At 44.6% G+C, this 288,358-nt stretch overlaps 3 protein-coding genes and 2 long non-coding RNA genes across 25 annotated transcripts; 3 read left to right on the top strand and 2 right to left on the bottom strand.

Moving 5' to 3' along the window:
• The first annotated feature begins 81,593 nt into the window (after window positions 1–81,593).
• Window positions 81,594–108,793, top strand: MSH6 (mutS homolog 6). Its single transcript, XM_079968467.1, has 10 exons — window positions 81,594–81,863; window positions 94,056–94,255; window positions 94,987–95,159; window positions 97,466–100,001; window positions 101,834–102,105; window positions 104,370–104,487; window positions 105,917–106,006; window positions 107,780–107,934; window positions 108,179–108,378; window positions 108,632–108,793. The coding sequence occupies exons 1-10, from the start codon at window positions 81,691–81,693 to the stop codon at window positions 108,705–108,707; spliced, it is 3,993 nt and encodes a 1,330-aa protein (XP_079824593.1). The 5' UTR covers window positions 81,594–81,690; the 3' UTR covers window positions 108,708–108,793.
• Window positions 108,761–177,200, bottom strand: FBXO11 (F-box protein 11). Of its 2 annotated transcripts, none has more exons than XM_079968575.1 (23): window positions 176,633–177,200; window positions 137,646–137,773; window positions 137,349–137,430; window positions 131,834–131,975; window positions 129,764–129,893; window positions 128,456–128,539; window positions 128,236–128,368; window positions 124,397–124,503; window positions 124,201–124,312; window positions 123,209–123,315; window positions 122,973–123,110; window positions 120,183–120,400; window positions 119,410–119,495; window positions 119,227–119,321; window positions 118,077–118,199; window positions 115,911–115,996; window positions 114,369–114,445; window positions 114,132–114,275; window positions 113,508–113,618; window positions 111,209–111,316; window positions 110,354–110,462; window positions 110,164–110,262; window positions 108,761–110,085 (listed from the first exon to the last, which is right to left on the bottom strand). In XM_079968575.1, exons 1-23 carry the CDS (start codon window positions 176,868–176,870, stop codon window positions 109,956–109,958), a joined length of 2,787 nt encoding a protein of 928 aa, XP_079824701.1. In that variant the 5' UTR covers window positions 176,871–177,200; the 3' UTR covers window positions 108,761–109,955. The 2 variants fall into 2 exon arrangements, with proteins under 2 accessions (XP_079824701.1, XP_079824700.1); XM_079968574.1 differs by having other exon boundaries at window positions 131,834–131,978; window positions 176,633–177,198.
• Window positions 177,201–177,570: 370 nt separating this feature from the next.
• LOC307211937 lies at window positions 177,571–199,718 on the top strand. 19 transcript variants are annotated; one of them, XR_013836614.1, is made up of 7 exons: window positions 177,571–177,692; window positions 179,010–179,104; window positions 179,321–180,898; window positions 185,565–185,837; window positions 193,550–193,664; window positions 198,974–199,588; window positions 199,645–199,718. It is a non-coding gene; the product is annotated as an uncharacterized lncRNA (long non-coding RNA). The 19 variants fall into 19 exon arrangements; XR_013836617.1 differs by having other exon boundaries at window positions 177,614–178,598; XR_013836619.1 differs by having other exon boundaries at window positions 177,614–178,602.
• A 25,829-nt stretch (window positions 199,719–225,547) lies between these two features.
• Window positions 225,548–276,355, bottom strand: LOC307211979. Its single transcript, XR_013836676.1, has 3 exons — window positions 275,920–276,355; window positions 227,059–227,189; window positions 225,548–225,820 (listed from the first exon to the last, which is right to left on the bottom strand). It is a non-coding gene; the product is annotated as an uncharacterized lncRNA (long non-coding RNA).
• FOXN2 (forkhead box N2) lies at window positions 235,108–288,099 on the top strand. Of its 2 annotated transcripts, none has more exons than XM_079968856.1 (6): window positions 235,108–235,309; window positions 255,605–256,155; window positions 267,914–268,035; window positions 272,615–272,679; window positions 275,241–275,309; window positions 278,692–288,099. In XM_079968856.1, exons 2-6 carry the CDS (start codon window positions 255,619–255,621, stop codon window positions 279,237–279,239), a joined length of 1,341 nt encoding a protein of 446 aa, XP_079824982.1. In that variant the 5' UTR covers window positions 235,108–235,309; window positions 255,605–255,618; the 3' UTR covers window positions 279,240–288,099. The 2 variants fall into 2 exon arrangements, with proteins under 2 accessions (XP_079824982.1, XP_079824983.1); XM_079968857.1 differs by lacking the exon at window positions 235,108–235,309 and adding an exon at window positions 245,128–245,213.
• Window positions 288,100–288,358: the final 259 nt, after the last annotated feature.

Genomic DNA, 288,358 nt, shown 5'->3' with positions numbered 1-288,358 from the left:
ATGACAAACCTAGACAGCATCTTAAAAAGCAGAGACATCACCTTGCCAACAAAGGTCCGTATAGTTAAAGCTGTGGTTTTCCCAGTAGTGATGTATGGAAGTGAGAGCTAGACCATAAAGAAGGCTGATCGCCGAAGAATTGATGCTTTTGAATTATGGTGCTGGAGGAGACTCTTGAGAGTCCCATGGACTGCAAGAAGATCAAACCTATCCACTCTTAAGGAAATCAGCCCTGAGTGCTCACTGGAAGGACAGATCCTGAAGCTGAGGCTCCAATACTTTGGCCACCTCATGAGAAAAGATTCCCTGGGAAAGACCCTGATGTTGGGAAAGATGGAGGGCACAAGGAGAAGGGGACGACAGAGGACGAGATGGTTGGACAGTGTTCTCGAAGCTACTAACATGAGTTTGACCAAACTGTGGGAGTTAGTGGAAGACAGGAGTGCCTGGCGTGGTCTGGTCCATGGGGTCATGAAGAGTCGGACACGACTAAATGACTAAACAACAACAACAGGTCCCCTAGATCAGGGAAGGAAGAAGATATCCCTCCCAAAACCAAATGATTGGGGTCGAATCTTCTTTCACACAAGACAAGGCTAAAGCAGCTGTGACCTAAGAGTGCAATTACTGATTATTCAGCGTTCACTGTGAACCAAGCCATTGAACCCACATTCAAGGTGGATCATACAGTGCTCCTAACACCCTATGTAGGTGTGCTTAGAAATAAGCCCCATTTATTTCAATGGGGGCTTGCTCTCAGGTTTACTTAACAGGACAATCTAAACCCTAGCTGGGCAGCGGTGGCATCTGCAGCACTATTGCTGACACCAGGGTGTCACAGCGATTGGACTCAAATCAGGTGCAATAGCATCAAGTGATAGCACTGGGGTGAACTCAGGATCCAGTGGATCCAGGGTCAGCTTAAAGTTTCCCCGCCTCTGGAACACCCCATCTGAGAAACCTTCTGCTTCTGGGCTGCTTCTGGTGTGGTTCCAACTAGAGCAGGGGTAGGCAACCTAAGGCCCGTGGGCCAGATGTGCCCCAATCGCCTTCTCAGTCCGGCCCACGGATAGTCCGGGAATCAGTGTGTTTTTACATGAGTAGAATGTGTGCTTTTATTTAAAAGGCATCTCTGGGATATTTGTGGGGCATAGGAATTCCTTCATTTTTTTCCCTTTTGAAAATATAGTCCGGCCCACCACATGGTCTGAGGGACGGTGGACCGGCCCACAGCTGAAAAAGCTTGCTCACCCCTGAAATAGAGGTACTTCTGCCTGCCTGCATGTTTGGCTCCCCAGCAGGATTGAGCCGACACCTGTACCCAATACAACTCCACCCTATCAAAGCACAAATGTGGCTTGGACTGCAGCCTAAGTAATTTTGCCCCACTCTTCCGTCAAAAAGTCTCCCAAATCAGATCCCAATAATCAGTAATAGGACAGCCGTCCTTTCAGGCTGACAGCCTAAAAGACGTGACACGAAAGGAAAAGAAGATTGGGAAGGAGAAGGAAAGAAGCAAATTCAGGCACTGGTTCTCGGTTGCAAAGTTTTATAATTGTTCATTCTGGCAAGTTGACAAGGGAGCAAGATCTCCTTGCAGCTGCTGATGGATGGGGCTGATGGATGGGACATCATAGGTAGTGCCACGATGCTCCAACTGAGAAAGGTAGAGACGGAAGTATTATATATGGGATTGTACCCTAAACGATCCTAAACCCATTGCTACACCACTGTTCAGTAATACAGTGGTACCTCAGGTTAAGTACTTAATTCGTTCCGGAGGTCCGTACTTAACCTGAAACTGTTCTTAACCTGAAGCACCACTTGAGCTAATGGGGCCTCCTACTGCCACTGCGCCGTCGGAGCACGATTTCTGTTCTCATCCTGAAGCAAAGTTCTTAACCTGAAGCACTATTTCTGGGTTAGCGGAGTCTGTAACCTGAAGCGTATGTAACCCGAGGTTCCACTGTAATGCTAACTAATATAATGGCTAAAATCTCCAACATGACAAAGAAAAACATTCATAAAATGTGACATCCGGAATCTCAGGAGACTTCATTAGCGTTACAATTCACTGCTCCAAATGGACATGCTGTGTCGGCAGTTTTGACTTCTTCAGCTAGGCGATCACATTCACATCTCATCAGTCTTTGCATAGGTGCTGACTTGTAGATAATTGCGTTTTACGCCAGGCTGAGCAATGTGTGCCTGGCAGCGGAGTCCGGAAGAGTCTAGAACATTGGAAGGAATTTGGGAGTGGGGGAGCAGGAAGCATCGCCACCCAACTCCTGTCTTGCCGTCTGTTTACATGACAACACCAGCCATCAAACCCTGTGGATCTGGATGGGACGTCGTCCTGTCACATTCTGTATGCTATCAGCGCAGCTGCCACACGTTCTGCCATCATTTATCCCAAAGAAGAATACAGCCGCACCTTGGATCCCAAACGCCTTGCAAGTCAAACATTTTGGCTCCCGAACGCCACAAACCCAGAAGTGATTGTTCCGGTTTGCGAACGTTCTTTGGAACCCGAACGTCCGACGGCGCTTCCACAGCTTCCGATTGGCTGCAGGAAGCCGCACTTTGGTTTCCAAATGTTTTGGAAGTCGAATGGACTTCTGAAACCGATTCCATTCAACTTCCAAGGTACGACTGTGCTATAAGAATTTTAAGGTCTTAGATATATAATAAATGTTCATAAATGTACCAAGCAAACATGTGCATAAATATATAAACCACATGTCTGGAGCAGCACAGGAATACAGTCCTGAAACCATTTTGACTCCCAAACTGACTAAACATTTCTCTGCAAGGAGGGAGAGGGTGAAGGAACCTTCCCATTGTCTCAGTAATTAAGTGATTACCATCTCAAAAGAATGGCCAGACTACCAGGAATCAGATAAGGCATTATCAGATAACCTGGCAGACAGGAGATAAACAAAGCACTCAGATTTCTGTTGTAGATCGCCTTTTCTATGATGTAGGTATTTAGCTGGTGGTCTTGGGCTACACCCCTTCTGTGATGTATGTATGATGTTTCTGGGGGTGGTCTTGAGCTCCAGGACAGGGAATTTCAAAATGTCTATATAAGGGGAGGCACACCTTTGTTCTGGTGTTCCTCCTGTGTGTGAAGCGAGCACCCTGTTACAACAGCGTTAATAAAGATAAGGCTTACTAGCTGCTTTGCTTCTCAGTATTCTCTGGTTGGCCTCTATTATTTTCTCCTACCGATGGAGAACCTACAAAGGACTCTATAAGGGTCTTGTGTGCCCCATAAGAGGACAAGACCAGATTTTGTTTACAGCAACTGTACCAATATCCAGTTAGGGTTGCTATATTTTGAAGAGCAAGGAGGAGGACACATTTGCCAACTTCTGCTTTTAACTATGGATTGCTATGATGACTCTCAATTTTAAAAAAGAGGACGTGTCCTGTAAAAAGAGAACATATGGCAACCCTAGACAGGGGGTCAAGCTATTCAAAAAATATTCACGTACGAGGCTCTAAATCAGTGGTTGGTACTGCCCCCCTGAGCGGGGGTGGGATTAGATAGGGGAGCACTGAGGAGAAGGAGCAGGCTGGAGGTGTAAACAACTTTGAAAAGCTGGTATCATTGGATCAAGATTATCAATGGTTGAATTAATTAAACAGTGTTAATTGGATTTTGAATAAATGTGCAATTAATTGTTAGTGTTTCAAATTTTATTGTGCTTTTATCTTCCTTTATGGGTCGTGCAAACCGCTATTCTGAATAATGATTTTTATAGGGTAGGAAAGGGGGCCCTGGGGCTGAGATTGAGGAACCAAGAAGGTGAAAATGTTTGGGAACCACTAGTCTAAATCATGTACAGTCGTACCTTGGAAGTCGAACGCCTTGGAAGTCGAACGTTTTGGCTCCTGAATGCTGCAAACCCGGAACTGAGTGTTCTGGTTTGCGAATGTTCTTTGGAACCCGAACATCCAGCGTGGCTTCTGTGGCTTCTGATTGGCTGCAGGAGCTTCCTGCAGCCAATCGTAAGCCACGCCTTGGTTTCTGAACATTTTTGAAGGCAAATGGACTTCCAGAACAGATTCCGTTCAACTTCCGAGATATGATATGTATTGCTGTAAGACATCCTGGGACCTGCTTCTGAAGGGCAGGGGGGGAAATGTAATATTAATATAACAACAACAACAACAACAAATAATGACCTAGGGCCCGGTTACTTGTCCCTTATACACCAGACAAATTACTATGATCAACTGGAGAAGCTCTCCTGACTTTCCCATAGTTATCCCACATTGTTTCGGTTTCTACACAAATTAAGGAATCCTCCATTCTTTCAGCTTTACACCCATACGACATGGACCTGTTCTGTGCTGCTGTTTTAGCTGCTCTGAGGTTTGTTGGCTTTGTTTTATGACCTTTAATCACTTTGTACTTAACTTTAACTGTAATCAGGATCGATGCTAATAAAGCGAGTCATTGGGAGAAGCTCTAAAATCCAGGACAACTTTTTCAACCATTGCAGGTTAGGATCTATATCTACATTTAGTAGGCTCTCGTTATGTTCTTAATCAAAACTGAAATGGACAACATTTTATATCCCTCATCTCAGGTATCAGAGGCCAGGGTAAAGAGGTGCATATTCAGCATGTGATAGAAGCCGTACCAGGCACATCTCTGTGGGGAGGCTGAACAGTTTAGGGGTTACCCTCTCCCTGGCTGCCACCCAGCCGGGTTCCAAGTCATTTAAGGGCTTTTAACATCAGTGTGAGCACTGTGAACTTGGTCCAGAGATGAAGTGACAACCAGCACAGCTGTTTTAGAATTGGGATGATGCGCGTTCTAAATGGGACCTGAGCCAATGATCTGGTGGTTGCATTTTGAAGCAGTTGAAGTTTCTGAGTCATCTTCAAGAGCAGCCCCACAGAGTGCATTGCAGTATTCTGCTCTGGAACATAGCAGAAAAAAATGACTTAGCCAAGTCATCTCTGTCCAAAAAGAAGCCTTAGCTGGCAAACCAGATGGCACTTAAAACAAGCAACCCTAAACACCAAGGCTACATAAGCATCCAGTAACAATGTTGAGTGATTTCCATACCGATGAGGATGCTCTATTTAGTTAAGTTTTATAGAACATAGAAATTCTCTCCTTTTTGTTTTGGTATTTGCTATTTATTTAAGATGTTTTAACCTATGTTGTAAACTGCTTAAGAGTTTAACTACAAGCAGTATATAAATTGAAGTGTAGGTGGGTTCCCACAAGGCAAGACATAGTGATAACAGCGAGAAGCTTTATTGAACTAACAGAACTGGACAACAAGGGCAAAGCAACTGCTTATATGCATTTCTGAAGGCCTGGGCCACTCCCACTCCCAACGTGATTGGCTGTTTAAACTTCCAAACTGCGAATCATGACTCAGAGTTTAAAGGCCAATGGCAGAGGCCCAAAACCTGAAATGTTCTGTGATTGGATATCATGTATTGAATCAGAACACAGGGGCTCAGAATCCTTAGTCCAGACTCAACCTCAGGCAAACACAGACCACTGAATACATAACATGTTGTTGTGATTCGAGGACCCGATCCCCGCTTGGGGAATAAACACCCACTCGTAGAGGGGTGAGTCTGAGGAGGGGTTAACCACCAGTAGGGGAAGCCTGTTGATGCTAATCCAACTATAGGCTCTCTTCCTGATGTCACCGAGGGTCGTGCCATGGCCCCCCGCCACACGGGCATCGGACAGGATCCACGACTGCCGGATTCCTTTAACGGAATACCCAAAATTGTCGGGGAAGGCGATGGCCACACCTTGCCACCCGAAACACCAACAACACATTCCAATGCCTAACCGCCAAATACCACGAAAGTTGTGACGGTTGCTACGAGGTAGGCGAAAAAAACCAAGAGGCCGGGCCAATTTAGCCAATTGGAAAAATTCCTACCAGGCCCCCTGGTTAAACAGGGTGACCAACCAGAGGTCCATAGCAAAGTCTCAGGAACAGCTAATCTAAAGGGAGTGGAGGGTAGGTGACTCGAAGAAAATGTGTGTGCAATGGTGGGGATCGCTGACGCAGTTGCGTTTGAGCAGCAAGCCACACCCCCATCGAGCTTCCCTATTGGGTGCCTCAACTGGGGAGGGGCGTGGCGCCAGCCCTGGAGTTGAAGCAGGGGGCAGAGCGCCCCCTGCATGACGCGGGAATCATCTCCCGATCACAACCCCTCCCCTCCTGGGAGGAGGAAAGGCTTTGTTTAGTCATTTAGTCATGTTCGACTCTTCGTGACCCCATGGACCAGAGCACGCCAGGCACTCCTGTCTTCCACTGCCTCCTGCAGTTTGGTCAAACTCATGTCGGTAGCTTCGAGAACACTGTCCAACCATCTCATCCTCTGTCGTCCCCTTCTCCTTGCGCCCTCCATCTTTCCCAACATCAGGGTCTTTTCCAGGGAGTCTTCTCTTCTCATGAGGTGGCCAAAGTATTGGAGCCTCAGCTTCAGGATCTGTCCTTCCAGTGAGAACTCAGGGTTAATTTCCTTCCAAATGGATAGGTTTGATCTTCTTGCAGTCCATGGGACTCTCAAGAGTCTCCTCCAGCACCATAATTCAAAAGCATCAATTCCCCATCTTACCAGGATCCAAATTCATTTTATTGGCCAACATCCAGCACATAATCATTCAAAACACCAGTCTAGCACCTGAATGAGCTCTCCTGATAAGAGGGTGAAGCACCAGGAGCTTTTTTGCAGACATGGTTACGTGTGGTGTGAAAATATGAAATCAGGAAGTAATGCGCTACAAGGAAAACATCTTTAGCAATTGCTCTTTAAAACACTAATGGTACTCATTTGCCCTTCAGCAAAGCAAACACTGTTTCCCTGCTTTATTTCTCCCTCTTTAAATGGTGTCGAGCAGAAACCAATTCCTACGCAAACATGTTCTTAAATGGAATATTCACGACCACAAAAGGAGGAAAATGATAAAGAATGTGAAAGTGACTAGACCAAATGAATGCTCCGAGGACTGGTTGGCTGTCTATTTTGGATGTTCAGGCAGGAGTGCTGTTGCTTATGTAGCTAAAATGGCAATAACCACACATGTAATGGGGAATGAGCAGGCTTGGGACAACCCCAGAGTGTGTAAAAGTGCAAAAAAAAATATTGGGGGAAACAAAGGAGGACCCCACAAACAGACCCTCCAAGTGTCCCTATTTCCCAGGGATGTCCCTGATTTAGTGAAGCCGACCCGGTTTCTGATTTGATCCCAGAATGTCCTGCTTTTCCTTAGGATGTCCCCATTTTCATTGCAGATATGTTGGAGGATATGGAATTATCTGACCCCCGAGCCATCTGAAGGCAATCCTGTACAAGGAAATGTTTTTTTTAATGTTTAATGTTTTATTATGTTTTTATATATGTTGAAAGTTGCCCAGAGTGGCTGGGGCAACCGCGTAAGATGTGTGGGGTATAAATAGTAAAATTATCATTACGGAATGCGACGTCCCTATTTTCATCAGAGGAATGTTGGAGGGTATGCACAGACAAATAGCCCAATGAAAATGGAGAGTTCAGTTTAGTGGCCTCAGAATGCTGGCCAGATGTTGGTGGGGAAACCAGGTGGGAGAGAGAATGAAATGGAGTGTCCCTGAGGGAACACAACAGGAACCTTCCATGCTGCAACATTTTATTGCAGGCTCCCCTTCCTTGTGCGTTGATGAATTCCAAATGTGTTTTCAATGTATTCTTCGGCTCAGCATTCCTGCTTGTATTTAATCATGGGAATAGCCACAACTGGGCATGAACGATGCTGGCAGGAACACACTTCAAAACGTTCAAATTAATATCAGTGCCCTTCCAAACGATCTTCTCCATTCTGCTTTTCTCGCCAAACTACCACACACACCCCGCCGCCCTCTTGAAATGAAAGCTGATCCTCTTCAGTTCAGTAAACAGATGCAGGCCATGCGCTGCCTTTTGCCTTGGCTCACATTGATTTCCCCTTCCTTTGCTGCCCTTTCTATTCCCAAGCTCAGAAAGAGGCACAGAGTCAAGGCTTGAAAAGACGAGGGAGCCAGACAGGGCTCTTGAAAGCTGTCTGATTGGGAGGTGCAAGGCAGAGGGCCAATTCTCACTTCAGATTTTGTGCAGATACCAGAGACTCTTTTTCCTTTTTTAAAAAACAGAACAAAAACAAAGTTTGCCTACCCAGCTCTGAAGAAATCTGTTCTGTGCTACATGAATGGACTTGGTGGTCACTGTAGGGGCGATGAAGCCTGTGGCAGTGGCTGGGTTTGTTACCTCCCAGTCAAAGCAGCAGCTGTCAGTCAAGCTGCCCCGATTCTAAGCACTGCTGCCTGTCATCTGTTGTCATTTCAGCCAGACACAAGACGTGCAGGCAGGAGAAGAGGCTTGCAGAATCTAAACAGCCTGCTAAAGCCCACCAAAAAAGAGTCTGGTACAAAAGGGGGCCCAAAGCGGCAGAGGCAAACATGTGGCTTAAGGGGGTGGAGTTATTTACCTAGTATACCCTGTGACCCATACAGCAGGGAGTGACTGGCGGAGGACTTATTGGTGGTGGCTCCTCATCTTTGGAATTCCCTCTTCAGGGAGGCCTGCTTGGCACCTATGCTATTATAATCTAGGAACCAGGTCTAAACATCCCCTCCGGTTTTTTGAGGACCATTAATTTCAGTACTTTTAATCTCTGAGCAGGTTTCAATGGTTTTATAATTATATTAATTAATTAATAAGCAGCTTGTCCTGTAAAAAAAAAACACATTAAAAAATAACAATAAGCAGTTTGTGTTCTAGCACTTGTTTGGTGTGTTGTTGATTTAATTTTTTTTTTATTTTAACCTATTTTACCTGTTTCATTACCTACCCTGAGTACACATCTGTGCTGATATTAGAAGGTACAGACCATATGAACAAACAAGAACAGACCTATGTTTGAGTTACTACAGATTTAGTATTCTAAAAGCCTAGTTTATTGGCGTGTTGTTGTTGTTGTTGTTATACAGTTAGGAATAAAAAAACTGTGGCCAATCTACTGCAAACCACCTAGAGGTCTACTAGTAGATCCCTGGATACCTTCCAACATCCTGGTGAGGAAAATTGGGACACCGGCATTTTTCCTGCACATGCGCACACAGCCTTGGTCACGGAAACTCCCCCTTCAGGGGCAGTCTACCTCATGCGAGAGCACAGGACCAAAAGATGGAACATTTTGGGATCAGATCAGAAGCCAGAGTAGCTTCTGTAATTCTGAGATGTTCTGCTCAAATCAGGAGAGTTGATGGGTATGTCTATGGCCAACTCAAGGGACGCGGGTGGCACTGTGGGTTAAACCACAGAACCTAGGACTTGCCAATCAGAAGGTTGGCAGTTTGAATCCCCGCGACGGAGTGAGCTCCCGTTGCTCGGGCCCTGCTCCTGCCAACCTAGCAGTTCAAAAGCACGTCAAAGTGCAAGTAGATAAATAGGTACCACTCTGGCGGGAAGGTAAACGGAGTTTCCGTGTGCTGCTCTGGTTCGCCAGAAGCGGCTTAGTCATGCTGGCCACATGACCCGGAAGCTGTCTGAGATGAGCGCCGCAACCCCAGAGTCGGCCACGACTGGACTCTAATGTTTGTGGCAGATCCATGTTTGTCCAGACCAGGATTTCAGAATGCTATAGGCTAAACATAATTAGTCCACTTGAGAACTCAAATCAGGCAGGTTGTTGGAAACAACTCTAGCATAAACCTGGATCCTATTTCCAAGGCCTCTGAACAATACAGGACACACACACACACACACACACACACACACGTCTATGCATGGAAGTCTACTAGAATGGCAGTTAAATGGCATAGGCCAGAAAAAGGTTTACCACTTCATTTGCTCAGATGAGGATGACAACAAAACTGCAGCCCTGTACACATTGACTTGGGAGTAAGTCCCACTGAACTCACTGGGGCCTACTTCTGAGCAGGCATATGCTATAAGGGTGTTAAGCCCAAGCTTTCATGGAAGAAGTGGGCTTTTAGCCAGGGGGGTTTGGAAACACTTTGTTGAAAACTGCGTTGCAGAGGAGAAAGAGATTGCAGCAAGGACTTTAAAAATAATCACAATAAACCCCCTCCTACAAAGTAAGCCTTGCGAAAGTATATGCCCTACTTTTGTGACCTTTCTTTTATTTTATGGGTTTAAAACTAATACTGGCTCCTGAATGTCAGGGCACTATAAAACGCAGCCTCCATTCATTAAAGGATGGTCCACTTGTGTTCTTACAGAATGTTCTTGAAGAGATTAAAAATAATGCATCCCTTAAGCAGCCATACTAGGTGGCTGCTGTAAAAGGAAGCAACTAATGAGCTCTGAAATCTTGGCAGAAAAGCCAGGATAAATTGGGTTGGGTTACAGGGCCATCAAAGTGTTCGATGGAGGGAGACCTGTCTGCTTTCTCAAGAAGGTGCTTGAACAAATCTGCAATAAAGAACCACATGGTGCTTGTTCGAAAAGGAGGAGTGTGTAGCTTTAAAATACCAAATCCTCCATATCCTAAGGTCAGAAGTTGGTGGCCTTCACTGCCTGCTGTGGGAGTGACTTTTCTTTTCTCTGCACTTTCTGAAGGGTATAAAGGCACCAGCACAAGTTGGCAGGTTGGCACTGATCCGTTTGATCTTTTAAACCTTTTAAAATTCAAAATCCAATAGTCCAGAGGTTGGGGAGATGGGGTGCTTGATTCAGGGTGCCACCAGCCCTTCTCATCTGAAGAACAACTGGAATGAGTCTGGTTTTATTTTCACAAAGGGTTGCATGGGTCGAAGCTCAGTTTTCCAGTGGTGAGAAACCATTTTGGGATCCACAGGACAGATCCTTACCAGGATCTGCCTTGTGGGCCAAATTTGACAGGTGGGCAGTCAGGCACCTGGTGTCACAAATGGTGCCAAGTGATTTGGTGCTTTGAAGTCCTGAAGTTGGGTTCAGCAGCAGGGGAGAGTTACCTGCAGGGAGCTGAACCAAGCAAGATTCACTACCCTAAACACTGGCTCTTTTGTGTGATGTTTCAGAAGCTATACTTCGGAAGGTGTGTAAGGGGGTCTTTGCAGGTGCTACCTCACAAATGACACCGTGGATGCCCAAAACATCTTCACAGGACAAATGGGGAAGCTTGGCAAGGTCAATTTTGGCCCGTGTGCTGGAGGTTTCCCAACCCTGCCATACGAATCAGAGGCAGAAGATCCAGTGGGGAGACCAAGATAGTCACTGCTGGAGATCACCTTCTCTTTGGACCTCTCCAGTTTGCTATAGCAGATGAGGAGGAAGCAGAGATGAAGGCATAGCCTCTCACACAATCTCTGGAGAGGAGTCTACAGATGACTGCTGCTCTGTTTTAATTTTTAAGTGTAAAAACCTGGTGGTGGTATTTGTTCAGAAAAAGAACTTGCTCAGGACAAGCTTTGATTATTGGGAACTTCTCATCTTACCCAAGCATCTGATACCAGATGCACCATGAGAATTAGATGTGAAAGCTTTCTTTTCCTTCCTTCCTTCCTTCCTTCCTTCCTTCCTTCCTTCCTTCCTTCCTTCCTCCCTCCCTCCCTCCCTCCCTTCCTTCCTTCCTTCCTTCCTTCCTTCCTCCGCTCCATCACAGGCATCTAGTTGGCCACTATGAGAACAAGATGTGGGATTAATGGGCCTTAAAATAAATATTCCATAGCGAGACTCTCTGATGACCTTTCAGCCTGAACCAGCATGCTCTTCTTACATTCTTTTAGCAGGGCAGGGAAACACACAGACGGTGTTGTTGTTGTTTAGCCGTTTAGACATGTCCGACTCTTCGTGACCCCATGGACCAGAACACGCCAGGCACTTCTGTCTTCCACTGCCTCCTGCAGTTTGGTCAAACTCATGCTGGTAGCTTCAAGAACACTATCCAATCATCTCGTCCTCTGTCGTCCCCTTCTCCTTGTGCCCTCCATCTTTCCCAACATCAGGGTCTTTTCCAGGGAGTCTTCTCTTCTCATGAGGTGGCCAAAGTATTGGATCTGTCCTTCCAGTGAGCACTCAGGACTGATTTCCTTAAGAATGGATAGGTTTGAACTTTTTGCAGTTCATAGGACTCTCAAGAGTCTCCTCCAGCACCATAATTCAAAAGCATCAATTCTTCAGCGATCAGCCTTCTTTATGGTCCAGCTCTTACTTCCATACATCACTACTGGGAAAACCATAGCTTTAACTATATGGACCCTTGTTGGCAAGGTGATGTCTCTGCTAGCATCCCCCAAAGCTAATAAAATTCCCTTTCTATCCTTCTCCAACTTCTCTCTTCTCTTTTGGTTACATTCCTTCACCCAGCTGTTTCTGCCTCACCCCAGCAGGCAAGGAGTGTGTCATCGCTAGTTGCCATCAGCCATCAAAAACCACCAGGGCACATCTAAACATGCATTTCCTAGCCTGGAGAGTGGAAACTTGGGTTCCTCCAGATGTTGCTGGAGCAAAATTCTCTTCCACCCTGGCCACTGGCCATGCTGGCTGGAGCTGATGGGAATTGGGGTCCAACAACAACACCTGGAAGACACCTGGAAGACACCTGGAAGACACTGGGTTCCCCAATCCATCCTCGTCATTAATGCCCATGGAGGGAGCTTCTTTTGCCCTTTGCTATGCAAAGATTGCAAGAAAGGATCATCTTCCATATCCAAAGAGGATGCTTACAAGAACAAGCCCTAGGAAGAACCCAGCAAGTTCTAAAAACTAGGCACTAGACGAGAACACTAGGGAAACAAAGGCACATTTTATATGTGTTATCTGAAAGGAAATTCATGCTGTCTTACGTGGCCTTTGGTATCCAGAAAATCCTCTTAGGGTCCTCTTAGGGATGAATGTTTCAGCTGTTGAAAATTGTATTGTGTTGTTAGTTTTTCAACTTATCTCCTGAGTTTTCTCTACTGTAAATATCTCTCCCCACCCAATTCACTGCCTTCATAGTCAGGTTGGCCTTTTAAAATCAAATCTATTTTTGGAAAGAGGTGGGGGTTTGGCACGTCATGTGCCATTTTATTATGTTGTATTTTAATATATAAGTTTTTAAAGTTTCACTGAACATTGTGAGCAGATTGAAACTTGCAATTAAATCTTCTTTTGAAACGGTGCCATTATTGGATAGCTTCTGAAGGTGCTTTAGCTTTATGTGCAAGGCAGAAAATTGGCATAAGTACAATACACAACAAATATAAAGGCAGAGTATATACCTGTTTGGAATAACAATTGAGTGGAGAGAGGGTTTTCTTTTCCCCCTGCAGGATAACTGAAAATACAAAAATCCGCTGCAAAGCTGCTCCTGGTCTTCCTTTAATTTTCCTAAAGCTGGGCTAATAGGATTGTATTACAGATACAGGCACATTACTTGGGGTTTTTTGGTGTTAATTACTGTACTCTTAGAATCATAGAACTATGGGGTTAGAAGGGAACCCAACGGATCATCTAGCCCAACCCCCTTGATCGTTGACCATGAACTGTGTGAGCTTACTCTGTTGAAAATGAAATGAAGATGTTGTATTGGTGATGGTCCTTTGAGTTGAGGGTGATGATTACATTTCTATCCCACCTTTCCTCCAAAGAACTTCCCTCCCCCACTTTATCCTCATGACAACCTTGTGAGGTAAAGCTGAGTGTGTGTGAGAGAGAATGACTGGCTCAAGGTCGCCCAGTGAGCTTCATGCATGGTGGGGATTTGAATGCCCTGGTCTGCCACCATAAGACTTCTTCTTCTTCTTTGGCGATCCCTCGTAGCTGAGTAAGATTGTCTTCCATGCACACAGTCTTAACAGTGAGTCCGTAAGTGACTGTGGAGGCCAATTCTGGATCCACACGTCTTTCCACAGTGGGGACATAGGTTTCTGGACATAGGTTGATCATGGTGAGGGTTTGCCAAGCGTGCCTTCCTCTTAGCACGTTTCTCCCTTTTGTCCTAAGTTTGAGTGTCTTCAAAGCCCATGACACCTTTGGTAAAGGCTGTTCTCCAATTGGAGCACTCGCAGGCCAGTGTTTCCCAGTTGCTGGTGTTCATACTACATTTTCTTTTTAGAATCATAGAATCATAGAATCATAGAGTTGGAAGAGACAACAAGGGCCATCGAGTCCAACTCCCTGCCAAGCAGGAAACACCATCAGAGCACTCCTGACATATGGTTGTCAAGCCTCTGCTTAAAGACCTCCAAAGAAGGAGACTCCACCACACTCCTTGGCAGCAAATTCCACTGTCGAACAGCTCTTACTGTCAGGAAGTTCTTCCTAATGTTTAGGTGGAATCTTCTTTCTTGTAGTTTGGAACCATTGCCCCGTGTCCGCTTCTCTGGAGCAGCAGAAAACAACCTTTCTCCCTCCTCTATGTGACATCCTTTTATATATTTGAACATGGCTATCATATCACCCCTTAACCTCCTCTTCTCCAGGCTAAACATGCCCAGCTCCCTTAGCTGTTCCTCATAAGGCATCGTTTCCAGGCCTTTGACCATTTTGGTTGCCCTCCTCTGGACACGTTCCAGTTTGTCAGTGTCCTTCTTGAACTGTGGTGCCCAGAACTGGACACAGTACTCCAGGTGAGGTCTGACCAGAGCAGAATACAGTGGCACTATTACTTCCCTTCATCTAGATGCTATACTCCTATTGATGCAGCCCAGAATTGCATTGGCTTTTTTAACTGCCGCGTCACACTGTTGGCTCATGTCAAGTTTGTGGTCAACCAAGACTCCTAGATCCTTTTCACATGTACTGCTCTCAAGCCAGGTGTCACCCATCTTTAGATTTGCCTTGAGAGAGTCTTTGAATCTCTTTTGTTGACCACCAGCATTACGCTTTCCATTTTTAAGTTCAGAATAGAGTCCCAAGAATTCTTCATGTACAGATTCATCCCCATCACTTCCTTCCACAAATCTTACATCCAGAGATAGTTATTGTATTCCAGAAATATCTGCTACTTCACCTGCTAAAATAGAGAACCACTTGTTTAGCCTTCACAACAATACCTTCCCTCAAAATTTGGGAATGCAGCTTCATCAACCCATTCTGTATTCTTACAGATGTGTACTTAGCATGGTCTGCCCCGATTTCTGTTTGTTTTTTTTTAATTAAAAAATTCACCCTGCGTCAGCGCGAAACAATAAAAAGTCTATCGTGTTACCTGTAAGGTAAAAAGAAGGTAAAGGTAAAGCACCCCTGGACAGTTAAGTCCAGTCAAAGGCAGCTATGGGGTTGCGGCGCTCATCTCACTTTCAGGCTGAGGGAGCCGGTATTTGTCCACCTACAGCTTTCCGGGTCATGTGACCAGCATGACTAAACTGCTACTTGCACAACAGGACACCGTGATGGAAACCAGAGCACACAGAAACACCGTTTACCTTCTTGCCACAGTGGTACCTATTGATCTACTTGCACTGGTGTGCTTTCAAACAGTTAGGTTGGCAGGAGCTGGGACAGAGCAACGGGCGCTCACTCCATCATGGGGATTCGAACCTCCGACCTTCCGATTGGCAAGCCCAAGAAGCTCAGTGGTTTAGACCACAGCACCACCCAGACCTAGAAACACAAAGCAACAGTGGATGAGTCCTAGGGATCTCTAAGACAGAATTCTCACCAGCCTCAACAAACTACACATCTAGGATTCTCGCAGGACATTGCAGTGCAAATATGTCCTTGGTAAAAGTTTTAATCCTGCCTTGCAGTGTTCACCTAATTAGTCTACTTTGCTGGAAATCGTGCAGCCATTAGCAAAGTAATTGCTGAGCCTTCGCCAAAGCCTGGTGTTAACAACCTTAATGCTCCAAACAGAAGCCAAAGATCTTAAGTAGTCAGAAATTATCTCGACCTTGGAATTTCTGGGACCTAGCGATGCCAGTGGGGGATGGAGAGAACAGCTTGCCTTTTTAAAGTTACCGTAAGAATCTCTGTGTGCATGGCTCTTTTGCCAAAAAACCATCCATATAACCCTACCTCGTTTTCAGAAATAGACCAGATTCTTTTAGCACTGAAGGCAAAGGAAACACCACTCTGGAGAACAAGAGCTCAGGATATAATCTTCAACCATGGAGTGGAGTACCTGCAGGCAGATGAAGTCGTACATAATAATTACCTGCTTCTTACGCAGAGCTTCATGCCATCTGTTAGGTTTAATATTTTACATTGCCCGATTAACCCAAATGGGTAGGTGATTACAAGAGAAATTAATGCACATCCTCAATGTCTCTGTCTTAGATTACAAGATCTTAGAATTTTAAATGCAGACCAGGGACGGGGGTGGGAGGGGGAGAAATCTGATTCAGTTCTCATTTAAAGGCAAACTTACCTGATTTGCACTTTCGAAAACATTAGGCAAACTGAAACACAGCTCCCCCCCTTCAAAATTCACACTTCTCCAACTTTTGCAGTGCAGTTCTCCAGCCATGTAATGTGTTCAAAATCCACATACTAGAAAAAAAGTTTGCATATAAATGAACGTATTATTGAAAATAACATCAAAATGTGTTATATCTGGGGGCGTGGGAGTGTGTGTGCCAGTGTGGTGTAGTGGTTAAGAGTGGTGGACTCATAATCTGGTGAACTGGGTTCGCTTCCCCGCTCCTTCACATGCAGCTGCTGGGTGACCTTAGGCTAGTCACACTTCTCTGAAGTCTCTCAGCCCCACTCACCTCACAGAGTGTTTGCTGTGGGGGAGGAAGGGAAAGGAGAATGTTAGCCTCTTTGAGACTCCTTGGGGTAGTGATAAAGCGGGATATCAAATCCAAACTCTTCTTCTTCCCTTCTTTGCAAAAAGCTGCTTATTAGGCAAAATTTCATACATAATTTGCAGTAAAATGATGTTGAATTTTCATGCTCCTGCTTTTTTTTAATGAAAACTTACGCAGAAATGGGGAGAACCAAACTTAAGACTGGTGAAATGAGAAACTGGCAGAAACCAGACTGACATGTTTGCCAAATCCAGACATAGGTTATACAGAAATGAGCAAATAATGTTTATATATTTATTTTCCATTCCACCTTCCTCTAGAAGTCTATGTCTATTGTAGGCATATGTCTGTCTCAGGAGACAATGGAGGAGTGCGCCTTTGGGGGTGAAGTCAAACTGCTGGAAGGTTTAGCTAAAGTAGTACCTCAGGTTAAGAACAGTTTCAGGTTAAGAACGGACCTACAGAATGAATTAAGTTCTTAACCCGAGGTACCACTGTACTAGGGGCTGTGCCCCAGCTCATGTCGCTTGCCAACATCTCCCTTGGCAAACCCCTGCACTCTCCTTAGATCACGGATGGGGAGTCTTTTTGCATTTGTGCCTTGGCCCAACGTTGACAGGTGAGTGGGGCCACTCTGCTGTGACGATGAAGGAAGAAATATTCCCCTTCCCACCTTTCACGTAAGCTGGCAGGGCTCAGGGCACGATGGCGGATCTCCCATGTTGTCCCACTTTGAGATTGCTGGATGGAAATCTGGCCCATATCTGAGGAGATAAATGTTAGAAATGTTGACCACAAGCCTCCTCTCTGTTGTTTGTTTGTTAAAAATTAGCCGTATCTTCATCTCATACCTTTCATAAATCTTCTGCAGGAGACAAAACATATGGCAGCATGGTTCCGCTTGCCTCTTATGAAATGTCAGGATGTATTTTCTTGTCTTGTTTTTCAAATTAATTAGCACTCGCTGCTTTTGGGGGGACATCCCAGCCTGCTGGGACATCTTTTGCAGACAGCGAAGCCATGGTTTTTTTTTGGGGGGGGGAGGAGAGAGAGAAAGAAAGAAAGAAAGAAAGAAAGAAAGAAAGAAAGAAAGAAAGAAAACCTGGCTTCCTCAAGACCTCTCTGGTGTGCAGAGGATAAAGTGTTTGCTTGCAATACATAAACTACTTTCACATTTTCTTACTGGAAAAGTTCAGGAAAAGTACCTGCTGGGGTTGGAATCGGCAAAGGGCTTATCCACACTAACTTTTGGCCCTGCTCTTTCCAGACAGATGCCTGCACTTTATCGCTCTGTGTCCAAGCCTGTGGGGTGGTGTGCATGCAATTGGCTGTGGTTGCGTCAAGTGGGGTGGCCGATTTGCCGGCAGACTGTAGAGTGATTGGCGGCGGTGACCCCCTCCCCCCCAAAGCTGAAAAACTGGGCAATCTCCCCCTCTCAAAAGCTCAACAACTTTGGGCAATTCCCCCCCCCCTTTTTGTTGCTGTCCAAAAAAATAGGGGTTGACTTATACATGGGAGCGTGTTATACACAGGAAAATACAGTAGCTATCTGGGATTGATGGGCGTTGTCCAAAACATCCACTGGGCACCAGGTTGTCAAAAGCTGGGCAAGGATGCCCTTTCCAATAGTTTTTTTCCTGGGCCAGATGCCAAGAAAGGCATTAAAATTTCACCATCAAAAACAACATTCATTAGTTTCCCTTCCTCCTCATTCCCTTTCATTATATGAGCTCAACGCCCTCCGCTGACCTGCTAAACAGCAGCTTTCTTGTGTGCTAATAACTGCTGCGAGGATTTATTTTTATTGCCTCCATTTCGTTGTTGTTGCTTTTTTAAAGAAAGAGAGAGAATTTCCTGCCTCTGTTTGATTCCTTAGGTAATATCGGTTGTTTTTCCTTCCTAACCTGGCTTAGCATATTTCCCTTTCACAGACTCAGCTATACAGCTGCAAATGAAATATTTTAAGTGTGTTGTAAAGTGCAATATACAAAAGTGACACTGGATGGCGATGGTGAGCTATGGCAAATTCAATATATATTTTCAAAACGTTTTTTACAAAAGCATTTTCACAGTGGTTTTTAAAATATGTGTGTAGATTCTACCATGGGATGCGGGTGGTGCTGTGGTCTAAACCACAGAGCCTAGGGCTTGCCGATCAGAAGGTGGGCAGTTCGAATCCCCACAACGGGATGAGCTCCCGTTGTTCGGTCCCAGCTCCTGCCCACCTAGCAGTTCAAAAGCACGTCAAGTGCAAGTAGATAAATAGGTACCACTCTGGCGGGAAAGTAAACGGCATTTCCGTGCACTGGTCTGGTTCACCAGAAGCAGCTTAATCATGCTGGCCACATGACCCGGAAGGTGTCTGCGGACAAACACTGGCTCCCTCGGCCTATAGAGCAAGATGAGCGTGGAACTTCAGAGTCGTCCGCGACTGGACCTAACGTTCAGGGGTACCTTTACCTTTAGATTCCACTATAGAGTTCGCAGAAATCTCCAGGTGCTTCAAGAATCATTCTATCCCCACCTTCCATTCTTATCGTTAGGAGGTGTCATTTTCTCTAAAGGTCACACTGCACATTAGACACAAATGCATGTAATACACCAGCAGCTGTCCCTCTAAACATGGGCTTTATCCTCCACCAGCCCGCTCCAAACACTTTCTTAGGAACTTAAGAAGCTGCATTACACTGAGTTTTTCTCCCTTTCATGTTTTTCTCCCTTTTTTCTGTATCACGTTCTTTCTTTTAATTGAAATCACCTTAATAAAATACATATTTTTTAAAAACTGAGTCAGACCATTAACTGGCAGTTGCTGTCCTGGGTTTCAAGCAGGGGGCACCCCCAGTCCTACCTGGTGATACTGGGATTTGAACCCGGGACCTTCTGCATGCAAAGCAGATGCTCTACCGCTGAGCGACGGCCCTTCCCAACCAATTGAAAGCCATCTGGAATTTAAGGCAAGCCTCAAAGATCACAAGGAGGGAAGTGACTGCATTTTCCAAAGGAGAGAATGCCGTCGATGCGGAGCCACCACTGAAAAGACCCTGCCTCTTGTGAAGTAATCGTTAAAATAGGCACACACTTATGAGTAAGCTAGCCAAAGTAGCTCATAAGAATAAATATGAAACAGGCTTATTAGAAAAACTAACCAACAAACTGAAACTGACACAGGGGCAAACAGAAGAAGACGCCTTCACTACGGTATGGTTCCCCTTCATCACATACACAGTCCAACAAGACAACAAGAAGAATCTGCTGACAGAAAACGAATCAATATGGCTACCCACACCCAACCCCCCCCCACACTCACACACATAAACAGATCTCACTACAGCCAACCAAAGACAACCAACCACACCCTAGGCCACCCCCAACCTCTCTCACCACCAAGGAGGACTCCCCTGCTCAGCGCCTGAGGGCCCCAGTCCTGCCACTCACCTGGCATAGAGCGGGGCCTGATGGGCTCTATAAATGACTGCTGCCGCTGAGAAGTGAGGGCGCCATTTTGTTTTGTTTTTGTTTTTTATTTCAATTGCTGTTATTTTTTACCTATGTCATTTTAAACTGTGATATTAATGCTGTATTCTAATTTTTAAATTTTGATTTATGTGGAAATTGTTTCCCATTTGGTTGTGTATTTATTTTATCTATTTTTGGTTTATTTATTGTTTATGACTTTTGTAATTATGTAAATCTTGTTATGCCGTAAGCCGCCTTGAGCATTGTTTTTTTAACTGTGGAAAGGCGGCATACAAATAAAAAATGATGATGATGATGATGATGGAGGAAATACAACAAGCGAATAGTACCCACACAAGTGACGCTGACACAAACCCCCACACATACACTAAGTTGAACAGAAGCATTGCCACCCCCCACCCCACTCACCATTCCCCCCTCCACCTCTTCCCACCCTTTTCTTCCTAATGTAACACTAATGTCTCAACAAATGAAACTGATCTGCAGCTGGAGTCCATCAAGAGTCCCACCTTCCCAGACCAGGTGGAAACGAATCAGAGAGAGAAAAGGGACCAGGAGGGTGAGATTCAGAGCAGAGGAGGGGCAAGCAGGGAGAAAACTAAGCACACCTCCAGCGGTGGAGCTTATGCCCGCACTACCCAGGGCAGGCGTGCTCCCGAGGGGGGCATGGCTTAGAGGGTGCCCTCCCAGGTGCAGGATAGCCACTTGGGTGCATAAAGGTAAAGGTAAAGGGACCCCTGACCATTAGGTCCAGTCATGGCTGACTCTGGGGTTGCGGCGCTTATCTCGTTTTATTGGCCGAAGGATTCAAGCAATTTAAGAGGGATTCAAGGGAACTTACCAGGAACGTACAATTCAATCTGAAGCAAACTGAATTGTATAATACAGTGGTACCTCGAGTTAAGTACTTAATTCGTTCCGGAGGTCCGTTCTTAACCTGAAACTGTTCTTAACCTGAAGCACCACTTTAGCTAATGGGGCCTCCTGCTGCCGCCGCGCCACCGGAGCCCGATTTCTCTTCTCATCCTGAAGCAAAGTTCTTAACCTGAAGCACTATTTCTGGGTTAGCAGAGTCTGTAACCTGAAGCATCTGTAACCCGAGGTACCACTGTATTATTTTAATAATATGAAAGCAGCTATCAGGCTCTGGTTGCCGTTCTTCCCTTAGTAAAGGATGCTACAATTAATCAGCCAACACTTTCAGGTCTTTCCAGAGAAACGTTGCTGTTGTTTGCACCATGAAGGTGCTGTTGTCATTCATCTGTGCCAAATCCAGATGTCTTCCCTAAAGAAAGCTGTTGTCGGGGGACCCTCAGGCTATCAAAGGAGAGGTTCCAAGGACTGGGTGAGATTTGAAATATATTGAGGCACAAGGAGGAGGAGCAGGAGGATCGTGTTTAGCTCTTTTTCTGCACACAGCTACTCAAAGAGAGAATATTCAGCTAATTATCCTGTCCAGTTTCCCCTTAGGGGAAGTGCATTATAATGATTCGGAACAGGAACATGAGAAGAAAACTGCTACATCAGACCATCTAGGTCAGCGTGTTTTCTGCAGTAGCCAACCAGATGTGCCAGCTGTTGGCCAATTCCGTGTTAGGGATCATTAGGAAGGAAATGGAAAGCAAAACCACCGGAATCCTAATGCCATTATACAAATCTATGGTGCAACTGCACTTGGGATACTGTGTCACTTTATGTCAAAAAGGATATTGCAGCACCCAGGGATATGGCAGGATCCTATGTTCCTTTCTCCTTCTGCTTAATAATAATAATAATAATAATAATATTGTTATTTATTCCCTACCTATCTGGCTAGGTTGTCCCGGCCACTCTGGGTGGTTTCCGACACATATAAAAACAGAATAAAATATCAAACATTAAAAACTTCTCAATACAGGGCTGCCTTCAATTGCGTAGTCTGATGGGAGGGCGTCCCACAGGGAGGGTGCTACCACCGAGAAGGCCCTGTAACTGGTTCCCTGTAACTTCCCACAGTGAGAGAACCACCAAAAGGCACTCCAACTTTTTTTCAGTTGAAAATAGGGACATCCCATTCCACAACAATAATGTTACTATTTATACCCCACACATCTTATCTGGTTGCCCCAGCACTCTGGACAGCTTCACACATACATAAAAACATAATAAAACATTACACATTTTAAAAAACCCAACCTTCTCGATACAGGGTTGCCTTCAGAAGGCTTGGGGTTTGGATAACTCCATTCTGGGATCAAATCAAAAACCAGGATGGCTTCTCTAAATCAGGGACATCCCTGGAAAATAGGGACACTTGGAGGGTCTCCACCAAAAGACCCTCAGAGATGGACCTTAGTGTCTGGGCTGAACAATACTTCTCAGGGCATTGTTTTTTTCCTTCCCCTCTACATTACAAATGAAAAAAAACCCAACACTTTATATTTTCTTGGAACCATAATATTTACTGATGAGTGGATCACAGTTATAGGAACAAAAATGAAATGAAGAACACTGCAATCTTGCGTATCAGAGAGAAAATAACTACCTGGCATTTTGCTCGACAGGCGCATTTGTCTTTGCAGTCTGGTTGGCATATGTCTTTGAGAAAATAAATTGTTCTCCTCCCTTTCGCTACCTGATCCCTGGCAATTATTGCCTCCAGCAATCTAATTATGCTAATAGGCAGGGGCCAAAATGCATACTAAGTAGTCAGCAGCTCCAGTGGATGGACAGCAGTGGGCCAGCCTCCCCCAAAATTTCTAATCAAATTTTTTTTGGGGGGGGGGCGGAATAATTGACATTGCTACAAAACAGAGAGCAGCAAAAAGTGGCCCATGAGAGTATAAATGGGCCTCTTAATAATAATAATAAATTTTATTTATATCCCGCCCTCCCCAGCTGAAGCTGGGCTCAGGGCGGCTAACAACAATCAAAATAATCCAATGATTCTAAAAACATTTCATTATAAAAATTAATTAAAATCAAATTGATGGCAACCAATAAACAAAATTCTGTGAAGATTGCCAAAGGAGGGAGTCAGGCTGCGCCCTGACCAAAGGCCTGGTGGAACAGCTCTGTATTGCAGGCCCTGCGGAAAGATGTCAAGTCCCGCAGGGCCCTAGTCTCTTGTGACAGAGCGTTCCACCAGATTGGAGCCGCGGCCGAAAAGGCCCTGGCTCTAGTTGAGGCCAGCCTAACCTCTCTGTGGCCTGGGATCTTCAAGATGTTTTTATTTGCAGACCGTAAGTTCCTCTGTGGGACATACCAGGAGAGGCGGTCCCGTAGGTACGAGGGTCCTAGGCCGTATAGGGCTTTAAAGGTTAAAACCAGCACCTTAAACCTGATCCTGTACTCCACTGGGAGCCAATGCAGCTGGTATAGTACCGGATGAATGTGATCTCGCAGCGAAGACCCCATAAGGAGTCTCGCCGCGGCATTCTGCACCCGCTGGAGTTTCTGGGTCAGTCTCAAGGGTAGCCCCACGTAGAGCGAGTTACAATAATCCAGTCTGGAGGTGACCGTCGCGTGGATCACAGTGGCTAGGTCAGGGCGAGAGAGATAAGGAACCAACTGCTTAGCCTGGCGGAGATTAAAAAATGCTGCCTTTGTTATAGCTGTAATCTGCGCCTCCATAGAGAGGGAGGTATCGAAGATTACACCCAAACTCTTAACGGACGATACTGGCACTAATTGCACCCCCGCAAGAGATGGGAGTTGCCCCCTCAATCCCATATCGTCCCGTCCCAGCCAGAGGACCTCTGTCTTTGAAGGATTTAACTTCAACCGGCTCCCACGTAACCATCCAGCCACAGCTTCCAGACATCTGGTCGGTGTGTCTGAGGCCGAGTCAGGATGGCCATCCATCAACAGATAGAGTTGGGTGTCATCGGCATACTGATGGCAACCCAGCCCAAAACTCCGGACAAGCTGGGCGAGGGGGCGCATAAAGATGTTAAAAGGCATCTGGGAGAGAATCGCACCCTGAGGCACTCCAGACACCAAGGAGTGGCGCGATGACAATTCTCCCCCAAGCGCCACCCTCTGTCCCCGACCAGAGAGAAACGAGCGCAGCCATTGAAGGACTGTGCCCTGAATCCCCACGTCCGCAAGGCGGTGGTCCAGGAGTTCGTGATCGACCATGTCGAAGGCTGCTGACAGGTCTAGAAGAATCAGCAGCCCCGACCCGCCTCGATCCAGCTGCCTGCGGAGATCATCTGTTAGGGCGACCACAGCCGTCTCGGTCCCATGACCAGCGCGGAAGCCGGACTGGAATGGATCCAGAGCCGATGTTTCATCCAGAAACCTACCAAGCTGTTCAGCAACCGCTCTCTTACATCTGTACCTTAAGTATCTATACAAACTCAATGAGAGGTATGAGCTTGCAGTATTTTACTTGATGCTCTTTCAAGATATTCTGCAAATAAATAAATAAATAAATAAATAAATAAATAAATAAATGATACTATACTATACGTCCATGGGGTCACGAAGAGTCGGACACGACTAAACGACTAAACAACAACATATCTTGCCTTTCTCCTGAGCTGGCAACAACTCAGCAAAAACTATACTATACTATACTATACTATACTATACTATACTATACTATACTATACTATACTATACTATGAAATGTTTACATGTTTCTTTGATTGTCCTTGAATTTTCTCGTCACACTTGCCATCCTCTCTTGCACACCAGTGTGGCATGCCACACCCTTAGAGAGCCACTGCAGCCTAACCACTACGCCACACTGTCTCTCGTCACGCCTCCCCTCATGTAGATTTCTCAAAGAAGGCCCCAAATTGTGGAATCAATGCTTCGTCCAGAAAGGCCCACCTGGCTCCATCCTTCTGGCCCCCAGGCAAAGACATTCTTATGCTCCTGGGCATTTGGGCAGCGTTGATTTTCTGACTCTTAGTGGGTTATTTTTGGTGTTCTATAAGCAGCGACAAGGGAGGTTATTTCCTGTTGTCAGGTGACTTTTGCAGATGAATACTTTTAGGATAGCTGTTTCATTTTAATGGATCTTCCCCTGCATATTATAGTTTGTATGTTATCGTCCCTGTAAATCGATTTGGGACTGCTGGCAGCATGAAGAGACAAATGAATTGACTGAACTGAATTGTACAGGCATCTGCTTAACCGCTGTGGGGAGTTGGGATGATGGACTAGACGGGCCTTTGATGTGATTCAGCCGAGCTCTTCTTACGTTTTTTATGTTACTCAGAGAGGGGCATTTTGAAGGCAGTTTGCATCGCTGTACAGCAAGCAGCTGTCAGGGCTGGGGAAATCAGAAATCCGATGCTACACACACACACACACACACACACACACACACACACACACACACGACTTCCCTTGTGCATACCTAATTCATCCCTTACCACTTCACAACCCAGGCTATAAAAACTGTGAACTTCACAAACGGACTTAAGGGAATGAGGATCATTGCGGTGATAATAATAATGAGGGTGATACAATTGAAATGGACAAGGGGTCGTCGAGGATGCAACGCTGGAAAGGACAGTGAAAGCAGACGGGGAGAAAAGCATGACGGCATGTCACATTGTCACGCCGACTGTCACAGATCGATACCGGCAACAATAATTAATATCCTCCATGCTCAGAAGATGGGGAAGGGGGGAATGTGTGAGCATCGCAGTGTGCTTGGCAGGGGACAGTTCTTTTAAGAACGGAAGGAATGCTAACACCGTGTTGGTCACCTTGAGGTTATTTGCAGCTGCTGTAGCTGCTGCCTGACTTTTCGGTGACATATGATAGCTACAGAGTCCACAAACCTGCTGTCAGTCTTGGTCTGGAATTGCACACCTGGATGGACCTCATCTGTCTCCTGAGAAATCTCTATGTGGGACAAGAAGCTACAGTTAGAACTGGATATGAAACAACTGGTTGGTTCAAAATTGGGAAAGGAGTACGACAAGGCTGTATATTTAACTTATATGGAGAATTCATCATGCGAAAGGCTGGGCTGGATGAATCCCTAGCCAGAATTAAGATTGCCGGAAGAAATATCAATAACCTCAGATATGCAGATGACACAACCTTGATGGCAGAAAGTGAGGAGGAATTAAAGAACCTTTTAATGAGGGTGAAAGAGGAGAGCGCAAAATATGGTCTGAAGCTCAACATCAAAAAAATGAAGATCATGGCCACTGGGCCCATCACCTCCTGGCAAATAGAAGGGGAAGAAATGGAGGCAGTGAGAGATTTTACTTTCTTGGGCTCCATGATCACTGCAGATGGTGACAGCACCCACAAAATTAAAAGACACCTGCTTCTTGGGAGAAAAGCAATGACAAACCTAGATAGCATCTTAAAAAGCAGAGACATCACCTTGCCAACAAAGGTCCATATAGTTAAAGCTATGGTTTTCTCAGTAGTGATGTATGGAAGTGAGAGCTGGACCATCAAGAAGGCTGATCGCCGAAGAATTGATGCTTTTGAATTATGGTGCTGGAGGAGACTCTTGAGAGTCCCATGGACTGCAAGAAGATCAAACCTATCCACTCTTAAGGAAATCAGCCTGAATGCTCACTGGAAGGACAGATCCTGAAGCTGAGGCTCCAATACTTTGGCCAACCCATGAGAAGAGAAGACTCCCTGGAAAAGACCCTGATGTTGGGAAAGATTGAGGGCACAAGGAGAAGGGGATGACAGAGGATGAGATGGTTGGATAGTGTTCTCGAAGCTACCAGCATGAGTTTGACCAAACTGCGGGAGGCAGTGGAAGACAGGAGTGCCTGGCGTGCTCTGGTCCATGGGGTCATGAAGAGTCGGACACGACTAAACGACTAAACAACAACATGGACCCTTTAATTTAAACTCAAGATTGTAGCTGAGGCATCATAAACACCTTATTGTTTTATTTATTATCATTTATTAAACTTATTAGTCATTTTTTTTTATCAAAAGGAACTCAAAGTGATTTACAGCAACAGATAAATAACACCTAGATTGAAACCACCACAAAGCAAAACAGAGAAAAAAACCTAAAACATATTCAGGTTTTAATAAAAGGAAGGATTAAAACACCCACTGAAGGAGGCCACAGATAATTACAAGCCAAAGGCCCAGGGGAAACATAATGCTTTTGTCGGGCACCTGAAGATAAGTATTGGTGGTACCAGGCAAGCCTCACACGGGAGAGCAATCCACAAGTGTGGTAAAGGGGGCATGTCCACACTGTTTCATGTTCCTGGCTCTTTTAGTCGCCATTTTGTGTTATGCCATGGCCCCACCGCCATTTTGTCTTATGGCATACCCCTCCCCCAGCAACCATCTTGTGTTATGCCACACACACGGCAGCCATTTTGTGACTGGCATCCATAGCACTTCCTCAGAATTCCAGATGGGCCCACTGGCCCAAAAAGGTTGGTTATCCCTGCTCTAAGCATTGAATCACATATTTTTAAAGAAGTGAGGCAGCCCAAGTGAGGGATGAAGGACAGACAAGACTGACATGTGAACCAGCTCATGGCTAATAATGTCCTGTCATGTAAATTGCAAAACTGTATGCAGCTAGGCTTACACCATGGGTAAAAAGGCTGCTGCAACTTCTGATTTATATGTCTGTCTTCAGACAAAATTCTTTTGGTTCAAGAAACATAGAGAAGCGTCAAACACTTTGAGGTGAAAGTGTAGATATTCAGCCATTTTTTTTAAACTGGGGTGAAGGAGGGAGAACCTACTTCAGACGGGTATCCCATTCTAAAAGCTGGAGAGAGATCACCAGGTATCAGGGGAAACATCTTCTGATACTTCACATTGATGAAACAAATCAACAGAAGGCTTTCAGCCAAATACCGTATATAAGCATCTCTAACAATATATATATATATATGTCAGGGCTGCCCTAGGTCCCAGCTCACAAAGGACCAACGCCAGTCCGCTGTTATATACAAAACTCTTTATTGAAAGGCAGTTTCGATTTCAAAGCCGCGGCGTGCAGCCCTACGTCTTAAACCCTAGACCGCTGAAGCTCCGTCTGAATCTCCACCCCCCAGACACCAGTTTAAGACTCTAGCCTTGCTCCACCTCCTCCTCTGCTCCTTCCTCCTCTGGGTCTGCCTGTCCGCTGGGGTGTTGCCCTTTCTGGACTCTTCTGATGCTGAGTCCCCGGATTCTTCCCCCTGCCTCCGGCGTGCTTTAGGACCTGGCTCCCAATCCGTACTTCCTGCTGTCCCGCGCGCCTGTACATTTGAACTTGGTGCGCGCGCCCAGCCAGCAACCTTCCTCCTGACCGTTACATTGCTCCTGTCACTGCTTCCCCCCTTGGGGGGGCTAGCTGGACCTGACTTCCCCTCCGTTCCCTCACTCTGCGATGGAGGCGTGGCCAGCTCTGACTCATCTTCTCTCCCTACTGGAGGAGACGCTGGCCCTGATTCATGGGACTCTTCCCCCCCACTCCGCTCTGGTGGGGGAACTGGTCCTGATCTCCCGCTGCTGCTTTGGGATTCCCCGCTGGCCCCTTGCTTCTGGTGTGTCCCCCCTGGGACCCCCCTTGCCCTGGCCATCGGCGCCCCCCTCTGGGAATCTTCTGAATCGCTGGAGAAGCTCATGGAATCTCTTGGGCCACTGTCATACTCCCCTACGCTGCCCTCAGATTCTTCCCCTTCGCTCTCCGTTTCCTCTCTCCCCTGTGTCTCTGCTCCTGAACCCCTGACAATATATATATATATATATATATATATATATATATATAGTATGTGTGTGTGTGTGTGTACACACCCAGCTAGATGGACGGAGTATAAATAAATTATCATCATCATCATCATCATTTTGCTATTTGGTGATATTTTCCTCTGAAGAAGAGATTTGACCTGAAAATCATTGGGCAATTAAAACATTAATTGAATAGGGTGTTACTAGGAACCTGAAAGACATTTCTTTCCTACTTAGCTGCTGTTCTCTGTACTTTAACTTTAATTATAGATACACTTTAAATACCAGGCTTATAATTTAGTGATTGCGATTTAAATTTTAGCACAGTGCTGGTCACCTCCTTCTCCTTTCAAGCCCTTTTTAAACAAACTTGTGTTTCGCAACTTTTAAAACGGCCTCCTCAATCCAGCAAAATTAGGCATGTTTTTAACTCCCTTTTTAAAAGGGGATTTAGCTTTGTTTCCGTGCAAGCTCTGATATTTGTCAAATGCTGGCTTGGACGTTTGAACTTTGGGTGGTAATAAAAGAAAAGTGGAGGTGGGGAAGAAGAGCCACCGACATTTCTGCAGAGACGTAGCGGGAACATCACGTTGCAGGCAGTGTGAAAGAATAATGAAGAGACGGCTGGAAAATTACGGCTGTACTGCCAAGCCTAGAAAAACTGCATGTACCATTTTTCACCATTGCACACAGTTAAATTAGTGCAATGCAACTGGGGAGCCTGATTAATGGCCAGCAATATATTTATATTTAATGATACTAACTTTTTCGCTTTCAAGAAGAGGTGAAAGATGGAAGCAGCACCAGAGAAAGGGCATACCAAGCAGTGATGGCTGGTGGAGTGGAAGGCATGTTAAGTATAGCAATTTGATTCACGGAAATTGTAAGTGCTTGTATGCATTACTATGTGTTTAAATTTGTCGGGTTGGTAACTGAATTCTGGAGAGTTCTCTAGTAGTTCTCATAACTAATGTTGGTCACATGGGAGGTATTTAGTGAAGGAGAAACTCCATTTTACGTGAAGCAAGATGACTGTTTTAGAATCCATGGTGAACACTGCTAAGTTGAATAGAGTGTTGGAGTTCTTCTCTGCTTGAAAGAAGGTTTTGGGGGATTTCTGAGGTTTTTCAGGCTCTGAGAAGTTCTTTAATGAGAAGTTCAGCAAACAGTTTGTGCCAGGGGGAGCCGACATGGTGTTCTTCAGATATCAGACTACAGTCTACCAGCCAGCTCAGCCAATAGTAAAGGATGAGGGACACTGTAGTCCACAAATGGATGGCAAGAGGGCTTTCTCTCTCCCCCCCCAGCCACAACTTGTCAGAACTCAGTTCTGGCACTTCTCAGGTAGGCACCGTTGCCATTATAAAAGAACAAGGGGTGTGTTCATGGTGAGTTCTGACACATCTTTTTTCTAGAAAAACAGTTAAAAAGGTAAAGGTAAATTTATTTACTAGAACAGTAGGCAAGTGGGATCTAGAATGCAACAACTGATTGGCCTGCAGGAAAAGACCAATCAAGCTCCATGAGGGAAGCAGAATCAGCCAATCAGACAGGACCCATTGTGTAAATAATGTATATAAAAGCCTGAGGTTTGGGGGGCAATTCAATCACTGTTTTACAAGCTGCAATAAAGAGCATGAAATCACTACAGGTCTCTGATTATATTTCAGTAAAGGACCCCTGGACGGTTAGGTATAGACTCTGGGGTTGTGGAGCTCATCTTGCTTTCAGATCGAGGGAGCCAGCGTTTGTCCACAGTTTTCTGGGTCATGCAGCCAGCATAACTAAACCACTACTGGCACACGGAGGACCATGACGAGTGCCAGAGCTCACAGAAACGCTGTTTACCTTCCCGCCACAGCGGTACCTATTTATCTACTTGCACTGGCCTGCTTTCGAACTGCTAGGTTGGCAGGAGCTGGGACAGAGCAACGGGAGCTCACCCCGTCGTGGGGATTTGAACCATCAACCTTCTGAACAGCAAGCTCAAGAGGCTCAATGGTTTAGGCCACAGCGCCACCCGTCCCTCTAAAAAAATAGCAATGGGTGGCACCTGCCTGGTTTATGCAGACACACAACACCATCACTCCCCCCCCCTTAATTTTACAAACAGACATTTAAAATATTACAAAAATTGTCCCTCCCATCTGTACAGAAGAACTTGAAGCCTCTTATCCGTAACACCAACTTGGAGCAAAAGACTCTGCCATACACACACACACCCCAATATCTCTGTTATGATTGCATCTTTTGTGTTTTAATATGTGGGCCATTCTACGCTGAAAAGTGGCATACAAATATATATATATAAAAGTCAACTAGTAGATATGGAGAAAATTCCTTACTAATGAATTTGTAAAGTATTTTAACTGTACACTCCTATACATGTCTACTCAGAAGTAAGGATGTAAGGTGGCATTGTTTTCCCTTCTGCCCTTTTATTCATCACATGCAGCAGTTTTGGTTCCACTGCAATTTGTCTTCCACCCAAAACTGCATAATTTGTCTTGCTTTGGCAAAATTACATTGTATGTAATTTACATCGCCTGGACAGCCCAGGACCTCCATGCACACTGCCCAGGGTTGCGCCCAAGAGAGGTCTCTTTGGTGCTGCAAACACCACTAAGGCACCATGGGAGGCAGCAGTTACTGATTTCTGCAGCCACAGCAGGCGCTGTGATTCTCCAGCGGTTTGACTTCACCCTTGGAGGCACACTTCATTGTCTCTCAAGACAGACAGATGCCAACAACATTGTTCAATCCCATTCATCTAAATGCAAACACAACACAAATCTGGCGGGGCGGGGGCAGGGGACTTAAGGATCATATTCACTGAATTGCTTTCCATTCCAGACACAGGGCAAATAAGCTATCGCCAACGATTTCTGCTCCCATTTCCATTTTTGTCAGAATTCCCCAACATTCCTTCTCAGAAGTAATACACTGAGTTCAGTACGCTTACTCCTGTTCCAGTGGTACCTCGGGTTACAGATGCTTCAGGTTACAGACTCCACTAACCCAGAAATAGTACCTCAGGTTAAGAACTTTGCTTCAGGATGAGAACAGAAATTGTGTGGTGGCAGCAGCAGGAAGCCCCATTAGCTAAAGTGGTACCTCAGGTTAAGAACAGTTTCAGGTCAAGAACGGACCTCCAGAACGAATTAAGTTCTTAAGCTGAGGTACCACTGTATTTAGTGTAATAAAAAAATTTAAGGTCTTATATATATATATAATAAATGTTCATAAATGTAACAAGCAAACACTACATAAATATCTAACCCACATGTCTGAAACCGCACAGGAAGACAGTCCTGAAACCATTTTGACTTCCAAACTGACCAAATGTTTCTCTGCAAGGAGGGAGGGGGTGAGGGAACCTTCCCATTGTCTCAGGAATTAAGTGATTACCATCTCAAAGGCCTTATGTTTAATGTCCAATATGCCCAGGTTGGAACGCTAAAATAAAAATAAAAATGAAGATGTCTGAATAAAATAATTAAAGTTGTAGAGCGCCTCGATTTAAATTGCTACAATGAGGCCCCATATGAGACAGGTCAATTTTAATCCCTTGTGGAAATTCTGTTATCGGTCTTCTGCGCCTGATGAGATCTGACCGTTTGCTGGTTTTATAGTAATTCTCAAGTGCTTCAGGACCCTCTCGAACTGAAACATTTCCTTCCACTGCCGCAGGGCTGAGCCGTGATGGGAAAAGAAGAAGAAATATTTCAGATTTAGAGGCGATTAATTGTGAAGCCTGACCGCTACGCAGGAGAAAATCTCATTTCAGTGGCAAGTCTTCTGTCATCCCGGCACCCAAAGGACATGTGAAAACATCTGGCAAATCTTTTGTTATCTGCATCAATCGTTATCTAAAGCGAGGTACAGGGTGTGGTTTAGGGCCCTTCTGCCGTGTGCATTTAAAGTAAGGTTCTCACCCATCCTGTATAATACAGGTGTAGCACCCTGCTTGTGGTTAACGCTTAGCTGGAATGAAATATTCAACGCAGCAATAGAGAAATTAAAATAATAATTTATTTGTCAGACAAATAAATATGAGGCACAGTGGTATATGGTCACAGTGGTATATGGTTACCAAGCTCTGTCCTGGCCTCCTGCCATTCTGGCCAGCACTTATATTTCCTTAATCCAGCCCCCTTGCTCCTCCTGTGGCTGCCTCTGTCCAATCAGCCTGGTTGAAATTCCTATTGGCTGTTTGCTAGAACCAATCACAAAAGATACACCCATTTCCTTCTGTCCTTTTATGGGAAACAAAAAGCTATATATTCTTCTATCTATAAATGACAAATAAGTAGTAATATATCTTACATGTGTCTCAACAAGGAACCTTAATTACCAGCTCACCTCGCCCTATTGCCCTCCAAAACAAATGGTTTAATCTTAAATTTTTATCTTGAACAGATGTCAAGGATCTTGAATTTGCATCATCATTGAAAGATCTCCTTCTCTTGAAGGTCTTTTAAACAAAGGCCTGACAACCATTGTTCTAATGATGTTTCCTGCTTGGCGGGGAGGGGGGCTGGTGGCTGATGGCCCCTGTGATCTCTTCCAACTATATGAAATAAGAATCTAGCATAAGGATTTAACATTTCTTAGCTTCTAATTCCTTTGCATAATTACATTTAAGCCAATATATTTCATACATTATCATAAATAACCTTTTCAAAGTAAGGAACAGTTTCCAGCCTCAAAAATAGAAAGAAAGCCTCTTCTCCAGCCAAGCCAGTTGCCTTTTTCACTGCTCTTGACCTTTCAACCTTAGGAAAATATGGCTCAAGTTTAATGGGAGGCACATGGTTTTATTTTACTATTTACCCACTCTTAATTATGTTTATCTCTTTTTTTATCTTCTGTAATATGTAGGGTCAGTGTAACCTTGGCTGTCAGCCTGTAATTCCCTTTGACTTTGAGAATTGTTTTCTGCTATAAATCAGGGGGCCCCCTTATCCAGGAGAATAAACATCTTGCCAAGGTTCTTAGGCAGCTGGTCTTCTGCCTGGCATGAACATTTGAAAATCTTTAAGCTCATTTTAAAATACAGGCCCTGATCAAGCCTCAATAAAAATGCAGGCTTATGATTAGATGCCTCACAGGATCATCCCTTACTTCAGTGTAAAATGCTATGTCCTGTATTGATTAAATGTGGGTGCCTGGCGCACGCTTGTGACATCACACGTGCGTGTGATGTCACACATCGTCGCTACAGCAGGCGGGTCCAATGAAGGCCCCCCCCATTGCAGCAGGAGGGCCCAAAGGAGCCACCCCACTGCAGCAGGCAATGTGTTGGGTGGCCCAGCTGAGCACCCACAGTAAATGTTTACTGGGTGCTTCGGCACCCCCTCCCCCCAAGATAGCGCCTAGCTTTCCAAATGTTGCAATGCAGTTCTCCAGACAAGTTACATGACCAAAACTGAACATGCTAGGGGGAAGGGTGCATGAAATTGCATATATTGGTGAGAATATGCATAAGGTTAGGAGAAATCACTTTACCTAAATGTGTATATTAGGCAAAAAAAAAATGCACCTATCAGGAAAAATACACACTAAATTGCTACTGAATTTTCATGAGGATTTCTATTTAAAAACAAAACGCAAACTGCTGTGGAAATGTGGAGACTTACGGTTTTTAAACATGGGAAACCAAAATTGATAAATTCACCCAACCCTACCTGCATGTCTGCTGCAAGAGCCTCACTACAACTGGGTATTGGATGTAGTTTTTTAATGCTAAAACTGGTAGTGCTCAACCCTTTGAGATGAGCCTTTGGGATATAGACAGAAGCAGATAAAGGAATCACAGAAGCTAAGCTTTCTGGTCTTTAGGCGCCTGGCGCAAGCTGTTTATTTGCTTCGAGACCAATAGGCTGTTCCCCTTCGAGATTTCTGCCGAGAGACTTTCTCCCAAAGGAGCCTCCTCAAAGGTCACAGGGAAAATCCCCTTTGTATTCCTCTTGCACAAACTTGAAACAATCACCTATTTTGGTTGTGCCTTTTATCCCCCTCCACAAACTCCGCAGAGAGAGGGAGTTGCTATTTTTAGCAAAGCTTCCGCTCCAGTAAGAAGCTGGTTTTAATATTAAATAAAAGTAGGTTTTCAAATACAGCCCACGGGCGATGCACTCTGTGCTTTTTACCTTAAAAAGCGGTTGTGTCGTATAGGCAAAATTAGTACCTTCAAATAGTTTCCTCCTTGCTCTGCACCAGCATTATTCATTAGTACCAGAGCCCAGTGCTGCTTGTAGAGTTTCCTGAGACCGGTTTTATTTTATTTTTTAATCTAACAAGTGTAGTTCTCATCCTCATAACTGTATTCTACAACGAAACAAGAAGATTGCCTTTTAAAAAATGGATGCTTTGGGACTTGGATGACTCTGTTGGAAATACAAATGCACACATACATTCCGCTGGGGAGACCATGTGTCTTCCTTTGGAGAGGACAATCCTCTGAAGGGGTGGCCAATGCCAACCTGGTTAAAAGATGAAGAGCTATAGAAGGGGGGTGGGCATTAGTAGCACCTGGGATACAAACAGGCACACAGGTCCCTGGTTGCAGTCTTGCCCACTAGGGAGAGATGCATTCCTTTTCCATTAAAATGATAGTAGTAATTTTTTCTACCTTTGCATATGTGCATGTAAATTAGCATACACACATGTTCTGGGAATCTGTATTCTCTTTTGCCCACTGCCCCGCTCGTATTGCATGTCTGCAGCATTATTATTATTATTATTATTATTATTATTATTATTAGACAATGTGTAAGTAGTCTTCCACACAGACCTTTACATCAATGTATACCCTCCAACATTTTGATCCCCAAAATCAGGATATCAGAAGGATGTGCCTGTTGCGATGGTTTGACCCCTTTCCGTTTGAACAGTACAAATTCTCCAACCATCCTCCATATCTCCTCAAAATCATTTCTCCTGCATATTCCCCTTCTTACCTTAAGGGCACATGTTAATTTATCATTAATAGCTATATCCCACACCTCTTTATACCATTCTTCTGTTTTATATCCTGCTTGCCCCTTCCACTTCCTAGCTATCACAATTTGTTAGCAAGTCCTTCATAGCCCGCAAACCTTCCACTCCATCATAAATTGATAATAATGCTACCTCTGGACTTTTGGTAAGCTTTAACCCTGTGATTTCTGTTATCTCCTTAAACACCCTTTGCCAGAAAAATTGTACATATTCACCACATGTGAACATAAATCCCAGATGTTCCGGAGTACCAGAGTTGAGCACCTTCCGAGGACTCACACAAGAGCGCCAGACCAAAAAAAGGACATTCTGGGATGCAAACAGAAGTTGGGATTGGTTTCTGTCCCAGGATGTCCCTCTTAAAATGGGACAGCTGAGGGGGCATGGTAGTGGTGTTTGCTTCAAGAGGTCCCTCAAGGGGATGCTGAGCACACGTTCCAGGACCCCCTGCCTGTTCCTCAAGGCCCTCAACCTGTGCAATGTCTGATTTATCTTCCAAAGACTCAATGTCTGGCACCGGGTGACAGCTAGACATGGCAGTACCTCGCACAGATGACTGCACTATAAGAGGAGGCCACTTTTCTCTGGGACCCTGCTCTGTGTCACGCTGAGCATCGTGATTGATCTGGCGCTTCACTTACAAAGGGCTCTCTCAGCATAAGTCATACTCAACTCTTAACAATAGCCGAGTCCCATTTTTACTAAATATAAATGACCTTATCTTGAAACGGAAGGGCTCGCCGTGTTTTCGAGAATGCAAGCACTTCTTGGGCAACGTTTAGTGAACACTTCATTAAATTGTCCGGGATCTACAAGTGACAAGACGAATGCACTCACCTCTGCGGAGGAAATAAATGGAAGCAGAAGTCATCTATCCTTCGGACAAGCTTTGCATGACAGGAGACACATGTTTAACTTATAGAGCAAAGAACCAGAAATTACAGCAGAAGAAGCAGCTAGGAATATTGCATTAGCGGAGAGTCACAAAACACATCGATCATTAAGATAAATAAGTGGAAGCAGAGGATGGGAGGTTCATTGCATAGGAACAGAACCCAGCACTGTAAATCTCAAGCTGCATTTTCTTGTTGAAAAATATTCTTCATCAAGAGTCATGCTTGAGGACATACTCTGGGGCCAGGTATAAAAGAATAAATGCATTTAGAGAAAGACCTCAAGACACATACCCCATCTACTCCACTGGGCACCCACTAGAAGGGTAGAGAACGCATCACATTTTTGCTCATGGTACATATGTTACCTAAAGAGAGCCAGTGTGGTGTAGTGGTTAAGAGTGGTGGACTCATAATCTGGTGAACTGGGTTCGATTTCCCGCTCCTCCACATGCAGCTGCTGGGTGACCTTGGGCTAGTCACACTTCTTTGAAGTCTCTCAGCCCCACTCACCTCACAGAGTGTTTGTTGTGGGGGAGGAAGGGAAAGGAGAATGTTAGCCGCTTTGAGACTCCTTCGGGTAGTGATAAAGCGGGATATCAAATCCAAACTATTTCTTCTTCTTCTTCTTCTTCTTCTTCTTCTTCTTCTTCTAAAACAGCTTCCCAAAAAGAGTGTGATCCCCGTTCCTGACCTTAACATCCTGATCCATTTACCACATGTAGAAGAAAGGAACTGAATATGCCAAATGGGCAGGCCAAATGGGATGCTCAATTTGGCTCGCAGTCCAGAGGTTGACCGCTGCTGGCTTACCCTAGCCATTCTGTTGTGAGGTCTTGCATTCTCTGTCTGCATTCCTGGTAGTTAGTGCAGGTAGTGATGAATGGTGGTCAAGCACAAGACAATTGGCGGTCTGTTAAACAGAAATTAAACAGAAATTAGCTCCAAGTTAGGGTTGAGGAACCATTTCAGCTCCATGGGGCAGATCTGTATCAGGATTGACTTCGCTGCCCAAAGTGTACTGGTGGGAGCCTACACCCACATGTCAATCACATGACAGTATTATGAGATCACAGTGATTGACAGGTGAGTGGCCCTGCCCCACCTACCAAAACCTCTTCTCACTTGGGAACCTGCAGTGATGCCAAAGTTCTTTTGTTGTTTGCAAAGGGCTTTAAGACAGCTGCTGTGTTCCTGTTTGAGCCTCTGAGAGCCCAGGTGGGAGTATGGGGACTGTCTTAAAGCCCTATGCAAAAGCGCTCTTTGAAGCAGCCCCTCATTTGCCCCCTTACTTAAAGGAGAACCATGGAGTTGCTTCAAAGAGTGTTTTTGCCTAGGGCTTTAATACCAATTAATCAGCTGGTGCATGGGGGTTAAATCCTGCTATTTTACCTGTGCGAGCCTGTTCCCTACTGGAAACAGGATACACAACCAATGCAGAATCGAAGCCCATCCTCACGTCCATCAGATGACATCACCAGTGACATCAGCTGGGGGGGAATGTCCTCATGGGCAAAACTAGTCCTTCTGGCAGGCCAAGAGTGGCCCATGTTGATGCCCTACCCCTGTTCTAGATGTTATGGCTGCCTGGAACAGAGAATCAGATGGCCTTGAGTGCCATTTCCGGTGGCAGCTGAACTAGATGGTGGGTGGATGTGAGAAATGTGAGAAACAGTGCAGCAGGGGCTGGCCACACCAAAACCCTAGACTTGTAAATAATGAGCAAAGAGTGTGCACACTGAACAAAGAGCCATTTGAGCAGAGACTGGGAGCCTGTGGTGCACCTGCTGTTGTTGGACCAGTTCCCATCATTCCTGAGCATTGGCCAGGCAGGCTGGAGTTGATGGGAGCTGGAGTCTGACAACATCTAAATGTTCACAGGTTTCCTGTCCCTGGATGACAGAAGCGATAAGGAGGAAAGTTCTAACTGATAGAAGCCATAAGGAGGAAGGTTAGGCTTTTTGTGGAATGGGCTCACTTCCTCTTGGGTTACAGAAAACTCTTGGCCTTTGGGTCAGGCACTGTGTAGCATTATATTAAGGGACATGTTGAACCACCATTTTAATTCCGCTTCCAGCTGAATGCAGAGATGAAGCCCTGGTGTGAAAACAACTCAGGTGCACAAGAAATTTATTGCCCCATAACCTAGTTTCTATCCTTCAGAGAGAAAGCCCTGAATTGCTACTTTTATTTATTTAAACGTATTTCTCTTGTGATTTTTAGCAGGCTGCCTTTAATGGGCTAATTAGCAACGTTTCATTTCAGCAACAAACTAAATTAGGCACTTTTGCAAAAAGAAGAAGTGTTTTTAGCTACAAGCCATAAATTTAGCATCCAGCGGAACTTAAATCAATTTCTTTTCAGAAGCAGCTTGCCTCGCCCAATGAAAAATGAAATACCTATTTAGCCAGATACCTTTTTTAAAAAATTGTCGGTGGGGCAGGTGGAGACAACCTATGACTACATTTATCACCACTGCAAGTTTTATGCTAAATAAACATATCAAGATTTATAAGGTTTGTCACCAGATCCTTCCCAGTTGATTCGGCCCCTCTTTGCCCCATTTCCCCTGTCATCCCATTTCTCTTTCCACCTGCTCCACCCTAGGAAGTCAAGGAGAGCAAGGGCAATAGAGGCAGGGATGAGTGGATCTGTCCATTTTGCTTTCTCTCAGCTTCAGGAGTTTCCTACCCTCCTCATTTCTTGGTCCCAAGGATATTCACAGTCTGCCCAGGGGGATCAGTTGATGAAGCACTCTATGAATTGTAGCTCTGTGAGGGGACTGGGTATTTCCCAACAACTCTTGATGCTCTTAGCAAGCTACACATCCTAGGATTCTCTGGAGAGAGCCGTGGCTGTTAAAAGTGGTACAAAAGTGCTTTGGATGCATGGTGATAACACATGACCTTCACTGCAAAAAGAAATTGGTTCAGTTTAAGAGCTACGGTCATGGTAGCTTTTATATACTAAAATCAAGATAGCTCAGTTGCTTAGAGCGTGGTGCTGATAACGCCCAGGTTGCAGGTTCGATCCTCCAAAGGGACAGCTGCATTGCAGGGGGTTGGACTAGATGGCCCTCAAGGTCCCTTCCAAATCTACGATTCTATGATAAGTGCCCCCCTTTTTATGCTGCTTCCTCTAAGCATCTGGGGGACGCAGGTGGCGCTGTGGGTTAAAGCCTCAGCGCCTAGGGCTTGCCGATCGAAAGGTCGGCGGTTCGAATCCCTGCGGCGGGGTGCGCTCCCGCTGCTCGGTCCCAGCGCCTGCCAACCTAGCAGTTCGAAAGCACCTCCGGTTGCAAGTAGATAAATAGGGACCGCTTACCAGCGGGAAGGTAAACGGCGTTTCCGTGTGCGGCTCTGGCTCTGGCTCTGGCTCTGGCCAGAGCAGCGATGTCATGCTGGCCACGTGACCCGGAAGTGTCTTCGGACAGCGCTGGCCCCTGGCCTCTTGAGTGAGATGGGCGCACAACCCCAGAGTCTGTCAAGACTGGCCCGTACGGGCAGGGGTACCTTTGCCTTTAACTTTACCTAAGCATCTGGTTGGCCACTGTGAGAAAAGTTGCTAGATTGGAAGAGCCTTTGGCTTGATCCAGCAGTGCATTATTTCATGGAGTCATAGAGTTGGAAGGGACCCTGAAGGTCATCTTTTCCAACTCGCCCATGGGCTGAAATGGCTCTAGCGCACCCTGGTGTGCTGGGCCCAGGGGTAAACCCGAGCAACGTGGTCCAGGTCCAGTCCCGAATCCAAGGATTCCATGAGGAGTCAGTCCAATAGGGCCAAGGCAGGAAACCAGGCTAGGTCAGGCACAGGGTAACAGGCAGGTACCAGCAATGTTGCTCCTGCACCCTGGGGCAGGGTCCGGCAGCCTTTTATCTTTGATGGTGCTATGTACTGAGTTGAATAGGATTCAGAATGCAGCAATCTGATTGGTCCTAGAACAATAGGATCCAGAATGCAGCAGTCTGATTGGTCCACAGGAGCCACCCAATCCAGCTCCAGGTGGAAGTGAATCCGCAACCTGATTGGCCTACAGGAGAATCCCGGAATTAGCCAATCACGTGGGGCCCATTGTGCAAATAATGTATATAAAGCAGACATTCTGGGGGAACTTCCATTCCTCCTCATCACTATGAGCTGAATAAAGAGCATGAATTCCACTCTTGACTCCAAGTATATTTCAGATGGGGTAATGGCCGGTCCTGATCCCCCGGTGACTCACCTCCCTGTCTCGCCCGAAGGCGAGCACTCCTCCTGCGAGTACTCAGGCTCTCCTTCTCTCAGACCTGAGTCTCTGCAGTTCAGGAGTCGGTGGGTTACTAGGCCCAGAGGCCACCTCAGCCTCCCCTGACCAAACTGGTAGTGGAGCAGCTGTAAGTGATTGCCCAGCAGAGGGCAATGAGGTAATCCCCGTATCTGGAGCCAGGGCAGGCTCAGGCCCCTGACTCGGCTCAGTTGGTGCTTGTTGCAGGGGAACCTGTGCAGACTGGGGCTCTTCAGAATCAGGCCCGAGACTTGGTTCAGATGCCACCTGAGGCAGAGGATCCGGTGTGGGCCAAGACTCCTCTGGTTCCGAGCCCGAGTCCCAGGCCATCACACCTGGATTCAGCATAATTCAGGGTGTAGCTTTGCACTTATATGGCTCTCTTGCCTCAAGTACTGTATTAGCAACAGAGAAGGGCAATCAATTCCGTGGCACTCATGTTTGGCACCGCTCTCCCATGGGAGATCCACCCGCCTACTTCTTTGCTATATTTTCATCACCAGGGGGAGGGGGGGCAGGATTCTATAGAAAGCTGCTTCTCCAGGTTACCAAAGGTTTCCTCTGCTGATGGCTGCATGTATAAATTTGTGGGTTTTTAACTACTTCTGTCAGTGAATTGCAGTTAAATATCTATTGATTCATGCTGGACTGAACTGCCATTTTCGACTTGTTTTCTTTTAAATCACTCTTTTTTAAAAAAGAAAAAGAAAAAAAGAGAGTTGATGTTTTTCTCTTTACTGCTTTTACCTTTTCCTGAGTATTACATCAAGGGCTCTCTTAGCAGGGAAAGCAACCAGCAAGCTTTAAAAATAAACGAAGGATTGATCTGTAAAAGGGAGAAAGAACACAGCTTCTGCAAGCCATGATCCAAACGGCTGGTCTGAGCTGCCTTCGCTGGCTTGTCATTTTGGATCACAACTCCAAACAGCCCCAGCCAGGAGTTGCAATCCCAACGCCTGGAGGGCACCAGGTTGGGGAAGCCTGGGTGGGTCTGAGAACGAAAAGAGCTTCAAAGAATAGCTCACCACATGTAACTAGCCCATTGATTCTATTTCTTCAAGGTTTATAGACATGGTCATTAACATAACACCTTCCCCAGCCAAATGCGCAAATTGCCATTGACTCATTTCCTGGGGTGTTGTTATTTGTCTCAATAGGATGCCAGTCTACCTTTGAAATGCCATTGCCTGTGCCGCATACTTATCTGCATGTGATCCTGTATGCTATGATCAGCTGCTTTCCAACCCTGGGGCGTTTTTGCTCCAGGCTGCAAATTGGTAGAAGAGCAGGGGGTAAAATCCTTGCTGATGGCACCTAGCAGCATCCCAACAAGCAATTTGGTGTGTTTTTTTCCTTGCTTTTTTAGACATGTTTTATTTTACTTTAATCTATTTGGTACAATCAGGACACACAACGGGGGTGGGGAGAGACGTGCCCAGCAAATACGACTGCAAAATTAAATGTAAACTTGTAAATTTGCATCTTTCGACTTCCGGGTTGGCGCCTCCGGCAATGGCGGAATTCCTCTGATCGGGAGGAATTAGCCCCGTGGAAATCAGGGTCTGGCCACCACAGCGAAGGTGGAGACCCACTAAAAATCGCAGGCAGGAGAAGCCTGTGAACGTGGGATTCGGCTGGCACCTTTTGCGCCTCCCCTACTCGCGGGGAGACCCGGTTTCGGGGATCCGGAGCGATGTGGGGTGAGTGGCGCGGTGCTTCGAATTGACTGCTTCTTTCACGGAGTGAAGCCGCATTGCTGTTGTCGGAGAGCGCTGACTTTTTCGTGTAGACAATTTGATCTTAAACAACTACCCGTGAGTAGAACGGAAAATTGGATTTTTAAACGTCTTAATTTGGCACCGAAATGGGGAGGTTTCAAACAGGAAGTCCGCCTTCCCCTTTTGTAAATAGATTGAAGCAAAAAGCTTGTAAGCTAAAGTCTTGGAAAGTCCTCTGTAAAGGATTAAACTTCCATCGGCTAAAATCATTAAACCCCCCCTTGGAAGCAGGAGAAGAGGGGGGAAATTTTGGATTGTGTAAGCCTGCAGGAGAGAGTGAAGAAAGTTAAATTACCACCGCTCTGAACCTGGAAACGGGCTGCTAGTAAGACTGACGTTTTGGGAAAGTTCATTGACTGTGAATAAAACGTTTGTTGACAGCTAGTTAAATAAGAGAAATACATTGCTTCCATTGTCTCCTTCTGCGTTTAAAAAGGAGTAAAAGTAACTGAAAATTGAAACTAATTTTATTGTTTGAACTGTGCTTAAAAGGATTGATACAAATAGAAATTGTTTCCCTCTAGATCCAGTTACAGGTAGGTAGCCGTGTTGGTCTGCCATAGTCAAAACAAAATAAAAGAAAAAAAATTCCTTCCAGTAGCACCTTAAAGACCAACTAAGTTAGTTCTAGGTATGAGCTTTCATGTGCATGCACACGAAAGCTCATACCTAGAACTAACTTAGTTGGTCTTTAAGGTGCTACTGGAAGGAATTTTTTTTCTTTTATTTTGTTTTGACTATGGCAGACCAACACGGCTACCTACCTGTAACTGGAACTATGGAAGGCACCACATTGAGCCGCATGAAATGGAAGTCCATCAACCTCACCAAGAAACTTACACAGGTACAGACTGATATCTTCTTTCTTACTAAATGCAAGAACCTGGACATTATACCCAAGGGTCTTAGAATTAAGAACCCTCTACAATCCACGTATCCCACTGAATATGCAAGAAAACTATGCAGCACTTTCTCTAAGAAGCTGCTCAAACATCTGATCAGCGTTCTCTACTCTAAACAGAAGCTAATAAAGGAGGAACTCCTTATATTGGACAACTCTATCAGGAACCACCAAGCTTGGCAAGAGTTCCAAAAGGAAAAACAAAACATTTACCACTCTCAACTGGAGCTACTGAAAAAACAGAAAAACAAGAAACTCTCTAACCTTTCCAACCTACAGGCTACTAACCAAAACAAGATCAACAATATTGTCAATCTCTCACAGCAAGCACTCAGCCCAGCTGAGGAATCAGTCCTTTCATGTGGACTGTCATTCTGCCCTGCCAAATCCCCGCACATGATTCAGTTCTGTGGGGACTTGGAAGCATTTTTCCGCCGTTTACGCCTGAAGGAGTATTTTCAACACACACAACAACAAGACAAAGCAGAACAAGCAACAACTTCACAACACAACACCTCTCAACCCACTGGAGAACAACAACCACCCTCCCAACAGAACACTGACCACCAACTACCGCCGAAAGGTATCTGAAGAAGTGTGCATGCACACGAAAGCTCATACCTAGAACTAACTTAGTTGGTCTTTAAGGTGCTACTGGAAGGAATTTTTTTTCTTTTATTTTGTTTTCCCTCTAGAGGGAGCCTTTGAAACTGTTATAAGAGTTGAGCTGGGGGATTCTCCAGCTGCAAGATAAAAAACGTGAGAACCAGGGATTGACCTTGGATCGGTTAAGAATGTCGACAGAAGAAGCCTTAGTGATTGCACTATGTAAGATAAGTGATTCATTGGAACAGCTCCACAAGAAGACGGATGTGATGACTATTAAAATTGATAACTTGGGACAAAAAGTGACTAATTTGGGACAAAAAGTGAACATCTATACAGAAATTATTCAGGAATAGATACAGGAACCTACTTTGACATGGCAAACTGTGGAGAAGGCGAGGGAGAAAGTTGTTGTCGTTGAACCTAAAGTAATACAAGTGGAGAGGGAGAGAGCCCCAGCCTTGCAGAGGCAATTTGATGACTATAAGTTGTTGCCTTCTACGATTGAATTTAGAGAAAGTCAGATTTTGAGGATTGGAGCTCTGCTTGGACTGGAGAAGGAAAGTTGGACAGATCACCTCATGCAGGGACTTACTGACCTTTGGGACCTGGACCTGGGTCAGGAGGAGATTGGAGTTGTGGGGACCTTCAGATTTGGAGGGATTTTGAAACACGTCCTGAAATATCTTTTGGATTTTAGTTTTAACTACGGAGATTTGGCTGACCTGTCGAGAAGGAATAAAAACATTGCTAGGTCGGAGCTTCCCCGAGATCTACTCTTCAGTATCAAAGGAAGGAAATTAAGAACAAGATCAGCAGAAGACAAAGTAAACTGCATGTATAAATATGAAGAAGACCTGCAGAAGGGACTTGGAAAAGAGTTAAGAGCCTCGGACAGAAGATCACCAGGTTGATGGACTACATGGAATTGACGGAAATGACTGGCAGAATCCGAGACCAGGGAAAAGAGACGGTGGAAGAAGATTGGAAAAAGTTTAAAGTCTATTTATAGAAATACTGTAAAATTAATCAGTGTCAGAAAAATGTTGGAATGAAATTATATGGCTTTAGTAGAAATGTTATAAGGAGTTAAGCATAAATAAGTATTATAGTATTAATGGAAAATAAGGTTAAAATAAGTTAAGATAATTATATGACAGAAAATAGAGAAAGATGGAAAGGAATTGCTGAAACAATTAATAGAAGTGGAACACAAAAAGGGAGGTGAGAGGAGATCGATGAAACAAGGGAATGAAAGATAAGGTATTGAAATGGTATGATGTATGTTTTTAAATTGTTTTTGCTTTGTTTTGTTTAGTCCAATGTGTTAATGTTGCATTGTGTATTGTTTATATATGGTACTGTATTGTTTTTGCTTTATTTTGCTTCTTTTTTTTCTTTTTTGTAAGGTTTAAAAGTAATAAATATTATTTAAAAAATAAATAAATAAATTTGCATCTTTCCTTGGATTATTCCATGTCATAGGAAAAGATGCTGAGCTTTCTGCCATTATTCTCTGTCGACCTATCTGAACATAGGAAGCCCATTTATCATAATTATAGCACCCGAGGCTTCAGGCAATGATTTGAAGAGGGGCTGTAGCTCAGTGCTAGAGCAACTTGGGCCAATTCACACGTCATGGTAAACCGTAGCTAAACTGTGAATATCAGCCAAGTTTGAATATCTGCAACTTGGCTGATTCGCTACAGCCTGCTTACACTGGGAGGGGAGGAAATCCAAACTGATGTGGAAACATGTGTTGGGAAACTGTGCACGTGCAGCTACTCACACAGAGTCAATTAAGGTTTGGCAGACAGCCAGAGGGCAATCTGAAGGAGTAAGTCTGCCTGGTGATAACAGAGACATGGAGACTGCTCCCTAATTGGTCAAGCTCTCTCAAGGGAGTGATAATTAATGGCCTACTAACTGGAATGTGTTAATTCAGAGTTCAGTGTTCAGAGTGTCAATGAGTGTAGGAGTTGTGAGTCGTGTCAGAGAGAGCTAGCAAAAGATCCGTGTTCTGTTCCTGTAAATAGTCCACTGTATATAATAAACACCTAACTACAAGTTCCTGGTTCCTGCTTCATCTATCCTGTCTGCAGCCAAGTTGCCAATTGCTTCCGTGGATTCTGCGTTTACTCTGCTAGGTCTGGCTAAGGTCCTGCAACTAGTCAGAAAGTTGCGAAACACCAGTAGGTTTTGCCAATAACATGTAGATGTGAACTTACGATTGGAAAGAATGAGAAACTGAAATTTCTCCCCCTCTCTTCCCCTTTGTGCCTCCCACAATTGGCTCTAGCAGGGCTGGCAGAAACCCCAGAACAAGGGGGTCGTTCTGTCCGGCAAGCAGAAATGCTTCCCGTGATGGAAGAATCACCTTAGCATGATGTGAAATCTTCCTTGACTTCTATTCCTGGGTGCGAAGCTTTGAGAAACTCCACCCTCCTCTTCTGCTTTTCCTTCTTCCTCATCTACCCATCTGGAGCTACTACACCACGCCAGAACCTTGACGGAATCAAGAGGTCCAAAATTGCCAGCCTATCTTAGCTCCACAAAGAGCTCATGTCTGGATCCATGACCTTATGCGATTCTGGTGTAACTCTACACTGTATATCCTCCTGGGATGGTTTTGCATCCATTGAAAAGACATGGGATGGGTTTAGCTCCACCTGGAAAGAAGTGGGGCTGTGTACCACCCCAGTTCAAGTACTAGCAGTAGGGTGTGGAGCTGTCTTTCTGCAATCCAGTTGAAAATGTTACTTGCATTAAACACAAAAAACCCCACCACGACTGCAGACGGCTGCTTGGCATCAGTATTCTAGTAGTTTGACAATGCCGATTGCCAGCTGATTTATTGCATCCACTCCCTCCCCAGAATTTAGTAACAAAATATTGTAACGGGATTAAATCAATTCCCACAGAGGTTCTCCTGAAATTTAGGGCACTATGTGACCCGGGTTACTAAATAGTTTAGAAGAGAACGACGTGATCTGATTCTCTTAAGGAACAGGGCTCACTGAATCAGTTAGAATGGGGACTTTTGCTTCCTAGGAGAAGAGGGGAAGGCTGCAGCCTGGGCCAGCATAAGCATTGCTGGGCATCTGCTGAGGCTCAGAATTCCACAGGGACTCTACTGTTGACCCCCCAGAGTTTCCTGGTTCTTCGCCTCCTCCTTGCAGTGCTGCCGCAGACTGTTCACTTAACCTGAGCATGCAGGCAGCAACAAGAGCGAGCAGCAGAATTTACTTGCCTTGCAGTCTGTCAGGGACTGGTTGGATGAGGAAGAGTGATGGGAGCTGCCCACCCAAGAACCCCACCCCACCCCACCCCCCGAGAAGGCACAGAAGACAATGAGTTAGATCCCAGATCCTGGTGGTAGGACACCGACCACACCTCAGAGGAGGAGACAAGCTGGGATGAACTAGAAGCAGGAAGCTTGAAGGATGGAGAAGAGGTAAAAACAGGCAGGTGGCCCAGCACAGGACAGGGTGGTGAGGTTTCTGGTTTGGATGCAGGCTCCGACTGAGACGACAGAGGGGAGTCACACCCTCCTGGTCTTCTGCAGCTCCAACATGACAGGCTCTCTGCTGAAGGCTCTCAATCCCCACTAACCCATGCTGCCAAGCAATGGGCTGGACAAACACACAGAGAAGGTCCTGTGGCTTGTTGTAGGAGAAGATTACAGGGGAGGAGCCCTGACTCCAAGGGCTAGAGAGGGAAGGAGGGGCTGCACACCAGTGTGTGTGTGTGTGTGTGTGTGTGCGCGCGCGCGCGCCTTTAGGAGCTTCTTTGTATTTCCCCCCTTCCCTTCATAAAGAAACTAACTGCACATCAGCCTTGTGTCTCCCTCTCTAAACATGTGAATGACCTGATCGCCCTGTCAGCCCCTTGACATAGCCTCCCTCTGGATGGTTGTGCAAATCGGAGCAGAAGGAAAGGGTCAGTGGAGACATCAGTGAGGAGGAAAGGGGCCTGCTCTGGGAGTGGGCACAACTGAGGGCAACTTGTCCAAGGAGCCAGAACTGACAAAAGTATGGCTAAACCCATATTTTGAATGCAGAAAGTCCCAGGTTCAGTCTCTAGCATATCTCCAGGTAAGGCCTGGGAAGGTTTTCTGGAACACCACATGGCCACTGCCACTCAGTGTGGAGACAATGCTGGAGAGATGGACCAGTAGGTTCTCTACACTAGTGAGGTCTACCATGGGTAGGGAACCTGTAGCCCATCAGATGTTTTCAGACTCCACGTCCCATCAGTCCCAGCCAGCACTGCCAATGGTCAGGTATGATGGGGATTAGAGTCCAGTGGCATCTGGATGGTCACAGTTCCTCATCGTTGGCCTGTCCTTTACTTTGCTGCCTATTTTTCCTAGCTCAGTAGCCAGAAGTAAAAGTCACTCAAGGCTGGAGAGTGTTAGGGATGGGCTGTAGGCAGTGGTCCAAGGGGAGACAAGGAGAGCTGTGCCAGAGAATCAGAGCCAAGGAACACAGTGGAAAACGCCAAGAGGCAGGAAAACTATTGTTGCTAGGGCAAATTTTCAGAAAGAAGGAAGCCTTTTACAGACCCTCCAAGTATCCCTATTTTCCAAGGACAGTCTTGGATTTAGAGAAGCCATCCCAGTTTCTGATCTGATCCCAGAATGTCCCGCTTCTCCTTAGGGCGTTCCTATTTTCATCAGAGAAATGTTGGAGGGTATGGAGTTATGCAACCTCCGAGCCAAGGAGATAAGTGACTAAATAACCTTTAGAAGACATCTGAAGGCTGTTGGTTTCTGCTCTCTTCACTGTGCAGCGAAGTGCTTGTCACGAGACAGGTGTTTACATTCCACAGACAGCATTGCTGTTGTGTTTCCCACGGGAAAGGGAGACTGGATGTGACGTACACTGGTTTCCTGTTTTTCACTGTTCTCACTGTGTGTTCTCTCCGTGCTTCAGAGGAGAGAGGATGCATTTTCTGCTCCGGCAGAGGCAAGATGTTTTTCTGTAATCTACCAGCTTTGAAATGTAAATAAAGCAATATAGAGTATGAGCACGTATTCCTCATCATTCCGCTGTGCACTGGACACTGCATATCAACAAAGGCAGCCCTGCATAGGGAAGTTTTTTTAATGTTGAATGTTTTATTATGTTTTTATATATGTTGGAAGGTGCCCAAAGTGGCTGGAGCAACCCAGTCAGATTGGTGGGCCATCAATGATGATGGTGGTGTTATGGAATAGGACAGGCCTATTTTCATTGGGGAAGTGTTGCCCTTCCTGTCTAATAGGGCCCAGTAGCCATTTTGGGTGGGTGGAGCCAGTCCAACACCTAAGACTATTTTTTGCCCAATGGGGTACACCTAACTACCATCCTCTGGGACACAAAATGAGGCTACAACCTCTGATTCCAATCAATATTATATTTGCATCACAGCAGATACTAACAGGGTACTGATACTTTGGCAGCAACCTGTCCAAAATTTTAGTTTGTAGGTGCCTGAATCTTTCCAAGCTGGAAACCCAGTGGCATCCCCTTGCTAAATACAAAAATACGCATCCTGTATTACCACACAGTAAATGAATTCTGTCTGTGTTAATAGAGCAAATATGTGCCTTCAGAAATGTAGGGCAAGTAATGAGAGGCTCTCTGGTGACAAAAGGAAATTATCTGAGGCAGAGAACATATTCCCATGGGCAAAGCAACTGAAAAGGCTGGGACTGTTTCAGAATAGAAATCAGGAGTCGGTAGGTGTACAAGCTAAAGGAATCAAATAAGGTGGCTGTGTTTCTGTCACAGGAGATATTGGAGGGCATGTTGCTGTAGCTGAATGGAACAAATTAAAAGCTCGATGAACAAGGAACCCTGTTTATCCGAAATCACACAGTCACAGTCTGCAAACTTTAAAAAAAAAATAATCACCCAGATTGGGCAGGTAGTGAGAGATCCAAACCGAAATCAAGCATTCGTTTGCAAAATTATATAATATCTCTGGGTGGTATTCGGCTAATCTTACTCAGAGTAGACCAAATGGCATTAATTTCCATGAGTCTACTCTGAGTAAAACTTAAGGTGAATACCACCCAATCAATATAACAGCAATATATTATTATAATACAATATAGTGGCTAAAACATAGAAGTAGGTCCAACACTGACAATGTAACACAGAGGCGCCGGATAAAGATCTACCCAAACAGGAAGCCCTGGATGACAAGGGAGGTCCAGGGGTTGCTAAAGGCAAGAAATACTGCTTTCAGAAGTGGAGATAAGTCGTTGTACAGCTTAGCTAGAGCGGATCTAAAGAGAGGTATCCGTGTAGCAAAGGAGGCGTATAGACAGCGGCTGGAGAATCATCTGCAAAGCAACAACACCAGGCAGGTGTGGCAAGGCGTACAAGAATTAACAGGGTATAAATCCAAGGATTCCCTGGCAGACGAGGGAGGGACATCCCTTGCAGAGGATCTGAATGCCTTTTTTGCCCGTTTTGAAGTAACATCTGCAGCAACACCTGCTGAGGCTTTACTACCACCACCACCACCACTCCCTGTGAAGGCTTTGCCACCATCACCACCATCGTCATCATCAGTACAAAGGAATGTGGTAGTCTCTGTGGAAAAAGAAGAGATGAGGAAGGTGCTGAAGGGAATCAACCCAAGGAAGGCCACCGGGCCAGATGGGGTAGCTGGAAGGGTACTGAGAGACTGTGCAGATCAACTAGCAGGAGTTTTCACTGGCATTTTAAATCGATCCCTAGCCCAGGCTATTGTTCCATCCTGCCTAAAGTCCTCTACTATCGTTCCAATAGCAAAAAAATCTAACCCGGAAGATCTGAATGACTTTTGTCCAGTAGCACTCACACCTATAATCATGAAGTGCTTTGAAAAGCTAGTACGAAATTATGTCATTGCCTGCCTACCAGAGGGACTGGACACATTCCAATTTGCTTATAAAACGAAAAGATCGACAGAAGACGCTGTGGCGATTGCCCTCCATGCCGTTCTTGCACATTTGGAGCAGCGGGGGGGGGGGGTATGCCAGACTGCTTTTTTTAGATTTCAGCTCGGCATTTAATACCATTCTACCACAACGTCTGATGTCTAAACTGGAAGATCTGGGGCTTCCGTTATCACTTTGTGGGTGGATATTGGACTTTCTGTCAGACCGCCCCCAGAGGGTTCGGTTGGGCCCTTATACCTCTAATACGCTTAAGACTAACACAGGAACACCACAGGGATGCGTACTTAGTCCGCTCCTTTATATTCTCTACACGTACGATTGTTCCAGTTACAGATAGGTAGCCGTGTTGGTCTGCCATAGTCAAAACAAAATAAAAAAATTCCTTCCAGTAGCACCTTAAAGACCAACTAAGTTAGTTCTTGGTATGAGCTTTCGTGTGCATGCACACTTCTTCAGATACATCTGTTTCAGTGAAGGGGGCGTGTTTAGTGGTAGGAGAGGCTGAGCCAGTGTGAACAAATAGTTTCTGGTTCATTGCAGATTTTTGAGGGGATATTTACTAAGACCTTTTGTGGTCTCCCCATCCAATGTGACTGCCTGGGTATTACAAGAATGATGAACAGATGGTTGGACACAGAGGAATGGTCGTGGTGGGGAACCAGCTGGGAAACCACCAAGAAAACAAAGCTCAGAGCCAGGGGGTTGGTGGTGGGATGACAATGAGTGGTCAGAGGGATAAGAGAGAAAAGACTTTGAGGAGGTGTTCCTGACCTCTCAAGCAATCATAAAGGAATTTATGGCTGATAAAAGAAACTCCTTCATGCAGCCCATGATTAAACTATGGAACTTGCTCCCATAGCAAGTAGTGACTGCCATAAACTTAAAGGTAAAGGGACCCCTGACTATTAGGTCCAGTCGTGGCCGACTCTGGGGTTGCGGCGCTCATCTCGCTTTATTGGCCAAGCGAGCCGGCATACAGCTTCTGGGTCATGTGGCCAGCAGGACTAAGCCGCTTCTGGCGAACCAGAGCAGCGCATGGAAACGCCGTTTACCTTCCTGCCGAAGTGGTACCTATTTATCTACTTGCACTTTGACGTGCTTTCGAACTGCTAGGTTGGCAGGAGCAGGGACCAAGCAACGGGAGCTCACCCCATCGTGGGGATTCGAACCGCCGACCTTCTGATCAGTAAGCCCTAGCTCTATGGTTTAACCCACAGTGCCCCCCGTGTTTAAAAGTGTATTAGACAAATTCATGGAGGAGAGGGCTACCCATGGCTGCTAGCTAGATAGCTATGCTCTGCCACAGTGGAGGCAGCAGTTCTCCTGAATACCGTACGTGCTCTTGCCCTCAAATCTTGCTTGTGGGTTTTCCAATGGTTGGCCATTGTGACAACAGGATGCTGGACCTGTTGAGCCACTGGCCTGATCCAGCAGGGTGCTTCTTATGTTCTTAAGAATCAATGGGCCTGCCAAAGTTTGGGACCACCTATGACTCCCTCCTCACCTGTGGCTGCAGGAGCTCAGCCAAGTGCCTCCTGGGATCAGGGTTGCCAAATGGCCAGGAGGAGAGCAAGGAAGAGTGCAGCTTAGCCTGCACATATTTCCACGGACAACCTTGGAAGACGACCTTCTCCTAGTTCTTGCTGCCAACATCATTCTAATTCGTTCCAGTTTTTTTCCTCTAGAATTAGGTTTGCAGAAGCCAACGCTTCCTAAGTCTTTGCCGTACTTCGCTGCATTATGCTGCATTGGCTATCACTCATGGCTTGGAAGCCGTTCAGACAGCAGAGCATCTTCTTAAATTTCTTATCCATTGCCAAAAAAAAAAAAAAAAAGGGCCAACGAAGGCACAACATTTAGAAAAGTGTTAGAAAGATGGGCTCTGTGCACAGAAGCTAACATGGCTAAAAAAATTTTTTAAAGTTGTGCTATTCAAACGAGTATGCTGAAATATGAAAGCAAAATGCCTTCTCCTCCATAGGTAGAAGAATTTGCCATGCATACCAGGCTTGATTGGAAATGAATTTAGATGTGGCCAGTACTTACACTATGTCAGTTTTTGGCAACATCCAAAATAGCCTCCTCATGTGGTTTTCCCCTGCCCCTCCCTTTCTCTCCAAAATTTAACATTAGCACATCATGAATTAGTTTCCCCTTTACATCTGGGTACCAAGGGGTAGCCAGATGTTTTAGCCAATGACAGTTTTAGGAAGATTCCATCAGGCAAGGCCTCCTTCCACCTGCCTTGCCCCTGTTGAAATTGCAGTGTCCCAAGCACAGCGGAATGATGAGGAGTACGTGCCACATACTCTACATTACTTTATTTACACTTCAAAGCTGGTAGATTACAGAAGAACATCTTGCCTCTGCCGGAGCAGAGAAAGCATCCTCTCTCCTCTAAAGCACGGAGAGAACACACTGTGAGAACAGTGAAAAACAGGAAACCAGTGTACGTCACATCCAGTCTCCTTTCCCGTGGGAAAACCCAACAGCACAGACTGTGGAATGTAAACACCTGTCTCGTGACAAGCACTTCGCTGCACAGTGAAAGAGAGCAGAAACCAACATCCCCACCCCTGGCCCTGGGTCTCCTCATAAGGAAGCTGTTCCTGGAGGAAGAACTGTGAGGGGGGAGACTCCATCAGGCAAGGCCTCCTTTCACCTGCCTTGCCCCACCCTCTAGCTTCTGCTTCTCATTTTGTATTGTATTATTTTATGTACTGTGGCTTGCCGTTGTTTTATTGCTTATAGTTTAGAAATTATTTATTGTAACTTGAGTGGATTTCTGTTTAACTTTTGTATGTTGATATACTACTCTAATATGTTGATATTATTATTATTGTATGTTGATATTATACTACTCTAATAATTGTTGAACGTTACTTTTTGATGTAGGTTGCTTATTTTAAAGTTTTGTTTTATTATCACATTTTCGTATTGCATTAGATTGTTATAAGGTGTACATTTTTTTGTTTCTTCAAATTGTAAACCACCTTGAGAATTGTAAGATAGAAAGATGGTATACAAATGCTCTGTGTTGGGTACAAAGCGATCACTTGGGGGTTTCCCTGGGAATCTAATGGGGATGCAAGATCCAGACCTGCCATTTTTCTGTGCCAGAAAAATCGGGACATCCCATTTTGGTGCATGAGATTGCGGCAGCAGTTTTGGGTGCCGTGATCTTGTGGTCTCTCTCTCACCGCACTCTTGCCCCCCAAAAAGCACTTTTCAGGGCTGTGATCGCATGCAGTGCCCTCAGAAAGAGCCCCTTTCAGGGCAAGAGTGCAGGTCACATGACTCGCCCAGGAGCACATCCCAGAAAATGCACGTCCCAGTTTTTGACCTGAAAAAGTTGGACAGTATGCAAGATCTGTTGGAGTGTCAATGCTGTGATCCCTTCTACCTTATGCTTAGGTTGCATGTGTGTGTGAATAAAACCATATCTCCTAAAGATATGGCATTCATTCCAAGGAAGCAACTACAAAACTTTTCAAAGACATCGGAAGGCAACCCTATATTGGGAGGTTTTTGATGTTTGCCATTTTTGCTGTGCTTTAATTATTCTGGAAAGCCATCCAGAGTGGCTGGGGCAACCCAGCCAGATGGGCAGGGTATAAGTATTACATTAGTAGTAGAAATAGCAGTAGTATCATCATCATCATCATCATCAGGTATGAGCCCTGAATTCTCACCACTCAGAGACTGGGATATATGCAACAAACCCATTTAAAGCACATGGCTCCCCCAAAGAATTCTGGGAACTGTCATTTGTTACAGGTACAGTGGTACCTCAGGTTACATACGCTTCAGGTTACAGACTCCGCTAACCCAGAAATAGTACCTCGGGTGTTAAGAACTTTGCTTCAGGGTGAGAACAGAAGTCATGCTCTGGCGGCGCGGCAGCAGCAGGAGGCCCCATTAGCTAAAGTGGTGCTTCAGGTTAAGAACAGTTTCAGGTTAAGAACGGACCTCCGGAATGAATTAAGTACTTAACCTGAGGTACCACTGTACTGGGAATTGTAGCTCTGTGCAGGGTATAGTACAGTTCCCTTAATTCTTTAGGGAAGGCCATGTGTGTTAAATGTATAATGAGGTTGTGAGCCTGGTTGGAGCAGTCTGCGCATGTCCTTGGAAATTCAGATCAGATTTCCGATGGGTACTTCTCCCGAACTCTTGAAAAATAACTTTCTAAAGTGCTTACACCAATACATTTGCTAAGGATCAAGCAGCAGACTGCAAGGTCATTGCAAAACATCGACTTGTACAGGCTGTCAGCTTGTCAGCCAGCAAGTTCCCTTCAGCCTGGATCTTTCAGGCTCCCCAATTCAGATGCCGCTCATTGATTAGAGCGCCTGCCTCAAGGGATTCGCCGTGTAAGCTTCCCTCTCCCTTGCGACTTCAGAAAATTGTATGTGCCTTATTAGGCAGTATATTACTTAGCAATCCTGCCACATAGAGATTCATTATTATCCAAGAAGAATGTCTGCACAATGACTTCTTATCGCGTCCCAAAATGAATATGACTGAATCCCAGCCCGGGTGTCAATAAACCAGCATGCCAACAGGCGCCTGACAAAGGAGATCTGTTACAAAGCCTGGAGCACTGTGCAGATGTACACTTCAGGCATCTCTTCATGTGCAACGCAGTGGGGAAAGAAACTTTTAAGTGGCAGCCACGAAGGTAGTAAAGTAATTGCACAACTCCTTCCCCAATATGTAAATGTCTTCAAATACCTGCCAGTTTCGTGGCTGAATAACAATTAAACCAGACATCCCCGTGACATTATCCCCATGACAATGTGTTTCTTGAGTTAGAACAGCCTTGCAAGGTAAGTAAACATTATTATCCAACCTGGACAGATCAGTCAGTTAGAGTGTGGTGCGGAGAATGCCAAGGCTGCAGGTTCGAGCCCCGTGTGGGATAGCTGAACATTCCTGCATTGGAGGGGGTTGGATTAGATGACTATGACTCTATGATTAGCTTGTGCTAGGCTGGTACCTTGCTGACAAAGGTCTGCATAGTTAAAGCTATGGTTTTCCCAGTAGTGGTGTATGGAAGTGAGAGCTGGACCATAAAGAAGGCTGATCCCAAAGAATTGATGCTTTTGAATTATGGTGCTGGAGGAGACTCTTGAGAGTCCCATGAACTGCAAGAAGATCAATCCTATCCATTATGAAGGAAATCAGCCCTGAGTGCTCACTGGAAGGACAGATCCTGAAGCTGAGGCTCCAATACTTTGGCCACCTCATGAGAAGAGAAGACTCCCTGGAAAAGACCCTGATGGTGGGAAAGATGGAGGGCACAAGGAGAAGGGGACGACAGATGGTTGGACAGTGTTCTCGAACCTACCAGCATGAGTTTGACCAAACTGCGGGAGGCAGTGGAAGACAGGAGTGCCTGGCATGCTCTGGTCCATGGGGTCACAAAGAGTCGGACATGACTAAATGACTAAACAGCAACAACAACAACAGGTTGGTAAAGGGGCAGCCCAGTGGGATGTTGGAACACTGGTCCTGAAAGCACTGCCCTGTGCAAACCACAGTTCCCAGGATGGGGCCATAAGCAGAGACTGTTTAGCCATTAGCCAGAATGCTGTAGTTACATCCTCTATTGCAAATCCTGCATTGTGCAAGACAGTGGGGCTACATGACCTCCAAGGCCCCTTATACAGTATGTGGCTGCTGGTAATGTGGAATCACACCTCTCACCATTTTTGTCCCTGGCATCCATCTGTCTTGAGAGGCAATGGAGTGGGCCTCCGGGGGTGAAGTCAAACTGCTCCATTAGCAGCACAGAAGTGACCTCCTTTGGACGCAAGTCTGGGCAGTGTGTATGGAGGTGCTGGGCTGCCCAGACGACAAGACAGCCCTCCCCCCCCCCACCTTCAGCCTCGCTAACATGGCCCAAAGGAAAGCAGAACAATACTTTTGGCACCAACTTGGCTACAGGAGTTACTAGAAGGAGGTGTAAAAGTGCTATCCAATGACCCTAGGGACTCCACTCCAGATTGGTGTAGGGTTTACTCCTTAGCCTTTTCTTCTGAAGATATCCCATAAGGCACCAGAGGTTTAGGATCAGAGTTTTCCTTCTCCTAGATGGGCTACCTTCCCAGGCTGACGAGCTCCATCACGTCCCTCTACACTACAGCATATGCAGAAACTGCCTTCTTCACTGCTGGACCCACTAGGGGTCTCATCCACTCAGTCCACCAGAGCTTTTGTCTTTATATGCAGGGGAAGTCCCTAACTCACTGAGGATTAGAGACCTATTGGCTACCCTCACCTGTCACCATTGCCCATTTGCTAACTGTTCTACAATGGTTTCTGTCTTGCAGTTTTTGGAAATAACTATAGAGCAGGAATAGAGAATTGGGTTTTAAAAAGGGGAAACATATTAAGCTTTGTATTTTTCTCTATAAACCTTAATAAAGTTTATTTTATTTTATTTTTAAAAAATAGAACTCTTGATTTTGTTGGACCCTAACTCCGTGACTGGATCTGTAGTCCAGCAACCTCTGGAGAGACACAAATACCCCAGCCCTGCTGTGGGTTTAATTTTTTTGATGGAGTTCAAATTGTCAATTTCAAGATGCTTGTCAATTTAATCTTACTTTTTTTTGTAATTTTGAAATTCAGACTCACCATAGACCGTGTGTGTGTGTGTGTGTGTGTGTGTGTGTGTATGTGTTGGGGAGGAGAATACTAGGATGCTGACTGACAAGTCTTTTGTTAGACAGATTGCAGCTCAGTTGTCAAGGATGTTCCATTGATGTTTCATCAATGGAGTTAATGATTAGGAGAGGATCTCCTGCTAATTTGGGCTCTTTTTGTGTTTTTTGAATGGCAATGCACATCAGAGCTTGGAGAAGGCAGCATCCCTCCATCCTGGCAGCAGAGGGTTTTTTGCTAGAGATAATTGCAACTACAGATACAGTTTTGAAGGTGATGTCGGGGGAAACCCTGTAGCACCCTGCTTGTGGTTAACGCTTAGCTGGAATGAAATATTCAACGCAGCAATAGAGAAATTAAAATAATAATTTATTTGTCAGACAAATAAATGAGAGGCACAGTGGTATATGGTTACCAAACTCTGGCCTGCCCTCCTGCCATTATGGCCAGCACTTACATTTCCTTAATCCAGCCCCCTTGCTCCTCCTGTGGCTGCCTCTGTCCAATCAGCCTGGTTGAAATTCCTATTGGCTGTTTGCTAGAACCAATCACAAAAGATACACCCATTTCCTTTTGCCTTTTATGGGAAACAAAAAGCTATATATTCTTCTATCTATAAATGACAAATAAGTAGTAATATATCTTACATTTGTCTCAACAAGATACCTTAATTACCAGCTCACCTCTTGCCCTCCTTGCCCTATTGCCCTCCAAAACAGATGGTTTAATAGTTTTAAATTTTTATCTTAAACAGATGTCAAGGATCTTGAGTTCACATCAACATTGAAAGATCTCCTTCTTTTGGAGGTCTTTAAACAAAGGCCTGACAACCATATGTGTGCTCTAATGATGTTTCCTGCTTGGCAGGGGTGCTGGGCTGATGGCCCCTGTGGTCTCTTCCAACTATATGAAATAAGAATCTAGCATAAGGATTTAACATTTCTTAGTTTCTAATTCCTTTGCATAATTACATTTAAGCCAATATATTTCATACATTATCATAGATAGCCTTTTAGAAGAATAAACCTTCTCAAAGTAAAAAAGGAAGGAACATTTTACAGTCTCAAAATAAAAATAGGAAGAAAACCTCTTCTTCTGTTTACACTCCCTTCTCCAGCCAAGCCAGTTGCTTTTGTATTTGCTCTTGGCCTTTTAACCTTAGGAAAATATGGCTCAAGTTTAATGGGAGGCACATGGTTTTATTTTACTATTTACCAAGTCTTAATTATGTTTTTTCTCAGCTTTTTTATATTCTGTAATATGTAGGGTCAGTGTAACCTTGGCTCTCAGCCTGTAATTCCCTTTTTACGACTTTGAGAATTGTTTTCTGCTATAAATCAGGGGGCCCCCTTGTCCAGGAGGATAAACATCTTGCCAAAGTACTTAGGCAGCTGGTCTTCTGCCTGGCATGAAACATTTGAAAATCTTTAAGCTCATTTTAAAATCCAGGCCCTGATAAAAAATATAAGCCTAAGTAAAATGCAGGCTATGATTAGATGCCTCAACCCCACTTGAGGTCTATTGCACAGCTGAGTCACTTTATTTACCAGCAACAATGAGACACACCCAAGAATTCTCTAACAAGCAAAATTTTATTTTTTGCTCAAGCAGGAGAGGTTACAGCAAGAAATGAAGGAAAACCCACCAGAGACTAGAACCTCAATCTTCGTTTACACACAGTTTATATAGGAAGACAAGTCTTATATGCAGACCTACTGTTATAAGAAAAAACTGCTCCCTTTCCCTTATGGGATATTCTGGAGCCCGTATAAAGTGGGTAGGAGGAAACAGAGGCCAGCCAGAGTATATTGAGAAGCAAAGCGGCTAGTAAGCCTGATCTTTATTCAAGGAACTGTTGCAACAGGGTCCCCACTCACCAACTGCAGGAGGGAGGAGAACCCTGAACAATGGTGTGCAAGCCCTTTTAAGACTTTTGAAATTGCCCACCCTGTAGCCCAAGACCCACCCCCAAAACATCATACATACATACATCACAGAAGGAGGCAGTCTACAGCATAGGAGGCGGTCTACAGCAGAAATCCTGCCTGCCAGGATACCTGATAATGGTCACTGGTTGCATTACCTGGGCAGTCTGGCCATCCTTTTGTGATGGTTAATACTTTAGTTTCTGAATCCAGGTCACATGCTCACCCTATTCATATGCAAATACAACCTTATGACAGGATTTGCAAGCAAAATGACAATGGGAAGGCTTTCCCCATTTGCCTGCCTGACTGCAGAGGAATAATTGAAATCATTGGTTCCAGTTACAGATAGGTAGCCGTGTTGGTCTGCCATAGTCAAAACAAAAAAAATTCCTTCCAGTAGCACCTTAAAGACCAACTAAGTTAGTTCTTGGTATGAGCTTTCGTGTGCATGCACGTATCTGAAGAAGTGTGCATGCACACGAAAGCTCATACCAAGAACTAACTTAGTTGGTCTTTAAGGTGCTACTGGAAGGAATTTTTTTTGTTTTGAAATCATTGGGAGAGTCAAAAGGGCTTCAGAATTGCTCTCCCATACTATTTCAGACACATGGTTCATATATTTAGATATGTGTGCATTTATGAATATTTATTCTGTATTTGAGACCTTAAAATTCTTATAACAGCAATATAAGTTAAAGGCCTTTGCAGATGACTTAGTTATAACTGTGGAAGAACCATTAACTAGTGCAAGAAAAGCACTAGAAAGTAGCAGGTTTCAAATTAAACCAAGTAGCAGGTTTCAAATTAAATAAGAAACAAAATGTAAGTGAAAAATAAGAACTGAGGTTTGATTGATACATTGCAGCATCAGAGTGGAATAGAGATTGTTTAAAAAGTTCAATATTTAGGAACCTGGTTAACATCGAAAAATATAAATTTATTTAAAGACAATTACACACCGGTATGGAATGGTATTAAAAGGGACTTAGAAACGTGGGGAATAATGAAACTATCCTTAATGGGCAGGATTTCAGTTATTAAAATGAGTGTGCTACCGAAAATGTTGTTTTTATGTCAATCAATCCTGATAATTAACGGAGTTGGTATCTAGTTGGCAAAAAGCAATTTCAAGATTTATCTGGCAAGAGAAGAAGCCAAGAATTAAATTTAAACTGTTAACAGATATAAAAGAAAGAGGAGGCTTCTCCCTACCAGATTTGAAATTGTATTATGAAGCATCATGTTTAGGGAAGCTTTTAATGTTTGATGTATTACAGTATTTTAATATTTTGTTGGAAGCCACCCAGAGTGGCGGGGGAAGCCCAGCCAGATGGGTGGGGTATAAATAAATTATTATTATTATTATTATTATTATTATTATTATTATTATTATTATTATTATTATCATCCAAGTTGGTGGAACTTGCTCCTCCAGGAGGCAGTGACGTCCACCAACTTGGAATTTGCTGCCAAGGAGTGTGGTGGAGTCTCCTTCTTTGGAGGTCTTTAAGCAGAGGCTTGACAACCATATGTCAGGGGTGCTCTGATGGTGTTTCCTGCTTGGCAGGGGGTTGGACTCGATGGCCCTTGTGGTCTCTTCCAACTCTATGATTCTATGATTTTAACTTGGATGGCTTTAAAAGAGGACTAGACAAATTCATGGAGGAGTGGGCTTTCATAGAATCATAGGATTGTAGAGTTGGAAAGGGTACCCCAAGGGTCATCTAGCCCAGCCTCCCTGCAACGCAGGAATTTCAACTAAAGCATCCGTGACAGATGACCATTTGATCTCGGCTTGAAAACCTCCAGAAGTGAAATTACAGGGAACAAGGCAGAAGACCTTTTCAGTAGTTGCACCCACCCTTTGGAATGCTCTCCCAGCAGGTATCAAAGTGTTAAACAACTATGTACGTAATTGTCAGAGCTGCCTCCAGGTCCCAGCTCACAGAGGACCAACGCTAGGCTGTAGTTATGTACAAAAGTCTTTATTGAGGTTCAGTTTCCATTTTAAAGCCGCAGCGTGCAGCTCTACGTCTCGACCTTAGACCGGCGAAGTCCCGTCTGAGTCTCCTCCCCTTCCACACCAGTTTAAGACTCTCGCCTTGCTCCACCTCTTCCTAAGTTCCTTTCTCCTCTGGGCCCTCCTGCCCGTGAGGGTTTCATCCTTCCTGGACTCCTCTGACGCTGACCCTGATGATTCTTGCCCCTCCTTCCGGCGGGCTTTAGGACCTGGTTCCCTATCCGGGCTACCTTCTGTGCCGCTCGCCTGTACATTTGAACTTGGCGCGCGCGCCCAGCCTGCAACTTTCCTCTTGACCGTTAACTCGCTCTCCGATGGAGGCGTGGTCAACCCTGACTCATCTTCTCTCACTGGTGGTGCATATGTGGGCTCTGACACCTGGAACTCCTCCCACCCACTGCGCTCTGGTGGGGAAGCTGGTCCTGATTTCCAACTGCTGCTCTGGGAGTCCCCGCTGGCCCCTTGCTTCTGGGGTGTCCCCCTTGGCTCGCCCCTTGCCCTGCCCATCGGCGCCCCCTTCTGTGAATCTTCCGATTCGCTGGAGAGGCTCATGGAATCTCTCGGGCTGCTGTCATCTTCTCCTACGCTGCCCTCAGATTGCTCCCCCTCGCTCTCCATCTCCTCTCCTCCCTGCGCTCCCGCTGAGTCCCTGACAGTAATTTTTCATATGCATCTGAAAACAGCTCTGTTTCAGGAAGCTTTGTTTGTCCACCAACTTGGATGGCTTTAAAAGAGGACTAGACTGCCACTCCTGGTATGTCCCATGGAGGATGTTACCATCTTCAAACAAAAGCATCTTGGAGGTCCCGGGCCACAGGGAGGCTAGGCTGGCCTCAGCCAGAGCCAGGGCTTTTTCGGCCGTGGCCCCGATCTGGTGGAACGCTCTGTCACAAGAGACTAGGGCCCTGCGGGACTTGACATCTTTCCGCAAGGCCTGCAAGACAGAGCTGTTCCACCAGGCCTTTGGCCAAGGCACTGTCTGACCCCCTCTCTCCTTCTGTAATCCTCATAGAACTCTAGCCCAATGGTTGCCATTAATTTGATTCTGAATTGATTTTAGAATGAATTGATTTTAGAATGTATTTCAATTTCAATTAATTGATTGTGATTTTATGTAAACTGTGTTACTTTTACTGTTGTCAGCTGCTCTGAGCCCGGCTTTGGTTGGGGAGGGCAGGATATAAATAAATTATTATTATTATTATTATTATTAGTTTGCTTTGGTTTACTTGTATTTTTACTGGAAGCCACCAGGGCTGGGGTATATTACTATTACTATTACTACTCCTACTACTACTAGATCCAGGACACCAATTATTACGACTTGGGCATCATGCAGGCTAACCCCGCAAACTCACAATATCAAGCGGTTGATAAATGCTTTTCAATAAAAAATATAATAAGGAACGCAGCCAAGATTTGAGCTGTGCTGTGCTCACTGAGGTAGGGGCTTTTGAAAGAATGGTTTCTACACTCCTGGCTTTTAGAGCTCAGCATGTCCACCCACAAGCGTCCAATTGCTGCGTGGGATTTACAACACTCCGTTGCTTGCAGGAAAGACACTAATAGCATATTGCTTATAACTTTAATGTGAGGAAAGTGATTACTGAGCACTGTGAGCCGCTCTTCTAGACACAGCTCATAGAAGCAGCCCATAATAAGATACGGCGGGAGAAATAACATCCCCCTCCCACCCAACAGCACAGTAATTCAGTAGCAACTGACCATGCAGAATATACACTGTGGTTTTTGCCACTGGGGGGCACAATTTCTTTTATATTTAGGGTCAATCAAAACGTCATGAAGTTGCTATAAGATCTAGCTATTTGTTTGCAAAAGCAAAACATTTTATAGTGCTTTTCAGCCCTAATAAGGGCCTCCCCTCTACATAAAGGTAAAAGTAAAGGACTCCTGACAATTAAGTCCAGTCGCAGACGACTCTGGGGTTGCAGCACTCATCTCGCTTGACAGGCCGAGGGAGCCGGCGTTTGTCTGCAGACAGTTTTTCCGGGTCATGTGGCCAGCATGACTAAGCCGCTTCTGGCGCAACAGAACACCGACACCAAAGCAGCGCACGGAAACGCCATTTACCTTCCCGCCGGAGCAGTACCTATTTAGCTACTTGCACTTTTGGCGTGCTTTCGAACTGCTAGGTTGGCAGGAGCAGGGACCGAGCAACGGGAGCGCACCCTGTCATGGGGATTCGAACTGCCGACCTTCTGATCGGCAAGCCCAAGAGGCTCAGTGGTTTAGACCACAGCGCCACCCGCGTCCCTTCCCCCCTACATACACACAACTAAATTAATAAAATTAACCAGCAAATTGATTTTTAAAAATCAGCAGAGTTAAAAGTGAGAGGAAGATGAACTGGATAGTGTAGGATAAAATTTGCTTTGACACATGGAACCTCTGCACAAACCAATCAGCACTAATGCTCATTAAATAGCCAACCACATCTAACCTCCTCGGAAAGCAAATAAGAATGAATGCTAATTAAATAGCCAACCTTATCTAATCTCCCTGCAGAAAAATAAGCTCAATAAACAGGTTGTCTTGAAGCACCATATAGGTAACAATTTTAAATTGGAGTAAAAGAGGAGATTTACAGATCCATTGTGTGCATGTTTACGTAGAAATATGGCCTACTAAATTCAGTGGCACTTACTTCCAGGAAAGTATGCATGGAGTTGCACCCTTATTTTAAATATCCAGTTTGGAGGGAAAGCTTGTTGGTTGGAAGTATTTACAGTTGTTGGAAATGCTTTCAACTCAAAGTCGTTTATCTCCCTCTGCTGGATGAGAGTCAAATCGCATCCAGCTCACAATCTGTTCCAAATATGACACCCGTCTGCACTTACATTTAAAGCTGTATCATACCACTTTAAAGAGTCATAGCAGGCAAACTCGGCCCTCCAGATGTTTTGGGAATACAACTCCCATCATCCCTAGCTAACAGGACCAGTGGTCAGGGATGATGGGAATTGTAGTCCCAAAACATCTGGAGGGTCAAGTTTGCCTATGCCTGAGTCATAGCTTAGGGAAGAGGGACTGCTTGTTAAACCACACTGGGAACTGTATATCTGCTGAATAGGGGTCTCCTAACAATTCTTAGCACTCTTAAACTGGAACAAACTGCAATTCCCATGATTGTTTGGGGAAAGCCATATAGTGATGGAAGCACAGGTTTTAGAGCTGAACATAGCAGACACTGCTTGTATTTAGGGGTGTGCTTGTGTAAACACTTTACAGTACCAGTCTTAAAAGATCAACATTGGCTCCCAGTACATTTCCAAGCACAAGGTAAAGTGTTGGTGCTGACATTTAAAGCTTGAAATGGCCTCAGCCCTATATACCTGACGGAGCTTCTTCACCCCCATCATCCAGCCCAGACAGTGAAATCCAGCTACAGTTCCATCACTGTGAGAAGTAAGGTTACAGGGAACCAGGCAGAGGGCCTTCTCAGTGCTGGCGCTCACCCTGAGGAATGTTGTCCCATCAGATGTTAAGGAGATAAATAACTATACAACTTTCCAAAGACATCTGAAGGTAGCCCTGTATTGAGAAGTTTTTAATGTTTAATGTTTTGCTGTGTTTTTATTATGCTGAAAGTAACCCAGAGTAGGCTGGGTTTATGATAAGGAATGTATTATTATTATTATTATTATTATTATTATTATTATTATTGAATTCCTTCAAAGCATCCTATTGAAAGAAGAATTAGAGACCCATGGTGTATATTTTTTATTTTAATAATGTTTTAATGTTTGCTTTTAATTGCATTTAACCACTTAGAATACATGGAGGGAAAAGTTTGCTTTCTGTGCAAGGATCTTGTGAGTCTGCATTTTACAACCCTATGCTCTTTAGGCCATAAATAAGAAATCTGATCTAGCCCTGAGAACAGCACAAACAAATGGCCCTCCAGGATGTTATTCTAACAAATGGCCCTCCAGGATGTTATTCTACTTGAAGCTATCTGAGGCCCAGGAAGAGGAGATGGGAGAGGAATTTATGGTACTCTCCCTTCTCCACTGAAGCCTTGGTTACCAGGGCAACGTGTGACATCTGAAACCTAAAATGGCCAAATGACTTCTGGTCACCACAAGGTGATTGCAGAGGTGAAGATAGTGATATGGACCCATGTGTGTTTTACTTCTCAAACTTGTAACCTTTCCTGACATACGTTGTGATAGCAATTTTATGGTCTTCGATATATGGTAATGTTCATAACCGCACATACATAGATCAGCACAGGAAGACCAACCTGGAACCATTCTGATTCCTAAACTGACCAAATGTTTTCTCTGCAAGATCAAAATAGACAAGCCTCCCCATTGTCGTTTCCTTCACAAATCCTGTCTTAAGGGTATGTCTGTGTTTGAATAAGGGTGTGAGCCTTATCATTACAAAAGACTGGCCAGGCTCCTCAGGCAATCCAATCAAGTAACCTGCCAGACAGGAAATAAACAAGCGACAGGAGAAAAACAACATGCAAATGTTCTGTTTTAGACCGCCTTTTCTGTGATGGTATCTGAGGGGTGGTTATAGGTTACACCCCTTCTGTGATGTATGTATAATGTTTCTGGGGGTGGTCTTGATCTACAGGATGGGAATTTCTAAAGTCTTTATAAGCCCTTGCACAGCATTTTTGTGGGTTCTCTGCCTTTCCTGCGAGTGAGGGGAGCACCCTGTTGCAACAGATCAATAAAGATCAAGCTTACTAGCTGCTTTGCTTCTCAATATTCTCTGGTTGGCCTCTGTTATTTTCTCCTACCAATAGGGAACCTATGTAAGGACTCTATATGGGCTCTTGGATACCCCATAAGGGAAAAGGGCATATTTTTATTTACAACATGTTTAAGAATGTTTAGATGTTTTATGACTCTTTGTTTGCTGTGTTTCAACTACCATATAAGCTTTTGTTCTGAAGTGCCTTTGGGCAGACCTTCTTAACTGGCACTTTGAGATGAGCACTCTCCTATTACAATAGAAATAAATGCTGGGTCCCTTGTGGATGAGGGGCTTGAATTAGTTTCCTTGGTTTCATGGTTTGTTTAAAAGGTGGTCCCTCACCTGGGTAATGAACAAGGTGGTGTAATGAATAATAATTTTATTATTTATACCCTGCCCATCTGGGTGGGTTTCCGGAGTGAGAAAACCAGCAGAAGACCTTTGGCGGTGGACCTCAGTGTCCAGGCTGAGCGATGGTGGTGGAGATGCTCCTTTAGGTATATGGGGCCAAGGCTATTTAGGGCTTTAAAGGTCAGCACCAACACTTTGAATTGTGCTCGGAAACATGCTGGAAGCCTGTGAAGATCCTTTAGGACTGGGGTTATATGGTCCCAGTGGCTATTCCCAGTCACCAGCCTAGCTGCCATATTTTGGATTAGTTGTAGTTTCCAAGTCACCTTCAAGAGTAGTGTCATGTAGAGCATATTGCAGTAGTCCAAGCAGGAGATAACCAGAACATGTACCACTCTGGCGAGACAGTCTGTGGGCAGATGGAGCTGGTAGACAGCTGCTCTGGACACACAATTGACCTGTGCCTCCATGGACAACTGTGAGTCCAAAATGACTCCCAGGCTTGGCATTAATCAAGAGGCGCTCCTGGACCGACATATGCTAATGGGCTGCAATCAGTCAGCTGCTGAAAGAACTGGGCTTGGCTCTTTAAAGGTATCTGAATGTTTTACCGTCGTACCTCAGTTTTCGAACAGGACTTTATTTAAAATTATTCCTGAGCTGGAATGGAAGTGCTGCTGGAGTAATTCAGTGGAGGGAGAGAATGAAGTGATGCCAAACAGATGTGGTAAAAAGGCTGAATTTGAGAAAATACCTTGCTTTCAATTGCTTTCAATGGTCAAGTTTGGATATGCACTCTGTGAGTTATTTATGGCTGCAGCTTGTATGCTAGTTTGTAAACAACAGAAGGAATGGAATGTGATCTTGTATAATCCAGATAAACACTGCAAAGAATTGAACAATGGAAGATAGTAATTAACTCTCCCAGCACACCAGGTCTGGAACAACAATGTATATGAAGGACTACACACGTGAAATGGAATATTTATTTATAAGATGTAACAGAGATGCTGTTTGTAAGGTGAAAAAAATGGGCAGCTGGAAGAATTGTTTAACGACAAGTGAAGGATGTCAACTGGACTCTAAATAATAAATAATGTGGCTATGCGAGGAAATGATGATGATTATATGTTTGGAACAGGAGCAGGAAACCTGATTTTAAGAAATTGTATTAAATTTGGTTTGATTTGTAAAAATTTGGAAGAATAATAAAAATAATTTGAGAAAAAACAAAAACAAAATGACTCCCGGGCTGTTGGTCCTTCAGGGGCACAGTTACCTCATTCAGAACCAGGGAGTCCCCCCCAAAAAAACAGTACACCTGTCTTGTCAGTGAATTCTTACCACACTATTATCAGTACAACATTTAAAACATCATGACAGTCTTCCGCTAGTCTCCCCCCACCAAATGTATATTATTTATTTTAAGCACATAATATAAATTGTCTATAAAGGACAAGATATTTGCAATGCAGGAAACTGTGATGTACCAACTCAGACCATTGGTACATCATGATTGATTGATTGATTGATTGATTGATTGCCCTTCACCTAAGGTGCCATCAAGATCATGCTTGTCTACACTGATTGGAAGCAGCTCTCTAGGGTTTACGGCTTCCTATTGAGTGCAGGAAGTTCCTGCCCGTTGTCACCCTTGTTGTTTATATTAGTTTTAGAAGTATTGGTGCAAAGAATAAGATGTAACCAAGAAATTAAAGGTATAAGAGTGGAACAGAGACAATATAAATTAAAAGCATTTGCAGACAACCTGGTGAACTTCAGTTGAGCTTTGCACCAACCGTAGAGCAACCTCTGCTATAGTTTAGCCAGGCACTAACTGGGTGCCTGATATTTACTAGGTTGCTCCTAATGGAACATATTGGGAATGTCATGTCTTAAAATTAGCCGCTGTTTCTTTAATACAAAAGGAACTGAGACAGCGGCCTACAATGAATCAGCAAAGCCTGCATAACTCATGCAATCTTTCACCTACATATGTCTGTATATATAGAGTGGTCATTAATTGTGTGTGGTGTGGGTTGGTCAGATGGTAGAAAGCTGGTTGTGTTTGATATGTATAAAGCTGTCGGTCGTGGTTGGAGAAGACTTTTTTTACGAATAAAAGCAGCATTCGGCAAAGTACTCTTCCTCAAGGACTCTTTGTGCCGACTAGGGTCTGAGGACCAGGCAAAGGAGGTCAGAACCTTTTTCCTTTTCAAACACTGACAGGAAATGTGGTACTTATTCATGGTCCTGGTTGCCCCTGGGGTTGTGGAGTTGCTTCTACCTGGGATTCCCTTGGGTACAGCGGCGTAGCGTGGGTTGTCAGCACCCGGGGCAAGGCAAGTAATTTGCGCCCCCTAAAATGGGGCAAGGCAAGTAATTTGCGCCCCCTAACCCGGGGCAAGGCAAGTAATTTGCGCCCCTAACCTCTAACCTGCCGCCGCTGCCAGCTTCTTCTTGCTGCTGCCTGGGCTGGTCGGGTGTGGTTCTCTCCCGCGCTCAGCGCTGCGCTGGGCGGCCGCTGCACTGTCCCTCCCCCAGATAGTCCCTCCCTCGCTCTCTCTCCGCTCTGCACCGCAACGCACACCTGGCACCCTCCCCCTCCACAGTGGGCGGCGACCCGGCAGCTCGGATCGAATTCGCACAGCCAGCACTGCAGTGAGAGAGAGTGAGTGAGCCAGGTAGGGGCAGAGAGCTGCGAGTGCGAGCGCCCCCCCCCCCAAATGTTGCGCCCGGTGCAGCTGGCCCCCCCTGCACCCCCCACGCCACGCCACTGCTTGGGTAGCTTATAGAAAATGGCAGACCTGGAAGGAGAGGTGGCATGCTCACAGGGATTATTGCTTGCACATAACCCTGCTGGTTGGCATAGTAGCCACAATGAAAAAAGTCAATAAATTTGCTGAAGTAATGCAAGAGGCATTGAATGCAACTGGTAGAAGTTTGGATATGTTCAATAATACCACTCAGGGTAGGGTTTGTGCCTTTGTAAAGCAAGAGTGTTGCATATACATACTTTGTACGTTTGACATTAACAGGAAAGTCCCAACCACAAAGCCTGCTACAGGATACAGAATCAGCTTTTTCTAAGAATCAACAGCTTCTAGCTAAGTAAGTCAGGTAGCAAACTGGGTGATACTATTTGCTACTAAGAACTACTGTAAATAAGCAGAAGCCAAGTCATCATGGCTGAACTCAAGTGGGTCTGTGGCCTAGGTCCAGGTCACACAAGGAGAACTGATGTGCACATGTGCCTTATTTTGATTTGTTACTTAGCTATAAGGTAAAGGTATAGGTGTAGCACCCTGCTTGTGGTTAACGCTTAGCTGGAATGAAATATTCAACGCAGCAATAGAGAAATTAAAATAATAATTTATTTGTCAGACAAATAAATGAGAGGCACAGTGGTATATGGTTACCAAGCTCTGGCCTGGCCTCCTGCCATTCTGGCCAGCACTTATATTTCCTTAATCCAGCCCCCTTGCTCCTCCTGTGGCTGCCTCTGTCCAATCAGCCTGGTTGAAATTCCTATTGGCTGTTTGCTAGAACCAATCACAAAAGATACACCCATTTCCTTTTGCCCTCTTATGGGAAACAAAAAGCTATATATTCTTCTATCTATAAATGACAAATAAGTAGTCATATATCTTACATGTGTCTCAACAAGGAACCTTAATTACCAGCTCACCTCGCCCTATTGCCCTCCAAAACAGATGGTTTAATCTTAAATTTTTATCTTAAACAGATGTCAAGGATCTTGAGTTCACATCATCATTGAATGATCTCCTTCTCTTGGAGGTCTTTAAACAAAGGCCTGACAACCATATGTGTGCTCTAATGATGTTTCCTGCTTGGCAGGGGGGCTGGGCTGATGGCTGATGGCCCCTGTGATCTCTTCCAACTATATGAAATAAGAATCTAGCATAAGGATTTAACATTTCTTTCTTTCTAAATCCTTTGCATAATTACATTTAAGCCAATATATTGAATACATAACATAGATAGCTTTTTAGAAGAATAAACCTTTTCAAAGTAAAAAAGGAAGGAACAGTTTCCAGCCTCAAAATAAGATAGGAAGAAACCTATCTTCTCCAGCCAAGCCAGCTGCCTTTTTCACTGCTCTTGACCTTTCAACCTTAGGAAAATATGGCTCAAGTTTAATGGGAGGCACATGGTTTTATTTTACTATTTATCAACCCCTTCATGGATCACTGCCTTGCCGTGGCGAAGGGGCTTGAAGAACTCAGAGAAGCTATGAACTATGCCGAGCAGGGCACCCAAGATGAACAGGTCATAGTGGAGAGTTTTGACCAAACGTGATCCACCTGGAGGAGGAACCGGCAAGCCACTCCAGTATCCCTGCCAAGAAAACTCCATGGACAAAGACAACAGGCATATAAAAGTTATGACGCTGGAAGATGAGCCCCTCAGGTCAGAAGGCGTCCAACATGCTACTGGGGAAGAGCGGAGGACAAGTACAAGTAGATCCAGAGCTGATGAAGCGGCTGGGCTAAAGCCGAAAGGACGTTCAGTTGCGGATATGCCTGGAAGCGAAAGGAAAGTCCAATGCTGTAAAGAAAAATATTGCATAGGAACCTGGAATGTAAGAACCATGAACCTGGGTAAGTTGGAGGTGGTCAAAAATGAGATGGCAAGAATAAATATTGACATCCTGGGCATCAGTGAGCTAAAATGGACGGGAATGGGCGAATTTAGTTCGGATGACCATCATATCTACTACTGTGGGCAAGAAACCCGCAAAAGAAATGGAGTGGCCCTCATAGTCAACAAAAGAGTTGCAAAAGCAGTACTGGGTTGCAATCTCAAAAATGATAGAATGATCTCGATACGAATCCAAGGCAGACCTTTTAACATAACAGTAATCCAAGTTTATGCACCAACTACTGGTGCGGAAGAAACTGAAATTGACCAATTCTATGAAGACTTACAACACCTTATAGAAGTGACACCAAAGAAGGATGTTCTTCTCATTATAGGAGATTGGAATGCTAAAGTAGGGAACCAAGAGATAAAAGGAACAACTGGCAAGTTTGGCCTTGGAGAGCAAAATGAAGCAGGGCAAAGGCTAATAGAGTTCTGTCAAGAGAACAAGCTGGTCATCACAAACACACTTTTTCAACTCTACACGTGGACATCACCAGATGGGCAGCATCGAAATCAGATTGATTATATTCTCTGCAGCCAAAGATGGAGAAGCTCGATACAGTCAGCAAAAACAAGACCTGGAGCTGACTGTGGCTCAGATCATCAGCTTCTTATAGCAAAATTCAAGCTTAAACTGAAGAAAGTAGGAAAAACCACTGGGCCGGTAAGATACAATCTAAATCAAATCCCTTATGAATACACAGTGGAAGTGAGGAACAGGTTTAAGGATTTAGATCTGCTGGACAGAGTGCCTGAAGAACTATGGATGGAGGCTCGCAACATTATACAGGAGGCAGCAACGAAAACCATCCCAATGAAAAGGAAATGCAAGAAAGCAGTGGCTGTCCAACGAGGCCTTACAAATAGCGGGGGAGAGAAAGCAAGCAAAATGCGAGGGAGATAGAGAAAGGTACAGGAAATTGAATGCAGATTTCCAAAAAATAGCAAGGAGAGATAAGAAGGCCTTCTTAAATGAGCAATGCAAAGAAATAGAGGAAAACAACAGAATGGGAAGAACCAGAGATCTGTTCAAGAAAATTGGAGAGATGAAAGGAACATTTCGTTCAAAGATTACCATAATAAAGGACAAAAGTGGTAAGGACCTAACAGAAGCAGAAGACATCAAGAAGAGGTGGCAAGAATACACAGAGGAATTATACCAGAAAGATATGGATGTCTCGTACACCCCAGGTAGTGGGGTTGCTGACCTTGAGCCAGACATCCTGGAGAGTGAAGTTAAATGGGCCTTAGAAAGCACTGCAAATAACAAGGCCAGTGGAAGTGATGGTATTCCAGCTGAACTATTTAAAATTTTAAAAGATGATGCTGTTAAGGTGCTACACTCAATATGCCAGCAAGTTTGGAAAACTCAGCAGTGGCCAGAGGATTGGAGAAGATCAGTCTACATCCCAATCCCAAAGAAGGGCAGTGCCAAAGAATGCTCCAACTACCGCACAATTTCACTCATTTCACACGCTAGCAAGGTTATGCTTAAAATTCTACAAGGAAGGCTCAAGCAGTATGTGGACCGAGAACTCCCAGAAGTGCAAGCTGGATTTAGAAGAGGCAGAGGAACCAGAGACCAAATTGCAAACATGCGCTGGATTATGGAGAAAGCTAGAGAGTTCCAGAAAGACATCTACTTCTGCTTCATTGACTATGCAAAAGCCTTTGACTGTGTCGACCACAGCAAACTATGGCAAGTTCTTAAAGAAATGGGAGTGCCTGATCACCTCATCTGTCTCCTGAGAAATCTCTATGTGGGACAAGAAGCTACAGTTAGAACTGGATATGGAACAACTGATTGGTTCAAAATTGGGAAAGGAGTACGACAAGGCTGTATATTGTCTCCCTGCTTATTTAACTTATATGCAGAATTCATCATGCGAAAGGCTGGGCTGGATGAATCCGAAGCCGGAATTAAGATTGCCGGAAGAAATATCAACAACCTCAAATATGCAGATGACACAACCTTGATGGCAGAAAGTGAGGAGGAATTAAAGAAGCTTTTATTGAGGGTGAAAGAGGAGAGCGCAAAATATGGTCTGAAGCTCAACATCAAAAAAACGAAGATCATGGCCACTGGTCCCATCACCTCCCGGCAAATAGAAGGAGAAGAAATGGAGGCAGTGAGAGATTTTACTTTCTTGGGCTCCATGATCACTGCAGATGGTGACAGCAGCCACGAAATTAAGAGACGCCTGCTTCTTGAGAGGAAAGCAATGACAAACCTAGACAGCATCTTAAAAAGTAGAGACATCACCTTGCCAACAAAGGTCCGTATAGTAAAAGCTATGGTTTTCCCAGTAGTGATGTATGGAAGCGAGAGCTGGACCATAAAGAAGGCAGATCGCCGAAGAATTGATTCCTTTGAATTATGGTGCTGGAGGAGACTCTTGAGAGTCCCATGGACTGCAAGAAGATCAATCCTATCCATTATGAAGGAAATCAGCCCTGAGTGCTCACTGGAAGGACAGATCCTGAAGCTGAGGCTCCAATACTTTGGCCACCTCATGAGAAGAGAAGACTCCCTGGAAAAGACCCTGATGTTGGGAAAGATGGAGGGCACAAGGAGAAGGGGATGACAGAGGACGAGATGGTTGGATAGTATCTTCGAAGCTACAAACATGAGTCTGACCAAACTGCGGGAGGCAGTGGAAGACAGGAGGGCCTGGCGTGCTCTGGTCCATGGGGTCACGAAGAGTCGGACACGACTAAACGACTAAACAACAACAATTATGTTTATCTCTTTTTTTATCTTCTGTAATATGTAGGGTCAGTATAACCTTGGCTGTCAGCCTGTAATTCCCTTTTTACGACTTTGAGAATTGTTTTCTGCTATAAATCAGGGGGCCCCCTTGTCCAGGAGAATAAGCCAGTTGCCTTTTTCACTGCTCTTGACCTTTCAACCTTAGGAAAATATGGCTCAAGTTTAATGGGAGGCACATGGTTTTATTTTACTATTTATCAACTCTTAATTATGTTTATCTCTTTTTTATCTTCTGTAATATGTAGGGTCAGTGTAACCTTGGCTGTCAGCCTGTAATTCCCTTTTTACGACTTTGAGAATTTGAAATATACTCAGAGTCGCAAAGTGATTTCATGCTCTTTATTCAGCTCATAGTGGTGAGGAGGAATGAATGTCCCCTCAAAGTATCTGCTTTATATACATTATTTACACAATGGGCTGCACATGATTGGCTAATTCCGGAATTCTACTGTAAGCCAATCAGGTTGTGGATTCACTTCAATCTGGAGCATGATTGGGTGGTTCCTGCCAACCAATCATACTGCTGCATTGTTCTAGGACCAATCAGACTGCTGCATTCTGAATCCTATTGTTCTAGGACCAATCAGACTGCTGCCTTTTGGATCCTATTGTTCTAGGACCAATCAGACTGCTGCAGTTTGGATCCTATTTGACTCAGTACATAACACCCCTCCCCTCTAAGTTCCAGTCCTGCCCGGGAGGTCGCATTCATAGTCCTCAAGGTACGCTGGCGGCCTACGTGTGCGTTGCGGCCTGGGGTGTTCCCTGGTCCGCGGTTCAGGTTCTGGCTCGTGTTCCAAGGATGCTGGCTGTGATGGGGCTGTTTGGTCTGGCGCAACCGGCTCGCTCAGTCGTGGTTCTGGTTCCGGTGTCCTTTCGGCCTCACGGGTCCTCTCTGTATTTACTGATTCTGCCTCTCCTGCTGGCCCCTGCTGCTCTATGGGCCTCACTGCCCCACTGTTCCCTTGGGACTCCTCTGACCTGTCCTCCTCCTCCTGGTTTTCTCCCGGGAATCGTCGGTGTATCTGGTCGCAGTGGCGGCGCCAGCATTGCCCCCCATCTGTTAGCACCTCGTACGACACGGGGCCAGTGACCCTGGTGACTGTGGCGGGTACCCATGCAGGGCCTGCTCCAAAATTCTTTGCGTACACTGGGTCCTGGGCCTCGAAGGTCCGGGGGTTCCTGCCTTCCCCCACCACTACCTCATCCTGAGCTCTATCGGGGTGAAGGCAGTCCAATCTGATTGCAAGGCGCCGACCCATTAGTAGTTCAGCGGGGCCCCTGCCAGTCGTTGAGCTGGGGGTGCTGTGCTGTGCTAGAAGGAATGTGGCAAGGCAGTACTCCCAATCCCCTTGCGTCATGTGGCGAAGGGTTTCCTTGGTGGTCCACACCATGCGTTCTGCTTGGCCATTGGTGGCAGGGTGGAATGGCGCCGAACGGATGTGGCGGATGGCGTTCTGCGCTGTGAAGGTTTGGAATTCTCCTGACGCAAATGCAGTCCCGTTGTCTGAGACGAGAGTGTCAGGGAGCCCGTGGGTAGCAAACAGCCTGCGTAGTACCCGGATGGCTGCGGACGTAGAAGTGGACGGTACCAGTGCGACTTCCAGCCATTTGGTGTAGGAGTCCACCACTATGAAGAATGTTTTCCCCTGAAAGGGGCCAGCGAAGTCCACATGCAGTCGTGACCATGGTGCTCGGGCGGACTCCCAGGACTGGACTGGGGCCCTTGGGGGATCCGGGCGGGATTCTTGGCAGGCCTGGCAGTGTTTGACCCAGGCCTCTATCTCTCCGTCGATCCCCGGCCACCACACATAACTCCTGGCAAGGGCCTTCATTCTTACTACCCCTGGGTGTGTCTCGTGTAGGGCTGTGAGGACCCTTTTTCGGAGGGGCTGGGGAACAACGACCCTGCTTCCCCATAACAGGCACCCCTTGTGGGCCGACAGTTCATGTTTGCGGGTTGTGTAGCCGGCGAATTCTGGCCCGGGGCTGCTGCTGGGCCATCCCCTCCACACCCAGTCCAGGACCCGGGAGATGACCCTATCTTTCTTGGAATGGTGTGCAACTTCTTGTGCCTGAATGGGGCGGTCAGGAAGCAGCTCCAGGCTCATAACCTCTTGTGCAGGTGCTGGGTCAGGGCCTGTTTCCGGTAGTGGCAGCCTGCTGAGGGCGTCCGCATGGCCCATCGCCTTCCCAGGGCAGTGAATCAGTGCATACTGGTAGCTGGCAAGGAAAATTGACCACCTGAGGACGCGAGGAGACAGCACTTGGGGGGCACTTTCGGGGGCAAACAAGCCAAGCAACGGTTTGTGGTCAGTCACCACGGTGAAGGGCCGCCCGTACAAGAAATCATGGAATTTTTTAACTCCCTTCACGATTGCCAGACCCTCCTTGTCGATTTGTGAGTAGTTCCGCTCAGTTGCGTTGAGTGTCTGGGAAAAGTATGCCACCGGTACCTCTCTTCCATCTGGGAGTTGGTGTCCCAGGACAGCGCCAATGCCATAGGGCGAGGCGTCGCATGCTAGCACCACCGGCAGCCTCTCGTCGAAGTGTGCCAAGACCGAGTTTGAGACAAGCAAGTCCTTGACTGCCTGGAATGCGGCCTCCTGGCGCTGGCCCCACACCCAAGGGGCCCGCTTGTCCAGGAGTCTGTGTAGGGGCTCCGCTACCGCCGCCTTGTGGGGAAGGAAGGAATGGTAAAAGTTCAATAGTCCCAAGAAGGCCTGAAGTTCAGTCTTGTTCTTGGGCGCTGGGGCATCACAAATGGCCCGTACCTTGTCCCCAGTCGGGTGGACCCCTTCTGCGTCCACCATAAATCCCAGAAAGTCCACCTGGGGCACTCCTAGTAGACATTTTTCCCGCTTCACCTTGAGACCCGCTGTCTGGAAACGGTGCAGAACGATGCGGAGGCGGTCCTCAAACTCCTCTGGTGTGGGCCCGGCAATCAACACATCATCGAAGGGGGTGACGCCAGGAATCCTTTTAAGGAGAGAGTCCATTAGATTCTGGAATATGCCTGGTGCCACGCTGACACCGAATTGCAGCCGCTTTACCCTGAATGCTCCTCTGTGCGTCACAATCGTCTGTGCCTCTGCTGTGGTCTCATCTACTGGCAGCTGTTGATATGCTTGGGCCAAGTCCAGCTTGCCAAAAATTTTCGACCCAGCCAGGGTGGCAAGGACATGGCTGACCACTGGCACTCGGTATGCATGGGCCGTGAGGGCCTTGTTTATGGTACATTTGTAGTCTGCGCAGATGCGGACTGAACCATTAGGCTTGACAGGTGTGACGATTGGGGTTTCCCAGGGGGCATTAGGCACCGGTTCCAGCACTCCTTGCTCCATGAGCCGGTCCAATTCCTCGTCTATACGGGGTTTCAGGGCGAACGGAACCCAGCGGGCCTTGAGCCTGACCGGTCGTACTGCGGGGTCAAGCTGTAGAGCAATGGGGGGGCCCGTATACTGTCCCAATTTCCCATCGAAAACCCCCGGAAATTCCTTGCATATGGCGTCCACGTCCACTTGTAAGCTAGTGTGGTTCACCCCGGTGACAGCTAGCCCCAGTGGTCCAAACCATGCCAATCCCAGTAGGCTAATGTAGGGGCCCTTGACCACAAGTAAGTCCAGTTGCCGCGTCCGCCCTCGGTATTGCACCCTGAAGGTCCCCACCCCCATTGTGGGGACCTTACGTTTCTGGAAGTCCCGGAGGGTGAATGGGGCCGGCCTGAGTTTGGGACCCCCACTAGGACACAGTTTCCTTAAGGTCCTTGCCGAGATTATGGATAGAGTTGAACCCGTGTCAAGCTCCATGCGGCATGGGGCCCCCTCTATCTGTACCTCTACATAAATTTTCTCTACGTTGGGGTGGGGCAACTGGTATACCTGGAAGTCCGTGAGCTCCGTCGAGTTGCCTTGGTGCGTTGGGCCCCGGGACCTGGGGTTCTTGGATTGGTCATCTGATGCCTGGCATCGGGTGGGCCGAGCCCGACACACCCGGGCGATGTGTCCCACTTTTCTGCACTGCCTGCACACTGCGTTGCGGAAACGGCAGGTCCTCCTCTCGTGACTTTCTCCACAGCTTGCGCAGTTCCCTCCTTCTCGTCGAGGCAGCTGTGGTATGTGGGCTGCTTGAGTGCGCTGCTGTACTCAGTGCACCTCCTCCCTGTCAGATCCTGAGTCGTCGGTGAGGTCTTCGTGGTGGACCCTCGGTTGGGACGGCTGGCTCGGCCGTGCCTCTTGCGTCGACCTCTCGGCAGCTTCCGTTGCCAGGGCCTCCTCCAGAGCGACCTGGAACGTTAGGTTCTTCTTAGCGTAGAGGCGTCGTTGCAGCTTCTCATCCCTCAGGCCACCGACGAGGCGGTCACGAAGCATGTTCTCCAGCTCTGAGAAGTTGCAGAACCGGGCGGCTTGGCGGAGAGAGGTCACAAACCCAGTTATGGTTTCCCCAGGGGCTTGCCGCTTTGCATAGAAGGCATTTCGACGAGCCACCACTGAGGGCTGTGGCGAAAAGTGCCCCTTCAGCTGTTCCATTATTGTTTTGTATGGAACAGTAGCAACGTCTTCAGGCGCAAGGAGAGCCCGGGCGATTTCAAATGTCTCCTCTCCGCAAACGCTGAAGAATATTGCCCTCTTCTTGGCGTCTTCTTCATCGGTGACCCCTTTGGCTTCTAGGAGGAAGGTGAAACGGGAGGCGTACGCTTCCCAGTCTCCGGATGCTGGGTTGAACGGTGAGAAGCTGCTGTCGGTTGCCATTCTGAGTTCCTTGTGTCCCGGAGCTGAAGCCTGGATACACGGTGCGAGGCAGCGGTGCGGCAGGTGGCGGTGCTGCGGTGCTGTGTGTGGCAGTCAGCTCAGCGGGATCCCACCTTCGTCGCCAGTGAAATATACTCAGAGTCGCAAAGTGATTTCATGCTCTTTATTCAGCTCATAGTGGTGAGGAGGAATGAATGTCCCCTCAAAGTATCTGCTTTATATACATTATTTACACAATGGGCTGCACATGATTGGCTAATTCCGGAATTCTACTGTAAGCCAATCAGGTTGTGGATTCACTTCAATCTGGAGCATGATTGGGTGGTTCCTGCCAACCAATCATACTGCTGCATTGTTCTAGGACCAATCAGACTGCTGCATTCTGAATCCTATTGTTCTAGGACCAATCAGACTGCTGCAGTTTGGATCCTATTTGACTCAGTACATAACAGAATTGTTTTCTGCTATAAATCAGGGGGCCCCCTTGTCCAGGAGAATAAACATCTTGCCAAGGTTCTTAGGCAGCTGGTCTTCTGCCTGGCATGAACATTTGAAAATCTTTAAGCTCATTTTAAAATACAGGCCCTGATCAAGACTTAATAAAAATGCAGGCTATGATTAGATGCCTCATTGGGACCCCTGACCATTAGGTCCAGTTGTGGTCGACTCTGGGGTTGCGGCGCTCATCTCGCTTTATTGGCTGAGGGAGCTGGCGTACAGCTTCCGGGTCATGTGGCCAGCAAGACTAAGCCACTTCTGGCGAACCAGAGCAGTGCACGGAAATGCTGTTTACCTTCCCACCAGAGCAGTACCTATTTATCTACTTGCACTTTGACGTGCTTTCGAACTGCTAGGTTGGCAGGAGCAGGGACCGAGCAATGGGAGCTCACCCTGTTGCCGGGAATCGAACCGCCGACCTTCTGATTGGCAAGTCCTAGGCTCAGTGGTTTAACCCACAGCACCACCCGCGTCCCTACTTAGCTATAGAGATGTATAAAAGCTGTGGGGACCTTTGCTCGGGGCAGTGCCCTCCCTGCTTGTTCTGTGGGTGCTGTCCTACTGCGCAGTAGTAGATCAACTAGGGTGCCCACTAGGCACTTTATATTTCTTGGTCTTGTCTTTTATTCATTATACCTACATGGGAAACGAACTGCTTGAATAGATTCTCAGAACAGAATGGAAGAGAGTTCCCAAGGGTACCTCTCTCCGCGGTCTTCCTCATGCTCTGAAATATGTTTAGAGGACAGGCTTTGCCTGGAATATAAATATTTTAAAATCACAGAACTGCAGGCCAGGAGGGAACCCCATGGGTCATGCAGTACAATGCTCCAATACAGTGGATGCTCGGGCTGTGAACGTGATCCGTGGGATGCACATTTGCAACCCGCAGTGGGATGCACATTCGCAACCCACAGCGGCACACCTGCGCATGCGAGGGTTGCGATTCGGTGCTTCTGCGCATAAGCGCGATTTAGCGCTTCTGTGCATGTGCGACTGCTGAAACCCGGAAGTAACTCGTTCCGGTACTTCCGGGTTTCGGCAGTCCACAACCCAAAAAAACCCGCAACCTGAAGCGGCTGTAACCCGAGGTATGACTGTACTATTATTATTTTTCACTGGCATGTGACACAGAATCCAGATGAACACCATTTTCATTCATTTTGCCTTTTGAGATGTCCTGGTTTCAGCACACAATACAAAATCCAGAGCTGTAGCTAGGGGGGGGGGGCCTAGCTGGTTTGTGGGTTTTTTGCATCATTGAAGCTCACAGCCTGTGTGTGTACGCAAATGTGTGTGTTTTAAGTGCCAAACTGGGTCTTTGACTTGGGTGAAATAAAGCCTAATTTCACCCCTGCAAAATAAAGAGGACATAATAAATTGTATGCCCATCCCACCCTCCCAAAAACCCATGAAGGGAGATCTGGAAATTGAAATTTTCCCTTAGGTCACAAAGGAATGATGTTTTTTTAAAAAAATACCTTTCCTCCCAATGCAGACTTCTTTGTTAAGGTTGACAAAACCCCAACAATTAAAGGCCCGAGTTTAATCAGGCCGTAAATCGCTTCCGAGTTGAAACAAATAACATGTGTGAGCTAAGCATATCATGAGGATCGATTTTCAGTGTTTTAGGCGCCAGACAAAAAACGTTCCTCTTCAACCAGGCTTTGGGCTGATTTAACATCCTTTAAAACGTGTTAGTGGGAGGAGGTGGGGGGGGCATTGCTTTGTTACTGTTGGGGTTTCGTGTTTTTATCTTGTATTTTTATGTATATTTTATATATATTATACCCTGGTCCCAGAAAAAGACATAGCAACCAGGCGCCACCACGGGGCGAGCGTTCCAACGGCCCGGTCCCAGAAGCCATTTTATTTACCGCCTCCCCCACCTCAGGCAGCAGGAGGCGGGCGGGCGGGCGCGCGGGCTCGGCGCTCATAGGCCGCAGGACCCTCGCTGGGCGGAAACGGGCGTTTGGCGCGCTGCTTCGCCGGCCGGAGGGACGAGCGAGCGAGCGAGCGCCGAGAGAAAAGGGGCGTCCCTTTCGCGTCGCCGCGCTCCTCTCTTGCTCCTCCTCCTCCGGCGCCGCCGCCGCCATGTCCCGCCAAAGCTCCCTCCTCAGCTTCTTCCCCATGTCGGAGGCCAAGCGCGACGGCGACGGCGACGGCGGCTGCAGCCCCCACAGCGATGCCGAGCCCGAGGGCGGGCGCATGCTGTCGCCCAGAGGGTCGGGCATCCGAGGGAGGACCAGGGCGCCCCCCACGGACTGGTAAGCCCCCGCGCTGAGGAAACGAAAAGGCGGCGGCGGTTGGCCGCCCAAGAGCGTGGAGCGCGCAGGCGCCGCTTCCATGAGGCGGCGGCGGCGGCGGCAGGCCTCTCTCTCTCTCGCATACTAGGCCCGAAAGCGGCTTCTTCTCAGGCCGGGTAGACCCTGAGGGGGAGAGAGAAAAGGATGGCGCGCGCGATAGCGGAGGGAGGGTTTGGCGAGGCGCGCGGGTGAGGTGGAGGGACGGGCCTCAGGTGAGGCGGGGAGAGGCAGCGCGGGAAAAGGACAGGTTGGCGGGGAGGCCCCTCTTCAGGAGGCCGCGCAGGCTCGTGGGGCATCTCCGCGTGGCGGGAGGCGCCGCGCTCTTCCGAGCAGAAGCGGCAGGCTGCGCCGCCATGCTGGAAGGGTAGCTGGTGGCATCTGGCCTCCTCCTCCTCCTCCTCCTCCTCCGCGAATTTGCCTCTCAGATCTTTCCGAATCGGTGGCCCTCCAGATGGAGGAGAAAGCGCCCCGAAACTGCTGAAAGCTCCCCGATTTGCAGCTTGGTGTAAGTGGGTTGGTGGCCTTTTGTGTTTTCTCTCCCCTGTTGGGTTGAAATGAACGACAGACGAGTGGTGGGTGTCTCATGGCAGGCATCTCCCGATCATGTCTCGGGGAGTCTCTTTTATTGAATATTACAGCATTGCCCCATATGTGCTTGTAGCTGATTGGTTAACACAAATACAAAGCAAAGGTTGCATATAAGCATTAATCACCAATAGATTAAAGGTTGGGAAAGGGAACACAGAATTGGACAGGTGTGGAAACCTCCTTATTAAACTATAACTAGTGATTGATATGGGGGACGCAGGTGGCGCTGTGGGTTAAAGCCTCAGCGCCTAGGGCTTGCCGATCGAAAGGTCGGCGGTTCGAATCCCTGCGGCGGGGTGCGCTCCCGCTGCTCGGTCCCAGCGCCTGCCAACCTAGCAGTTCGAAAGCACCTCCAGGTGCAAGTAGATAAATAGGGACCGCTTACCAGCGGGAAGGTAAACGGCGTTTCCGTGTGCGGCTCTGGCTCTGGCTCTGGCCAGAGCAGCGATGTCACGCTGGCCACGTGACCCGGAAGTGTCTCCGGACAGCGCTGGCCCCTGGCCTCTTAAGTGAGATGGGCGCACAACCCCAGAGTCTGTCAAGACTGGCCCGTACGGGCAGGGGTACCTTTACCTTTAGTGATTGATATAGCAAGACTTAAACAATTACTAGTAATTAATATATAGCATTCATCCGTAAATGTGGTCAACCAAGCACTAAGAACAGGTCAGACTAAGAACAAGTCAGAATGCAATGTTTTGATGAACTCATGGTGAACTGAACATTCTAGGGTGATGTGCAGAAGCAAAAACTTTCCTTCACTCCCCCCCCCCCCCAATATTGTGTTCCCTTCCTCTTTTCATATGGCAGCACACGGTATAGCCCAGTACTTTGGCACACTTAAAGGAATGCGGGGTTGGGAATCTGCCATGTGCAACGGTTTCACGGAATCGTAAATCACTGAATCCAGAACGGAAGGAACCGTGGAGGGCGGCTGTTGAATAAGATTTGGCAGGGACCCCTGAAGGTTATCTAGTCCAGGCACCCCCAACCTTCAGCCCTCCAGATGTTTTGGACTACATTTCCCATCATCCCTGACGACTGGTCCTGTTAGCTAGGGATCCTGGGAGTTGTAGGCCAAAACACCTGGAGGGCCGCAGGATGAGGACGCCTGATCTAGTCCAACCTGCAATGAGGGAACCTCAACATGTGACACTGGATCCTGCTTCGTTTTGCAAATGGACTAGGGAGTTTTGTTGCTGCACCATTCCCAAGTTAATGTGAAGGAGTGCTGAAAAATATCTATACTTAAGCATACATTAAGTTTGGGCTATACAAGAGTTGAAAGATTCCTGGTTGGCTAGATTTACCACTTGCTGCAGCGGGTTGTAATTGTGAGAGAATGTACAAGAAAGCTGTCCACTTATACCACATTGCAGTCCTTCACTGATTTTTCATGAAGATAGTCTTTGCATATGATTTTTAACAGTAAAACCCATATCCATTTGGCCGCCTTTTGGTGACCGCATACCCCTTTTAAAAATTCTCTATCACTAGTGAGTGTTAAAATATGAAAATGTAGCTGGTTGTGTCTCAGGAAAAGGCCTCACTTGCAGACATGACTTTCTGCTTTCCACGTAACGTGGAGACATCACTTAAATTGCTTGGTGGCGGTAGGATGTGTGTGTTTTGTGGCATCAGTGTTTTGAATATGCAAGGATGCATATCTTACCAAGTAAAATGGAGTGAATGTGCATAGAATCTAGGTGCAGGATCATTGTCTGAATGGATGGATGGATGAATGAATGAATGAATGCTTGAGGGCAAGTGCCCTTGAATTCAGTGCAATTTGTTTTTTCAGGCCCAGCTGCATAGATAAGCATGCATAACTGCAATTTATGTATGTTTTGTTGTTGTTTTGAGGCATCTAATCATAAGCCTGCATTTTTATCAAAGCTTATATTTTTGATTAAGGCCTGTATCTTAAAAAGAGCTTAAAGATTTTCAAATGTTCATGCCAAGCAGAAGACCAGCTGCCTAAGAACCTTGGCAATGTTTATTCTCCTGGACAAGGGGGCCCCCTGATTTATAGCAGAAAACAATTCTCAAAGTCGTAAAAAGGGAATTACAGGCTGACAGCCAAGGTTACACTGACCCTACATATTACAGAAGATAAAAAAGAGATAAATGAAACCATGTGCCTCCCATTAAATTTGAGCCATATTTTCCTAAGGTTGAAAGGTCAAGAGCAGTGAAAAAGGCAACTGGCTTGGCTGGAGAAGATAGGTTTCTTCCTATCCTATTTGGAGGCTGGAAACTGTTCCTTCCTTTTTTACTTTGAGAAGGTTTATTCTTCTAAAAAGCTATCTATGCTATGTATTAAATATATTGGCTTAAATGTAATTATGCAAAAGATTTAGAAAGAAAAATGTTAAATCCTTATGCTAGATTCTTATTTCATATAGTTGGAAGAGATCACAGGGGCCATCAGCCCAGCCCCCCTGCCAAGCAGGAAACATCATTAGAGCACACATATGGTTGTCAGGCCTTTGTTTAAAGACCTCCAAGAGAAGGAGATCTTTCAATGATGATGTGAACTCAAGATCCTTGACATCTGTTTAAGATAAAAATTTAAGATTAACCATTTGTTTTGGAGGGCAATAGGGCAAGGAGGGCAAGAGGTGAGCTGGTAATTAAGGTTCCTTGTTGAGACACATGTAAGATATATGACTACTTATTTGTCATTTATAGATAGAAGAATATATAGCTTTTTGTTTCCCATAAAAGGGCAAAAGGAAATGGGTGTATCTTTTGTGATTGGTTCTAGCAAACAGCCAATAGGAATTTCAACCAGGCTGATTGGACAGAGGCAGCCACAGGAGGAGCAAGGGGGCTGGATTAAGGAAATATAAGTGCTGGCCAGAATGGCAGGAGGGCAGGCCAGAGCTTGGTAACCATATACCACTGTGCCTCTCATTTATTTGTCTGACAAATAAATTATTATTTTAATTTCTCTATTGCTGCGTTGAATATTTCATTCCAGCTAAGCGTTAACCACAAGCAGGGTGCTACAGTTTAGTTGAGTCCGACTCTTCGTGACCCCATGGACCAGAGCACACCAGGCACTCCTGTCTTCCACTGCCACCTGCAATTTGGTCAAACTCATGTTGGTAGCTTCGAGAACACTGTCCAACCATCTCATCCTCTGTCGTCCCCTTCTCCTTGTGCCCTCAATCTTTCCCAACGTCGGGGTCTTTTTCAGGGAGTCTTCTCTCCTCATGAGGTGGCCAAAGTACTGGAGCCCCAGCTTCAGGATCTGTCCTTACAGTGAGCACTCAGGGCTGATTTCCTTCAGAATGCATAGGTTTGATCTTCTTGCAGTCCATGGGACTCTCAAGAGTCTCCTCCAACACCATAATTCAACAGAATAAATTCTTCGGCGATCAGCCTTCTTTATGGTCCAGCTCTCACTTCCATACATCACTTCTGGGAAAACCATAGCTTTAACTATACGGAACTTTGTTGGCAAGGTGATGTCTCTGCTTTTTAAGATGCTGTCTAGGTTTGTCATTACTTTTCTCCCAAGAAGCAGGCGTCTTTTTATTTTGGACTGCTGTATGTTTGCTCAAATGTAAATTATGTCTAAGAACATAAGAGAAACCTACTGAGTCAGGGCAATGGCCAATGTAATCCAGCATCCTGTTCTTACAGTGCCTGATCAGATACCTGTGGGAAGCCTTCAAGATAGGCATGGGGGGGGGACTATGAGCCCTTGGTCCAGGTGGTGGCATACCCTGCAACATTTCTCCAGTGAAAATAGGGGTGTCCTATTTAATAATAGTAACACTAATACCATTATTTATACCCTGCCCATCTAACTGGGTTGCCCCAGCCACTCTGGGCAGCTTCCAACATATATTAAAAACATATTAAAATATTAAACATTAAAAAACTTCCCTATACAGAGCTGCCTTCAGATGTACTAAAGGTTGGCTTGGCTCTGGGGTCACATAACTCCATACCCTCCAACATTTCTCTGATGAAAATAGGGCCATCCTAAGGAAAAGCAGGACATTCTGGGATCAAATCAGAAACCAGGATGACTTCTGTAAATCCAGGACTGTCCCTGGAGAATAGGGATGCTTGGAGGGTCTTTGATGGAGGTAAGCTGACTTTAAAGGAAATGAAACTAAAAGTTCCCCAAACCCTCCTCTCGGCCCTGCATAATAAGGGTAGGGTACCTGCGCAAAGGGTCATGACTGCTCCTTGTCATCTTGGCGGCATGATTTTCACATTGCAATTTGTTGTAATGTGCGAACTGTTTCCAACAAATTAGAAATACAAAAGGGAAGGTGCTTCAATCTCCTAGTGACTCTGATAATCAAAACTAGCACCATGCTATGAAAATCACAGGCCTTTAGTAAACTGGACCAGCAGAAAATTTAGTAAACTGCACCAGCAATGTATTATGAAAACGATAGGCCCTAGGGCAGGACTTAAGTCTATTTCAGGCACATACAACTCCCAAGACACTGTGATTTACTCCCGGTATAAAAAAAAAACTGACAGTGATCTACACAGAGTTGTTGAGGTTTTTTTTTAAAGTTTTTGTTTTGTTTTGTTTGTGTGTGTGTGTTTTTTGTTGTTTGTTTTTTGGAATGATGGACCAGAGTTGTTGAGTGATTGACTGGCTGGACATGTCTCGTCTATTTGATAATCCAGACCTGGTTAAAGCTTCCTGAGGGCAGAACAGGCCCTGCCTGACATTTTTCCTGTTAACCTGTGACAAAGACTACCTTTTATGTACCAGGCTGCTGCTTTAGTGGTCAAAGGCACTTTAGATTCCTATGGAATCAGTTGCCACATGCGGGCATGAGGGTCTATACTCCCCCTCTGTATTAGCTGACAGAGTACTTATTGATGATTTTTAACATCAAGGAGAGTGAGGTATTTGCTCAGCGTAAGATACTAGCGGTGAAGCTGCAGGTTTGGGATAGCATGGTGAGCTAGCATGGTGAAGTGCTAGTGGATCTTTCTGTATACTTGTATTTTTTCAAGGTTTACTTCTAAGGCCAGAAAAAAACTGTATTACAGTAGATTAGTTCATGATGTAGCAACATCTATTGTTGTTGTTTAGTCGTTTAGTCGTGTCCGACTCTTCGTGACCCCATGGACCAGAGAACGCCAGGCACTCCTGTCCTCCACTGCCCCCCGCAGCTTGGTCAGACTCATGCTGGTAACCTCGAAAACACTATCCAACCATCTCGTCCTCTGTCGCCCCCTTCTCCTTGTGCCCTCCATCTTTCCCAACATCAGGGTCTTCTCCAGGGAGTCTTCTCTTCTCATGAGGTGGCCAAAGTACTGGAGCCTCAGCTTCACAATCTGTCCTTCCAGGGAGCACTCAGGGCTGATTTCCTTCAGAATGGAGAGGTTTGATCTTCTTGCAGTCCATGGGACTCTCAAGAGTCTCCTCCAGCACCATAATTCAAAAGCATCAATTCTTCGGCGATCAGCCTTCTTTATGGTCCAGCTCTCACTTCCATACATCACTACTGGGAAAACCATAGCTTTAACTATACGGACCTTTGTTGGCAAGGTGATGTCTCTACTTCTCAAGATGCTGTCTAGGCCTGTCATTGCCCTTCTCCCAAGAAGCAGGCGTCTTTTAATTTCGTGGCTGCTGTCACCATCTGCAGTGATCATGGAGCCCAAGAAAGTAAAATCTCTCACTGCCTCCATATCTTCCCCTTCTATTTGCCAGGAGGTGATGGGACCAGTAGCCATGATCTTCGTTTTTTTGATGTTGAGCTTCAGACCATATTTTGCACTCTCCTCTTTCACCCTCAATAAAAGGTTCTTTAATTCCTCCTCACTTTTTAATAGCAACATCTATTAAGGGCTAAAATAGCTAATGTGTTAATGCTTGTCTTGTGCTATGCTGTGAGACATTAAAATTTCTATTCTAAACGGAACTGAGCGGGCAAGGAGTTTTCTTAATGAGAACTCTGGAAAAGGCTCACTACTGCAAAGCTGGAAGATTACTGGAGCTGTGCATACTCTGCTGACCACAATGGCCAAAATGGGTCATATCAACAGCTTATGGGCCCACTGACTTCTACAAGTCTCACATCAGCAACTTTTTCTTTTTTCTCACTCAGCAAGTACTATTTTTTTATTTTTTTAAAAAATAGATTTTGTTGATACATCAGAACAACAACAGCAAAACAGAAAAAACAAAAACTATATACAGCAATAAAAAGAAATAAAAAATTAGATAATGGCAATAAAAGTTACAACCAACAAAACTTAAACATTTACACCGCATAAATATAAATAACATAAAGTTTTGACTTCAAGTTGATCCTATTTTTAATGCATCCAAATACATGTAGTCTCAGCTATTCTGGAGACCGCGTAAAGGCTGTGGCCAGATTGGGATTTAGGTTTGGGGCTGCCTGGCGGTCAAAAGGCAACATCACAAGCTTGCAAAAAATAAAATAATTGAAACAGGAAGCTACCGTCTGAGCTCTTCCCTGCTCCTTCCTTCAGTGTTTTACTTTGCCTCGCAGTAAGCAATCGTTTCTTCCTGAGACTCTTGGTGTTCTCCTTTCAGATTGGTTTTTTCTTTGTCTCTTCTACCTCTAGTTGAATTTCTCTCTGTGTTTAGCCTCATCACTAGTTCTCCTCCTCCCCGGCTCTGGTGTTTTTCCACTCATTTTTCAAAGTCTCTTCAGTTGTTGGCTGCCTTCCTTATCTACAGCCTCTTTAGAGACTGCATTGTCCTTGACTTTGCTGATTTCAGCCATAGTAGCCTCCAGATTTCCCCTCCCCCTCCGACTTCTTCCTCAGCGCAGCTAAAGCCTTTCAAAACCAGTCTGCGGGGTGGGTGGGTGTTAGAGAGTTGCCCTGCATTTTTTGTTAGTGATTGAACGACCTGCTATCACTCAGAGAGCTGCATTGTCTACACTTAAGTAGAAAGGCACAGAAGAAATCTACACCCGCCTGCAGCTAGTTGCAGCAGCAAAACCACAGCCTATAAAGACAATAGAAAATTTTATAGCAAACTCTGCTTTTATTCAAGATTTAGTTCCAGTCCTCTCAGGGGCAGCACTTGTCACTTTCAACTGATATGGTAGATCTTCCCAGCTTTCCAGACTCTCTTGCCCGGTTGCTATTCAGAACACCTCAGAGCCAGATTGTTTTTTGAGGCGTGGACCCCCATTCTTCTGGCATTCTTCTAACTATGGAGGATGGTTCAATGGAAGGTCAGCAGGGGGCTCTGCTTTGGCGAAGTAAGGAAGCGCAGAGAGGGGGACAATGGAATCTCATTTGACCTCATTACTCAACAGCAGAAGCAGTCTCTGCTTCAGAATACAGCATTAATCCTGAATTTCATCCATATACTGCACCTCCTAAAGGAAGCTCTACTAGTAGGTCAGGCTGAGGAAGTAATTTGGCCCTCAACTATCTCTCTGTCTCCAAATGTTCTTCATCAACAGTATCTGCTTCCCCTGCTTCTCCCTCCATCTCCAGGAGGTAGTCTAGAGCAGTGTTCCCCAACCTTGGGCCTCCAGCTGTTTTTGGACTACAACTCCCATCATCCCTCGCTAGCAAGACCAGTGGTCAAGGATGATGGGAATTGTAGTCCAAAAACAGCTGGAGGCCCAAGGTTGGGGAACACTGGTCTAGAGCACAACCTTCATGCAGGTGTTCTCAGTTGTTACCCAGGCACTCTGTTTCCCCTGAAGACCTTGACGCAGCCTTAAGTGCTAGCGATCAGAGCCTCTGCCACAGCCCAGTCAATTGCAAAAGTGGCCCTTGCATGGGCAATCCTCAAGACCTGAGCCAGTCTCACATGTCCTTGTCAAAGATTTCCAGCGCACGGCTGATGTGCTGTCTTGCAACAACTTGGCCTCTGAACCTTTTGTAGGGGGTAAGCTCTTTGGCGAAGAGGCTTTAAAGGACAACCTAGTTGAGTCTATTGACAACAAAAAAGAGATGACAAATCTTTCGCCACACTTATCGAAGCTCAAGGTCCTTCAGAGGCAGGGAGTTTTGGTCCTCCCAGCCTCCTGGAACAGGCAGTGCGATGGGTTGAAAGAAAATCAACAGTCCTATTCCTGCAGCACTCAACAGAACAAACCCCATCTCTCTCGGCGTTGTTGCTATTCCAGTGGGAGGAAAGCTGCCGCGATACACCCATCGTTGGCAGCAGACCGCATCCGACAGATGGGTGCTGGACACTATCCGCAAATACTTACCGCCGTCAGTCTCATCAGACCCCTCCAAGAAAAAAGTCTGTTATACTTACCATTTTTCCAATAGTTACTCCATCATATTTTTTCTACCAGAGAGTCTCCGTGAATTTTTAAGGGCAGCCTTTTCCATTGAAAGCCATCTCCCATGCGATACTTGTACTGAATCTTGCTTTTTGGCTTGATATTTAAAAACTGAAGAAGGAGCAGGGAGGAGCTAAGATGGCAGCTTCTTGTTTCAATTCTTTATTTTTATTTTTCAAACTTGCAGTGTTGCTTATTAACCGCCAGGTGGCACCAAACCTAAATCCCAATCTGACAGTAGCTTTTATGGGATCTAGAAATACCTTCCATACTAGGTGTGACAGACTTTTCTCTTACATTTCCTTAGACCACCTGAATGGAACCTGTAGCTCACAGATAGCCTGGATGTTCTCAAACATATAAAGGGCTCTTTACAACTGAATTATTTCGTCTTTTCAGATAATGTCCCTGTAGAAAAGCACATACAAGTATTAGTTTTAGTTTTAGTATTATTTATTAAATTTGTATACCACCTTTCATCCAAAGATCTCAGGGTGGTTCATAACTGAAAAATATAAAATGAGAATACAAAATACATACCACCCCCCCCAATAATTCCCTCCCCTTACCACATTTAAAAAGCTGAAGAATGTTAAATCAGCCTGGTTGAAGAGACGTTTTTGCCTGGCACATAAAGATTTGTAATGAAGGTGCCAGGCAGGCCTCCCTCAGCAGGAGCCATGGGGTGGCAGTGAGAGAAGCGAGGCTTTGCTTCCCAACCCAATCATGTAGGGTCCACCTTCTTTAGGCCAGCTTGCGAGACAGCTTGCCGCCACAGTGTTGACAGAAATGGGAGAGGCAGGAGGGAGGAAAACATGGTAGCAGCTGGAGTGCTCCTGCTGCCGCCTTGTGGGGCGAGATGGTTGTGGAGTTGTGCTAACACTGGGGTGCAGAACCTGCAGGAGCTGTTTAAAAAACAGAACGAGTAGCTCTGCATTTGCCGTACAGTGGAACCTCGGTTTTCGAACATAATCCATTTCGGAAGACAGTTCGACTTCTGAAACGTTCTGAAACTGAAAGCGGAAGCTTCAATTCAATAGGGAAACTCAAAACGGAAGCTGCATCGGACATTCGGGTTCCAAAAAACGTTTGAAAACCAGAGCATTTACTTAAGGGTTTTGGGCATTCAGGAGCCGAAATGTTTGAAAACGGAGCCATTCAAGAATCGAGGTTTCACTGTAATGGTGAGGTTCCTTGGCAGCATCCACAGCGGCAGAGGGTCGGGCATTTGCACACCACTGGCAATGGCTCTTACCGCAGCCATTGGTACTCCATTCTTGCCTTTGCTGGTATCTCCCACCGCTGCCAGGAACAGCCCTCTGCTGCTGGGGCTTGAGAGTTGCTGCCTCGACCCCAACAAAGCTGGGCCCAAGCCACCTCCGCTGAGAAAAAAGAGGAAAGAAGCTGCTGAAGCCCAGTGAGCTAGAGCAGCTGGTCGGCTGCTGGGAATTGCCATTAAAGGGTTGGGAGGGAGCCATGAGCTGTCTTTAGAGAGTATGATAGTGGCTAAGGAAGAAATATAGCAGAAGGCGTTACTACTTCAGTGCATCTGCAAGAAGTGTTTGGTCGGATAGGAAGCAAGAGTAGATGTAGAGTGGATCCATTTAAGTTATGGTGATGTTCATAATGGGTCTAGTGTGAGTAGGACCCAACATTGGATACAACCCATTGTGTGCTGCTGTACAGAATATTGCCAAAGAATGTGAGAGCTGTGCTTTTTCACGGTTTTTGGATTACTTTGAAGGAGGACAGGCCCTTCATTTGCAGATTGAACATTGCAATATCTATATGCCAATTGCCATTTACATATGTTTCTGGTCACTTCAACTGCCCACTGACTAACCTGTTGCTATCTAGAACTCTTGATGAGCTCAATATTTTTTTTATTGTCACTGTTTGAGAGCCATGCTGTTCGCTCTGGAATCCTCCCCTCAGCGATCTGAAACCAAAGTGTGTGTACTGCAGTTGCTTATTGAAGGGAGGAAAGAAACTCTGCACACATTCCAGGACACTTCATTGTTAAATCACTATCAAACTAAACTGTTAATTTTGTGCAAAGGAGGATTTCCTTGCTGAGGCCTCCGTGTAAGTACAGTGGTACCTCGGGTTACATACACTTCAGGTTACATACGCTTCAGGTTACAGACTCCGCTAACCCAGTGCCTCAGGTTAAGAACTTTGCTTCAGGATGAGAACAGAAATCACACAGCAGCAGCGTGGCGGCAGCAGGAGGCCCCATTAGCTAAAGTGGTGCTTCAGGTTAAGAACAGTTTCAGGTTAAGTGCAGACCTCCGGAACGAATTAAGTACTTAACCCAAGGTACCACTGTAGTGGTCTCAGTGAGAAGAGGATTGGGATGAGCTCAATCGCTGGAAACATTATCTCATATGCTGCATATGCTTCAAGATAAGATAAATGGGCCTAACTGGGAACTTGTTCCATCTCATTTCAACTATGAGAAAACCAAGAATGCAGATGCCCATTTACTAAAACATTCTAGGTTAGGCGCCTCCTGGTTGGCTCTGGATGTGGAAGAAAATTGAGCCTTTGCACTCATGTAGGTTCAAGACTCTGTTTATTAAGGCAAAGCTGTTGTGTTGGGGGAAACCCTCACCCTCTTCCTCCCAATCAGTAGGGCTTCTGCTTACATCCAGAGCCTGCAAGCTTTACAGCGGAAAAAACACTGGCAAACCTTCAGACGTACAGTATCATACATCATTCTTTTACCATCCATCCCATCTTCATATCTTTTAAGATCATACCAGCTGTGCTGCGAACTGGATCTTGTAATACCTATCCTAACAGTGTTAGGATTCATAGTTTTGTTATTCTTTATCCTCTTTTATAATTCCAAGCTATGTTTCTTAATTGTCCCAGGTTTGGGGAACAGGCCTTGACAGTCAGTGAAAAACATAATGCTTTACATTTGGAGGTGAGGATTCTACTTTAAAAAATTAAATCAAAACTTGAGTAAAGGTAAAGGTAAAGGTACCCCTGCCCATACGGGCCAGTCTTGACAGACTCTGGGGTTGTGCGCCCATCTCACTTAAGAGGCCAGGGGCCAGCGCTGTCCGGAGACACTTTCGGGTCACGTGGCCAGCGTGACATCGCTGCTCTGGCCAGAGCCAGAGCCAGAGCCGCACACGGAAATGCCGTTTACCTTGGGTAAAGTCTGAGCTAAATTCTAAGAGAATTGTGTCTGTAACCAATGTAGTCTTTTGACTTCATAGATAATCAGTAAAAGATCTGTTATAGAGGCTATCTTTTTTTTTCTTTGGTCTTGCAGTGACTGTGAATTTTCACCCGGTGATCTGGTTTGGGCCAAACTCGAAGGTTACCCCTGGTGGCCATGCCTTGTGTACAAGCATCCAACAGAAGGATCACTTTTCAGAGGCAGAGGAAGATCCTCTCGCATCCATGTACAGTTTTTTGACGACGACCCATCAAGGGGTTGGGTTAGCATTAGATATATCCGACCATATACAGGTAAGAGTTGATAACTGAATGTAATAGGTGATAACAGAATATACTATATATAAATAAATGAGGGGGGTGAAATTAAATGCAGGTCACATAGATATTACAAGCAATGCTGCATCACTCTGTAAATTGACCACATACTGAGAGGCTTGGAAGCACTGTTCAGCTAAGATGCCCTTTCACCTTCATTTGAGTAGGATGCAGCTCTTCAATTTGACTTGACTTGGCAGTACAAGGGATGAAGGCTGTACTATTTCACCTAACACTCACCTGTCCTGTTATTTAGGCAACCTGCAGCCCTATGCCACTCTTGGCAAAAGCCCCACCCGTACTGAGTAAGCACCATTCGTTGCAGAGGGAACTATAGAGTGCCAAAGATGGTTCTTTATTCAGCACCAACATTTGAAATGCTATTTTGCATCAAAATAATTGTGGGATTCCAACTGTACGAGTTACACCAAACTTTTCCCTTCCCGCTGCCCCCAGTAGTCTAGCAGCAGATTAGTAGTAGTTTATGTGGAATGATTTAAAAAGTCATGCAATTTAATATACATAGTAACCTGAGTAGTGGCAGTTCTAAATGACAGTTCTGAAGAGATAGGGGATTAAATGCAGAATCTTTAATTTGGGATTGTTACTGTAAGGTTTCTGCATGTTAGATAATAAAAAACTAGAAGAGACCATGAGCGTGTTTTAGCCAATATCTATTCTCTGACTGATTCCTTTTTATATTACAGGTTCTTCTGGTAGAGATACCAGTAGGGGAGGCATGTTCTACAGTTCAAGACCTGAAATTAGAAGAGCAATGGAATTGGCAGATGCTGCTTTGCAAAAAGAGAAGAGTGAGCGACTTGAGCTGGCAGTGTGTGACAAACCTTCAGAAAGCGAGGAAGATGATGAGGAGATGGAGGTCACTCTTTATAATTCTTGTTTCCAGAAGCAATTAGAAAAACGGGAAAATAGGATGCTCATGATTTGTAGGACAGTTCTGTATATGTAGATAATTGCCTTGCTCTTTATTGTTTTGGAACTGTAACAAGTATGTGTCTGAACTCACATGCATGTCCACACTCACATGTATCTGTATACACACTAGCTAGAGGTTTGGGATCTTTTGGTAGAATTATAACATGTCCTTTTTTGAATATGTGTTTGCCTCTGTTCCTGCCTAAATAAAACTCCTAACACCCAATACTTTTTGTTCTGGGCTGGCGGTCATTACTACTACTAGCAGTAGCAGTAATCAGCCCTATACTCATAGATCTCAGGGAGGTTCACAGCATAACAATCTCATAATTGCAGGTGGGCGGCACAGTAATTTTTAGAGGCAAGCAAATAGCTTTACATTCAGATTAAAAAACAAAGCTTGGTTTATCGTATGAAATGAAAATGACAGAGTACATAAATGCTGTTTCAGACAATAAAATTACAATTTAAAGGTAAAGGTAAAGGTACCCCTGCCCGTACGGGCCAGTCTTGACAGACTCTGGGGTTGTGCGCCCATCTCACTTAAGAGGCCAGGGGCCAGCGCTGTCCGGAGACACTTCCGGGTCACGTGGCCAGCGTGACATCGCTGCTCTGGCCAGAGCCAGAGCCGCACACGGAAACGCCGTTTACCTTCCCGCTAGTAAGTGGTCCCTATTTATCTACTTGCACCCGGAGGTGCTTTCGAACTGCTAGGTTGGCAGGCGCTGGGACCGAGCAGCGGGAGCGCACCCTGCCGCAGGGATTCGAACCGCCGACCTTTCCATCGGCAAGCCCTAGGCGCTGAGGCTTTAACCCACAGCGCCACCTGCGTCCCATTAAAAAAATTACAATTTAGGCAGGTAGCAAATCCTACCATACACACACACACACCTTGATCTAAAGGAAGAATCCCTGCCTATTCTCAAAAGCCTGCAGAAGTGAGCATAACCATTATGCTAGCAAGACTCACACCAATAGTAAGTTAAGAAATGGAGGAGGTGGGGAGAATACCTGTCCTTAGGCATGTGTGTGTTCGTTCCTTGTGAGCGCAGAATGAAGATCCTTGGAGCTAGGAGAGCCACTGCCTACAGATTTTGGGGTTCCTTTATACCCTTTTCTTTGTGGAGAAGGGAGGGGACTTTTCAGGTGGACAATTCCTATTGTTTCAGTTGCTTTTCCCTGAGAGTTCCTACCCATTTCTCACTTTCCCCATGTTGCAGATTAAGAGTTTGAAAGACTCATCCTAGTGGGCTGTGACTGAACTGGTTATCTTGGTGTATTCTCTGTCTTTAAGTTATAATAACATTATAGTGATTGTCTCCATCCAGGGTGTCAGTAGACTGTACTTGGGAAATTTGCATGTGCTAACCTTTATGCAAAGTTTGTGGAGTTCAGGATGTTGTCTGAATGTCTTTAAGGGCATGCTTTTGATAAGGCTGGTACCTGGGTCAAGCAAGGCTCAATGTGGGGAATCTCGTGTTATATTTTAAGTTATGTCACTCTTCTTACTGATGCTATAATCTACAGTAATAAACCACAGAATAAGTTCAGACTGACGCACCGCTATTCACAGCAGCACTTTCTTCTGTGGTTATGAGCCAACTTTCCCGGGGTAGAGCATGGTACTCTGTAAGGAAAGCTTGGAGGAGAACACACCCCATCCTTTCTGCTTGTCACTTAATTCAAGGCTATGTAAGTGCATGTTTAATTTGCTGAAATGGATGACTTTCAGGTCGCCTCCGAGCGGAACATAAATTGGGAGTTGCCTGTAGGGGCTTTTCCTTCACAATTGAAAAAGAAACCTCTTGGTTTTCCTCCTCGTTCAGGATCTTTAGAACTGACACCTGACTGCTGAAGAACTGTGTGTAGGCTTGAACAAAACGGAAGTATTGGAGAAAACTTATTCCAGAATTTGATGCAATTGAGCCTAGCTACTGCTCTGCCATAGAACTCCCTAATTGCATACCCATCGTTGCGCTAGTCCACGTGGAGAGGTTGAAACCTCTCACTCACCTATCACAAATCCGATGAGCAGAGGGAGATCACATCCCCTTTGTTCACTGGTCATGATGGAGAAGTTGAAATCTCATATCTGCCCGACAGCCTGCTTAATTTAAAACAACAACGAGAAGAAGACAGCAGCCAAATTGTTGGGTCCCCCATCAGAAAGTTTGCCTTGTCAAAGTTGTAGCATTAGCCTGTCTTTAAAGCATCTGATTTTTTATACTACTTCTTTTTTGTCTTTGGCAGGTGAGCGATGAGGGTGATGATTTTGGCACATCTGAGGAAGTGAAACGTAGAAAAAGACAAATTGCAAGAAAGCAACATGCTGAGAAATCCAAAAAGAGAAAGATCATGGATTCCGACAGTGAACGCGAGTATTCAGACATGGAGTTTAAACCTGATGAAGCTAGCAGTGATGAAAATAGCGTTGGAGTTGGTGACAGTGATGCTTCTGAATCGGAGGCTGACCCAGGAAAGAAAGTAAAGCGTCCCGTTAAAGTCTCCCCTAAACCAGTGCTGGAAAAGGCATCTAAACCTCCCCAGAATAATGTGTCTGTAACGCCCAGCAGAGAAACAAATTTTTCTGCTGAGATAAAGTATAAGTTATCATCTTTTGCAGCTCCTGAATGCTTTGATTTTCAGCCAAGCATTAACGGAGGAGGAGCAGGAGCAGGAGCAGGAGCAGATGGCAATTCGACTTCATGGGAACATGATAAAATTGACTGGCTACAGGATGGTAAAAGGAAAGATGCTCGTAGGAGACGGCAAAATGATCCAGATTATGATCCAAATACCCTGTTTGTGCCAGAGGACTACCTTAGAAACTGCACTCCGTTAATGCGGAAGTGGTGGGAGATGAAGAGCCAGAATTTTGATAGCGTGCTTTTCTATAAAGTTGGGAAGTTCTATGAGCTGTTCCACATGGATGCTGTTATTGGTGTTAACAAGATGGGCCTGTCGTTCATGAAAGGCACTTTTGCTCACTCTGGTTTCCCAGAAATAGCGTTTGACAGATACTGCACTATATTAGTCCAGAAAGGTTACAAAGTGGTTCGTGTTGAGCAGATTGAGACTCCTGAGATGATGGAAGCACGATGTAGAGCCTTGGCCCACCCGACAAAATACGACAGAGTTGTGCGCCGAGAAATATGCAGGGTTATTTCCAAGGGGACACAGACCTATGGTATTCTAGATAGTGACGATTTGAACAGCCACAACAAATACCTCCTCTGCGTGAAAGAAAAAGTTGACGATTCTGCTGGCCTTCAGCGTACCTATGGAGTTTGCTTTGTTGACACGACAGTGGGGAAGTTCTACCTGGGTCAGTTCTCGGATGACCGCCATTGCTCAAGGTTTAGAACTCTCTTGGCTCATCATATTCCTGTGCAGATACTTTTTGAGCGAGGGAACCCCTCTGCAGAAACACAGAAGATATTCAAAGACTTACTCCCCTCTACTGCGCAAGAAGGTTTGATTGCTGGGTCTCAGTTCTGGGATGCATCCAAAACACTAAAAACATTGATTGAAAAAGGCTACTTCCAGGACAAAGAAAATTCAAGCAGCGAGCCCATCCTGCCGCCAGTAATCAAATCTATGACTGCGGAAACTGACTCACTGGGACTTACCCCTGGGGAAAACGCTGAGCTTGCGCTCTCTGCTCTTGGCTGCTGTGTCTTCTACCTTAAAAAATGCATTATTGACGAGGAACTCTTATCAATGGGGAAATTTGAAGAATACATTCCTGTGGATGTTGATATTGCAAAAGAACAAAACTCAAGCAGTCTGTTTGCTAAAACAAGCCAGAGGATGGTGTTGGATGGGGTCACCCTGACAAACCTAGAAATTCTGCAGAATGCAACCACTGGGTCAGAAGAAGGCACATTGCTGGAAAATATTGACACTTGTTGTACGCCCTTTGGAAGGAGACTCCTGAAACAGTGGCTCTGTGCACCATTGTGTAATCCTTCCACCATCAATAACCGCTTGGATGCAGTTGAAGACCTCCTAGCTGAAGCTGCCAAAATGTCAGAAATCCGTGACCTTTTAAGGAAACTCCCAGACCTTGAAAGGCTTTTAAGCAAAATTCACAGTATTGGGTCATCCCTTAAGAACCAGGACCACCCTGGCAACAGGGCTATTTTATATGAGGAGGCCAGATACAGCAAGAAAAAAATTGTAGACTTTTTGTCCGCACTGGAAGGTTTTAAAATAATTATGGAGATTATCTCAATTTTGGAAGATATTGCTGATGGTTTTACATCCAAAACACTAAGGCAGATAGCAATGGTCAAATCGAAGAATCCAGAAGGCCGCTTTCCAGACATTAAAGCAGAACTTGAAAGGTGGGATGCAGCTTTCGATCATAACGTTGCACGAAAGACTGGTGTGGTTAACCCAAAAACTGGGTTTGACACTCAATATGATAAAGCGCTAGAGGATATAAGCAGCATTGAGGAAGGCCTTCGTCAGTATTTGGAAAAGCAGCGCAAACGGCTTGGCATTAAAGCTGTGATGTATTGGGGAGCAGGCAAAAACCGCTACCAGATGGAGATTGCGGAGGGTTCGGTGCCTGCGAGCCTGCCTGACGATTATGTGTTGAAATCTACCAGAAAGGGCTTTAAGCGCTACTGGACTAAAGACCTGGAGAAAATGCTGAACGAGATCATCAACGCTGAAGAACGGAGGGATACGGCACAGAAAGACTGTATGAAGAGGTTATTTTACAACTTTGATAAAAGCAGCGAAGACTGGCACACGGCAGTGGAATGCATTGCAGTTCTAGGTACGAAGACTTCTACCATAGTATATTCAAGTTGAAAATGTACTATTACTGTAATTCGTTAGCGTGTGGGCAGCTTGAAAGAGCTGGGGTTCCGTAGTACGGAATATTGCCATCTAATCCCTTGCAAAGAAACCAGTGTGGAGTGCCACTGTGTATATTAGGAATATTAGCAGGGGGTGGGGGCTAAATGTTAGTATACAGAAAAGGATTGTTTCCCTGCTTCTTGCGCAAGCAGTGACTCTTAGCAAAGGCAGTTGATAGCTCCGTGCAGTGATGAGCATAATGATGCATAATCTTGTAACCTGTGTGATTATTATTACAGTTGCAACAGCCGTCGCTGCACTTGCTCGGGGAGAAACTCTATGCACCTCATATCTCTTCAGACTGATGAGAAGGGTGTGTGTCCTGTCCTGGCATCCAATGAAATGTGTGCATGTCTAAGGAGGCATTTTCAGTAAAGGAGAGACTGAGCCAGGGCAGACAGGAACTGAGCAGGAAAAGAAAAGGCCTCTTGTGCATTTGGGGGGGGGGGAATATATACTGAGAGCCTCAGTGAGTGCCATAGGAGGAGGTGCTAGTTGGGTACGCTGGTACCTGTGGGTGCCACACTGGCGACCTCTGTCATATCTTATGAGGTGGGCTGTGTCCCACAAAAGATGATGTGGTATAGTTTTTCAGAGCACGCCTGCTTTAAGCAAAAGTATTCGCAATCTAAATCTGTAGGTAAGGAGTCAGCCTGAGTTCTAGAGAAGCTGAGAGCTCAACAAAGAGATATCTTCAAAACTGTGAAAGTACCATATTTTTCTTTGTACAAGATGACCCCTAATTTTTTTTTTGAACCTAAAATTAAGAAAACAAAACCCTAAAATAGATGGGTGATGATGGAAGCCAAGCCAAGAAAGGTGGCAGTTTGAGGAGGAGGGGGGAAGGAAAGGGTGCTCTTACTCCAGTGGTCGTGCTGGCGGGGGCTTCAGGACGCAAGCCAGTCACCAGCATGCAGCCTGCAGTGGGAGGAAAGGGACAACAGCAGAAGGGACTGCTACAGTCCTGGAAAAAACCTTGTCTTAAACATGGAAAAATAGTTCCAGTTACAGATAGGTAGCCGTGTTGGTCTGCCATTGTCAAAACAAAATTAAAAAATTCCTTCCAGTAGCACCTTAAAGACCAACTAAGTTAGTTCTTGGTATGAGCTTTCGTGTGCATGCACACTTCTTCAGATACACATGATATGTATCAGATATGGAAAAATAGGGTATTCCCAGGCTTTCTGTTTAAGATTGCCATCACCTTCTGTTCTTTTTTGTATAGTTTCAGTCTAATCTAATTAATGGAAACTCTATCCCTCAATCATTTTAAAATTAAACAAATTTCAGACTTCCATCTTATTTATACTTTCCTAATAATTGTGTGTTAATTGAAATTTCTGTGTTGGATGTTAGCAGTACGTAGTGCAGTAAAAGCTTCTTGTTTGGTGGCGAAGATGGTGAAAGTTTTGTGACTGAAGTACTTGGAAGTAACTGATACAGTGGTACCTCGGGTTACATACGCTTCAGGTTACAGACTCTGCTAACTCAGAAATAGTACCTCAGGTCAAGAACTTTGCTTCAGGATGAGAACAGAAATTGCGCAGCGGCAGCAGCGGGAGGCTCCATTAGCTAAAGTGGTGCTTCAGGTTAACAGTTTCAGGTTAAGAACGGACCTCTGGAACTAATTAAGTACGTAACCAGAGGTACCACTGTACTTTAGTCACCTGTGATATAGCCCAGTGCTCTGAAGAAGGAATACAGGAAATGGGAAAACTGACTGGGATTTTTTCTCCCCCCCCCCCATAGATGTCCTAATGTGCTTTGCACACTATAGCCAGGGATGTGATGGACCGTTGTGCCGACCTGTAATTGTGCTTCCGGAGAGCAACACGCTGCCCTTTTTGGAGCTGAAGCATTCCCGCCACCCCTGCATTACAAAAACCTCATCGGACGATGACTTCATCCCTAACGATATCCTCATAGGTGTACAGGATGAAAAGGCAAATCCGGAGAGCAGGACTTGCTGTGTTCTAGTGACTGGTCCAAACATGGGAGGAAAGTCCACACTCCTGAGACAGGTGATCATAGAACAAGACACTTGGAAGCATGGTTTATCTGTGTAACTCCCCTCTTTTTTCTTATTTTTACAGGCTAACTACCCCATTGGGATTGGTTAAGGGGTTTCTTCCCCCAATCGGGGTGCATGTTCTATTCTTTCATTTGCAACATGCAGGCTAGGTATAGGGCGGTGTACACACACACACACACACACACACACATATATATATAATAGAATAGAGTTCCCATTGCAATCTGGATTGTGTGAGAAGACTGGAGAGGGGCTGAAAGTTGGGTCAGGTAGGAAGTTGGGCTAGCAGGACTTTGGGACTCAGACATGTACTGTATAAATACATTGACGTGTACTGTATAAATACATATGAATTCCTGTAGGAAAATAACATGCGCAGGACAAATCGTCCAAATGCTTTTAGCAAAGTAGCATTCATTTAAAACGAGGCTAAACCCAATGTTAGTAACATTCCTGCTTACCTAGATCCTACTATTGAAATAATTAGGCAATTCTCCTTGGTTCAGTTTTCTTTCATCACCTGTTTGATGTGGAAATGGGTAGTATGTAGAACAGCAGGATTCTGCTGTGGAGGGGGAAAAGATGTGCACTTTCCATACTGTCAGAGCTGCCCCTAGGTCCCAGCTCACAGAGGACCAACGCCCGATCGTCGTTATGTACAAAAGTCTTTATTGAAGTTCAACTTCCATTCCAAAGCCGCAGCACGCAGCCCTACGTCTTAAACCCTAGACCGGCGAAGTCCCGTCTGAATCTCCTCCCCTCTGACACCAGTTTAAGATCCTAGCCCTGCTCCACCTTTTCCGTTGTTCTCTCCTCCTCTGGGTCCTCCTGTCCGCCGGGGCTTTCCCCTTTCTGGACTCTTCCGACGCTGAGTCGGCTGACTCCTCCCCGTCTCCGGCGGGCTTTAGGACCCGGTTCCCAATCCTCATTCTCTGCTGTCCCGCGCTCCTGTACATTTGAACTTGCCTCTCGCGCCAACCCAGTGACCTTCCTCCTGACCGTCACATTGCTTCTGTCACTGCTTCCCTCTTCCGGGATACTGCCCGGATCTGACCTCCCCTCCGTTGTCTGGCTCTCCGACGGAGGCGTGGCCAGCCCTGACTTATCTTCACTCCCTGGTGTGGAATCCTCTGCTCTCGATACCTGGGACTCTTCCCCCCCACTATGCTCTGGTGGGGAAGCTGGTCCTGATTTCCAACTGCTACTCTGGGAGTCCCTGCTGGCCCCTTGCTCCTGGAGTGTCCCCCTTGGGAATCTCCTTGCCCTGGCCACTGGCGCCCCCTTCTGTGAATCTTCCGATTCGCTGGAGAGGCTCATGGAATCTCTCGGGCCACTGTCGTCATCTACGCTGCCCTCAGATTCTTCCCCTTTGCTCTCCATCTCGCCTCTTCCCTGTGCTTCTGCTCCTGAGCCCCTGACACATACGTTCAGTGTTTTTAATACCCTAGATTGCCCAATCACAAGAGCTGCTGGCTGGAAGGGTACTCCTTGCCTAAATGTTTGCTCTTACAGAATGAGGATTGGATCATAACGGAGCATTGTGAGAGCACAAGTAGGAAGCGTTTGTAACCAAGATGGCAAAACAGTACAAATGCTTCCTGTCTTTCCTCTCTAAAACCAGGGGAACCAGTTTTACATACAGTGGTACCTTGGAAGTCGAACGAAATCCTTTCCGGGAGTCGGTTCGACTTCCAAATCGTTCGGAAACCAAAGCTTGGCTTCCAACTGGAGGCTGCAGAAGCTCCGTCGGATGTTTGGGTTCCAAAGAACGTTTGCAAACCGGAACGCTCACTTCCGGGATTGCGGTGTTTGGGAGCCAAAACGTCTGAGTACCAAGGCGCTTGGGATCCAAGGTACAATTGTATTTCCAAAATTTAGTTTTTCCAGAATTCCATTATCTGTTCAACTGATTTCCATTTCCAGAGCAGCATTGGGGTGCTTAAGTATGTTTAAATCCCTGCTGACTGATATCCATTAGGGCTCTGTCAAGCGGTATAGAAACTCTAAAATAAGATGGAATAATTCAGTATTAAACATCGGGTTGGTGTGGCATGCTCTACTGCCAACTCTTATTTGTTGGAATAGATGGGGGTTTGAAGGTGTCAGTTTGTACTGGGCAGTCCAAATGCAGACAACTTCATTTTGGTGGAAATAGCATTGGAGGAGGTAATGAACTGAAGCATCTCTTCCTTAGCAGCAGGACAAACAGGTGAAGTGAGTTCTCTAATACCTATTGGTTTTATTGCTTTGCAGACTGGCCTCGTGGTGATTATGGCCCAGCTGGGATGCTTTGTACCTGCCGAGTCTTGCAGGCTTACTCCTGTCGACAGAATATTCACCAGACTAGGGGCTTCAGATAGAATTATGTCAGGTGAGTTCTGTCAGTTTTGGGGTTTCCAAGAAAAAATTGCTAAAGCAAAACAGGCGACACGGAACTTTTGTAAAGGGAAGGAGAAGGGTGTGCCCACCTCAAAATACGTGTACAGTGGTACCTCGGGTTACAGACGCTTCAGGTTACAGACTCCACTAACTCAGAAATTGTACCTTGGGTTAAGAACTTTGCTTCAGGATGAGAACAGAAATTGCGTGGCGGCAGCGGGAGGCCCCATTAACTAAGGTGGTACCTCAGGTTAAGAACAGTTTCAGGTTAAGAACGGACCTCCAGAACAAATTAAGTTCTTAACCTGAGGTACCACTGTATATGAAAATGTTTATACGGTGACAAGCACTAGAAATATTTATGGGAAGGGTGGGAATGGTCTGGCCTCTAGACTCCTCTCTCCTGCCTATCCATACTTACTTAAGACAGGTGTACCCTGAGGGAAGGAAGACGTGAGGAAGCCCAGACCAAGGAGCCCATGAAGCACCAGTTCTTGAAGGGACCCATCAGTAGCCTAAGAGACCTGGCAGCTCTGACCCCTTCCTCCCCTGTAGCTCCTTAAGACCCACGTGCCCTGAGGGAAAGCAGCAGAGAAGAAGGACAGGGGGTTTGTGCCAGCAGGTCCTGAAGCTGGCCTGAGAAAGAACCGCTTGGTTCCTACCCAAAAAGCTAGTTCTGGGTTACGGCAGCAAGGGCATCAGTGAGGGACACGCCAAAGGTTCCTTAACTAGGGTGGGAAAGGAACTGCTCCTTACAGACGAAGGAACATTTGAAGGGCTCAACTACGAAAAGCGGCTTCCACTGAGGCAAAGACACCGTTTTCATACTGCTGAGTGAATGAAGTGGGCGGACCTCAAGTAGGCCACTTCACAGACTTCCTCTTGGGAGTTAAAAGTTAGGTTTTTAAGGCTGCAATCCTGTGCAGTTATTTAGGAGTAAACCCAGATTAAATTCAGCGGGGCTTGCTCCTGAGTAGGCATTGCACAAGGTGGTGCTGCAAGGGTAACAGCCATAATATCGATCCGTGGTGCAATGGCTTGAAAGCTTAGTTTAGATATGGGAAGCCCAGGTTCAAGTTTTCACCCTATTTGAAAGCTCCCTGAGTCATCTTGGGCCTGGTCTGAAGGCATGAGTCCACCACCTCACTGGAAGTTAAGCAGACCTGGTCAGTTCAGTATCTGAAACGGATCCTTCCTGGGAATCACATGCATGACACCTTGGTTTCATGACAAAAGGTGGGGTATAAATGCAAGAATATACAAATTGACAGACTGTGATGCCACACGTTTAGCTGCTGCCAAATTGCATGCAGTTCTTCCTGCCTCTGCTCTCATCATCATCACTCCTGCTCCACTTCCGTGGAGGCTCCTTGCGTGATTTAGAAACCTGCAGTGACCAGGATGTTTTCTTCCTCCACCAGGGGAAAGTACATTCTTTGTTGAGCTGAGTGAGACTTCCAGCATACTACGACATGCAACAGAGCACTCTCTTGTTCTTATGGATGAACTAGGTATGTAATAACTTTTGCAATATCTGTCTCTTTTTTAAAAGACTTGTTTTTTCCCCACTTAAAGGTATGTAAAGTTAACAGCCCGATTGGCAGGCTACAGCTGCCGGTACTCAGTTTGTGGCACCGCACAAATTCCCGACTTAAACACTGTGTTGCAGAGCAAGAGCTTGGTTGCGTGACCTTGTATGTACCAGTGCCATTTAAAGCAAGCTCTCAGCAACTATGCCTGCAGCTATCGTGCCAGCACAGCCCTCCGGGCTATAGATGCTAGGTGTGCTAGCAGGGCATATGAAACAGCCGAGAGCCCAATTTAAACAAGGCACTGGATGCTGGCAACACCATATGGGAAGTTCTTGCCCACACAAATCTTGTTTTTTAATTGGACCCAAGATTCTCGTTCTGCTTTCCAAGACGGCTGAATGTGCCTGGGTCGGTCACAGTGACTTTGCTTAAGCAAGCTAAAGTGCACAAATACAGACATCCTGCTTCCACCCCAGCATCTTGACAATCCCATTTAGCATCATGCGAGAGAGAGCGGTCAACTATTACTCAAACCAGTCTGCCCGATAAAATCATTTGATGTGTGGATGGCTGGGAACAGTGTGTGTTGTGCCACCCTTCATTTGGAATCAATCTTTTTTTAGTAGCAGGCAAAGACCATTTTGGGACGCAGGTGGCGCTGTGGGTTAAAGCCTCAGCGCCTAGGGCTTGCCGATCGAAAGGTCGGCGGTTCGAATCCCTGCGGCGGGGTGCGCTCCCGCTGCTCGGTCCCAGCGCCTGCCAACCTAGCAGTTCGAAAGCACCTCCGGGTGCAAGTAGATAAATAGGGACCGCTTACCAGCGGGAAGGTAAACGGCGTTTCCGTGTGTGGCTCTGGCTCGCCAGAGCAGCGATGTCACGCTGGCCACGTGACCCGGAAGTGTCTCCGGACAGCGCTGGCCCCTGGCCTCTTAAGTGAGATGGGCGCACAACCCCAGAGTCTGTCAAGACTGGCCCGTACGGGCAGGGGTACCTTTACCTTTACCTTTAAAGACCATTTTAGTCAAGGCCTTCTAGTTTGCTTGAGATTCTCTGGCTGTCATAGTGTTTTTATTGTTTTCGAAGAAACTTGCCTGGTTGTTTTTACCCATGCCACTCATGTGCACTAAAAAGGGTATTATTTGAATGTTGCCACTTCCTCTCATACACCATCTTAAGCCATCTGTGACTGCAGCTGGTGAGAGTTTTAATAGACTTTTACAAATTTTCCTGCCCTTTCATTTTTTTTTTAACATGATCAAAAGTTTTGGAGAACTCAAAAGCTTTCTTTTGTAACAATCTGGTTGGCCTAATAAGGACACTGTCCCGATACAGATTTTGGAATAAATATTTTTATTAGGCTAAATCATTGCTTGCTAAACAAAGTATCTCACAGCAAGCTCGTTTGAATTTCCCAAATAACTTCGCCCAATTCACATCTTCGTTGAGCCGAGGCTGCAGTTTATATACATACAATGGAATGATCACACAAGAAACCTCCCATTATGGTAGAGGTCCTGATTATTCAAGTTTTGGAAGTTCTGTTCTTTTTATAAAAGGGGTCTTGTTTAGGGTCTCACCTGCATGTGATGGTGAAGACAGGATGGCTGAGCTACTTAGTATGCTGTTGGTTGTTTAATTGTTTGGAGTTTTTTGGGAAAGGGGAAAGATCCAGCCTAGTGCAAGGTTCAGAATGTATTTCAGCCGCTCTGGCAATGCCTTGGAGTTTTAAACTCAGCTTTCTTTACTTTCCAGGTCGAGGTACAGCTACTTTTGATGGAACTGCTATTGCTAGTGCAGTTGTCAAAGAACTTTCAGAGAACATCAAATGCCGCACCATGTTTTCAACACATTACCATTCTTTAGTAGAGGATTATTCTCACACCCCTTCTGTGCGGTTGGGACACATGGTATGTATCACTTCCTTTCCCTTCAAAAGTGGTCTCGCCTGCAGAGGGCTTACGGGCTGGGACTCTCTTTCTTCAACACAGCCATTCTGCTAATGAAATGAACCCCGCTGTTCCATTACTTTGAAGAGTGGTCAGTGGAAACTTCCTGGTAAACAAAGTAGACCATTAAAGGCCCAGATGAGCTGGTAGGATTTGAACCAAGGGCCATTGATCCACTTTCCTTTGTGCTGTTTTTTCTTTTCAGGCATGTATGGTGGAAAATGAGACTGACGATCCTAGCCAAGAAACAATTACATTTCTCTACAAATTCATCAAAGGTGCTTGCCCTAAAAGCTATGGCTTTAATGCAGCAAGGCTTGCTAACATTCCCGAAGAAGTTATTCAGAAAGCTCAAGAAAAGGCAAAAGAGTTTGAGGCAACTACCCTCTCACTACGATTGTTCAGGTAAGATTTTTTCACCATGTGCTTTCCTTGCAGGGCGGGGTGATGTTAAGTTTCCTTAAACCAGTGGCTTGCTGCAGGAGATGGTTTAAACTAGCTTGCTGTGGAGCTGATGTGATTGCACATTACTGTTATATACTGTATTGAGCCTAGCCGGAACAGCCAGCAGTGTCTGAATATATTAAGCTTGGTATTATTTCCTTCTATTATTTCCCCTAGTTTTAAACATGCATATGTTGATTGTGTGTTTTCCCAGGAAACAGTGCCAGATAGCTGAAGGAGCTCCACTAGCCAGAGATGAGCTTGACAAGCTAGCCGTGCTTCCTGTGTGAGACAACCTGTAATAAGTTTCTACAGCAGTTTTTGAAGGCATTATGCAAACAACAGTGATCTAATAAACTTTATTTTTTAAAAATGACCATTTTCCATTGTATTTCCTAGGAAATTAAACCCTTTTAATTCTTAGCTACCCCTCTACATAATGGTTATTGAATACTCCACAATATATTAAGTCTAGATGTTATGGTACATGCATACACTTTCAGGCTGTTGATTACCCACTGTCACCAATACACATAAATGGAAAAAAAGCTATGAAACTGTATAGGGCTGTCTATATACTTTTGTCTCATCTTCATTAGAGGAGGAAATTGCAATTTTCAGCAGTTCATAAGAGTTAATGTTCAAGACTGTTCAATAAAACTGTGAACAGAGTAAATACAGGATTGTTTTGAGGAGATGTTCTTACAACAGTGTACTTTAAAACATAGTAAAACCTCTTAACTGCAAACTGTTGCCTGTATACTTTGTTTTAATAGTGCATTATCTCCCAGGAAGCCTCATTAAAACATTGTTTCTCAAAGTGATGTGAAGACCATGGGGGGGCGGGGAAGGGGAAAAGGAGGGATATTCTAACTGCAAAGGATACCAGAAAAATTGCTGGATATAATTTAAGATTAGTGTTCTCTTTCATAGAAAGAACGTACATACTGGGACATGAGTACAGTTACAGCAAGTCTAGATGTGCTAACAAAACAGGACACATTCAAGTACAATAAGATTTGCTTGAAATTAAAAACTACATGAGATTAAAGCATTAAAATCATCTCAATCTGAATAAATGTTTTTTTAAAAAATCAAAATAAATGCAGAAGTGCTAGCTCACATTTTTACCATATTACAAAAAGCAATTGGTACCCATGTCCATAAAGGCAGCAACAAAGACTGCTGCTAGTCTACAGAATAGTACTACTGCAAATGGGACTGTGTTTCAATGCTACTTGTAGAAACACCAGCCTTTTGGAAGTTGGTATCTGTACAAAGATGCAGCTTATTTTCTTCACATCTGTCCCTTAGTCTTTGTTTACACAGTAATGCTGAAACGCCCAGTTCTGTTATCCTGAGTCAACATATTGCCACTTTCTTTTTGGTAGGTTGAGCTCCATAGTGTCACCACTTTTACACATCCTTTTTTAAGTCTCCCTCTGCAGAAATGGGCAAGTATAACTTCCTCAAAAACAAAATTAACAGTTACGATAGAATGGCAGGACTTTTTTCTTCCTTTCTTTCTCAAAAGTAATTCAGTTGTGCTGCAGCGTATTAGATTCTATAGGAGGAGCAGAGTCATATAGTGTATCTGTATCATGGGTTGGTTCTCCGGCTAATGTACATGGATTGGAGAGTGTTCCAGCACCACAGTCGCAGAAAAACCTGGAAGAGAGAAGTCTTTGAAATACTGGCAGGGGGAAAAGTGGCGCTACGTTTTCAATCAAGGGTTAGTCAACGTACCTATCATGCCTAATAAATTCCACGTCATGTCCTTGATGGCACTTCTTAATACAGTTTACGCATATGGCGTTGCGGTCTGTGGTGTTGCAAGTGTGACATCTAAAATGCAATGTTAACAATTTAAAACTGATCCATTTTTTAAACATGCAAACATTAAGCTGTGGGAAAAGTAGATCCCATATTTGCTTACCTATAGAAATCATGCATGGGGTAGCTGGTGTAACTTGATATTTTATATAAACATTGGCCTCTACTGACAGCTTTTTCTATGGCATCTTGATTGTTCATTATTTTGTTATCTGCAATAAAACAGTGGTCAGATTTAACAGTTTACTGCGGCATAGTGAGCCATTCTATAGTTCATGAGCTATAGTTTGACTCTGAAAACCTCTGATCCAACAGCTGGATTTGATCTAAAATAAGATTACACAATCCCTTTAGGATTTGAGCTTACACACGATGTAGAGTTTTGCAGTACAGTCGTACCTCAGAAGTCGAACGGAATCCCATTCGGGAAGTCCGTTTGACTTCCAAAACGTTCGAAAACCAAATCACAGCTTCTGGTTGGCTGCAGGAAGCTCCTGTGGCCAATCAGAAGCTGCGGAAGCCCCGTCAGATGTTTGGGTTCCAAAAGAACGTTTGCAAACTAGAACAATCACTTCAGGGTTTGCGACATTTGGGAGCCAAAACATCCGAGTTCCAGGGTGTTCAGGATCCAGGGCACAACTGTACAAGTTTTAACACACTACTTACTCTTCACCAATATTGCTGCACCTGCTGTTCACACAAAACAAATACTAAGAGAAAATACATTGCCACTGCTAGGAAGTGTGTATGTCAGACACATTAATAGTTTTGCACGAAGGAGGTTTGTTTAAACTGAGCTACCAAAATGATCACAAATGGCTAATTTAGAAGCTGTCAAAGCAAGTTTCTAAATGTGAGGGTGCTTTGGGGGTTTCATTTTCATTGGATATCCCTTATAAAGAGCTTCAGTAACTGTTTCAGTAACTTACAAATTACAAATGAGCATAATTCAACATACCTTTCATTGTCACATTGACTCCAGAGGCTAGAAATAAACCTCCAAACCGGTTATTGAAAATCTGATTGCCTTCTAAAGTTGCAGTTGCATGATTTGTTATTTCAATACCTTAAATTAGAGGGGGAAAGGTTAGTTTAGCAGAAAATTTGACGTATTTAGCTGTCGCAACAATTTTTTTACTCTTCTGGTACTATCCAAAGAGAAATAGTATACTAGTTAATTAGCAGAAACTGCACTCTTAAAAAAGTATTAAAATGCTATTTGCCTCAGTTACTTGCTACTTGAATGATTATAAACTTTGGAGTTTTCATCTAGAGCAGGCTGCATACTAGACGGGAAAACCACCACCTAGGAACGTTTCAGTCTTAGATGAAGCTTCAGTTTATTGGCCCTCAAATCAATTACCACAGACCCTGTATGACCCCGCACTCCACAGTTTCATGCAGATGTTTAATAGCATGGGGAACAGAATCAGTTCCCATACTGGAGAATCAGGGGGCCAAACAATCTCCTTCGAGGAACACATTCTGGAACTGGCTGTCCAAGTAGAATCAGAACCACTGCAATATGGTGCCCCCAATCCGCAACTCAAGCCGGTTATTCCAGGAGGATTCCAAATTTGATGGTATTGAAAGATGCCAAGATCATTGCATTCTCTGTCTCTCCCAACACAAGTCATCATACAGGGTGACGACCAAGGCAGTTTCTGAGCCAAAAGTAGGCCTGAATCTTGATTGAACTGGACTTAAAAATGTTGACAACCACCCTCTCAAGGAGACATCTGCCGCTGACGTAAGTCAGGTTTCTTCAAGAATGGTCTTATCGCCACCTCTCAAAGCAAAGCATGAATTATTAGCCTGGCTCCACCCACTGTCTCCTTGCCTGATTTTATAGGCTAACAGTAGCTGCACAAACTGACAAAGCACGTTCTTAGGCCAAAGCAACTGAAACCTACCCAACAACAGCCGACAAGAAAAGTGTTCCTTACACCTCTGTAGCACTTGCTCCAAAGGGGGAGTCCAGATTGCAGCAGATCCAAGCAATTTTATGCTCGTAACACCTCGCTAGAGCCTGTAAGTATAGGCCCATGGCTATTTGGAACAACTCCACTGAATGACAAACAGAGGAAGCAATGGAGGTGAAGTACGCTTTCTTCACTCAGATCCGGCAGTGAACCCATGTTTGACTGCATTTGTTGGGGAGTTTTTCTCCCCCTGTGCTCATCACCTCGCAAGCTTGCTTCATTGTTACAGCTTCAGGATATATCATGGAGCTGTTTGTACTGTGGCATGTTACTCCATGTTGTCTCTGCCTAGCAAAGATGCTTTTTTCTTAAAGATTTGACATGAGTGAGGAAGCAAAGATGCATTGTCAGCATGCCTACAGTGGCCAGTTATTCCTTGAATGGTTAAAATAATAATAAAATTATTACATCTGAAGGCAGCCCTGTATCAGGAAGTTTTTAATGCTTGATGTTTTACTATGTATTTATATATGCTGTAAACTCCCCAGAGTGGCTGTGGAAACCCAGCCAGATGGGTGGGGTATAACAAAAATTTATTATTATTATTATTATTATTATCATCATCATCATCATCATCATCATCATTATGCTGCTGCCACAGAGAGCTTTGCAAAGTGATGACTGGAAATGGGTCAAACAATAATTAACGAGTGTGCTTTGTAGAATAACACCTTGGGCAGCAGATACTACAGTCCTATGAGAAATTACAGGCTGCCTTGAAGTGATCACCAAAGTCAATCCTTCCTAAAAATTCCGCTTTTCTATGGCCCTTAACCACTGGTAAAAAATAAGGCCTATGCATTATTTACAAATGCTTGACATCACCTATGGTTTAAGGTGGGGGGAGGAAGCAATACGCTGAATGTATGAGAAGTTATAACTTTTAAAGAAAAATAGACACAAAACTTTACATTTTTATGAAAGTTTTGAAATATGAAGGAAGTTTCAAAATGATTTAAATAAAGTCTAAATCTCCAACAGTGAAAGAAGAGTTGCCTGTTAAATTACTAATTCAGCAATTCACTTCTGGCAAAATGTGGTCTCTCTTCCTCCTGTCCAAAATGTTGGCCATTTAAAACATGGGTGGCTTGGCTAACCAGTAGTTTTTAACGGAGAAAAAAGAAAACCACCGCTGATATTTTGGACAATACAAAAGTTCACTGGTGATTTTAAGACATTATGAAATATCAGAGTATTTGCAAATGACTGAAACACTCCTAGATCTGATTTCTTAACACTATTCTGAGATAAAGACAATATAAATCAAATACAAACCAGCAGCAAATCCATCAAATATTCTATTTTTTCTTAACACAGGATGACTATTTGTGCTGATAAGGACCCCAGCTTGTGCATTCCTAAAGATATCATTCTCTTCAAGGAGACCTAAGACAAAACAAAAATAATCAGTCTGAAATTTGTTTTATTTACAAGCACAGAAAATAAATAAATACTGTGTACAGTAATTGTGCGGGGTGATGGTAGATATATTGCTTTTTAACACTTGGAATATAGACATATTCAAATACTAACATAAATGTTTTCTGCAGAAAGTGGGAATTAGCTGAACTCCAACAGCTATTTGAATTAGTAAAATGTAGCTTGGTTATCTGAACAGGAAGAAAGGGTTTTACATATTCTTCAACCACAATTTGGAACTCTCTCAGAAAAGGCCACAGTTTAGCTAGTGAAATTTTGATCCTGCAATGCAGACATATTCTTGGTGGCTAAATAGAGAATTACAGCTCCTTTTTATATTATATATGACTAAACAGCTTCTCAAAGGATCAAAATATGGTCACAGTGACAGTTGATTAAAGAGAACAAAGACTTCATTTTATTTTTAAAAGGCATCACTCTGGCTAAAAATAAACATTATAAAAGTGAGTGGACTAGTACCTCTGCCCCCATTAAATATACAGATGCCTCCATCTCTTCCATCATGGATTTTGTTTCTTCTTAATGTGGGATTGCTGTCTGTCTTAATCCAAACTCCAGCCATTGCGTTATCAAAAATTTCATTGTCTTCTATAAAGCCGAGCCCTTTCAAACATAAAATAAAATATCAAGATTTTGCATTAGGGTGAAACAGCCTCATATTTTAAATTATAAGAATGAAGTAGAGGGGAAGCTTACCAGAATTATAAACAAGAATCCCACCATTCTGGCCTCCCCAAATTTTGTTGCGCCTAATTTTGGGGTTGCTTCCAGTTCTGTACATAAGCAAACAAAGAGGTTACTCAGAAATAGCTTATTATTTTGTACAGGTGACGTGAACTACATTTGATGATTTAAAAAGCATTATCAGCATTGTACAATCAAGAAAGATTTAAGTACCTGCATGATAAGCCTAGAGTACGTCAGGCACTCATACATTTCTTCCTATATACCTTCCCCTCTCAGCATGTATAGAAAACAATCCCATAGACCACGAGATCCCTGTTTAGCTGAATGCAGAATCTCTCCTATGTTATGAACCAAATCCAGACTCACAAAGTAATGTTCTGGCAGATAAAGGTTCTGAAAGTATGTACATGGCTGCACCAGATGTTCTCTTCTTTTTATTTTATTTTTTAAATAGTGAAGGGGGAGCTTAAATTCTTAATTAAGGTGCAATTCTTTTGGCTAGCATTCCCACACCCTTATAATATTACCCACTCCTTTTCAATATTACTGGAAATAATTGTGAACACCCTCACCCCCATCCTTTTAGTCTCAGCCCTCGTGTACCTATCATCTGAACACATCTAGTATATCTTTATACTGTGATATAATGGGGCTTATATGTCTACAATTAATTTTTTATGGCACCTCTCATGTTCTAAAGTGACTCTATACCACACCCTGAAAAGCTGAGAAACTGAAGAGGATTTTTAGCTATGGAAAAAATCTTTCAAGTATGCTCTATGATGACAGTTAAGAAACTGCTTGTGTGCACGAAAGGACTTTGCCATTCTTTTTCATCAGCCTGCAACTCTTCACTGTGTTTAAAAGGGAAGGGAAAATATAATTCAAATGGCACACTTGGTGAACTAAGTGTGTTTTAATTTTTTGATGAAAACCAAGAACTCTGTAAAATGAACTCCTATTTTGCAGATAGAAAAATGAGGATAAAAGACAGGGACTTACTCTGAGGACATCCAACAAAGCTTTGACAAATGTTAGATCAGAACAGGGGTTGCTAACCTCCTTGGCTTGGGGTTGCACTCACTCATGGCCAGCTCTCTAGGTGTGACCACCCAACATTCATTCTCTCTTATATGCCCACAGAGGTAGCTTAATTATCACACCATCCCTTCTCCTCAAATGATTATTCTGATGACCAGGAACGGTGTGATTTGTATCCTCGCCAGGGAACTGGATTCTATCCACTCCAGTGCTGGCATCTTAGGAGTTCAGAGGAAATTGCTTTTCCACTCCTGGAACAGAATCTGTCTCCCAAGCCAAATACAAAACTAGTCATTGAAAGACATGGGTCTGACACTTCCAACAATTTCAAGCCCAAGATAAGAGCTACTACCACATAACAATCTTGCCAGTGGACAGGAAAGGAAAACAGCCAAATCTAAAGTAACATATGTAGTGCAATTGTTAAGATGGTGAGAAAAGTTGACAGTTCACTGACTGGTTTATATATTAAAAACATTTTGAAGCAAAACAAATGAAGATATACTTTACCTGATTTGAACCCCTGAGTACATATGGTTATAGATATCATTGTCCTCCAGCACTCCATGTCCATTGTCATAGAAATAAACACCAACCTGGAGCATTAAAGAGACATTGGGAAATGGTAAATTAATTTTTATATCATGGCAATTTAAAGCCATGATTTAAACCGGGAAGAAAAGAGGTTGATTAAATCAAGTATCTCACTAATACTACTTCATGTATTTCCTGAACAATAGTGTAAATCTGACTACTAGTAAAACAGGTAAAATAGTTTTATTTACACTTTTATTTTTATAACCAAGCCTCACATTTTTGTTACTCTGTATACATTTTGCATGCTTTCCCTTTTTTTAACCTGTAGAGAGATTGTACTTAAAATATTCCTATACAGGGTCTTTCATAATTATGACCAGCATCCCATACATAAGACTTGGTAAAGTTAAATATGGGAATATAGGAACCAACACACTGGGGATTTTCTTTTCTTTTCTTGTTCCCAGTGTTGCTCCTTTCTGCTTATTGAGCAAACAAGAACAGTTTATTTTCATCAGGTAAAAATGAAATGCCTGTGTTTGGGAGGCATAGTGTAAATATTCATATCTGAGAAATGATCAAACTGGTTTTTCAATTAGAAAGAAAAGCCTCATTCAACATGAATCTAATACAGACACCAATTCAGTTTAGATTGTGATTAACTGTAGAGCTAACATGCTTACATGCACATTACTTAACAGTGGCTTAAGAGAATACTGGGTTGTATTGTTATATCTATTCATATACTGCTGAATGCCAAAATGGTTTCTAAACCGTTTACAAAACAAAAATAACCTACTGTACAACACTGTTAAAATACAGAATTGAAAATACACCACATTTAAAATACACAAACAATGCCATTAAACAAAATAAATGTCCATGATTGAAATATGCAATGAAACAATCCCAAACAGCTGCATCTTCCAGAGCCAGAATGCCAACACAGATGGGGGCCGACCACATTTCAGCAGAGTGTGCATTCCATAACACTGCGGCCACCTGTGAAATAGCCCCCTCTGCGTCACCACAAGCCAATCACCAGGGTGCGTCGAGAATAGGAGGATTCCACACCTGTTGAATTTAATGCCCTTTCTGGGCAATGGAGGGGAAGCCAGTCTTTCTGGGTGACCTGGTCCAGAGTCTTTAAAGGTTTTATATCTAATCCCTGCGGCGGGGTGCGTTCCCGCTGCTCGGTCCCAGCGCCTGCCAACCTAGCAGTTCGAAAGCACCTCCGGGTGCAAGTAGATAAATAGGGACCACTTACTAGTGGGAAGGTAAACGGCGTTTCCGTATGCGGCTCTGGCTCGCCAGAGCAGCGATGTCACGCTGGCCACGTGACCCGGAAGTGTCTCCGGACAGCGCTGGCCCCCGGCCTCTTAAGTGAGGTGGGCGCACAACCCCAGAGTCTGTCAAGACTGGCCCGTACGGGCAGGGGTACCTTTACCTTTTACTTAACAAGAGCTTAAAACTTGTTCAGTGGCTAATAGGCAGACAGGGCAAAGTCCCTTAGCACTGGCATGGTATGTGCCTGGTAAGCAGCCCCACTCACCAGGTGGGCTGCAGCATCCTGCATCAGCTGCAGCCTCCACACCAGTTGTAAGAGAAGCGCCACACAGGGCATGACAGGAGTATAAATGTTAGGCTACCAGTGCATTAGTCACAGAGGCCAAGCTATCTATGTCTAGGAAAGGGCACAGTTGACATACCAACCAAGGCTGGTGATAGGTGCTCTTCACAATGGAGACTGATGCAGATGGTTCCAAGAGGCCTTCTAAACAATGTGCCTGTTCTTTCAGAGGGAGTGCAAATATATCTAGAGCAGGTTAAGCCCCAATACTTGGACCTGGGAACCACTTGCCCACAGTGTCTCTGTCTAATATCCAATTAAGTCAAACTCAAGACAAAAGTCCACCAAAACAAATCGACTTGACTAACTCAAGAACATTTATTTCAATGGGTCTACTCTAAGTAGGACTTAAGTGGATGCAACCGATAGTATTTTCACTTTTTAAGAAACCATGCAATTTGGAATGCAAAAAATCCAAATGCTATTTCTTTAAATTTCACATTTTTTAAAAATCCAGCCAGAGTTTGAAATCAGTATTACTGCCAACCACATAGTAAGGTGGGACATACCTGTTTACCACTATGTATTCTATTTCTTCTCAGCACTGGCGTGCTTCCTGTTGTCACCCAGACTCCAGCCAAGGTATTACTGTAAACTTCGTTTTCTTCAATCACACCTTGGCCTTTTTCATGCTGAAAGCAAAACAAAAACTGGTAAACAAAAGCAAGACCTGCAAAAAAAAAGGTTTATTTTTAAATGTTCCTACTTCCTTTTGTTAGCTGCAGCCCTGTTCCTTCAACTCTCTTTGTAGCCAGTTAATTTTTCTTTTCCAACTGTAACTCACCATTTGGTGGTTACTGAGCATGCTTAGTCCTCACAGGGGTGTTTGGGGATCACCCAGTAATTTTTTAAAAAGTTATGTTTGCTTTTTTACTTTTGCAACCCTCAAAGTTATACCAAGCATGCAGATATTTCCCACTAGTTCCTTAACGACATGTTTTTGCCTACAATCTCAGCAGCACTCTGCATCTTAGTTCACTATTAGAAAGAGTGAATCTGCTTCAATGCTTTTAATTTATCAAGATCACAGTTAGCCAATGTTGGGAGATATGAATGTAAGAGCCACCCTGCTGGATCAGACCGAAAGCCCATCTGGCCCAGGATCCTGTTCTCATAGAAGCCATAGCCAGATGCTAGGTGAAGCCTGCAAGCAGGTCCCAACTGAAACACTCTCTCCTCATCAGCACCTCCCAGCAACTGATATACAGGCATATCGCCTCTGACAGTGGAGGTAGAATATAGCCTTACCCTCCATGAATTTTTAAAACCCTCTTTTAAATGCGTTCATATTTTCATATCTTTCATATTTTCATATATTTCATAAGAAAGAAAAGTGCATTATCAACAATCTAACTTATGCAGGTTGACAATCAGGCCCTAACCTAAATCTGTGGCCTAATTATGACTTCTTCATTTTGGTGAGACTTAAAGTGTCCCAGTAACACAAGTTTTCAAAAGTTTAGGGGTTAAAGATGCCAAACTGCCAACACTTTCAAGCAAACATTTTTTAAAAACCTTTCCAGATTAATATGTTTAACAAGCTTTCCCTTCCAGGTTCTTTCCCCAACCACACGTTTACATTCCATATTTTGAATGCCTGAAAAGGGCTCTAGCAAAAATATTTCTAAGTTCACATCAAAACCACACAGAGATGCTCACCACATAAATACCGCCATGTTGGCCATCGTGAATCTTGTTGTGTCGAACAATGGGACAGCTGTTAGTCCGAATCTGTATCCCTGCTAATGCATTTCCTGTTAAAAGAGGTTAAGTATGAAGAAAAATGCAGCCCAAGGACACAAGGAGTATCAAATGCAGCAAAGCAAATATTCATTTTTTTACCATATATGTCATTTCCTTCAATAAGGCCTCTTCCATCACCAAATATGTAGACTCCACCTTGATTCCCATTGAAAATTGCATTACCCCTAAGGTGAAAAAGCCAGAGAAAACAGAAGTTGTCAAGCACCACATAATCTAAATGTACATAGGCTGTACAATATACACAGAACTGTGGCTTCTAAATGGAAGACTAATTAATTTTTATTACACATAACACTGCTCTTCACTCTAACAGCTTAGAATGGTTTCTATGACGTTCCCAGGTAGTCCCCATCTAGAAAGCTTATGGGGCTGGACTTGCATGATGGCTTAGAAATCAGATGATCCTCAAATATCAGTGGCAATGCACACTACAATGCCATCCAGGTTTCCTTTGATGAGCCTCTGATATTTCCTCTGAATGCAGTACTTGCATTTGGTGCCTTCTGAATTTGATTCCAAATGCAGGACCTACTGGAATAGGATCAGAGCTCTCAAGTGGAGCCAATCCCCAGCAAAAAATAAGGCTTGAATTCTTCTTTTGGCTGGAATCTTTGGTAGCCCCAGCTTGAATTCAAGCTGGGGCTACAGAAGAAAAAATGAAGATTCCAGAGAGCACTTAAAGAGTGCACTGCTGATTCTTCAATTGAAGTTGAATTACCTGATGTCATATGATACCAGGTGACTGACAGGTGGTGACGCTACCCATTTGTCAAAAATGGCCCACAGAGGGTGGGCCAGTCCCCACTTCTGTCCAAGGGCTTGAGAATCTAGGCCAAAATAAAGACAGGTACCTTATTGTTGGGTCACTGTTTGAAGTAATCCATACACCTGCAAAATTGTTTGCATAGATCTTATTTTCTATAAATTGTCCTCTTCCTTTTTCATGAACATAGATTCCTCCAGTTTGACCATGGTGGATTTCACAACGAACTACTGTAGGGTTGGCATAAGCTTTCACTTCAAAACCTGCTATTCTATTTCTATGTATGTTGCAGCTTTCAAAATAACCCTGAAAACAAGGAAGAAAATGGGGAGTGGTAAGGAAATATAATTGGGTGGGTGTCTTTCCCCCCCTCCCAGCTACCTGACATTATAATAAAGATGGTACTGAGCAAAAATACATTTAGACTGTTTTATTGTTTCTTTAAAACTGCAAGTGCTCATATTGGCTTACAGAGTAATTTTTAAGAGACAGGACCACATGCTCCATCTGAACAACTGTAAAAGCACTTCAAGTATTGCACTAGAAAACAGGCCCATTTCTTTGGTTGCAGAGTTGGACATAACACTAGCACATTGTTTAAGTGTAACATAACCACAAACTATGATTTAGCACAGACTTTTCCAACCTCATGTCCCCAGTTGTTGTTTTTTGTATTACCCATCATGCCTGATCGTTGGCCATGTTAGCTGCAAACGGTGTGAGTTATATGGCTCACATGCTACCCCGTCTGTAACAACTATGGGATAAGAAGGTTTTAGACTGAAGTTGTGTGCTTTTCAAACCCTAAAGGTAAAGGTACCCCTACCTGTACGGGCCAGTCTTGACAGACTCTAGGGTTGTGCACTCATCTCACTCTAGAGGCCGGGAGCCAGCGCTGTCCGCAGACACTTCCGGGTCACGTGGCCAGCGTGACGAAGCTGCTCTGGCGAACAGGCACCAGAGCAGCACACGGAAACGCCGTTTACCTTCCCGCTACAAAGTGGTACCTATTTATCTACTTGAACTTAAGGGTGCTTTCGAACTGCTAGGTGGGCAGGAGCTGGGACCGAACGCCGGGAGCTCACCCCGCCGCGGGGATTCGAACCGCTGACCATGCGATCGGCAAGTCCTAGGCGCTGAGGTTTTAGCCACCCGCGTCCCTACTTTCAAACCCTACACTGTGGTTAACCTTCCCTATAGTTAATAAAAGCAAGCCAGTTTAATGAGCTGTGGCTTTATTTTGCCTTATTTCTACTAGCCATAGATTAACCAGAGAATCATAGAATTGTAGTTGGAAGGAGGGTCATCTGAGGATCATCTAGTCCAACCCCCTGCAATGCAGGAATATGCAGCTGCCCCATACGAGGATCAAACCTGCAGCCTTGGCGTTATTAGCATCACGCTCTAACCAGCTGAGCTATCCAGGTTTCTCTGGTCTTAGACCACACAGCAATAGGAGGTTAATCTAAAATGGAAGGGAAAGCTTTTGAATTATTGTGGTTGGTTTGAAGCAGGAGGGGACGTAAGACTCACCAAGGCTCATCTTCATAATCCGAAACTATGGCTGAGAGTTAAATCTGAACCAACCTAAAGTCTTGTAGAATTGTCAGTGCCAAGGCCACAGTCTCACATTAAAGTTCAATGTTACAAAGTCAACACCTGGTGATTTTGCCACATTGATGCCTCATGGCAAACATCTTCTTTATCTTCTTTCATATGGGGCAATTGCCATTGTACACAGATCCGAGGCGGAGCTTTCTAAAACCCGTTTGTACAGGAAAGTGGCTGCTGAGTAACAACAATGCTGTAGTGACACATAAGAGGTCTTTTTGGCTCTGGTGGCAAAAAAGGAGCTGTAAATTGTAAGGAGAATTCAGAGGACTAAATTGAAACTCAGTTAGTGTAGCCATGGTGGTTCCTCTGTTATCGCCTCTCTCATAATTTCTAGTTACTATTTTTATTTGAAGTTGTTTGTGTTATATTTTATACTGTTTGTGATTGTATGGATTTGTCATGGCCTTTGGCTAGTAAAATAAACTTTAACAAAACTAAAACAAATAATAATATGTCAAGTATATCCTGCAAATGTAAATCAGCCCTAACAAGTACTAACGCAAACACTGGAAAACAATAATTTCAGAACAAAGCAGCAGGTGAAGGGCAAGCTGAAAATAAAACATCAAGAATCTCTGCATAATTGGAATTCTGTTCCCAGTTTTTGAAATATGTTGTGGAAAGGAGCTGAATGTAATGCACCAACCAAAGATTGAGGGAGCTCTCCAAAGAAAAATGATCTTGTGATCATCATTGTTGAAGATGTATGAAGAGACAAGTGATGGATAGAAGACACTTTTCCATATCAATCCTACACCTAACCTCCAAATCCAATTATAAAACCTAGCCTGTGGGGCAGGAGGTGGCCTGAATGTCAGAATTTCAGTGGCCTGCTTTTGAGGAGGTATTGTCTTTCTGGTTTAGGAACACAGTACCAATTTTTTGGTACCTAGTGTGCCAAGCGGCTGACATACACGAAGCAGCTGAAACACCCATTCTAAATCCTGGTTTAAAAAGCCAGCACTTGTGAAGATGTAGCACTTCGCCAAAGATTATGCTAGTAAGGCAATGGAGGAGGCAGGCATTCACATGGATGAGGGAACCTGCTACACATTCCCAGTCTTCTAACCAGGCATTACTTCTGCTCTGGGTCTCAATAGTCTCCAATGTACATTATTTACTTGAGGGCCATGCAAGAGAGAAACCATCAGCACTGGAAACAGGTGGACAAAAACAAGCTGCTTTAACACTCACAAAAACTCACTTTCCCCACAGAAATATGCACACCCCGCAAGCTCCCCTCTAAAGGAAAAGTATACATTACCATGCCGTGGTCAAACGTGAAAACACCAACATCGCGCCCATGGTGAATATGATTCCTTCTAATAATAGGGTTTCCGTGGTTTTTGACCCAAATCCCAGCTAATGCATTATTGGAGATCTCATTGTCCTCATATATTCCCTAAAATATCAGAAAATAGTGTGAATTGAAGATGGATCAGGCAATTTTATTTTTGCAAGGTGGAAAAAAATGGGGGGGGGATGGGAAAGGGTGTTCACCTGTGCGTGATCTGTAATGTAGAGACCAACATTTTCACAATCACTGATGTTGCAATGCTTGATAGTGGGACAAGCTCCTTGACCACTAACACAGACTGCAGAACCAACTGAAGAGGAAACAACATTTACATTTTAAAACTGGAATTAGATCTGCCTTCGTAAGAGACCTACAACTTGCATCATCCATTAAAAATAATAAAAGAAAATGAAGTAACTTGGAAACACTGAATAAACTTGGCTAGGTTCTTGCCAATTATCTTGGCTTAAGCTTTCAGGATAAACTAGATAGCTGGGGCATGAAATGGCTTCAGATGAATCCTGAGCCAAAGCAGAGGGCTTAGGATGGGTTGTGTGGCCAGTGCATGCCCTTGGCCAAGCCAGCTAATTCATTACCTCGCTTGCTCACAGCTACACCATGTGAACAGACCCACAGAGAAACAAGGAGTTGGGGAGCGGGGGCTGAGTTTGCACCATCCTGGTCCTTGCCTGATTTGCTCTTCAAGTGTGTGTGTGTGTGTGTGTGTGTGTGTGTGTGTGTGTGTGTGTATGAGCGCGTTACAACAGCTGTTTGTCCCGTGTATCATCTAGCTGCAGGTAGGAGTGTTTGTGTGGATGCAGGTTTGGTCTAGGGCCTGTGGAGTTCTTCCTTAGTGGAAGAACAGGGGGAGAGGCAGAGGGAGGAGAGTAGCTAGGAGATTTAACATCTACTTCTGATGGTGTGGGACATGTGTAGTACTGGGTCTTAGTTTACTATTCTGTGGTCCAATCCCCTAGCTGCATATTGGGTGAATGGTGGTGGGTTAATGATTCTGGGAGGGCAGATAGAAGGGTGTGGTCAAGATGCCTCCCAATTCCAGTAGTGATGGGCAGGAGAAGGCACGGCTGGATGGCTGATCACGATCGGGGGCAGATGCCTAGTTGTTTGGTCTCCAGCCCTTGTGCATCTTGTACACCTGTTACTTCATGACAATTTTAACAGAGCAATTACTAACCTGTACAAGTACTTCGAATAATACAATGGTCTATTATTGGGCTGCAGTTAACTGTAATCTCTAAGCAGTGGTGGGCATTGTGATGTTGTGCAGATTTATCATCAGGGTTAAACTGAAAGTAAATACAATAACACTCGTTACAAGCCATCCATTTGTTAGTAATTTCAACTTAAGTGCTCGCTCCCATGTTTCTTACCCTGATTGTCATATACCCAACGTAAGCATCCTCAGATCCCTCCATGAAGACAAAGGTTGAATCTCTTGTGTTTTCTATAATGACCTTATCTGCCACTTTCCCGGGTGCTGGCGGAGGGAAACAATAATAAAGCTGAAGGTTGAAAATGCACAGCATATTTCCAATACAACCTACAATTACGTTGTTCCAGCAATAAGCTTTATACTTCCATTGTGACTCAGGATAACAGCTCTAAGTACAGACATTCAGTCTCAGATTCATTCAGTAAGTTCATTTTACAAGAAATAGAAGGATCTTTCTGTTAAATTTCATCGAAGTCCAATTCTCAACAGACTCCCAGGTTTTAGATGGAAACATTTCTTCAGTTAAAAGCTAATAGAATTAATAAAGTGTCAACTGTGATTTCTAGAACGATCATTATGTATTTGCTGAAGAATCTGCTTTAATGTTATACTTTAAATTAGACTCATAGAATTATGGAGTGGGAAGGGACCTTGGTGAGAGCGCCAAATCCTGACCACTAGACCAGGGGTCGGCAACCTAAGGCCCATGGGCCACAAGCGGCCCACGGGGGTCATTTAACCGGTCCACAAGCCGCCCCCGAACCAAGCCACCCACTTGGCGAGTCCCCACACGTTGTGCTAAACCAGAACAGCGTGGTGCAGGGACTTGCTTCCGCGGCACTGGAAATCGCATCGGTGCATGCGCAGATGCCAGAAATCATGGGCGCGCACACTCACAATCTAGCCCACAGAGGGATCTCCATTGGAGTGAACCGGCCCAGGCGAGGTAAACCTTGCCAACCCCTGCACTAGACCATCAGGGATGTGCAAGGAAGCAACCTTGGTGGTCATCTAGTCCAATCCCTGCTCAATGAATGATCAGTCATGCAGAATACTACTAAAGCATCCCTCACAGACAACAGATCCCTGTTTCTATTTTTAACTATGAAGCTAAAATATTAGCTTTCTTGAATAAATTGCAAGACATTTAATGCTAATTAATAGCTCCTTATTTCTCCAAAACCTTTTTACACACTTCATTATTTTTTTTAAAGGCAGTTTACAACAAATGAACACCAAAATTTACTAGTATCCAAATTAGTGTAAACCAATATACAGTTGTACCTTGGTTGCCGAATGCCTAGCAACTTGTATGTTTCGTCTCCCGAACGATCGAAAGTGAGTGTTCCGGATTTCAAATGATTTTCGGTTGCTGAATGTCTGGCGTGGCTTCCGATTGGCTGCAGAACACTCCTGCAGCCAATCAGAAGCCGCATCTTGGTCAAACAGACTTCTGGAACGCATTCTGTTCCAGAATCAAGGTACGACTGTATTGAGTTGGTTGAAGCAGTCAGTTGTTTTTTCAAGAACACGTGTGCTATTCTTAAGAACCCAGCAGGGGGAGCAGAAAGCCACAATCTAACATTCTCATTTTGATGGCGGAAGTGCAAGTTTGCAACTTAAGTATCAATCGGAATGAAAGGACCTACAAGCTAGATTCAGTATAGAAAATATTTATTTCATGCAGCTTTAGAATTTCTCCTCTTAATACTTAATAATAATAATAATAACAAATTTTATTTATATCCCGCCCTCCCCAGCCGAAGCCGGGCTCAGGGCGGCTAACAATAATCAAATAATCACACATTCTAAAAATATTTCATTATAAAAATTAATTAAAATCAAATTAATGGCAACCGATTAAGCAAAATTCTGTGCAGGTTGCCAGAGGAGGGAGTCAGGCTGCGCCCTGACCAAAGGCCTGGTGGAACAACTCTGTCTTGCAGGCCCTGCAGAAAGATGTCAGGTCCCGCAGGGCCCTAGTCTCTTGTGACAGAGCGTTCCACCAGATTGGAGCCGCAGCCGAGAAGGCCCTGGCTCTAGTTGTGAGCAAAGTGGTTATAGTCAATCCAAACAAGATGTAAATACTGTTGATTGCCCCAGATGAATGGTATCCAATTTGTTTTGGAGGGGGCTGAACTTCCTAAGGGATCAGATTCGTAGACCAACTGTGCTCTTGCAGCCAGTATTGTTGCTGAAAGGGTATGCGGTCTCAAAGCACCTCGCATCGTCTCAGGCTGACCTACCAACTGCATCTCGTAACAACTTGCTTGGCTTACTATGGCCGCACTGCCTCTGAACATGGTCCAGAAAGTTCAGATTATCAAACACAGAGCAGCAAAACTGGTCAATAAGCTCATCTTACACAACTACTTCATCGTTTGCACTGGCTTCCAGTTCATTTCTGGGCCAAATACAAACTTATGGGGTTATCTCTGCTCACAAATACCTGCATAGACCCTAAGAACATCTTCAGAGGCCCTTGTTGAAGTGTCCCCGCAGACACATGGCACATGGCTAGCAAAGAAAACTTTTCAGTGGAAGCTCACCTGACACCTAACAGTGTAGTCTTTTTGGTGTGCGGTGAAGACATTTTTATTTCGCTAGGCACCGTTTGAATATTTTAGACCTTGGGCCCTACTGGCTTTATTCTGACATTGTTTTAGTCAGTGTTCGATTTTCTGTTCATGTTACGATTATTTTTATTTTATGCATAGCTGTCAACTTTCCCCTTTTCTTGCGAGGAAGCCTATTCGGAATAAGGGAATTTCCCTTAAAAAAAGGGAAATGTTGACAGCTATGTTTTATGGTTTAAAAATATTGTACACGCTTTCTAGAAAAATGCTGCAAATAAATAAAGCAGAACAAGCCAACTTTAAATAGCTGGTTAAAAGGGAATAGGCAAACACACCACACAGACACCAACTAATAGGAAAAAAGAAATCAAATACCATAGTTCTCTCTCAGGGAAGGAGCTCTTTTAACTGACAAGCTAAGAGAAAAGTGAGCAAAGACGCCTGCCATTTTCCACCTACCCCTTATTTCTGGGCAGCATGGTTGGGCTCCAGATTCATGGAGAATCACAGCCCTGCTGCCACAGTAGTTAGTTCCTGTACGCCTGCTGTCATCTAACTGAAAGAGTATTTTCTTTTGATTAACATTGTTTGTCTGCAAGTAATCGCTCTAGTAATTATATATCTTTCTACAGCATTAGATACACACCTTATGTATCATCACCACAGACAAAAGAACAAACACATTCATTAGCTGTAGACTGGCATTCATTCTGCTTGGGCAATTGTTCTGTAGTTTGTGACCTTTACCTAAGCAGAAACAAGTCAGCTGCACCATTCAGGGCTAAGAGTGAGTTTTCGCCATGATCTTTGGGGCTAAACAAGTTGGGGCTAACCTGCTGGGAGCTGGAAGGGATCTGCCCTGCCTCTTTCCACCTGGCTTGGGGCAGGGCCTGACTGGCTCCATAAAGGACTGTTGTTGCTGTTGCTCCTTTTTAAAATTGTTTTTATTTTTTGTGTCCTTTTAAATTGATTTTTTTTCCCATTTGGTTGTGTACCTTTTGATGTGTTTTATTTATTGTTTATGACTTTTGTTATGTTGGTAAATATGTAAATCTTGTCATCTTTATACTGAAAATGGAGGGGGAAAGCATTTTGAGGTAAGCCTACAATGAAGCCACCTTGAGCATTGTTCTAACTATGAGCATTGTTCTAACTATGGAAAGGCAGCATACAAATAAAATGATGACGATGCTGATGATGAACTACAGCATGACATAAAGGAAGTCCCATAAGTTGATACGCAAAGTGATAGGCTGTATAATAATAATAATAATAATAATAATAATAATAATAATATTTATACCCCGCCCATCTGGAGTCACATCATCCATGCTTCCTTTTCTTTCTCTGCTATCCAGAAACATTCAAGAGAGAACAGAACTTTATCTACTGATGCTGGGATGCCTTTCAAATTAAATACCTGCACCAATCATGGTGATTGGAGATTCAATGTATATCCACTCGTCCGTGTATATGCCAGAATGAACAAAGATAAGTCCATCAAAGTGAGCTTCTTGAACCCCACCTAATGCATCTTCAATTGTGTCATAATACTAGAAGAAAACAAGAAGTAGTTGTAAGACAAATAGCCACAGGAAAGGCATGTCAATATTCATTTGAAGTGATTCAGAAAAACTTACCAACATGTTTTCTCTTCCTTTATATCTTGCTGGGTTACTGTAGAAATGTTCAGCAAATCCTGGCTTTACATGAGCTCCTTTATACTGAAAATGGAGGGGGAAAGCATTTTGAGGTAAGCCTACAATGAAGCACGACCTATGGGTTACATTTTAAAGAAGAGAGACAGACGGCACACACAAGTGTAGCATTGCAAAGCTCCTCAAAAGAGTTCAGAGCACTCATATTAACCATGCTCAGTAGGTGGATCTAGAGTCCAGGATCTGTCGCTTGCTTCAGGTACAACTGAAAAAGCCGTACTTTTGCCAACAGAAGGGAAACTGAATCTTATTGAGGACTTTGCCTTCCAATCAAATCTGTAACCCTGAGCTACGTCATTTTCCTCAGTTTCTACACCTTATTCCAGAAGATGACAAATGTCCAAGAACTACATTGCTAAAAAGCAGGATGGGGCATACACAACACAGCGAAAATTTAGATCCACCATGTTTTGTAGATTACAAGATTGCAGCAATCTTGGCACATCCTCATTTTCCTTCAGATACTTTGTTGTACTTGATTCAACACTCATCTCCTCATTCAGTGATTTAAATGACTTCTGTCCCTGAAATTATGCTTTCTTGTCTTGATTGTAATTATAGACAAACTTAGTTACAGTCTGTATTCTGTCTCACCTTCCCACAATGACTCTGGACAGTGGTGCCAGTGTTCTACACTAAGTCTGAACCACTCATGGTGCTAAGTCAGACAGCACAAGAAGTCAGCCTCTTACTTGTTTCATCCACAGTACAGTTGCACCAGGAGTGCCCCAGAAACTTTTGACCAGCATGCAATTCATTTACATAAAACCATAGTTTGTTTTTAAACTATGTTTACTATGACATGAGAATCAGGCCAATGCCTCGTTCACGAGGAGAAATCTTGCTAAGGACAGTTGCACTGCTGGAGCATGAGGAGTCTTATGACAGAAGAGTAATAAAGTGGAAGAACAAGGGAAGATGAATTTGTATGGGAGAATTAAGGTCAGATTAGAATGAGGAAGTATAGTTGGCAGAGAGCTGGGAAACCTTAAATGTAAATAATTTGAGGTGCTGATTTTGAAGCAGAGACTGAATTGAGATCTCAATGAAGACACTCTAACTGAAGTGGGAAAAGATTCTGAAAAAAAGGAGAAGTCCAAATGCTCACCAGGCCATAAGGAGGAAAAGGGGGAATTACCACATACCTCCCCCCTCCACCCCTTTCAGCATTTAAAACATTCTAAAACAACATGAAATACCATGAGGAAGCTTTTAAAAAGGCATTCATACCAGTTGCTGAAAGCTTTCCTTCCAGGGATTTGGGTGTTCATACTCTTCTGGATTTATCTGATAAAATTTACCAGGTTCAGGGTGCATCATTGGACGTGTATACTCAAATACTTCCATGTAGAGTCGTTTCCTAAACAAAGACACCCAGAATACAGAAGTGTGAATAGACTTTAACAGAACAAAGGTATAAACCGGATGGATCAAAAATTACATTAAAAAATTTGGAAACTTGAAAGTGGTACTTTCAGCAATGTTCATGCTGTTGCTAACTGTCTATTTCCCATTGAACACAGCAGACAAGCAAGAGAGCTGCCTATTTTAAACAAGTTTGGGAATTATCACTTAAGATAAAAACATAGTAATTAAGAGTAACAATGTTTCCAGATGTGCACTGTTATTTGGGTAAGTGTCTAGGTGTGAGGCAAAGTTTTAAACATGCGCTTAACAGCATAGAAGGATTTTGCTGAACAGCGTCAAATTTAGCACCATTTCTCACTCTTTGCGACTTTTTAACAGGAATAACAACATCCTTATATAAAAAGGAACAATGTGCTCCATCTGGCATCCTTAACTGTATCCAGAGATACTTGACCAAGCCATGTACTAGGGATGGGGAATCAGCTGCCCTCCAGATATAGTTTGACTCCAACTCCCATCAGCTTCAGCCAACATGGTCCATGGTTAAGGAAGATGGGAGCTATAGTCCAACAACATCTGGAGTGCCATAAGTTCCCCATCCCTCCCATATATTAAGCACACATATAATGGTATATGAAGGAGTGCATTCTGCAAGAATAAATGCCTAGGCATGCTCCTTAGCTGCTATTTGGAAACTGCCAGCCTCCCGCAATCAAGGTCTGAACAGCAGCCCCAACTGCACACCTTGGCATTCTATCCCACATGTGGCCTGGCTTGCTATGTGCTGGAATTCCTTAAGCTTGTAAGACTGGTACCTTTGTTACCATTTTAGGTACAAGGTGAAATCTGTCTTATTACCCCAGGCTTTTAGAGGCTTCTGATCTATGTTTTAATCTGCTCACCATTTTTGTGTTTTCTTTTAATGGCCCCTGGTTTGTTAATTTTATCTTTATCCTCCCTGTTGCTGTTATTATGATGCTGCTTTATTCAATTCTTAGTTACCTCGAACCATTCATAAATTGGAGGGTGTAAATCCTAAGGCAAGTGTTTCTTTGATGAGATAAGCAGGCTTTGACTGTTAGGTGGGAGGTGTCCCATTTTTAGACTTTTCTATTCATCAACCCGTCTCCATCAGTAAAATCCAAGTGTTAAAGAGATTGATGTATTTTAAATTTACTTGAACAAACATGCCTGATTCTAGAGATTTTAGAGGGAAGTTGGCAAGGAGTTGCATGGTAGCAGTAAGAAACGTAAAGCATATATATGGCTGGTATTATTTACAAGGCTTGGAGCATAATTGGGGGTACTGAAAAACCTGAGCCAAGCAAAACAAACAAGCAAAAATCCACTTTGTGAATGGGAACATATGGCAAACAACATCTGCATATTTTTAAGTGTATTTCAACAATTATGCAGGCACAAATCAATTGTGCCACCTGCAAGCAAGAGAAGACTTGCCTCCATCATGGGCTGAGTGAATTTTACCTGCTCATCTTCAAAGGGTGAAGGGCAAGACCAAGGCTGACCAAGGACAGGGGCAGGGAATATCACCTTTATAATCAAGGCACCAGAGGGACACCACGCTATTTCTGTTCCTGATGCCAGGCTTCAACTGTAACTTTTATTACATCTTTTGTAAGATGCTTTGAGAACCTCTTCAGACTTTAATGTAGGATGTAAAGTATTCTAAATAAACAAATTTTTTTGTAAGATGGCAGATTGCAAGAAGAACCCTATATAACCAGAATCCAAACAGGAGGCACGAGCTGCAGAAAAATAATAGTGCAACTTCAGGTGAGCGCAACAGAAATGTAATTCAAGTACCTGCTTTCGTTCAAAATAATTAGAAAACATATTCATGAATTCATTTTTTCTATTGTGTATGGCATGTATAACATACTTCAGGATAATCAAAAATACCTTTTCACTTACCACAAAATTGGATCATTAGCCAGCTCACTGAAGCGCTTACATACACAAGCTGCTCTACAAAGATCTTGCTCCAGCAAGTATGAGAAGATTTTCAGAACCACTTCATCGGGCAACTTCTCTTGAAGATATTGTTCTGCAGGTGCTGCTATTAAATATAAAACATGAATAACATGACTGATGTTCACAACTTGTCTGGGGTATTTCCACCAAAATAGATCATGGACTTTCTGTCTCTCAAAAATCAAGTGAATTACCTGAAACAGATTTACTTAGGCAGAAGTTTGACAAAAATCAATGTTATTCAAGTTTTCCATTTAAATATACACATTTCATTTTCTATAGAAAGTTAGGTTTGCAAGCTTTAATCAGTTTGGTAAATCAATCAATAAAAGTTTAGCAGCACATTTCTATCCTCTCGTTACTACAACTGGATAAGGATATGCCAGAACCTATCACTGCCGTAGTAGATTTACACTTGTATGGAGATACTACTGCAGAATGCTATACTAACATATACAGGCAATGAATGATACGTGTCTGATTGACACGTGACCGCTACATCATGTATCACAACGACCTGGAAGTGGCTGGCAAAGGGGGCAGAAGAGGGAAGGAGCAGGCTTGTGTGCACTCAGCCAACGCATGTGGGGATCAGAAACATAACTCCCATGCAAACCGGTCATTGTCTATACTTATGTCAGTGGAACACTGCTGCCGCAAGAGGCAAAAGTAAGAAGCAGGATGAACATGAAAATTTAAGAAGAGTCTGCTGGATCAGGTCAGTGGTACAGCATCCTGTTCTCACAGTGGTCAATCATATGGCTATGGGAAACTGCCTAGCAGGACCTGAGCACAAAAGCACTCTCCCCTCCTGCAGTTTCCAGGAAATGGTATCAGTGGCTAGGAGCCACCAATAGCCCTCTCCTCCACAAATATTGAATCCTCTTTTAAAGCCATCCTAGTTAGCTGCCATCAATGCTTCCTGTGTTAAGTGAATTCCACAGTTTAACTATGGGCTGTGCGGAAAAGTTTTTTGTCTGTCCTAAACCCTCCAATGCTCAGCTTCATTGGATGCCCCTGTTTGGCATCCGTCCATCTTGGGAAGCAATGGGAGAATGTACCTTTGGGGGTGAAGTTCACACTTTATTTTAAGGAGAGCTTCATTTCCTGACTTTGGATTAACATTTTCCCAGTAAAACAACAAAACTGATTTAACTTTATGTACACTGTGCCGAGTACAATTACAGATGCAAATTAGAATTCATGTTAGCTTTTCTACCCCTCAGTTCACTCCTTCTCAACATCTGCAAACAGGTCAAGAGACTGGGCTAAAAAGCAATGAGGGTATGCTGTGATGTCTAGGCTGATATTTAGTGAGCCAAGATAAATGTAAAAAACTTAGCATGGGTCAAATCTGGCCATTTTGCCTATTCAATTTTCAATATGTATGTGCAAAAGATTCAGAAACTACTAAGATGCAGAATGGAAATGAAAGGGTAGTATTGTGTATTTTGGCCTTACACTCTAGCTTACGTTTCCTCAAACGTGGCCCTCCAGATGTTTTTGGCCTACAACTCCCATGATCCCTAGCTAGTGGTCAGGGATGATGGGAACTGTAGTCTCAAAACATCTGGATGACCAAGTTTGAGGAAGCCTGCTCTAGCTACTCCCTGAAGTCTAGCATGAAGTCTCTCAACTGTGATCTCTCCCTCTTTTTTTAAAAAAAGAATACATGTTAGCCTTCACAGTGGGATGTTTCCTGTCTCCATAGCAACTGAAGGTAGACGGGTTCTACAGCTTGAAGGATAGACTAAAGAACTGTTCCTTATGAAGAACATCACTTTTTTCTAACTACATATATTTACACATAAACTCAACTGAGTTTAAAAGAAATTATATAGATACAAGTAGGACCTATTGTTCCTATTATTTAATGAAAAGAATATGCTATGCAGGAGGATTGCAAATTCTAATCATCACCATCCTAGTTAGCAATATGCTTTCAGGGAATTCTTGGCATGGCTGTCAGGAATACACAATATTAAGTACTTCTGAGGGTGGGAAAGAAAATCACAAATATGGCAAGAATTTGGTTATTCATAGAAGTACTCATTACAGGAGTGTGACTGAGATACAACTTTTAATAATTTACCTCCACTGTAGAATTCTACTTAATTTTTCAAATGCCATTTATTTTAGCTGAACATTAACTAATTCACACGTGTAGGAAAAGACTATCTCTGTGTCCCTCTGCTATACTTGCAGCAGCAACCATCAGATCAGTGTTAGAAACTGAGATATGAAAGCTAGAAGCTAAATGGCACCTTAGACCCCCCCCCCCCCAATATTCTTAAGAGAGTCTCTTCTCCAATCTTCAGAGAGTGGCTGGAAGTGGGGAAACAGAAAAAAGTCCTCCTTTCCTTCCACTCAGCAGACAAGCCCTGGATTCGCCCCATACCCCTTCCCTTCATATAAATATATCTTTTTGGCACCACAATTAACACGTATTACAGGCCTATACAACTGATGGCAGAGATACTTCGAGTGTCCAGTTCACAAACAAATTTTGGAGTGGGATCATTGAAGGCCACCGAAGCAAAATTTGTTTTGCTTTTACGCATCACTGTGAGAGTCTGAGATAGTTAACACTTTAACAAGCACTACTTAAACAATCATAAGTAACTGGCTAGTATATTTCAAATTAAAAGCACATCATACATTAAACAAGACAACTAAAACCTAAATAAAACATGTAGAGTTTAAAAGAATACAAAGAACGTTTTCAGGTCCCCAATCCATGCAGAAACCCCATTGAACTTGGTTAGGATTTAATTCCAAGTAACAGACAGATCCAGATCAGGGTTGAAAGCAACCATTTTTTTCCTAAACGATGCCCAAATAGCTTCTTTTGTGCTTATATATTGAATAACAGATTGAATTCCTTAACATTGTAAAGCACAGTGCATTACAGTTGCTAAACAGACAGAAAAATCATTAAGTGGTCCACCAAGAGGCTCAGCAGTTTTCAAATGGACTCTGGATGGGAAGTTTTCCTTCCATATCCCACATGTGTGAAATTCCACCCAAGGTTTAAACTCTCCTTACCCAGCCCCTTAGTGGAGCCTCCTCTTCTGCACTGAAGATGAGAGAGAAACGCAAAAACCAACAGGCTATCACACTGTACGCTCTCTTTCTCTGCAAGCAGTCATCAGATTTCTCCTCTTTTTCTTTTTCTTCTCCTCTCCTCTCCCTCTCCTCTCCGGATACCCCCCGCCTTTGCAGAGTGTCCCTGACATTTTCATAATTTGCTCCAGGAGCAGACAAGCCCGTTCCTCCAGCAGTTTCAAGGAGGACTGACAGGGATGGGAGGGAGTGTTTCACAACTCACTTGAGGAAAGAGCCAGCCAAGGCAGTGTGAACTTTGCTCCCTGTCCGTTTTCAGTGGATGAGATGATGATGGGAACAGGATGGAGGGAAAAGGTAGCTAGCTGTATTACTAGCCTAAGGGCAGCCAATCTGAGGGAAACGCTGCCTTTCTGCAAGGCCAGCTGAGAGGCAGCACCTAATAGCTTGCCGGATGCTGCAGCGATCTCTTGGAACTCTAGTGGGAAGGAATTTCTCCTCCCACACCCTCAGTGCCAGTTTTAATCTTAAATCTTAGGTGCAGTACTGCGCTCAGAAACTGCTAGCACTAACGAAATTTCCTGTCACAAAACGTGCCTAGAACAAAGGGAGTTTCAAACGTTGCTTTAGATGTTCTGCAAGATTTATCCGTTCCAGAGGCTTTCACTGACCAGCAAGGCCAGGTCCTGTTTTATATGCCAGAATCCCCTGAATCCCTGTTATATTTGTTTTTATATGCCTTTATGCTGCTGTTTTATTGGTTTTAAAGGTAAAGGGGCCCCTGACCATTAGGTCCAGTCGTGGCCGACTCTGGGGTTGCAGCGCTCATCTCGCTTTATTGGCCGAGGAAACCGGCGTACAGCTTCCGGGTCATGTGGTGAGCATGACTAAGCCGCTTCTGGCGAACCAGAGCAGCGCATGGAAACGCCGTTTACCTTCCCACTGGAGCGGTACCTATTTATCTACTTGCACTTTGACGTGCTTTCGAACTGCTAGGTTGGCAGGAGCAGGAACTGAGCAATGAGAGCTCACCCCGTCGCAGGGATTCGAACCACCAACCTTCTGATCAGCAAGTCCTAGGCTCTGTGGTTTAACCCACAGCACCAGGTTGTGTTTTATTTTATTTTTTTAAAAAAATACTGTACACAGCTTGCAGATTTTTAAATATTAAGCGGTTTATAAATGCTTTCAAATAAATAAAAATTATTACCACCTCAGATTGTAGAGGGAGTATCATGTTTGGTCACCCTCCTACATAAATCAACTCACTCACTACAAGTCAAAAGTAAGTATGTGAAGGCAGTGGCCGGACTAAAACATTTCACCTCAACACACTAGTTTTCCATGTGTAAGGATTTTCCTCACAAAGGAGTTCCCTGACAACCTGCAGTGTCAAACAGCACAGTTCACATTTATTTTAGTGTGACAGCCGCCTGAACTCAGGCCTCTTTCCTAACCCTGAGTTACATACAGAATCAAGCTATGTAGTTTCCCTTCCAAAACTAAGGCCAACTGTGGGCAGATGGACATGGCTTGGGAAAAACTGTCTTGCAGGTCAAATCAGGACCCCTGCCAGATCAAATAAGGCTAGTGAGCCTGAGATCCTATAGTTTATAAAGGTTTGCTGTTACACTCCCTGTTAGAGACAACTAAAGCAATTAAATATCATCAAACCTCTTAGCATAATCCAAAATGTTTCTGATAATCCAAACAGGGACAAAGTTATTTGTGAAGGTGCAGTGGAATACAGTAACTGATCAAAGGACCACAGGTAAAATCACACATGCCAGAAACACTTGCAGAGGGACACCATGTAAAATAATGACAGAATGTCTGAGCAAAGATGGAGGAGCTGGAAAGCTCAGTCAGATGGGTGGGGTATAAATAATAAAATAATTTATTATTATTATTATTATTATTATTATTATCATCATCAACATCATCATTGTCTTTAAGGAACAAGATATAATGGTCATAACACACATCTTGTATATTTCATTCATTCATTCATTTCATTTATCGTCCACCTTTTTCTCTGAGGCGCTCAAGGTGGCATACATGGTTCTCCCAATCCTTATCTATTCCCACATAACAAAACCCCTCTCCTCTTCTGCAAGGTGAAATGGAAATAAGCCTGTACATACATCTGTACACCCACTGCCTCCTCAAGTAGCACAACAACATGACGTATTCTTCAATGAAACCAGTTCTGATAAAAATCTTTTTGAGACCATAAAATTCACTTATGAAAGTCAAATGACAGTAGACAAGGAAATAAGATTACCATTACCATCCCAATTACTTTCTTAAGTGAAAAACTGTTCAATTAAAATTAAAATAGAAAGTTGGGAGACTTTCTTTGCCCTCTCCCTCAAACAAAAAAAGACATTACCTGACAAATCCTGTGATTTTCCAGATACTCTAGCACGTTTTGCTCGATGACCAAAGTTCTCTGTAGCTGAAGTAGAGGCACCCTGAAAAGTTTTAGAAAAGTAAAATTAGATTACACAAAGTTCTTCTAATGCATATTGCACATGGTCAATCCTTACTCCTTTCCGCTTGTGCTAACCCCACATAAAGAATCCTCCACGGCCACCACTGGCCTTCTCCCCATGAACTGTATTGTGCCTGTTGTGCTAGGCAATTACTTCAGAAGGGAAAGCATGATTGTTAATTTTTAAATAGGTACCTCCATACTGCTCTTTGTAGGGCAAGCTGTTCTTTTAGGTAAAAGAGTTTTTCTGCGAAGTTGGTATGGACTATTTTGTGCACCAGGACCAGATTCTTCTGCAACCATATCTGCAGGTACATCATCATCTATCAAGAAACAAAAAAAGATAAAACTGTTACAAGATTGCAACTGACACACACACAATTTCATTCAAGTCACATCAAGCCAAAAAGGCACAGTGAAAACTTTATATACATCTTGGTGAAATATGCTATATAATTACATTGCTATATATTATTTTGTTGTCAGGATCATTTTAAGTTTTCCCAAATTCTTATGTAAGTATGCTTTACACATTAACTGTGAAATGGTTCTCATAAATACAATGAAGATCATTTAGTGGGAAAAAACAATCTCCAGAATTTATAAGTACTACATACTAGACTTGCCTTTTCCATCAAACTCAAGGTAATTGTGCAACATAAAAACACAAACCTTCCCCCATGGTGTCTTTAAAATACTGACAGCAATATTTTGCAGCAAGTGCAGCAAAAGTCAAGAATAGCGACAAGATAGAGCCACTCTAATATATTGTACACAGTATGTGTTGCCAACATGGCACCTGCAGCTGCCATGGCACCCATGAGGACTTCCCCTGGTGTTTCTGAATCCTCTAAGCTCCCACCGTCTCAGTTTCCCCTTCTCTGTGAAGAAGGTGATGAAGATAGCTACTGTTTGAAAAGAACATAGTAATGAAGGAGTAAGCTGGAGCACTGATAACTCTCCTGCACTTCATCCAGATCTATGTCCTTTTCAGAATTCAGATCAGCAGCTAAAAAGAAAGAGCAACTAAGAAAGTAGAAGGAAAAGGGGGGTGATATGGAAGGAGGAAAACAGATTGGCTAAGAGGGAGAAATTAGGATGGAACAGGATCAGTGAAATGGAGAGGGATAATGGAATGTGAAAGAGAAGGTAGGTGCACACACAGTTGGATCCAGTTCCAAGTGGATTGTCTTGAAACTGAATTATTTATTCACAGAATCCCCACCCTATGAACACCATCAAATCACAGTTCCCACCTAAGTCCACTGAATTGACCATAAAATCATGATCTGGTACATTCCACAGTTGCTATGGAACAAAAGCATGGATGAAGGAAGGATATTTATGGATCTTTCAAGTTTTTATCACCATAAAATTATGGGTAATCTTGGTGTCCATGATGTGTTCTGTGAATTGTCAGTGGTTTTGTCGTCATTCTATGTAGAAATTATGCAAATCCATGAAGATGTGTGTGCCAGGACAACATTTTTGTATTACTGGCAAGAACTGAAATCTAGGGTTGTGATTTTTTTACTGTGCCGTCCGCCACTGTAAGTTTTAAACTGATGGGTTTTTTTGGGAACCCCATGTAAAGTCATGCTAATTCAAATAATCCATTTTAATTCTACTGGATTAGAACTTTACCTAGACTTCTTAGAAAAGTGAAGGATGTATGTGTGTGAGAGAGGGCTCTTTGTTGGGTGGGAGAGAGATTAATGAGGCGGGGCGGGGAAGCAAACAGAGGACAATGCCCACAGACCTCCCCCCCAAATTTCAAGTGTTCCTACGGGCCCCAAAAAGTTGCTGACCCCTCCACTACTGAGCTGGCAAGCATGCAGGAGCACAAATCTTTATTGCTCACATCCACATGTGCTACAAGTCCCTGGTGTCTTTCGACATTTGTGGGGAACATACTACAATTTACTGCTTCTGCCTTAAAATTAAATAAGATTAATTTAAAGATAATTGGCCTTCTAGCTATTTGCACAACATACCTTCTCCCAAGAAAAGAATGAAAATGAGGGAAACAATTAACTTTTCTTGACGGTAAGATAAAGGTATCTACAGTTAGTTGCTATACTAAAGATCAATAGCTCTAGAATAGGTACAAATCTCTGAAAAAAACAACATAGCATTTGACTTAAAATTAGCAAGCTTCCTAACTGAAATCTTTATCTAACAGTCTTTCTATATTGAATTTCAGTACCTATTCTTTCGAGTACAAGTTTCATATGTGTACTCTTTTCTTAAAATCATAAAAACTATGAATCTATTTGTGCAGCAAGCTAATCATAATAAAATTAATACCTAATGAAGCTTTAACAGTCATTTATGCATCTTAAATGACTGAACAATATATTACTTCTCAGTAGTTATACCTGTTCTGCATGGCCTATTAAATCATCTAGGTTATCAATTATCAAGCTCTACACCTTTGTTCAATCTCCCACATACATTTACTTAGCAGCAAATGCATGTGTCTCACTAAGTGCATGGCAGAACAACAGCCAATCTCAATGCCCAAGTAGTGATTTAATTTTCCAGACATATGTTATCTGCATTCATATTTTGCATTAGATATATTATGTAAATATAATGCATTTCATAAGTACATATAAGAACTCCAGCATATTGTGAATAAGTCCTTTGAGAAGGGGCCTGAACATTACACTAATGTACAGAAGGTAACAGTCCAGGAAAGCACACAATCAACATTTCCAGCACTCTCCACTCCAGGAAAATAGCAGTGGGAAAATATCTCTGCTATCCTGAACTCATGTTTATCTATTTCTCTTAACAAGAACCAGTGCTGAAAAGAGCCAAGCTTCTAATTCTGAACTTTGAAGCTCAAAATCATGGACTTCATAAAATAGAAGGTTTAAGTAAACTATAAAAAGCTTCTTAATTGTATGTATTTTCAAGCATTCATCAAATTTATTTTATTTAGCAAAGACAACAGAGGAATCCAGGGCAAATGAGAAGCAAGGATTTGGTGGGCTTGTCACCGCACTGGAGGATAAATATGCTTGGCATACTCCCAGATAACGCATGAAGATGTTCTGAAATCTGCAACATTTGGAAATACTTTTCTACCATCAAGCCCTAAGAGCGGGTCGTCTTTAGCAGTAACTAGCTAAATGTAGTAGCAATGCTATCATCACTAAAATTACTACCTTTGAATCTTTGTGAATTGGCATTAAGAATATTATTTTAAAACACTGTTTATTTTTAAAATGAAGCATTTCACATCATTTGAAAGAGAATATATTTATTAAGAGGTCTGTCACTTTCCCTCATAATTGCCCATTTTCCCTGCTATTTTTAAAGTTCTTTCTCACAAGTTAGCCTGGGGGAGAAATAGGGCATTCACATATCTGTGTATGCTATAATAAACTTCCATTACATCATCCAGAACTGGCCATTGTACAAAGCCAGAAAATACTTTGGTGGAATGGGAAGAGTGGAGAGAGAGAGGATTCTTCTCTGTTAAGTTTTTCCAGATTCAGCAGAGGCATAACATGAAACACAGGCTAGCCAGAGTTCGCATTTAAAATCTGCTGTAAACGAGAGGCAAGTATTTGGAAGAAGACAGGCACTATGTCTAGACTAGAACCAGGGGACCAACTGAACACAGGATTCCCAATCCTGCGGGGTTGCCTGTAACATGAAAAGCAGAGGCTGGAATACATTTGCAAGGATGTATCTCTCATTGGTATTTTCCCTTTGAAATCTCTCATTTGGCACCTTTCACCTATTAGCTGCAGAGAAAGGGTTTAGGAAGAAAACCAAAAGGCAGGAGAAGCAGCTAATACTACCTCTACAGTTCCCTACTGAAAATGTTCTGCTACACTGGAGGTAACCAGGTGACGGGGAATCCCAAGTTGTCTGCCAAACGTATCCTTCTGTCTTCATATCCCTCGCCCACAGTCAAATAATTTTGTGCTGATAAGCCTTTTGATTAACCAGGCGCCTTAATGACTATGTATGTTTTCAAAAATTAGTATTTTCATATTATAGGCACACATGACCTAACAGATTTGTGATTTTTAACCCTGCAGATAGCACAAAGTTGCCAGGTTAGAAGCCTTCAACGGTGCTGTTGATAAGAGTATTGGATTCAGTTTTAAGAGTGTTTAAGTACCGTATTTTTCGCTCTATAACACGCACCTGACCATAACACGCACATCGTTTTTAGAGGAGGAAAACAAGGGAAAAAACATTCTGAATGAAACAGTGGATGTATCATTTTTGTGCTTCATGCTGTGGCCACAGACATGTGATCTGATGGTGAATTTGGGGTGACCCAATGCAAAAATCCTGAGAATCCCTGTGGATACATGCTTTGTAAACACGTTTTTGCACCATTGCAGCCCCAGGCAACAGTGGGTGCGTGATTTTTTGGGGGCAGGCTGTAGCCATGGACATGCTATGTGCTCTGCTGGTGAATTTGGGCTGACCCAATGCAAAGATCCTGAGGATCCATGTGGATCCATGCTTTTTAACCACATTTTAAGTGGGGAGGGAAGGAAAAACACAGAAGGGACAAGGAGCAGGAGAGGGGTGTGCAGAGAAGCAGCTGGCTAAGAATGCAGGAGAGGGGTAGGGAGGAAAGGAAGGCAAAAGTTTTCCCTCACCTACCCACCCAAGCCAGCCAGCTCGCGCGCTCTCTCTCTCTCTTCCCTCCTGCATGTTTTCAGCTTTCCCCTCTGCTTGCCTGGAGGGGAGGGGCTTTCCCTGCTCTTTGTTCCGTTTGAGCAAACACAGCAAGGAAACAGAGGTGGGTGGGCAGTAAGACCCTGAGGCAGAATGCTGGAAAGCAGCCGCTTCCTCTTTTCAAGTTTCCCTTCTAGGAGACGCGCGGTTTGATTTTTGCCTGCTTTTTTTTGGCCCCCCCCCCCCTGCACTATTTGGCTCCAGGGACCACACATTCGCTCAATAACACGCACAGACATTTCCCCTTCCTTTTTAGGAGAAAAAATCTGCATGTTATAGAAGGAAAAATACGGTATGTTGGTTTAAATCTTTTTTTAAAAAAATGCATGTTCACTATCATTCATTTTCTTTTAAACAGAATTAAAATTTATGCACACTTTGTGTTTAGAACAGTTATCATTACCTGGTTATCAGCACTCCTTATAAGTATGCATTGAGGGATGGAGGGATATCATTCTTTATTATTTTCCTCTGAATACCACAGAGGTCTTAGCTTGTTATCTAATATACATACTAATATTCGTCCAGTTACCATGAGATGACTAGCTGTCTTTTACATGTTCTGTGTTACATGTGGGTTACATGTCGGTGTGCTGCAGGTTGTGTTCCTGGGTTTGTGACTTTAAACCATGACCCAGTGTTGCTGCTATTTTATATTTGGAGGGGATGTCTTCTACGTAAGCAAGGCCCATAAGAAGGAATTGTCATTGTACATGATGGGCTGTAGATGACTGAGAATATGTATGAGTGGTTTTCGCTAGGAGCTATAGGCAACATCAACTGCAACTCTGGTCTGTTCCATAACAGATTACTTCTGAGCACCAGTCTGTCTTTGATAACATGCTGCTTCACTTACACTAAGGTAAGAAATGTGTAAGAAATTTTAGTGTAAGAAATGGCTTGTACAAACCCTTAAGTTGTAAGTATGTCTGATGCATTTGAACAGATGTGGTTGTATGGCTTGACCAAAGACTGGGGATTAGGAACCTGTTACCACCAGTCTGTCTTTGATAACATGCTGCTTCACTTACACTAAGGTAAGAAATGTGTAAGAAATTTTAGTGTAAGAAATGGCTTGTACAAACCCTTAAGTTGTAAGTATGTCTGATGCATTTGAACAGATGTGGTTGTATGGCTTGACCAAAGACTGGGGATTAGGAACCTGTTACCTTCCAGATATTTGACTACATTCCCATCATTCCTGCCCACTGGCCATCCAGGCTGGATCTGCTGGAGTTGGGAGCCCAGTAACCTCTGAAGGACTGCAGGTTCCCCATTCCTGTTATACGATAATGGATTTTGTGGCGTGTTCTCTATGAGAGCTGGAAACATGCAAGCTATCTGCAGGTGGTGCTTACATATCCATTATGTAGATGAACAGTCATCTCAAGAAAATGAACCTACAGCATGGGACTGATGGCATGGTGAGTTACTGAAGTCCTGGTGGAAGTTTTAAGGAACCTCCATCCATGCATCCAGAGGATATGGGTATCATAAATGTATCTCAGGTAGAAGAGATTTAAGGGACAGACCCAGCAGAGCAACTCAGAATTGCAGAGGATTGTTTCTAATCTTCAAATTGAAATTTAGGATAATATTCTGGTCCCAGTCTTGTTTCACTCCCTCCGTCTCCCTTAAGGACAGCAACTAGAAGACACCTTGCAATAAATTAAGGGTATGCCTGCTGGAATACAGAAGTTTTGGAAGCACTAGGTACATGAGGTTCTCTTTCAAAAGAAGAGAAACATATATTTGAAGAGGAGAAAACAAGGTTTCCATGTTGTAAGATTTACTGTTACCTAAGCTATATGTGATATAGTGTATCAAAATGGAAGAAGCAAGCAATGTAGTAGGCCCCTAGGCCTCCTGTCTAAGTTTTAATTTTAACTGATTTCTAAAAACCTTGGGGAGGCAAGCTTCCTTCTCAGAGGCATTCTTAGAATAGGACAGAAAGAGGACAAGGTAGCTAGAACTACGACTCTACTTTCCAGGGTGCCAAGCTAAGCTGCCTATTGTGTGAATATGGCTTGTTATTTTTAACAGATAAGCAGAAGGAGAAATAGGGGGGGCACTGTTGTCTTACAAGGTTTTGTGGTGTTTTGTTTTGTTTTGAAGGTGGGAATGTTGTTTTTTTTTGAGAAGAGGAAGGAATGCCCATGACAGTTTCTTTAAGTTCAAAATGTGCCCATAGGGCCAAAAATGTTAGTGACACCTGAACTGGATATATGAAGTTGGCTTTTAGCAATTTAGACCACTGGTTATTTAGCACTACTCATCCCAATATGCAGATGACACAACCTTGATGGCAGAAAGTGAGGAGGAATTAAAGAACCTTTTATTGAGGGTGAAAGAGGAGAGTGCAAAATATGGTCTGAAGCTCAACATCAAAAAAACGAAGATCATGGCTACTGGTCCCATCACCTCCTGGCAAATAGAAGGGGAAGAAATGGAGGCAGTGAGAGATTTTACTTTCTTGGGCTCCATGATCACTGCAGATGGTGACAGCAGCCACGAAATTAAAAGACGCCTGCTTCTTGGGAGAAGGGCAATGACAGGCCTAGACAGCATCTTGAGAAGTAGAGACATCACCTTGCCAACAAAGGTCCGTATAGTTAAAGCTATGGTTTTCCCAGTAGTGATGTATGGAAGTGAGAGCTGGACCATAAAGAAGGCTGATCGCCAAAGAATTGATGCTTTTGAATTATGGTGCTGGAGGAGGCTCTTGAGAGTCCCATGGACTGCAAGAAGATCAAACCTCTCCATTCTGAAGGAAATCAGCCCTGAGTGCTCACTGGAAGGACAGATTGTGAAGCTGAGGCTCCAGTACTTTGGCCACCTCATGAGAAGAGAAGACTCCCTGGAGAAGACCCTGATGTTGGGAAAGATGGAGGGCACAAGGAGAAGGGGGCAACAGAGGACGAGATGGTTGGATAGTGTTTTCGAGGTTACCAGTATGAGTCTGACCAAGCTGCGGGGGGCAGTGGAGGACAGGAGTGCCTGGCGTTCTCTGGTCCATGGGGTCACGAAGAGTCGGACACGACTAAACGACTAAACAACAACAACATCCCAACTGTCAGCAGCTCCCAAGGTACATCCCAGAGCTCAAAATAATTTAAAAAACCCTTCCCTTCTCTTTTATGCATGAAATATTTTTTCCTATTTTCCTTTAGAGGTTTGATGCCTTTAAAAGTTGCATGATAGGTATAGATGACTTCCAATTAATTTGCATAGGGATTCCCACTTATATTTTTAACTGTTTTTATTACATTTTGTACATCTCCTTGATGTGTGGAAGGCAATTAAATAATAATAATGTTATTAATATTATTATGCTCCTAAAGGCTTATAAGATCTATGTTTCTTGCCTTGCAATAGACACAGTGGACTTTGAAAGATTCAAGGGTATGGTATCAAGATTCAAGGGTATGGTAGCGCAAAAATATACTTGATAGAGGAGGTAAAAGTATACCCCTGTTTGCTAGAGTAGAAAGACCCAACTAACCCTATGAGTGGTATACCCACTCAAATTAATGAGAATGGTATCTGCCCATCATATAGCTTTTAAAGGCATCAAGGTTCTGTAAGGTTAAAAGTGATAAAATGGAGGCAAAGAGGGACAAAAAATTATATGTAGAACAGAAATTTAAAAACAGATTTTGTATGCACAACGTTACAGAAATCAAGGATGGAATTTTTACTCAGATTTATGGTAATCAGCAAATAGAAGTCTATGCTACAGAATCAATAAGTGCTTTGATTTCCCACAACTTATCTCCCTCTTCCCTTGCCTGGCTTTCTATTATTTCAAACAATATTTTATATTTAGAATTACTGTTAAATGTGCTGGTACAGGTAAAAAATATTTTAATTATTGTCTGAGGTGGAATGTGTATTGTATTATATATTAATATGTAGACCATGAATATACTTATTATTAACTCTGCTAACCTTATAGTTTAATTAGTCACAAAATTCAGCACTGATAAATAATAATAAAGTATAGGCTAATGAATGAACAGTCTTAAAGTTATGAGTATGTACGTGCTAAAGTTGAAAATAGTATTTTACCTTTGAAAGCCTGTTTTCGAAGCCTAGATCTAACACTCCAGCCTTAAGGTCATTTACACCCTAATGATATGCATATTTCTTCAGATATTAAGTCCTACAAGATAACAGGGTTTATTTCTAGGCACAAAATTGCTGCCATACCTGGGCATAAGTAAATATCATGGAAATAAATAATAAACTTATTATTATCAATTTACGATGGGGTGGAAGGTTCGCAGGCTAGCAAGGACTTGCTCACAAATTTATTGACAACAGCACAAATTATTATAGCTAGGAAGTGGAAGGGGCAAGCTGAATATAAAATGGAAGAATGGTATAAAGAGGTGTGGGATATAGGTGTTAATGATAAGTTAACATGTGCAATTAAGGTAGGACAGGGAATATGCAGGAGAAATGCTTTTGATGAGATACAGAAGTAATTGTAGAATTTGTACTGTTAAAATGGAAAGGGGTCAAACCATTGCAAGAGGTGTTGAAATTTTGGGAATTTTAAAATTATTTATTTATTATTACTACTTTTTAAAATAAAAATAAAAATTGGAAGAAAAAGCTTTTAGTAGTAAGATACCAAGCCAGCTCTTTTGTTGCCAAGAACAGAGACTAAGACCAGAACTGCTGCAAAGCAGTGCTCCAGAATCAAAATCTGTGCTCAATGGCATCAAAAGTTGCTGAGAGGTCAAGGAGAATTAACATGGATGCATTTGTCCTGTCTCTCTCCCGACAAAGGTAATAATACACAGCAGCCAAAGCAGTTTCTGTGCTAAAATCAGTCCTAAGCCACAACTGAAATGGATCTAAAAAAATCAGTTTCCTCCAAGAGCACCTGGATCTGGTACTTTAAGGATGTCATCTGAACTGATGTGTTATCCCAGTACCAAATAAAATAAAATAAAATAAAATGCTTAGTGTATAGGTGTTTTTATTCCACTGAATCCTGTTTTAGAACTAGGCTTTCTAAGCTCAGAAATGAACAATTAACATTCTATGATCAATCCAAGAGCGAAAGAAAACCATAGGAGGAGAATTACAGCCACTCTCACATTGGATTATTTTTTATGAGATATCAATAACAAGCAGATAATAGAAACCACAATACAGTAAAGACTTCTTTAAATTTTATCCCATGCATAATCCAGTTTTCCTATTTCTATTTTCCTCTATCTGCTGTACATCAGGAGTACAAACTATCTGGGATATCAACCACCCTAGCACGTGAAAAGCCCACAAGCAAGGTATGAGTTTACCATCATCTACTATCAGAGGTCTACTGCTCCTATTCCATTTTCAGCTACCTCTCCCTGCAAGTTCTTCATTAAACAGTCCTTCCAATCATGAACTTTGATATGAATCATATAGATATATTTAATATTAAATAAAAATGGCTGCAGAAAAACTCGTTTCATTTACCATTGCGAACCTTTGTGTCTCTTTGACTGTGGTTTCATGCTCCTAGCTGCAGTGGCTTCCCAACTCTAGCCCAGAGCTTTCCAAACTTTTCATGTTGGTGACACGCTTTTTAGACATGCATCATTTCATGACACAGTAATTCAGTTTTACTAGCAAACCAGAGGTTAAATTAACCCCTTCCCAGCCCCAAGAGGAGCGCAGGGAGCTTTCATGCGACACACTTACACACTGCAGCTGACACACTTGCATGTCGCGACACACAGTTTGGAAAGCTCTGCTCTAGCCCCTTCTCCTTCAACTACACCCTGCAAGGATTATCACTGATATTCATCTTCAGCACACGCAGCCAAGCACAGAACATACAACGATCACTTGAAACTCATTTATATCCGGAGAGGACTTCCAGTTTCTATATCTGGATCATATTTTCAAAAGATAAACTCATTGTTTAGGAAATGCCTTTGAGGCTCAGCAACACCAGCGATATCCTTGCAGAGAATGCAGCTACAAATTAAAGAAGGCAGCTTCAGAATCCCAAATTTGGAATTATATTACTATGCTTACCTACTGTCAAGTACTAAATATTGGGATCCCACTGCTGGCCCCAATTTTCCAGTGTGGGCAACCCTAGAATACATAGCATCTTTGGTTGGTTGGACCATAATAGGATCAAAGTATCTGAAATCTCAGGTGACTCTGGAAACAATTAAATCATTTAGAAGAACATGGAATATATTGGCTAATAGAAACAAATCTGATCCATTTTCACATACTAAACTTACTCTGTGAGGAAACCCCATACTAAGAATTGCAAAAAAGATGATGATATGGAAAAATTAGATAGAAGCAGGTATATTGACATTAGATCAACTGATAGATGGGGAAGATGAATTTTATACTTTTGCTGTTTTAAGACAAAAATACCATCTATCAGATGCAGCCCAATGGCAGTAACTTCAATTACAACATCTCCTAACAAGTGTGTTTGGGCCATCAGCCCTTTCAGCTTGCAAGATAACCAAGATATTTGAGCAATTGGACAACTCATTCAAAAATAAAAAGCCAGCAATTATTTTTTATAGATATCTATTAACAATACACAAGTTCAATATGCAGACGGTAAGAGATGATTGGAATAAAGAATTGGAACTTTCAATATTCCCCAGACAGTGGGAAAATGTATTAGCTTCAATAGCTAAGGTGTCACTAGATTTAAAATTAAGACTAATACAACAGAAAATAATATTTAGAGTTTACTGGACTCATTTATGGTTGAATAAGGAAGGATTAGCTAAGATAGCTCAGTGTTGGAGATGTGGCAAGGACAATGCCCCTCTGAAACATATGTTTGTACAGTGTTCTTTACTTAACAAGTTTTGGGAGAAAGTGTTCGACAGTGTAACTATGACTCTGCAGAAAAGTTAAATCTTTCAGTGGAGAATATTTTATTGAACTTTAAACCTGCAGTATGGAAATTATCAACGGGATAACGGAAATGGATTTTCCAGGCCCTAATGGTGGCCAAGAGATTGATATTGAGCAACAGGAAAAATAAAGATACAATACTCTTCAATCAATGGACTGATATGACAACAATCACAATTTAGGAACAGACTGCTTACAGACATAGATTCTGCATGGATAAAAACGTTAACACTTGGAATGAGTTTATGCAAAATGTAGCAGGATATTAACATTTACATAAGCACTAGGACAATAACACCATACCAATTTATACAAGAATGTATGGGAATATTGTATATTGCTCTCTTTTTTTTTGCATATTTTCGCTTTTATATGTATCTTTGTTGCTGTTGTTTTTCTCCCTCTCATTTTTCCTTCTTTTTTCCTGTATTACTTTATTTCTTTTATCTAAAATCACCTTAATAAAATATAATAATTATTTTTTAAGTATCTCATCTGTTGCCCACTTACTCCCCAACTCTTTCCTTCTAGCAGCTTCAGGCAATTCAGAAACAGAAAAATGCTACTGCACTCATGCCCAGGTTGTGGTTTTCCCAGAGGCATCTGGTTAGTGCCTGTGAAAACTGAATACTGAACTACATGGATCTCTGGTTTGCTCCAGCAGAGCTCTTCCTATGTTCTTAATGGCAATTAACTGTTCTTAGCTGCTGACCACTTGTGGTTTAGGCATCACTGGCTCCCCCATATTGTGTTTCCGGCCCCTTCATTCAAAGAGAAAGAAAACTGAGATTCTGAGCAACGCTGCCCTCACATAAATAGGTGAGGAGTGCCCACCCCCCATGGTTAGTTTTGTAATGTTGACAAATTTTGTGGCTTATGCGGGTTAGAAAAACCAAACAATGATAGTGGCCAACCGCATCTAGACTTTCCAAGCACTGTTCATAAAAGGGGCCCTAGTGCTACCTCGCTAATTCAGGGTGACCAGACTTCAGGCTTGTGGGGTCAACTTTGGTTTTTACTAGAACCCCAATACCCAACACCCAGAGTAAAAGAAATACAGTTAGAATTAAAGAATTCCGAACAATGTAATTTGTTCAAAGTACCAGAACTGAATTGAGTACATCGTCCTTCCACACAAAAATCCACTCCTTTTCCTTCCTAGGTTTCATTAGTTTTGGCTGGTGAATCTTGCACAGTGGCGGTGGCGGGTGTATGTGTGTGTGTGTACTGCTATTATTAAACAATGGAGAGCAAAAAAACTACGCTGATCTACTGGAAGTCACACTAGAGCAAGGGTTTGATGAAGGTATATCAGCATCAATGGGTAGATTTGCTACTTTGCTACCACAGAATGCTTTGCTACATGGTTCTGGAAAAATTATTTGTATTTTTGTTTTTCAAAATATAAATACAACGTTATCCAGTTTTGAAACTTGACCTTTCATTGCCTCAGTATCAAGCTGTGTTCAGCTGATTTTTATCTAGAACAAATGACGAAGTAAAAACTGAGAAAGAAAAGTTAAAGGTATGCTACTGCATTTTTGTTTATTTTGTCCTGGCTCACTTTAGATGGTACACGCAACACCAAGCTTAGCTCAGTGTCCCCTTCATTTCAACATGGGAGACAGCTGCCTACTCTACCACCCCTAAGGCCAGCCTAGATTCTGAGTGTATGAACAAATCTCTTAGCAGCACAAATATACATTAAATGATTTGGAGCAGACATTCCATTATGAAATTAAGATTTAAAATCCCATCTTATATTTTAGAAAAGCAGCATAACAGTGCAATTCTAACTAGGCAAACCAATGTAAGACCACTATATAAGATCTTTAAATATGATTTTTCAGCTTTAATATGTAACCAAAATCAAGGGTCAGTCCCTAAAAACCATAGTTAAGGAAGCAGGCCATTGAACTATGTGCTTCCTGGCCACCGCCCTAAACCATAGTTAATAGTTATGCCTAGCATACAGTGGTACCTTGGGTTACAGACATTTCAGGTTACAGACTCCACTAACCCAGAAATAGTACCTCAGGTTAAGAACTTTGCTTCAGGATGAGAACAGAAATTGTGCAGAAGCAGCAGCGCAGAAGCAGCAAGAGGTCCCATTAGCTAAAGTGGTACCTCAGGTTAAGAACAGTTTCAGGTTAAGAATGGACCTTCAGAATGAATTAAGTTCTTAACCAGAGGTCCCACTGTATTGACAAACTGTCAACATTTTCATTGTCAAAAAATGTCACACATTTTAAAGCATCAGCATTATGTAAACAAAGTTAATCAAATTGGTTTGCTATTATGAAACAACACTGACCTGAATGTGTGACCAGGGTTCATATGTACCCCACCAATATTTGATCAGTCAATTAACCAGAATGATAATTCAAGTTATTTCTGCACCAGTGTCAAGCACATTCACTTCTAAACTGGATTTGCAATTAGCTTGGGTGGCATTAAGGAAGCTGGTATAATCCTTGATCAGGCACGCTTTTGCTACCCTTGTCATATTTCAGAAATAATGCTAAGTTCCCCCCCCCCCCTTTTAACTTGTAACTTTATCTTACAATGGGTTTTGTTATGGTTCCTTTGGGAAGTGTAGAAAGCTTTACATGGAACTCCCAGATAGTCTCCAATGTAGGCATGATTAGGCAAAGACATTGTTGGCTTTAACAGTACTGTATAATAATATCACTTGACCCCAGATGATTCTCTTTCCAGATCAACTGAGACAATTTCTACGCTAAAAAGTTTCTCCATTGAGAAGATAATCTGGACTATACCAACTGTACAGTTTGCTGTAGCAGACTGCACAAACAACAACCAGCCTAGATGGATCCATTGTAGGCTATAAAGAAGCAATGTGGGAACAAGGATAGTTTCATTAAAGTCAGCTAGCAAGTAAATATTAGGAAGGGATTATCAGTTTAATGCATAGTAATTACTTAGAGGTGCTTTGTCATTCTTAGTCAGTTTGGATACCTAGGCATCGGCAAAGGTCTACAGCGCACCCTCAGAGGTAATAAATACCAAGACAAAAAGAAATGTTTCTAGTGTTTTCTACCTATATCTGCGCACAGTGCTTTTTCTTCCTAAAAAAATGTTTAGGGGTACTCTCATTTTCCTACTCATATTGAAATACTGCCCCTCAATGAGGCCAAACTTAGATTCACAAAATGTTTAGGGGTATGCATACCTCTGCGTCGTCGTCCCCCCGCCCAAGGAAAATACACTGCCTGTGCACATGAATGACAAAAGATGCTTGAGTGGGCGGGATGATTCCATTCCTTTAGGCCTCTAAAGCATATCATATGTGAATGATGCTACAATTTAGTAAATTTGGAAAGTTAGTGTTCATAAATTCAAACCTTAGGTATTATAAAACAGAAGTGACACGTTCCAATATTCAGAATTTCACAGCTGTGCTTTAACTTTTTATTGTTCAGTTTTGAAGTTTGATATAAAAATACCAATGCTTTATAATCATAAAACTGTAGCCAGACAGCTAAAAGAGGGAAGGCAATAATACAGAAATGAGGCAAAAATATAATTGATTCAACCCAACCTGTTTCAAATACACTCTTTGTTAGGGGCACTAGGAAAACTAAGTAACACTTTATTTTCTATGTGCTGTAGTACACAGTGATTCAAAGTGACATTGATACAGTAGTACCTCAGGTTAAGAACTTAATTCATTCTGGAGGTCCGTTCTTAATCTGAAACTGTTCTTAACCTGAGGTACCACTTTAGCTAATGGGGCCTCCTGCTGCCGCCACCATGCAATTTCTGTTCTCATCCTGAAGCAAAGTTCTTAACCCAAGGTACTATTTCTGGGTTAGTGGAGTCTGTAACCTGAAGCATCTGTAACCTGAAGCATCTGTAACCCGCGGTACCACTGTACTGCACATGAAGGTTGGGTTGAATACATTTTATTTTGGTGTATCTACAAGGTTCTCTCATCTCATTTCAGGTATTAGTCTTGACATGTATCTGATTAAGTTTCCACTAATACCACCATGCTCTTTATTTAAAATTATACTTTTACATGGGAACATATTTAACACTCTGCTCTTATTTCTCTAATTAGCCAACCAGGCTCCTCTCCCCAGCATCACACCAGTAAAAATGCCTAACTATGCTCAGACAGCAAGTGTTCCTTCTCCAGTCCTCAAGCAGAATAGCTGAAAGCCAAGTCTCCATCTACATTCCACATACAATTTGGCCTGAATGCTAATTACTATAAAGTACATGGGCAAGTCCAAAAGCTGTAGGTAGGTGAATTAAAGGCTTTATGGCACAGCAGCACATAGGTCATACTGAATCAACATCAGAGTAAGATTTAAACCACAAACTGTGTTTGTACAGAACATTAAAATACCATGTGTAAAAGTACACGCATGAGCTGGAATGAGACCAATGAAGTTGAGCCTCCCCTCATCTAGGGGGACTTCCTCAAAACTTAAGTTTCGTTTTTACAGAATGGCTTGTAATGAATGAACCAGAGATCACGTATTTAAAAACCTTTAGTAAATTTGTTAAAACAAACTCTGGTTAGTTTAACAATCCTAGTTTTAAGCAGCTTGTTTTGAAACTGTCCAGAGACTCTTAAAAACCAAGGTCTCTGCATTCATAAGCCACGATTCTGTAAAAGCGAATCTTCATCCTAGTAAAATACTTTTCCTAGCCATGCAGAAAAGAGAATGAACCAGTGGCGACCACATGAGTGCAACGCTTCACTCAGGATCATTCCAGTTCATGTATTTAGCACTAAACCATGGTACTTTAGCATTACTGTACATGCTAAGTGGACCAACTTGTCTTTAAGGGCCAAACCAGACACAAAAGTGTTTATTAAAAACAACACTCTCACTAGTTCAGCAATAAGAGGTGGTGGACACTCCTTTTAGGATTATAAATCAATCTTTGCACACCCATTTTATAGCTGAACCATCAAACACATGTTTTGACACCACACAAATGCACACCTTGTTTGGCCCAAACTTTTAATTCTAAGAGAGACTGCAGGAGCCTCCTGTAAAGCAGTAGAAGCATGAACAAAAACATGCTTTGAAGAGATCTGTTAGCACATTCCAATATCCTCCATGGACAACGCCAGACCACGCTCACTGGATTAATACTAGATCAAACCTTTTTCACAGGAGTCAGGTGACATGATTCATTCAATGTCCCATGTATAACAATGCAAACACCCAACCATGGAGGTGGGGGGGGGAGGCATAGTAACAGGGAAATCCATGACTAAAATAGCACATGTAAGAGAAGGATGCAGTAAGAAGACACTGGATTATCTACAAAGTTTTTAGTTGCAAATTAATTTTAAATTGCACTTCAATAATTTTTATGTTTTATAAGCCATCCTAGGCACTTTTTAGTGGAATGTAAGGAATGTTCTGAAAGCACATAAATTTAAGGCAAACTAAGGACTCTGCTAAACAGCTGCAAATAAAATGTTTTAAGTGTGTTGTAAAGTGCAATACAAATGTGACACTAGATGGCAATGGTGAGCTATGGCAAATTCAATATATATATATATATTTGTGTGTGTGTAGATTCCACCTAGGTCTGGTCCAGCCTGGATGGAAAATCACTTAGGATGCTTCTATATGCATGTGTGCATGCATGTATACTATACACACACATATATATTTGTATATGTTGCATATAAGAATTTCTTATTCCAGCCTCTGTCATTCTTGACCCCAGATCAGGTAATAAATGCATAATGTAAATCTAATACTAGATCAAACCTCATCATAATAAGCATAAGGAGCAGATCAGTTAATTAATTTAAATGCTTCAGAACAACAAATACTGTTTATCGTACATCATACAATCTCAATGGGATACCAGGAAAATAAAATTCACATAATCTAAGTTGGAAGGGGTCATGAGGATCATCTAGTCCATGCCCCCTGCAATGCAGAAATATGCAGCTGTCCAAAATGGGAATCATACCTGCAATCTTGGTGTTATCAGCACCATGCTTTAACTACCTGAGCTACCCATGTTTTACCCTCAAAGGTTAACACTGTAGATGCCAGCCAAACCTCTGAGAGGAAGATACTCCACATTCAGGAGTTCACCACTGAGAAAGCCAGTTCTCAAGTCATCACATAATGCACTAGCCCTTAATGTAGGACACAGAATGACCTCTCCTTCAGATCTTAACATCCTTAACAACCTGACAGGACAATACTGGGAGAAAAGCTCCTGAATTGTGCGTTTTATAAATCAACAGTAGCACATTGACTCTGGAGCCACTGAAAATCCCATACAATTGCAGTAATATGATTCCAGGTGTCTGACTCACTTATCAAGATTGCCACTGTGTTATTCACTAAAGCTTTCAAACCAAACTGTGGCCAGGTCTGACCTCAAGAACTGGAAGCTGGGCGACTTGGTTTACAGCAGTGGTTCCCAATTAGCTAATTACTGAGGACCCCCTATTTTTCAAAAGCCAAGTCACGGACCCCCTGCTTTTGAAAATTTTGAGAACTCTATGGTAGTTACCTGTGCAAAGCAATTCTTTGAAGAAAATGTGGGGTGGCCCCTAATAAGCAAAGGATTTTAGGTATACAGTGGTACCTCGGGTTACATATGCTTCAGGTTACAGACTCCGCTAACCTAGAAATAGTACCTCGGGTTAAGAACTTTGCTTCAGGATGAGAAGAGAAATTGCATGGTGGCGGCAGTGGGAGGCCCCATTAGCTAAAGTGGTGCTTCAGGTTAAGAACAGTTTCAGGTTAAGAACGGACCTCCGGAACGAATTAAGTACTTAACCCGAGGTACCACTGTACTAAAAAACTAACCATAAAATTTGTGATATTATCACAAAGTGCCTATCTCCAGACAGTAGGAAAAACTTGTCTCCATTGCTCCACTACAACTGAATTTTAAAAAAAGAAATTGTGCCCCAACTTGCAAGTGTTCTATATGCAGAAGGCATTTTATATGAGAGAGTATTCAAACATGCTATCCCTTACTTGTAATCTGTTATGATACATCTTAGCAAAGCTTTGCAGCATATGGTTCTGCTGAGGGATCTTGCACCTTCAAGACATAGGTGAAGGCTTAGTCAGGGCTTGTATTGGTGAAGACTGAATAGAAAACAGCTGGGATTTTGTAATGTTGATAATAATAATAGTAATTTATTATTATTTAGTCCTCCTGTGCCCAAGTTTAATCTTAAAGAGATTAGTTAAATACAGTACTTATATGGAGTGACGTTTTTATTTTTGCAGATTGCCCAATAGGAACAACCAACTTCTGAATTTATTAGGATTCTGCCTTACATCTGTTTCCACCCAGCCCAAAATGTATCCACATAGCTTTCCACAGAAAACAAGGGGGGGGGGACAGCACAGGCTGCCTTTTGCACTAAATAGGCCTGGGCGATGTATTGATAAATTCCTCAAGTGAAACCATCACCACCCTTGTCTCTCTACAGCTGGTGCCAGTAGGAGAAGAAAGGGTGGATAAAAATCAATGGGTTTTTAAATAAATAAATAAAATAGGATTTTTTAAAAAAATTAAATTGGATTTTAAAATTACAGTAAAATGCTTTTGAAGAAAAAAATCTTTCTAAAGATTGTTTTCTGTTTAAGTTACGTTATAGTCCAAAGGCTATTCATCAGGAAATAAGGTTTTAAGTTTTCCATGTGTTCTAGAACTCAAGTCTAAGTTTTTTTTAATTGTTTCACCACATCAGTTAACGAACATGGATACATAGAGGAAAGTCAGCTTGCAGGAGCAAACTATAAATATACAATGTAATATAAAAATATATGTATTTGAAGTATGAAGTATATAAAACTAATAAAGATTGTATTAAAAAAACACAAAGATGGATACATATGCTATGTTATTGTTTTAGTTAAATAAATTGTTTAAATTGTTATTAAGGAAATGATTAAAATACAGCAGAAAAGTTGTCCAAATATGCACATTTATCTTATTAAACCTCACAATAATTTCATAATTAATAGTATAACCAAATCAGTAATTTTTAATATAACTGTAAAAACTACTCTGAAAAAATTATTATTCAAAAAATGAAACCTTCCTCTGGTTGTCAATATTAAGATTATACCAGCAAGAATGCGTCTTTCTGTTAAAAAATGATTTAAATCAAGTCTTACTGACTAGTGATTTAAACCGTGAATTAAATCGTGATTTAAATCGATTTGATTTAAATCAAATTCACCCTGGCAGAGGGACTCAGGAGCAGCAGCAGTTTCGCCAGCGATATAGCGCTGAGTGAAGCCGCCATCCCACTCTGCCCTCATACCAGCAGAGGGAGAAACAAGCTGTATTGACTAGGTGCTGATACAGCTTGTTCCTCCCTCTGCTTCTTTAAACTCCTTGGCTGAGGAGCGCATGGCTGCCCTTACCTCAGCCAACCAGTTTTATGGAGCCCCTGCCAAGCTGGTAGCAGGGTGGAGGCTCCATGAAACTGCTCCGCTGAGGGGTGTGCAGTTGCTGTTCCCCTCAACCAAGCAGTTAACGGAGCCCCCAGTCCGCTGCTGGCTTGTGTGAGCCGGTGGTGGGGTGGAGGCTCTGCTAAAGTGCTCCCACCTGCCCACCCCAGTTATAGGGAGCCCCGATGCTTCTCCTGCTCGTGTGCAAACCAGAGAAGCATTGGGGCTCCCTCAGCTAAGGCATCAGAGCTGTTCAGCTGCGGCGGCGGAAGGCCTCTTTAACTCTCCTCCAGCTGAGCAGTTCAGCGAAGCCCCACTTGAGCCCGAGAGGCATCAGGACTCACTGTGTAGGGCTGGGCCATATACTGGTATTTCGCTGCTGAGATATCACAATGTTGAAAACGAAGTATTGCCCAGCTCTAGCACTAAACTAAATCATCAGAGGGTGATCTGTTGTGCTAATCACAGTGGTTATTTGCTTAGCTATTTCCCCATTGGACTTCCAAGATGAGACACGAATCCCAAACTCAAAGGCAAGATTCACTGAAAACCCTACCACAAGCAGTGGGAGAGTCCTCTTAACTTGATAGTCCTTGAAAGCAATTAGAAGTTCTTTTCAGTTAAAAAGTAGAGGGCAAGGGAAAGGGATCCCTTACCATTTTTGTGAACCTGCCCCATGGAGCAAGCTGTTTGCACTCTGTCTCTGTGCCCCCTCTAATCATAGGAGCCCTAAGAAACTGTGTCAGAGGTTTTTGCCCAATCCCAGTTCACTTGCAATCCAACAACTCTTTCACAAATTTTGCCCCTGCCAGCAAGCAGGCCTTGGTCGCAAGCAGAGGATCATCTTTGTGGCTTTCACTGTGCAATTAACAAGATAAGTGAGTTTCTGGCAGGGGATGGTGCCATGGACCCCCTGGGTGTGTTCCATGGATCCCCAGGGGTCCCTGGACCCCTAATTGGGAACCAATGGTTTAAAGGTTTTACAAAGGATTTTGCATTCAAGCAGCATGATGTCTGAATTAAATGATAAACTGTTTAATCATATCTGTCAAACTTATCTGTTTTTCATCTTATCCAACAGAAGATGCATCTCAATCCTTGTATTAAGAAGAAAAAGTAGAGAAGTAAACCTCAAAGCAGCACATGAAGGAATGTTAACTGGTGCAACTACCTTTCCCATTACAATTTTACAAGTCACCTTTAGGGACATTTACAAGTTCTTATTTCAGATCGTGCTTCCTCACAGTTCTAACTCACAGCCTCACACTCAAACTCTGCCAAGAAGGTGGAAGAAGCAAAAAGAGGGTCAATCTCTCTTGGACCTGGTTCTCACTATCAGGGAACTGATCAAGAAAGTGAAAGTAGAGAAACATTGGGAAGAAAAGATCATGTCCTCTTCAGTTTCACTATACACAGGCAAGGGAAAGCGGAGTGTAGTCGGACATGCTCTCTGGACTTTAAGAAGGCTGATTTAAAAACAGCTTAAGGAACTACTGGGTAGTTTTAACCTATTCATGCATTAGACTTACACATGTTGGTTATATGAGGCTGGTTATCCCACACATTTATGGAGTAAGAAGATTGTTCTACACCATGATGTCAACTTGAATAAAATATTGGGGGGGGGGGGCAAGGTTAAGCCCCAACCTGCATATTCGATCACAAGACATGGCACACACACCCCATTTGATTGGCAATGCTCATCAACTTTTTGGGGAAGCCCCCTCAAATATTTTATGGGGGGGGGAGAGATCTCAGCCCTAGGAGTTGGCTTCTACATTATATACAATGTGGATCAAGTGCAATGTGGTTCACTTTGCTGAATAAGTCTGCTGAGGCAAAAGTGGGGGAAAATGTTCAGTCAAAGGTTAAGCTATTGGATAATTTGCAGTAAGATAACTGTCAACTTGAAACATTCCAAATTATGATCAGTGAAGTTTTCTGTCCAGGAAACTTCAGTATTACTGTTATGAGTATGGTTTCTATTATGAACAAATATTGGCTGGAACTCCAAAGGTTCTAATATTGTTTACTAGCTCTCCTCTCCTATTGCTTTAACCTCATCTACTGAAAATAATTCAAATAAAAATATTCTTAGAGCAATTCTGAAAAATGCTTAGGTTCAGCCTTTGGTGACCATCAAAAACTTTGTTAACCACAAAGTAGCCACAGAAGACACCTCTCTACAGAATTATAAGTACTTAGGGTATGGTATTGTCAACACTGTTGACTCAACAGGATGCTCCTAATTTATCTTTTGAGGTCACAATGGAACATAGAGAGGTAGCAATTACTGTGATAAATAGGGCAAAAGGACTGAGCACACAAGACCAGTACACTGAACTCCACAAAAAGAATTTCACATGGCTGAACATTTCAAAATTGTAGGAACTGTGTAGCTTTGTAGCCTCTCTCATGCAAATGCATTGCCTGAACTGTCAATACTGTATTGCATTGCTTTGCTTGGATTTAAGGAAGCAAATGGCCTGAATATCGTTGTCTATCCCAAACACCAACTAAACTACCAAACTAGCCCTTTGCCCCAAAATAAAATAAAAATCCCTTAGGTACTAGTTATGGTTTCTTCAAGTTTAGCTCTTATAAAAATCAAGAATAATCAGCTCTGACCAATCTTTTCACTGAAGGCTACAAAAGGCAATATTATGTGGTCTTTCCCACAGGACAGTATAACAGATATATTCATTTTTTGCTAAATGCTGTGCATTAAATGTTTATGCAATAAACTTTTAACTAAATATGAATACTTGGAACTTCATATACATTAGAACCTGTATGTTGAAGAATTATCTATAGCAGTGATTATCAACCAGTGTGCCGTGGCACCCTAGGGTGCCTTGAATGATAGGGGTGCCGCGGGTTCGTGTTCACCTTTGACCAGTGTCTCTGCTGGGCCAATAAGAATGGGGGCATCTTCTTCCCAGGCCCCTGGGGGGCAGTGTGAGCAGGCACCTCTCTTTGGGGCAGGGGGGTGGCTCAGAGATTGAGGTGGTGGCTGCGAGGCCCTGATGGCTCCCAAGAAGACAGGAGAGGAGAAGACGCTGAAGGAACACTCCACAAGGGAGGGGCATTTGAAAAGGGGTGAGAGGCTGCTGGCTCTGCAGGCAAACGGGTGACATAACCAGGCTTCTGAGGCTTGGAGTGTGTTTCCCCACAAGGGAGCTACAGAAGGAACGTAGTTGGTCAAGGGAGCTATGGACTCAAAAAGGTTGAAAACTTCTGATCTAGAGATTCTAATTTAGACAGTGAATATATATCACCATTATTATTACAAAAAAATTCCTTCCAGTAGCACCTTAAAGACCAACTAAGTCAGTTCTTGGTATGAGCTTTCGTGTGCATGCACACTTCTTCAGATACACAGTGTGCACACGAAAGCTCATACCAAGAACTGACTTAGTTGGTCTTTAAGGTGCTACTGGAAGGAATTTTTTTGTTTTGACTATGGCAGACCAACACGGCTACCTATCTGTAACTGGAACCATTATTATTAGTTTATTTTTACCTGCCCATCTGGCTGGGTTTCCCTAGCTACTCTGGGCAGCTCCCAACAGAGGACTAAAAACAGAATAAAACTTCAAACATTAAAAGCTTTCCTGAACAGGGCTGCCTTCAGATGTCTCCATCAGTTATTATCCCAATTCAACCTAGAAACTCCTACTTTCATCTTAGGCACCAGGCAATTTTTTTACATAGTGCACACACACATTGTGATTCGCGATACAGTGGTACCTCGGGTTAAGTACTTAATTCGTTCTGGAGGTCCGTTCTTAACCTGAAACTGTTCTTAACCAGAAGCACCACTTTAGCTAATGAGGCCTCCTGCTGCTGCTGTGCCGCCGGAGCACGATTTCTGTTCTCATCCTGAAGCAAAGTTCTTAACCCGAGGTAATATTTCTGGGTTAGCGGAGTCAGAAACCTGAAGCGTATGTAACCTGAAGCGTATGTAACCCGAGGTACCACTGTGTATTGCCACGTCGAATATTATGAAACCGTTACCATGATGCTGACATCAAACCAGTTTTGGACAATGTATTGATACATCGCCCAGCCCAATTATAAAGACGAAGTTCCACACAAAACAGAACAAAAATCCAAAATAATAATAATCAGCAAATACTAAACTGCAGTTCAAGATTGAAAGGAAGTTCTTCACTCTGAGTAAGGACCGGTCACACTGCTACTCACTCTTTTGCTATGCCACCTTAAGATGTAACTGTAAAGGTGGAGTTAAATGCATTGATTAGAAAGGTTGGCCCACTACTGCCATATACTTCCCTGCTTCACAGATTTGTAATGCAATGCTTTCTGCGCATACACTGAGTTCTATGAAGCTTACTCCCATATAAGCAAGTATAAGACTGGAGTCTAATATGGAAATTTGAAGTGTATCTGAAGAAGTGTGCATGCACATGAAAGCTCATACCTAGAACTAACTTAGTTGGTCTTTAAGGTGCTACTGGAAGGAATTTTTTGTTTTGACTATGGCAGACCAACACGGCTACCTATCTGTAAATGGAAATTTGAAACATGCAGTTAAGTGGCCATTTCTCAGCAACACAAAAAACACAGAAAAGTGACACCAAACAGCAAATCTTAAGTAGTACTAAGTAGTGTTAGAAACTGGGATAGAAAAGCCAGGAGCTAAGTGGCTTCTGGGACCTGGGTTGTGGGCGCCAAAACAGAATGTCTAGTCACCACGGGAGGTGAAGGGTCGGCAATACTTTTTATTTATTATTTTGATAAGCATTAATTAATACGCAATTCACTCATGTGACACATTGTTAATATCACATTTTTAGCAGAAATTAATAATATATGTTTAATTAGGTGTTTACAATAAAAATGTTGGTACTATACTTCAGTTTCAAAACACTTTATTGTTAAACTCTTTAACATATTGTCTATCCTTAACATATACTTTGAGGCATCAAAGAACATACCTTCCAGGAATCCAGGCACAAAAAATGGCACCCAGACTTTTTGAGGCGCTCGCGAATGGAGAATCTTTTGGCGGAAAATGTGCCTGGCACCCTGCTAACTCTGAGTAGTACCATTCCTTCTCATGTTTCTGATGAATGCCCAAACACCAAAATGGATAATATACTACTGTCATCAGCCATGGACTCACTCATCCATTTTGCAGCATTTGTTCAAGTTAGCAAACCACCACTTCAAGTCTAAAAATGTTGAGCCCAACAAGTAATGTCCATGGTTACAAAACATCACTGCAAGTACTTCCAGAGTTCCTAAATGTAAGATGGTGCACATAAGCTATATTTTTATTTCAGAAAAGGGACACTTTCAAAATAAATCAAATAAAGGTTCCTAACAGGTTTATAAGAGATTTGAAGTAAGAAGAGATTGTTTAATTTTCTTTGTAAATTTGAAGCAGCCCAGGGAACTGTAGAGGCCACAACACACTCAACTGAGCTGGTTTCATGGGTTCTGATTTAAATAATGTTATTTTAAGCATTGTTTTTAACCTGCTGTGCATACCATGTTAATTTTGTTAATCCTGTACAACCTATCAATTCCTGCAGCCAGGCACTGCCACAATTCCAACTACATGTTCAGAGATACAAATATATTAACTACATAAACATTTGAGACCAAAAATATATGCTATGCAGAAGGCATCTCTCTCTTTGGTTAAATACACTGAGGCTTTAGTCTGAAACACGCTTTCTGTTGTGTATTCCCCAGGCATAGCCAACATGGTCCCTCTAGATGTGTTGGACTCCAACCCCCATCAGTCCCAGCCAGCACTGCCAATGGTAGAAGATTATGGGAGAAGTAGTTCAAAACACCTGGAGGGATGCAGATTCCCCAGTATACCCCACTGAACACAGCAGCCCTAACTCTGAAAAGTCAAGCATTATTATTCTGCAAAACATTTTAACTAAGCATAATCTCTAGAATCTTCCTTCATAATTAAGGAGCACACTAGAATTATTTAAGGAAGTATATTGACAACCTTCTCTGTTTTTTGTTGCTCATACCTTCGTAAGTCATCCATCAACGCCCATTCACAAATGCTGAAATTTAACTGCATAGAAGTTTGTGTTTTTCCATGAACTGGAGAGTACATTTCCATGGACGTAATGGAACAAAATACCCATTATTAGAGATCTAGACGAATCAGTTCTCCAGGAAAAGAACTATGCAAAAATCATTATTTCTTTTACAATCTGAGCTTTAGGGAAACACACATTTGCCTCAGCAGGCAGTGAAAAGACAGTTTCCAGCAACATCTCCCATAATCAGTCCTTCTGAGACTGAACCCTACCATCACAGGAGTGTTACTAAAGTCATTTGCGATGCAATCATTTTTTGCCTGCCACAGAAAAACTACAAGTTTCTAAAAAGCATATGAAGAACAGACTTCCAAGTTCAGAATATAATCAATACACAAAAACAATCCAATTAGACCCCCTCCCCCCATAATAAAGACAGTTCAGTGCTGCGATACATTGCCATAAAAAATGTGCTTTCATAAAAATCAGAGTCTGAGTTTCTGACGATCTGTTGCAGCCTTCCCCAACAGAGGATCCCAGACGCTGTTGCATTACAAGAACCATTGGCTAGGACTGACTGGGACACTGCAACCCAATACCATCAGTGCCCAAGACTGAGGAAGCCTAGTCCTATTCCTGATGGAAACAGGAAAACCAGAATTTCAAATGGACTTTTAAAAACCATGATGTCCAACTTATTCAGTAATTTACATATCAATACTGAAAATAATGAAACTTTTCCAACTCTAAAATATAATTCTACCTTAGCATAAATCTGTTCACATTTAACACATTTATATCCAATACAAAATTTGGGCAACAAAACTGTTCAAAGCTGTTCTATAAAACATTGCTCAAAGGCATAAGTCTACAACAGAATGAAAGACTATGAGAACATGCACTCCTAGATGCTGCTGCCCAATGGGAAATAGAGCACTTTTAGGAAGCAGAATCCAGTGCTCCTTCCCCATCTTTCCTGAGGGAAGGTCAGGTTGGGAAGGTCAAAGGGATGGAAAGCACCTTTGGATGGCTCATATAACATGTTTCCCTGCCCACCTTTCCAGGTCTTACATAGGAAAGGCCAGCAGGTGGAAAGAGGTTACCAGTTTTGCCCTGCACAGACAAGGCTCTTTGAGGACCTTCACGGTGCAACTGCAAAACAATCCCCATCCTTTCTCCAAACTTTGGAGTTGAAAGGCTCTTTATGTGCTTCCCACAGGCACCTGGTTGTCTACTGTGAGAACAGAATGCTGGATTAGATGGGCCACTGGCCTGATCCAGCAGGGCTCTTCTTAAATTAATATGACTGCATGACAGATTCAAAATATGCATTGAGTTTTTCCAGTCTCTGTTGACAAAAAAGTCTGTGCTCCTGGAAAGTAGCTCTTGAAGGGTAACCTCTCCATACAAGAACATCATTTAGGGCAACGTGAGAGGTTACAGGTAGAAAAGGAAACCTAGAAACTCATGCTCCTCTGGTATAAGCACTTCCCACTTGTAAACAGAGTGGGAGAATACTTTGCCAACCCTATTCTTTGAGTTGAAAATGCTCAGTTAGAAGACAAGCCTGTTAAGTTTTAAATTTCTTGATAAAAATCAAAGCACTTTAAACAAGTTTCCATATTGATGCAGTCTGGTAAACTTAAACATGTAAAGGTTTCTAAACAGCTGAAATTAGCTGAAACTTGTGCAACAGTCTATACTCAAAAGGAACAAGCAACTCAACTACTATTAATGACTAGAGTATCTAATTGCTATGATTATATTGGCTACAGTCAGTCTTGCCCCATCTGAGCTACTAATTATGACAGATATAATTCAACCAGTCATCACCACTCTCTTAATATTCATCTGTATGCTACAATTCTATTGGTTACAATAAATCAGTGGCAAAAGGAGACTAAGTGAAGGGGATATTGATCTCAAGAATTGTCATTGTTAGATTACATTGCTTGTCACTGTTGCAGTAACTAAAGTTTCCAAGGCCACATTCTGGCTTGGATAACAGCATGTTCATGGTTCCTCATGTTATGCTGCCTTGGAAGCAATACATGTTGAATCAACATAGCTAAGAACAATTAACAGTAATACAAGAAATCTCAAGCCATACATTTACTAACTCCTCCCAAGCCTCTCTTGGCATAGCACCAGTAGTTTCATGGTTACATTCCTGTAACCCAGTATTGATTTGTTAAGTACAATTTGGCTGCTTTACTCAGACCAACTAAGTCATGATTCCACTCACTATAATCATGAGTTATAACAAATTGTCACAGGCAGCAGAAGAGTAAGTATTTTCAATACCAAAAGCATGCATTTTTAAATTTGAAAATATATCAACTGCATTATTACATTTATATAGCTTATAAGCCTCAATTACTACTTTCTTCTATCTCTATATTTTTAGCAGCTTTAAGTAACATCTAGAACAGCTTAAATAGATAATGTCAAATCAACCAAATCTATGAAAAGAAACATACAGCACTGCTCTGACACAATACACAGCACTGAAGGTTACTGGCTTCTTTAATTTATGCGCTGCTTCACATTATCATTCCAGCATTCAAGTCTGTACATGTGATATTGCACCCATGGCTCATGCACACTCCCCCACTGCACTTAGAAACTTCTTAAACTGGAGTCTATGCATGTAACTCCCTAAGTGAGTAGGCATTACAGTGGTACTTTGGTTTACGAACGTAATCCATTCCGGAAGTCCGTTCTTAAACCAAAGCATTCTGAAACCAAGGCGTGCTTTCCCATAGCAGTGGCGGACTCAATTTACAAATGGAACACACTCAACAGGAAGCGAAACACATTCTTATTCCGAGACAAAGTTCACAAACCAAAACACCTACTTCGGGTTTGCAGCGTTCTTAATCCAAGTTGTTCATAAACTAAGCTGTTCTTAAACCAAGGTACCACAATACTCATATGGTCCTCCAAGTTTTCTCCACAATGGACAGAAAGGTCAAATAGGCTAGAGATTCTTAAGGAATTTGATCTTTGAATTTGATTCCAGCATGAATTGAGCTAATCTGTACCTCTGAAGAATACTACGTAGTCCAGAACTTTGTTGTACATTGGCTTTCACACTTCCCAAATGTTCTGACTTAGTCTTCGATGCAAGGCATATCTTCAGAGAAAATAAGTGTAGAAATGCCTATTGAAGTAGATTTTTTTCCTGCACACACAAGATGTAACAGACTTATGGGTGAACACTTATAAATGTGACACAGATCAGAAATCAGACTGCTTCATTCATTATTAAGTAGGGCTTATGTATAAAGTAATCTATGCATATAACTTCCAATTCAAACTAACGTTTCCATGCCTAGTGTGGAAGACACACCTGAGGCTTGTTGTAACTGTGCAAAAAAAAAAATCAGTCCTCCACCAGCAAGCTAGGTCTGCCTACCTTCTCAACTGGAAGTAAATCACTCTACATCAATGACTGGTCCAAGATATTTTAGTGTTTAAAGTAGGGAATCCAAATGACACCAGCCACATCCTGCTCAGTAACGTGAGACGCAAGCCACCAAGAAATTACCTTGAGCAATTACAATTTGAATGGGGCTTAAGATAATTTCCTATTAAATTATGCCCCAAGGTTGGATCTGCTGACCTTTGCAGCACAAAAACCTGCTGCTTGATGAGGTGATTTTCACCATTCCTTTATGATAACCTAGTTCTGAATATCATAAAGATCCAAGATCTTCATTGTTAATTACTGTAGGGATGGATCATTGGAAGACAATGAACATCACATCAGAGAATGGGAAGGACTTTCCATCCCAACCCCCAAAAAACAACAACCCCGCATCACCAATCTGCCCTAGATTCCTCCAACCATTTGAAGCAGATTGTTAGTTGCAAGCAGGGCATTTGCACTAGTGGAAGTATGTTACGAAGGCAGAACATTACAATAGGATATCACTATTGTACTTTAATGAGCTAAAATCATTCCAGTTATACCAGCATGATTAAAATACGCTTTAATAACACAAAATGCATCTACCATTTCATTTTATACTATGTTTTTATAGTACTATTAATGAAGTGCTGTATGTGACCAGTTTATGTTTATTCCTACTGTATATCAATATTATAACCTGTTGATTCCCCCCCCCCCATATTCTCCTGTGGAGAAAGAATGCATCCATTTTTAAATATGGTACCTCCTATGCCTGAAAAAAGAACACATCAATTCTTCCCTGTTACAGCAAATTATCTACTTTTCCAGCACAATCCTACTCAACCTGTCTGTCATCCTGAGTACAGTACCTTTATATTGATGCTGGGCTAGTATTCTATTTGTTCACTTGTTCCCTCTGTGGTTCCCAGTGAGTTCTGTTGCTGCTTGGTTGCCATGTTTGTAGACCTGCTCTGACATCTTGCCATGGAAACAGTTCATAGGATGCAGACTCAGGCAGAGAGTTGCATCAGGGGATGGGGGTACTTTCTTCATAAGCATACAAAGGGATGTATTGAGGGGGGCAACTGTCTGTCTCTCACACAAATTTTCTCATTCTCATTGTGTGTGTGTGTGTGTGTGTGTGTGTGTACAGGCAGAGAAATGCAGTATGAGAAATTATTGTGAATTCAAGTTGACGTCCCAATCTTGACCATAACTGCTAACATTGCCTCTACCAATGTCCTTCCCAAACCATGTTCTATTTCAGCCTCTGCAAGATCTTTGTAGGTAGAACCTTACACAGGTGGTACAATCAGGGCTCAATAAAACACAGCCAAAAATGTTGCATAATATAGAAATTTCACTGTGTTCAAAGCACATTTAGTATTGCAGCCAAAGTCTAACATATAGAGAAATAGCAAAATGTATATGATGGTGAAACATCAAGCCTACTTCCGAAGGTAATTCTAAAAATGGTTCTTTCCTATTAAGCCTACATGCAGTTGTTTTCCATATGGAAATCTCTAATCCTAGACTAATAATAATAATTATAATTATACTCTGCAGATCTGGCTGGGTTTCCCCAGCCACTCTGGGCAGCTTACAGCATATATAAAAATGTATTGTACTTTCTATACAAGACTGAATTCTCAAAACATCTGATAAGCTGCTGGTAAAAATAAATAAAGAACTACTACACAAATGAAACCTGCATAATTACTTTCAAAGCATTGCACAAGAGCTAATCTTAACTGGCCACAAATTTGAAGTACTGGATTCATTCATGAGTGAGAGTCAAGAACCCTGTTTTCTTTTAAAACCCACACCTCATCTTGTTCACTGAGACACAAACAGACAAAAAACTTGTTTCTTAAAAATAAAACTTTTCAAAAAGATCTGCTTCCTATGTGAGGGCACCTTTAAAAACAAATTGGAAACTTTTCAATCAATCAAGCTGGTCAATCAACTAGACACTGTGGCTCTAACTTTATCATCTTCTTTCTCCTTTTAACAAAAGTACAAACTTGGCCAGAATTTCAACTAAACAGAACAGTAGTTTTCAAATTATGTTCCAGGAAACCTTGGAGTTCCTTAGAAACTTTTCAGAGATCCTACCTACAAGATGATCCCTAGTGGTATAAAAGCTTCCCCGAAAGACTGCTTAATACTGATGCTATCTTTCTCTACAATGTGTAAATGCATGAGTGTGTTTCTGAGCACACACTCAAGAGCAGTTTGTACACAGACCTAACCAGTAATCTAACTGAACTAAATGTACACCCAAGAATATGATAATAGTCAACAGGTGAGAACTCCCAAGAGGCAAAGTGTCTGGAATCTACTGGAGTAGGAGACTGCATCCCAAGACTAACAGAAGCTAGTTCAAGTGCTACAAGTGCACATTACCATGTACTAGGAAAAACTGACCACATCAATAAATCCCAAAACCTGTCATCTTAGTATCTTCCTGCAACTCCAATATACCGTGATTTTAACATTGTATAAGCGCAATATAATATTCCACACCCTAAACTAAGTTAGCTTTGTCCAACCACTATTTGCTAGTTCAGCAAATATTGGAAACAGGCTGGCTGAAAGACTATAAAATATTATAGTCACATTTAAAAATATCTACCTAATGGAATCCAACACCCTTATATTGACAGCTTTACCTTCCAAAAGTAATATACAAAATCCTGGTTCTGCTGATGATAAGGACATTTCAGCAGAAACAGGACCGCATCCCCAACCTGTAACTGTTCTGAATTAAAGTTTATCCTCTCAGTTCACATTTTTGCTCTATGCCACTGTATTTATTCATTGTTCCACCTGGCATGTTGGAAGTCCTCTTTAAAACATAACTATATTTAAAATTAAATGTGTGGTGGGAAAAAAATGCAGTTTGTCTATATATATTTGAGAATGATATGTGAGTACAAGCAGTATCACCGGGTTATATATTAAAGACATACCTCATAAAATCAAACAGAAAATGTCAATATTTGTTTCGAAAATAAGCAAGTAGTGTCTCACCATCAAGGACACAGGCAGCAAACTTCACCACTTTCCAGCTTTTCTGTAGCTAAAACTAAGCAGATATGACCACAGCTACTTTACAGAGGTCATCCCAGTTTATGAGATGCCATGATGTCACACAGCAAAGTGTCAATCTATCAAACAAAATGGTGAGTGCTAGGAGACAAAAATATCTACAAACCAGCACATGCCACACATTGTATAGGCACACACACACACACAAAAAAAAAACAAGCAGTGAGCAGCAAAGTGGCCTCATAAATTTCCAACTCAGGATCAGGTATATAAAATTATCAGGATAGATATGGGATCTAGACCCATGACAAATGCTTTAATTAGAACTAAGTCCATGGAGTTTCTTGAATGTGTGGAAGACATTTCCATATGTGCAAATGTGGACCTCCTATATCTGCCAGTTCTCTCATACAACATTCTGGAGTGTCTCCGTAGGCTCAACTCTTTGGCAGGATTGAGCAATTGCAGTAGGAAGGGTGTAGGAATTTACAATACTTTGAATACAAACTATCATTAATGCAGCTTTCTTAATTTAAATTTTTTTCCAAAAAAAATGAAAATCAGTATTATATTATGAGAAATAGAATGACATACCTAACACCTTGCTTTCCCAAGAAATACCGTATTTTTCGCCCTATAGGACACACTTTTCCCCCTCCAAAAATGAAGGGGAAATGTGTGTGCGTCCTATGGGGTGAATGCAGGCTTTCGCTGAAGCCTGGAGAGCGAGAGGGGTCGGTGCGCACCGACCCCTCTCGCTCTCCAGGCTTCAGGAAGCTATCCGCAAGTCTTGCAAGCCCGGCGGGAGGTCCCGCGGGCTCGCAAGGCTTGCAGGCAGCAGCCTGCAGCCCAAAAGCTCGGGGGACAGCGGGGAGGCGGAGCGCCGCCACCCCGCTATTCTCCGACCTGATCTGGAGGCTGGCGGGGGGGGGGGAAGCAAGCTTGCTTCTCCCCCCGCCAACCCCACAAACTCAGGGGACAGCGGGGCAAGCCGCTGCCCCACGGAGGCTAGAGAGGCTGTGCTTAGTTCTTGGAATTTCTGTGCTTAGTTCTTGGAAACACTGTTCGCAGGAGATTGTGAGGAATTTGCCTTTACCTCCCCTGCAGTGACTGGAACAGAAGACACAAGCTTTACATGCCAGTGGCTACTGGGAATCTGGATTCTTGCACACTTACATACAAACGAGTGCTGTGTGTGGTCTCCTGTAGCTGGATCATAATAGCGGCACTGAACACACATCTGGTTCTAGCCACTGGATCAAGTCCACATGTATAGCACAAGATGGTCACCTTTTCTACAGTATGTGGAAGCATGTCTTCACCTAAACAGATTATTGCTGTTGGGATAGCTCGGTTGGTACAGCATGAAACTCAATCTCAAGGTTGTGGGTTCAAGTCCCACGCTTGGGCAAAAGATTCCTGCATTGCAGTGGGTTGGACAAGATGACCCTCACGGTCCTTTCCAACTCTACAGTTCTATGATTCTATTATAAAGGTGACAGCACTAACTAATATGATTAGTAAACTACCCTGCCATAAACAAGCAGCATTAACCATGCATAGTGGAGAAGGTGTATCTAGCAATCTGGCACACAGTCTTAAGTAGACTTCAACTTCAAATACATTGTTGATGCCAGTATTCAGCACATGCCTTCTCATTAATTAACTCTGGATTCATGTCTGATGTGTGGTAAATGTAACACATATGAAAGGTAAGGATGAATATTTCTGACCTTCAGTAAAGTCCACCACATATCTGCACTATTTACAAATTAGTCCACATGAACTCAGCTATATAGTAGAAGCAACAGTGAACAAGGTGCATCAGGCCAGACTATCCCACATATCCTTACAAAACTAAAGACAATTAGCAAGTTACTGTTATATTGAGACATACAATTCATACAAAGAGTTTGTGTTTTTTACTAGATCATTTGCTTAGTTGTCCAAAAGCAATTCTTGAAGTCTATACTCATTGTAAATAACATGCTTGATGGTATAATTACATAAGGATCAATTTTAAGAAATTAACCAGAGAAGTCAGATCACACAACTGTTTTTAAATCAATGTTAAAAGGCCTAATTTAAAAATCAATCCATATTCTATTCGCAATATCACCCTAATTCAGCTGAACGGATCCATGTGTGGAAGCAAGATCCTGAATGTATATTGCTTGCTGGATCAGGAATTATGAACACAAAAGTCCACAACAGAATGTGCATCCATCTATCCCCACTGCATTGCTTGCAATGTTATTACATTCTTTTATAACAAGTTATATATAAAAACTGCTTAAGTCACAATGAGGTCTGAATTAGGTAGAATACATAGACTGGGGTTCAGCAGGTATCATTTGCCAATTTAAATTATTGTCATGATAATGCTTTTACTATAAATCCCTAAAATGGAATTCTACAGTATACTACAGGAGACAAAACTATGTACAGTGGTACCTCAGGTTAAGCACTTAATTCGTTCCGGAGGTCTGTACTTAACCTGAAACTGTTCTTAACCTGAAGAACCACTTTAGCTAATGGGGCCTCCTGCTGCCGCTGCACCGCCTCTGCACGATTTCTGTTCTCATCCTGAAGCAAAGTTCTTAACCTGAGGTACTATTTCTAGGTTAGCAGAGTATGTAACCCGAGGTACCACTGTATATTAACTTGAACATATTTCCAAGAGATAAAACATCTAGCATTCAGTCTAAGAGCCATATTTCTAGGATAGCACTAGAAAGCACCATAGTCAGGATACAAATATACAGACAATACTGATGGCTAAATAACTGGGTCTGGTGACTAACACCTGGGTTATTTCACTAAACAGTGAGTTTCTCTTCCAAATTGGCTCCTAAATTTTGCCCTCCCTCAAAAAAGAAGTTCATCTTGTAGTAAAACATTGTAGCACTCCAACTGGAAAGCCAGAAGCTTTTTAGAAATATCATAAAACGCAGGTGGCGCTAAAGGTTAAAGCCTCAGCGCCTAGGACTTGCCGATCGAAAGGTCGGCGGTTCGAATCCCTGCGGCGGGGTGCGCTCCCGCTGCTCGGTCCCAGCGCCTGCCAACAAAGCAGTTCGAAAGCACCTCCGGGTGCAAGTAGATAAATAGGGACCGCTTACTGGCGGGAAGGTAAACGGCGTTTCCGTGTGCGGCTCTGGCTCGCCAGAGCAGCGATGTCACGCTGGCCACGTGACCCGGAAGTGTCTCCGGACAGCGCTGGCCCCTGGCCTCTTAAGTGAGATGGGTGCACAACCCCAGAGTCTGTCAAGACTGGCCCGTACGGGCAGGGGTACCTTTACCTTTACCTTAATTTGAAAATAACTCAGCTGAAGTGAATAGCACAGATAGATATAAATTCAGTACTGCACTTCCTGTTTTGTACAGTACTGAGGATTGATTCACACAACTGCATTTTCCCCAATACTTGTAGACTTTTCTTGTCTGCTCTGATTGCATGCTTACACAAATTTGTTCACCATGTGCACAAACCACTGGCATTTCTACAATGAACAGTGCATGTATAAGCACACCTCATCACAGAAATGCTTGGAAGCAGTGCTCTTGAAGAAATACACATTACAATTTGAACATTCAAATCAAGCATGCAAAAAGTATACAGATCTTAAACAAGTCTAAATTTGTTATCATATGACTTATCTCTAGAATTCACATTTTTAAACCTAGAGTGCTATTATACTCATTGCCTCATCTAATAGGTCTCTACTGTACTTCTGTTTATCTTTCTAAAGTAATTCCTAGTATCTTACATATGAAGGGACTTATTTTCTCAATTGTTTTATAAGGTTTCTTCTAAATACAAAATAGATACATATTGCAAAGAGCAGATATACCCTTGTTTGTTTGTTTGTTTGTTTGTTTGATTGACCTGCCTTTGTGACCATGGAAGGCCAATGACTTTGGGTCTTCAATCTTAAACACTTAGAATTAATACTCTTCTCTTAGTGCCATTTACTTCTGAATAATCAGGCTTATTATCCCAATTTAAAAGATACTTGAATCTTAGAATACCCAGAAGAGATCCAAAATTAAGGAAGAACAGATGAATATATATTTTTTAAATGGTCAATTTATTAAGATCACATTGAGGAAAGATATTATCACTGACCTTTAAAAGTCTGAGTAAAAAAACTCAAGCGCACCTTCATAAATATACTTTCCTTGATGTTTCACATGAGTAAAGAACTGGAGGAAATTTTCAGGCCCAAAAATCTGTCAGCCACCCTAATAATTCTTATATTTAATATGTAAACACGAAAGGGGTTATCATTTATTTGGCTGCAGAACATCTCCTGCTGAGATTAACTATATGTCTTCTTAGTTGTCAAGTGAATATTTATATTATGCACAAACATCTCAATCCTAAAATTTTGTATTAAAATGAATGATATCCAGAGGTAAGGAATTAGTACTAGCAGAATAATTAAGCCTGGTCTGGTGGTTAACGCTGAGAACATTTATGTTGTTTTCTTTTCATGTTTTACATTTATAAGCCACTTCTGATGGACATTGCCCCCAAAGCAGCCTAGAAATATTTTAAAATGAAAACTTCCAGTTCAGCAATTAATAGAAGTATTCAACAGCAATCTTCCCTTTACATTTTCCTCATCTGTCACAAAACCTTGCTCAACTATGTAGAAATTGTCAACACATAAGCTCGTAATTAAAAAACCTCCATGCACATGTAACACAAGAGGGCAAAAATGTACAATACAGTACATACAAAAGGAGGAAGTGAACTCCTTAAAAAAAAAAGCATGATCAGTAATTATGTAAGTGATGTGAGACAGATTTTTAATGGTTTACACAAAAGCCATAATTGGGCATAGGACATCACATCCTCTGAAAATACACAGCTATGTGGTTTGGGCAACATTCTTGTGTTGACCAATTGGGTGGGGGGAGGAAAGCCATGGAGGAAAGAAAGAATTAAAAGCGCTTCAGCAGGTTACTGTCCCTTTGTTTAATGAGTTAATGGAAGCCCGTTTTATCTTTTTTAAAAAAAACCAAAAACTCTTTGAGTTTCAATGCAGTTCTTAAGACTACAACATTTCCCCCTCTAACGTATTATCCCCACACTCTCAAACAAAAGACAACAACGGCTATGGGTGTTTTTGTTAAACGTCTTAACCACCGTACCACAAGTCATTCTCCTTTTATCATGCGATAGGTGCGACACCGGCGCATAAAAAATAAAAAAATCCAACCCACCAGATAATAAATGCAAAATGTCTCCTTCGATCCCACCCCTGTTCTTCTCCTTTAGAAAATAACCCTGCGACGACAGCACACCAACACAGGGAGAGAACCCCAGCCAATTAATATGGCAACAGTTATGCAGCTGAGCGAGCGATCACCCTCCCCGCCGCGGGCCGCCCAGTAACAGAAACCCCCAAGACCCTGTTTTTATTTATTTGCACGATGAACGTTTAAAGCCTCCATTACGGAAAAGGGAAGGAAAGAAAACAGGGGAGGAGGGGAGGAGGAATAAGAAGAAGAAGAGGAGGAGGATTCCCTACCACGACTACATTCCCAGTTCTTTCAGACAATGGTGCTTCCCTGACTACCTCCAATCTGACAACATTTTTACACTAGGCCCAGGACCCAGCACGCACAGGCAGGGAAGCGAAACCTTCGCACGCGCGAGAAAAGGAGAAGGCTCCTCGGCTGCCAGCCGCCGCAGCCCGACACCAGGAGCAAATATTTGTGGGTTTTTATTTAGGGCGGTGGGTGAACTGGGTGGCGGTGGTGGAGGGGAGAGAACAGGCGGAGGGGGGCGGGCGGAGGAGACAGGAGGCAGATAAATAAATGGCCGATGATCTACCCGGACAGAAAACGGTCTGCGATTCCTCTCCTCGGTGCTGTGCTACCCCACCGAACAACACCCCCTCCGCGCACACACACAAACCCTCCCGATCTCGCTCTCTCGCTCTTTTTTTTCCTCCGGGCCCCGGGTAACCAAAGCCACACTGAATGCAAACTGCGCAGCAAAAACACTGGGGCAGGGCGAGGGAGGGAGGGAGGGAGAGGAAGAGGAGGGGGGGGGAAAGAAAGAGCAGTTCTTGTCTCCATGAGACACCATTACAAAAAGAGGGAGAGAAAAGAGGGGGGAAGAGGGAGGGAGGGAGGCAAGCAGGGGGTGGGGGCTGAGAGGAAGAGTTGGGAGGGGACGGAGAGAATAAAAGGAAAGGTGTCAACACAAGTTACTGGGATACACGCCGTGTCCCGGACACGGGGGTGCGGGGGGGGGGGTGGAAGGGAAGTGGTCTCCCCACCCTGTGGCCAAAAAAGAGAGAGATCCTGGGCCTCTCTTCTCTCCCCCCTCCCTCAGAGGGGAACCGAAAGGGGGCGCTATGCTCTCGGACCCCCCCCCCACTTCCCTACCTGAGAGGAACCCACAACGAGCTTATTTTTTTAAAAGGCACCCAGCCCACCCACAAACCCCCAATAGGGCCCGAGCCAAACAAAGCGCGGCCTGTACGCCTTGAAAGGAGAGGGAAGGGTGGGGGAAACAGCGTTGCCTCGCAGTTATATGAGGGGGGACCCCCCCACCCGATTCCCCTCCCCCCACACACCCGCTGCCCCCCCCCACCGTACCCACCCCCGGCCTCTTACCCCTTTCCCCAGCGGCGACGGCGGCGGCTGCGGCGGCGGCAGCAGCGGCGGCGTTGTTGTTCCTCTCCGGCGGTGGCGGCGGCGGCGGCGGCGGCAGTTGCAGTGGCTGCTGCTGCTGCTGCTGCTGAGGCGGCTGAGCGGGAGGAGGCGGCGGCGGAGGCGGCGGCGGCGGCTGCTGCACCGGGCGCGGCCTGGACACTCGCCTGGGTCTCCTGTTGGCGGCTCGGACCGAGTTCATTTGCCGGCTCGGGCGGGGGGAGGAGAGGGGGTCGCTCCTCCGGGCTCCGGTACTCGGGGTGGGTAGGGGGGGAGGAGAGGGGAGAGGAGGGGGGAGAGGAAAGGAAGGGACGAGGGAGCCCCCCCCCGCCGGCTGAGGGGAACCGGCCCGACTGAGAGCTCGCTCTCTCTCGGTGGAAAAGAAGGAGCCTCCTCCTTGCTTCTCCTCAGTCGCCGCTCAGGTCGCTCCTCCGCCGGCGGCGGTTAACGAGGTTGCAAGAGGGGGGGGGAGATGCTCGTGCCGCTGGTGACCCCCCCTTCTTCTCCTCCTTCCTCCTCCTCGTTCCCCTCACGAGCGCGCGCTTTCCCCTCCCTCCCCCTTCCCCCAGCCTCAAATATCGCCGCTTTCGTGCCCCCCCGTCTCTCTCTCTCTCGAGGGAGTCGCCCACAGCTCCCCCTGGCCCGGCTTCGGCTTAAGCCCGTCGCCGCTCCGTGGCAGGAGGAGCCATTGACACTGCCAGGGAGAGAGAGAGAAGGAGGGAGGGGAAAAAAAAAAGGCAGGCAAGCAAGGCAAGGCAAACTCCCCCCCACCCTCAACCCCGGCGCGCGCGCGCGCGCCTTCCTCCTCTCTCTGCTCCCCCTCCCTTCTTCCCTTCTCTCCTCACTCACCACACATTATACACACATACAACTCGCTCTCGCTACGGGCAAGGCGGGCCTCGTCGTCCTCCTCCTCCTCCCACCCTCACCCAATCCTCGCCTCCCGCACGGAAGGAGCGACGCGGCTCGGCCAATGGCGCCCTAGCTTGCATGCCGCGTCCGAGCGGCGGCGGGTCCTGAGGAGGTGGAGAAAGGGGGGGGGGGGAAGGCTGCCGCTTGGTGGGAGGGGAGATGGCGGGGCGGGGTGGCTGGAGGAGGAGGCCGCATAAAGGGACGTACATATAAAGGGCCGAGGCTACAAGGAGGGAGGATCTGCCGAGGGACAGGGAAGCGTTGGGAAGAAGAAAGGGGGGGGGCCGCTTGGCTTCAGTTTACCTCAGAGATTAAAGATTTGAAACGCGCCTGCCTTTGGGTTGTCAGTTGGCGGCGGTTTGACGGGGAGGGGGGGGTGGTCCATAAAGGATTTTCGAAAGTTATTAAACGCTCTTGTAAGGATTCGAGTTGCCTCACGTCGGAAGTGCCCAGCGTCTCTGAGGGAACAGGGGACTTGCTGGACTAAGATGGGCCGCTGGCCTGATCCAGCCGGGCCTGCATTCTTATGCATTGCGATAAAGGGCCTTTATCCCAGAGAAAGATTGGGGAGGGGGTTAAAAAAAAAGAGAGAGAGAAAGGGTTCTTCTCTTCTCCCCCCCCGTCCCCGCTTAGGTAGGAGGGAAATTTAAGGAGAAGGGGTGAGAAACGGGGCGGGAATAATATTAGCATAAATTATTACGACCGGTGATCTCATGGAGAGAAAATGATTAATCTGTTCCTGGGGCGCGCGGGGGGAGGGGGCTGGCAGAAAGACACGGGTCTAGGCAGGCACGCACGTGCGCACCGCGGGTCAGTTCTGCAAAGGGAAGAGCAGACCTGACAGCTCGGCCCTTCTAAGGAGAGCCCGGTTTTTGCTCCTCATGCTGGCTGGGTGGCATGTGGGAGCGGAAACCTCTGGCTCGTGTGGGCGCCAACCAACTGTGGAAGCAGCTGCAGAGTAGAAAGAAACCTTGGTGGAAAGCAGGCTGAAGAGCGCGCACGCAGGGCGCGCGGAAGGGTAGGTAGGTGTGGAGCCATTTTTGGAAGCGCATTGTTGCATTGCTCCAGATCCCTACAGGTTGTGGTCGCCCCTGCTGCTCCTTACCCTTCTGTGCAGTTTCTCGCTCCTCTCTGTTGCCTCGCTGCTGTTTCAGAGTGAACAGGTGTGGGGTTCTTTTGTTGCTTCTATGGAGGGAAATGCTATGCTTTCCTCTTTTGATGCTACAATCCATAGGGTTGTGGTGGTTTCTGCGATCAGCAGTGCTTCCTATGGTCTTAACAGCAGATACTGTTATCTCATAGAGTAATATAATGTGAAGGTGGCTGAAATCAAATCAAAACTTAAAACCTAGAGTCTAATTGGAGGGGGTATTACTGAAACGTTCCTTAAATGACTCAAACTTACTCTGAAAGCCTTGACCTGAAACAGGATTCAGTGGACTAAAAGCACCTGTACATTCCAAGAATTTGTTCGTACTGCGATGACACATCAGATGACATCCATGAAATTGCCTCATGTTTCTTGTGAGTATATAGTATTTGTTGTTAAAACCCATTGTGGTTCTAAAGATCTGCTCTGGGGAATGAAATTAGTTTGCATACCACTTGAACTAGCAGTTGTTGTACAAAATTAGGATCTGGCTCTTGAAAAAATGGCAGAATATTATTATTATTATTGTTATTGTTATTTGTTGCCTATCTGACTGGGTTGCCAGTTACTATAATTTTATTGCTTCATAGTGATGTGGCCAGATACTTTCAAGTTACCTTTATTATGAGGACTAGAAACATTTCTGTAGTGAGAACTCAGATTCTTGGACAAAAGCTGGAAAAGAGCTGGAAACTAAAGTAAGTTTTCCATTGTCAATTAATATGCCTCGGGAACAAATTTGTATAGTCTTTGGCTTTAAGTGTCCAAAATTTTCCAGAAGCAAAGGGTAGTGTTTACTGTGTTTTCTATACGAGATGGAAAACAAATGTCCATGTTGCTTGGCTGATAGTCATAATATTGAAAACTTTACAGAGCTCGGGTAATTGGAATACATAAAATAGGGGTACCAAATCACCACATGAACTCCAAATAATGTTGTGTAGTACACAATGGTATCTCCTGGATTTTAGCACCTATGATGAAATACTAGTCCCTGGATCCCGGAAGAAGCATGGTTTAATAAATAACATGGTTATTTCCAGAAGGCCATATACTTCTCAGGACCAGGTTACTTGAGAGACCACTGTCTTCCTTATACACCCAGTAGATCGCAATGGTCTGTAGGAGAGTTTCTCCTCCGTTTACAAGATTTCAGAAGCGTACTCTGCAGTAACTCAAGAGAAAGGCTTTTAGTGTGGCTGCTCCTATTCTGTAGAACAGCATTCCTGTCAGGTAGGACAAGCACTATTTGCCCTTTCTGGGAAAGATTGAAAAGACATTTTTGTTTTGACAGGCTTTCCCAGCTGGATAAATGGGTATTTACCCCGACTGTCCACTTGTTAAGAGATTTAATCTTATTTTAATTGTACTTGCTTTTGTGTTTTTTAACTGTTTTTAATTATGTATAAATTGAAACGGTGGTTTACAAGGTGATTATACTGATAATACTAATAATCCTCTGTACACTACTTTGCTTGGTGTTTGTTTTTATTTCTGCTGACTGCTTATATGCTGCTCTGCTGTATCATGATGTAGGAATGTTTTTGTTTTAATAGTCTTACTGTAATTATTTAATCTTTCTGTAAGTTGCCCAGGTAAGCTGTTAAAGGATGGGGTGTAAATCAAATAAATACAATGCAATACAATACAATGTGTTTGTTTGTTTATTTTATTTTCTTCCTCCAAGGAGCTGATAGTTGTATACACAACACCACTTTTTCCCCCTTATGTGATGGGTTTGGCTGAATGGTACTGATTTTCCCAAGGACATAGCCCATGCAACCCTATACTTAACCTACTACACCAGATCTGGAGATGTGGAAAGGGCACCAAATTGTAAACATGCTCAGCCTGGGAGGGGAGCAGTTTTTAAAGTCTTTCCCTTCCAGTAAAAGTCAACAGGAGGGAAATCCCTTACAGTGGGGCTGGGGGCTGGGGTAAGGTTGCACCATCGCTGAAGGTTGGCCATAGCTTGAAGGGTATCAGATTTGTTATGTGTATGCTCTTCCCCTGTGCAGCCCACACCTCCACTCCATGTCATCTGCTGGTGTATGGGAGGATTTTACCAGCTATCTGTCATACTGGCGGCATATCTCAAGTTCTGCCACTGTAACAGCTTCCTCTGATTCCTGTGGGCCATTCAGCAGATCTCAATAACGTTGCTTATGGTGAGTTCCATGGCAGGGGTGATTGCTGAGCTCTCTGGTCAAACTCCTATACACTCTCCACCATAACATGGAGTGGTCTTGCACTGGTTATTTGTTTCAGCACAGTGGCAGTGCCATTAGCATTGTTCTCTATCCTCAAGGTTAACCCTACTGCAAGGGGTACACCTGTTCAGAGCTATTACAACATAAATAAAAATAAGAGAGAAACCTTCAAAGTAAATAGGGAAAAAATGTCAGCACAACGTCAGAATATTGCTGGGCCGGGTTATCTCATTCTTTACCCATCACTACCTGCACCCTCCATGCTGAAAGATATATGTAGTAGAAAAGTGCTCAAAACTTCTAAAGTTGCTAAAAGAATAAGTTATTTTTTTAAAAAAAAACCAAAATGATGCAAGCAGAGGTTGTTGAATTGCTTACTACCAGTTGTGTCAGTAGCACTTTACACAGAACTCCAAAGTGTAATACAGTGGTGCCTCGCAAGACGAAATTAATCCGTTCCATGAGGCTCTTCGTATAGCAGTTTTTTCGTCTTGCGAAGCAAGCCCATTGACAGCTTAGCGGATTAGCGCTATTAGCGGTTTAGCGGCTTTTAGCAATCAGCTGTTAAGCAGCTTATCAGCGGATCAGCTGATAAGCGGCTTAGGGAAAGGGGGGGGAAGGGGAAAAAACCCGCAGGAACTCGCAAGACATTTTCGTCTTGCGAAGCAAGCCCATAGGGAAATTCGTTTTGCGAAGCGCCTCCAAAACGGAAAACCCTTTCGTCTAGCGGGTTTTCCGTCTTGCGAGGCGTTCGCCTTGCGGGGCACCACTGTAGGTCTTCCAGTTGTGAATGTGGACATGGAATTTACACTTTCTTAATGACAAAGTGCTGTGGCTTGATAAATGGGGCAGTGTGACAGTTCCTACAAAAGACCCTATCTTGAGAGAGATCTGGGTTCCCAGCAACAGGTGAGTAACCAATATGCACTTCTAGATATTTTAGAATGTATTTATCTTTATTGTTAATCGCTTCAGGATGTTTCACAGGAAGTGATGCATAAATTAAATAGTAATAGAAGCTGTAAAGCGCTTAATAAAAAGAACCCCTATGTAGCATGCATAAAAACAACGCAAAACAATTATCAGTAATATACACATTAAATCAGAAAGTTTTAAAAACCAAGTGCATAGTTAATTAGATTATGTCCTGGTAGACTTACCAGACCAATTAATTTTTTAACAGGCATCTGAAGCACTACAACAAGGGTGCCTGCCTCATGTTAATAGGCAGGGAGTTCCAAAGCACACTGGAAGTTCAACTCACAGCTGTGGAGTGAATATCATATGGCATTTGTAAAAGCTCTAGTTGACAAAGCTGGATCCAGAAGCACCAATACACTGTGTATTTGGGACCTAGGCCCCAAATAACTGAAAGACCACCTCCCTACAGACCCTCTCAAATGTTAAGATCAGAAGAGGGAACCCTCTTGGTAGTTCTACCACCCTCAGAGGTTTGGGGAATGGTAACACAGGAGAGGCCATTCTCTGTGGCAGATCCAACACTGTCAAATTCCCTCCCCACAGAAGTAGTGTCCTGTACTTTCATTCTATGGCTGAGGCTGTAGCCCACCCTGGAACTTTCTGATGAAGTGTGGGTAACAAACAAACAAACTCCTTCAGAAAGGAGCACAGTCACATCCAAGACAAGCAGTTGGCCTGTTTTTTTGACACGAGCCAGTCACCCACTCCACTGGGATTTAAGCTCAGTTTAGTTGCCCTCATCTAGAAATGGTTAAAAAAAAAATCTAGAACAACCATGGTGTCTAGGCACTGGTGCGTAGCCTAGAGAGTCAGTGTAGGAGAATGCCATGGTCATTGCTATCAAAAGCTGAAGTGACACTGAAGGAGCAAGATTGCACTGTCCTTTTTCTGCTCTCGATAGAGGTCATCCATAGGGTAACCAAGGCCAATTTGGTCCCATAGCAAGGCCTGAACCCAGATGGGTCCTAGAATGGTAACAAGTATCAGCAAAGCAAGTGGAATTTGCCACTGATTGGTAGGTGGTCCAAGCCAATGGGTGTAGGGCTGGCGTTTTTAGGACTGGCCACACCATTGCCTCTTTCAAGGCGGCAGAGACTGACAGGCATCAAGAGGAAAATAAAAAAATTCCTTCCAGTAGCACCTTAAAGACCAACTAAGTTAGTTCTTGGTATGAGCTTTCATGTGCATGCACACTTCTTCAGATACCTGTGCATGCACACGAAAGCTCATACCAAGAACTAACTTAGTTGGTCTTTAAGGTGCTACTGGAAGGAATTTTTTTATTTTGTTTTGACTATGGCAGACCAACACGGCTACCTATCTGTAACAGGCATCAAGAGGGTATGTAGTCAATCAGAGAATAATGCATTTTATTTGTGTCATGTGAGTGCATAAACTGAAAGGGTTCCTACAGGGCATTGCAGGGACGCAGGTGGCGCTGTGGGTTAAAGCCTCAGCGCCTAGGGCTTGCCGATCGAAAGGTCGGCGGTTCGAATCCCTGCGGCGGGGTGCGCTCCCGCTGCTCGGTCCCAGCGCCTGCCAACCTAGCAGTTCGAAAGCACCTCCGGGTGCAAGTAGATAAATAGGGACCGCTTACCAGCGGGAAGGTAAACGGCGTTTCCGTGTGCGGCTCTGGCTCTGGCTCTGGCCAGAGCAGCGATGTCACGCTGGCCACGTGACCCGGAAGTGTCTCCGGACAGCGCTGGCCCCTGGCCTCTTAATTGAGATGGGCGCACAACCCCAGAGTCTGTCAAGACTGGCCCGTACGGGCAGGGGTACCTTTACCTTTACCTTTACAGGGCATTGCAAGAAATGGCATTAGGCACTTCAGTTGGAACTGCAACAACTGCGGAGTCAAGGTCTCTCTCCAAAGCCGAGTAATTTTATCCTAAAATATGCAGTTAGTTGGTTACAGCAGGTTCTTGATGGCTCCAGGGGTCCCTCCTCCACAGCAACCTCTGAATACTCAAAAGAGCTTGGCTTGCTGGCTGCTAGAAGATGCAGCACAGGTTACAAAGTATGCTTCTTTTGCTGCCTATATTTTCACATGGCACACACAGTTATGTGCCCTAACCAGTGTTCAGTTGACCTTAGAACAGGCCTTGAGCTTTTCCTTGCAATTAATGAATATTGATCACTGGTATAATACAGTCTGGCAAACAGCCTTAATGGAAAAGTTGTTGTACAAACTGAAGAGGACAAGGGGAGAGAAAAAACAAGGTAATTTTACACAGTTTGAGTATGATTTTATTAAATATACAAAGGGAGCAACACGTGGACGAGAAATACCTACAGCATATATTGCAATATGGCATAGATAAACAGGAACTACTCATTAGCTCATTCCTATTCTTGTGTGTTTTCCAAGTTGATTTATTGAAGAGTTCATTGGACTGGTATACTGCAATCACCTCAGTAATATGTACTGTAAAATAGTATGTTTAGTATTTTATACACACACACCCCGTGACTCGCTTTTTGTCAGTCATGTCATGTCTTGTTATTTAGGTGTGTACAATTTTGTAATAGAAACAATAAATATATTAGAACTATAGAACAAGACTTGATCTCTAGTCTACATCCATATTATTTCACAGTCCGTAATTGGTTGAGCTCTACAACACTGAAGAGGAAGCCCAGGAGCAATTGTGCCAACTACCTGTCTTATCTGAGCAATGATAATAATAATAATAATAATAATAATAATAATAATAATAATAATAATAATTTTTAATACCTGCCCATCTGTCTGGGTTGCCCCTGCCACTTTGGTTGGCTATGAAGCAGGGTGTCAAATTGGCTGGAAAAAGACCATGGCCTATCTCAGTATAAGGCATCTTGTAACATGATTACATAATAGATTATAATTTGGATTGTGTTGTTTTTCCACTGTTCCTTCAATGAGGTGAGGGTGATATATGTGGTTCTTCATGCGGTACTTTATCCCAACATTCCTGTGAGGTAAGTTAAGCTGAGATGTAGTTATAGCTCAAGATAACCCAATGAGCTTTATGACTGCCTAGGTAGAGACTTGAAACCAGCTCTCCCAAATCCAGCACTCCGAACTGCCATGCCATACTGACTCTCTGGCTCATGTATTTGGCTGTTTGCTGATATCCACCTGTTTCTCCATGTTACGGGAGTGTGTACTAGTTACAAGCCAGTATTAACTGGATACACATATACATAGGTAGGAAAACATTAATTTCTCTGCCTGTCATAGTCTTGCCATTCTCTGAATTCAGCAGATGTATACCTCTAACCAGCAGATACTGGGGATAAATGGGAACAGCTGTTGCACTTTTTCCCTGTGGTATTTGATTGGCCTCTATTGGAATAGCAGATGGAGAAAGACAGTTCCCCCCTAACCATATCACACTAGTGTGAGGATGAATGGGGAACATTGCCTAGTGAATCATAGAATCACAGAATCATAGAGTTGGAAGAGACCACAAGGGCCATCGAGTCCAACCCCCTGCCAAGCAGGAAACACCATCAGAGCACTCCTGACATATGGTTGTCAAGCCTCTGCTTAAAGACCTCCAAAGAAGGAGACTCCACCACACTCCTTGGCAGCAAATTCCACTGCATTGGACGTTGACGAAAGCGCATTGATTCTTGACACAAACTATTGCTTTTGTAGCTCAGGAACTAAAAGAAGCAAAGGAATTCCTGTCCCCCTATGATATAAGAACGTTGTGACTTGCATTCAACAAGAAAAAAAATTAGGACTTGTGAGTATTACTTCGTCAAGATGATTATTCTAGCCTGCATGGCCCAGCAAGTGGTGTGAAGGCACTCCATGCTACAATTCAGCAACTAAATCTAAGAAAATGTAGCCCTGAGCAATGCCTGGAAGGGGAAACCACCTTGACGCTATATATAAGCTGTTCTGTACTCCTGAGAGGAAACGTATGTGTGTAAGTGTAAATGTAACTGTAATCAATGCACTATTTGTTGGGTTGATAGCCAATCATGTATTGATACCAACGCTTTTGAAATGCTGCCTATGCAGATTTTTAAGGGGAAATCCTTTAAAACCTATGCAGAAGCATCAAGGTAAAAAATAAACAATAAACTACCGTATTTTTTGCTCTATAACACGCACCTGACCATAACACGCACATCGTTTTTAGAGGAGGAAAACAAGGGAAAAAACATTCTGAATGAAACAGTGGATGTATCATTTTTGTGCTTCATGCTGTGGCCACAGACATGTGATCTGATGGTGAATTTGGGGTGACCCAATGCAAAAATCCTGAGAATCCCTGTGGATCCATGCTTTGTAACCACGTTTTTGCACCATTGCAGCCCCAGGCAACAGTGGGTGCGTGATTTTTGGGGGGCAGGCTGTAGCCATGGACATGCTATGTGCTCTGATGGTGAATTTGGGCTGACCCAATGCAAAGATCCTGAGGATCCATGTGGATCCATGTTTTGTAACCACGTTTTTGCACCATTGCAGCCCCAGGCAACAGTGGGTGCGTGATTTGGGGGGGGGGCAGGCTGTAGCCATGGACATGCTATGTGATCTGATGGTGAATTTGGGCTGACCCAATGCAAAGATCCTGAGGATCCATGTGGATCCATGTTTTGTAACCACGTTTTTGCACCATTGCAGCCCCAGGCAACAGTGGGTGCGTGATTTGGGGGGGGGGCAGGCTGTAACCATGGACATGCTATGTGATCTGATGGTGAATTTGGGCTGACCCAATGCAAAGATCCTGAGGATCCATGTAGATCCATGCTTTTTAACCACGTTTTTGCACCATTGCAGCCCCAGGCAACAGTGGGTGTGTGGTTTTTGGGGGGCAGGCTGTAGCCATGGACATGCTATGTGATCTGATGGTGAATTTGGGCTGACCCAATGCAAAGATCCTGAGGATCCATGTGGATCCATGCTTTTTAACCACATTTTTGCACCATTGCAGCCCCAGGCAACAGTGGGTGCGTGATTTTTGGGGGGCAGGCTGTAGCCATGGACATGCTATGTGATCTGATGGTGAATTTGGGCTGACCCAATGCAAAGATCCTGAGGATCCATGTGGATCCATGCTTTTTAACCACATTTTAAGTGGGGAGGGAAGGAAAAACACAGAAGGGACAAGGAGCAGGAGAGGGGTGTGCAGAGAAGCAGCTGGCTAAGAATGCAGGAGAGGGGTAGGGAGGAAAGGAAGGCAAAAGTTTTCCCTCACATACCCACCCAAGCCAGCCAGCTCGTGCTCTCTCTCTCTCTCTCTCTCCCTCCTGCATGTTTTCAGCTTTCCCCTCTGCTTGCCTGGAGGGGAGGGGCTTTCCCTGCTCTTTGTTCCGTTTGAGCAAACACAGCAAGGAAACAGAGGTGGGTGGGCAGTAAGACCCTGAGGCAGAATGCTGGAAAGCAGCCGCTTCCTCTTTTCAAGTTTCCCTTCTAGGAGACGCGCGGTTTTATTTTTGCCTGCTTTTTTTTGCCCCCCCCCCTTGCACTATTTGGCTCCAGGGACCACACATTCACTCAATAACACGCACAGACATTTCCCCTTCCTTTTTAGGAGAAAAAAATCTGCGTGTTATAGAAGGAAAAATATGGTACCTTTGAGGCAGTGCTGCTTCTGTTCTTGTAAAAGCTACTTAGTGCCTTTTAAAAAGTCCAAATATAGATCGTCCAGCTGCCCACAGCATGGTGTGGCTACTGCACGAGACTCCTTGCTGCCACAGAATTTGACTGCAAGATGGCAAAAGCCCTTTGGTTGTGACAGGACTTGATGGGTATTCCATCACTTGCAGGGAGAATTTTATGGGAAAAACACAGCTGCCTCCATGTAAAAACTCGGGGCAACCTCATGAAGGGATCGTTAGACTGCAGATTCTGAAATGGACGCATGATCTGATCTGATCCACCCAGATCAAATCAGGCGAGTTTGCTTTTGAATCCAAGTTTGACAGGTCCTTTTCTCATCCCTGCATAACATTTATCCCTGTCAGTGCCTTGGCTCTCATTGGCTAAAATACTGAAACGTGAACATTTGGGCAGAGATACTTTTAGCATCCATAAGTAAAAAGGGTTACAGCCTTTTTAAATTTGTGATAATTGAGAATCCAGGGAGGAGTCTTATAATATCTTTCAAAAGCATGATCCATTGTGAAACCCTCTTCACAATCTATCAATTAATTATAGCTAGATAATTGTTAGCCTTTATTAATCAGAAATATACTTTGGTTGAGAAATTGGACTAATCACTAAGATGATGCATCTGTAGCAGAGTGAATTGATTTAAATCAAGTTTTTCATTGATTCTTATATTTCCTAAACAATGGTGCAAATCTGACCACTAATCCAGGCTAATTCACAACTAAACAGAGTATTAGTTACATTGTCACAGTCTTATAATGAAGCATTGCATCTGTCAGACCATACAATTTGCATGAGCTCCCACCCTTTTCCCTGCTATAGAGGGAATGTGTTTAAAATATTTCCAAATAGGGTAATTCTTATGACCAGCAACTATGATGGTATTACCACATTTGGGCACCATACTAACCACAGTTTACTGTTGCATGAGCAAGCCGAAATGGGCAGCAGTGAGCCTCTTGCTTCTGCAAGTCCTCCCTTCCCTTCTCTCCCATGTAGTTGGGAGGAGGAAGTCAGAAGTTTACACTTCGCCTTTTGCTTAACTGTGGTTTGTGATTTTATCCACACCAACCAACTATAGTTAGCATTAACTCATTTATTTCTAACAAGCCAGCTTGAAAGCTGTAGTCTCTTTCCCTGGACAAGTCATATATCTGAGAATTAAGATTTCCCTTCCTTTCATGAGATCGTGAAATGCCAAGAGCACAGAACCAGCAAAGGAGTGTTATATAGTTCCTTTGGGTCTTCTCACTCCTACAGAAGATGTTTTATGACCTATGACTCCCGTGACTCAATCTGGAAATCAGATCCTTTGCCTCCTCACTAAATTATTTCTGCTTAGCTTTTTGGAGACCATGTGTGTTATTTTTGGGAGAAGCCTTTCATATACATATATCTTATTACTTCTGTGTATAAAACAAATGATGATTTATGCCTTAGATTCTCCAAAGACAGGAAATTTATCTAGAATTTTACAGTCTGCTAAACTTGTATTTAGATTTCTTCCATTTTGAAAAAAAATCTGAATAAATTGCAAAACAATTAGCACATAAACCACCAGATTACCTGCATTTTTCCGTGTATAAGACTATATTTCCCCCCAAATTTTTAAAGTTTAAAATTGGAGGTCGTCTTATACATGGAATGTTGCAATGATTGATTTCTTAATTTTGGGCTCAAAAAATAAGGGCCGTCTTATACATGGGGGTGTCTTATACACGGAAAAACACGGTAATTTTCATAAAGCAGGTGAAAATACTTAATGTTAAAATACCATCTTGTCACTAAATGCCAGTCAAAGTAAAAGAGACTTGCAATGTTTCCAGATTTCCAGTTAGAAAATGAGCATGTCTCTTGGGCAACAGAACTGTCACCTAGCAGTAAGAACTTCCCAGGCAATTTATGTTGATTGTGCACACACCATACATGTGTCTAAATGCACCTTATTTGATTGTATCCTTACCTGTTCCTGGAAGAAACTGCTGTATATAAGAATGTGAAGTACTGGGTGTGTGTGCTTTTTTAATATTTTTAAATTTTATTTATTAATAAATGATACAGAAAATGAAAATAAAATAAACAAATGCTGATAAAAAAAACCATATACCCCCGGCACTGTAAACATAGACCCTACATGTGTGCTTTATAATCAAATACAGGGGTGGGGTGTGTGCTTTATAATCAAATACAGAAAACAATTTCTTTACTAAATTGGTCAACTTCTAAAATAAATTTCCAAGCTGAAATTAATGTGGTTTCCTCCTAATCTTTAATTCACAATTCTGCCACATTAGATCAAAGGTGTCTTAGAAGACACGAAAAAAATACAATCCTATAAATTTAATAACAACAACAAAAATAACCATTGTACATTGATGGTCCTATATAAATAGTCCATCTTCTTTTGCCATTCTAGCCTAAAACAATTAACTGTTTAGTGGACCCACAAGAATCTCAGTGAGACACTTAAACACAATTGCGACAGATCTGTGCAAACGTTACAACTTCTTAGCAACGGTATCTGGAGAGGAGGACCTCAGACATATACTCAGATCCTAGAACTTCCTGAAATTGGGAATTGTTTGAGCTGGAGCTTAAAAGTCCCTTCCTTGGAAATATTAATTGGAAATAATAATTGAGGGAACTAGACTACCTTTATTAACATGAATTCCCAAGCCAACGTTTACCCAGGTCACACCAATACAGGAGTTGAAGGAATATCTATAGATAAGCTGGTGGCGTATAAACACCAGGCCAGACCTTTTGTTCCTTAGCCAAAGTTGCCTCCAGTTTTTGAGCCTAGGAAAAATATTGCAGTTGACTTGGGCAGAGGGCATTTGCAGGTAAGAATTCAGAAAGGCTTGAGCACTGCACTCCTGTCTGTTGACTGTCCCCTGCAAGTATCCTTGCATTTGTGTACTTCTGTCCTAAGAGAGCAACGCTGAAACAATCAAATGGGAAGTTTTGGAACAGTTTAAATTCACTGATGGGTCAGTCATCTGATCCATAGTGGATAGTCACGCCTCTCAACTTCTACAGAATCTCCAAAGTTGTATGCCATGTGGTAGCTCAACAGCACAAAATATTGAGATGCCTCTCTAAGTAATACAGTCATACCTCGGGATAAATACACTTCAGATTGAGCGCTTTTGGGTTGCCCTCCGCAGTGACCCAGAAGTAACGGAGCGCGTTACTTCCAGATTTTGCCGCTCGCAAATGCGCAGACAGTCAAAATGATGTCACGCCAGTGGCGTAGCGTGGGTTGTCAGCACCCGGGGCAAGGCAAGTAATTTGCGCCCCCTCACCCGTGGATTTGCGCCCCCTAACCCTAACCCTCAGATGTGCCCGGTGCGGCCGGCCCTCCCTGCACCCCCCATGCTACGCCACTGCGTCACGCGCATGTGCAGAAGCGGCGAAATGCGACACGCACAGACGCGCTGTCACGTCTTACATTCTGTTTGGAATGCGAATGGGGCTCCGGAACGGATCCCATTCGCATCCCGAGGTACCACTGTATACACAAATAATAAAAGTATTCCTGCAATCTAAAAGCAGAGGAAGGGAGGGAAACATTCTATCTCTATGATGATGTATAATCTAGAACAGAGGTAGGCAACCTAAGGCCCGTGGGCCGATGAGGCCCAATCACCTTCTCAATCCAGCCTGCGGACAGTCCAGGAATCAGCGTGTTTTGACATGAGTAGAATGTGTGCTTTTATTTAAAATGCATATTTTGGTTACTTGTGGGGCATAGGATTTCGTTCATTCCCCCCCCCCCCCAAAAAAATATAGTCTGGCCCCCCACAAGGTCTGAGGGATGATGGACCGGCCCACAGCTGAAAAAGGTTGCTGACCCCTGATCTAGAACACAGCATATAGGAAGAGTTAACCCTTTCTTCTCCTGCCAGTAGCCCTATTAATTCCAAGTCAAGTTAAGTTTTATTGCGGCAAAAGCCAGCGACACAGAACACCACAAGATCAAACAAAAGGAAATCAACAACAGCATCAAGAAAAAAAAATTTACACAAGGGAACTTCGCAGTGTGCCATTCAACAAAAGAGATTTACGCTTCCTGATTGCTAAAGTGCAAAATTTGGCCACCTCATATGATATTGAGCTTGAGGAATCTTCCAGAAGGTATTTTCATAGAATTTCGGGGGAGGATTCCAAATAATGTTGAAGGGGTATAAATTTTGATAAAAGCGGCAAAATAAGTTGAACTCGTTCTTCACTATAGAATTCGCAAAATAGAAGGATGTGAGTGACAGATTCTACCTTATTAGACATACAGGGGCAGAGACGCGCATGCATTGGTACCCGCGTAAATTTGCCGTACAGCACTGCTGAGCGCATTGTCTCAAAGCGGGCTCTGGAGAAAGCCCATCTATAAGCTTCGTTAGTGATGTTAGTTAAGTAAGGGGCAGCTGCAAAATTAGACCAAGCTTTTAAACATCTATACGTCTCCGGGAGTAGGGCATCTATTAATTCCCTCTCTAGCAGTTGCTATTAGTTCTGGGAGGAAAGCGATATTAACTTGCAGCAGGGAAAAGCAATAATAATCGAGGCCATGACATGGGGGGGGGGCGTGTTTAATCCCTCAACCCCCACAGTCCTTATTCTAATCTCTCCCCCTGTTACTTAAGATATTAAAACTAGACAAAATGCAATCACACCCTTAATGTCTCATCGAGTTTGGCCCTTGCTCTGCTTTAAAATAAAACACCAGGGCTGCCCTTATGTTCTTCTAAGAGACAAGGAGATGTGCCTAGCTGCTGAGTATGAACAGGAATAGTAATAATAATAAAAATAAGAATAATAATTTATTATTTGTACCCCGCCCATCTGGCTGGGTTTCCCCAGCCACTCTGGGCGGCTTTCATAGAAACCAAAAATACACTAAAATATCACAGATTAAAAACTTCCCTGAACAGGGCTGCCTTAAAATGTCTTATGAATGTCAGGTAGTTATTTATCGCTTTGACATCTGATGGGAGGGCGTTCCACAGGGCAGGCGCCACTACCGAGAAGGCCCTCTGCCTGGTTCCCTGTAGCTTTGCTTCTCGCAATGAGGGAACCGCCAGAAGGCCCTCGGCGCTGGACCTCAGTGTCCGGGCAGAACGATGGGGGTGGAGACGCTCCTTCAGGTATACTGGGCCGAGGCCGTTTAGGGCTTTAAAGGTCAACACCAGCGCTTTGAATTGTGCTCGGAAACGTACTGGGAGCCAATGTAGGTCTTTCAAGACCGGTGTTATGTGGTCTCGGCGGCCGCCCCCAGTCACCAGTCTGGCTGCCGCATTCTGGATTAGTTGTAGTTTCCGAGTTACCTTCAAAGGTAGCCCCACGTAGAGCGCATTGCAGTAGTCCAAGCGGGAGATAACTAGAGCATGCACTACTCTGGCGAGACAGTCCGCGGGCAGGTAGGGTCTCAGCCTGCGTACCAGGTGGAGTTGGTAGACAGCTGCCCTGGATACAGAATTGACCTGCGCCTCCATGGACAGCTGTGAGTCCAAAATGACTCCCAGGCTGCGCACCTGGTCCTTCAGGGGCACAGTTACCCTATTCAGGACCAGGGAGTCCTCCACACCAGCCCGCCCCCTGTCCCCCAAAAACAGTACTTCTGTCTTGTCAGGATTCAGCCTCAATCCATTAGCCGCCATCCATTCTCCAACCACCTCCAGACACTCAGTACTTTATTTGCCCCTGGTTTTTGCTTGTAACATACCACTGTTTGAATATCGTGAGGTGATTTAAAATTGGCGGGGGGGAGGGTCTTGTCTCAGGATGGAGGACTAAATTACATGAGCCATGCAGTGCAGTGCATGGAAGAAAGTCCCACTGTATTCCCACTGTATTACTCTCAGACAAGTGTGCGCAGGATTGCCTTCATCTTTGCAGTGATGTGCCTTAGGAGCCAGACATCCCAGCACTGTGCTATCATGTTACGCAGAGCTTCATAAGTAATTTCCTGAGACACCCTCTGAATACCTCCTCTTTTTATTCCCTGCTTCCTTTTTCAGATGCAGACTGCAACATGGCTGCATTTAACTCTCCTGTTCCATTTTTGGCTGTGCAGAAGAAGCCGCTCTGCTCCTTGTCATCATTTTTTAATTCGTCAGGAAAGCGTGGGGAGCAGTGAGTAACTTCAAGATCATTCTGCACCTTTGATCTTAATTTCCAAATCCTGTAATTTCTTTAAAGTACACACACTTTTCTCCCTCTCGCCACCAAACACACAGACTTATTTGAGTGTTAAACAGGATTTTAATGAGTCCCGCAAGAGAGTGGGAAAAGCAGCTGTTCAAGTTAGTTTCTATAAATACCGTAATTCTATATGATCGTTGCTAAACTTTTAAGAGCCACTGCTGGAGCTCGCCTGTTTCCCCTCATATCCTTTGGAAAGCAGGAGTGCGCGACTTTTCGCCCAAGATCTTGCACATATATTCATCACAAGGAAAACGCTGTACTGTGTATCACACGATGCTCTCTATTTAATTATGTTAGACACAAAGTATTCCTGAGTGTGAATACCAACTAGGCATATCTGCATGGTGCTTAAAATATATATATGCATTTTAGTGAAAAATGAGTATACAACAAAACACATCGATGCTGTATTCAAGACTGGACCTTCCTACGCCCAGTTCATTCTTTCAATAGATGATCGAGCCACGGTTATCCATTCTATTTTAGTTTATTCATTAGATAATTTAGTAACACCCAAGCTAGACTGTACTGTCTTGTATATAAACCTGCCTCTGAAATGCAACCACAATTTCTATTGGTGCAGCATGGGATGGCCAGTTCATTAAATGTCAACACATTGAATGCAACTACAACACTACTCTGTGTTTAAAGCATTAATTATGCAGCAAAATTGGCACCCCTCCCATTTAACTCACAATTAGGGAGTTTGAGAGGCATGGGCGTAGCCTGGGGGGTGCAGGGGTGCAGCTGATTCCCCCCCACAAGCCATCAAGTAAATGTAAATACTTAATTAACTGACCAATTGTGTTGCAGAAAACTTGGTTCTGCCCTCCCCCCCAAAGTCTGGCTATGCCCGCGTTCAGAGGTGGCTTTAGGGTAGCTGCACTGGTCAATTGAACTCAACAGCAGGCGGCAGCAGCAGATTTTTGCCTTGCACAGGGCGCCACTGAAAATTGAAAGGCCAAAATCTGCCCTGGCAAGTTCCATTGTTGATCAAAGGCTCAAAAACCTGAAAAGTTCTCCTGCACAAGCCCTGTTGAAATTAACTGGAGCCATGCAGGAGATGTTTCGATGGGGCTTGTGCAGTAGACATCTCATAGAGTTGTTGTTGTTTAGTCGTTTAGTTGTGTCCGACTCTTTGTGACCCATGGACCAGAGCACGCCAGGCACTCCTGTCTTCCACTGCCTCCCGCAGTTTGGTCAAACTCATGTTGGTAGCTTCGATAACACTGTCCAGCCATCTCGTCCTCTGTCGTCCCCTTCTCCTTGTGCCCTCAATCTTTCCCAACATCAGGGTCTTTTCCAGGGAGTCTTCTCTTCTCGTGAGGTGGCCAAAATATTGGAGCCTCAGCTTCAGGATCTGTCCTTCCAGTGAGCACTCAAGGCTGATTTAGAACACTATAAAAATGAAGAGCTTTCACACGTGGGTTCATTTAGGCCTGCGTTCTCCAACATGGTGCTCTCCAGATGTTCAGCATAGACTGGTGGAGGGTACCAGGTTGTGGGAAACTGATTATGGGATCTAAAAAAAAAGGTAAAGGACCCCTGACAGTTAAGTCCAGTTGCGAACGACTCTGCGGTTGCGGCGCTCATCTAGCTTTACTGGCCGAGGGAGCCGGCGTTTGTCCACAGACAGTTTTTCCAGGTCATATGGCCAGCATGACTAAGCCGCTTCTTGCGAAACCAGAGCAGCGCACGGAAACGCCATTTACCTTCCCACTGGAGCGGTACCTATTTATCTACTTGCACTTTGACGTGCTTTCGAACTGCTAGGTTGGCAGGAGCTGGGACCGAGCAGCGGGAGCTCACCCTGTCGCGGGGATTCGAACTGCTGACCTTCTGATTGGCAAGCCCAAGCGGCACAGTGGTTTACACCACAGTGCCACCTGCGTCCCCCTGATTACAGGATCTACTACCGTACTAAAAATGTTGTGAGCCAGAATATCAAGGGTCCATTCACCTGCTTGTCTTCCATTGTGATCATGATATACAGGGGAATCCCCACTGATATGTTCCACCCCTGGCCTGTTACATTCCTGCTCTGTCCCCTTTCGGCACCAAAAAAGCACATATCTTCGCAAGAATATCACGGGGGTCTTTGTCAAACGCCTTCTTGTTAAAAGACAAAAACAAGAACCATTGTTCTAAAAGGTGATGCATGCCAGTTCATCCTACTGTGCCCTTGGGTAATGAGAAAATTTTGTCCGTAATTATTACACATGCCTGATCATTTTCATATCGTTTATTTATCAAGTGTGCATATCACTCAGGATGTTACGGTACTCTGAATTATCCTCACAATGCAGGACGAGAGATTCTTAGAAGACTGGAGTAAATATACGAACTATTTGAAAAGTCATTGTAATGAACAGATTACACTAGTAGGATTGCGAGACGTTTTGTAAGGATGATTATTTGAAATATTGCAAGAAAGACTATGAGGAGAATTATTGGTTAATGATAACTAAGAGTAATAGAGAAATTAAGAAATGCAGAATTAGTGATAAAGAATGGAAAATCATCAGAGGTGTTGACGGAAGTCTAAAATATTGTATAAGATAAGAAGTTATGTTATATGATTGTTGGAAATTATATGTTAAAAAAACCAATAAAAATGTATAATAATAAAAAAGAATAATTATCCTCACAACGACTCTGCGTGGGAGGTTAGGCTGGGATGGCAGTCTGCTCACCCAAGTCTCCCCAGTGCTAGTCTAGCACTTTGTCCATTAAAACTGCACACTTTCCTTTACATATTTAACTGAACTTTTTTTAAAAAAAAAGTCCCAGGGGCTCAGGCAACTGGCTCTGATAAATGGATCTCAAGGTCAGGTCTGGGCCCAAGAGTCAGAAAGGTTGGGCAATGACTGAGGGTCCCAAGGCCTTGATTACACTGATTATAGCGATGGTAGGGACCGCAAGGGTCATCTAGTCCAACCCCTGCAATGCAGGAATCTCAACAAAGGCATCCATGACAGGTGGCCATCCAACCTGTGCTAAAAAACCTCCAAGGAAGGAGAGTCCACCACCTCCTGAGGCAGTCTGTTCATACTGTTAGAAAGTTCCTCCTGGTGTTTAGTCGGAATGGGGTCTAGCCTCCAGAGCAGGAGAAAACAAGCTTCCTCCATCTCCCATGGGACAACCCTTGAGATATTTGAAGATGGCTATTGTATCTCCTCTCAGTCTCCTCTTTTCCAGGTTAAGCATACCAAGCTCTCTCAATTCTTCCTCATAAGCCTTGGTTTCCAGATCCTTGATAATCTTGAATGCCCTCCTCTGCGCACATTCCATCTTGTCAATATCTTTCTTAAATTGTGATGCCCGGAACCTGACATAGTACTCCAGGTGTGGTCTGACTATGGCAAAATAAAGTGGTACCATTTTACTTCCCTTGACCTGGACATTATCCTTCTGTTGATGCATCCTCAGCATTCTGTGAGGTGGGTCAGTTATTATAATATCCATACTGCACTGGGTCATTGCTGGAAACATACTGTGCTAGCTGTGATGGCCTGGGACTCGGGTTCGGGCTTGGAACCAGAGGAGTCTCAGTCTGCACCGGATCCTTTGCCTCAGGCATCATCTGAACCAAGTCTGGGGCCGGGGCCTGACCCTGAAGAGTTCTAGTCTGCACAGGTTCCCCTGCAACCAGTGGCGTAGCGTGGGGGGTGCAGGGGGGTCCGCCGCACCGGGCGCAACATCTGGGGGTTAGGGTTAGGGGGCGCAAATCCACGGGTTAGGTGGCGCAAATTACTTGCCTTGCCCCGGGTGCTGACAACCCACGCTACGCCACTGCCTGCAACAAGCACCAGCTGGGCCGAGTCAGGGGCCTGAGCCTGCCCTGGCTCCAGATGTGGGGATTACCTTGTTGCCTTCAGCTGGGCCATCACTTACAGCTGCTCAGGGGAGGCTGAGGCGGCCCCTGGGTCTAGTAACCCACCGATGTCTCCCAAGATGCAGAGACTAAGGTCTGAGAGAAGGAGAGACCTGAGTACTCGCAGGAGGAGTGCTCGCCTTCGGGCAAAACAGGGAGGTGAGTTGCCGGGGGATCAGGACCAGCCGTTACCCCGACAAAGATAAAAGGCTGCCGGACCCTGCCCCAGGTTGTGGGAGCAACATTGCTGTATGCCAGATCCTGCCTGAGATCCTGTGCCTGTCCTTGCCTGGTTTCCTGCCTCGTGTCCTGCCTTGGCCCTGTCGGACTGACTGCTAGCAGAACCTTCAGATTCTGGACCAGTCCTGGACCGCGTTTCATGGGTTACCCCCGGGCCCAGAACGCTAGCTAAGCATATATCTATCTTCTTCTTTGGCGATCACTCGTAGCCGAGTAAGATGAACACGGTCTTAACAGTGGATCCACATGTCTGGATCCACATGTCCTTCCACAGTGAGGACATAGGTTTATGGGAGGGAGTTGATCACGGTGAGGGTTTGCCAAATATGCCTTCCTCTTAGTTCGTGTTTTTCCTTTTCACCCTGAGTTTGTGCTTCTTCAAAGTCTATGACACTTTTGATAAAGGCTGTTCCACAGTTGGAGCACTCGCAGGCCAGTGTTTCCCAGTTATCAGTACTTACGTTACATTTTTAAAAATTTGCCTTGTGAGCACCAGCTCACAAGGCAAACCTCTTTTGTTGTCCAGTGGTATTTCACTTTCCATTCTTGAGTTGGGAATAGAGTAGTTGCTTTGGAAGACAATAATCAGGCATCCAAACAACACAAACAGTCCAACAAAGAATCATTGCTTCAACACTGGTGATCTTTGCTTCTTCCAGTACACTGACATATCTAGATCTAGATCATCATCTATCTATATGTTGGTGGGTATAATGTGACTTGGCGCAGGAGCTTCTCTGCTCAGACTCCGAAACAATATGTCCCATCAGCTCCTGCCTCCAGCAGATGGTTGGAATTTCCAAGGAGAGAGAAAAAACATTGTGGGAAGGAAGTCCTCTGCCGGAAGATGTATTTGAAGGAGGCCTCTATTGGAAGGGCCCTCTGGTAAAAGTCTAGTTTCAGACAGTAAACATCTTGATAGCAGGCACACAGGGCTCCCTAATGAAGGTGAAGTGCATTACCTTTCTGTTTAAATTATAATAATATTTTCCAAATAATTATAATGAATAATGATGATGAACAAGAGTTCCTAAGTTTGCATCTGTACATGGAAAATTAACACATGCACATTTCATGCAGATCTTGAGCCCTTCTTTGGAGTGATGCACTTTCTCTCTTTCAGCAATGCGCTAGACGACCTCCCCAGCACCTGTGCAGATGAACTGGGTGCAGCTTCCAAGACTGGGCTTGGCAACTGGAGCCTCGACTTGCATTTATGAGCCTCTGTAAAGCAACTGCACAGAGACATCCAGTGGACAATTGAGAGCAGTGCTTGGCGAAAGGCAGGGAAAAGTTGACACAGGCCTGTCCTACAAAAAGAAAAAAGCTTGTGTTCCTAGCTTATCTAATGTCCTCTATACAGTGGTACCTCGGGTTACAGACACTTAAGGTTACAGACTCCGCTAACCCAGAAATAGTACCTCAGGTTAAGAACTTTGCTTCAGGATGAGAACAGAAATTGTGTGGTGGCCGTACGGCGGCAGCGGAAGGCCCCATTAGCTAAAGTGGTACCTCAGGTTAAGAACGGACCTCCAGAATGAATTAAGTTCTTAACCAGCTTTTGCCAACCTGGTGCCCTCTGCCAAGAGACCAAGGCCTCCTATCTGAGCTTTTGTTCCCTAGAAAGTGGGAGCCACCAACTCCACTAGCTTGCAAATTCCCAAGGGTAATTAAAGCTAATACTTGGAGCACGATGGCTCTATAAATAAAAAGCATCGCTAAGATCATTAAAAGCAGGGTAAGGTAAAGGTAAAGGGACCCCTGACCATTAGGTCCAGTCGTGACTGACTCTAGGTACATCCTCCTTATTTTAGCCTTTTACTGTAAACATATTTTTCTTGTACATTAATAAAACAGGATGGATCAAACACCAATAGTCCATACAAATATAATATTTTCTCTTCTAATGTCCCAATATCGTAATATTAAAGCAGGCAGGCAGATAGCCATAGCACTGGGACATGTTCTCTGTCTTCGTCCAGTCTGATATCTTAAACTATTCTGTCTCTCTCCCCCACCCCACTTCATAGCTCTGGACCTTGGTTACTTGGCTACTATCTCACTCAGGAACTCAAGCATTCCAGCAAGGCAAGGCTAAGCTGGTGGTTCTCACAACAGGTGCCAGGATATCACTTGAGCTTGGCAGCCTCCCCAACTTTCCCATAAGATCCGCATTGTTCACAGAGGGCACCAAAATTACTTTTCCTCTGGACCGACCTTGGAGACCTCAGTGCTCTGTTAGAATCATAGAATCATAGAGTTGGAAGAGACCACAAGGTGGAAACACCATCAGAGCACTCCTGACATATGGTTGTCAAGCCTCTGCTTAAAGACCTCCAAAGAAGGAGACTCCACCACACTCCTTGGCAGCAAATTCCACTGTCGAACAGTTCTTACTGTCAGGAAGTTCTTCCTAATGTTTAGGTGGAATCTTCTTTCTTGTAGTTTGGAGCCATTGCTCCGTGTCCGCTTCTCTGGAGCAGCAGAAAACAACCTTTCTCCCTCCTCTATGTGAGATCCTTTTATATATTTGAACATGGCTATCATATCACCCTTTAACCTCCTCTTCTCCAGGCTAAACATGCCCAGCTCCCTTAGCCGTTCCTCATAAGGCATCGTTTCCAGGCCTTTGACCTGTTAAATGACAGGATGGAAAGGTGGACAGTAATCTGGGCCACCTGAGATCTATCAGCCCTCCAGCTGTTTTGGACCACAGATCCCAACAGCTGGTGGGCACCAGGTTTGCAGAGAGGCTGATCTGCACCTGATGACATGTTTGTGCGTCAAAGAGCCTCATGTCCCTGGTTTTAGGGCCTACGGTTTAGGTGTGGATTCTTAATTATTTAATATTGATTTTTTTAATGCAAATATATTGAAGAAAAAAGGAGGAAAGGAGAAAAGACCAATAGTCAGCTTGTTAGCAGATGCCATAACTCTCCAACAGTTTGACTTCATCCCTGAAGGGTGCAATCTTCAATTTCCTCCCAAGACAGATGGATGCCAACCTAATAAAGGTAAAGGGACCCCTGAGCATTAGGTCCAGTCGTGACCTACTCTGGGGTTGCGGTGCTCATCTCGCTTTATTGGCCGAGGGAGCCGGCGTACAGCTTCCGGGTCATGTGGCCAGCATGACTAAGCCGCTTCTGGCGAACCAGAGCAGCGCATGGAAACGCCATTTACCTTCCCGTTGGAGCGGTACCTATTTATCTACTTGCACTTTGACGTGCTTTCGAACTGCTAACATAAATCCATCTTATTATACACATACAGATCAACATATGCTGTCCTAATAGGTACCCAGGCAAAGTTTAAAAAGTACATACAAATACAACAAGGGCATTAAGGTCTTCTTCTAAATTACGTTCCAGGCTCCTTGGTGACACCAAGTGTAGTGATTTTTGCTTCCTCCTCTCCCAAACCCTCAGAGCAGTATGGCAAATGGGTTTTTGATTCTCCTCAAAGCCAAAGGTGTCAGTCTGCAGAAAGGCAAAGCCCTCAACTACAAGGGACTTTGCCTAGTTCCATAGATGTTCCAAATGACTTCTAAACTACAGTACCTCTTAGGCTCTGTGTCAACTGCTTGATCTGGCAAGAGTTGTCAGACAACTGAAGATTTGGAGCCTCCAAGCCCTCCTCCGCCTTATTCCCGGACAGCATGTCTCTGTGAATTTCCCTCCTTATATAAAACTATTTAAGAACTTCTGCCAGCTGGCAGCAGGCTCTTTTCCCACCCAAATCGGTAGTGCTTGATGCTTTTATGATTACTGCTCCAACAAGCAGTCAGATGTGCCTTGCAGGGAGATTTTAATTCCCATAGATTTTTAATTTCCAGTTACCTTTTTTCCATCAGAACTGTTGCATAAGAAGAAGAAGAGGGTTTTGCCTCCCCCAAGTGGACTTTCTAGTCAATTGCATCTAGGAGCTGAATTGTAGTGTTTTGATTCATTGTAAGCTGTTTTATCTTCTTTGTTTGAAATAATGAAAAAACTTTAAAGGCAAAAAAATCTCCCAATCTCCATTTTTTAAAAATCGACATGTTTCCCCCACAGACCGTTTTTATAATTAATTTTTTTAGTTAAGCACTGGTGTTTAGAAAAAGATAATGGAAAAGCTTATTATGTCAAAGAAGATAAAGGAAAAGCTTATTAAATATATTTTATATATTCAATGTTTTATTAGGAAGTTAAAATAACAATCCAGTAAGGAATATGAAGTAAAATAAATTTAAAAAGAAAGAAAGGAAAAGGGGGGAGGACCAAACAAACCAGGTTTCACAGCCATTAACGCATAAAATGTTTGTTTGATAAATATCTATACCACTTGATGGGGGGTGGGGGAACCCTCAAAGGGATTTACAAAAAGGTAAATCAGAAAATCAGAAATAAACAACGCAATACATAAAGTACATTCTCAACAGGCCCACAATGAATTAGACGTTAAAACAGGAAACGTGACTCAATGCAGAAAGAGTACAAAACCAATGTTATTAATACAAAATAAAGCCATATTTCATCAGGATTGCCTTCCCTGTGGTTGGCCTGTCATACAAGCAACAAATGGCTGCCAGATGGGAAGGTGATGCTCCTTCAAAGACTTGTATCCCATGCCTTGCTCAACTGGTATATTATTAATATCATAACATATATTTATTTATATTTATGAATCACTTTACACAAGGCATCCCAAAGTGGTTTACAATACAACAAAAACCATACAAGTAACAACTGCACATAGACATAAGATAGATTTCTCAACACCACCTACATAAAATCAATTCAGATTCAGTACAGATACCAACTGGGATAAAGGTCTCCGCTTGGAAGGTTGTGCAAATAAATATATTATGAAAGGCACACAAAAACCTCTGATGTTTTCTCACAAGAGAACTGGTCTAGCAAGGCCTACTTCTGGAAATCCGTTACTGGAAAAAATGGGCAGCTTGAAACCCTGATATTTGTTTTCTTTTTTATTGTTGTTGTTGTTGTTGTTGTTGTTGTTGTTGTTGTTGTTATCATCTATCTATTAGGGGTGCCAACTTGAATAAAATAGGGGGGGCAGGTAAGCCCCACCCTACATAATCAATCATAAGACACAGTACATACACACCATTTGAATGGCAATGAACATTAAATTTGGGGAGCTGCCCCCCAGTATTTTATTGGGATAGCCGAAGAGACCTTGTCCCCTAGGAATTGGCTCCTATGCTATCTATCTACATCTGCCCCTTATGAGGAGATCTCTAGGCAGCTCACAAATACATTGTTCACATTTAGTTTATTATAGTTTTGATATTTACAAATGAGAAACTGTTGGAAAACCCATTGCAGAAGATCCCAGGTCTGACCATAGAAATGTGAAAGCAAACTAGGCAATTGTGGCCTTTCCTCTCCAGACATCCAAAAGGAAAATAGACGCACCAAGGAGCTGCTCCGTAGATGGCTCTTCATGAGGCACATTCATGGACAATAACATGACGGTTACGAACAGGAGCTACGTTCTCTCTCCCCTATCAGAGGCAGTGTGCCTCCAAACACCAGTCGCTTGGAATCAGTAGGGAAAGTTCTGCCGCACATGGTTCCTGCTCAAGGGGTTTGCAGTGGCATCTAGTTGGTGAATATGAGAACACGATTCTGGACTAGATGAGTCTTTGGGGTGGTCCAGCAGAGCTCGACTTCTTGTTCTTCTTTTTCCAGGCCAAGTGTCCTTTGTTCATCTTTCCGCTAGATGGCAACCTCTTATTTAAGATGATTCAGAGTGTGTGGTTCTCTTTTTTTACTCCAGCCTTACGTCAGGGATAAGTGAATGTCCTCAGCCATTGTGCAGTGCATCGTACTGTCTGGCCTGCCAGCCACCAAGTACAGACTTTTGCCCCTGCTCAACCAGGCTGGTAGTCAACCCAGGGAGTGGACAGTCAGTTGAGTAATTTTGGAAGAAGTCCATGAGTGACAAGTTGCTGAGATGTGAAAGACAAAGCCCAGGGTCAGGTGCTTTGCAGGGGCAGGTAGTAGGTATACCTGTGGCCGCTTGAGGTCATTTGAGCCCTACTGAGCCGGTAGCTGCAAGACCACCTTCTGTTGAGTCTGAGCAATGGTTCATCCAGTTCAGCCTTGTCTACACTGGCAACAGCTCCTCGTGGTTTCAGCTGTAGGACATTCCCAGCCCTACCTAAGACTCCTTCCACATTACACAGGTCTCTCTTCAAAGGCAGAAGTGTGATTATTCAGTCCTAAATGACATTGGCTGGTTGAATGCAGAGGAATAGAGGGAGGAACCAGCTGGGGAACCACCAAGGGAAGAAGGCTCGGAGCCAGAGAGTGGTGGTGGGACAACGATGAGTGTTCAGAGGGAGAAGACTGGGAGGAGAAGGTGTCGGAAGCTGAAGAAGCAACAGGACTTAGTGAGCTGGGGGAGTCTGTGGCAGACAGAAGTCCAGAATCAGAGGCAGAAGCTGAAGCAGGGGCGGGAGGGGAGGGAGGTCAAGAGGCAGAGATGAGACAGGCTGGTGAAGACTAGTGGGTTTCTCCCCCTCCTGCTGCGACAGGATCCCCTCCCCCTCAGGCTCCCAGAACTAGGAGATGAGCAAAGACAGGTTGCATGATTGTTTGGGGAAAGCCCTAGAGAGGAGGAGACACAGATGGCTGCGGGGAGACAGGGACCTTTAGTCTCCATAACTGCTTTCATGGTGTAAGACCTATGGGGAATGAGCTGCTGTCCTCATTAGGCCTGACCCTCAGCCAAGTCTGTGTAGATAGTGTTTTTGATAATAAATAGTTAACTCCAGTTTTGAACTGTGGGTGGTTTACTGGCTGGCTCGCTCTGACACTAAAGGCCTTTGCTCACCCAACGCTTCAAGCAGCTCATTTATTGAATGGTTGTATTTGTTTCTCAGTTAAGACAAGAGCGGGGAACTTTTTCCAGGCCAACATCTGCATTCCCTCCTACAGGGTCTGCATGCCAGTGGTGGGTGGGAACAGAAGCAAAAGTGGATGGAGTCATTTCCAGCACACACCCCTGCTGTACCTTTGTCTCTTAGCATCTGCCTAGGTCATCTCACCTCCCACCTGCTGCCCCAAAGCAGGCAGTGCCACCCGCTTTGGGAGCCACTAAAGCAATGATGGCAAACTTGCACCTCCTGGCAAATAGAAGGGGAAGAAATGGAGGCAGTGAGAGATTTTACTTTCTTGGGCTCCATGATCACTGCAGATGGTGACAGCAGTCACGAAATTAAAAGCCTCCTGCTTCTTGGGGGGAAAGCAATGACAAACCTAGACAGCATCTTAAAAAGCAGAGACATCACCTTGTCAACAAAGGTTCGTATAGTAAAAGCTATGGTTTTCCCAGTAGTGATGTATGGAAGTGAGAGCTGGACCATAAAGAAGGCTGATTGCCAAAGAATTGATGCTTTTGAATTGTGGTGTTGGAGGAGACTCTTGAGTGTCCCATGGACTGCAAGAAGATCAAACCTCTCCATTCTGAAGGAAATCAGCCCTGAGTGCTCACTGGAAGAACAGATCCTGAAGCTGAGGCTCCAATACTTTGGCCACCTCATGAGAAGAGAAAACTCCCTGGAAAAGACCCTGATGCTGGGAAAGATGGAGGGCACAAGGAGAAGGGGACAACAGAGGACGAGATGTTCTTGAAGCTACCAGCATGAGTTTGACCAAGCTGTGGGAGGCAGTGGAAGACAGGAGTGCCTGGTGTGCTCTGGTCCATGGGGTCACGAAGAGTTGGACACGACTAAACGACTAAACAACAACAACAATATGTTGCTGGACTTCCATCAACCCCAGCCTGCATGTCTGATGGTGAGGGATGATGGGAGTTTGAGTCCAACAGCTGGAGATCCACTGGTTCCCCATCCCTGATCTAAAGCTCCCTTAGAAGGATGCCGAGTTGTGTCAAAGCAGCCTCAGCGTTACAGCAATTTCAAAGGTTATGTGACTTAGTACTGTATTCCTAAAGCTCATGTCAACACCGAAATACACATTTTCCCCAGCTAATGTTCAGAAGGGAGTTGTATAATTTCCTTTTCCCTGCCCCACTTTTTTTTGAGTGAGTCAGCAATTCTCATTCATAAAAAGAGCAATTTGCCTTTGATGATACTCTTCCAGTGTTCTCTACAGGTTAATTACATGCTGATCAGGAGAAAATGTTTTGCTTACATCCTGTGTCTTCCATGCTCTTCATTCCCGGCTACAAATCATAGTGCCACGATTACAGTCTGAATCAGAATCCACAGCACACACCTCTGCATCGCCTCCATGCACACAGTATGCACAGCCAGTGGAGGAGCGTGAGGTGGGCCACAGGGGCAGTTGCCCCGGGCACAAAATCCATCGCTTCCATCGCTTTGGCTCCATTAAAACAGCTTCTCCATGTGAACCAGGAACTGACCTCTTCAGACAACAGATCAACTCTTCTTCTTTTCTTATCTCGGTGGCTGCAATCTCCTGGGTGACACGGAATCCGTTAGGCAGTTGAATGCGCATGCGTACTCCGTCCATTTCCCTCCCTCCCACAAACGTGGCTCCGGACTCTGGCAACCCACGCTACACCACTGTGCACAGTGACGCCAGGCAAGGTGTAAGTGTTCATGTTGAGTCAGAGGACATGGCCTGCATGTGGCCATGTGGGACCGAGTGTCTCCCCTGAGCGTGGTATAGACAACGATGACTCTGCTCTGCCTACACGGTCGAAGGCAGCTATGCTTCTGAATACCCATTGCTGGAAACCACAGCAGGGGGAAAAGCTGTTGTGCTTCAGTCCTGCTTATGGGTCTCATACAGGCATCTTGTTGGCCACTGTGAGAGCAGAATGCTGGACTAGATGGGCCATTAGACCAATCCAGCAGGCTCTTCTTATGTTCTAAGATTCTGAAGGTGTAATGTTGGAATTGCCTAGCTGATACATACGGTGTGGGCATATCTGGTGATATTTGGCCTGATCCGGCAGGTTCATCTTACATTGCTATGCTCTTAGCAGCTGCTTCTTGCTGCTGGTACTGGGAGAGCCAGAGTGTTAGAGCAACACAGGGCAGACAAAAGCGCAATAGCCAGGGGGGTGAGGGGCCAGTGGCATCTCACGTACTGTTGAGCTTCAACCCCAGCATGGCCAATGATCAGAGAGGATGGGCGTTGTCATTCAGTGTGTTGTCCAGAGGGTGTCCCCTCCCTGACATAGGGGAAGGCTGAAGACATGGAAGACAACTGCAGTTATTTCCCCTTACTGCAGGTTTCCTCCAGGGGTTTTAGACTAGTGCTGTCACCAGCCCCAGACAGCAAGGGTGGCCAATGGCCAGGGGTGATGGGAGAGAGAATCCAAAACTCTGGAGGGCACCAGGTTGCGGGGGCAGGGGTGTATTAAAGCACATGTCGCCCCCCCTCTTCTTCATGGAGTGCTCTGTCCTGACATTCCCAATGTCAGAAATGCGTGCAGGAGCCAAGCCCTGTGACCAGTAGGGCTTCACAGGACTGGGGCCTTCCTAAGTTTGTTCTGGAGAGGCAAGGCACGGCTGCACAGGTGAGGCCGCTTGGTAACTCACTGCACCTGGTGGCAAGAGCCAGGAAGGGATAGAAGTTCAGCATTTCCCTTCGGCTCTTTGCCACAGCAACTCGTTTCCTGCCTTGCCGCGTTTGGCTCCTTGCTTCCTGATCCTCGGACCTTGGCTCCTTGACTCCTTGCTTCTCGACCCTCGGACCCCTGGTTTCTGGACTCTCGTTCCTCTTCCCACCCTGCCATCTTGCCCCCTGTCCCGACGTCCTCAGCCAGGACTTTGATCGCCCATAGACCGGACCGTGACACCCAACTAGGATCAGAGAATGCAGAGCTGGTGCAAAAACAACTTGAAAACGACTCTGCAGACTGTCCATTGTCGTTTCTCCTTCACCAGAGCTCCCCTTGGCGAGCTTGGCAACCTGAGACCAGAGAGATATAGCCCTATGCTCTGTGCTTCCCCATCTACTGTCTCCCTGTCCAGAGCTTCTATACTGCCAGTGGTTTGCAACTCAGCCAGGATGAGACGCCCTCCCAGCCAGCCACCATATTAATTTGATCAGACAAAGTAAGATAAGTACTTGAAGGAAGAGCAAAAAATGGGGGGGGGGGTGTTTTTTAAAGGCGGAGAGGGCGGGAGAACTGGCAAAAACCCCGCAAAAAACCCACAGCACAAAAGACCTGGATTTCGGACCACCCCCTGAAGTCCATGTCTTTGTCATAATTTCCTCTGATGTCATAAATTCCTCTGCCCAGATTAAAGTACTTGAGGCTCTATACGGTGTGAGCCATTTTTCACCTTCAGAAAAGTCCACCTTGTAATTCCCTATTTGCATTGACAATGCAACAAAAGGCCAAGAAGTCTAGTCGGGGAACTCCTGATAACCTAAGAACCTACCCCCAAAAAACCCACATTGATATCCTAGCACATCTAGGCATAAATCTAGAACCTAGACCTTTTCGTTTCTGTGCCATTAGCTTGAATTGCATCTCATTAGCTATCTTGGTGGCAATGTTTGCAAACTTCCGCAAGCTTATTTAAGCATCTATGCATCCGTACGTTTTTTAATACATTTTTAAAAATGCATTGAGGAGGGTTGGGGGATTGAGGGGGAGGGGAGAGAATGTGTTCCTAACAATATGTTTCTAAATCTATTTGTATCAAGGTTCAGCAGCAAAACAAAACCCATACATAAATAGTAGCAAACCTTCAGCATCTTGTTGTCATGACAATGTCCTACTTATAGTGCATTAAGCTGATTCAGGTCTTTTACCACCTCGCTGTTCACAAATTATGGTCGCTGATGTGAACGAAACCAGCTGGAAGACTTTGCAACAAGAAGTCACAAATTATTTTGCCACCTGACATGGGCACCCTCGCTGGAGAAAGCTCCCCATGTAGAAAATACTGCAATGCACTTTGTTTCTTGTTGATGTTGTGGTTTTAAATCGGCAGCAGTGGCATAAAGTACCAAACAGTAATAGACAAGAGTCCTCAATCTGCTGCTCCTTTGGAAGCCAACTTGGATGGAGGACAGAACTGACCACTGGGATAAAAAAATATTTTTTTTTCCCCTGAATGGAATACAGGTTAGTGCAGCTCTGGGAATTTTTCAGAGCAGGGGTGATCCATGTCATCTGCTGAAGCACCAGATTAGTTGATGGACCCTCCTGGCTCTGGCAAGTGAATGGGGTGATAACAAGTCTTTCAAGTTTTATTATTGCACATGATGTATATTCTGGGGCTGTCAGCTGATCCTAATAACTTGAGTGTTGTGCTAAGCACTTCTGTTTTTTGATGCACGCCTTGCAGTGTTGGAGAAGCAGAGCTCATCAGCAAGGATAGAAGAGGAAATGGAGGTCGTACTCTTGGGCTGGGGGCAAAGGGACTAGAGCAGGAGCAGTCAACATGGCTCCTGTTTATGTATGTATGTATGTATGTAGTGCCCTTCAGATGTTGGACTACAACTCCCATCAGCCCCAGTCAGCATGGGCATTGGTCGGAGATGATGGCAGCTTCTAAGGGGCACCAGATTGGCTACATCTGAGTTAGAGCATTTTAAAGATAAGCAAAAAGTCCTACAGGCCCTTGCTAGCGGTGCCACTAAAGTCCATATTTAATTGACTAGAAATATAAATTTGTCCAGCGCGTAGTGCTTGGCTGCATTGTGAATTGAGCACCAATACAAAACGCCTCCCCATTTTGGAGTTTCCAACTTTCTCTCATCCAGCGCTTCCCCTCCCCCCCCCCCAAGCCGGAACTTGCCGGAACTCAGTTCCGGCACCTGTCAGGCGGGCACCATTGCCATTCCAAGAGAATGAGGGAGGTGTTCATGGTGAGTTTCTTTTTTCTAGAAAAATAGTCGCTCTGGTTCGCCAGAAGCGGCTTAGTCATGTTGGCCACATGACCCGGAAGCTGTACACCAGCTCCCTCAGCCAATAAAGCGAGATGAGTGCTGCAACCCCAGAGTCAGCCACGACTGGACCTAATGGTCAGGGGTCCCTTTACCTTTACCATCAACAGCAGAGTTCTCATTGAAGGCACCCTATTCTTCTTTGAACGGCACCATAGAAACTGCAATGGCTGCACTCTGGGTACCAATGACTGTGGGAAATACTGTTAGCTATTTGTGATAAAATAGATGCCTTACACAAGACTTGAAGAGAAATCTTTACTTGGCAGGTTGGAAGAGTTGAAGAACTCTCTCTCTCTCTCTCTCTCTCTCTCTCTCACGCACACACACACACACTTTGTTTCTCTCCCTTGAGCCCAAGAGAGGGTTTAGTCCTTTTCTCTTTTCAAAACTCCTTCATAGCAGTGCCTAAGTTATTAATCTGTCTACTCTCACATTCTCAGTCAAACAATCAACTAACAGAATACCCTGCCAACAGCCACCTCCTTTCCTCAATACCATTTATTCTTTGTGAAATAAATTTACAATGCAAATACAATACAAATGCTAACAAATCTAGTTTCTCAGGAACCCTGGATGTGGCTGTCGGGCATCTCAGAAACTTCACATTGCAGGACCACTGGTGGACCCCATCATGTTGTGGGAATGCAACAGAATTTCAGAAGTGGACTTTAAAAGAGAGAGATTGAGAATGATGTTTTGATCTGATCTTTTTAATTAGCTGCGGTGCCTCTCCCTACTCCTCCTAGCTTGGCCTAGCAGAATGGTGAAGGCATGAAGGAAGGAGGCAGAGGTGTTTAGAATCAGGCAGAGGAAGTCGACGCATCCGGAGAAGCCGTATTAGATTGCTGGCTGCTTCCCGGAATGCAGTTTTCCCCTCCCACCCCTTAGAGACCCCTTCCTTGGGCTTTCCTGTGCCTGATCATCTCTGCTATACTCTCTGCTTTCTTTCAGTAAATAGTAAATGGAAGCCATTAAAGGCAAGGCAAGGCGAGGAGGGAGGGGAGGGGAAAAAATCAATGCACTCAGCTGAATGGCACTTAACTCAATGATTTCAGACTTACCAGTAAAAGCTCATTTTATGGAAAGCATTTTGAAGTTCTTGTCTCCGATTGCAGGAATATTGAATTACTGTAGTTTCTGTATTATCTCAGTAATGCCATAGTATGTTGTTGCTTTGGGTTGCTCATATTGATTTTCAATTGTAGTTTTGTCTTGTTTTTTGTTTAAAAATAAGAATGTAAAAAGAGTCTCCTTGATCAGGCCAGTGGCCCATCTAGCCCAGCGTCCTCTTCCCATAGATGACATCCAGATATCTGTGGGAAACCTTCAAGGAGGACCAGGCACAATATCCCTCTCCCCTCTTGTGGTTCTATGTTGTGAACTGCCCTGAGATCTACCAGTGTAGGGAGGTATACAAATTTTAACAACAATGAAATATACTCTGAGTCGAGAGTGGATTTCATGCTCTTTATTCAGCTCATAGTGGTGAGGAGGAATGGAAGTTCCCCCAGAATGTCTGCTTTATATACAATGGGCCCACGTGATTGGCTAATTCCGGGATTCACCTTTAGGCCAATCTGGTTGCGGATTCACTTCCACCTGGAGCTGGATTGGGTGGCTCCTGTGGACCAATCAAACTGCTGCATTCTGGACCCTATTGTTCTAGGACCAATCAGACTGCTGCATTCTGGACCCTATTCTAGGAACAATCAGACTGCTGCCTTTTGGATCCTATTCAACTCAGTACATAACAAACAGCAACAACAATTTATTATTTATACCCCACCCATCTGGCTGGGTTTCCCCAGCTACTCTGGGCGGCTTCCAACAAAATATTAAAATACAATAGTTGGTCAAACATTAAAGGCTTCCCTAAACATGGCTGCCTTCAAATGTCTTCTAAAAGTCTGGTAGTTGTTTTTCTCTTTGACATCTGGTGGGAGGGCGTTCCACAGGGCGGGTCCCACTACCGAGAAGGCCCTCTGCCTGGTTCACTGCAACCTGACTTCTCGCAGTGAGGGAACTGCCAGAAGGCCCTCGGCGCTGGACCTCAGTGTCCGGGCAGAACGATGGGAGTGGAGACACTCCTTCAGATATACTGGACTGAGGCTGTTTAGGGCTTTAAAGGTCAGCACCAATACTTTGAATAGTGTAGGTGAAATATACTCAGAGTCGCAAAGTGATTTCATGCTCTTTATTCAGCTCATAGTGGTGAGGAGGAATGAATGAATGTCCCCTCAAAGTATCTGCTTTATATACCGGTACATTATTTACACAATGGGCTGCACATGATTGGCTAATTCTGGAATTCTACTGTAAGGCAATCAGGTTGTGGATTCACTTATATCTGGAGCATGATTGGGTGGTTCCTGCCAACCAATCATACTGCTGCATTGTTCTAGGACCAATCAGACTGCTGCAGTTTGGATCCTATTGTTCTAGGACCAATCAGACTACTGCAGTTTGGATCCTATTCAACTCAGTACATAACAGTAGGTCTTTCAAGACTGGTGTTATGTGGTCTCGGCAGCCGCTCCCAGTCACCAATCTAGCTGCCGCATTCTGGATTAGTTGTAGTTTCCAGGTCACCTTCAAAGGTAGCCCCACAGATAACGCATTGCAGTAGTCCAAGCAAGAGATAACTAGAGCATGCACCACTCTGGCAAGGCAGCTGGGGTGTCAGCCTGCGTCCCAGATGGAGCTGGTAAACAGCTGCCCTGGACACAGAATTGACCTGTGCCTCCATGGACAGCTGTGAGTTCAAAATGACTCGCAGGCTGCGCACCTGGTCCTTCAGGGGCATAGTTACTCAATCCAGGACCAGGGAGTCCTCCACACCTGCCCACCTCCTGTCCCCCCAAAACAGTACTTCTGTCTTGTCAGGATTCAACCTCAATCTGTTAGCTGCCATTTATCCATCTATCCATCCTCCTCCAACAACAACAACAACAACAACAACAACAACGGCAACTGGTATTCAGAAGCATTACTGCCTCCAACCACTGCAGTTGGTCACAAAAAGAAGAAACTTCTGTGGCATTCAAATTCTGTGGCAGAGCTTCCCAAACTTTTCATGTTGGTGACACACTTTTCAGACCTGCATCGTTTTGCGACACAGTAATTCAGTTTTGCTAGCAAACTGGAAGTTAAACGAACCCCTTTCCAGCCCCAGGGGGAGTGGGGGGGGGACGTTTGCATGACACAACCCACACACTGCAGCTGACACACAAACATGTTGTGACACACAAGTCTGGAAAGCTCTGTTCTATGGAATTCGAATTGTAGCACCAGAAAATACAATAAGAAATAAAAGAAGCAATGAAATGCAATGAAAAACTACACATAATCTAGCACTGGCCATCACGATGGCTGCAACAGGATAAATGTGAATGAATGAATGAATGAAATGTTCCGACAAGACCCTCCACAATTTTCAAGGGGTCCATGGAAGGGGAGAAGAAAGTTTGGGTACCCATGCTATAATTTATTTTATTTCATAAAATGTATACAGTGGTACCTTTGGTTAAGTACTTAATTCGTTCCGGAGGTCCATTCTTAACCTGAAACTGTTCTTAACCTGAAGCACCACTTTAGCTAATGGGGCCTCCCGTTCCCGCCACATCGCCAGAGCATGATTTCTGTTCTCATCCTGAAGCAAAGTTCTTAACCCGAGGTACTATTTCTGGGTTAGCGGAGTCTGTAACCTGAAGCGTATGTGTCAGAGCTGCCTGTATGTAACCCGAGGTACCACTGTACACTACTAGACTGTAAAAAAAGAGAAAAGAGAAAAGAGAAAACCCTCTCCAAGCAGTTTAGAATAAGTCTCACTGAGTTCAAGTAATTGTAGCGATGTCATAGTTCCTCTGCCACAGATCTTCTTTAGCAGTTTTGAACTGCTGGGTGTCCGTCTGTCCCCCCACCCCACCCCGTCTCCAGTGAATGGGGTTGCTTCTCACTTGCCAGAGTCGAGTTCTGGGTCTTACAGTGGTCACCCTCCCCGTGGATTTTGCCAGGCTGGCAGATGGCAAATTACCATAAATGGGATAGGGGCTGTGGGGAAAGCTGAGAGCATAGCCAGGCATAACTAAACAGCAGCATCTGCAACTGAGCAAGCAGGGCCTTTTATCGCCTCGCCCGATTCTGACACTTTTGATGGTGCTGTTGCTTGGAGCAGATGGTCAGCGTGGCGTCGTTACAAGTGACTTTGTTTGGCCCTTATGCCCTTGGTTTAGGTGGAATTTCCTAGGCCCGTGACTTTCAATGGCTCTCCTAAGCAAACTTGCTGAGCACTGCTTGCTGCCTTGAACCAAGGATACCAACTGATCACAGCGGAAGAAGGAAACAAGCAATGTCTCTGGCCACTGGCCAAAAAGCAAGAGGCAAACCTATTCCCCCCTTCTCTGTTGTTGTTGTTTTAAGCAGGACACTTTAGCTCAACCTTCTCCACTCTGGTCTCCCTTCAGATGTTGTTGGATTCCTCAGCCCCAGCCACAATGGCCGATGGGGAATGGGTGATGGGAGCTGTAGACCACAATACCTGGTTGCCACCAAATGGTAGAAGGCTGCTTTAGATTAATAGGCAGCTTTTGCTCCTGGCTCTGTGCCCCGGACCACAAACCAAACAATTCCAGACCTTCCAGGTATCCATATTTTCCAGGGACAGTCCCAGATTTACAGAAGCCATCCTGGTTTCTGATCTGATCCTGGAATGTCCCACTTTCCCTTAGGACGTCCCTATTTTCATCAGAGAAATGTTGAAGGCTATGGAGTTATGTGACCCTCGAACCAAGGAGATAAGTAACTCTACAACGTTCAGAAGACATCTGAAGGCAGCCCTATAGAGGGATTTTTAAAAAAATAAATTAATGTTTTATTATGTTTTTATATACAGTGGTACCTCTGGATACGAAGGGGATCCGTTCCGGAGCCCCGTTTGCATCTAGAAGCAAACATAACTAGTGACGGAACATCTGCACACGCACGCGTCGCTTTTTGCCGCTTCTGCGCATGCGCGTGATGTCATTTTGAGCATCTGCACATGCGCAAGCGGTAAAACCCGGAAGTAACGCGCTCCGTTACTTCCGGGTTGCCGCAGAGCGCAACTCGAATGCGCTCAACCCAAAGCACATTCAACTCAAGGTATGACTGTATGTTGGAAGCTGCCCAGAGTGGCTGCGGCAACCAAGTCATATGGTTGGGGTATAAATAAAATAGGACATTTTTTATTGGAGAAATGTTGGAGGGTATGCAATTCTATTCCAGGCCTGTTTGCTGACAGTCCTTCATAATAGAGCACTGTCTTCTGCAAGTAGGACAGACTATCACACTAACTGAATGTATGGACAAGCTAAGAAGTCGCTAAAGACTCCTCCAAATTCTCAGCAGTCATGGAATAATAAGGGAACGGGATAGTTCTCATGGTGGGTGGGTGGAAGATCCACAGTGATCTGTACTGGGATTGGTGCCTTTTAATATACAGTGGTGCCCCGCAAGACGAATGCCTCGCAAGACGGAAAACTCGCTAGACGAAAGAGTTTTCCGTTTTGGAGGTGCTTCGCAAAACGAATTTCCTATGGGCTTGCTTCGCAAGACGAAAATGTCTTGCGAGTTCCTGCGGTTTTCCCCCCTTCCCCCCCTTTTTCTAAGCCGCTAAGCCGCTTATCCGCTAAGCCGCTAAAAGCTGCTAAGCCGCTAATAGCAATAATCCGCTAAGCCGTCAATGGGCTTGCTTCGCAAGACGAAAAAACCGCTAGACGAAGAGAATTGCGGAATGGATTCTTTTCGTCTTGCGAGGCACCACTGTATTCATATTTGACCTGGAAGTATGCAGCTGGCCAAATTCACCAAATTATTGTGAGGCACTCCAGAAGGATCTCTCTAAACTGGGTGAAAGGGCATTGAAAGTTTAAAGTCACTGGGGCAAAGAATATATACACCAATAAAATATGTGAGGGAGTTAAAGGTAAAGGTAAAGGACCCCTGACAGTAAGTCCAGTCACGAATGACTCAGGTTGCGACGCTCATCTCACTTTACTGGCCAAGGGAGCTGACATTTGTCCGCAGAGTTTTTCTGGGTCATGTGGCCAGCATGACTAAGCCGTTCTGGCGAAACCAGAGCAACGCACAGAAATGCCGTTTACCTTCCTGCTGGAGCTGTACCTATTTATCTACTTGCACTTTGATGTGCTTTCAAACTGCTAGGTTGGCAGGAGCTGGGACCGAGCAATGGGAGCTCACCCCGTCGTGGGGAATCGAACCGCCAACCTTCCGATTGGCAGGCCCTAGACTCATCAGTTTAGACCACAGCGCCACCTGCATTAGGCCCCTGCAAAGTTGATGGGAATTGCCATTCAAATCCTGTCCATGCCCTGCATCATGTGATTGATTGTGCAGGGTGGGGCTTACTTGGGTCCCCACCCCCAATATTTTATTCAAGTTGGCACCCCTTGTGTGGGCTGAGTGGGCGACAGCTGTAAGCAAGGCAAAATCCACCGCTAGAGTATAAGACTCTTGATCTCAGAGTCGTGGGTTCAAGCCCCACATTGGGCAAAAGATTGGACTAGATGGTTCACGTGGTACAGTTCTATGATTCTACATACAGTACAAGGAAACTGACTTTACTGCAGTGCCCCACTTAGACCTGCAGCAATCCCTCGTCACAGGAATCAGGATGGGCTTACCATACCCCTCAACGTGGATGCAAACATTCTCTGCATCATTGCAGTGGTGCACATCTTGCAGAATTAGGCAGCGTTTCATCTCTATTTGGCCCTTGCAGAGATGCTTACACTAAGCAGTAAAGAAAGCCAAGGCTGGATCTGATGCAACTGCCAGTAAAGCTGTGTGTGCTCAAAACTTCATAATAATAGGCCAAAAAAATTGTATCACACACACAGAGAGAGAGAGAGAGAGAGAGAGAGACAGACAGACAGACAGACAGACAGACATATACAGTACAGTGGTACCTCGGGTTACATACACTTCAGGTTACAGACTCCGCTAACCCAGAAATATTACCTCGAGTTAAGAACTTTGCTTCAGGATGAGAACAGAAATTGTGCTCCGGCGGCGCGGCGGCAGCAGGAGGCCCCATTAGCTAAAGTGGTGCTTCAGGTTAAGAACAGTTTCAGGTTAAGAACAGACCTCTGGAACGAATTAAGTACTTAACCCGAGGTACCACTGTACATACATTTATACACACACTCCCAGCTCATTACAATTCCGTGTCACTTTTGTGCTTTAAAATCAAATCCCACTGTGCTACTCCTTCCTTTCTGCCTCCCTCTCCACCCAAACTTGCTGTGATTTTTTTATTTATTTAAAGCAAACAATGGGAAGGGACGAGGCCAAATGGCTGTCCTGGGCACAAAAAGCGAATTGTCTCAAAACAACGGATCTTTCAGTCCCCCCGGGAGGTGAAGCACCATGACAGCAGCATGAATGTACAAAAGAGCTTCCTCTTAAGGCCGTGCCGTTGGAAGTGCTCAAATTCGAACGACTTTCGCTGGTTGGGGGTGCGTGTTTGCAGAAAGAACATCTACAAAAGACTGCCAGTGTCTTTATGTAAATTTGCACAGGCTCTTGACTTCTGGAAAGTTGTTGGGGTTGCACCATAGAGCTTGACGGAGTGTGCAACAACAAGAACAAAGTTTTTCTCTTGTGTGTGCGTTGAATTTTAGACCTTGGAAAGTAGTTGCCATATATTGTCTTCCACTTTCTGATTGTGGGCTCGGCCTTTGACTGGGGACTTCTGTTATTTCTGGATTTTTGCCTTGGCTTAGAGAGGCCGCAACCATGGGGGGCAGGAGCATGGTCGGCGAGCTAAAAATAAATGCGGGATGGAATACTGCTGAATTGCAATAGCAGCTGTAAGATGCTGGGAGCAATTGTGCCCTTGGACAATGCAGGCGAAAGGAGAAGAGACACTTTCTACCTGTGCTGTGTGATCCCGGAGTTCGGCAGAGAAACTGGTACAAGGTGTGGAATGCAGAACAACTCAGGATGTCAGATTGCAGAGAGAGAGAGAGAGAGAGAGAGAGAGAGAGAGAGAGACCTTATCTCTTAAAGATCTGAGATGGGAGGCAATAGCCTTGCCACTTCCATCCCCTCCAAAAGGACATCAGTCTCTCCCAGAGCAAACGTGCTCAATGAGAAAAAGGGCACAGAGGGGCACAGGATTGTGCCTAAATCTGACACACTACCCCAGAGATGTCTTGGACTAGAAAACAGCCTGGGGTGGGGGGAACAGCCACATTTCCTTATGCCCAAATCCCCACCCTGTATCACTTCCTGCTAATTTGGTTTGGTTCCCTGTGTAGACAGTATAAGAAATCAATTTCCCTTACACCTTTGCTTGTTCTCTTTGCTGGAATGCCTTCCTTGTTTTGTGTTATGTACAATGGCAGGGATGGGATTTCCCCTGCGTCCAAAGACGGGCTTGGGGTGGGTGGTGGGTGGGACAAGACCAATAGTGGGTCCAACATGTGCTGTAGAGGGAAGTGAGGAGCTGATGGGGCTCATCAACCTGGGAAGGAAAATTCTGATCCTAAACCTCTGCTGCCTTGGGGGGTATTTTCAGGAGACAGAAAAGGCTAAGGAGTAAACCCTAAACAAATTTTGAGCGGAGTCTCTATGACAGTTCGACGGTGCCTTTCAACTCCTAAATCCAAGCTGGTGCCAAATGTATTGCTCTGCTTTCCCTTGATCCACATTAGTGAGGCCGAGAGGGTGGCCCAGTGTCGGATTTTCGTATAAGCTAAACAAGCTATAGCTTAGGGCCCCACTTTTTTGGGGGCCCCAAAAAACTTTAATGGGAAAAAACTGGATGTACATTTCCAAAATACAGTCATACCTCGGGTTAAAGTAGCTTCAGGTTGTTTTCAGGTTGCGTTCTGCAGCGACCCAGAAGTAATGGAACAGGTTACTTCTGGGTTTGGCCGCTCGCACATGCACAGACGCTCAAAATGACGCCACACACATGCGCAGAAGCGGTGAATCGCGACCCGCGCACATGCGCAGACGTGGCTTGCATTCTGCTCAGGATGCAAACGGGGCTCCAAAATGGATCCCGTTCGCATCCAGAGGCATTACTGTATAAGATTAATAATAATAATAATAATAATAATAAAACCTACAAACAGCAACAGTGTTTTGTGTTGTATAGGATCCTATGGTGTAAGTAATGGGCCCTGCCTGCTAGCCTGCTCCCTAAAATATCACTGGTTAGATACCTATCAGTTCCATAAATTACCATATAGCATATATTCAACACAAAAAACAGCGACAATTTGTTGTTGACAAAGGACAGTTGGACATACAAAGGGCCCCATTATCTTCAGTACCTTAGGGCCTCATCAAACCTGGCCCTAGGGGGGGTCTTGTCATCTGGGCAGCCCACGACCTCCATATGCACCACACTGCCCAGGCTTGCACCCCGGGGAGGTCACTTTGGTGCTGCTAATACAGTGGTTTGATTTCACCCCCAGAGGCATCCTTGAGACAGAAGGATAGCAACAACTGTGCATTTCAAGCTTCATTCATGTACTTACACAGCACATTTCACTTGGTACCAGGGCTGTGGCTAGGGGGTGGCGAAGTGCCCCCCCCCAAATTGTCTTAAAAATATGTCCATAAATAAAAATATTGATTATTGACTCATAAGAAAAGGTTTTTAATAGAGGGTGAATTGAATGGGGGGGAGGGGATTGGTTGGAGGAGAGGCGAAAAGAAGAGCTAATTTGTCTGTGGCTATGGGGCGAAATCGGGACGGTTCTGTCAGGGGCACAAGATCACCCAGCTATGGCTCTGCATGGCACTGCTAGTGTAATAAGTGGGACTGGCCGCTCAATGTTGTAGTGTGGAGTGATCCCATCAGCCAGCCCTGTTTTCTTCCCATTCCATTCTGTCCCCCCTCTTGGCTTTCCATCTAAAAGGTAAAAGAAAAGGACCCCTGGACGGTTAAGTCCAGTCAAAGGCGACTATGGGGTTGCAGCGCTCATCTTGCTTTCGGGCCGAGGGAGCTGGCGTTTGTCCACAGACAGCTTTCTGGGTCATGTGGCCAGCATGACTAATCTGCTTCTGGCACAATGGAACACAGTGACGAGTGCCAGAGGGCACGGAAACGCCGTTTACCTTCCCGCCACAGTGGTACCTATTTATCTACTTGGACTGGTGTGCTTTTGAACTGCTAGGTTGGCAGAAGCTGGGACAGAGCAATGGGAGCTCACTCCATCGTGGGGATTTGAACTGCCGACCTTCTGATTGGCAAGCCCAAGAGGCTCATTCGTTTAGACCACAATGCCACCAGTGTCCCTTTCCATTTACAGTGGTACCTCGTGTTACATATGCTTCAGGTTACAGACGCTTCAGGTTACAGACTCTGGTAGCCCAGAAATAGTACCTCGGTTAAGAACTTTGCTTCAGGATGAGAACAGAAATCATGCTCCGGTGGCACAGCGGCAGTGGGAGGCCCCATTAGCTATAGTGGTGCTTCAGGTTAAGAACGGACCTCCAGAATGAATTAAGTATTTAACCCGAGGTACCACTGTACAGGGACGCAGGTGGCGCTGTGGGTAAAAGCCTCAGCGCCTAGGGCTTGCCGATCGAAAGGTCGGCGGTTCGAATCCCTGCGGCGGGGTGCGCTCCCGCTGCTCGGTCCCAGCGCCTGCCAACCTAGCAGTTCGAAAGCACCCCCGGGTGCAAGTAGATAAATAGGGACCGCTTACCAGCGGGAAGGTAAACGGCGTTTCCGTGTGCGGCTCTGGCTCGCCAGAGCAGCGATGTCACGCTGGCCACGTGACCCAGAAGTGTCTCCGGACAGCGCTGGCCCCTGGCCTCTTAAGTGAGATGGGCGCACAACCCCAGAGTCTGTCAAGACTGGCCCGTACGGGCAGGGGTACCTTTACCTTTACCTTTTACCACTGTACAACCATGCCCGAGAGACATTTAGCATTCTGTATCCACAGAAATTCTCAGTTTGCATTGCACTGCTGCTGGTGGTGGAGTGTTCCTCGTTGGCTTTACAAGCTGCAAACTTTGGGGTTCCTCTGGTCACGCTGATATCTCCTCCTTGTTTCTCAGTAGTCCGTTTGGGCTCCATGGTCAACATATCCCAGCACCTGTTTTCACAGTTAATATTTATGTTGCTGAAGAAGAATTTGTACTATTAGTTACAGCAATCATTTTTACTTTATTGATTTAAAGCCGCAAGGACTCATATAATATAAGTTCACTGGTGCTTCTTAATTAAAAACAAAACAGCTAATTAGCCAATGTTTAGTCATTGCTGAAAAGTGAAATATTTTGAAACTTAAAAAAAGAACTTATTTATATTGTGAAACGCACAAATTCTGCACTGGTGCTGAAATATTTTTCAGATGCTTGTAAGACACTACATCAGAGATGAAAATTTGGAATGCTTCTATTAACTGGATGCCAAAGAACTTACTTTGCATGTGAAAATAATAAATATAATTCAGAATTATGGCTAGGCTGTCTAATATATTTTCCAAGAAGCACCCTTGTTATGCAACAAACTCTATTAATAGCAAAGGCACACACAACATTTTATTCTAGAATCAGTAGAGACTGAGTACAGTGGTACCTCGGTTTTCAAACAGCCTAGTTCCTGAACAACTTGGAATTTGAACACTGCAAACCCGGAAGTCAGTGTTCCGGTTTGCGAACTTTGCTTCAGAAGCCGAACGTGCTCCTGAGCTTCCATTTTCACTGTTGCACTGCTAATTTGTGTCTCTCCCCCCCCCCCCCCCCCGTAATCAAAGCCTTCCATTTCCAATTTCAGTGTTCTGAGGTGATAGCTGGAGCTTATATTTGGTGCTTTTGTTTTTGCTATTTTTTTGCATTTTGCTTTACTGGCTGAGGGAGCCGACATTTGTCTGCAGACAGTTTTTCGGGTCATGTGGCCAGCATGACTAAGCCGCTTCTGGCGAACCAGAGCAGCAAACGGAAACGCTGTTTACCTTCCCGCCGGAGCGGTACCTATTTATCTACTTGCACTTTGACATGCTTGCGAACTGCTAGGTTGGCAGGAGCAGGGACCAAGCAATGGGAGCTCACCCTGTTGCGGGGATTCGAACCGCCGACCTTCTGATCGGCAAGTCCTAGGCTCTATGGTTTAGACCACAGCGCCATCTGCATCCCCTCTAACACTAGGTAAAGGGACCCCTGACCATTAGGTCCAGTCGTGGCCGACTCTGGGGTTGCGGTGCTCATCTCGCTTTATTGGCCGAGGGAGCCAGCGTACAGCTTCCAGGTCATGTGGCCAGCATGACTAAGCCGCTTCTGGCAAACCAGAGCAGCACACTAGCTAGCAGAGTGCTAAACAGTGACAGTTCATAAAAAGGAAGCCTGCAGTGTGTGTCAACTCCTCACTTGAATCTCAAGAACATGTTGCGTAAGAAGTTCATTGACTGGATGCACCAGAGAGATCTGAGAATCGAAACCCACAACTCTCAGAGGTAACGCAGCTCTGTTCCCCAGCAGCAACGGTTATGAGTTATTAGAGACCCTCCCTTTGTGACTCACAGCACCAGCATGTAACCCCCTGGTGTTTCATTCTCCACTGTCTTCCAACGGTTTGATGTGCTAATGGATTGTTACAAGCTACCTTAATTATCTGAAATGACTAGATGATACCCATTGCCAATCAAGCAGTGCTTGCCTGAATGCTTGCTCAGGGTATGGCAAGTTCCTGCCTTTTCATTTTCTGCCTGAAGAATAGATTTTTGAGACATGGCTGTTTCTCCAAGTGGCTCCAATGCTAGAGCAGCTACGTTAGCAATGATAACTGCAACCTCTGACAGCAGATGAGACCGCTGCTGACAGAATAGTACGAGATAAAATTCATGTTGTCAATGCTACTACAGTGGTACCTCAGGTTAAGTACTTAATTCGTTCTGGAGGTCTGTTCTTAACCTGAAACTGTTCTTAACCTGAAGCACCACTTTGGCTAATGGGGCCTCCCGCTGCCGCTGCACCGCTGGAGCATGATTTCTATTTTCATCCTAAAGCAAAGTTCTTAACCCAAGGTAATATTTCTGGGTTAGCGGAGTCTGTAATCTGAAGCGTATGTAACCCGAGGTACCACTGTACATAAATCCCTGAAAGGGAGCGGGTGGCACTGTGGTCTAAACCACGGAGCCTCTTGGGCTTGCCAATCGGAAGGTTGCCGGTTCGAATCTGTGTGACGGGGTGAGCTCCCGTTGCTCTGTCCCAGTTCCTGCCAACCTAGTAGTTCGAAAGTACACCAGTGCAAGTAAATAAATAGGTACCACTGGGTTGGGAAGGTAAACGGTGTTTCTGTGCACTCTGGTTTCCGTCACGGTGTCCTGTTTCACGAAAATGGGTTTAAGTCATGCTGGCCACATAACCCGGAAAGCTGTTTGTGGACAAACACCGGCTCCCTTGGCCTGAAAGCGAGATGACCACTGCAACCCCATAGTCACCTTTTGCTGGACTTAGCCATTCAGGGGTCCTTTACCTTTGCCATAAATCATTGAAAAACTTAGGACCAGCCCACCTGAAGGATCACCTTTCTCCACACCTTCCTGCCAATTCTTGGACATCTGCAGAAGCATTCCTAAGTGTCCCAAATCCATTTGGCATCCACAATAAATGTGACGATTAGCGTAGAAGCACCTATATGGCTGGATTCACTGCATCTACCCATTAGTCTGGCATTTTCTGTCTGGTTTTAGTCTCCATCTGAAAATGTTTTCATTTACACAAGCTTGCCCTGCCATGTGACGCAGTTTTACATTTTTGTGATGTTTGCCTGGTTCATGCTTTTATCTTTGATTTTCTTGCCTTATGTTGGTTTCATTACTGACCAGTGGCATAGCGTGGGGGGTGCAGGGGGGGCCGGCCACACCGGGCGCAACATCTGGGGGTTAGGGTTAGGGGGCGCAAATCCACGGGTTAGGGGGTGCAAATTACTTGCCTTGCCCCGGGTGCTGACAACCCACGCTACGCCACTGTTACTGACACAGCTTTGACAACATTTCCCCCTTGATTTAGCAGGATAGAAATTGATGTATAAAATAAATAGACAGAACCTTGAGGAGCATTCCCCAGTCTGGTGGCCTTCAGATGTTCTGAACTCCAACTCCCACAAGCTGATAGCCAGAGATGAATGATGGTGTAGTCCAAAAAATCTGGGGAAGCCTGATCCTCAGTATTCAAATACATTTGAGTTTATTCATTCCTGTGACCCAACAATTTTCTGTGCTATCACAAAATGGATAGCCTGTAAAGGCTGATCATCTCAGAATGAAGACAGATGAAACTACTTCCTCTTCTCCTTCTTCCTCTCCTTCATCTTCAAATTTAAGAGTGCTAGATGTTATTTTGATAACACTTCTCTCAGCCATTAAACACAGTCCCTTTTATAGTATTTCGCAAGCTCTGATAAACCAGGGTTTTTGTTTGTTTGTTTCTTAGTTTTGTATACCACCCTTCATCCGAAGTTCCCAGGGCGGTTCACAGCTTACTGTGAACTGTGTTGAAAACTCTATAGTCCTGGCAAGGGCGTATTGGCTAGCACCTGTGTAATCTTCCTCAGAACACTTTTCCACTAGGAAAGCAGGTTTATGTTGCTGGTTTTTTTAAAGTGAGGTGTAGGATAAAGGAGCCTCTTACTATTATATCGTTTAAGTCACACACCCCACCTGACACACAAGGGTGGGAGCGAGACTCCCTCATTGATCCTGTGCTTGACTTGCCAACAAGTACTTTTGTGCCACCAGCTGCTCTGGTTGAAGACCCTGCTGAGACTGGTAAATTATGCTATATGTCTGTCTCCAGCCCTTACTCTTTGGGGAAGAGGAAGAAAACACAAACAAGTAAATTGATGGAGTGGTTAACACCCTACCCCACCCCCAATTTGCTCCATGAATCCCTTGTCTCGGTTCCCTTTGCTGGGCAAAATGCAAAGAATTAGACCAGCTCAGATTAGTGCAGACATGTTCATTATAGAAAGAAAGTATTAATTCTATTCACACCAATTACTGTGTTGCAGAGAGCAGCTGTGAGCAATGAATAGTTTGTGTTTATACAACATATACAAAGGGAGATTATCTAAATGGGAGCTCTGCCCACATTTCGCTCCCCCTTTACAGTGTAAAAAGATTTACAGGAGGACATGCCCCCCCCCCTCTGTCTTCCTTTAGCTAAGGGCCAGTAGAGCTCCCGCTGCCTGGGAAGGATATAACTGGAGGACTGGCAGCCCCCGGAATCTCACAATTAAAAGTGTATCTAAATGTTTTGTGTTTTTAGGAGATTCAGTGGGTGCAAGCCATGCATTCACAGCCTATGCTTGTCCCCTGGCTGTTTTCGTGGCAGACTGCTCTGTTCCCAATCTTCCAGGCAAAGCAAGGGAGTGGTCCAGCCAAGCCAGAGACCGGACAACTAGAGCAAAGCTGTCCAAGGAATGTTACCACAGGCTAACCAGGAGCTGTTACACCAGCAGCTGGCATGCAAGAACTGTTTCTTTTTGTAGACAACCTGGGGCCCTTCCAGACTGCTGTTTTATGGCACATAAATAGCACATTTGAAGTGGATTTGCAGTGGACCACCGATAGATTATCTTACTTTCTCTAGGGTTGCCATTTGTCCAGAATTTCCTGGACATAGCTGGGATTTGGTCACTAGGAACAACACCTAGGCAGAAAACACTTGTCCAGGAAAATCCGGACATATGGCAACCCATGTCAGAAGTATAGATTTTGGTAAATTTCCTTAAAAATAGCTCAAAAACTTCATTATTATTATTTTGAGATTTTGCAACAAAAAAAGGTAACAACTAAGAAAAACTCAACAACTTTTGTGTTCGCATTTTCACTTTTTGAAATATGGCAAGCCTAACTTTATCATTTTATCACATCTGCAATGAATTCCGAATATTTTCATGTTCTTGGCTTCATACTTCAAACTGTGCCCATTCCATTATTCCATCTCCAGTTCCCCCTGCCTGAGCGCAAGTTAGTTGTGCTGTGTCGTCAAGTCGCCGTTCTTTCATTTGTACACTTCTCAGGTTTTTCTGTTTCCTGTGCCAAAGAAACGCCCCATGCTATTCTGCAGAAGAAACTGCAGGAAGGCCAGCTTACGACATCTATAGGAAGCACATGGGAGTTGCGCAATGCTGCAAGCATCTCTCCACCCCCCCCTGCACAGGTGAGTTAGTTGCACTATGATGTCACGGCACTATCATGGCACTGCTTGATGCACCAGTGGCTTCCACAGATACATAGTCTCCAGGACATTGCACAGGGATGTAGGTTAATGCATACAGTATATGACTAGGCCTCCCAGCCACTCTGACCTCCATTTTCAAAGGATTCCAGAACTGGACCAGGAAGTTCTATGGAATTCCAGTTTGAGAAACCTGATTCTGGATTTTGCAAGAAAGATCCACAAACAATTAAAGGCCAATATCTGATTTCTCGCTTTGGGTACCTTCGTGAAAAAAGCACGCTTTCAGAAACACCACATTCCTTTAGCTTTAGCCGCTAACTTGATACTTTGTATCCTGCTGTGTATTTATTGAGTTGCATGATTTATATCCCACACCTTGACCATAAATGCATGCTCCTAGAGGGACTAACAGAATAGGAAGGAACAGAAAAGTACAATATAGTAAGAGGGATATAATATAATGCACATTAATGCAGCAAATTAAAACAACTAAAAGAGAAATCAGATGTTGTTAGACTCCAGATCCCATCAACCACAACCATTATAGACAATGGTCAGGGATGATGGGACCTGTTGTCCATTGTATGGATGGTCACAAACTCCTCATCCCTGGCTTAAATGAAGTCTCCAAGTGCTGGGAGGTGGCATTCCAACCCGTGGGTGCCTGGAGACTCTGCCGAGGAACAAATTATACATTTAAATCACAGCTGAAGCACATTTTTCTCCTCAAAGAATTCTGGGCATTGTAGTTTGTTAAGGGTTGCTGCGAATGGTCACTCTGACTGTGAGTGGAAAATTACAGTGCCCAGAATTCTTTGAAAGAATGTGCTTTAAAGTTATAATGTATAACAGGCACCCCCAAACTCGGCCCTCCAGATGTTTTGGGACTACAACTTCCATCATCCCTAGCTAACAGAACCAGTGGTCAGGGATGATGGGAATTGTAGTCCCAAAACATCTGGAGGGCCGAGTTTGGAGATGCCTGGTGTATAAGCAGCCTCTGATGAGCTGAAGAAGGCAGCCTGGCTAAAGGCTGGGGGGGGGGGGAGTTAGTGATGATATAGCGTGTGGAGATCATGATTGCACCTACTTGTCTGATGAATTCTTCCATGTTGCTCTGCCAGAATCTGTTAGGTTTGAGCCCCCAGTGGTTTTCATCAAGTAGCAGGATTTTTGCAATGCAGTTAGCAACTCTGATGCAATCATGAATCGAGAGGCTGCCTGTAAGGTATACAAAACATGTGGCCTTTAAATGATCTGGGACCAGCCCATCTGAAGGACCACCTCCTCACACCTCTGTATATCTGTGTGCTCATGTCTACACCTGAGGCCTCGCCCTCATTTGCCACCTGGCTCAGCTGTTGCTTAGCAATGAAATACATGTTTTTGCAGGCCTTTGTGGCAAGTTAATAGCCTACTGCTATATATAAATAATATTTCTCATGTGCCAGGGTGTTTTTTTCTTTTTCACGCTGCCCTTTCGTTTTGCACATTTTTATAACTGATTTAAGTCAGTTTGTTATTTATTGAGTATGTTCGTATGCTTCCTTCAAGGTGCTTTGGGACGACTTTGGGGTGTGCAATATGATAAATTAATAACTAAGCAGATCCTTTGCCTGGTGGTTTTTGTGATTTTAGACCACCTTGAATTGTATCCTTTGAACCAGTCAATGCAACCCTAAATAATGAGAGTCTTGTAGAGGAGAAGATGCTCATTACCTGTCCATTATACACTATTTTCAGACACAGGTGGAACTGCAGGTAGTCTGGGATCTTACAATAGTGGCATGACCCCCCAAAATGAGAGAGAAAACTGGCTTCTATTCTACATCACCTGCTATAGCTAGAACTCTCTCATATAATCTCACCATACTACTGCCGTGTTAAAAAAACACAATAATTTTTGTGCATTTTTCCTCTGGCAGAAAATTACTTACACACCCATCAGCTTTGAAACGGGACATCCTTTTTTCTCTCTAGAAGACAGGTATCTTGAAAGCGCAATCAAATAATTTCTCAACAACTGATAAAATACCAAGTCATCAGACTCGGAGCACGATTGTTTAAAACGCAGCAGACGCACACAGTAATACAATATAAACATAACCAGAAAACAAATAGGACATGCTTTTAATGGAGTCCTTCATTATCTAGCGGTCGCCTTTAATGGAGCAAACAGCGTGTGCCATTTCTGTTATCTTACCGTAGACAGTTTGCACACACTGTAAAAATTGCTCTCCATTCTCCGGCTGAAAAGATCAGTGTTTCTAAAAGGTGGCGGGGAGGGGAGGTCATGCTGATTTATTGGCAATTAAACCTGAAGGATCTCTATACCCTCTTCAAAACAAAGCCTATCTGGGTAATTCAGCCGGGGAGACCGCAGAGCAGGCTGCCTCTCCTGTCACGAGCCCACCTTTTCTGTTTGGGCTCAGCAAAAACAACTGCCTTGGCCTTACTGAAAATGTCCTGGCCTGTGCAGGTTCTAGTTGCAGTTGCTATAGAAACCAGCTTCCAGGGAACCCTTTCCACAGCAACTAGAGGAAGCCCTGTGGGTTTGCAGCGGAACCGGAGCACTGAATTCTGGAAAAGTGTTTCCGTCCATGAGGGCTGCAGGCCAAGTCTATTGGTCCCCAACCTTTGCTCCACATAAGTAGAGAGCAGACCCTAGAGAGTGTGGCATAGTGGTTAGAGGGTCGGACCTGGGAGATCAGGGTTCAAATGCTCACTCAGCCACAAAGCTCACTGCATTGACGATGTTGGGCCAGTCAATGGTCTCTTAGGGTGGTGTTCAAAAGCAGACCCATGGAAATGACTACAGACAGTCCATTAACTTCAATGGATCTGCTCTGAGTAAAGATTAGTCGCATACCACCCCTTGCCTACACACTGTTGTTGTGAGGGAAAGTTTGAGAGTTCTATCCAAATGCGATTTTGGTTTGAAACGCAGTGTAAGGTAGTCTCTATGGAAGTATATTGTATTTAATTATGGGATATCAGAGTTTTTAGGGGTTTAACCAGGCTGGGATAGCAGGCTTGTTGGTTTTTGAATGTCTGATGTAGATTTCATTGTTCTGTATGGGACAATGACAATAAAGATAATCGTTTCATATCGAGGTGGAGAGCCACGTGTGGCACTTTGAGCAACTTGGGAGATACAGAATAATAAACAATTCAAATCTTGAGGTGCTCTCTTTATTTTTTTAAATTTTATTTATTAAATTTGTATACCGCTCTATACTAAACCCCACAATATAAAAACACAACATGCAGAGGTGATGGCCATTTCAGCACAATTTCAGGTCCAGGGAAATCAAAATGGCTTCCGGTCACTTGGCTAGTCCACGGCTGAGGCCAAGGAAAGGTATCAGCAAGGTGAGCCTTGCCAAAAAGCTGACACCTTGTAGCTGCCAATGAGGTGCTGGGTGCTGCTACGAGGCCGGTCTGCCCTTCCCAGTCTTCTAACAGATGTGACCCCTGATCAACATCTGAGAACATCTGTGGTGTGCGTGTGAAGGTGACCTCTCCCTACACACCATGGTCCCAATCCAAGGCTGCTAGTTAAATTTTAAAAACTAGGCTTGTTAGCGGCAATCACACAATTCATGTCACATCTAATTGGACCAAGGACCATAAGGTTTCCAGCTCAGCCCTCCGAGTCTCTGACAGGTCTTCTCTCCCCTAGTAACACAATCAAGTACAGTGTTACCTTGGGTTACAGACACTTCAGGTTACAGACTCCGCTAACCCAGAAATAGTACCTCGGTTTAAGAACTTTGCTTCAGGATGAGAACAGAAATTGTGTGGCGGCGGCGTGGCGGCAGCGGGAGGCCCCATTAGCTAAAGTGGTACCTCAGGTTAAGAATAGTTTCAGGTCAAGAATGGACCTCCAGAACAAATTAAGTTCTTAACCTGAGGTACCACTGTACTGTGGTACCTCTGGTTGCGAACGGGATCTGTTCCGGAGGCCCGTTCGCAACGTGAGCAGAATGCAACCTGCATCTGCATGTGCCGTGATTCACCGCTTCTGCGCATGATGTCATTTTGCGCGTCTGTGCATGAGCGAGCTGGCTGGCTTCCTGCAGCCAATGGGAAACCGGCCAGCATCGCGGAAGGCGGTCACTGCTCTGCTCTGCGCTGGTTTAGCACGGTGCACGGGAGCCGACTGAGCAGGCGGCGGGGGTCCACGGGCCGGTTAAACAACCCCTATGGGCCACTCGTACTTGGGACGCGGGTGGCGCTGTGTGTAAAACCTCAGCGCCTAGGACTTGCCGATCGTCAGGTCAGCGGTTCGAATCCCTGCGGCGGGGTGCGCTCCCGTTGCTCGGTCCCAGCACCTGCCAACCTAGCAGTTCAAAAGCACCTCCGGGTGCAAGTAGATAAATAGGGACCGCTTACTAGCGGGAAGGTAAACGGCGTTTCCGTGTGCTGCGCTGGCTCGCCAGATGCAGCTTGTCACGCTGGCCACGTGACCCGGAAGTGTCTTCGGACAGCGCTGGCCCCCGGCCTCTTAAGCGAGATGGGCGTGCAACCCCAGAGTTGGACATGTTTGGCCTGTACGGGCAGGGGTACCTTTACCTTTACTTTACCTATGGGCCACTCGTGGCCCATGGGCCTTAGGTTGCTGACCCCTGATCTGGACTGTATACGTACTTCTGTTGATATAGCATTAACCTTTTTTTGCTGCTGCATCACACTGTTGGCTCATGTAATCCAACAATGTCTGAAGAGCCACTGGTTCCCAAGCCTTGTGATAGAGTTTAAATTACAGTTCAGGCACAATTTGCTTGATTGGGGAACAGCTCCCCCCCCCTCTATCTTTTATACTCTAGACAACATATTGGGCAAGATTACTTATCAGAGCTGTTTCTTCCTGACTAGACTGACTGTACCAAAATGCTGCAATGTTTAGATGTGAATGCTATCCCCCAAATCCCGTATCATGCAGTAGAACTCTTCAGTGTAAACACAGCACACAGAACACTGAGCTGAACAAATACCAATGTTCTTGGCCAGAGGAGCTTATAAAGCTAAAACTATCAGGATACAAGATGTGGGACAACGCAAAACAAACAGCTGAGCAGTCAGGCTTTACAAACAGAAACCTTATGGGGTTTTTGTCACTGTCCTCGACCCATAAAATCATCGTTAATTTACCGGTATTTAAAATTCAGTAAATAAAATCTAAGAAACACCTACACTGCAGATAAGTCACCTGTGTTCCTGCAGATGAAGTCTACAGGTCTGTTAAAGGTACCCCTGCCGGTACGGGCCAGTCGTGTCCGACTCTAGGGTTGTGCGCCCATCTCACTTAAGAGGCTGGGGGCCAGCGCTGTCCGGAGACACTTCCGGGTCACGTGGCCAGCGTGACGAAGCTGCTCTGGTGAGCCAGCACCAGCGCAGCACACGGAAACGCCATTTACCTTCCCGCTATAAAGCGATACCTATTTATCTACTTGCACTTAGGGGTGCTTTCGAACTGCTAGGTGGGCAGGAGCTGGGACCGAAAGACGGGAGCTCATCCCGCTGCGGGGATTCGAACCGCCGACCATACGATCGGCAAGTCCTAGGCTCTGAGGTTTTACCCACAGCGCCACCCACAGGTCTGTTATTCCAATTTAAAAATTATGACCCAGGTTTAAACATTCTTAAGGCAGTACATTTCAAAAGTTCATTAAAAACACCCATTATTTCATGACATTCCCAGGCTCATATAATCTGGGGTAGACGTTATGGTTTACAGCTTTTTAAACATAAAGGGTTATATCAAATATTAGACGTACTTAGGAGTAGATCCTTTGAAATCAAAATAACTTACATAAATCCACTGATTTCAGTGGATCTACTGTGCATTTGACTAATACTGAATATTACCCAGTGTGTTTCTTATTTCACGATAAAGTGACATGTTCTATTATGAATAATGAAGCCATAAGAAAGACCTCCTGCAGCTCTCCAAAAGTAATATACACATGTGGATATGAATTTGGAGCCAGTTTCACCACCACACAAGAGACAAGATGCTTTATAAAAAGTAAACAGTGGCTTACTTCTTTGGCAAGAAGTCCAACAGAAAAACCATAGCAAAACCCAGTTGTAGTTGTTGTTTTCTCTCATGTGCACCCTCCTTTGTTACTGGATGTTGTTTCTAGGTGCAAAAAGTGCGCTGACACCAATGCTCCTCGGGCCATCTTGAGTATGAATTGTAAGTCAAACTTGTCTGGAACCTGGTTTTGTCACTTGGGCCTCACTTTCAAAATCTTATTTTGACTGAAGCTATAACAACGATCGCATACTGTTGCCAGCACACTAAGGCCTGCTGGGATTGTTCAGATCACCAAGGTACTTAGCGCAGTAATACCCTGCCACCGTAAACACGGCCATAGCTAAGAAAATATCCAAGTACAGTGGTACCTCGGTTTAAGAACAGTTCGGTTTAAGAACGATTCGGTTTACAAACTCTGCAAAACCGGAAATAGTGTCCTGGTTTGAGAACTTTACCTTGGTCTAAGAATGGAATCCAAATGGTGGAAGGGCACCAGTGGCAGGAGGCCTCATTAAGGAAAGCGAGCCTCAGTTTAAGAAGGGTTTCGGTTTAAGAACGGACTTCTGGAACGGATTAAGTTCGTAAACTGAGGTACCACTGAAACTCAAATTAAGCTCTGGTGGTACGCCCGCTATTTCTGGTGCTCCCTTGGACTTACGATACCTTCTCTCTGTTATCTGTGTGGATTTAAATACATCAGTTTAGGAGACTACTTGATGCACCCAATAAACATCTCTTTTCAGCCATGAAAAGTTCATGCCATAACCCAATTTGACAGTTTTTAGGATGCCACTGCAGATTCTTTGGCTGTCGCTGTAAACACATTTATATGGAAATAAGTCCTACTGAGATCAGGCGGCCGTACTTCTGAGAAAATATTTAGGAGTGCACCTGCAACTTTAGCATGCTTGTGGCCTCCCCAGAGGCATCTAGTTGTTCACTGGAGAAAACAGGGGGCTGGACTAGATGGGCATTTGGTCTGATCTGGCTTGTCTCTCCCATTCCTAGGATGGTTAACAGGAGTTGGCCCCCATCCCTTCAGGGCATATTTACGTAAGTAGTGGAGATTCTGATCTGAGAGTTTATGAGGATGGAACTTGATGGTGTTTCTCCGTTTCCCACCTGTGTAAGAGATGTCTGTGCCATATATTTGGGGACATGGTACCAGTGATATATTACAGCAGGTTACCTGAGGGTTCATCTGATAAAACTCTTCTTGTGAGATGTATAAGAGAAACAAAAACAACACACCCTTGAATTAAAGGAAGAAGCAATGGTGGTTATCAAGTCTTGCAGGCGGGTAGCTAATTTTAGACCCAGCAACTTAATGGACTTACAGGGCTCACCCCATTCAACAGTTTATAGCGGCTTCTACATTCCTGCTTTGTTAGATATTACTACTACTACTATTATTATTATTATTAAACAAGGTTGGCAACCCAGATTTTCTACATACAAATAAAAAGGAAATAATGTGAGCACTCCCGAATTCACATTTTAAACTCAATTAAATCATAGCACCACCACGACTCCAGGAATAAAATTGAGCTTGCTTCTGGTGCCCTGATACTAGCTTAGTTGGTACAGCATATGAGACTCTTAATCTCGGGGTTGTGGGTTTTGAACCCCATGCTGGGCAAAATATTCCTGCATTGCAAAGGGTTGGACTAGATGACCCTTGTGGCCCCTTCCAACTTTAAAATTCTATTATCAAAATAAGCACAATTTTATTGTAAAAAAGGCTGGCATCCGTCTGTCTCGGGAGATGATGGGAGTGCACCTTTGGGGGTGAGGTCAAGCTGCTGGACGGTTGCTGCACCTGCTGTGGCAACCACGTAATTTTAAAAGTAAAAATAATACAGTAACATGAGCATCGTAACCATGTATATGCTATGCTAGCCTGGTCTGCTAGCCAATGACTATAATTTGTTTATTTTTAAAAGTAGAAATAAATGATGCTTTGTCACCCTGGGTGGGTTCCAGCCAGCCATCTGTCTACCACCCGTTTCATGAACAGAACTTTGGGAAATATTATACAGCTCGTCCTATGTCTGCAACCCTACGCACCCTCACCTAGGCTATGGGCAGAATGCAATCTGCTTCTAAGCAAGTGTGCAGGCCCTCTGGATGCAGAGCGCCAAGCGCATGGAGACCACTCAGAAAGAGTCCTCGCAAATTTAAATGGTTGGGCCAGCTCAGTCAGTATAGCATGAGATTCTTCCTCTCAAAGGTCGTGGGTTCGAGCCCCACGTTAGGCAAAAGATCCCTGCATTGCGGGGTGGGGTGGGGTTGGACTAGATGACCCTTCCAACTCTATGGTTCTGCAACCGTCTCTGCATTTGAACGCAGCACCGTATCCCTCCTTTGTGCCACCCATCCCGCCAGCCACGTGCTTCTCCTCTTCCTCCGATGCCCGGGCAGACTCCACGGACGACCGCTGTCCCTTTAACCTATTTGGCCGCCACCTCCCGACCTGCGGGGAAGAGTTCTGCCCAGACACTGAGGTCCAGTGACACCAAGTTACAGGGAACCAGGCAGAGGGCCTTCTCGGTGGTGGCACCCGCCCTGTGGAACGCCCTACCGCCAGATGTCAAAGAGAAAAACAACTACCAGACTTTTAGAGTACATCTGAAAGCAGCCCTGTTTAGGCAAGCTTTTAATGTTTAATAGGTTATTGTATTTTAGTGTTTTGTTGGAAGCTGCCCAGAGTGGCTGGGGAAACCCAGCCAGATGGGCGGGGTATAAATAATAAATTATTATTATTATTATTATTATTATTATTATTAAGAGTCAAGCCAGCGCGCGTGGGAACTTCGAAGGCTAAAAAAACCAAACCCTTCCTCCCCACCCCCTTTTTTGCAGCCAGCTCCCGCGTGCCATGTGCCCCGCGCGCACCAGCGACGACCCCTGCCCTCCGCACACCCCACCCCCCCAACTTCGCGCCGGCCCACCCCTTCCGCTTGCAATGGACTCGGCCGCTTTGCCGAGGGGGCGGCGCCACCGCCGCGAGGGGAGGGGGAAAAGGGGGCCGGTTGCGCGCCCGGAGGCTGTGCAGGCGGGCGGGCGGGCGGAGCGAGAGGAGGAGCCGTCGGCGGCCGGGGCGCCTTGTTGCTATGGGGAGACGGCGAGGGAGGGGGCGGCGTCGTCGCCGCTGCTGCTGCTGCTGCGCAGGGCAAGGGAAGCCAGAGGCAGCGGCGGCGGCGGCGGCGGCGGCAGCAGCTGCTGATTCCTGACACATTTCCCCCCCTCGCTGCCATATTGCTGCCCCCTCCCCCTTTGCGCGAGCTTCATGCGTACAGTGAGTCGGAACCTCTCCTTTATTAACTATCTCGGGTCGAGGGATGCGGGTGGGGAGGGGAGCTGGGGGGTGGCTAAGAGATGCATACACCTCTCTTCTTAAATTTATTCTTTCCAACCCCTGGGTTTCTCCCCCTCCCTCCTTCCGATTTCCTTTTCTACTTCTAGCTTTTTAATTCTCACTTGTCTTCCCCTCCCGATTTCAGCAGCGTCTACTTCCAGTTGTGTTTTGCTGGTGTATTTCTGTTTTCATTCTCTCCCTCCCTTGACGTCTGGTGTGTGTCTGTGCAGCGCGGAGGCTTCAATTGTGCTCTGTGTGTGTGTATTGTGTGTGTGTGTACACACACACACACACACACACAAATATATTGTGGGTATTTGTGCGCGCGCGCGCGCCTCCAGCTGAGTTCCCTTTGGCTTCAAGATATATGGCGAGGTTGGGATCTAGGGCGGCTGGGGATCAGAGGAAAGGTGAGGAGGTTTGAGTTGGTGTCAGAACTGGGGTACGCGTGTCTTTCTTGAGGGTTGTGTCTGCAAGTTGGTGGGTGGGTGTGAACAGACATTCGTGTTCCGGAGTCAGGGGTGTGCGACTTGGAGAAGGGAAGATAAATGCTCGAACCTGGAGAGGAGGACATTGGAGAGGAGAACGAGAGATTTTCTTGTGGGTGGTAAAAAAGGGTTTGTGCCCAAGCCAGTCGTGTGTGTGAATGTAGAAAAAGATTGACTGCCAGATCTGTGTCTGACCTGTTTATGTGGGGCGTTGGGAGGAGTGAATGGAACAAGAAGGTTGGAACAAGCCAAAGCTCTCTGTCGGACACGAGTCTCTAAATACGCCCCTCGAGAGATAGGTGGGCTAAATAGGACCCAAATCTGATTTCTTTATTTTTAAACCTACCTACTGACCACTTTAGAGATGTGTGTTCTGATATAATGTGCTCCTCCTTCAATGAAGTGGTCCGGGCTCCCTTGGGCGGTGGAGAGACGAAGGTGGCATCTGGGGCAGGCAGGCGAGGGTGGCGTTTCACTGGAGGGGCTCCGATCTCCTCCCCCACCAGCCCCCCCTTCCTCTGACCCTTGTCCTTCTTCCTGCCCTAGACTCTTGCCACATACACGCACCCCCCTTTAACCAGGTAGCTTGGCCGTTCTGCACGCGCCCTTTCGGACCTCGTTTCATCCTCAAGCGCTGCTTGTGCGGTTCCACCAGGCCCCCCTAAATACGAGGCGCGCGCGCGCTTGGGCTTTTGCTAAGACGTTTGTGTGCCCTTTTGCTGTCCGTATTCTTTTATGAAATCTTCCCCGCTTCCGGGTGAGAGTGCCTGGCTCGATCTTTCTTTCCGTCGTCACGAAGTTGGAAGGGAGCAAGACATCCCGCGTGCGCACAAAAAAGTTCACCTGCTTTGGAAGTTTTTCAAAATGCAACTAAGTGAATTCTTTCCTTCTCCCCCATAACCCCTTCGAAAAGAATGAGAAAGAGACTTTTCTCCCGGCTTGCTCCGTCCCTCCCTCCCTCCCTCCCTCCTCCAGCCTCCCCCATTTTGGTTCAGGATTGTGACAGCCACGTGGCTGGCAAAGCCTCTCGCCGGGGAAAGGCGGCCACGGGGTCACCCGGGCGGCTCCGCCAGCGTGTGGGTGGCTGCGCGTTAGCAGCCCGGCACAAAGCCCGGCGCAAAGTCTGCAACGCTGCCGCCGCCCCCTCCTCGTTCTCTTGCATGCAGGCGTAAGAAAAGGTGCCCCCCTCTGCGCTTTAGTCCTGCCTCCCATCTCTCCCCCCCCCCCCGCTCCTGCTTAGAAAATGCAAACTCTCCGGACGCTGAATGCAAGCGCAAGAGATTCAAGCCAACGGAGAAAAGACAGCCCCCCATCGTCTGAAAAAAAAAAACTTGGACCCTTTTGTATGGGATCGATCAAGCCGCACTAAATAACATTAACCTCCCCCTCCTCCTCCCGTTCTGTAACTGGCACAATTGGGAGTACACTCCCCGCCCCCCAACGCCTAAATATATGCAGGCATAGAGAGAATAGGGGGACAGCGCACAGAGAATTTTAAACACACTTCAGTATGTGTCAAACCCCCCCCCCCCATATGCATGCGCTGTGAAAGGGTTAGGGAGGCAACAATCAGCAATCTTTTTTTCTTTCCCTTAGTTAACAGCCCTAAATGTGCACTTGGGAACTCCTGGTTTGCAGAAATCCTGTGCAATGCTTCCTGCAAATGAGAATAAGTTGCATTGCTTTGAGGGAAAGGGTGCTGGTTCTGTTGCTCCCCCCACTGGGTTTTTAACTTCGGTGGACGTGTTTTTTTTTTTTTTAGAAAGGTGTTTGTTAATGTTACAAATTATATCTTGGTGCTGTTTGTTGTTTTTTTGGCTGTGGCTAATTGCACCTTTTGATTGGATGGTTGTAAGCTGCTTTGAGGGTCATATGCCCACGGGGAAAGTGGCTGAGATATTTTAATAAATGGGAGGGTAGAGAGCAAACCCTGTAGAAAACATGAAATGCATTTGTGGTGGTCTTTTTTTGTTCTAATGTATCTCAAGGGCAACAAGTGGCCTTTAAAAATATTTCCTTTCTCTGTTTATTTTCTGCGGAGTCATGCTCAGGTAAAAAATTACTTTTTCGCCCTTTGCCAATAAGGGAATTTGTGCTTAGGTCTCTTCCAGATGTTTTGGACAACCAGGAGGGAAACCTGGATGATTGAGGGGCTGCCTTGGCCTTGGGGTCTCTTCCAACTCTACAGTTCTATTATTCTAAGTCCTGGGTAGGCAAACTAAGACCTGGGGGCCGAATCCGGCCCAGTCGCCTTCTAAATCCGGCCCACGGATGGTCTGGGACTGAGCGTGTTTTTACATGAGTAGAATGTGTGCTTTTATTTAAAATGAGTTATTTGTGGGGCATAGGAATTCGTTCATATTTTTTCCCCAAAATATAGTCTGGGTCCCCAAAATCTCTGAGGGACAGTGGACCGGCCCCTTGCTGAAAAAGTTTGCTGACCCCTGGTCTAAGTTCTATGGGACCTGACTCCCAGGTAAATGTGTGTTTAGGGTTGCAACTGAAATTAAGCTCCTTCCGTTCCCACTGATTTCAGTAGGGGAGAGTTCAAGACGCTAAACTTCCCCAATGAAATCGGTGGGATGCAAAATCAGTTCTGAACTGGCTCATGGCCATGGTGCATGGTGCATGGTGCTGATTTTTTATTTTTTAATTTAAATTTCTTAACAAAATAAGAAGTACCTGCTGGATCAGGCCAATGTCCCACCTAGTCCAGCATCCTTTTCTCACAGTGGCCTGTAGGAAACCCAGAAGCAGGAACCAAGAACAAGAGCACTTTCCTCTAGCTGGAATTCAGAAACAGGCTGCCTCTGACCACAGAAGCAGAACACAGACACTGTGGCTGGTAGACATTGATAGCCCTTTCCACCAAAATCCTCTTTTAAAGCCATACAAGCTGGTGGCCCTCACTGCCTCCTGGGGGAGCAGGTTCCAGAGTTTAATTATAATCTGCATGAGAAGTACCGGTACTTTCTCTTACCTGTCCTGAATCTCCCAGCTTCTTTGGATGTCCATGACTTCCTAGTGTTATGAGAGTGGGAGAAGATATTTTCTCTATCCACTTTCTTAAAGGTAAAGGTAAAGGTACCCCTGCCCGTACGGGCCAGTCGTGACCGACTCTAGGGTTGTGCGCCCATCTCACTTAAGAGGCCGGGAGCCAGCGCCGTCCGAAGACACGTCCGGGTCACGTGGCCAGCGTGACGAAGCTGCAGCTGGCTAGCCAGCACCAGTGCCGCACATGGAAATGCCGTTTACCTTCCCGCTAGAAAGCGGTCCCTGTTTATCTACTTGTACTTAGGGGTGCTTTCGAACTGCTAGGTGGGCAGGAGCTGGGACTGAACGACGGGAGCTCACCCCGCCACGGGGATTTGAACCGCCGACCTTGTGATCAGCAAGTCCTAGGCACTGAGGTTTTACCCACAGCACCACCCGCATCCCACTTTCTTAGTGCCACACAATTTTCTATGCTTCCATCCTGGCTCCTCTTACACCTCTTTTCCTTGAACTCAAGAGGCTGCTGTCCCTTGACCCTTTTGCTTGCCCTTTTCTTAGCCTTTTCCAACTCCTTTTTGAGGTGAGGCAACCAGAACTGTACACTGTACTCCAAATGCGGTTCTGCCAAAGATTTGTGTAATAATAGCATTATGGTAACAGTGGTTTTATTTTCCTTTCCTAATGATCCCTAGTGCACTGGGCCGACATTTTCATCAAGCTGTCCTCTATGAACCCAAGGTCCCGTTTTTTGATCAGCCACTGCCAGTTCATAACCCCATGAGCGTATATGTGAAATTAAGATGTTTCCTCCCAGACACGCATCACTTTACACTTCTTCACATTGAATTGCATTCACCTTTTTGCTGCTCGTTCACTCAGTTTGGAGAGATGCCTTTTGAGCTCTTCCCAGTCTCTTTTTGTTTTCTATCAACTCATATCATCAACGAACTTGGCCACCTAATTGCTCATGCCTAACTCTAGATGGTTTATGAACAAGTTATCAAGCATAGGTCCCAATACTGATTCTTGGGGGACTCTACTTTCTTAGGGCTGCCATATGTATGGGAATTGGGCAGGAAAATGGCGTCTGGGCGGATTTTCGGCAAATTGGCAAAATATCTGGGGAAACCCAGACGTATGGCAAGGGTGTGTGTGTGTGTTAATATATATATTTTAAATCATTCAATAAAAAGGCCAACAACTTCCAGCAAAAACAAAACTAATAATAATAATAATCAACTCAACTTTGTCCGGATTTTTGCTTTTGGGAATATGGCAACCCTAACTTTCTACATCCTTCCATCAGGAGAGCTGTCCATTTATTCCTACTCTCTTGCTATATAACCAGTTCTTGATCCACTAGGACATCTCTTCTTATCCCGTGACTCCTACTCTGGTGTTTCTGATGAGGTACTCTGTTGAAAGCTTTCCGAGCATCCAAGTGCACTTTGTCAGCCAGATCACGTCTGTCTATATGCTATGGGTTACCTTATTTAAATAGGTGGGTGGAAACTGGGGGGGGGGGAATTAAGAGCCGATATCTCTCGCCCCCACCTCTTCTTAGCAGAGAAGCCAGTACTGTATTCACAAAAGTTTAAAGGCACCTTGTTAAGCTTCTGACACCTTCTTGACTTCCAGTCCTACCCACCACAAGAGAGAAGATGTGCTTTTAACGAGCTCTCGATTTCATTCCAACCCGCAAATAGAAGATGTGAGTCTCCACCAGGTGGTCTTCAACTGAGGATTTTCCCTTTGTAAAAGTGGCCATGATCCCTGCTAGCAAGTGCAAGAGGGGATATTTCCCTTTTCCTTCCTGGTCAAGAAAGTGTCCATCTTGGTTGTGATCTTGCGGAGTGGGATGGGGACCAATAGGAAGCAAAGATAATGTCAGCGCATGCAGGTTGAGATACAAACGCAAACTCAGCTTCCCCATTGTAGCCATCAATTAGTTTATGGTACGGAATAGGCAGCAAGCAGCATAAATGGCACAAGCAGAAATAATTTCGTGGCTCAGATAGGCGCATGCAGACCTGGTTCTAGCAAAGCGTTGTGCCTCCTGTCCTCTATGCCGCAGGGTCCCAAACTGTGGTCCGTGAGCTTCAGTCAGGTTCCATGTACAGTGGTACCTCAGGTTAAGTACTTAATTCGTTCCGGAGGTCCATTCTTAACCTGAAACTGTTCTTAACCTGAAGCACCACTTTAGCTAAAGGGGCCACCTGCTGCTGCCATGCCGCCAGAGCACTGTATAAGCTAAGCGACAAATGGCTCATTAAATCAGGATTGCAGTCGCCAAAACGGAAAGTCTAGTTCGAAAGTCGTCTTTTTCAATACGACTTTGTGGTTCCTGAAATTCATTCTGATTGTGCAGATGAAATATAATTGATATAATTCTACAGGATGTGGTATTATTGTGTGAAAACAATCAAGATCCAGGGATCCCCAAGGATGCAACTCCAGTTGGTGGAGACGTCAGGCATCATCCTGGCGCCCGACCATCTTCACTTGGTCACAAGTGGCCGATAGCCAGGTGCAAAATGCACCTGGCGCCTGGCTAATTTTGAACGCTGCTCTTTTGCATCATGGGGCTTGTGTTGAACAGGGGCTGGGGAAACTTGTGTCCCTCTAGTGGATTTTGGAGTCCAATTTCCAGCTGCCACAACCAGCTTGGCTAACAGAGTGGATGTGGATTGAAGTTCAGCAGCACCGGAAGGCCCCACAGATTCCTCATCCCTGTAATAGTAGCTTTTGTCTCATTAAGGGATTATTCAATAATACTTCAGTTTCGTGTTCTTCATACACCCAGGAATGCCCTTGTTGCGTGGATATAAAAAGTGGGAAGAATTAGGGAAAAAATGCAGGCTCTTAAAACTAGCTAACAGGACCAGTGGTCAGGGATAATGGGAATTGTAGTCCTAGAACATCTGGAGGGCCGAGTTTGCCTATGCCTGCTTAAAACACTTTGTGGGGGCGACAATATATTTTGATAGGGGGCTAGAGCAACAAAATTTGCAGTGTAGGGGACTTCCTAGTTTAGGGGGGAAAGCAAGGAAGAGGGGACTTGCTAAAGGTGTATAAAATTATGCAAGAAAGCCGATAGAGCAGTTTCCCCCCTTTCATTATTATACTAGAACTCATTGCCATGAGCCCCGTGGAGACGGACTTGGTGAGAGTGTTCAGATGTGGAAAGAGAGAGAACTGGAGGAGTTTGACCCAGGAGAGGGGTCCAAGGGAGTGGGAAGTGGCGATTGTCAGAAGACGCCAACCCTACAGTGGGGCCTGGTGGATTGGGAAGCAACCAGGACTCGTGGAAAGGGCCAATTGCCTTGCCCAGGCATCATGTCTCAGCTGGTCATTGTGGTACCGTCCCCTGCTAGTGCAGGGCCACCTGCCTCAGGAGGTGCAGTGCAATAAATCTGACAATGAGCTGGTTCGAACCATCTTCACAGGCTCGGCCCACTTGGAAAAGGGTTTGCATGCTTAGTCCTGAGCCTTGGGATGACAATGTCAAGTGATGGTGCCCACCCTGCTCTTCAAAAGTCCAGGGGGTATGCCGAATGTTGGGTCAGCATCTTAGCTTCTTCCAAGCCATGTGCTCTGCAGCTCTGCCATGTTTCCTGACTTGGTAACCTGTAACCTGTTTGGGCTCTGGAGCGAATTTTGAAATTTTGGATGGGGTTTGTTCAAACTCATGGGAGATACAGCTGTTAGTGGCTACTTGCAACAGTGGCTGTGTTCTAACTCTGTTATTGGAGTTGGTATGCTGAATGGACTAAAATGGTGTTGAGAATTTTATTTTTTAAAAAATGATACGGTAAATATTCCCTTTTAGGAATTACGAATTTGATAAAATTGATGCAGGAACAGGAGTTAAGGAGGAGTAAAAGTTGTTACACATGTTGTGGCTGTCAAAAGACACTGGTGTGCTGTGAATTTGCCTTTTCTTTTGATGGTATTTGCAAATTTATTTAATAAATTAAAGCATATTTTTTAAAACAACAATATAATAAAAAGGGTGTGGGGGAGAATTGACCAGATTGGAACTTAGACTTCCTACTGATCCATAAAACTTATTTACACCACTTATTTTATTTTTAAAAACCTCTCAAAGCATCTTACAAAAAAGGCTTGAATGACAAAACAGTTAAAAGCAGCTATTTAAAATGGTTTAAACTCTGCTGTTGCCTTATTGCTATATTAAATATTTTTTAAAATAAGATAAAAAACACAGATTAAAGCAGATGTTTTTAATTTCCAGATTCCTCTGGGGTCTCCTCAATCCCAGCTCAATGGGATACAACCACACCAAGCCTCTCTGGGGCTGGATAGATACGAGTTGTAGGAAGCTACTGCTGTAGCTGTTTAAATAGCGCTTAAAGCCCTAAAATGACTTATGTCCCAAATATGAAACGCCACCTCCTTTCCTCAGGCCATCTTGGATGTTAAACTCATCAGAGTGGTTCCTCTGGGTAGATCTGTTGGCTTCAGAAATTTGGGAGGTAGCAAGCAGAGAGCAGGCCTCTGTGGCATCGTTTGGCATATTCTTTGTATTGCATATTCTTTGTACAGTGGTACCTCAGGTTAAGTACTTAATTTGTTCCGGAGATCTGTTCTTAACCTGAAACTGTTCTTAACCTGAAGCACCACTTTAGCTAATGGGGCCTCCTGCTGCTGCTGCGCCGCTGGAGCCTGATTTCTGTTCTCATCCTGAAGCAAAGTTCTTAACCTGAAGCACTATTTCTGGGTTAGCGGAGTGTGTAACCTGAAGCGTATGTAACCTGAAGCATAGGTAACCCGAGGTACCACTGTATTCATCATACGGCGGAAGGTATCCCTCTTTTTCCTCTGACCTTGGGCACCTGAGATAGATACATCTTAAGACCCACCTTATTCTCTTGATCACAACCTGTTTTAACATTTTAAAACATGTGTTTTAAATGGTTGTCACCTGTCCGAGGAATCCATGGTGGGAGGGAAGGCAGGTAAGAAATCTCAATTATTGTTATAAAAAATATATCTCCAGAAATAATGTCAGAATGCTCTGCGCCATGATCTGCTCTCTTCCCACCCCTCATTCCTGTGTGTTAAATATAGTGGACTTTGGCTCTTCAAGTAGCCATTTCCTGCAGCAGTAAATTAAGAAAACAAACACACCCATGCAGAACCATTTCAGCTATGGTGACAGTGGTGCCCTTCATTGTAATCCTAACCTGGTTTCTCGAGGAAGGCGTGAAGCCTCTGCTTCTTTACTTACAGGAATCCACCTGAGTAAAATGTTAAAGGAGCCCATATAAACGGGAATAGCCTGACTAAAATAAGCCTGGCTTGTGCTGCTTTTTTTTATTTGCATTTGGAGCTCTCCCAGTTATGGATGGCCCGGAGGGTGCAGTAGTAACAGATTAACAAGCACAAATATATATTTACAGTTCTATTAACATCTAGATTAAAAACATAAATATCAAAAACCCCAGCCTTCTGTCAGCTGAACCTTTCTCCGTATAGAAAAGCCTTGCAGTCTTCCAAAAGGTGTAGAGATATATATGCTTTGAAAATCTCGGAGGTCTGAGGGAAATAGCAAAGGAGGGAATTTGGGGGCTGCACTTCCATATAGAAATTTCCCTGCCCCTGGAAAGGCAGAGAGGGTTCTTGTTTCTGGAACTAGGCTTCTCTCTGCCAAACTTCTTGTTGTTTTTTAATGGAGCATTTAAGAAAATGATACCCAACTTATCCCCAGTGTTCAAAATTCCCTGGGCGCCAGGCACGTTTTGCTACTAGTGCGGGTCCAATTGCGACCTCGTGGAGATTTCTGGGCACCAGGTTGGCGACTGACATCTCCATCGAGCCAGCATACCAAAAGACACACATCTTGTGCTTTGTACTGCTGAGCGAATCATGGACCCCTTGCTGGGCATCTCAGTCCTCCAGGCATCATATCAAGGAAAATAAGTATAGAGCTGAGTACAGGTATTTCTGACTGTGCTGCAGCCTTTCTGCAGGCTACCCAAGCAGAACTCACAGACCACAGTTTGAAAACCTCTGCCTTTGGTCCATTTCCATGGTGTGGGTTTCTCCTTCTTGCATACAGGGACAAGCGAATTGTTTTACGCGCAAGCTACAGCCAAGCAATGTAGTTGAGATCATAGAATCACAGAATTGTAGTATTGTAGCGCTGGAAAGGGATGTCTAGCTCAAGCCCCTGGCGAATAGACATTCTGCTGTGGTGACCATAACCTAGGTTTGAGGTCCTATTTGGTGCTTCGCTTACATATCTGCGTTTCCAACACGGCTTCTCCTCCAGCCATGCACCTGCTGCACCATGAAATTGTACGATCCCAGGCACTCAGCACCAAATGACTTCCCTGCAGGTATAGATTGGCTCTTAAGCAGTGCTGGAAACTCATATATATAATATAATTGCCAAATGGCACCTTAAACCCAAGGTGATGGTCACCACAATGGAATGTCTAGGCCAGGGGTCAGCAAACTTTTCCAGCATGGGGCTGGTCCACTGTCCTTCAGACCTTGTGGGGGCCAGACTATATTTTGAAGACAAAAGAAATAATGAACGAATTTCCATGTCCCACAAATAACCCAGAGATGCATTTTAAATAAAAGCACACATTCTGCTCATGTAAAAACACCAGGCAGGCCCCACAACTAACCCAGAGATGCATTCTAAATAAAAGGACACTTTCTACTCATGTAAAAACACAGATTCCCGGACCGTCCGTGGGCCGGATTTAGAAGGTGATTGGGCCAGATCCGGCCCCCGGGCCTTAGGTTACCTACCCATAGTCTAGGCCCTTTTTAGCACTGGGATTCATTATTACTATTATTTATTTCATTTCTATACCGCATTGTATTTTAAAGAGCAAACCTCAAAGCATTGAAACGTCGAATAACACCGTCCAGAATAAAACAAATTCAAGCTTCGAGGAAAATATTACAGATGCTTCTCCAAGGGGCATTTTGCTTTCCCCAGTCGCCAACCTGGTGTCCAGAGATCTCCGTGTGGTTGAAATTGGGCTTGCACCAGCCGTAAAACATGGCCGGCTAATTTCTGTCACTGTTCTTGATTAGGAATGTATGTTCCACAGTGTGTGGGAAGCTGCTGTGACTATCCGAGTGCCCATCTACATGCGCCCTTGCAGTTTGAACATGAAAGTGTGGTTGGAATTAGAGATAAGGCGCAGGGACAGAAAGGATCTCTTTGTACAGCTCCGAACTTGAAGCATGCACAGACGGTGAATGGCAATTCTATATGGAGTTTGCCCAGGTGGCTAAATTAAAAAGTTGATCCCTGTTACAGGCATTGCCAATTCCCAAGCCCTCCACCCCCTTTTCGGCTTTCCAACCGGTGAGCAGGTTTGCAAATGTACGGATTGCAACACAGATGATTTCCTATTAGATATTGAGCTGCATAAGCAAGACTCGCCGACCATCCCTCCCCCCCCCAAAGCCCCCCTCTCCCAAAAACCATGGCAATCCAGGGTGGCTTCACTCGTTCAACCACCCTGCCGGAGGTTGTAGCAGACAGATGGTTCTCAACAATGGGAAAATCCAGTTGGTTTCCCTTAGGAAAATGCTTGAGAACAATAATGCTTAAGGGGATAAAGGCAGATTAATTAATAGAGGCATTGTTGGTGCCTGTGTTCGGTTGCTCCTATTTGCGCTCTAATTATGCGATAGATGTGCTCTTTTATGGAGAGGTCTAGCACACAGCGTGGATAAAGCACCCCTTCCATCGTAACAGTATCTATCAAAAGAAAGGAATTGGGCTTAAGTCTTGCTTCCATTTTTAGACCAACAGTAAGCTGAATGTGTAATCTGCAGAGCAACCCTATGCATATCTGTTCATAATATAAACTCCCTGATTGCCATAGTAGTGTTTGTTTTACTTTGGCACAATCTGCCCTTGAATTTGGTGTGAGTACTGTCTTCGATATCCAGTGTGTATTGTAGGGCAGTGTCCCCAGTAGCCTGATTTATACTGGGACTAAACCATGGTTTAGTGTTGCAAGAGCAAGCCAAAGTGAACCCCAGACTTGAACTCTCCCTCCTCTCCTTCTAGCACAGACATGAGGACAAGATAGAAAATTTCTGCTTCTGTTTCGGATGAACCGCAGTTTGACATCCAACCCTAAACTGATTAAGTTTAAGTATGGTTAGTTGAAACAAAGTCAACTTCCTAAACTATAGTTTGGCTTGTTTCAACAAACCATACTTAAGATTAATCACAGGTTGTCAGGTTCTGGTGGCTAAAAAGGAACCAAAAGTTTTCAACCTCCTCTTCATGGCTACATTGGAGGGGGAAGTTTGCCAATCTGAAGCTAACTTGGAGATATCCTCACAATCCAAGCCAACACACTGTGTTGGGTAAAAGTGTACCTTCCCCCCCCCCCTTCCTCAGAGGGAGCTGTGAAGAAAAACAGGTTTGCATGTTTCCATTGTGGCTGATTTGAACTAGAGAAAAACCAGATGTGAAGGACGTCAGTTTACTAATGCTCTTAACAGCATCCTCACACTTCCACTCTGGAATCCCCAGAGCAGTTTGGCAATTGTGTTTTAATTCTGGGGAAAGTACTGGTGGAATACAATGAGGCATGGACGTATATAAACATACATACATACATACATACATACATACATATATATACAGTCATACCTCGTGTTGCGTTCTGCTCTTCTTACGGACTTTCAGCTTACGAATGTGGCAAACTCGGAAGTGTTTACTTCTGGGTTCGCTGCATGCGCAGAAGTGATATGTGCGCTTTACACATGTGCAGAAACGCTTGATTGTGCCCGCACATGCCTGGAAGAGGCACTGTAGTTGCGGACTTTTTGGGTGCGAAAGGCACCCCGAAATGGATTAAGTCTGTAACTAGAGGTACCACACTCTCTATCTATCTATCTATCTATCTATCTATCTACACTACCTGATGCTGAAATGCAAGTTGCAAAGCTGGGCATACGCAGTTGACTGATTTATAAAAGGATTTCTATATGCTGCTATTCTGGTGGAGTACCCAAGTGCAGTGTACCACATGATTACAACAATATTACATTAAAAACCAAATTAAAATATACAGGGGAAAGTCGCAAAATTCACCCAGTAAACGGAGAGTAAATGCAATCCACAATCTACAGCTGTCTGGATGAGCATAAACTTTTTATATTACCGGTGGATCCGCCACGCTCAGGGTGCCTTCCAGATCTCTGTGGGAGGACTTTATAAGTCAACAGCAGAACCTTAAACTTGGCTCAGTAGCAAATTGGCAACTGGAGAAGCTCCTTCAGGAGGGCGATAGGGTGGACCAGTAAGCAGCACGCTGCACCAGTTGCAGCTCCCAAACAGCCTTGGTGAAGGCCAACACAAAGTGCATCACAGCAGTCTTATCTTGACACTGTGGACATGTGATATCGATCCAGGAGTGGCCATCATTGATGTACCAGCCACAGTTGGTAAAAGATGCTTCTAGGTGCTGCAGCTACCTGGACCATGATGTCTTCAAGAGCATCCCCAAGCAACTTGCCTATTATTTGGGCGATGGACTGGCTCTTAAAATCTTACGTCTGTCATCAGCGCTGCCAGGTAGAAGGCAGGTGGTTTGTGCTATGAACACTACAGCTGCATGCGCTTTCACATCTAGCGGGGATGAGACTGCTAAGGGATGTGCCAGCTTGCCTTAACTATGACCAAGAGGCAGGTTTCTTCTCCCCCCCTCCTCCTTTTTTATCCCCGAGGAGAACATAATGCTCCAGTTGTCTTGGATACACGGCGGTGTATGTAGCATTGTAATCAAATATAGGCCGTCTGTAGTTGCATTTTGGGATTTAAATCTGACCTCTGATCTCAACAGCAGCTCTGGTGAGATGGGCAGCGTAATGTAGCACATGTGTGGAAGTTGCTGAGAACAAAGGGAAAGGGAGAGAAGGAACAAAGGTAACTCTCTTTTGCTCCTCGCCTCTTGGATTTTCCTTGAACATATGCTTTAAATGGATGAGTGTTTCAGGGGCCTGATGGCGGAGCCAAACAAATCTCTCTCTCCTGTTCATTGGTCTGCCTCGATTGGAGCGTTTAGACGTTGGAATGAAATTCGGCGTTCAGTTGGGGAGTCTGTGTTTGAGTTCAGGAGCCATCCCAACAGGCTACACCCATTGCGGAAATTATGTGTTTGGTTGGGATGGGCAAATCTGGCCATTTTGGTTTCTTCCAGTCTCTCTCTCCCCCCCCCCCCCCCGAATCTTAACTTCAGTTCTTCACATTTCCCCATCCGTTTGCATTAAAAAATATTTTCATCAGCATTATAATACAGATTTCTCCTGATACACATGTGTGTATGCAACTTTGCCTAATATACACATTTTGTGGAGCAATTTCCCCTAAATTTCAGGTGTTGCTTTCACTAATATGTGCCTTTTATTGGACACCTTACTCCACCGCATGCATTTTTGTATACATTACTTCTCCAGAGAACTGTCTTGCAAAATTCGAAGAATTGTGAGTTTTGAAGGATGGGTGTGCTTCGGTTTTTCTTGTGTTGTTTCAGAAGCATGAATAGGCACATTTATCTTTAAATGAGAAATGAAACAAATTTCTCTCCTCACTCCTAGCACACAGGTGTTGTAATGAGATCTGTGCCAAATGTCAGACTGAGATTCTGTGTTCCAGGTTCGGACACCAGCTGAATCTCCACACCTGGTTTGGAGGTTGTGGCACTTGGGAAAGAAAATAAAGATTCAGAATGCCTTGTTGTGAGATACCAGAAGGCCTTTGGATGATGATTGTGATTTAGTAGCATAAGAATTTTGTGATACTAAAGCCTTTTTTTAAAAAAAAATACTGTGATCCTGTTTGCCCAACTGCTTTAAAGGAAATTTAGAGAAGTTCATGGAAGAAAAGTCTGCTTCGAAAGTGTTGTATTCCACCGACATATACTTTTGAGTCGACCCATTGAAAAGAATGGAGCAAACTCAATCAAGTTCATGAATTGAGTGGGTCTACTCTTGAGTACGTCTGTTGGTAGTATCACTCAGGAAAGATTGTCTCGCAGGAAAGATTGTCTCACATACCCAACAGTGTTAGAAATTAGACAGTTGCCAGGCATGTTTTGCACTGGCCCAATTGCAACCATGAGGAGATCTCTGGGTGCAAAATGCCCCTTAGAGAAGGATCTGAAATATTTTCCCTTGAAGCTTGAATTTGTTTTATTCTGGATTGTTCTATTTGATGTTTTAATGTGTTGAGATTTGTTCTATAAAATATAAAGCGGTATAGAAATGAAATCAATAATAATACTAACAACAAACTTCATTGTGGAGGAAAAAGGCACCTAGACATTCCATTGTGGCAACCGTAACCTAGGTTTAATGTGCCTTTGGCAATTAGATTAGATCTCTTGTGTTTCTGACATTGATACCCAATCCATCACTGTGCTCTGCAGGTGAGGGTTTCCTGCAGATACCACCTAAACTTGAACATAGGAAGAGCCTGCAGGATCCGGCCAATGACCCATCTAGTCCAACATCCCATTCTCACAGTGGCCAGCAAGATACCTGTGGAAAACGCATTAGCAGGGTTCGAGCACAAGAATTCTCTCTGCTCCTGTGATTTTGAGCCACTGGTACTCAGAAGCAGGGGACATGCTATGAAACATGCTATGTCCAACTATGAAACGGAGGTTGAATGCTGTTCAGCAGCGTAAAATAGTCGTGTCTGTTTTTACGCAGACTTCCTCTCTCTCTCGCCCAGGAGGCAAAACAGGTTTTATGGGATGTCAGATCATAATGACAAGTCTAGGAATAACCCTCCTCCGCCTCCTGATTCCCCGCCCCCACCTACACTCTCATGCAGGTACACACCCTAAAGAGCATTGCAACATAATGTACTCTGGTATTAAATGCCAAAGGTTTAAGTTCTGGCGTAATGAGGCCGCAGTCCAGCCGTTCAGAGGCAGATTAGAACGTGCAGTGCTGAAGAAGCAGGAAGCCAGAACACAACTCTATTTAGTAATGCTGCGAGTTCTCTTGCTTCAGTTATCCCCTCTTTATCCAACACGCTTGCTGGCTGATTTGACTCCTATACAGACAAGGATGTGTGAGGGTCCCGTACTCAGAGCCGTCTTGTACAGTGGGGATTTCCCCCCCCCCCAATTGGGGAGAAATTCCACAGTGAAATTTTATTCATAAAATAAATTTGCAGCTCAGTACAGTGGTACCTCGGGTTACAGACGCTTCAGGTTACAGATTCCACAGGTTACAGACTCCACTAACCCAGAAATAGTACCTCAGGTTAAGAACTTTGCTTCAGGATGAGAACAGAAATTGTGGCATAGTGACAGTGGGAGGCCCCATTAGCTAGAGTGGTACCTCAGGTTAAGAACAATTTCAGGTTAAAAACGGACCTCCAGAACGAATTAAGTCCTCAACCCGAGGTACCACTGTAAACGGGTTCGATAACCGTCCGCCTGGGCAGTTCCAAACACCTGACATTAACAGTTTTTCTCTTCATAATAATAGCAACAACTATTATTATTAATTTATTATTTATACCCTGCCCATCTGGCAGGGTTTCCCCAGCCACTCTCTCTATATAAGGGAAGGACTTGATCGACTTCTCTCAACCTGATATCTCAGAGGGGTCATGTTGGTTGGGGCTGATGAGAGTTTTAATCTGACAACATCTGAAGGGTACTGGCTTCGGGAAGGCAGGCTAGGTAGGCACGTCATCTTGCCCATTCTAAATTAGCTTCATATGATCCCATGGTTTAGCTTGGGAATGTGACACAGAAGCTCACATCCTTTTCCAAGTGCTCTAGCCACAGTTTGCCATGTTGTCCTACCAGGAAAGCTATTGTCAGTACCAACTCATGTCATGGTTTGAGGCAGGTTTGCAAACTATAGTATGGAGGTTAGTGCCAACTAAGTTAGCCAGTCTCCAAACTAGGGTTCGTCAGCCCTCTTCAGACCATGGTCTAGTGTTTAATGGCCTTGGATCATGGCAAACCATGGGTAGGCAACCTAGGAATGAGTTGGGAACCCACACTTGTGGGGCAGAATGTACAAAGGCTGTTGAGAAAATTGGAATAAGATGTTTTAACTGGGCTGCTGTTTCTTAATCTCAGTGTATCTGCCTCCCTCCACCGCCGCCCAAATCTGCAGTATGTGTTTCTGAATTGTGTGTGAAATACTCTCAATGTTTAACAAGATTCTATGCAAGTCCTTAACAATATATGGGGGTGGTGATGTTGTGCCATATGATATTTCTGGATGTTTGGGACAATGGGTTGTCCCCAAAGTGTCCCTTTTATGAATGGAAGGGCTCCTCCTGCTCATGGAGGAACTGAGATCTAATGCAAGATCCTGCTCGAGAAAGTAGGGGGATGCTATTTACACCCATTCATCCTGCAGCCCCCGCCCTTGCATAACTACCTATGCTTTTTGGGCAGTTCTCTCAATCCTATGGAGAAACGATTGCGAGTTGCACAGCCTCCATTCTGCATGGCAAAGAGTGGAATGCACTAGGTGCCCGGGTTAAAATTATATCACTGTTGTGGGTTATGGGCGGTTTTGGGAAAGGTGCCTGTACCCTCATCTTGGTTCCCCATCTTTAAAAAAAGTGAAATAAAAGTAAACATCAATGTACCTCTCAGGTTTTCAGTTTTGTTTTGTGGATGCCCAAGATATAAGGCATGTAAAGGCATTGCGTGCTCTGTTTGCGTATCAGCTGCCTGTTAGCCAGGTCTGAAGAAATCGCTTTGCCATTGCTATAGAAACCTTGCCTTGATTAGATGTCATAACTCTGTTTGATTCACACTGATATGGCTGTGGGTTCCCACTGTGAAATGAAGACAGGTTTCTTTTTATATATGCACAGAGAATATAAATTCTGCTGCTTTATAGCTTACCAAATGCTTAAGTGGTTTTTGATGCAGAATTTAATTAAAGTAGTTGCAGGAAATAGTAAAAAAAAAAAAGGTATCTTTTTTTCTATGTGTATATGTGTTTGGACCATAATCTGAAAGTTTAACACATTGGTGGTAAACCTTTTTATGAAATATTTTAATTTAGAGAGAGCTTGTATATCGGGGAGCTTATATCTCTCCAGGCAGCAGCAATCTGTCCCCGTGCTTACAGAATAATTCGGTGTAGGCAAGGCAAGTCATCCTTGATGGATCTGAACAATATTGAAGGTTCAGCTTTATTTGGGCCTTGCTAGTTGACATTTTAAATGCAGTAATTGCCTGGTTGTTACTTTGTGGTTGCTAGCGATCCAACCATCTTTCTTGGAGTTGTCTTCTGACTTCAGGACATGAAGAATACTGGAAGTGGAGAGAATTTCTCTTGCAACAGAGAAACTTCATTTTCATGGCAGCGTGTGTCCAAATGTTACCTATTCCCAAATCTTCAGCATTGGTGGATGCTGCACATAATTGTGGTTCCACAAGCACCGTTGGTGACTGATGACCCTCCACCTCAAACTACAAAGCTTCTTGGCCTGTTGAGTTTTCAATTTGTGTGTGTGTTGATGTTTTCAATTGTTAATCATATTTTTATCTGTTTTAACACTTAAGTGGTTAATTTGAAGCAGAAGTCGTTATAGTGCAAGCACAAAACGGCTCTGGATATTTGTGTGTCTGTGACGTCATGGATGCTGATGTCATGGATGCTATCCAGTCAGTGCCTTCCACAGCTAGATGAACGCTTCTTCCTCCTCCGTTTCATTTCCAACCCTACTGCAGATTTGCAGTTTTTCTTTCCCAGAGCTTGACTACATAGCAAAGAAAGCGAGAGCTCTTGGAATTTTGCCGCCCTCTTTCTTTTATTAAAATAAAGCGCAACCCGTGATGTCCATCTTTACCTGCCAATGCCGTAGTAGTGAGTGTGTTGCCACTGAGCCCCCCAAAATTGCATTTCCTTCAGAAATGGCAGGCCAGCCAATACCACACTTTCTGTATATTCCTGCCTTCCAATGAGCTCAAAAGAGCTCACATTGAGCTTTTGCCATGAAAATGCCCCCCAGTGGGAACTGGCGTCTCTGATTCAGCCACCGCCAAAGGGGGATGGTTAAGAGCAACCCACCATTTTAATACTGTTTATGAGAGCAACAGTTTACGACGCAATGTATCAAATATTAATACGAGGAACAGAAAGGAAGGCAAAGGACTTGTTCCTCTTAATGGCGCCTGCAGGCAAATGAATACACAGTTGCCAATAAGCGAGTTGAGGGTGGGTGGGTGGAAAGGAGCCGAGCAAAGATGGCCCGAACAGTATCGCCTTCTGTGCACCCACCGCTATAATAAAAAAATATTAAATTTCAGGTTGGTAGTTTATTATGCACTTTAATTCTCCAAAAAACATGGAGCCATCCTCTCAGGAAAAGGGTCGTAGCTCAGTGCTCTCTGCACACAGGAGGTTCTGGGTTCAAGACTCCTCCCTGAAAGCTTGATGTCAGGGCTGGAATCAGGCGTAGGTAAGCAACATAGCAATGCATCACTCCAGGCCAGTGGAGTTATCTCTTTGTTCAAGGGAACAACCCTAAGCTCTGGCCTAGTGGTCTCAGCAACTCTTCCCAGGAGGTGTTGTCCCGATGAAACAGTTGCGAGGACTGAAGGTCCCCGCCTTCCCAGTAGCCACTAGGCCTCCACCTCTCCAGGGCCTTTCCCACGCAGTCTCAGGCCATGTCTGCGCACAGTCATCCTCTGCTCTGCCTGCCTAATTTCTCTCCATGTTATGGGAAACCAGGGGGAGGGGAGCTGCTCAAAGAACGAGACTCCCTGGTTTCTGCAGCAGCCTGTCTCCACTCTGCCTCTTGGCCAGCCTCCGAGTCGGAGTCTGAACTGCTCTCTGCCACGGCCTCTTCCTGCTCACTAAAGCCTGTTGCCTCTTCAGCTTCTGACACCACCTCCTCCCAGCCTGCTCTCTCTTCTCCCTCTGAACGCTCATGGTCATCCAGTCCCCTGGCTCTGAGCCTTCTTCCCATGAAAGTTCCCTGACAGGTGCCTTCATCCAGCCAGTCCATGGCACTTGGAGACCTGTTTCCAGTTACTTTCAACTAGGGTTGAGGAACCCAACTCAGCCTGAGGACTGCATTCCCTTCTGGGCATCCTTCTGGGGACTGCATAGCAGTGGTCAGGCGAATTAGACGCAAAAATGGGCAGAGGATGGGATGAAATTTTCTACCTTGTACAGTGGGCTAGTTTCTGCGCACCCTATCAGATCCTTCTCTGTCCTCCAAGCAAGAGGCCTCATAAGAGATCAAGGACATGTTCCAGCCCAGGTAGAAAGGAGGCTACAAAACAGGGTTAGTATGACCATGGGAGAGTCCTGAGGGCCAGATGGAGAGGCCAAGAGGGCCGCAATCCACCCCTGGGCCTGAGGTTCTCTCCCAGACCTCTGGTGCTGCTGTAAATAATAATCAGCTGGGCGGACCAATAGTTTCGTTCATCTATAAGGCAGCTTTCTACTTCAAACCATGATGGCTATACTCTGTCTCCACTGTATGTTTCTGAATGCCAGTTGCTGGAAACCACAGGAGAGGAGAGATAACGCCAAGGTTGCAGGTTCGATCCCCGAATGGGGACAGGGGCATTGCGGTTGGTTGGACTATATGATCCTCAGGGTCGCCTCCAATTTTCTGATTCTATTAATTCCTGTGCTTGGATCCTGTGTTCAGAATGCTGAACCAGGTGGGCCCCTGGCCTGATCCAGTAGGCTCTCCTTACGCTTCTATAAAAGCTTTTTCCCCTGTTTCTAGGCCAACAAGATTAAATGGGTCCAGTAACTGGAATGACTCCGGACAAGAAAGCTGAAACGCCGGGGGCAGAGAAATCCGCAGGGCTGCGGCACATCCAAAGAATGGGGAGCTTGCCGGAGGCGGTGGATGCGGCTCGGCCAAAGGCCACAGCCGTGGATAGCGAACTGGCTGACGACGAACTCACAAACTTGAACTGGCTTCATGAAAGCACAAACCTCCTAACAAACTTCAGCCTCGGAAGTGAGGGTCTTCCGGTGGTTAGCCCCCTGTACGACATCGAGGGCGACAGTGTGCCATCCTACCCTTCTTCCTGCTACTCCAACCCCGAGAAGAAATCAGCCACATCGAAGCCCCCCTATTCCTTTAGTCTCCTCATTTATATGGCGATAGAGCATTCGCCCAACAAGAGCTTGCCGGTGAAAGAAATCTACAGCTGGATCCTGGAGCGCTTCCCGTATTTTGCCACGGCCCCCACTGGCTGGAAGAACTCGGTCCGGCATAATCTTTCCTTGAACAAGTGTTTCCGGAAGGTGGAGAGAAGCCACGGCAAGGTGAGAACTGGGCGCTTTTTGCTCTTCCTTTTGTTCTTTTTTTTAAAAAAACAAAAACCGTAACCAGTTTGCTTTGCTTGTTGGTTTAAGGGAAAATATGGTGGAACTTCCTTTGATTCAGACGTTTTGTTGGAACACACAGACACAAACCATGTCTTTGCTGCCCTACAATTTTGAGAGGGGGTAGCCCTGTTCAGTTCCCTGCAGTCAAACCAGGAAAGAGTATTTTGACCCTGTCCAAAAAGACTGACACTTTCCTTCCAGGGGAGTGCAGCCCCATCCTGACCAGGCCGCCTTCCCACCTCCTGGGCTGGAGAACGTAGAACATGTAACACCTCTGTCTTTTCAGAATACGGTTTCAGTTTGTTGCTCCACATCTGGTCCACCCATCAGTTCCTACAGGCACCCATCTAGCACCCTAGGCACCTAGGACTAGTCTGAGGTCAGCAGGTTCCAGGAATCCTTTTCGTTGTGTGGCTTTGTCGGGTCATCTTAGTTTGCTTGGGAACCTGGATGAGAACTAGGAGGCTGAGAGGCAATGGGTAGGGAGATGCTTCAGATTCTCAGTATTTATTAGCCATGCGCAACAATAGTTTGATTTGGTCTGTTTTTGCAACTGTTTTTCTTTCTTTTTTTTTAGTTTGCCATGGTAAAATTGAAAACAAATCGGTAGAATCGAAAACAAATTGGACTTCCACCTAACTTTGCCCGCCTCTCCAGAGCTTGTAGCTGCAGTATTGGGAGCAAAACTCAGGCTCGTCTTGCTCCCCAGAAACAGATGGAGTCTTTATAGCACAGCCTTTCTCAGTATGGGGCCTTCTCAATGTCTCTGGGCTACAACTCCCATCATTCCTGATCATTGGCCATGCTGGCTGGGGGCTGGTCGGAGCTTGGAGCGCAATAGCATCAAGTTGGAGAAGAGTGTTGTCGTGCATAGGGCGTGAGAAGGACTTCTGCTAGGTGTCCTTGTTTAAAGGAAGGATCTTGCAGTTCAGGGGAAGAAAAAGAAACTCCACTTTGGAAGAGTTTGTTGGCTTACGGAGACCCTTGTAGGTCTGTCCATGAATGGGCATCGTGCAAGGAAGATAACTTACCCACAGCCAGTGTTTGAAGCTCCCATTGTTCTAGGCACATTTTGCGACATGGAATTTCATTAGCGCGAGCCTGTGCTGGGCCCGGGGGTAACCCGAGAACTGCGGTCCAGGTCTGGTCCAGAATCCGAAGGTTCCACTAGGAGACAGTCCGACAGGGTCAAGGCAGGACACGAGGCAGGAAACCAGGCAATGACAGGTACAGGATCTCAGGCAGGGTCTGGCATACAGCAATGTTGCTCCTGTAACATGGGGTGGGGTCCGACAGCCTTTTATCTTTGTCAGGGTAATGGCTGGTCCTGATCCCCCAGTGACTCACCTCCCTGTCTCGCCCGAAGGCGAGCACTCCTTCTGCGAGTACTCAGGTCTCTCCTTCTCTCAGACCTGAGTCTCTGCATCTCGGGAGACGTTGGTGGGTTGTTAGACCCAGAGGCCGCCTCAGCCTCTCCTAACCCAACTGGTAGTGGAGCAGCTGCACGTGATTGCCCAGCAGAAGGCAACGAGGTAATCCCCGCATCTGGAGCCAGGGCAAGCTCAGGCCCCTGACTTGGCCCAGCTGGTGTCTGTTGCAGGGGAACCTGTGCAGACTGGGGCTCTTCAGGATCAGGCCCCAGATTTGGTTCAGATGATGCCTGAGGCAAAGGATCCGGTGCAGACTGAGACTCCTCTGGTTCCGAGCCCAAACCCGAGTCCCAGACCATCCCAGAGCCGTTTCTGAGCTCTGCACCTAAGATTTCAGATTAAAACTGCATAGTGGAAGGAAAGGAGGACCTTTTTCTGCCTCCCCACTTCCAGCTACTCTCTGAAGACTGGAGAAGAGACCCTCTTAAAAATATTGGGGTGGGTGGGCAGGGGAAGGAAATGAAGATAATGTTTTAGATGCAGTTCATTCATTTTCCACTGTATTCTTGTTGTTAAAGAAAGCATGCCTTGACATTCCATTGTTGCGTCCATAACCTAGGATGAAGGTGCCATTTATCTCCTAGCTTTCATATATCAGTGTCTAACACTGCCTGCGGCAGGTAGCAGGATACAAGGGACTGTCTCTAGTAAATTGAGATCATTGGAACAGGTGCCATCAATGTCTGCGTCTGTGTATTGGTAACCAAGGGAGTGGACAGGCACCCTCTTCCTCCCTTTCTGAACACTGATGACTCAGTAATAATTACACGCGAGCGTAAGACATGCCGCAGAAGTTAATATCGGTGCCCTGCTTGCCCACTCTTGCTGTTTTCCTTGCATTGGTACCTGCCCAGGTGACTCAGGCTTTTGCCAGCTCTTTTGGGTGTACCTTTCAGAGCCTGTGCGCCCTGGGGAAGGATGTGGTTGTTTCAGAACAGCTGGAAATTGCATGTTGCGTCAGCCCCGCTTCCTAAAGTGAAAGAGATTAGTTATTTGAAAGTTGTGCTGTTTGCGGGGGGCGGGGCGGGTGGGTAGAGACAGCTTAGCGTGTGAAGTATGGACTCAAATAGCAGCCTGGTTTGTGTTGCCATGGCAGCATTTCCTCTTGCTTGGCTGGCTTGCGAGAGGCTGCCGCCGCCACGATGCAGAGGTTGTGTTCCTGCTGATCCGGTGGTGTGCCATTTGCTGGGGGTGGGGGCGGGCAGGAGAGGGGGGAGGGAGGAACCTCTCTTTCCTCCGTCTTTTTTTTTTTTTTAAGCTCAAGCACGAAGGCACGTACAAGGCACACGTGTGTGCGTGTTGATGCAACCCAAACTCAGGAGTATGAAAGGGGAAGAACACTGCCGCTTTCTAAGTTGCTCTGCAAAACCGGTTTTGGAGTTCCTCACAGAGGATCTGCTTATGCAATGGAAACAGGATACGTGCGCAGATCAGATCTGCTGAAATAACACAACTCGGCTTTGTTATATAGCCAGGGTAGCTGTCTGGAGCAGGGCGTGTTTCTCACCTGAGGGCCGTGCTTCTGCTAAATTGGACCCAGTTTTCAGGTCAAATGTAACTTTGGACCCAGTTTTCAGGTCAAACACAGATAAAAAGCTGCCTTCTACGAGCCAGGCCGTTGGTCTGTCTAGCTCAGTATTGTCTACTTCTTTAGTATTTAAGGCAGGAGTTCCCTCTCTATGCTATAGATTGAGCATGTGCCCTACCAGTGTGGCTGGGGCAACCCAGTCAGATGTTGTTATTTAGTCGTTTAGTCGTGTCCGACTCTTTGTGACCCCATGGACCAGAGCACGCCAGGCACTCCTATCTTCCACTGCCTCCCGCAGTTTGGTCAGACTCATGTTTGTAGCTTCGAGAACACTGTCCAACCATCTCATCCTCTGTCGTCCCCTTCTCCTTGTGCCCTCAATCTTGCCCAACATCAGGGTCTTTTCCAGGGAGTCTTCTCTTCTCATGAGGTGGCCAAAGTATTGGAGCCTCAGCTTCAGGATCTGTCCTTCCAGTGAGCACTCAGGGCTGATTTCCTTCAGAATGGATACGTTTGATCTTCTTGCAGTCCGTGGGACTCTCAAGAGTCTCCTCCAGCACCAGAATTCAAAAGCATCAATTCTTCGGCGATCAGCCTTCTTTATGGTCCAGCTCTCACTTCCATACATCACGACTGGGAAAACCATGGCTTTAACTATACGGACCTTTGTTGGTAAGGTGATGTTTCTGCTTTTTAAGATGCTGTCTAGGTTTGCCATCGCCTTTCTCCCAAGGAGAAAGGCGTCTTTTAATTTCGTGACTGCTGTCACCATCTGCAGTGATCAACCCAGTCAGATAGCAGGGTATTATTATTATTATTATTATTATTATTATTATTATTATTATTACCACCACCACCACTGGTCCATTGCTCTCTCGTGCAGAAAGAAGTGTGGACATAGGGGTGCAAAAGTGGCCAAGATCTGAACTTTAAAGCAAGCCTATTTATTGCTCCCTCTCCTTCCCCTGCTACTATTGGCTTCCAGGTTAAAAATTGCCAAGCCTGTCTTTGCATGTTTGGAACTATGATTTGTAAAAGACCAGTAGTAAACAGTGCAAGTGATGCAAAACCTACTTATTTTGCTTTCCCATGGAGTGGAGGCAGGGTATGACAGATGCTCAAGAAATGTTCACTTTAAGAAAAAGAAAGTTGGTTTTATTTTCTGTTTTTGGCAATGTGAAGATGCTAGGGGCGAGTCAGGAACTTCCCAATGCAGTGTGTTTCTGCAGTTCATCTTATTTAGCTAGCTGACGTGTGCAGCCTGCCTGCCTTGTTCATAGACTTTCTAGAAGCTGAAGGGTCCTTGGAGTTCATCTTGTCAACATGAAGTTTTTCTCTACCTGTTTATATTGTGGTTCGAGGAGCCGATCCCCGCATAGTGGAATGAAACACAAGGACACGTGATATAAGGTTAATGGGCAAAAAAGGCCACAACTTTATTGATTACAGCAAGTGAAAAGGTATTGGCTTAGGCATTGGATTACGTCAGCTGACTCCACCCACTTGGAGAGGGGTAAGTCTAAAACAGGGGGGTTTATTCACCAGTAGGTGGAGCCTGTTGATGCTAATCCAACTATAAGCTCTCCCCTGATGTCACCGAGGGTTGTGCCATGGCCTCCCGCCACACAGGCATCGGACAGAATAGACGACCGCCGGATTCCTTTAACGGAATACCCAAAAATTGAAGGCGTAGGCGATGGCCACACCTAGCCCTTCGACACCACAACACATTCCAGTGCCTAACCTACCCACCAATACCACGAATGTTGTGACGATTGCTACGAGGTAGATGAAAAAACCAAAAAGCCTAATGCCAAATGGAAAAATTCCTACCAGGCCCCCTGGACAACCAGGGCGACCAACCTAAGGTCCATAGCAAGGCCAAAAGAAAACTGAAACCCTGCTCTAAGGGAGTGGAGGGCGGGTGACTCGCGACGGGACGACGAAAAGTGAGGCCGGGAGGCTGGCGCCACAGCAATTTAGGCTGCTGTACACGCCCCCTTGAAGGCACCTGGTTGGGTGCCTAGCCTTGGGCGTGGGCGCCAGCCAGGTGAGTGGAAGGCAGGGGGCAAACGCCCCCTGCTTGAGGCGGAGTCCGGATCCCGGCCACAACCACTCCCCTCTCTTGCAGGGAGGAGAGTCTTTCTCATCACTGCTACAAAAATGTCTGCTTGGACAAAGCATCACATTTTGGGATTGGGATCGCAGCTTCTGCAAAGTCAGCTTCCCTTGTAACACACAGGTGTTTCCTTCAAGACAAAGGCTTCTATTTCCAAGCGTATTTAGAAATAACAGCCACTGAAAGTAGACTGACTTATTTCTGATAACCTAGGCAAGGAGCTGACCTGCGAGATCCTTTATAGCAGCGGTAGAGAGCCTACAGCCCTCCAGAAGTTGTTGGACTCCAACTCCCATAAGCCCCCATCAGCATAGCCAATAGTTAGCAATTGTGGGAGCTGCGGTCCAGGAACAAATAGCTGAGTTCTAAGAAGTACATTCAGGGGAGTGATTTCAGCTTCACCTCTGGTGATGATGAACTCGAAGTGACTGGCCAGGACGATCGGATAAAGCTATAATACTTTCAGGAGATGAAGTTGCCTTCCATACCAAGTAGGATGGAGTCTTAGGTGGTAGCCTTTCATAGCCAGCCACCTAAAACCTGGATATCCCAGGGTCTGAACCTGGGATCTTTCACAAACAAGCCATATTATCTGCCACTGATCCCAAGGTAGGCAACCTGGTGCTCACCAGGTGCTGAAACTCCCATTGCACAACACGGATGCTGGCCGGTGTTGGGTAGTGGTTACAGGGTCAGTCTAGGACCTTGTAGACCAGGGTTCAAATCAGTGGAGCTCACTAGATGGCCCTAGGCCCCAATCACTGCCTCCCAGCCTAACTGAGCACATGGGGTTGTTGCTGCAGGGATTATTTTTTAAAAAGACCATTTTTAAATTAGCTTTTCAAACTTTATAAATTCTTTTAAACAACCATCAGAACATGTATCTCATATTAGTTGACTTCCCACCCACCCTTCTGTTTTGTTCTTTTCGTACCTTAGAAAGCTGCTATATTACTTACATTTTAGCCATTACATATGTTAATCATAAATGATTAAACTACCACTATCAGCTGCTATACTTTAAATCCTGCATAACCATGATATTTTTTGAAAATATTTCCATTCTTCAAGAATTTTTTTTTCATTCTGTTCTTTATTTATCACAGTTAAGTCTAGCCATCTCAGTATATTCAATCATCTTTGTTCACCATTCTTCTTTCGTTGGGACTTCATCTTTTTCCATTTTTAAGGGTTGTTTCAGGATTTAAAGGAGGTGTGGAAGCACCATGGACGCTACTTTGAGCTCCTTGGAGAAGAAATTTGGGATGCAGATGCAGTTAATTAAATAAATAAGAGCTGCCTCAAGCACCCAGAAGAAAGATCGAGATGCAAATGGAACGAATGGTTGTTATTTTGAAACAGGCTCCGTTAATTCGTTGCCTGAAGAGAAAGAAGCCCATAGCACCCTTTTCCACACGGCCTTTCCAAATGAGATACCATTAGAAATGCAAGCAAACCTGCTATTAAGAAATTACGCTATTAATTGTATCCATTACTGCTTTCAACACTTCTTAGTTTTTCAGCGATGGTTTGCTTCCAGCAGGCGCTTTGAAGCAGAATGGTTGAGTTACGCACGTAAATCCCTCCTCCTCTTCTTCTTCTTCTTCTTCTTCTTCTTCTTCTTCTTCTTCTTCGATCACTCATAGCTGAGTAAGACTGTCTTCCATTAACAGTGAGTCCGTAAGTGACTGTGGAGGCCAATTCTGGATCCACACGTCCTTCCGCAGTTGGGGACATAGGTTTCCAGGCAGGATCACGGTGAGGGTTTGCCAAGCGTGCCTTCCGCTTAGCACGTTTCTCCCTTTCATCCTGAGTTTGAACATCTTCAAAGCCCATGACACCTTTGGTAAAGGCTGTTCTCCAATTGGAGCGCTTGCAGGCCAGGGTTTCCCAATTGTCGGTGTTTCTACTACATTTTTAAGATTTGCCTTGAGAGAGTCTTTAAAGCTCTTTTGTTGACCACCAGCATTACGCTTTCCATTTTTAAGTTCGGAATAGAGTAGTTGCTCTACCCCTGTGTAAAAAGAAGGCGGAGGCTGCCTCAGGCAAGCCAAAAATGTCTTATCTTGCAGCCTTGAACATCATCACAGACATTAAAGCTTGGTTCAGATATTTATTTGGTTCCTGAATACGAAAAGCCCCGCTCAATCAGGCCAAAGGCCCATCTCATCCAACATCCTGTTCTCACAGTGGCCAGCCAGATGCCTGTGGGAAACCCACAAGCAAGACCTGGGGCAACTGCCATCTCCCCACTTCTGATGCCCAGCAATTGTGTTCAGGGGCAGAATCCCCCAGCAGTGGTGGGAGGAGCACACCCATCATGGCTAGAGGCCATTGATAGCCTTAGCTTCCATGAGTTTCTCTGATCCTCTTTAAAGTCACCCATAACTACCATTGTTTTACGTAGGGGGGAAATACCCCCTGGTATTTGTCTGGTGCACACAGAATGCGGCATGTGTCTTGGGGAAAGGGGTGGATTTGAAAGTGGAGGGCGAGGAATGGAATGGAGTATCCCTGCTGGAAGGGACGCAGGTGGCGCTGTGGGTTAAAGCCTCAGCGCCTAGGGCTTGCCGATCGAAAGGTCGGCGGTTCGAATCCCTGCGGCGGGGTGCGCTCCCGTCCTTCGGTCCCAGCGCCTGCCAACCTAGCAGTTCGAAAGCACCTCCGGGTGCAAGTAGATAAATAGGGACCGCTTACCAGCGGGAAGGTAAACGGCGTTTCCGTGTGCGGCTCTGGCTCTGGCCAGAGCAGCGATGTCACGCTGGCCACGTGACCCGGAAGTGTCTCCGGACAGCGCTGGCCCCTGGCCTCTTAAGTGAGATGGGCGCACAACCCCAGAGTCTGTCAAGACTGGCCCGTACGGGCAGGGGTACCTTTACCTTTACCTTTATCCCTGCTGGAACCCTGAACAGGAGCACTGCACACTGTAACACATTGTTGCAGACCCCACCTATAAGCAGCAAACCAGCCAGAACAACTTCCAGCAAAACCAGCATTTGGGCCACTGTCTCCCTTGCTATATTTTTGCCTGATTTTGGGTTGTCTGGGAACAAGGGCAGGGCACGGCTTTCTCCGTGTACTGAAGCCCACCCATGGAAAAGTTCAGCTGGCCTGCTGCTTTCTATTTTCTGTGTTTAGGATGTCTGTTAAGAACATGGTGTTCTAACAAGGGTTTGCGGGAGTGTGTGTGTGAGAGAGAAGGCAAATTCTATGCCAAACCTATCAGATAATTTATCTTAGACCCTGCTGTTACAGAAGTTAGAATTGTCGTTTATCCTGGCTTCGGGGCAGTGGAGTTCGTGCCCATGGTGGGCAGGACCAGGTGCAAAAGGGGGGGCAGCAATGGATGTCCGTTTTCTCAATGTGACGCAGGCTACTTTCTACACCTTCTCTGTTCTCCATCCTGGAGAGCAAGAGGCTTTCATAGTCTTGTAGATTTGGAAGGGAAGAAGAAGAAGAAGAAGAAGAAGAAGAAGAAGAAGAAGAAGAAGAGGAGTTTGGATTTGATATCCCGCCTTTCACTCCCTTTAAGGAGTCTCAAAGCGGCTAACAATCTCCTTTCCCTTCCTCCCCCACAACAAACACTCTGTGAGGTGAGTGGGGCTGAGAGACTTCAAAGAAGTGTGACTGGCCCAAGGTCACCCAGCAGCTGCATGTGGAGGAGCGGAGACTCGAACCCGGTTCTCCAGATTACGAGTCCGCCACTCTTAACCACTACACCACACTGGCTCTCCAACCCCTTGCAATGCAAAGATCTCAGCAAGAACATCCATAACAGATGGCTGTCCAACCTCTGTTCAAGGCCACATTCCAGCCAGTCAAAAGTTTTTGCAGAGGGTGCAAAGCAGCTCTGGCGAGGGCGGTGATTGGAGGAGGTATGTGATTTGGGGAGGGTCCTGAGAGCCTGGTGGAGAGATCTGCGAGAGCCTGAGGTTCTCTAGGTGTAGACAACACTGATGTAGAGGGACCAGCTGTCTGGCTTGGCGTGAGGCAGTGTCGTGGTTCCTCTGTTGCTGTAAAATCGAACAGTATTCAAAACAGTCATGTTTCTTAGGGTTTGGATCAGGATTGCTGATGGTTTCATGCCTTGATACTGTGGCAGGTGTTGAGTAGGGTGTTTGGGATGCCATGAAACATACAAGGTTTTCCGTCGATCTGTCGAGAAAGATGTTCTCTCAACTGGCAGCTTGACCCTTCTCCTCCCGCTTTTTCAACTTGCTTCCTGGATCTGATGGGAAAGTGTTTGGGGTAGGGGGCTGGGGATGGAGTTTGCAAACAAGCACTTATTTCCCAACATCTGGTGCTGTGCAGATGTTGTTGGAATTGCAGCTTTCCTCAGACGCTGCCAGCATAGCCAGAAAAACACCTGGAGGGCAACACCTGTCCGTGTGCCTTTCTGAAGGACCATCCCTATCCCAAGGAACCATGTAAAGTTGATATTCCCCCCCCCCCCAGTGTGGTGGGTGTCAGGCAGAAGCTGGTGAAAAAACCCATCTTAAGTGCTTGGAAGTGAGTAGCCTCCATGTTTTAAAAGGTTAACCTGCGCATTGGCCCCATTAAGTACATAGGATGGCTGTGATGTTGCAGAAGATTTGGTAGAATCTTGGTGTGTGGATGAATGGCAGCCTTGCTCAACCTGGTACCCTCCAAACATTGCTGGACTATAACCCCCTAGCAGTGTTAGAAATTAGACAGGTGACCAAGCGCATTTTGCTACTGGCGCAGGTCCAGTTGCTACCATGTGGAGATCTCTGAATGCCAGGCTGGTGACTGGCATCTCCATCTGGCTGGAGCAGGTAAGAAGAAGAGCTTATTTATTGCATTTATTGTTGTTGTTTAGTCGTCTCCGACTCTTTGTGCCCCCATGGACCAGAACACGCCCGGCACTCCTGTCTTCCACTGCCTCCTGCACTTTGGTCAAACTCATGCTGGTAGCTTCGAGAACACTGTCCAACCATCTCGTCCTCTGTCGTCCCCTTCTCCTTGTGCCCTCCATCTTTTCCAACATCAGGGTCTTTTCCAGGGAGTCTTCTCATGAGGTGGCCAAAGTATTGGAGCCTCAGCTTCAGGATCTGTCCTTCCAGTGAGCACTCAGGGCTGATTTCCTTCAGAATGGAGAGGTTTGATCTTCTTGCAGTCCATGGGACTCTCAAGAGTCTCCTCCAGCACCATAATTCAAAAGCATCAATTCTTCGGTGATCAATTGCATTTATAGTCCACCTTTTTCCCAAGGAGTACGATTCACACACACCCCTCCTCAGTTAATCCCTACAACAACCCTGTGAGGCAGGTTAAGAGGCTGCGACTGGCCCAAGGTCACCTAATGAGCTTCATGACTGAGTGGGGATTTGATCTCTCAGGTCCTAGCCCAGGCATAGGCAAACTCCGACCCTCCAGATATTTGGGACTAAAATTCCCATCATCCCTGACCACTGGTCCTGTTAGCTAGGGATGATGGGAATTATAGTCCCAAACATCTGGAGGGCTGGAGTTTGCCTATGCCTGTCCTAGTCTGACATTCCAACTGCTACACCACACTGGCTTCCTAGAGTCCTTCTGTGATGGGGCAGCTCTATAAATTAAGTAGGTAAGTAAATATGGGGAAAGGAATATGTCACCTAGAGAAGGATCTGAAATGTTTTCCTTGAAGCTTGTATTTGTTTTATTCTGGGTTGTGTTATTTGATGTTTTAATGTGTTGTAAACTGCTTTGAGATTTTTTTCTTTAAAATATAAAGTGGCATAGAAATGATATACCCGTATATACTTGAGTATAAGCCGACCCGAATATAAGCCGAGGCCCCTAATTTTACCACAAAAAACTGGGAAAACTTATTGACTCGAGTATAAGCCGGTTCACCACACCACAAACCTCCCGGTGGGCCGGTGTGTGACAGAGGGGGCTTCTCTCTCTCCCCCCCAGCTCCTCCCACCCCCCTGCCTACCTAGGGTGTTGCCGAGAGGCAGAGGTTGGTGGCGGCAGCGACTGAGGAAGAACAAGCAGCCCGAAATTGCTCCTTTTAGGCTGCTCGTTTCTCCGCCGCCACCGCCGACAGTGGCAAAGGTGGAGGAGGAGGAAGGAACAGCCCAAAAGGGACCCTCACTCGAGTATAAGCCGAGGGGGGATTTTTAAGCATTAAAAATGTGCTGAAAAAGTCGGCTTATACACGAGTATATATGGTATATATATAAAATTGCAAATTCCACAGGAAAAAAAGATGCATAGACATTCCATTGTGGCAACCGTAACCCACGTTCAAGGTGCCATTTGTTGATTAGCTGAGATACCCGAGTTTCTAACACTGCCTCGTGGCTGCGGCAGACTTTGAAGTGCAATTTGTCAGGCTTGGGGTGCAAGTCTGTCTCAGCAGCCTCCAGCCTGCCGTGAGCATATTTCATCTACGACCCAGAGTCTCTCAAGTACCAAAATTGGCAGTTCATCGTCACACGTTTGCAAACTGGATATGCTACTGCCTTAGGACTGTTTCTCTGCAGGAGCTATCCTGGAATGAGTCGGTTGAGAAAGTGGTGGTTCTGTCCTCTGACACGGCTTACGCGGACATGCACAAAATGGGAGAAGTCCTTCGTAATAAGCACGGGTGCTTTTGTTGTTTCCTAGGTGAATGGAAAAGGTTCTTTGTGGTGTGTGGACCCAGAATATAAACCGAACCTAATACAAGCCCTGAAGAAGCAGCCTTTCCCCTCTGCCTTTTTTTATACCCCACCAGCATCACCACTGAGGTAGGACTCTAAACACAGTGCAATCTGGGATGGGTGGGTGGTGGAATGCAGATTTCCGTCTAGATCAGTGTTGTCCGCAGGTGGTGATACATTTTTTTTGAAAAAAATAGAACATTGGTTTTGGTTTTGGTAAGTCTAGAAGAGAGTCAGCCATAGCTTAGTGTGAAGAAGGTCCTAGGTTCATCTCCAGACTCCCACACCCTTCTCCAAACATTGTAGCCCTGCAAAGCCATTGCCAGCCAAGATCAGGCAACGCTGGGATGACTCTGAGTAGGAGCAGAGGAGAAATTCGATTCTCATTGAATGGTGAACTTGCACAGAAATTCGATTCTCAGTGAATGGCGAACTTGCACAGAAATTCAATTCTCATTGAATGATGAACTTGCGCAGTCTGCCCTTTGTGAAACAAGGCATGAAGCGAAACACAGCCACCCTTCAAAATTTGCAAAATTCTATGAATTTTGCGATGCATTTCTCCAGGCAAGTAGAGCCATAGAATTGTAGAGTGGGAAGGGACCCTGAGGGTCATTTAGTCCAACCCCCTGCGAGGCAGGAATCTCAACTAAGACAGATGACCATCCAACCTCTGTAATGTGTACAAAAATGCTTATACTGGGGTAAAGCGTGTCTGCAGGAATATGAACGTATTGATGGGAAGAGCGTCCAAGCACACATATTAGAGGAAATAGTAAAAACAGCTAAATGTTTGTGTTAGCTGAGAGAGACTTACTGGAATCTATATCCCAGTGGAACGTCTTGATTAAATGTTATGGGCAGTTTGCATTTGATATCCCTTCTCTGATAGAAAGCATACAGGAGCAGAATGGGTAGGAAGCCATTTTTGGCAATTCCTTCTCCTCCCCCCACCCTCTGCAGCTCATCCCCTCCCGGTCAGCTCTGGAGGCTCACCACAAAACCTAAAACTAAGGAACTGAGAACAAATTATAAAGATCAAGAGTAGCCAACATGGTGGTCTTCAGATGTTGCACCTTCCATCATCCCTGACCAATAGGGCACATTGGCCGGAGTTGATGGGAGCTGGAGACCATCAACACCTGAAGACCACCATGTTGGCTGCCTCTGATAAAGAGAACATATAGATTTCAACTAGGCTTGCTTCCAAGTAAGTGTTTTGAAGATTGCAGTTGCAAGCTAAAATTAATTTTCTGATCGCATTTGGGTTATGCATTTGGGGAGATTGGGGGTATTTATGCTCCCAGTTTAGAAGATGAGCCAACTGTGCCTGATAGAAAGCAAATAAACTTGTGGTGGGAGAAAATGGAGCTCATAGCTGGCTCTTAGCCCAGGTCACCACCACCAGCCTACGGTAGAAACAGTTTGCCCGTGGCAAACACAGGAATGCCTTTCAGCCAAGGCTGCCCCTCGATGACGTGCAGTGAGGAGAAATCCATTCCAGCAACGAATCCAACGGAGAAAATATCAATTGGTGTTTTACGCAAAACCGATGCTCTGCCCAGTTAACGAAAGAGTTAGATGCGCTCTAAAAATCGACACAACTAATCAACTTTAGGAGAAATCTTTAACCTGACCAAGATGGAAAGGCCTTCCTGGCAAAGCGTCAAAGATGAAATGAAATTTTGGGAGTCCCTTAACAACAAAAAGTCGAGCCTGTATCCATGTCTGGCATGAACTGAAAAACAGCTGACGTGCTTTGCTTTTGTTTTTCTTTCTGCCAGAAGCATTGCATATGTAGGAGCACAGAGATCGGAGCTTGGTAGCTCCCAAGGGTGGCTGGACCCTTTGGGATTGGTAGAGTGGAAGGCAGAGAGGACAACAGTCCCTTGAGAAGAGCCTCCCATTGACTGGTTGCAAGTAGACTGAAGTTGGTGGGGCACAGGTGTTAAACGCTGACAAGGTCTCACTCCTCTTTGCAGTTGTGCTGCAGCTTTCTGCGCTAACTGCAAATTCCGGATCAGGCACAAGGGAGAGCCCGCATGGAGCGCATTGCATTAATCCAGCCTTGAAGTAACCTATACATGAGCGACTGTGGCCAGGCTTTCCACTCAAACATAGCTGCAGGACTGCAGCCTGTGTTTTGAATGTGAACGGTAGTGTCAACTAGAAGATGCCTTGCCAGTTTTTGTTTGGATATTCCAGGGCCCAAGACAGACTTCCTGTTACTGACAGAATTTCAGATAGGGATGGAGGAGGAACTTGATTCGGTTCACATGTGAAGGCAAACCTATGTAACTTGTAGCTTTTTAAACAAGAGAACAATCCGAAACACGGCCATCCTTCAAAATTGGCGCTTCTCTGAATTTTGCAGGGCCAAACAGTGTTTACAAAAATGCATAGGCTGGGCTAAAAATGAAAACAACATACAAAAGATGCATTACCTGAAGGAAAATTGCTTTGCAAAAATGTGTACGTTGGTGGTAAAATTGCATATGAAAATGTTTGTGTTAGGAGAAGTTTGCCCTAAAAATGTGGATGAATTTTCACAAGGACTTTAAAAAGAAAATTCTACACTGCTGTAGAAACATGGGGAACTGAAATTGGCAGATTTGCTGTTCTGTCGTGTAAAACTGGCTGCCCTTCATTAGGTTAACAAATACTGCTGCTGGGGAGACGAGGTCCTTTTAAAATCATCAGGGCAGCTAAAAGTTCTGCAGTGTTGTCCCTGAGGTAGATTATGTGCACCACTGCAGGAAGGACGCATGACTTCCAGTCCCCTTTTCCCAAAATAGACCAGAGCGCAGTAGAAATTCTCGCCAGGAGGGCTCCTGTTAACAGATGCTTGTTTCAGACTTTATTCTCCAACTCACTTAGGGAAAATCATCTTTAAGGGAAAACACACACACACACACACACAGAGAGAGAGAGAGAGAGAGAGAGAGAGAGAGAGAGAGAGAGAGAGCATTCTTTACAAAGACAGCTTAAAAGATATGTGGTGGTGTTTGGCTTGAGAACACTTCCCACACACTTTAGAACAGGATTTGCAAGGCCTGTGCTGGAGCTCAGTGTTTGCGGCCCTGGAGTAAAGCCAAATCTAGAGACTGGGGTTTAAAACAAGACAGGAAGAAATGCCAAGGGAAACTGTGTTTCTGAGAAAGAAATGGCAGGGCACGAGGACGCAGGATCAGGATAAAAAGCACAAAACGTTTGCTCATTAACAGAGGTTCTAGTCCTCAGGATTATGGAAACCTGAAGGTGGAATCCAGAAACGTAGTAAGTTGACTTAGACCAGTTCAAACTATTTGCCCAAGTAGCCCAGTATTATCTCACTGGAAGTGGCACTTCATGATCTTAGGCAGAAGTTTTTTCACATCACCTGTAACAGGAGATGCCAGGGTTGGAACCCAAGACATTCTGCAGCCAGAGTATTGCCCATCACTGAACTCTGTCCACTACAGGTGCAGAAACGTTCTGGTCTGGCGGGCCAGATCTTTATATCCCAACACCCCACCAGCTAATTCTGACGGGTGGGCAGGACAACACTTGTCAATCATCTGATATCATAATGATATCAGGTGTTCAACAGGTCCCACCAAGTGGGATTGAAGTCCCTGTGCACTAGTTGATGGGCAGGAGGTTTGATCCTGTTTTCTGCACCAACTGTGCCTCTGCCTGCCCCACACATATAGGGCATCAGGTGTGCTACAGCTGGGTGTGGTTTGGGGGAAATGGTCTGATAGGCCAAATGGGGACTGTTTCACACATTCCACAGCGGCCAGCCAGGGTTTTTAATCAAGTGTCTTCTCAAAGGGATTTGCAGTCAATCTCCTGATGAGCAAGCTATTATTTCAGACACCTCTGTCTTGCTCACACTGTCAGTGTTTAGATATAAGCTCCCTTCCACAACTCATTAGTTTCACGTCTGAATAGGCTCTCAGTCTGTGGCAAGCTGTCAAATGTGGCAGTGGGTTTAGATGCAGTCCCTTTATTTCTGTTTTCTTGAGCTCAGTAGCAAAAATGTCAGTTGCAGATATAATAGGCAAGCTAAGCAGTTTTTGACTTTGTTAACTAAATGCCCGCAAAAGAAACCTGTTAGATCACTTTCTGGGACATCAGAAAATGTTCGGCGGCAAGGCGCCCTAGGGATTTGCATAGGGAAACCTCCCAACTCAAATCTTCTCCAGATCACCCACATCACAGATTAGGTCAGCTCTGTAATACAGTGGTGCCTCGCAAGACGAAAAGAATCCGTTCCGCGATTCTCTTCGTCTAGCGGTTTTTTCGTCTTGCGAAGCAAGCCCATTGACGGATTAGCGCTATTAGCGGCTTAGCGGCTTAGAAAAGGGGGGGGGGAGTCAGAAAAACTCGCAAGACATTTCGTCTTGCGAAGCAAGCCCCTAGGGAAATTCGTTTTGCGAAGCGCCTCCAAAACGGAAAACCCTTTCGTCTAGCGGATTTTCCGTCTTGCGAGGTGTTTGTCTTGCGGGGCACCACTGTACACCAGGTTTAAGACTCACACCAGGCCAGCAGTCCTTGTTGACATCACTTCTGGCACAGGAGAGATCCTGCCATTTTGAAATCATTGAAGGGGCAAATATGGCTAGACTAAGTGAATTCTTTCTTGGTTCAGCACAGTCTCTAAACCTTCTTTCTCCTCTTCCAGTGGTTCACCTTCTCCTCACTACTTAACCTCAGTTTTGAAACAGAATCAGGGTCGATCTATCAAAGGTAAGTTGTGTGTCCATCTTTTAGCTCTCCTTCGGGTAGTTTTATAGACTCAGTCTGTGGCCTGGTACAGATGTTGTGGCCAAATTATGGTTTGGTCAACGTGAACAACAGATTCCTTCCTGCACTTCCTGGCTTGGGGATTTGAGCACATGGGGAGAGGCAGAAACGCACAAACCCAAAGGCTGTTCACAATGGCCAAACTATAATTTGGCCACAACATTCGTACTGGATCACAAATCACGCAACCTGTGGCCATCACAAACGTATCAGTTTGCATCCCAAACCATGGGTTAAACCTGTAGATGTGGTTTAGTTGCAGCATCTGAACTCGGCTTGGTTGTTCCGGAAGTTCTGTTAAAGGTCTTCTCTCTTGATATTTTCAATTCTAGTTTCTTGGACCAGTCTAAGGCCTCATTCATCTGCACTATCCATTTTAAAGCAGCTCTTTACAACTTTCAACAGTCATCTCTTCCCCCAAAGCATCCTGGGAAGTGTAGTTTGTGGAGGATGTCTGTTCCTGTGAGAGCCCTATTCCTATCACAGAGCTACAATTGTCAGAGTGGTTTAACAGTCAATCCCTCTTCCCTGGGAACTCTGGGAAATGTAGTTCTGTGAGGAGAATAAGGCTCACCTAACAACTCCCAATCCCCACAACAAAGTAGAGTACCTGGAATTTGGGGGGGGGGGGAGCCATGACTCTTTAGAGTGGTTCGATACTGTTTTGAATACATAGTGCAGATGGGGCCTTAAAGCATCAATTTCATCTGAACTTTAGTCTCAATTCCATCTTCTTTTTTAGCAGCTGCATTTGCAATCAGGACTCCTCTAAATCTTAAATTGTTTTTTTCCATTTATCATTTAGATGTTTTTCAGCATCTCAACTTGTCTTCCCTTTTCGCCTTCTCAATTCTCACCCCTCCCTGCCAGCCCCAGTACCTTGTTTTGCTTCAGTGATTGTCTGGCTATTCCTTCCAACTTTGTAATTGATTAAGCACTTGGAGGAGATTGGGGTGCTGAACAAGATCTGTGTTCATCCATTTTTAAATTGGTTGTTGCAATTATGTGATCTAGAGAACCAGGGTTGGCACCTATCAGCATGAATGTGGGGGAATCCAGTGTGTGTCAGCTGTGGAAAAGGCACACTAGGGATCTTTAGGAATGGGACTGAAAATTAAAGTGCTGATACCACAGTAGCATCAAAGAAATCTATGGTGCAGCCACATTTGGAATAATGTGTGCAGTTCTGGTTGCCTCACCTCAAAAAGGACATTGTAGAGCTTCAGAGGTTTCAGGAAAAGGCACCGAAAATAATCCAAGGGGATTGAGCAACTGCCCTATCAGGGAAGGCCACAACTTTTAGACCCTTAGCTTAGAGGTATGTTAAGAAGGGACATGGTGCAGGTATATAAAATGATTCATGCTGTGGAGAAAAAAGGTTTTCTCTCTCATAATGCTAGAACACATGGGCATCCAATGACGTTGAATGTTGGAAGATTCAGGACAGACAAAAGAAAGTAGTTTTTCTTGCAGTGTGGAGTTAAAGGAGAGAATTTGCTGCTACAGGACGCAGTGATAGCTTTAAATGAGGATTACACAAATGCATGGAGGATAAATATAACAACAACAACAACAACAACAACAACAACAACAACAACAACAACAACAGTAAATTTATTTGTACCCTGCCCATCTGACTGGGTTGCCCCGGGCACTCTGGGTGGCTTCCCATATATATAAAAAAGAGAAAAATTAAACATGAAAAAGCTTCCCTATATAGGGGAAGAATAGAATTATAGAGTTGGAAGGGACCCCAAGGGTCATCTAGTCCAACCCCCTGCAATGCAGCTAAAGCATTTGCTTAAAAACCTCCTGGGAAGGAGAGCCCACCACCTCCCAAGAGAGTCCGTTCCACTGTCAAGCAGCTCTTACTGTCAGAAAGCTCTTCCTGATGTTTAGTCAGAATCTCCTTTCCTGCAACTTGAAACCACTGGTTCGAGTCCTGCCCTCCAGAGCAGGAGAAGACATAGCCGGTATGGCTATGTTTCGCTGCCTCCCCTGTCAGAGGCAGTATGCTGGGAATCACAAGCAGGAATTGCAGGCTTCCCATGGGCATGTGGTTGGCCAATACGAAGAGAGGATGCTGAATTGGGTGGGCAGGCAGGGCTTGGCAATTGCTTGGCTCTGAAGCTCACTAGGTATCCTTGGTCAAGACACTTACCTCACCTTATCCTAAACCATGGGTAGGCAAACCCGGATCCGGCCCAATCGCCTTCTGAATCTGACCCACGGGCGGTCCAGGAATCAGCATGTGTTTACATGAGTAGAATGTGTTCTTTTATTTAAAATGCATCTCTGGGTTATTTGTGGGGCATAGAAATTCGTTCATCCCCCCCCCCCAAATAATCCGGCCCCCCCACAAGGTCTGAGGGACAGTGGACCGGCCCCTGCTGAAAAAGTTTGTTGACCCCTGTCCTTAAAAAAAGTGTGTTTTTAAAAGAATGGTCATGTTTCACTCCTCTAGATGAAACCTAATGGGAGGCAATTTCCTTTTCCTTTTCCAGACTCTGATATTGATGCTGCTACTGCCATGATGCTCTTGAATACTTCCATTGAAGAAGGCATTTTAGATTGTAAGTATAAATAAGTTTTTGTTGCCTTTTCGTTTTTCAGTGCTGCTGCTGTATTAAATCCCTTTTCAAATGCAAAATTTTAGTTAGAGTGCCTGATGGTTTCATAGAAAACACTTGAGGCCATTTATTTCTGGGTTGTTTGTTTTAAAAAGCCCGCCTTTAGAATATTGATTTGCAACACGAAATGAAATAATGTATACCCTGTTTGCTTGGTAGAAAGTCCCATTGTTTCCAGTTGGACTTACTTGCAGGTAAACGTCCTTAGGATTACAGCACAAGCTAAATCTCGTCACTTTGAAACAGTACCGCATCTTGGAATGAGTATATGGCTTATTTATTTGTAACTGTAATTTTAAATACTGACAGCTCATATTAAACCATTAATGTTAAACTAAGACAGTTTCAACGAAGCAGTGGGTTACTCTATTCAAATCCTTTACCCAAATTAGGCTTTTATTCCCTCCAACCCCCCCCCCCCCCCCATTCAGCCTCATCTACACTATAACTGGGGATTCTGCTAGAAGCCTCTTTTCCAACCCTTTGCTGAGCTTTTGTCCTGCAGCAATGCCCTGGAAATACCTGGAAATATTCCCTGTAATACTCCTCCTACCTGTCACCATTCAAAGATGTTCCTCACTTCTCCTCTTGGTGCTGCAGACAGGTCTTTTCTCCCTGCCTTTTCAGCCTAGGTTGGCTAGTTCAAGTAGGCCCAGCAAGTCTTTGGTCACTGTGCCTCTCCTCCTGCCTCTCAGGTCTTCCTCCTCCTCCTCCTCCTTCCTCCCCAACCCTCTCCTTCAGCTTCTTTCTTCTTCTGGCTCTCTGTTGACCAGTGCCGGGCTATATATACACTCCTCTGGCCCAACCCCAGCCAATCATGTGGTGTAACTGAAAATTCTAAACCTGCACCCACCAATCAAAGACACACACCTTCTATCCTTCATTTGCATTCCGAGAATTCGAACGCCAACCCTTCGTCACAGTTGTCAGTTAAGGCCCTGTTCAGCCACAGTTATACAAACTGTCGCCGGACCACACAGAAAACTTCCCACATATTTTTGTACTCTTTGCTAATAAAGATACAAAAGCATGTAAATAGAAAAAGAAAAAAGAAAACTTCCCACATAAATGTACGTTCCAAATCAAACGTTGGGAATGCCTTATAGAATGCATGGGATTTCTCATCAACAGGGTCCAATAAATTCTGAAGGGCACCGTGATGACTATTATTAATCTGTTTATTAAATTTGTGTACCACCCTTCATCTGTAGATATCGGAGTGGTTCACGACAAAAATACCAAAACCACAAATAAGCCCCCCTGCTCTTGCCTTAGACTGTTCCAAGTGCACCAGTTTCTGGTGTCTTTAAATTTATTTATTATTTTTAATGATTTTATTGATACATCATGACAGCAACAACAAAACAGAAGAAAAAACTATATATATATATATAGAGAGAGAGAGAGAGAGAGCAATAAAAAGATATTAAAAATTAGATAATAACAAACAAAGTTACAAAAGTAACTACATTTATTTATTATTATATCTGTTTGTTATGGGATGGGGGTGGCGCTGTGGTCTAAACCACTGAGCCTCTGGGCTTGCTGATCAGAAGGTCGTGGTTCGAATCCCCACGACAGGGTGAGCTCCCGTTGCTCAGTCCCAGCTCCTGCCAACCTAGCAGTTCAAAAGCACGTCAAAGTGCAAGTAGATAAATAGGTACTGCTCCGGCGGGAAGGTAAACAGTGTTTCCATGTGCTGCTCTGGTTTCACCAGAAGCAACTTAGTCATGCTGGCCACATGACCCGGAAGCTGTCTGTGGACAAACGTCGACTCCCTTGGCCCAGTAAAGCGAAATGAGCGCTGCAACCCCAGAGTCGTCTGCGGCTGGACTTAACTGTCAGGGGTCCTTTACCTTTTTATATCTGTTTGTTAAGCTTACAGCATGTCCTTCCTTTGAAAGCAGCCCAGGGCACCAAACACATCTGTAATAAAAACAATTAGAAATAAAGTGAAGACGTATTTAAAGGAGGTTTGTGGCATCTAAAAACAACAAATCGTAACAAAATCATGTGTCTGGACAGGCCCGCCAAAACAGAAAAGTTTTCAGCAGGGGTCTAAATCAGCGTTTCCTAAAGTGGGTGATCCTGCCCCCCCCCAGGGGTGGCGGGATTGCCTGGGGGTGCTAAGGGGTCACAGAAGAGGTGGCAGGGGGGCACTGGAGGTGTAAATAACTATCAGACTTTGGAAAGCTGGTATCACTGGATCAAATTCACCCATTTTTTAAAAATAATTAAACCACTGCACATAGTTTTAACTGGAATTTGGATAAATGTGCCATTAATGGTTACTGTTTTGAATCTTATTGTGTTGTTATTTTCCTTCGTGGGTCGTGGAAATGGCTATTCTGAATAATGCTTTTTATAGGGTTCGGGGCAATAGGGATGAGTTAATGGAGTTATGTGGCCCGGAAATCTTTGGGAACCTCAGTTCTAAAAGATGGTGCTTGCCGAACGCTGGTATTGGAAACCTGACCCCTTTCATGGAATCATAGAATTGTAGAGTTGGAAGGGACCCTGAGGGTCATCTAGTCCAACCCCAATCAATGCAGGAATCTCAACTAAAGCATCCATGACAGATGACCAGCCAACCTCTGCTTAAAAACCTCCAAGGAAGGAGAGTCCACAGCCTTCTGAGGGAGACCGTTCCACTGCCAAACAGCTCTTACAGTCAGACAGTTTTTCCTGATGTTTAGTCGGAATCTCCTTTCTTGTCGCTTGAAGCTGTTAGTTTGAGTCCTACCCTCCAGAGCAGGAGAAAACAAGCTTGCTCCATCTTCCATGGGAAAGCCCTTAAGATATTTGAAGGTGGCTTTTGTTATCTCCTCTTAAAAAGGTAAAGGTAAAGGTACCCCTGCCCGTACGGGCCAGTCGTGACCGACTCTAGGGTTGTGCGCCCATCTCACTTAAGAGGCCAGGGGCTGTCCGGAGACACTTCCGGGTCACGTGGCCAGCGTGACATCGCTGCTCTGGCGAGCCAGAGCCGCACACGGAAACGCCGTTTACCTTCCCGCTGGTAAGCGGTCCCTATTTATCTACTTGCACCCCGAGGTGCTTTCGAACTGCTAGGTTGGCAGGCGCTGGGACCGAGCAGCGGGAGCGCACCCCGCCGCAGGGATTCGAACCGCCGACCTTTCGATCGGCAAGTCCTAGGCGCTGAGGCTTTTACCCACAGCGCCACCTGCTCTTAAGTCTCCTCTTTTCCAGGCTAAACATAGCCAGCTGCAGAAAAGCCTTTCCAGAACAGCTGGAGGACATCAGGGTGGGGTAGGGTGGGAAGGCACTGATCCCTCCCGCTTCTGACAAGACTCTTTATTTTCCTCAGGTAAGAAGCCGCAGCCTCTCAAGCTGTCCAAGAAAAGGAATTACGTCAGCACGTTCCAAAGCCACGGCAAGGCAAGTCCAGGGGGGAGCAATTTCCCCGTCCCCAACATTGACCCCAACGAGGACCACAACTACAGTGCCAGCAGCGTGGCCTCGCAGCGCTGTGTGTCGCCCTCGAGTGTGTCTTCCCTGTCGTCCGTCGACGAGGTCTACGAGTTTGTCTCCGAGGCCAGCCGGGTGGGGAGCGAGGGCAGCGAAGGGTTCCACAGTGAGGTGGACACGGACGGAGACGACCGCGAAGAGGACGACGACGACGACCCCCTGGCCGATAGCGGCTACACCTCGCAGCCGTGCCTCGCCACCTCGGACAAAGCCCAGCCTCGCAAGAAAGCCCTGGAGGAGCTGTGCCTAGAAATCGACGAGGAACTGAAAGAGGCGGCCGGGTCTCTGCTTCATCTAGCCGGGATTAGCCCCTGTCTAGGCTCCCTCATAAGTACTGCAAAGACCCATAGCCAGAAACGAAGGAGAAGGAACGACGTCACAGCCTGAGAAGTGTGTTTGGGGACGGGGGTGGGGGGTGGGGGAGAAGATACGTCTATCAATAGAGATAAATGCATATTTTATTTTTTAGCGTGGCAATACTCCTCTACTTTTTACCCTTCACAAGGGAGATCAAAGCCATAAAAGGACTTTTTGTTCATGTATTTTTATTTTCACAGATTATAGTTTTGCAATTTGTTTCCTTTTCTAATTGCAAAAGCGGTGGTTTTGAAGCATTGAAGAGCGGATTACAATTCTGCAAAACAGGTGGGACGGGGGCAAAACAAACCAACACAGCAGTTCCTTCTCCCTGGTAATTTTAGCAAAGTTGAATATTTGAGTTTATTGGAGGAGTGGGTGCCATTATCTCTGTCATCTCATACCTTGTATGTCTCTTTGGGTTTGGAACCCGGGGGCTTCATTTGACCTGTCTGAGTTCGTAGGGCTCTGCGCAGAGAACAGGGAAGCCAACCAGATGTTGGGAGCTGGACTGCAGCTCCCTTCTGCCCTCACCATTGGCTGTGCTGGCAGGGGTTGATGGGAGTTCTAGTCCAACAGCATCTAGAGGGCTACCCATGCCCCATTTCCTCCAATGGGAGTGAAGAATTGTGCCTTGCTTCCTGGCACGCCTGTTCCTCAGTGAGGCCTGGTGTTTGTATGTTATGGCGCATAAAGTCCAATGTGTAGCCTGTCTTTCTCTCATTTTTAGGGGAGAGGGTGGAGTGGATGCAGTGCCTGCATTGAACTCTACACATGTAGTTCTCAGCCTGCATAATTTTTGGCCCTCATAGATCAGTCGGTGGAGATCAAGCGGGAAAAGGCTACATGGACTGTTTCCTGTTCCAGATGGACATGCAATTCACAAATCCCAGGTGGGACTGAAAGTGGAGGGAGGTGCATTGGGAGCAGAATAAGCAGGCGCAATCCTGCCCCCTCTCTCTGTGCCCACGGGCTCCTACCTCTGTTGGTTCTAGACCAGGGGCAGCCAACACGGTGCTCTTCCAGTTTTGGACTACATCTTCCACCCTTCTTGATCAAAGTCCATGCTGGTTGGGGCTGATGGGACTTGGGAGTCCAGCAAGAACGGAAGGGCATGGAGTTGACTATCCCTGAGCTGGTTCTGACACCTTCACGTGTTCAGATTTAAGTATTTGCAAACGCAGGATAAGGTCTACCAGCTTTCAGCTTGGCTTCCGTTGTTGCGTAATTGTCTCATGTGCAAGTCGAGGGTCTGGAATAACCTGAATACTAGACAACTGCCGTCATGGGTCAGTTACCGATTGACTGATGCCTGCAACGATAAGACAGGGAAGGTGTTGGGAATGCACCATGTAAACGTTTTTGAGACTCTAATCTTGAAGGATTAATCTCCACTCTTCTCCTCACCTTCCTTGGAACAGCACAAAGTAAGGAGCTGGTTCCTTTTCTTTTCTTTCTTTCTTTCTTTCTTTCTTTCTTTCTTTCTTATATTTTATTTCGTTATTATATTTTAGATCTTCAGCGCACACTTTTATTAGCAAACCCAATGTTCTTTTGGTCTCGATATCCAGATGTGAAAAATGTTGACTGCTAAAATTGTAAATGACTGTTGCACAGAGAACTTGTAGTTACTTGTTCAGGTGAAGCCTAATGAAATGAGTTTCTTTTGTTTTAAGGTTACGGTGGTTGATACTGGCCTACTTCTCACTGAGGAGAAAAGCTTGTTCTGGACTGGACCATTTTAGGCTACAGGTGAGGGCACACACAATTGATTACTGTTCTGCGTGAAGCAGAAAACCTCAAATAGAAAACTAGGTGTCCAGGGGAAGGACTCTAGCCTGGCTTTCTTCCTGACATCGAGTTCTTTTAAATGTAAAAATCATTCAAATCGCGGTGCAGCTTTACACTGTGTGAGCCCCCACCTGCAGTCAGAAGCAGAACCGTACAAACAGAGCTGGCAGCCTCAATGAGGACTAGGTTCTTGAATGCATTCTTACTCCACTTGGAAAACCGGCCTTTTTTCTTCTCTTCTACTGTGTGCTTCAGTTTTGCACTGTATTAACCTAGCATCCCTCAAGAAGACAGTATATAATACGCAGCCTTAAAGGGCACCGTTTTCTAAATGTGTGCGTGCGCAGAGTCACGCTCCCTCCTTAAGACTCTGAGAGGAGTGTAGGAAATGCCTGCGGTTGATGGTTAGCCGTCCGTCCCATCTTCCTTGGGGAGCAGTGACCGTTAGAATCCTGACTCCCGTTAAAATCAGCGGGAATTTTGCCATGGTTTGTGCAGCCAGAACGGCACCTTTCTTTCTATCCGTTATCGCAGCAATAATATCCCCTCCCTTGCCAAGTGTCAAGGAAGCCCAAGAGCTCTGTGCTTGCTCTTCCGCCAACACAGTATTCTAGCGCGTGCTTAAAGTGTAACGTGGGAATGGTAAAGATGTGCCTGTGAAGCCCTGAGTGTGAGCTAACTCCAGGTAATGATCCAGACACCTTCCATCTTCCGACACAGCCTTTTCTGTGCGATGACATATGCCTCGTGCATGGACTTCCACGGGAAACTTTTGTGTATTTTACCATTACCACAAACCATGACACAGGATGTTTGTGTTCTCCTGGGTCTTCTGTGGTGGCTGCTGTGTTGTTAGGCAGCTGGAGGCATCGTTGCCTGAATGGTGCGGCCAGTCTGCCATCCAGGTGTGCAGTCCAGTCTAGACCTTTTGCTGTTCCTGGCACTTGTAATGATGAGTTTTGGAGATGGAGGGAAGGACCCACATGTATCACTGAGGGGGGTGGGGTGGATCCTGCACCCATGTCCTGTTGGGAAATGGCCCTGACTGGAGTGAAATGGTAGCCTGGGAAGTGGATTGTCACAGTGCCACTAGAAAGATCTCCTATGTCAGTCCCATCTGAGTCTCTCCAGGGAGGCACAGCCAAGCTCTTACCCCACTCCTGGTCCTTTCGGTGGATACTTGTGCAGGAAACATTTCTGCAAAGTGCGCCCTGTGGTTCTGAGAACCCCTTGAGCGTTCTTTTGCAACGATCAAAGCATTAGCGTAGCTCATTCTGCCTGGCATGGAGGGTCAGCTTGAAGTGCCACTTTTTAATTTCTTTCCCGTGTTTCCAAGTGTTGAGCAGTCACGAGCGGCTGGTTAAGCAAACCTCGCCTCCCCATTAGCAAAATGCTTCCAGGTTGGCAGAGAACGAAGGCGGGAAGCTAAACTTCTATTAATGGTGCAGAGCTTCTCTGGTTCCTTGGTGACTAAGCCAGAGGTGGTCAAGAGTTCTGATTTCACTGCCTCTTCATGAACGCAAGCCGCCTTATACACCTGGTATAAACTGCCAGCTTAATAATTCTTGAAACCATTCTTCAGACACACACACACCAATATCCCTCATGCCTTCTGTATGTCTTGGGCTACCAGTTCCATTGCTCCTGACCATTGGCCATATTGGGTGTGTTGATGGGAACTGGAGTTCAACAAGATCCAGAAAGCATCCCATTGGCTACCCTTGCTGTGGACTTTCAATGCCTTGAGCCGGGATCCAGTGAACCCAAACCAGGCTTTCTCCCAGCTCTGGACCTTGACGTGGTTTGTTGGATCCCAACTACTCTCAACTGCATAATCTGGTCAAGAGATTCTCCCAGTGTAGACCTTACGTTTGCAAGGATTTATGTAGCATTCCACCCCCTCCCGGAATTTCAGAGGAAATCTTTCGTTCAAATGGTAGTAAACTGTAAATGGCTCTTGCTCTGTAATCATGTTGCTAGTTTCTAGACAAAAAAAGTCTCTAATGCATGGGTGTTTGCACGCTCTCACCTGTTTGTACACCACTTTCTCTGATGTAAAAGTCTATAAACGCCAATGGTGCCCATCGTGTATGTTGCCTGCTGCTTCTCTTCTCCCCAGAGGTTCTGATGGATTGGCCAAAACAATCTTCTTGCTGAAAAGCCCTTTTAGAGCCATTTCCTGTGTCACTGTTTTGCTTCCCAGAACTTCACGGCAAGAAGTCAAACATGGGAAGGGTTTACAAGTGGGTCTGCCTGCAAGTCAGACATGATGCTTTGTGATTTATTTCTTTAAAAGTTTATAGGTTTTAAAAAGAAATCGAATACTCTCAAAGGACATATTTAAGAAGTCCACTAGAACAAAAGAAAACAGAGGCCTGGCTTGGTAAGCCTCTGGTGGGTTAGTCAACATGGTGATCTCTGGGTGTTTAATACCACAGCTCACATCATCCCTGGCTATTGGCCAGACAATTAGAGGGTACCACATTGACTGTGCACAGGCTATGGTTTAAAATCCTTTAAATTTAAAAGTTCTTATTTGCTGTACAAAGAGGGTGTTCAGTGGCCCTCTTTGTGCAGGCTGTTCTTAAGGTTGTGGTGCCACGACCGAAAAGGCTCTGCTCTAAGTTTCGCTAGATCTCACCTCCATAAAACAACACTCAGAGTGTTTATATGGGGGGAGGTCTTCTAGCACGTAGGCTGAGCCAAGGCTGCTTGAAGACACTGACTGCCATGCTTTCAAGGGCACCCACAGGTCGTTTTGAATAATGGCTGTTGAAGATTTTAACAGAATGGAAACTAAAAACAATTGGGAGCAGTTGAACAAAACTAATATCGTAGCAGCTTGGGGATCAGTTTGTGTGTCATTAGGTGGGATTAATTTGCAAAATATTTTCACTCAATAGAAACTACCAAAGCTGTGGATTTGGCAGAAATGCAGAGAAAGAAAGGGGCCAATAGATGCTCATGTCTGAACTTGCGAATGGCTCTAGACGGACACCCTTCCCATGTCATGGCTTTTGCCACAGGTGTGACTTGTGAGCCCACCTCCTTAAGTGAAAAACGATGTCCTACTAAGTGGTCTTGAGCACCTGCCGCATGGGGGTTGAATGTGAACTCATTGCAAATGGACAAGCTTGTAAATTAAGTGCAAATGCACATCTTTAAATTCCTGTATGTCGTATGTGCTGAAAAGAGGTGTCCCTCCCATTAACATTCGTCCAAAATAAGTGTTCAATAACTTACGTGGTGTGGAATTTGTTTTTGTACTAATACAGATAACGATAGGGCTGGATTTTATTTATTTTTTAAATAATAAAAAGGACGTGTTTCTTTCATTCTTGTGTATCTTTTGAAAGCCGGCAAGAACTGAACTCAGTTCCGGCTAAAATTGACCAGATTTCCAAATGAGGCTCCTTTCCCCCTAGAACTTGTTGGATCAGTCTTGTTGTCTTACACCTCACCTGTTCTGTCTGCCACCTTGCTCTTCTTCCCTTAACCCCTGCCTCCCTGCCTGCCAGAAATTCGTGTGTGCAAAATTGTCCCCCTGCGTCCTCCCTCTTTATTAGTGAAGTATCTAGTGTCACTTTTGTGCCGGGAAATGTGCTGTACTTGTTAGTCGTTTCATTAATTAGGTTTTCTTGATTTTCCATGGACAAAGGTGGAGCAATAACACGGGAACATGTCCCCGTGGCGTGGGAACAAAAGTAGGAGGAACAAAACCTCCGCTGTGAGTTCGAATTAAAGGGCTGAAACTAGTGGCAGTGTAATGACGTCGTCGTCTGGTGCTTGGGATCTGACGGGATGCATTTGGATGACGTGTTTTACCGCGGTCAAGCAGTGGACTAGTGCAGGCTCCCCAATTTTGTTCCGCTGTGTTGCTTACTGTGTGGTGTCTGAACTGGTGCTTTGGGTTTGTTTCTCTTCAAACAAACCATTGCTTGAAGCCAAGGTCTGCTCTTGTCTTCCTGATAGCGTCTTGTTTGGGAGTATGAAACCATGGGCGCTGGTGCAGATGCCATGGGATGCCAAGGCCCAAGGTTGCCTGAGCTAGTGGAAGAGCATAGCAGTAAGGAACTGGGAGCCTGTCCCAGCACTCTGCTTACTCACAGTAAGCCATGGTCCACCTGAATGCTGCCCCTGGAAGGATGGAATTCTGCATTCCATCCCTTCAACCAGTGTCATCCAACCTGCAGATGGGATGTAGTGGGTTTTTTTTGTTTTGTTCATGTTAAAACCATCACCGTTCCCTGCATGTAGAAAGTCAGCACCTTAGGGAGAGGTTTTGTACAACCCTCTTCCTGATAATGCTATGCGCACGAATCTTTTTTCATTTGGTCGGTGGGTGGAGTTGGGAGAAAAAATCACAGACACACAACTCCTGAATTTTGAATGGCTCTGCCTGGAGTTTTACATACTTATTAGAACAATTTGGAGACTGCGTGGTAAGAGGTGAAGAGTTGATCCTTTTCCCTAATGCAATGTGGGAAAAGTTCAGGGAAGGGAACTGCCATACTTGCATTCCCAGGGTGGTGAGAATTCACCCCTCCCGATTCCTACAGCAGCTTGTACACAACAGCTCTGCCATCCTGGGGCAAACATGTGGTGTGAACAAGTATTTGCTCCCCAATTTTTCAGCATTGGCGGGTCCGTGAACCCTGTCTGTCTCCTACTGTAGTTTGGATTATGTGCTTTTCCTTTGTGGGCTTTCAACCTGTGTGTCTTCCTATGGCAAGACTCCACGCAGACTTCTGTTCCAGCAAACGGAGAAAAGTTTCCAGCATTTCTCTATCTCAGCCCTTCTCCGTCTCACTTTTCTGTGGCGAAGTCCTTGATTTCTTTGCATCCGGTTAGCTCTGGCGTAGCAGGGAAATACCCGATGATGTCTGGCGTTTCTGTTTCCCTTCCTTGAAAATTTGCTCCTTCCCTGCAGGTCTGGGACTTTGACCCTCTGCTGTTCCCAACAACACAGGTTAGGATGGCCACAAGGCAGAAGCAAACAATGGTAGATAAGTATTAACGCAGGTCCCTCACTCATGATAGTGGCAGGTTGCATACATGTGCGTTTGCAAGTGCTGCTGACTTTGCTAGCCAGGGCATGAAACTAAGGGCAGTTGTTCTCTAAATGCACCTTGAAAGGATGTTAATGCCTTTTTAATTGTTCAGTGGTGCTTCTCCTTCCTCTTCCTTATTTGGCCTTTCCTGCCTATTAAAAGGCGCCGGTTTGCATACTGCCAACTGCAGAGTGCCTCTGCACCTACTTTTTCTCTTCCAAGAATAGCTGAGTCCCAGGTTGCACCTGGATTTACAAGCCTTCTTTTTGCCAACACGACATGCCCTTTTAATATAAATGTTTTGAATGAGAATTGGTTGGTGACTTCAGAAGAAGTAACGTGGAACAGCCCTCCTTAGGCTATACCGCTTTAGAGTGCAGATGTGTGCGTGTGTGTGAATCTGGCACATAGAAAACAAGCTCGTCTGTGAGAAGGCTAGGCTAGAACCTTTATCCTTGACATGTGAGCCTTCTGCTTGCAGGGAGTTTGTGCAGAGGTCATTAATAAATCCTGCCACCCTTATGTTCTGCAGTGCAATTCCTGGATGACTGTGCCATATACTATTTTCTGTCCATGTAGCTCAGCTTTTAATTACCCTTCATCATTTTTATTGTTGCTATTATTATTGTTGTTGTTGTTGCTCAGTTCTTAATACAGGCTAATCTAGACCTATCAAGTCAAAAGGATGAACGAAACCTTTTTGTTGTTGTTGTTGCCACTATAAGGGTAGGAGCAGGTAGATCTCGTGGTTCAGCAATTGCAGGATCTCTTTGGAGAAAAGAGCTGCTACCCCTTGGGGACGCGAAAGCGTTGACAGTGACGGTGGCAGTATACATGAAGATATATGTTGATGGTGTGTTAGGCTGTTTGTGTGAAAGGAGCCTCCCAATTTCAGTTACTCTCGTGCAATGTGTGGGACCACCCACCCTTCTGTTGAACTCCACTGCCTTGTTGCCACTGGTCAGGAAATTTGAGTGGCATAATGATTTGGGGGTGAGGAGGAGCTGCCCTATGCATTGTAGGGAGAGAAACAGAGGACACAGGCAATGCCATTGGCCGTAGCAATTCCCTGCCAAGTGTTCAAGTATAGTTCTGATGTTTGTGAGGTTTTGAGGGTTTCGGATTCCTTTTTTTTTTTTTTTTTTTTTTGCTCTTTCCTTTATGCTTTTTAAACTTTGTAAATGAGTTGAAATCAGCAGCAGCAGGGGGGTGATGTTAAACGTAGCTTCCTCAAGCGCTAAAGATTGCCCTGGAGAGGTTTCTGGAAGAGGGTCGCCCCTACTTGAGATAACAACTGCCGGCTGTGCTGTGCAAATCTTTAGCTCTTTCATATTCCAGTGCTTAAATTATAGCTTCCAGGAGAATTGCAGGCAATCCTTTCTAGAAAGAAAAAAAAGCCCAACTTTTTGAACTTGTATGGTTTTTGCAGCTTCTTTGTTTGGCTAAATCAAGCGCTTTGGTTAAAGCAAAGGATGCCCCGCCATGCTAATAATGGTGTAGTCAAAATATTTATTGAAAAAGAAGAGTAGAGTATTTTTTAAAATATTGTACCTGCCATTTATTGGGGGGGAAATCGCATTCTCCACAGCTTAACTGCCAGTGCCAATAAAAGGTCTGTTTTTAGAAATGTACATTTCCCCCCAGACTTAAAGTGCATAATTTAAAAAGTATTATGTTGCCATCTTACAGTGATATATGAAACCATTTACAATTGCCAATTCATTGTAACTATTATTTATTGAAGAGGTGGAAATTGTACGAATGCTTTCGGATCAAAGTAACTGGAGTTCTTTCTAATGATCCCCGTTTGCCTGTTTTCTTAGAATTTACTTAGAATAAAACTCTGCCAGTAGATAAAAACACCATTCTAACCCCTTTATACCTTGAGCCCAGTTGAGTAGCTTGCCTGGTTTAAATACAATTTTACAGATATTTTAGTTTTTGTATGCTAACCTCTATTAATTGAAATGTTTATGGAGTTTATTTTTACCAAAGAGATGCAATTCATTATGATAAAAGTATTTCAAAATAAACTTTGTTTTATAACATTCTTGAGTGATGTATTTTGTGGCTGCCATTACAAGAGAACAAGGGAGGTGTTCATGGTGAGTTCTGACACCTCTTTTTCTAGTTAAAATAGCACTGTGGATAGACAAGATTGCAGAGCTTTAGACTTTTGAAGACTCGTTCCTGTAAATTCAATTACAGTTATCCTGCATATTTGACACTTCACTGCTTGTTTTGATTTACAGTCATACCTTGGTTGACGATCGCCTTGCGACTCAAACATTTTGGCTCCCAAATGCC

This window comes from Podarcis cretensis, assembly GCF_951804945.1.
Source record: "Podarcis cretensis genome assembly, chromosome: 3".
Taxonomy (NCBI): Eukaryota; Metazoa; Chordata; class Lepidosauria; order Squamata; family Lacertidae; genus Podarcis; species Podarcis cretensis.
The sequence above is the reverse complement of the archived record's forward strand: the minus strand, read 5'-3'. Positions and strand labels throughout refer to the sequence as shown.

What these genes read in the sequence shown, in the direction of transcription:
- FBXO11 (XM_079968574.1), bottom strand. Translation starts at nt 176,870, where the DNA reads ATGAACTCGGTCCGAGCCGCCAACAGGAGACCCAGGCGAGTGTCCAGG. An exon ending in ACATTACAGATCACGCACAG is followed by an intron (nt 123,111 to 123,208) that starts GTGAACACCCTT and finishes CTGATATTTTAG; the next exon opens with GGAATATATGAGGACAATGA. An exon ending in CCCATGCATGATTTCTATAG is followed by an intron (nt 110,263 to 110,353) that starts GTAAGCAAATAT and finishes ATTGCATTTTAG; the next exon opens with ATGTCACACTTGCAACACCA.
- MSH6 (XM_079968467.1), top strand. Translation starts at nt 81,691, where the DNA reads ATGTCCCGCCAAAGCTCCCTCCTCAGCTTCTTCCCCATGTCGGAGGCC. An exon ending in AGTCCACACTCCTGAGACAG is followed by an intron (nt 102,106 to 104,369) that starts GTGATCATAGAA and finishes ATTGCTTTGCAG; the next exon opens with ACTGGCCTCGTGGTGATTAT. An exon ending in CTGTGCGGTTGGGACACATG is followed by an intron (nt 107,935 to 108,178) that starts GTATGTATCACT and finishes TTTTCTTTTCAG; the next exon opens with GCATGTATGGTGGAAAATGA.
- FOXN2 (XM_079968856.1), top strand. Translation starts at nt 255,619, where the DNA reads ATGGGTCCAGTAACTGGAATGACTCCGGACAAGAAAGCTGAAACGCCG. An exon ending in TCAGGGTCGATCTATCAAAG is followed by an intron (nt 272,680 to 275,240) that starts GTAAGTTGTGTG and finishes TTCCTTTTCCAG; the next exon opens with ACTCTGATATTGATGCTGCT. An exon ending in TGAAGAAGGCATTTTAGATT is followed by an intron (nt 275,310 to 278,691) that starts GTAAGTATAAAT and finishes TATTTTCCTCAG; the next exon opens with GTAAGAAGCCGCAGCCTCTC.